Source organism: Manis javanica, chromosome 4, assembly GCF_040802235.1.
Source record: "Manis javanica isolate MJ-LG chromosome 4, MJ_LKY, whole genome shotgun sequence".
NCBI lineage: Eukaryota > Metazoa > Chordata > Mammalia > Pholidota > Manidae > Manis > Manis javanica.
In genome coordinates, this window is record NC_133159.1 from 14,288,504 (window position 1) to 14,501,430 (window position 212,927).

The 212,927-nt window shown below is 47.4% G+C and overlaps 6 protein-coding genes and 2 long non-coding RNA genes across 17 annotated transcripts; 4 read left to right on the forward strand and 4 right to left on the reverse strand.

Moving 5' to 3' along the window:
* Positions 1-4,737: 4,737 nt before the first annotated feature.
* On the reverse strand, positions 4,738-18,377 carry LOC140848832 (uncharacterized). 2 transcript variants are annotated; one of them, XR_012130035.1, is made up of 4 exons: positions 18,251-18,377; positions 16,163-16,260; positions 7,139-7,332; positions 4,738-5,009 (listed from the first exon to the last, which is right to left on the reverse strand). It is a non-coding gene; the product is annotated as an uncharacterized lncRNA (long non-coding RNA). The 2 variants fall into 2 exon arrangements; XR_012130036.1 differs by having other exon boundaries at positions 18,247-18,367.
* On the reverse strand, positions 11,310-14,055 carry LOC108406038 (EF-hand domain-containing family member C2-like). The gene is given in 2 exon segments (XM_036999576.2): positions 11,310-13,069; positions 13,071-14,055. Coding segments are annotated over 2 exon segments (2,220 nt in total). The 5' UTR covers position 14,055; the 3' UTR covers positions 11,310-11,833.
* A 103-nt stretch (positions 18,378-18,480) lies between the features above and the next one.
* MICOS10 (mitochondrial contact site and cristae organizing system subunit 10) lies at positions 18,481-49,563 on the forward strand. Its single transcript, XM_017674540.3, has 4 exons — positions 18,481-18,633; positions 45,673-45,720; positions 46,755-46,864; positions 49,310-49,563. Exons 1-4 carry the CDS (start codon positions 18,570-18,572, stop codon positions 49,322-49,324), a joined length of 237 nt encoding a protein of 78 aa, XP_017530029.1. The 5' UTR covers positions 18,481-18,569; the 3' UTR covers positions 49,325-49,563.
* An 11,080-nt stretch (positions 49,564-60,643) lies between these two features.
* Positions 60,644-74,482, forward strand: NBL1 (NBL1, DAN family BMP antagonist). 2 transcript variants are annotated; one of them, XM_073233321.1, is made up of 4 exons: positions 60,644-60,769; positions 71,210-71,403; positions 71,524-71,635; positions 72,951-74,482. In XM_073233321.1, the coding sequence occupies exons 2-4, from the start codon at positions 71,237-71,239 to the stop codon at positions 73,218-73,220; spliced, it is 549 nt and encodes a 182-aa protein (XP_073089422.1). In that variant the 5' UTR covers positions 60,644-60,769; positions 71,210-71,236; the 3' UTR covers positions 73,221-74,482. The 2 variants fall into 2 exon arrangements, with proteins under 2 accessions (XP_073089422.1, XP_036855898.1); XM_037000003.2 differs by lacking the exon at positions 60,644-60,769 and adding an exon at positions 63,257-63,457.
* A 1,475-nt stretch (positions 74,483-75,957) lies between these two features.
* On the reverse strand, positions 75,958-177,286 carry TMCO4 (transmembrane and coiled-coil domains 4). 7 transcript variants are annotated; one of them, XM_073233316.1, is made up of 16 exons: positions 177,110-177,286; positions 168,164-168,315; positions 164,745-164,922; positions 158,632-158,806; positions 157,876-157,903; positions 146,879-147,011; positions 140,210-140,307; positions 139,826-139,969; positions 138,933-139,052; positions 134,585-134,749; positions 133,602-133,738; positions 130,608-130,692; positions 104,965-105,082; positions 99,477-99,594; positions 86,363-86,502; positions 75,958-76,132 (listed from the first exon to the last, which is right to left on the reverse strand). In XM_073233316.1, the coding sequence occupies exons 3-16, from the start codon at positions 164,912-164,914 to the stop codon at positions 75,973-75,975; spliced, it is 1,791 nt and encodes a 596-aa protein (XP_073089417.1). In that variant the 5' UTR covers positions 164,915-164,922; positions 168,164-168,315; positions 177,110-177,286; the 3' UTR covers positions 75,958-75,972. The 7 variants fall into 7 exon arrangements, with proteins under 7 accessions (XP_073089417.1, XP_073089415.1, XP_073089414.1 ...); XM_073233314.1 differs by lacking the exon at positions 75,958-76,132 and adding an exon at positions 85,963-86,149; XM_073233313.1 differs by lacking the exons at positions 75,958-76,132; positions 86,363-86,502 and adding exons at positions 91,913-93,047; positions 174,525-174,600 and having other exon boundaries at positions 177,110-177,281.
* HTR6 (5-hydroxytryptamine receptor 6) lies at positions 79,806-89,817 on the forward strand. Its single transcript, XM_017674535.3, has 3 exons — positions 79,806-80,974; positions 88,946-89,104; positions 89,276-89,817. Exons 1-3 carry the CDS (start codon positions 80,270-80,272, stop codon positions 89,711-89,713), a joined length of 1,302 nt encoding a protein of 433 aa, XP_017530024.3. The 5' UTR covers positions 79,806-80,269; the 3' UTR covers positions 89,714-89,817.
* A 4,364-nt stretch (positions 177,287-181,650) lies between the features above and the next one.
* Positions 181,651-191,062, reverse strand: RNF186 (ring finger protein 186). Of its 2 annotated transcripts, XM_073233320.1 has the most exons (4): positions 189,033-191,062; positions 188,080-188,147; positions 185,085-185,200; positions 181,651-182,198 (listed from the first exon to the last, which is right to left on the reverse strand). In XM_073233320.1, exon 1 carries the CDS (start codon positions 190,847-190,849, stop codon positions 190,154-190,156), a length of 696 nt encoding a protein of 231 aa, XP_073089421.1. In that variant the 5' UTR covers positions 190,850-191,062; the 3' UTR covers positions 181,651-182,198; positions 185,085-185,200; positions 188,080-188,147; positions 189,033-190,153. The 2 variants fall into 2 exon arrangements, with proteins under 2 accessions (XP_073089421.1, XP_017530021.3); XM_017674532.3 differs by lacking the exon at positions 185,085-185,200.
* Positions 190,182-196,605, forward strand: LOC140848833 (uncharacterized). The gene is made up of 3 exons (XR_012130037.1): positions 190,182-190,289; positions 194,848-194,986; positions 195,822-196,605. It is a non-coding gene; the product is annotated as an uncharacterized lncRNA (long non-coding RNA).
* The last annotated feature ends 16,322 nt before the right edge of the window (positions 196,606-212,927 follow it).

The window sequence follows — 212,927 nt, forward strand, 5'->3', positions numbered from 1 at the left end:
AAGAGAGTGGGGGGATGCTGATGTTTGAGGGAAGGTTATTCCTGTCAGAGGGAACAGTCAAGTCAGTGCAAAGGCCCAAAGGTGCAAGCATGTTGGAGAAACAGCTAGGAGGCCAGGGTGCCTGTAGCAGAATACGCAAGGAGCCCATACATAGAAAAGGGCTGCTCTGACCACTGCATTGAGAAGAGACTGCAGAGGGGCCAGGAAGAAGCAGGGTGAGTGGGGAGGGGCTGTTGCAGTTACTGGGTGAAAGGTCATGGTGGCTCAGGCGGGGCTGGGAACAGTGGAGGAGGTGAGCTGTGGTCTGGTTCTGGATTTCTTTTGAAAGCAGAGTCAGTGGGATCTCCTGATGGATTAGATGTGGGGTGAGAGGGAGAGCCATCAGGGTACCTCCAAGGCTTCTGCCGGAAGGAGGGAGCTGCCATCCTCAGCGCTGAGAACGGCATTGACGGGGGCAGGTCTGGACGAGGAAAGAAGACAAGGAATTGACTTTGGGATGTATTCAGTTTGACATGTGTCACTTCTTTCCATACAAAGCCAAAGAAGTAACATCCATGAGCAGAATCAAAGAGGCCCATTGATGAAAAGCCTCCAAACAAACTGACCAGTCCCCTTCCTCGCTTCTTTGAACTTAGGATAGTTATCCGACTTGCCGTTTTGTGATTCAATGCATTAACGAGCACATATATTACTATATCATAAATTCGAATTTAAATCATTTTTGAGAAAGGCATTTCAGTCTGTTTCATTTCCTTTGCAATCCTCTGCATTTTATTGTTTGTATTTAAAATCACTCTTCCGAGAAAGGCTTCGTCAGCTTCCCCACACTGCCCAAGGGGTCCGTGGCACAGAAGAATCAAGCTAAATTACTGAAGTTAAAAGTCCTTGACTAGACGGGAGCAAAAAAAAAAAGGTCACGAAAATTTCTTGATCCATGGCAAGATCCATACTAGTAACTTCATAGACATTACCTCATTTAATCCTTACAGTTGCGAGGTGGGTATTATTATCATTCCCATTTTACAACTGAGGGAATTGTGGCTCAGGGAGGTTAAAGTCACTCAGCCAGTCAGTGGAAAATCAGGCGTTCAAACTCCGGGCTATTTCTAAAGTCTGCATTTATTTCACCAAAACAAACTGGATCATACTCTGCGGCCCAATGCCTCTCGGAATCAGCACAGCGTCATAGCCAAGTGGAGGGGTTGTATTCATTAAGAGTCTGGAGACTGGAGCTCGTCTGCTTAGGTTCAGATTCGGCCCACGCTGCTTGTTTACATGTGGCTTTAGGTGAATTACTTAACCTCTCTGTGCCTTCATTTCCATGTCTGTAACATAGGCATGATGCATAATACCACTGGCATAGATGTGTTGTGGGGTGGCAAGGTGTCCAGAACGATGCTTGATATGTAGAAGGTGCTTGCTTTATAAGAATGTGTTTTTATTAATAGCTTTGGCTCCTGAGAGAAACAGATTGTGTGTGAATGTCAGTGTTAACTTCTTACTAGCTGTATGATCTTGGGCGACTCGCATAACCTCTCTGAGCTTCACTTCCCACATCTGTGTAAGTGGGGATCATAATACCTGCCTCATAGGGTGGTTGTGAGGATTAAATGAGACAATGAATACAAGATATTTAGATTTTTACTGACCAGTACAAGCAATTTCTAATAGATAAGTGCTCAGTAAATATTAATGCTAATTATTATTATTATTCATCTATTTCTATCTTTTTTCAACCCCATTAATTTACCCAGTTCTTAGTCTTATCCTCATTAAGCTTTCCCAATCCCATTCCTTTACTTGGAGATTTTGTGAAATGTCTAATATATTCAGATTATTAGTGTTTAATTCAGACTTTTTTTTAACCTAAATATTTATTGAGCTTTTACCAGGCACAGGGATATATCAGTGAACAAGAGTCAAAAATCTCTCCCCACAGGAGCTGACATTCCAAACATTAGATACTCTGCCTCACATAAAATTGCCTTTAATGATCTAGAGGGAATCAAATTAATATTTGGTGATAATAATTTCATATCAGTATGTTGGACATGGATCTATGTCTTTCTCTATAAAGATCCTGTCTAAGCAGGGCTAGCAGCTCTTCAGCCCCATCCCCCCACCACTGAGAGCTGCTTTCTGCTCTAGACAGGCAATGCCCTTTGCACATACCTTTGCACGTGCTTGTCCTTCTGCCTGGAATGTCGTTTCCACCTGACAAATGTCCACTTACTCCATTAAGCCTCCCTGGACTCCCAGAGCAGATGTCTATTCACCTTAAGCCCTCCAGGGGACATCTGTTGATTTTTACCTGATCACCATCAATTCCTTAGTTGTCTGTAGTTGTCCTTCAGGGAACCATCCCCTCCTTGCTTTTGGTCCAGTGGGCTGATATTAACACTACCTCACCTCCCCCAACCAGGATAGAGCACACCACTAGACCTAGCCAATAGCACATTTCATTCTCCTAGCCATAGTGACTGGTTAAGGGATAGACATTTGATCCAAGCCTGACTAATGAGCTTGAAACCTGGGACTTTCTTTTAAACCAGTTTTGACTGGGTTTCTGTCCCTTGCCATCAAGAGTCCTGACTAGTACAAGCAATCTCTGAGAAGACTGTCTTGTGATCTCACTGTTATTGTCTGTCTCTCTCTCTAGACTAGAAAACAATCCAGGGTAAGGACTGGTTCTTATTCACGAGATGATCTGGGGTCTAAGTCCCTTTAGACAAATGGTAGGAGAATTGACATAGTCCTGGGACAACACTGTAAATGTATACTCTTGTCTGTCCGTGTGAATGTGAACTGCTTGCTCCTGGTGGGGATGGAACTGAATGCATTTGCCAGGTCAGTGACCTCATACATGTTATCAGAGGCTGTTTTAATCAGCTCTAGCAAAGATACCACATCTGACATAGCAGCTGCAATGGTACTACCACTTAGTGGAGTTTAGAGTAATCCACTATCATCTTCTGGGATCTGTCTGGTTTCTCTAAGAGATCACATTGGTGAATTCACCCTCTGTTGTCAATTAATCACCCTCAGCCCTTTGGTTCTTTTTCTCCAGTAATAGTCATCCAATGGGTAGTCCCAGCAATAGCCATCCAATTCGTCTCTGAGACCTTCAGACACCTGATATACTGCACCCATCAGTTCACTCTCTTCCTCTCATATCCCATTCCAGCTCACCACCAGTAAAAAATCTTAACATTGCACCATAATTGCATGTCAGAGGCCGCTGGTACTCCACAGACACCACTGACCGAGTCTTCATTGCCAAGCATTTGGCAGGTGATCCAACTCTAAAGCTGCATTTTTGTTTGCTTCCTAAGACCACCTCCAGTATCAACAGTCACTTTCTCTGTGAAACAGTCTGAATCTGAAATTTGCATGTAAGAAGTCTGGGGTGGAGTGATGGGGGTGCACTTGGGAAACAATAGCTATGAATGGGAGAAGCCAAACTGGGCAGAACTAGGATGAGGCTGTTTCAAGGCTTCAGATGAAACCGTGGGGAGCTCTGGAGTTGAGGTGGATTTTCAGAGCTGCCCTGCCTGAGGCAAGGGGGCCAGGCATTAATTCTCCCTCCTGGGCCACTCATTAGATGCAGAGTGCCTTTAGCGGGGAGAAGGGGTGTCGGGCAAGATCCCTCTTTGGCTAAGCTGGGGGAGTGAGTGTGTCAGTCCTGAAATGGGGGATCTGGAATAAGCATCCTCTACAGAGAGTCTGTCTTGCTCACGTTGATGTGCTGGTATTCCACATACACATACAGTTCAAGTATTAGTCTCTTGCCAGTTTTTACATATTGCTAATATCTTCTTTCAATCTGTCACCCATTAACTGTCTGTCAGTGTCATTTGAGGAGCAAAATTCCTTAAAATTATGATGTAACCAAATTAATAGATTTCCCTCCTTGAGGATTTGTCCTCATGCCCTAGGTCACACAAATACCTCCTACACTATGTTCTTTCATTGAGTATATTTATATCTTTCATATTTAGGTCTTTAGTCCTTCTAGAACCCACTTTGCATGCGGGTATAATGTAGGCATCCAATTTTCTTCCCTTTTCCCCCTTACAATGAACCAACTTTCCCTATTTGTCTTGAACTCTCTGTTTCTGGTTTCTGCTAACAACTCTGTCTTAAGATGTCACATCTGGAGAGAATCACTGACCTCTTAATATTCTTATTCCGTGGCTCTTAAAAATTTCCATTCCTCTTGCCCTCCTTGCAGCATGGGCATTTTGGACTGCTTTCCTTTCTTAAAGCCCTGCATGCCTGCCCTTTCTAAACTTATCTAAACTTATTCTTGTTTGCCTTTTCTTCCTTTATCTCTTCCTCCTTCTTCATCCCTAGGGCTTTGCTGGTTTAATTTTCTCTTGTATCTCCCAACAACTGATGTAATTTAAGGCTCTATCCTTGTCTTTATTTTTATCCCTCATAATTCTACCTTCTTTGAGAAATTCATCCATTTGCAAGATTTCAGTATCTTCAGGGAGTGACTTCCCTATTGGCAAATCCAGCCATAACCTCTTTTGTGAATGCCGGAGACAAATTGCAAACTGAAAATTGGACATTTTTTAGTATGTCTAAATTCAAATTAATCATAAGTAATTTCAGACGATTTGCCTATATTTTATACATTTTCAAATCCTCCAACAGTCTTCCATAAGCTAGGAGTTCATCATATATTTATTCAGTGGATGAGAGGATCTGTTATGTTTAGCCATAAAAGTCGAAGTCAAATATTTTTATTCATGGTTCAAAAGATCAGAGTCACATTAAATTGCAGAGGGAAGTTCAGCCATGAGTCAGCTTGTATTCCTTTGGGAAGAGAGTAGCCCTCTCCCAGTTGGTCACCGCCTCTTGTCTCCTACTGTTCCTTTCATTGTAGGGAGGGAGTGGCCAGAACCGTAGTCACTGCGTTGTACCAGGAGGATCATGGTTTTGGAGTCAGAGACCTATGTTGAAATCCCACATCCACCACTTATGAGGGCCTGCTTTCTTTGCCTCTGAAAGTGGGAAAGAAGACTCAGCCCAGGTGGCTAGTAGTGTAAAAGACACAACACGTGAAAAGTGCCTTGCACGCAACAGATGCTACAAATAATTTTGAGTTCCTCCTTGCGTCCCTCTCCTGCACTCAGTTTCTAGCTAAAGACAGAAGCATCTGAGCTCTCGGGATAAAGCATCCCAATTATAAGTGTCCTGCACAGCCAAAGGGGAAAGTCTCATTAATCCACACAGCAGCCCCCATGTATCTGCACGATAGGTTGAGGGAACTACAACGGTCTCCTCTTCATAGATTCAGAATTTGAAATATCAAATATTGTCCCAGGAGCATCAGAAAAGCATTTTACAGTTCATACCAGCTCAGCACTTGGACTCTCATGAGGGAAGCTCACTCTTAACTTTTCAGCTGGACAATGAAGGAGATAAGGGCAATCTGACCATCCACCATGATCCTTTTAAATGACCTCGACAACATGTTCAGGCTGGTGCAGGGAAAGGATTTAAAGTCACCACAAGCATCCCCAGGTTGTCTGTGGGAACCTTCCAGAGCACCTTCCTGTTCTTCCACCCCACTACTCTGCGTTCATGAACACCTTGTCCTTAACTCTCTTTGTTTTGGCTTTATACTGTGGGTCCTATCCTCCAACCATCTCTTTGCTGGATAGCCCTCTAGGCTTGACTCACTCTCCTGGTTTTCAACAACCAAACCAATCCGAGCCATGGTTTTCGGTCTTTGTCCTTTCATCTCCCACACTGCTCCCACCCTGGTCAGGTCCACTGGATGTGCCCCACCACTCACCAGGACAACAAGGGTCGTGGTGGCCTGCCAATTTCAGGAGGGCAAATAAAGGTGTTTTTGCCTGCAACTTTAAAAATTACCGCAAACGAACAGTACCAGAAATGCAAACCAAAGTATAGCTTATTAAACCTGGGGAGAAAACAGCACAGGGGAGTGGCAGGGCAGAGCACCCCGGCGGGTCTGACCGTGGTGGAGAGCAGAGCGCCCTCAGAGAATCACGAGGTGAGAACTTGAAGACAGACGGTTCATCCTGTGTGTTTCTTTATCCCCAGAGCTTTATCCCCAGAGCTTAGCATAAGACTGGCCAAATCAAGTCCTCATTCAACACTGGTTGAATGAATGACATCATTGTATATATACCATATAACAGTGATCAGCATATGAAGGCATATTTGCCCACAAAGAAAACTCTCAGAAATATTTACTACCTTGCTAAGTGGAGCTGCCATCATGTCTGTCAGTGGGAGGGCCTTTCTAAACCCATACACCAAGGAAGAGACAGCTAAGCTATACGCTGGCCCTGATGTTTAGCATTTCATTGCTCCAAATATATTTTTAAAATTCACAAAATCAGCTCTTTCATTAGCTCAGTTTTAGTCTTTCATTATTTTAACATGAACTTGGCTCCTATGGAGGTCAGGACTTGATAATTACAATTCAGCCCTTTGCAAGTATTAGGAAGGAACCAGGTAACAGCACTGACATTGAATATTTAATTGTTTTTGATCAGCATTAATTAGTAACAGATGCACGCCAGATTCCCATTTAATTAAATACTCTTGGGAACATATTGTGGGCTCAGGGATTCTAACCACATCAAAACGTAAAAGCTCAACTTTAAAAGTTGAGCCCTAGAGACCCAGGCATCCATGGAGAGGAAATTCCAGATGTTTAACATTTTCCTTCTTTCCTCAGAAATAAACCTCCTACTTCCAGTGCTCTGGAATCTTAAATCTCAGCATTTCTGTGGGGGAACTTCCAGGCTACAGCCATCTCCTCTCTTTTCTTTCTTCATTAGTTTTACCCTCTCTACTGAATCTCTCCCGTCCACATGCAAACATGAACGAGTTCTCCCATCCTAAAAAACCCACTCTCCATTCTACCCCTTCTCAAGCTATTGCCCCTTTTCCTTGCGCCTGTTTGGAGAAAAACTTCTTGAAGAGACTATGCTTGCTGTCCTGATCCTTCTCCTAGTTTCTCTCAAACCCCCTGTCTTCAGGTTTTGGCTTTGAACCCTGGAGGGAAACTTTCCTCGTCATTGTAACCAAAATAACTTCTTCAATGCTAAAGCCAATGACCCCTTTTCCCTCTTCATTGGACCCAGTTAATCACCTTCAGTTTCTTGAAATGTTGTCTTCATTTGGCTTCCAGAAAGCCATTCTTTTTAGTTTCCTTCTCACCCGTGGTACTTCCTTCTCATTCTCCTTTGTTGACTCAACCTCATCTCCTGATCTTTAAACGTTAGAGCACCACAAGACTCAGTCCTTGATCTGTCTCTCCTCTGTCAGTTTCATTTCTTAGGTGATCTTAGAGAAGCAAAAAACTGCAGTGAATTCTCCATTTTCTATCTCCAACACTAACCCCTCCCCGGCTTACTCTGCATTTTCATTTGCATGTTGACTTACCCTGGGTTCCTTAGACATCAGCACCAGTGTCAAAGCTCACACAAGGGCAGGGGCAATCCCAGGGCAGAGAGGGAGGGAAAAGGGAAATGAGGCAGGGAATGAGGGGACGTAGACACAAGGGGGGGCGCTATTGAGCGAGCCACATACAAGGAGACAGTGGCTTGGTCACGTGGGAACATCTCCAGGCAGGCCAAGGGAAACACAGCCCCTCAGAGCTGCCTCTTGGGAAGGGCAAGGTTTGTTTCTGACTTGTGGAAGGAAATAGAATTAATCTCTTGTCTTTCCATGATAAACGTTTATCCCTGCACTCCTGGGTTGTAGTCCCTGGCCTGTGGGGGCTTCTAGGAGATAGCAGCCCCTCTAACTCTGGTTTAGAACTTAATGTGGACTCCAAAGTGCTGGGAAGAATCAAAACCTCCGTGTCTGGTCACTGGGCCCGGTGCCAGGGGCTTTGATGAGCTCCGCTGTGGCAGGCATGGTGGGGGCGAGGTGGAGCCTTGCATCCTCCTGGGAGACACTGAGACAGCGGTGGTCTGAGCAAGGGGTCATCAACGGCAAGACCAGAGCTCTTTGGGTAAGCAGTCAGGGAAGGGGGTGGGTGGTGAGGAAATAAGGGGCAGCATAGCTGGGTCTCCTAAGCAGCTGTAGACTTAACCCAGCCAGAACGGAATCCCTGCTTCTTAGCTCCCTGACACAAACTTTTTTCTCCCAGTCTTTCCAATCTCAGTGTCAACTCCCATCTTTCCTTCTGCTCACACCAAAAATCTCAGAGCCCTCTTAACTCCTTTTCTTTGGTTCCTCAAACCCCGTATCCCATCTATGGGCAAACCCCATCCATTCTACCTTCCGAATAGACACAGAAGCCAACCTCTTCTCCATCATTCTTAGATGATTGCAATAGTCTCCCTATCTGGCTTTTGCTCTTGCCCCCAACATTCTCTTCTTGACACAATGGCCAGAGTGGTCCTTGTCAAACACAAATGAGATGGTGTCAGTCCTCTTCTCAAAATGCTCTAATGTCTTCTCATCTCACTCAGAGTGAAACCTGAGTCTTGACCGTAGCCTATAAGATTCTGTACCATCTGCTTCCACCACCCCTCTGACTTTATCTCCTGTGTGCACACTCTGTTCCAGCCACACTGTGCCTTTGCAAGACCAAGCAGATCTCCACCCAGGGCCTTTGTACTTGGAAACCTTCCCCCTAATTATCTGTGTGGCTTGCTTCCTCAGTCCTTCAGAGACCTTAGCATCTATGTTCTGCTGCTTCTCAGCCAGAGAAAGCTCCATGGAGGAAGGAGGGGCTGAAGGATGGAAATTTAAGAAAAACAGGGGAGAAGGTGTGATCTCTTCAGGAGCTTATGGGAAAGCCCAAAGCAACTGCAGGAATGGTTCGGCCAACAAGGAGACCTTATTACGTATGGGAGAGTTAGGAGACTGGAAAGAGCGGAACCATTCTCAAAAGGCTGCCAATGTTGAGATAAGGGTGAGGTATTTATTCTATGCACAGAGGCATGCAACTGAGAATCTTAGTCAATTCCCTAGAGTTTCCATTGAAAAATGTCTCCCAAGCAGGACCTCTGAATCAGTGTTTCGGCAGTCTGCATACGTCCACAAAGGAAGCAAAAGAAACCAACATTGACAAAGGAATGACAAAGCTGAGAAAAATACACGTCACCCAGAATTTTCTAGGTGCTTTTAGGAAGTTGATGGAGAAGATGGTCTTCCCCAGAGCCACTGATTGAGCGCTTAGGCAACCCATGATGTGGCGCTGGGGGGTCAGGGATGAGCTTTCAAAACCCATGTAACAGGAAGAGTGGTGGGGAGGCTTGGGTCAGGCCTACCTGGCTCCTTGTCTGGGATCCCTTGATAACAAATGGAAGGTCAAGGAGGTCAGGGAATGTGGGCGCCGCTGCCCTCTGCTGGAGGAACTGGTATCCTCCCCAACCAACACATGTTTTGGGCTCCCAGTCAATGGTTCTTAACCTTTCTTGGATCCTGGGCCCCTTTGAGAATCTGAGAAAAGCTATGGACTCAAAGGAAACCGGATGTGCGCTCATACGTAAAGGTTGGCATAGAGTTTCAGGGGTTTGTGGGAAGACCCCTGAAACCCATCCATCAACCACTCAGATAAAGGTGTGACTTTAGAAGCAGATAGACCCGTCAGGTTAAGGCTGAGATACCCACCTCTTAGTCTATGAGACAGAGGAGAACTTAAAGAAGAGTTTATACAACCTATTTTCTGCCAGGAGTGCCTTTTTCTCCCTTTGGATCCCATATTTAGAAAGATTTTCTCTAGCAAACCTATTGCATTGATTAAGAAATCCCTAATTTTTTATTAACTAAGCAGAACAGACTAGTGATAGCCAGTAACCTCATTACGGCTGAGTTCAAATAATCCAGGTAAAAATCAAAGCTAATTTCACATTAAAGTAGCCAGGAGAGCCCTACTGAGGACAAATTTTGATTTTGGGGTTGGTCTTTGAAACACTAATACTCAAACTATGATGGTTACACTTGCACTAACTCTCCCTCTCCAGTTCACACGCTTCAGTCCAAACTAACTCAGTGATGCTAATTGTCTCAAACTCATGCTCTTTCACAAATCCATATCCATGCAACTTTAAATGCAGGTAAATGCAGAAAAGGTATTTCTTTCAACATGCCTTTCCAAGCTTCCCCTCAGACTCAAACTCTCTAAGGCCAATTCAAACACGTATTGACCACCACGTGACCCTTAAATCTGCTCTGGTTGTTACTCTTAAGCTGTATCCCAGGCTGGGATACTCTAGCCTCAAAGTCAAGGCCATGGGAAAACACAGAGCCTCGGTGGAGTACCACTTAGTACCTGGCATGGCTAGTGCTAGAGATGTAAAAATGAAAAAGGCATCATTCCTACTCCTCATTCATTCATTCATCCAAAGAGTATTAATTAAATGCCTTCAATGTACCAGGCACTGTGTGAGGCACTAGGGGGATAGTGATAATGAGACGAGTGAGGTCCCTGCTTTCATGGAACTTGCCATCTGGCAAGAGAAACGGGAGGGAGTGGGAGGAGAGGAGAGGAGTACATAAACAAGAAAGATAATTGCAAATTATGCTGTGCACTAGGAAGGAAATAAAGGGGGTGGGTGGGCTGGGTAGGGAATAGAGGCCGCAAGCATCTCCCAGGCTTAGCAGTGTGGCAGGGAAATACTCAGAGTGGGAAGTGGTGGAGAGTTTCATGTTATTTTTCACAAAGCTGAGGAATGTTGTTATACCTTGGAATTAGTAATAGTTGGAGCCATTACCAGCATTCAGCCCAAAGGTACAGGGGGAAGAAGTGAATACACGAGTCCCAAGAGAGCACTGCTGAGGTGACCCCAGGGGCAGGAGCTACTAGTGTGCACAACCGCCCGGGAGTCACAGAGTGGACTGGGTCCAACTTGCATGATTTCCAGTCTCGTTGTGCCCTGCTAGCTTAATTTCCTAGGCTGCTGTAACAAAGTACCTCAAACTGAGTGTTTTTTTTTAAAGTTTTAATCAAATATACACTACCTGACAAAATGTATGAGTTTGCTGGGAATCATAATGTACAGGCCAAGGAGAAAAATAAAAACAGACTCAGAGAACTGTAGGAAGGAAGCACACTGTAGTCTTATAATATTTAAACCCCTGCAGTGGGTGGTGCGTGTGTGTGGAGAATGAACCAAAAAAGATCACTCAAAATCTTCAATATTCACATCCCTAAATATTTTAGATGTAATACATTTTTGGTCATACTATAATTATATACACTTGCATATATTCCTACGTTAACAAACTAAGTTCAGATATAAAAAGGGCATTCAAAATATAAACATGCACAGTTTCGATTTCTCTCTAATTTTTGCACATGTGTGTGTGTTTCTATGTGTGAGTATGTTGGAAGGGGGTGCTTTTCTTCTCACAGCTTTGCTACTTACAGAAAATACCTTCTCTCTAGAGAGGTTTAAGGGTTATTTTGATAATATGGGTTGCTACAAAGTTTAATTATATAAGTAAATGTGTCAGAAAGATTTCAAAATATGTTTAATACAATCACAACTTATTGTTCTGATAGAATTTGCTTTTCTATTGTTATGTTTAGCTTTCAAAAGTAATTTTCTTTTTGTGTTTCTAAATTATGTTGGATGGAAAATTACCATATGATTATTTGGTATTAATAAGTCATACATATAATAAACATGTTCAATGTTTCTTTAAATGGCATTTTTAATAATGCTGGTATATCAGCAGTATGATGTTCTGAAAAAATAAAGTGACAAAAGGAGATTAATTTTGGTCTACATGAACCTTGCTTCTTTTTGTTTTAAGGAAATTTTATCTACTGAAATAAAGTTGGCAAAGTTAGGAAGGGAATCAAAGTTGACCGAAACTGACACAGTTACTCCTCCTCTAAGCCAAACATGTCCTTTAAAAGGTTTAAATAGTTAATGTATTTCACAGGAATAGGTGATGGCATCCCGAGCCACACATCTTCACATTTCTCTTTATCATATGACACTGCTTCCAATGCGGGCATCAGATGTATTCTCCAGTTCAGGGCACAGAAAAATGAATCATAATTTATTTGTTCTTCACTGTCTTCAAACCTGGACAGTAAGGATGCCAAAAGATCATTATTCAAAGGTAACCTGGAGGACTTGCACAGCCGTTTGATGTCTTTGCTTGGTAATACTTTTTTTTTTTCTCAATCTTGGTACACACATCTAGCAATGAGTCTTTCAAAATTCTCAAAATAATTTTTCTTGAGCTGTTCATGGACCTGTGCAATGAGAACACTGGAATCTAGACATGTGCCCTTGGGCACCCGGTATTAGCGTTCAATTGTTATTACTTCATGGTCTGTGAGTTTCCCGACAGTTAAACTCATCAATATGTCTCTGAACATATTGTAATCCACCATCTTTGTGTGCCTACAGTCAGCAGCTGCAAACAGCTTCTTGAGCTCTCTGGACTTGGGTTCTTCTTTGTGCTTTTGTAGGGCAAGTTTGATGCTGCTCTTAGGAAACTTATCTGAAAGCTTTTCCATGTAGTTGAAGGTATATTCATCAGCATTGAGCAGAAGAAATAGGTAGCCATTCAAATTCACTTTAGCTCCAACATACAGCTCCTTGGCCTTGATGTACTCCAATAGTTCACTTTTAAAGATTTCTTGTCCAGGCTTCTTAACACGACTCCTTTTCAAGAACTTCCCACCAGTAATCCCTGAATTCTTCTCTATAGGTTCAAACACTGAAACTGTGTTATCGCTGAGAAAATATGAAATAACAAACATCCTGTCCACGTCGGCACATTTGCATGTGAACAGTTTTGCAAAAAACCGGAGTGTACTGCTTATGTAGCCATTTCTGTCTTTTTCCATGAATTTTTGGATCTTCGTTTGAGGTGTGGGCATGAGGGCTATGCAGGAGCGGAGAGAATCCTCTTCAGAACCAAAGTTGGCATAACGTGGAAATTTCCTTTCTATTTTTGGAGGAGGTGGAGCCTTACGTGGAATGGAGGTAAAGTTCTCAATTCCATATTTAGTCTTATGATAGGTCTTTGTAAATTCATCACAGTCACAAAGGAGCACTTTTCTTCCCCACACATTGATGGTGGTTCCTATGGACAGGTCACTCACTATCTTTGTAAAAGTCTTGGTCTAATTTTCTTGCCTTGTGTCTTTCCAAAAGGCAGCAGCCATGCACTCGGTTCTCTACCGAGCCATGATACAAATTGAGAACTATTTGGTCTGTTACACGGCCTGGTTGATAGACTCCAGGTGGGCCATACTTGGGTAACTTTCTCCTCTGGAGGAAGAATGGCACAGCATGCCAACCTGAGTTGTCTGGCAAAACTTCTTTGATTTCAATAGTATCATCAGACAGAAAGTAATGCAGGATGAGTTCCCTACATTCCCTAAACAATGAGGCTGAGTCATCCCACAGGCAGAAGAAACGCAAAACCTTCCTATCATACTCAAGGAACTGTTTCAGAGCGAAAAAGGACTCATAGGGACGTAAGGGCTCCATGAACTCTAGCATCTTTCTCCGTGTCTTCATGTAAGGATCTTCTGGACACTGTCCTGGGGGATTTAATTTGACCCCTATTTTCTTCAAGAAGTTTTTTGTGAATGTATCACAGTCATAAATCTTAAATGCCTGGCCATAAAAGACAATGTCTATGTTGATATTAAAATGATAGACAGTATGAAACTGATCCTCATCAGGAGGTGGGAGAGAAATCTGATGACGCCGGATTGAAGTCCCTTGAGGCAGTCCACTATTTTTCAACTCTGGTTCATTTACTTGAATGGTGTCATCTTCAAGGTAGAAGTAGATTTTATAGTGTCTTATTCTATATTTTTCTTGACTTATATCAGGTACTTCATCTTCTACATAGGCATCAAAAGACAATACCTGCTTATCAAAAGCTACCCAGGATGGCACATCGGTTGCTGTTCCTCTAGGAAATGCACTGTATTTAGGCTTCACCTTTTGTCCAAGTAGCGGTTCTCCCCCTGTTCTAGGCTTATCTTCACTCACCAGCATCCTAACATTGTTGCAAAAACCCCAGTGTTGAGATTTGTGGAACTTCTCCTTTCCTACCTTGACCGGCTCCATCTCGTTCCTCCCATCCATGTATTTCCTTATCTTCTTCCTGCAGACACAACTGGCAACCCCAAGGGAAGAGTAGTGACCAGTGCGAAGGAGCACAAATCATTTCTCTGCTGTTGTTTAAATAAGGTGTTATTTATTGGTAAAAGTTCTTTCATGCTCAGGGTTTTTTTTGTCATTGTGTCGTTTTATACCGCATCTTCAAACTGAGTGGTTTTAAAACATTAGAAATATATTCTATTGGTTCTGGTGGCTAGAAGTCCAAGATCAAGGTGTCAGAAAAGTTGGTTGTTTTCTTCTTGGAAGCTAAGAGGGAGAATCTATTTCATGCCTCTCTACCAGCTTCTGGCAATGGCCAGTGGTCCTTGGCATTTCTCAGCCTCAGCCTGTAGTTGCATAACGGTAATCTCTGCCTCCACATGCATCTGTCTGTCTCTACATTCTTCTCCTCCTCTTATAAGGACACTAGTCATTTGGAATTAAGGTTCTCCTCATTCCAGTATGATCTAATCTTAGCTAGTAACATCTGCAATGACCCTATTTCCAAATAAGATCACATTCTGAGGTTTTGGGAGGGACATGTGTTTGGGTCAGGGGCACTATTCAATCCAGTATACCTGCTTCAGGTTTGCAAAACATTAAGTTTCTGTCATCTTTTCCTATTTCAGGGACCCTTTCATTCAGTTTGAATCCCGTTACTGCTATATTATGTATTTGGAACACATGATTGAGTAGTTTAATCATTTGAAAGAGCAAGGATTATCCCATGAGATACCACTACACACCTACCAGTGGTGACAATTTTAGAGTGAAATTAAAAATCAATTGTTGGTGAGGAAGTGGGGTAATAGGAATGGTCATAAACTGCTGGTGAGGATGTGAATTGATACAATCACTCTGGGATAAAGTTGGCAGTTTCTAATAAAGCTGAAGATAAGCATGCCTTACTGCCTTCTTTAGTTATATACCCTATAAAAATGTGTACCAGTGTGCATCAGAACACACGTACAAGAATGAGAAGCTTTGTTGGTAGTAATCCCACATTAAAAACAACCCAAATATCCATGGGCAATAGAATAAATAAATAATGGACAGAATATAATGAAATACTATATGGCTGTGAAACAAGAATTAGCAACACACATGGATAAATCTCAAAGCTTAATAATGAACAAAAGAAGTCAAATGTCATAGAATACAGACTGTATGTTTCTATTCATACAAATTCCAACACCAGGCAAAATTAAACCATATTGTTTAAGGGTATACAACCAGGTAACAGCACTTAAATCAAAGCAAGGAAATAAATAACATAAAAGTCAGGATAGTGGTTATGCTGGTAGGAAGGAGGGGATATGATCTGGTAAAGGACATACCAGGGAGTGGGCTTTTGAGGTGTTAACAATGTTCATTTTATAACTTGTTATGCTATATTTATGTGTTTAGCACTTCTCCATATTTGTTATATTTCACACACACCCATAAAAAAATAGGAAAAAGAAAAGAGGGGCACTTGGGCTTTGGAACCAAAGAAGCTACTTAATACTGTTTAATTCTGGACACATTACTGAAGTGGCAAAATGATGGTAAGACCCCTCTTAGAGAAAGAAAATATGAAACAAAAATGTGAATCTCCCTTTAAGAAAGGGATTAGTTTCTGACTGAAGAGAAACTGAAAAAAAACCCCACTGGAATCTAAATGACTTTTATTTATGCAGGTGCTGTGCTATAAAATACTCTAATCTGCGTTGTTAATGAAGTTGGATTTACAACCTAGTAAACTGAACAAAGAGTTTATGTTTGGTTGATTAACCAGTTGAGGCCAAAATCTAGTCTACATAAGTGACAGTTTTCACTTTTCCATTTTTCTCCTATCCAAAGTAAAAAGATCCTGCCTCTCTTGCTGTGAAACTCTTTATTATAAGACTCTTCAACCATCTGAAATGCAAACTTCATCTTTGTGAAACTTGTTCCATGCAACTGGGAGAAGTCCTAATGATAATAATAATGGCCTATGCTAAGAGTTCCAATTAGGAACCAAGCACTCTTTTAGACAGTCTATACTTATGAAAACATTTTGGCATGATACTATCATCCTTTGATGACTTCCTTACCCTGTGACACAAGAAGATATCCCAGGGTCATCTTGTATTTTCCCTGCTCCAGCCCTGGAGTCTTTGTCTCTAATTCATGTCCTCTCGGCAGACAGGATCTGGAAATATACACTCACATATTTATTTATATTTATATCTGTTCCATTACATTAAATACCATGGGGTCATACTCATACACTGAATTCCCATACAAAAGCAAAGAGTTCTTTCAAGCTATCCTCCTTTCCACGTTTGTAACTCCCTTCTTTAGCACTGGGAAACCTACTTTTCATCGTTTCAAATGTAACTGAATTTATGAGCATATTGCTGTCTTTTAAAAACTATTTTTCCCACTTGAAATGGTCTTTGTTCTCCAAGAACTACAAAAAAACCCAGAGCTTTAATTTATTTCATTCATTCAACCAACATATATTTATCAAACCAACACTGTGTGTCAGATAATGTTCTATGGCTGGGGATACAGCAGTGAACAAAACATGGTACTGGGAAAGGAACTTTGGAGAGAGAATAATAGACACGATGCTAGGAAGTGGCAAACCTAGGATCTGAACCTGGACAGCCTGGCCACAGAATTCATTCTATACCACCTGCCTCTGACTGCTTTTGTTATTTGTTCTCTGCCTTCTACACAAGTTTACAACTCTCTTGAATCCAATAAAAATCCCTTGTCAGTTTCTAAATCTGCACACACCAGAGCCTTGTGCATCTTCTACATTACTCAACTTCTCTGAGACTCAGTTTCCAAATCTATGAATATGAAGGTCTTAATCTCAATCTGCTATGAGGATAAATGAAATTACATGATATGTCTGGTGCTATTTGTGACACACTGTAGGTATTTAGTGAAGTTAATTTTCCTTTTTTAAACACAAAAAGTTCCTCCAGCACAGAGACTCTCATTCATTCATTCATTCATTCACACATTCATTATACATTCATTCATTCTTACATCCATTCAAAAAGCATTTATTGAGAATCCAGTAGACACCAGGCTCTCTGCTAGTCATTGTGGATATTGAAATGGCACAGCCCCCATATTCAAGGAGCTCACAGTCACATCCAAGACACATACAATTAAAATACAATGTGATAATGTAGCTCAGATGAGAGCTAGAAGTAGGGTAGTCACGGAAGATGGTTTCCTGAAGGAAGGGGTCTGTCATAGCAGGGACTGGTGCAGCAGTTCTGCTGTTATAAGTTGCAAAAATAAATGAATGAATAAGTGGGTAAATGAATTCAGTTCAGTTCAACAAATATTTCATGGAAGATCCTACTGTCCAAGGCATTGTGGTCTGAATGGGGAGTGTGCAGATGAAGAAGGGACAGCTCTGACCCTTAATGAACTGGTTTTACTGGCAGATACAAACATCTGTAAAGAGATGTTCCAATACAATGTAGAGAATTCTATGGGGTACACAAGATTCTGTGACAGTAAGATGGAGGAGGGCTCAAATCTCTACTAGTGGATGAGGGGGCCCTCTAAGGTCTATTAGTGTAGACTTCCTAGGGTGACCTGTTGAAGCTTGGGTGTGTCCAGTAGGTGAATGGGAGTCATTGACAGCTTCTAATCAGAGAAATAATTTGTATTTGTGGGGAGGATTGAAGGTGGAAACAGTGAAGACTAAAATCAATGACATTAGCAAGGAGTCTGAATTATGAATAGAACGCTTGAGGTAGACCGTTTGATTTGGAGATGGAATTTGGCAGTGGTTGCAAAAACTTAAGAGTATATAGAATGAAAAGAGGACTAGTGGAACCCTTTGAACCAACGCTGTAAGCACCAGGATGAGAGAAAGCCCTGGAAGGACATCTAAAGGGAGGGGTCAGACAGAGGAGAACTAGGAAAGCCTGAGAGTCCCAATGAATAAAGGCAGGGAGAAAAGGAGGATCAGGAGGAGAGCAGTTTCGTCCAATGCTGTATAGAGGTCCAAAAAGCATCCGTTTGATTTAGCAATAACCTTTGCCAGAGCAGTTTCAGTGTTAGCGGTGCAGGCGCGAGTTCCACTGCAATAAACTAGTGAATGAGGGAGTAGAAAAAGTAAAGGTAAGTAAATGAATGAATAAAACAAGCGCCGTGCCCTCACTTGCCCTGGGAATTTCCAAGGCCAACGTTGAGAGCTGGTGTGAAGGGTGAGCCTTCCCGACAGGGTTCTGGACGCCGCCTGGAAACTGTCAGCTTCGCAACCCTGAGGTAGGCGCGGCTCCAAGGTCAGGGTCACCTCGGGCAACCCGTCACCTTGACGACCAACTGAAAAAAACCGGGAAGCACGTCAGATCGTCTCGCGATATTTGGCACGCGGGCGCCGGACTTCTGGGACTGGGAACCGCGGTTGGTTCTCGCGAGATTTGCCTGGAGTCGTAACGCGGAGCCAGGCGGTGGGGAAAGCTGGAGCAGCGGTTGGGAAACATGTCGGACTCAGAGCTCGGCAGGAAGTGGGACCGGTGCTTGGCGGATGCGGTCGTAAAGATAGGTAAGGGGCTGCTCGATCCTGGCAAGCCCCGTCCAGAGCCAAACAGCCAGCTCAAGGCTCTGCCGCACAGACGGGCGGAAGGGAAGCCCAGTGAGAGGTCAGGCCGTTCGGCCTGGTGAGCCCCTCAGGCCGCGGCTAGCTGCCCGGCCCGGGCGGGAGGTCACCCGGGCGGCGGGGGACACGGGCCCGGGGAGCCTGGTCTGTCACCCGCGGAGGGAGGGGTGGAGCTGCAGCCCGGAGGAGGTAGGGGTCCGACTGGCAGGTGGCAAGAGAGTGCAGGGCGCTTCGGATTAAAATCAGTGTGCAGGGCACAACTTCATGCCTGAGGCTCGAAATTCCCCTCCTTGGTGCCACATCTCCCACACGGGGCGTTGGAGCCTGGTCAGGAGGCCTCATTCCTCCCCAGTTGAAACAAAAGTTCCTTCTAAAGAAGGTCATCGGGAGCATTTATAAGACACTGCAAGGCCCCAACGTGTGTTGCTGTCATTCCGAGTTGTAACCTGAATTATCGGCATCGAAGTAGTCTGGGGCGTGAAATTGGAGACAGCGGTGGTGATCTGGAATGAGAATTGGGGTTGGAAAGTAAGAGACTGGTCCTTTTTAGTCCTTAACGTAATTCGGCATAGCCTTTTAACATGTGCTCAGTGACTACACAAATGATGAAGTCACTGCATGGAGGGGAGGGGCAAGAGGGAAACTCATGTCTAAAGTGCCAGACCCTGTGCTTAGTGAAGTGAAGGGATTTGTCCAGGGTTTAATTAATGGCAAAGTTGCTAATAAGTGGCAAAATTAGGAATTTAACCAAGGTTTCTGGCTTCATGCCCCGTGCTCTTTCCTTGATATTATTTTTAATTATCCAGATTTGATATTTTTATATGACTTTGCCCTTGAATGGAAATATTGGAAAAGAAATAAGATTGTAAGCTCCATGAGAGCAGGTATCTTTTTTGGTTTGTTCACTGCTCTGTTACCATCCCCTTGGAAAGTGCTTAATAAAAACTGTTGAGAATGGATCAATAAATGAAGTAATCAGTCATAGCTACCACTTCACCCTCCAGTTTGCCACTTACTACCTGTGTGATTTGGGGCAAGTTATTTAACCTGTCTGTGCCTGTTTCCTCATTTGTAAATTGGCAATAATAATTATTACTGTCTCACAGAATTGTAACCATTAAGTTAGTTTATGCAAAGATGTATTAATGACATTAAGAATGAGTTATTCTGGAAGCGACAAAAGAAATACAGTTAACCTTTGAGCAAGAGAGGGCACCAACCCCCATGCAGTAGAAAACCAGTGTGTAACATTTGACACCTCCAGAACTTAGGGACCTACTGTTGACTTTATGGTAATACATAATAAAATGGACTAGCATCAACACACATTTTATGCATTCATGACCTACCTTTTTCTGAATTTTTTGGATATTTTAAATATACTAGGTAGTCTGTGAATGTTTTCAAATTGTCACAAATCTCTAAAAAATTTTCCAATGTAGTTATTGAAAAAAATTGGTGTCTAAGTGGACAGGAAGATTTAATATGTCTAGATATGAAATGACCAAAGTAATTACTAAACGATATGATGTAGTAGTTAAGAATGGCAGGTAGACAGAACTGAGTTTGAAATCACCCACTTCTCTCTTCACCTCCATCCTCACTAGTTTTGCAGCTTTGCGTAAGATCTCTTCCTTAGCTACGAAATGGGGCTAAAGAGGCAAATTTACTCAGAAGGGCTATGAAGATTGAAGGACAGAAAAATACAGAAGATACTTAGCTCAGTGCCCGGCACTTAGGTATTCATTAAATGGTGGTAGTAATAATTACTGATATTAATATGGTGCCACTGGTGGTCACTTGACACAGTGAGTAGTGATGTCATTCATGTGTGGGACATTGGGGAGTAGGGAGTAGTGGGATAATTAAACAAGGTATGGTGATACGTGGTTGCAGATAAAAATTTAAATGAGTGGTTCAGACTCTCTGCTGTAGAGTTATTATAAATCAAGTAAGTGGAGTGATGGGCTGAGGTCATCCAGTGAGAGTTTGCTAAGGCCTTCAGCTAACCTTTGGAGAATAACTTAGACTTGGATAGTCAGGGAATGTGGAAGAACTTGAGAAGAGTCCAAGTTGAACTTCGATAGATAGAGGAGGCAATTGAAGCAGGGAGAGGTGAAGTAGCTAGAAGTGGAGGAGCTAGGGTTAGAACCCTCGCATTCTAATTTCAGCCCCTGCTATCCCTAAAAAAGGCTGATTTTGGTGGAGTCGAAATTGTGTACTGTCTTAGGTTCCACTGGATCATGAAGGCTTTTGAGTTACCTTTGGTTTTTACACATGCATTCTGCATATTCAACTCCTCTGTCTTAAAAATCTATTACTTACTGCTTCCGGGGCTTGTTAATAAGCCTAAGCTTGTGGGGAATCATAGCATAGTTGCAAGGAACAAATATTTATTGAACTTGGGCCAGTCAGTGGGCCGATAGGCAGAAGGCATTCACTGCCCTCAACAGGGAATTGATGTGATATAAATGGAATTTTGGTATGATTGTTCTGGTAGTGTTTTATATAAAACAGATTTGGAGGAAGCAAATACTACTGTGAATGTGAAGTGATAAAAGTCTGAACTGTTAGACCAGAAAGAAATGGGTATGTTTGAGAAACATCAAATTTTTCCCCCCATTTATAAAATGGAGATAGCAGTGCCCCCCTCCTAGGCCAGCAGAGCCAAGTACATAGTAGAAACTCAATAAATGCTATTTTATTTATCTTTTCTCCAACTGGCTAATTGTGCCTCATTTCATTTCTTGGAAGGATGACTCCAAGGTTAGAACTTGCTTTGGTGGTGAATGTCATTGATGAGAATTTGGAAATAAAGTAGGAGGGCTGCATGTGCATCTCATTTGTACTGCACAACATGTAAGACTTAGTAACTGACCCCATGAAGTGGCAGGAGAGAGACTATAGTGACTAAAGAGATTTTGATTGCTTTTCTGCTTCCATGGTTGAATTTGAGTGAATTTGTCTCTTTCATAATAGACTTAGAGAAAGGGCATAATAAAAAGATGAAACATGAAAGTGTGATTTTGGGAGGCTTTAGTCTGAGAGGTCTTTGAGACAATGAGGAATAACATTCTTCCGTAGTGAGTGTAGGAGTTCCTATTCCTGTAGGCAGTGTTCTAAACCTTTTTGTCAGCTTGCTTTCCTAGCACTTCAAAATAGAGATGGAGACCCAGGGAATGGCAGCATGCATTAAATAGAGGTTTTGTAGAACACGTAGGCAGGGAAGAAAGGGCCAATACAGGCTTTCAGCTGTGTACTGATAATTTCATACTCTCCAGCTTGACAGAGACTGAAGGGAAGCTAAGGTGAATAGCTCCCTTTGTGAGCACTTCTCTGGCTGCCAGATACCTAAAGTGTTTTTGTTCTTTTCCCATTGGTTTGCTGAAAAATGATTTTATCATGTTTAGCCTAGATGTATAGCTGAGTTAAAGAGCTCTCATAAGCAGTTATTTTAGGCAGTAGTTCTTTAAAAAATGTTCTTCAGTGATCTCTTACTCAGAAGCTTGAGTAATGTCTTAACAGTTCTCATATAATTATGTCCTGTAGGAAGATCTACATTTAAAATGCCTCTCCCCCTCCCTTTGCCATCATAAGGAAAACAGTTCTATTTCTCTCTTTAGTTCTGGTTTTAAAATGCTTGTTTTGTGTGTATTGGGAGTATGGTAGGGTAGGTAGTTTCTCATATATATTCAGCCCATGAATAAAACAAAACAAAACATACACCTTTCTGTAACAGACACGGTAGCCCATTGTTCATTAACACATCCCTTTCTTTTAGCTCTTGTTCCTTTCTTTTCCTTTCTCCCCTCATATTTTTACCCTGCTCTTTAGCTTGATTCCTGCCACTGCCACCCACCCTTATGCATTGCCTAGTTCCTCTGTAAGATTTGAAATTAATGTATCTTTTATGAAAAAAATAAAACCTTGTTATCATTTAAGTTCCTAGGTGTCCTATTTATTTTCCATCATGTCACTAATTTCTCTTAATAGCACATACCACCTTCTAAAATTTGTGATTTGTTTCCTTACTTGATTGTCCCTCATTGAGAAGAATGTAAACTTCATGAGAACCAGAGTCTGTTTTGTTCAGTGTTAATCTCCCAGCCCCTGGCATAGAGGAGGCATACAATAATCACTGTTACATGAGTAGCATGTATTGCTGACAATTCTGTAGACTGTATTCTCTGTCCATATTTGCTATGCAGTATGTGTTTATTAGCTAAATGAATTAGCATTTAAATGGAAGTTCCAAGTAAAGCAGATTTCATGTGAATTTCTGCCAGTTGACATGTTTGGTCATGTGTCCTTGTACCCTTGGGACTTTTACCCAATTTTCAGTTCCATCTGGGTTGTAAATTATTGTCAGTAGATATTAATAGTAAAGTAGTATTAGAAATGTTTGGGAGTGGTCAACCAAGACACATGAACCAGAGAACACTTTTGTATTTAAACAAGTAGAGTGTGATGTTGGTTTAAGTGGTAGCGCCAAAGCCTTATTGCAGGAAATTAAACGGAGTGAAGAATATTACATTTTATGAATGGCATGTTCTGTTAGTTTTATGTGAATGCGTCATTAATGGTTTTTGGTAATTTTATGGGTTTTTGAGTTTTATCAGATTATTGAATGTTCTGGTTTTCTTTCTCCACTAAATTTCAAGGGCTGTCCCATTTATTTTTCTTGTTTATACTGAGTAATTTGTCATGTATGTATCTACCTGAAAAGTCACACGTTCTTGTTAATGAGAATAGACAGCATAATAGCTTGCCAACATAGGAAGTTTAGTAGTTCTAGGACAGAGCTGATGCCCTCAGCTTGTGCTTCTTCCCTCCGCTTGTGCTTGTCCCTCTGGACTGGATGGGAGGTTATAACTGTTCCAAGAGAAAATATAGTCCTAGGAGTTGAGAAAAGCACAGAGCTATGAGATTCATGAAGGTGCTTCTCAGTAAGTGTAGGGTTGTAAGCCCTGCAAGTAAGTGTAGGGTCATGGAAGTATTGCCATTGCCCTCAGCATCCTGTTACAGCTCAATCTTGTGTGCTGAAGGCCTGCCCTAGCTGGCTGTGACCTAATGACCAATAGATGTCTGTGTAACAGTGGCCAGGGCCTCAGTTGAAGATTTGCTGAGGTAGGAGGCCCCGAGGAAAATCTGATTCTAGTATTCCTGGATTCATCTGGAGGTCCTGGGAGTCCCTAATGTGACTTGAAAAGCTGTAAAATAGGCTGTCTCTTTCCCGCCACCTCTACAGTGACACCACAGACAGGAATGTCTAGTTTTACTAATCCATGTATTGGCTGGGAAATCTAAACAAGGAGACGATGTCATGTTAGGGAAAGGGGTTGCCATGGTGGTGATACTTTCCTGGAAAAAGGCTGTCCTTGCAAGCCAGGTGTATTAAGCACAACAGTGATTTTCATTTTCTTAATAACAAGGACAAATTAAGCCATGGACATTTGTAAGCAGCCCCCAGAATATATTCCATTCAGTGGACTTTAGTAGCATTTGCTTTTCTTTTCTGCAAATTTTTCATTAGAAATAAATGTACTAATACAAACCTCTCTGTGCCTCAGTTTCTTCATCTGTAAAATGATAGTATATGCTTTAGTGGATTGTTACAGGTAAGGATAAAATGAGATAATCTCTATAGAGCAGTGAAGACATTACTTATACTTGATAAATATTAGCTGCAGGATGTAAATAAAGGATAGCAGTCACAAGTTAAAATAACACATTTGCTCGGATCTTGGCTATTTTGGGTGGTGCAGAATCTGCCTAACAATCAGTATTCCAGTTTATATATGTAAATATGTCCCCAGACAATTTAATATTTGGGTGTGGAGGTGCCCTGGCCCTACCCTTGAGGGGCTTACCTTCTTGAGGAATATGAAAAGGAGGTTTTGACATTGGAGTTTCATCTTGGAGAATATATAGGCATTTGGTAGGTGGATGGAGTAGAAGACTGCATTCCAAGTCTCAGAAGCTGTCCCGGCAATGTCCCAGGGTTAAGAGAGATTTTGGTTCCTTCTGGGAATGATGATAATGGCTACCATTTATTGAGTGCTTGCCGTGTGCAAGATACTGTGCTAAGTATGTTACCTTTTACATACATTATCTCATTTAATACTCATAGCCTTGTGGGGTATTTTCCCCAATTTTTTTATTATGATAAGATATACATAGTATACATCTTAACCATCTTAGATGTACAGTTCAGTGGTATTAAATACATTTATAATGTTGTGCAATTATCACCACCACCCACTTCCGTAACTCTTCATTTTATAAAACTGAAACTACCCATATTATAATAACTCCCCATTCTTTTTTCCCCCAGTCCCTTGGCAACCACCATTCTACTTTCTGTCTCTGATTTTGGCTTAAGTACCTCAATATAAGAAGAATGAATCACATCAATTATACTTCAGTTTTAAAAAGGAATGAATCGTACAGTATTTCTTGTTTGAGACTAGCTTATTTCATTTTCATAATACCCTCAAGGTCCATCCATGTTGTAGCATATGTCAGAATGTCCTTCCTTTTACAGGCTGAGTAATATTCCACTGTATGTATGTATTTATGTATGTGTATCTCACATTTTGCTTATACCTGTCAGTGGATACTTGGGATGCTTCCACGTTTTAGCTGTTGTGAATTATGCTGCTATGAACATGGGTGTACTACTATCTATTGGAGATCCTGCTTTCAGTTCTATATAACCTAGAAGTGGAAGTGTTGGATCATATGGTAATTCTATTTTTAATTTTTTGAGAATCTGCCATACTGTTTTCCATAGTGGCTGTACCATTATTTTTAATAGAAGTTGATATACAAGCTTATATTGATTTCAAGTATATAACACAGTAGTTTAGCAGTTACCAATATTCTTAAATCCTCACCTCCCTGGTGCAGTTACCATCTGTCAGCATAGGAAGATGTACAGAATCATTGGCTATATTCTCCATGCTGTACTATCATCCCTGTAACCAACTTACATTATTGAGAATTTTTGTACCCTTTAATCCCCCTCACTCTCCCCACCCACCCATCCAGCCTCTCCCCATGGTAACCACCAGTCACTTCTCAGTGTCTGTGAGTCTACTTCTCTTTGTTTTGTTTTGTGTTTATATTCCACAAGTAAATGAAATCATATGGTACTTGTCTTTCTCCACCTGGCTTTTTTTTACTTAGCATAATACCCTCTAGGTCCATCCATGTTGTTGCAAATGGCAGGATTTTTTAAAATGGCTGAATAATATTCCATTGTATATATGTACCACATCTTTATCTGTTCATCTATTGATTAACAGTTTGGTTGCTTCACATCTTGGTTATTGTTAATAATGCAGAAATAAACATAGGGATGCATATATCTTTGAGTCAGGGATTTTGTTTTCTTTGGTTAAATTCCCAGAAGTGGGATTACTGGGTCATATGGTATTTCTAATTTTAGTATTTTGAGAAACCTCCATACTGCTTTCCACAGTGGCTGCACCAGTTGACATTCCCTCCAGCAGTGTAGGAGGGTTCCCTTTTCTCCACATCATCGCCAACACTTGTTATTTCTTGTCTTTTAGACAGTGGTATTTCTGACTGGTGTGAGGTGATACCTCATTGTGGTTTTGATTTGCATTTCCCTGATGATTAGCGATGTGGGGCATTTTCATATGCCTGTTGGCCATCTGTATTTCCTTTTTGGAGCAATGTCTGTTCAAGTCCTCTGCCTATTCTTTAATTCAGTTATTTGTTTTTTGGTGCTGAGGTGGCTGTACCATTTTACATTCCCACCAGTGGTGCACAAGTATCACAGTTTTTTCACATCCTCACCAATACTTGTTATTTTCTTTTTCTTTTTTTCGATAGTAGACATCTAGTGGGTATGAGGTGACATCTCATTGTGGTTTTGATTTGCATTTCCCTAGTGATTATTGATGATGGGCATATTTTCATGTGTTTGTTTTCTATTGTATATTTTCTTTGGAGAAATGTTTGTTCAAGTCCTTTATATATTTTTGAATCATTTCGTTGTGGCATTTTAGGAGTTCTCTATATTCTAGATATTAATCTCATATCAGATATTTGATTTGCAAATATTTTCTTCCATTATGTGGGATGCCTTTTTACTATGTTGATACTGTCTTTTGATGCACAAAATTAAAAATTTTCATGCAGTCCAGTTGGTCTACTTTTTTTCTTTTGTTGTCTATGTCTTTGGTGTCTGAACAGGAAAAAACTTCCAGTATTCCCTAACTGTCCTACTCATGGTACTTATAACATCAGATGTGTGGCTTTACCACACCAAGCAATTTTCTGACACCAGCTGGGTGTCCTTGTCATAATTCAATTCTTACATTAACAAGTTAGCATAACTAACCTGAAGGTTAAAGGCTCAGTTCCATAAGACTGTCCCCATTTCAGATGCCAATCACAAGTCTAGACTGTTATCTATGCTTATTAACTGTGCTTCATCATAAAGGCACAATCAATCATTAACTCAATTTCTAGCCCCTCTCCCCTTCTTAGAGAATGCAGGGTGGGGCTGAAGATTCCAAGCTTGGCTTGGTCTTTGTGATGACTGGCCTCCATTCTGAAGCTGTCCAGGAGCTCACCAAGGGTTGTCTCATTAGAACAAAAGACATTCCTATAACCCAGGAAATTCCAAGGGATTTAGTAGCTGTATACCAATAACTGGTGACAGAGAACAGTGTATATTTTTTCCATTATTTCACAGTGTCATATCCAAGAAATCATTGCCAAATACAGTGTCATGAAGCTTTTTATCCTGTTTTCTCTTAAGAGTGTTATAATTTTAGGTCTTACATTTAGGCCTTTGATCCATTCTGAGTGAATTTTTGTGTATAGTATCATGTAAGGAAGGGTCCAACTTCATTCTTTTGCATGTGAATATCCAGCATTCCCAGCACTATTTGTTGAAAACACTGCCCTTTCCCCAGTGAATCATTTTGGCACCCTTGTCAAAAACATTTGACCCTATATTCAAGAATTTAATTTTTTCAGACTCTCTATTTATCCTATTGGTCTGTATGTCCGCCTTTATACCAGTACCATGCTGTTTTTATTAGTGTAGCTTTGTGGTAAGTTTTGAAATAAAAGTGTGAGTCCTTCAAGTTTGTTCTTCTTTTTCAAGATTATTTTGTCTATTAGTGTCCCTTGGGGTTCCATATGATTTTTAGGATTAGTTTTTATATTTTTCAAAAAGCATCATGGGATTTTGATAGGAATTGCATTGACTGTGTAGATCACTTTGGGTAGTATTGACAACTGTTAACAAATAGTGTTCTATGGTATGGATATACCACATTTTGTTTATCAATGATGGACATTTAGTTATTTACACTTTTGGGCTATTATAAATAATGCTGCTGTGATCAAGTGAATAAGTTTTTATGTAGACATATATTTTCATTTCTCTTATGTACCCAGAAGTGGAATTGCTGGGTTATATGGCAACTCTGTAGCATCGAGAAAAGCCACTGAATGTTAAGCTGAAGAGTGACAGGTTTGAATTTCTGATTTCAGAAAGAGCACTGAAGTAGCATGAGGAGAATGAATTGGGCAGGGCTAGAATTAAAGCAGGAAGGGAGGTTAGTATATTATTGCAAAATCAGGCCAAAGATGAGATGATCAGATTAGAGGAAACCAGAAATAAGATGGAGCAGGAGTGGAATGGAGACAGATGTAAAAAGGTGACAGTACAGCAGTTAATTTTACAGAACTTGAAATGCAGGCTCATATGTGGGAGGAGTTGGGTGATACCAATGAAAACTTTTTTTGTAAATGAAAAATGATATGTGGTTGACAAATAGGAGGGACAGGAGGGGAGCCCAAGTAACAGTTCACAGTTATTAATTTCTGGTGTCTAGAGATGGGTCACTCTTTATATGTAGCTCAGTCAACAGAGATGAAAGTTACTGCTTTGCCATGTGTTCATTCATGAAAGAAGGGTTTGGCCTTGTTCTTTCCTTGTTAAGGAAGTAAAACAGTAAGTGACTTAGCAGCTGACCTGCTTTAGAAATAACCAGCAGAGTCTGTGTATTCATCCAATAATCAGTTAAGTGTAGTTAAGTTGATTGTTTAAGGCCATTTTGATGTTAAAAAATACTATACTGAAAGAGGCCATTGAATAAAGTGGAAAAAGAAAGCAAATTATTGTTTTTCTTTGAGTATAAGTCCATCTGATAAATGCGGGTTACCACAAAGTGTTGCTGGCTCACCAGAAAGTGCCTTTTGGTAGCCTGTGTTTGCAAATTGGTACATCTCTATTTCATGGAGTGATATCAATTAGACTAAACTAAAATACTTCAAAAGTTTTTGGTTGTTTATAAGTTTGGGTTTCAAATTCGTACATGTTAATTGTTGAACTAGAAGGCACATTTTGTTTGTTACATGTATTTCTAAACAGTGTTTGGGAGCAAAAATACTTTTTCCATTTGCAACAGCAATATGAATAATGGAACATTGCGATCTTGCTAGAGGAGAATTTTGTGTTAGTATTATAGAATAATGTAATTAGGTACTGTATGGAACTTGAAAACATTTAAATTTTGTTCTGGCTGTGGTTTTATGCTTTCCTAAAATGTGGCCTGAAACAGTTTATTAGTAAATACGCTGAATTGCTTTCTCTGGCAAGTGCATTTCAGTATTGAATCCAAGCAAAAAGACAAATATTTACTTATAAAAGCCGTTTGGTGTGGTAGTATTTTTGCTACAGCCATTGACCCACTGGTGAAATGTTAGGGTATTGCTAGACTGGATCCTGTTTATTTAAAGGCCAAGAGGGAAAGAGAGAGGAAGCTAACATTAATTGAATACCTGTTATGTGCCACCGTATTTGGTACGCTAATATATTATCCCTTTTTTTACTCTCCTAGCAGCTCAGTGAGGAAGTTAATATTACCTCTGTTTTTCCATCAAGAAAAATAATTTTCAGAGATATTTATAGAAATTAAGGAGCTGATTTAAAAACCTATATGAAAACATAAACAATCCAAAATAGCTAAAGTGATTTTTCAAAAAGAAAAACAAAGTTGGAGGACTAACATTACCTGATTTCGAGACTTACTCTAAAGCTACAGTAAACAGGACCGTGTGGTTTTGGAGAAGGCATACACAGGTAGATCAGTTGAATCAGCTAGTATTCAGAAATACACCCTTAAATATATAGTCAATCCATTTTTGACAAGATGCCAAGGCATTTTGATGGAGAAAGGAAAATCTTTTCACAAATTGTGCTAGAATAACTGGGTATCCATATAGTGAAAAAATGAATCTCATCATGCCTAAAAATTGACTTGAAAGGATCATAGACCTGAATGTAAAAGCCAAAACTATAAAACCTTTAGAAGAAAACAGGAGAAAAATCTTTGTGTCCTTAGTTCAGAAGAGATTTCATAGGTTATAAAAAGCAAAAATCACAAAGAAAAAAATCAACCTACTAGATTTGATCAACATTTAAAACTTTTGCTCTTTGAAAGACAACATTAACAGAATAAAAAGGCAAATCATGGAATGATAGAAAATAATTGTAATACATGAAGGACTTGTTTCCAGAACGAAGAACTCTTAATTTTAATTTGAAGAAGACAGACACCTCATTTAAGAAAATGGGCAGAATGTTTGAAAAGATTTTCACGAAAGAAGTTATACTAATGATAAATAAGCACATGAAAGATGTTCAGCATCAGTGGTCATTAGGGAAATGTAAATTAAATTCATACTGAGATACCTCTACACACCTATTAAAATATTTAAGAAAACTGGCAACACTAAGGGTTGACTAGCAACTGGCACTCTTGTACACTCTTGATGGGAATGGATAATGGTACAACCACTTTGTAAAACTGGTAGTTTCTTATAAGTTAAACATCTCTTCCATTCTATTCCTAGGTATTTACCCAAGAGAAATGAAAATACATGTTCACAGAAAGTCCTCTATATGAATATTAATAGCAGCTTTGTTTATCATGTCCCCAAACTGGGAAGAACCCAGATATCCATCAACAGTGAATGGATAAACAAAATTTGGACTATCCATAGAGTGGATCATACAGTAATAATAATCTGATTAATACAACAACATACATACCTTTCAAAATCATGATATTGAGTGAAAGCTAGACACAAAAGAGTATATACTGTGTGATTCCACTTATATATAAAATTCTAGGGAATCCACACCAATCTATAATGGCAGAGTAGATAAGTGGTTGCCTGGGGGTAGAGGGAAAGATGGACTGCAAAGGGGCACAAAGAAACTGGTGGGTGATAGCAGTATTCTCTTCCTTCCTTCCTTCCTTCCTTCCTTCCTTCCTTCCCTCCCTCCCTCCCTCCCTTCCTCCTTCCTTTCTTCCTCCCCTCCCTCTCTCCCTCCGTCCCTCCCTCCCCTCCCTCCCTCCCTCCCTCCCTCCTTCCTTCCTTCCTCACTCCCTCTTTCTCTCCCTCTCTCTCCCTGTTTGAAGTGTTATTGATATACCATCTTATATTGGTTTCAGATATACAATGCAGTGGTTCAGCAGTTACCCATGTAATTAAATCCTCACTCCCTCTAGTGCAGTTACTGTCAGCATAGAAAGATGTTGCAGAATCATTGACCGTGTATTTTCCATGTTGTACTACTATCCCCATGACCAACTTATATTATGATTGAGAATCTTTGTGTCCCTTTATTCCATTCACCCTCCTCACCTTCCCCCCAAATCCCTCCCCTATGGTAACCACTAGTCACCTCTAAGTGTCTATGAGTCTACTGCTGTTTTGCTTTGTTTTTATGTTCTACAAATAAGTGAAATCGTAGAGTATTTGTCTTTCTCCACCTGGCTTATTTCACTGAGCATAATACCCTCTAGATCATCCATGTAGTTGCAAATGACAGGATATCCTTTTTAATGGCTGAATAATATTCCATTGTATGTATGTTCCACATCTTTATCCATCCATCTATTGATGGACACTTAGGTTGCTTCCATATCTTGGTTATTGTAAATAATGTGGTGGTAAACATAGGGGTGCATATATCTTTTTGAATCAGGGATTTTTTTTTCTTTGGGTAAATTCCTAGAAATGGGATTACTGGGTTATATGGTATTTTCTATTTTTAGTTTTTTGAAGAATCTCCATACTGCTTTCCACAGCAGTTGTACCAGTTGACATTCTCACCAACAGTGTAGGAAGGTTCCCACTTCTCCACATCCTTGCCAACACTTATTATTTCTTGTCTTTTAGAAAATGGCCGTTCTGACTGGTGTGAGGTGATATCTCATTGTGGTTTTGATTTAAATTTCCCTGATGATTAGCCATGTGGAGCATCTTTTCATGTGCCTGTTGGCCATCTGTATTTCTTCTTTGGAGAAATAATTTGTTCAGGTCCTCTGCCCATTTTTTAATTGGGTTATTTGTTTTTTGGGTGTTGAGGAGTCTGAGTTCTTTATATATTTTGGATAAATCGCTTATGAATATATTCTCCCATACTGTAGGTTGCCTTTTTGTTCTGCTGATGGTGTCCTTTGCTGTACAGAAGCTTTTTAGTTTGATGTAGTCCCACTTGTTCATTTTTTATTTTGTTTCCCTTGCCTGAAGAGATATGTCCAGGAAAAAATTGCATATACATATGTTCAAGAGATTTTTGCCTTTGTTTTTTTCTAAGAGTTTAGGGTTTCATGTCTTACATTCAGGTCTTTGATCCAATTTTAGTTTACTTTTGTCTATGGAGTTAGACAGTAGTCCAGTTTCATTTTATTGCATGTAACTGTCCAGTTTTCCCAACACCAGTTATTGAAGAGGCTGTCTTTTCCCCCGTTGTATGTTCATGTCTCCTTTATTGTATATTAATTGACCATATATGCATGGGTTTATCTGGGCTCTCTGATCTGTTCCATTGATCTATGGGTCTATTCTTGTGCCAGTATAAAACTGTTTTGATTACTATAGCTTTGTGGTATAGCTTGAAGTCAGGGAGCATAATACCTCCAGCTTTATTATTCTTTCTCAGGATTGCTTTGGCTATTCAGGGTCTTTTGTGGTTCCATATGAATTTTAGAACTGTTTGTTCTAGTTCATTTAGTTAACTTTTTTTTATTGTGGTGGTAGTTTCACAGATATATACATCTGTCAAACAGAGTAAATTGTTCATTGAAATAGGTGCAGTTTATTCTACATAAATTATACCTCAAAACATTATTTAAAACCAACAAGATGTAAAATGAAATGAAAATGAAAAAATACTCAGTATTGGTGAGGATATAAGCAACCAGAATCCTCAGACTCAGCTTGTGGGAGTTCAAATTGGTGTGACCCCTTTGGAAAACTGGCAGTATCTGCTAACGCTAACTATATGGACATCCTATGACATAGCAATTCCATGCCTAGGTATATATCCACAGACTTGCATACTTGTGTTCGCTAAATGACTTATACTAGAATGTTTCATAGAACCCTATTCATAATAGCACCAACTGGATAATTCCCAAGTGCCCGTCAACAGAATGGGTAAGTAAATTGTGGTGTATTAATGTAAAGGAATACTATACAGCAACGATAATGAATGAACTACAATAGTTTATAGTAGTGTGGGGCCAAAGAGTACCATGTGATTCCATTTATATAAGAAACAGGCAAAACTATACTGTTAGAAGGCAGAGTATGGTTATCCTTGGTTGGAGAGTCTTGACTAAGGGAGCACAAGGCAGGTGTCAGGGGTTGTTGGTAATTTTCTGTTTCATGCTCTGGTTGCTTGTAACATGGGTTTGTTTAGTCTATGAAAATACATTGGGTGATACACTGAATTTTGCAGCTTTATGTAATATTTCAAGAAAAAGTTTTAAAAAGACATGAACTGTCACAGAAAGGTATCTGATAATTATAAAAGGAGAAAAGTTGCAGAGCAGTGTGTGTAATACATGACCCCATTTATATAAGTGGAATGATAAACAATAAACTTAATCCAGATTATCTGTTGGGAATGATAATGATGCTTGTGGGGAGGATCATTAACTTTGCTGTTTTTATAATGCAAACAGATAAACAAATGAGAACAGTTTCTGCTCAAAAAAAATTGACTGTGAGTTCAGTCAGTACTTATAGTTGAGGATTATAAATGATTTTTAAATAGATATGTTAAGCATAGTTTTTTGTTATTTAACAATTTAGTAGTTAAAGTGAAAAATCTCTTTAAGCTTATCACCAGCTTTGAGAGATTTGCTTAGTAGATGTGGAGTCCCATCGTTGCTTTCCTTGGTTGGCCCCAGTTGAATAATCTACATCAGTTTATACACTTACAGAATAATAGCTTATTAAGAGCTGGAAGGAACCTTAGGGATCCATTTGGTCCAGTGGTTTTTAAATGTCTTCCAAAGTACCCTAAGCGCTGGTGTGGAGGGGTAGGTATGGAGAGAAAAGTGAGGGGAGGCTGAGCAAGTGGATTTCTAGTCAGGCCTCCTCTCCTCCTCCTGTCCCAGCAGAACAGCTCCTCTTTGACCAGTTTTATTATCTATTTTCTGTGCAAGCTTTCACTGGGAAAAATAATTTCATTGCTTTGGGAAAAAAAAGAGCTAATATCCCTGATTTATTTCATCCCTCTCATTTCACAGATTAGAAAATTGATGCTGGAGAGGTTGAAATGTATTTCCTAGGGTCTGCTCATGTAAGGCGATCTGCTTGGAACCTGTTTCTTTCTCTTCTGGATATTGGACAGATTTGCCCCTGAGATTGCTGCTGCGTCTGATTACCTGTTTATAATTCCTGTCTTGTAGTCGCCCAACCACTGGGGTTGCACACACTGGACGTACATATACACCCTCTTCATTCCCCTACCACTTACCCATAATTTATTTTGGAGCTTGGTTTAAGATACTATTTCTACTGAATATCACTGCTTCCTATTTCAGCCAGAGACCATCTCTAACTGAGAGATGGCCAGATGGGAGTTTATCACGAATTTATCACCAGTTTTCAAAATGTGCTCCATAGAGTTGTGGGTTTCCTCTGGGGCAAGTTCAGAAGGTGGGGCCTGACTGCTACCTGGACTCCTCAAATAGCGGATTAGTTTTTAATCTATTGATTGCATGGACTTTCACAGATTTCTCTGGAAGAAAGGCTTTCTGCTTTGAAAGAAAGGATGAGAGGAAGGAAGGGAACTGTGAAAAAGGCTGATCTAGTCCCATCTCACTGTAAGGATGAGGAGACTGGGGGGCCTTTGCTGTTCAGTTCCTTCATCTGGGAAGCAGTGTGGGGTAGTGAAAAGTGGGCCTAGAGCCAAGCGAGGTTGGAGCAGTTATTGGACACTCTTAGCCTCAGTTTCCTTGTCTGTGAACTTGGGATGCTAATCCCTACATGGTTTTGATGAGCCTCAGGATAAGGTAATAATCTAAAAGATGTGAAAGCATTTATAAATTATAAATCCTGGACTCAGTTCTCAGCTGGGGTGATTTACCACCTCCTGACCCCCTACCCCCACCCCTTGGGGTAATGTCTAAAGACATGTATAGCCACCATCCTGGGGGATGGGGAGTGGGGATGCTATTGGCATCTAGTGGGTAGGGGACAGAGATGCTGTTGAATATCATATGAGGCACAGGGCAGTACCAAAGAACTGTCCAGCCACAAATGTCAGTCGTTGAGGGTGAGAAATCCTGCCCTAGACAAATGTTAACTTCCCAGACTTCTCACTCTGACTCCCTAGGTACAGCCTGTTCACTCTTAACTGCTCGCACAGCAGAGTCATATGTTCATACATCTGTACGCACATACTGTTTTGGTTACAAAAATGAGATGGAAATGAAGGGAAGACAAAAAGAAAAAGGAACAAACATAATTAGAATGACTTTCAAGAAAGCATAGCCCATAATGTTGAGGTCCTTTTAGGCATGCATGCTTGTTTAAAAGAAAACTACTACTTACAAAGTAAATATCTGTTGGAATCTAGATAACAGTTAACCATTTAACTTGGAATTTTTAAAAGAAGTGGAGAAAGTGAATTTGAAATGCTCTTTAGACGGCATGACAGGAACAAGAAATAAAGGGTAAACGTAAGTACAAATTATAAAAAATAGAAGGATGTTGCTATAAAAATATAGGTCAATGTCAGTAGATGATGGGGAGCAGAGTAGAAAAATGGTGCAAGGCATGTCTGGGAGAGAAGGTGGGTGGGCCGGCATTGTCACCAAGGGGCTTGCTTAAAATCATACAGTGTCTCCAAGTTGCTTCAATTTGTATCTTTAGGTAGTTTTAAAACTATTTGATTAATAGTTAACAGTGAATATGAGAGGAATTGAAACACAGTGCTTTTTACTTCAGTTGTCTTTCCAACCTAAACCTGCGTTTTAGTGCTTGGGATAATTTATAATTATTGTAACACTGACATAATTGTTGACGGATTTGTAGATTTAACTTTGACAAATGTTTATGAGTTAGAACAAATGTTTCTGATTGTCAGAACCTGCGCGTGTAAACCACTCAGAATTCCTGCTTGATAGATTTTTAAATGATTAACTGAAGCAAATGATTTAAGCAACATAATTCACTTTTTACTGGGAAGGTAGTCTTAAGAAAACTGCTAGTTTCTTGGCATCATTTTAGATGACTAAATTGAAATCCGTTCGTTGTGGTTTTTTTTTTTTAACCATTTCAGCATAAGCCTGTATGTGATAAACCCTGAACTTGTGAGCTCATAAATACCTTATTCTGATTAGAAGCAAGAAAATATGGTATGTTACTGCTTTAATCTATATTTTGTCTTGATATTAGATAAATGCTACTAATCTTATGTGTTCCCTAAAAAGATTGACTGTGACCATTGAAAAATCACAACTTATTTTTCTACTTGTTTCAGTCAACTTGAAATTCATTTTATTTCAGTTCATAACTTCTATTTTAGAGGACTTTTTTTCTTCTCAGTTTATGAAAACTAAATTCTTGGTTTCTTAAGTATGCAAGTCCAATTAACTTCGAAAGGTTTATTTATGGGGCTTTGTGGAATCGTGATGCCTTTAAGAAAGACTGTAGACTACTGCTCTAATACAAAGTCCCTTGGGTCTGTTCTCTGGCCTTATAGTCTTGGGCACCAGATGAGAGCCAGATTTGAAAAGCAAAGAAAAAATTGCTTGCTCTCAGAAGACCCTGAAATTCACTTTAGTCTTTCTAAATAAAACCTTTACAAATGCTGATTTGGGATACTCACCATTTGCACCAACAATACCTTAAAGGCATAACCACTGGTATATTTAAAAATATTTCACCCCCTTTTCTAGCTCTTTATTTTTGTCTTTCACTGTATCTTTATCTCAGGATCCCTTATCTAAGGATCATTGTTAAGTGTGGTCACTCCAGCTCCTCAGGAGTTCCTAATTCCTGATCAAAGGCCTGCTGTAACCTCTACTGTTTACTTTTAATACCTCTTTTCATTTCTGTGTAGCATGGACTACAGGAAAGATAGTGGGAGGGCTGTTGAGGAGACACGAAAGTACGTAAAGAAACATTTTTCAGTCAGATGGGCAGAGAAGAGAGAATCTGAAATCTGGACCTATTTCCCTCCAGGCTTTCTCTGAACTGGTATCTCCATCTTTGAGGGGTGCTTCTTCAAATCTATCCTCATTGCGGCCAGAGTGGGCTGTTGTAAAGTACACATCTGATGTGCTGTTTCCCTGCTTAGTTCCCTTTATTGCTACCCTACTGTTTATAATAGAGACCAAGATCCCTGGTACGGCATAAAAGACTGTTTTGATTTTATCTCCTACCTCACATTTGATAATTTAGCAACAAGGAGCTCCTTGTAGTCCATTTCTCTTGCCACCGTGTCTCCTTCCTCCAGGAGTGTTTGGGTACCCTTCTCAGCGCTTTCTGGTACATCCTGTTTCTGTCTTTATACCTTGCACTTTGAGTTTCTGGTGATCAGTTGGCTCCAACACTAGACAGTGAACATGCTGAGTATAGGAATTTACTAGTCCTCAAGGCCTCGCATAGTGCCTGTCACACAGTAGACCCTCAGTTTGTATAATGAAGGAAATGTCCACTTACAGTGCTGGCCAGGATGAATTTTGGAAGGTATTTAAACTTCCTTTCGTAAGTCAAAGTCAGTGATTATAATAGCTTTGTTTGTCTCTGAGGAGGCCACGCTATCATCAGTGTAGCTTGGCAACCAGAGACCAAGCCTCTGAAGTCAGACTGTTCAAATCCCAGATCAGTTTCTTGGTCTATAAAATGGGACTAATAAAACAGGTTTATTGTGAAGATTAAATGAGATAATTTAATCTTGAAGCATAAATGCTTAGTGAATGCTCTTCACTTTAATACTCTATGGTATTTCTGAAAACATTTTAGATGTTGCATTTTATAAATAGAGTTATACTTTAAATTTATTTGGGGAATTTGGTATTTAAAGGTTATTTGAAGAGTGTTATAAATAGCACCAGTGTTTTTATAGTTATCCAGGTAGATGTGCTCAGCATTTTGACAGCCTCCCCCACTGCACCCCCCAAAACCCCAGGTACATATACACATGCTTCATCAGTTGTTAAGTTCTATAAATTCTGCCATCAAAATGTCTCCTCCTTTCCAAATAACTCTACATACTTTAGTCAGATGAATCTTCCTAAGGCATAGCTTTGGTCATGTTTATGCCTTTTTAAAAACTCTTCGTGGAAGCCCCCTGCCTACTGAATTAAGTGATGTGTAGACTCCTTCGCTCAGCTTCTGGTGCCTTCGTAATGTCCCTGGGTCCCTTGCTAGCCCTATCTCCTGCTCTCTAAGACAGGCCTCATGCTTCAGCTATACACTAATCATTCCCCTGCCTAAGCCCTGCTTTTCTGCGGCTGGGTGGAGAGCATGCCCATCCTCTCAGATTTTGGCTGTTACGAGTCTGTTGTTTTAAAAAGACAACTTAAATGCCACCTCTTTCTTGAAGATGAAAAAAGAGTCTTCCTGGCTAAATGTGTGCCCACCCTCCTCCTCTGGACTGGCAGAACACTGTCTCTCTCTCTCTCTCTCTCTCTCTCTCTCTCTCTCTCTCTCTCTCAGCACCAAGGACCTGCTTGTATTCAGTTTTTTGGTACTTGACTTTTTATCTCTTCTTGATCACCAGCTGCCCAGGAAAGAGACTGTGTCTTGTTTATTTCTGACCCTTATTTAACCCAGCATCCTTGCCCTTCAGTGCTCAATAAATATTTGAGCTTTTGATTTGTTCTTGAGCACCCTTCCACCTTCTCCCCGTCCCTTCTGCAACCTTCCATGATGGTTTGGGTTCTCCCTTCAGTGCTGGGGAGAGAAAGACAATTACAGTTGAAAGACAGGTATGTACAGTGCTCTTCCAAGCTTTTAACACACATCATGCTGTTTCATCCTCACATTGTCCAGTCAGGGATAGGTAGACGCCATTAGAACTCCTGCTTTCCGTACAAAGAAACTGACACCTAGAGAAACTATATAATTTGTCCAAGGACTGAGACACACAACTAGTAAGTGACCTAACCAGTATTCTCATTCTGTCTTATCCCAGGTCCACATAACCTTATAATCAAAGTATAACTACTGTGTTACACTTCCACTTTTCAAGGAATAAACACTACATACTTGAGTGATGTGTTCCAAGAGTAAAGAAATTTATCCCCAGTGCCTTCTATTTAATAAATGCTAAAAGAATGTAGATCAAGTAAATGTGTAAGGAAAATAAATGATTGATACTTGTTTCTCCATTGAGTTTTCATTTGAATCAGTAATAGCGACAACATAATAGCTATAATGATGTATACATAGGGTATAATAAATCCCTGATTCCTCTATTTACATTCATAAGGATGAGAATGCAGTTACTGGTGTTGAGGAGGAGGAGCTAGAGGTACTAGAGGTGTTGGGAGGGAAGGGACTTGCTGGAAAAATCCTTTGGAGCAGTTAGGATTCATTTTATTAGCCCTCAGCCCACTTGGATTCATTTCATCTCCAGCTAGTGCACAGAGGGAAGTATTTCCCACCTTGATTTGTTGAATCTTTCTCATTGATTCTAAGTAATTTCAGGTTTTTGTTACCACTTCTGGTGAGTCAAACATCCTTGGTTTCTGTTGTCTTCTTGAGGGAACTGAAGAATAACATAGTCATAAAAACCTTGTGTGGTAGTTCTAGGATCCAGAAAACCACTTCGTTGTCTTATATAACAAGAGATGCCCTGCTGCTCTGCTACCCCTCCACGAGGTTTATCCTGACGCCCTATAAACGTTAGTGCTGCCTCCAAGGTGCCCTCCCACAAATAAATGTAATGGATTGTGATTTTATAGTGTTTATTGAAACTTAATAATTCTGCATTTCTTTCAGTCTTCCTTTAATAATTAAGTCTTAAGAGCTTCTCCTCATTTTCCTATATGTTATACCCACATGTGAATTTATTAGCTAATTATTTTTCAGGAAAATTGTATAACCATGCTTCTTTTCTGCATTCTTGGAAAGTTGTGTGGTTGTCAGAATTCTGAAAGTTGGGTCATGTGCTGTGTGCACTCATTTAAAGGACCCTTTGAGTGAGTCTGGCTTTTCTTGAAGCAGAACACAGCAGTAATGTCTTCCACATTTACCTCCCCTATCTTTATGCCTTTCTGCTGACTGGTGTGCTTGTTCTGATCAGAGTCCTGGTAATGGATGTCCACCTGAGAAATTCCTACAGATGTTCCAGCTTCTGTCTAGTCTGGACAGCCACAGGAAGGTTAAGGTCTTATAAAATAGCTACCTTCTTAGTCTATTTCCTATATACCCTGCAGCAATGTTGACTTTTGAGAAGCTGATTAAAACAGGCCAAATTTACCCTCTTGGGCCTCTGCACACTTTCTTGGTTAATTCACATGACTTGGCATTTACGTATGGACACCTGGGACAATCTGTCTTTGCCTCAAAGGATTAAGTAACAGTTTGGAGCTGACTTAAAACTATTTTTTTAAGCATCTCATAAATTGGGCCCTAAGCATCTTTCATAAATCAGGAATGTTTTTTGGAAATGTAATTCTTACTAAACTCAGTCCCAGGGGTACTTTTTTATAAAAGTAACGTTCTTGTTTGTTCTGTCCTAACAAATGCAGTTGATAATTGTAATAGCATTGGGAGAAACATGATGGAACAGGAAAGCATGCCTATTGTAAATAGGTCAGTTTGATATTAATCCCTGTACAAAATGTAAATGTAACTTTATTAAACACAGGACAGCTCTGGGAAAGTATTTTAAAGCAAAATGTTCTAGGTCAGCAATGAGTCTGAAGGAATCTCTTGTTTTTGAAAAATATGTATCAAAACCTGATGTATTCCTATAAACAGTTGGTAATGCCAGTGAAATATAGTCAGCTATGCAAAGAGTGGGGAAAAGGTTCTAGTATTCAGCTGTGGCTCACCCAAAGTATGATCCTGAGCAAGCCAAGTGAGTTGCATTTTAATAGAGGATTACTTATTATATTACACTTTTGACGTCTTTTGAGTTTTATTAGAGAGGTAGCAAATCTTACTGTTGCTTACTGAATTCTCTGTGAAAATTGATTTTTCCCAACACAGCAACCCTCTGAGATTATGTTCCCTCAACAGATGAGCAGATTGAGGCGGGCAAGGCTGAATAATTGACCTGAGGTCAGAGAGCTAGCTGGTAAGGAAGCCAAACTAGGCCTCCCACTGTAGCATCTGTGCTCTGGTCATTCCACTTAGCAGGAGAAGCATCCCCTCATTTGGGGGGAAACTGTATTTTCTCTTTCAGGTATTTAAGAACAAAGTTATGTGAGTTTGGCTTCTAGGATCTTAAAACTTGCTTGTGATTCCTGTGGCTTCTCATATTCATAAACAGCCAGTTGAATATGGTACTTAAGTTTTTTCTTATACATCCTGATATGTTATACAAATTAAAAGAAGTTGCTTTGAGATTTTAATTTTTAGATGCAGATTAAAATTTAGCATTGATAACTGTATACATTAGGTTTATGAATTTAGGAACTCGGTTTAAAATGTTAAAATGTAAGCTGGAGTGAGATCTTAATTACCATTTAAAAGTTATTGATAAATCAAATGGGTCCATGGTCTTTCTTCCCCCTAGGATCTTTCATAGAAATATTTCCTAAGTGATTTTCTGAGGATTTTTCTGTTGTGCCTCTCCAAAGAGGGAATTATTTCTCTTAAATTGTAAGTCCATTGACAGTTGCAAGTTGATACTACAGGAACATGTTTTGCTGCAATTTTTTCATTTTAGGGGCTGACATCCAAAGTACATTCTACCCTAAGACAGCAGTCAGTTTATATAGCCTGCTTGTTAGTTCTTGCTGATTATGTTTGCTTCCTAATTATGTGCAGTGAAGTAAAGCTTTATGATACGTGACATGGTGAGAGCAAAGACCTTCTAAATAAAACTGCCTTGACTAACTACAAATTGTCCATATGGCTGTTAACACATACACACACACACACACACACGCACACACACACACAGACACTTATTTATTTATTTATTCATTCATTTATTCATTCCCCCACTTTTTTACACAAAAGTGGCTTAAGGCATACATTAGTATTGGTTGTTATTTTAAATTTGTTATAAAATCCACTTAAGGCAGTATTTTATAAGTAGTTAGTAGGAAGGAGTTCTCTGTTGTTTTGTTATTAAAGTAGTATCAGATGAACTGTTAAGGAATTGCTCCTTCCGAAAAACGTGTGTTTATCTACTAGCCAGTTTTATGATGTCCTTTTGGGCACTAAGCATGCATTAAAGTGCAAGGTTAGATTGATTTGGAGTAATTTGTTTTTTTTTTAAGAATTTGTGCCAATTCTTTTTCCTCTCCAAAAGAAATGGTTTCAGAGCATGGGCTCCTTGCCTAATGTCAATTCCATAAGGTTCCTCTGTTGCATTTTTTTTTCCCTTGCCCCCCTCTTCCCCCTGTAACTGGACTTTGCCATGAGGAAGATGTGTACCTATAATTAGGCATTTCTTTAGGGTTATTTGTCATTCCAGACAGCATAGACCAAAAGAACAGGCTTGAGTAGGGGGAGGCAAAGTTATGTAAACTTTATTCATAGTTAAATATTTTCTTCCAGGGAAGGTAAAAAATGCTTTGTACTTTTTCCTTTGGCTTTTTTCTTCTAAGAGAGCTTGTCATGCAACAACAAAAAAAGTGGCCAAAGGCGGAGAAAACTCTTCTCTTCTCCATGTGGGTTTGTTTTTATTGTAAGACAGACCTTTCATGTTTTATTGTTATGAAGTTTAAACCTGGCCTAGAGGTGCCAATCTTTAGTGGAAACAGCTGCAGAGTTGGTGTCCCCTAATCAGGTGGGACTTTCTTTGAAGCAACATGTTGCCTTTTAAAAGAAAATTGAGCATGTGAGAACTTGAACCTGTAAAACTCATCAGCAGTTGTACCATTGTTTATCTCTTAAATAACCGAGATAACTAACTTTAATTGATGAAACATTGGCATTTAAAAATCACTTTCTGTTATTTTTTTCTGAAGAGAATAGTCTTGTTATTTTGTGTTTTAAAATTTTAGAAACAGAAGGAAAAAAAAAATACTCATAAGAACTGAAGATGCAGCAGCTCAATTTTTAACTACAACCATAGAGTGCACTCTCTCTTTGGGCTAGTCTGAACAGTGATTTTGATCTCATATTTATACTTTCAGATAAATGTCTTTAGTGGGTGCAAAACTGGGTGGTTGGGAATATACTTGAACTTAAATGAAGTCTAGAAAGGAAAGATTTTCTGCTCTATAGATGTTGAGGCTTCTCTCATCTTTGTGGTTGAGTGATGCTGGTAGCAGTGGATTTAACATCATTCTTGGTCTACTGCTAGGAAAAGTTGAGCATCAGAGAGCTTTCTTTCCTTGGGAGAAAATAGGAGAGACAGGCATGGAGTCAGAGGGACAAGAAAAATGCTGAAATGTTTTCCTTTTGGGCTTTTGATTTGTTTGCCAAAAAATTGCCTTCCAGATGGAGTAGACCAAAAGCTCTGATTGTAGGCCATTATGTTTTTACTGGCCTACCTCCCCATCCCATTGCCTGGTTTGAAATCTGTAAGTCAGTCCAAATCCTTTACCTCATTTTCTAGTACCAATTTACTGTCTTACTCATCTTCCAGCTGCAAGGGGGTGAAGCAAGTTGCTTTGACACTGAAGCCCGTGCCATTTTATAAACCAGGCAACAGTGGTTTCTTGCCAAGGAGTATCAATCGCGATAACTCCCATTTCTCTGAAGTTCTTGAATCATGCCTACCAGGTAGTTTGTTGTCTGTGACGTGCGGTAGGAGTCGTCTGGGAATAAATCTGAACAAGCCCTTTGGGCCTTGTGTAGACTTGTTGCTTCCCTGGTTACCTAGTGTTCTGGGCTATTACATTTATTTTTGTCTGTATCTTATTCTTCACTGGCAGTAGAAATTTTGACACTCTAATTTCCCTTAAGAGGTAATGATTGTTTAGGGGTTGAAATTTCAGGGGAATCCCAATGTCAGGACTTAGTGGGTATAGGGGCTTTAGGAGTCTGGCAGACTTGGGCCCAGTTCACGGCTCTACCATTAATGAAATAGAATATTCTTGAGCAAGCTATTTTCTGTATCTGAAAAATGGGAATAATACCATATCAGGTTGTTGTTGGTTTAAAAGAGATTTTGGAGGATGGAAAATGTTGGCTACTCATGGGAAATACTGAAATGTTAGTTCTTTTCCTCCCCATTATTTCAGCTTTGAGTAGGTTATCTATCGTGGTCTATAAACTGACTAGTTTTCCACCATTTTAAATTACACAGAAATTTGGATGACGTGAGTGATTTTCAGGTATTGATAAACATTAAAGCAAGGGAGAATTGGGACTTTTATAAGGTGCTTAATTGTAAAGAGGTTAATGTGTTGGATCATGGTGCAGACAGTAAAGACCATCAGAAGACTCTGAAAACGATGTCTGATAACAATTGTCAAGTCTGAAAAATAAATCAGACTTTGGCTCTCTTCCTTGGCATGTATAACTTTTTTTTTGATAATGGAAAAATAATTTTATCTTACAGTTTGGGACATGTATCACTACAGTATGTGAGGTGATTTTTTTTCCTAAAGTGCTACCAAGTACAAATATTTTTGCTTGGATGATTCTATATTCATTTTAATGCAATTTATGAAAAAATATAGCTAGCACTCAAATCTGTGATATACCATTATTATTATTTAAGTTGAAACTAAATTTATTGAATTAAATACCTGCATTAATTTTCTTTCTTTTTTTTTTTTTAAGATAACTGTTAAATAAGTAATTGTGCAGGTGATGTGTAGATTTAGCCAACTGACAGTAAGTAGCATTAGAATGGCCAAGATTTGAGAAATACTGGTAAAAAGAAGGATTGGGTCCTTTTTTTTTTTTTTTGAGCTTAGAATCCTGGGAGGTTTGATTTAAAATTAGGTGTTAAAATTTTCTTCTATCAGACCATTAAAATAGGCTTGCATTTGTTCTTTTATTTTGAAAAATAGTGGTTAAAAATGCCCTGTGAGTGAAATGAGAGGAGGGAATTGATATCCATATTTGTGGCTTTTAAGAAAGGGATTTCCGTCTGTCTGATCACTCTGATTTGTGTCTGACTTGTGACAACCTTTGGGAATAGTTCTGAATTACTCCTTTTCATCTTCCTCAAAAAGTAGCCATCAAAGTACTAAAATGACAAGAGCTTCCTGTGACAGTGTTAATCTGATGTTCTGGCTCTGGCATCCCTCTAGAAGATGGTAGGGGACTGCAGCTTGCTTGACTTGTTTCCTACCCCCTCAAGACTTGTCTAGACAAAAAGGGGGAATAAAGTTTTTATCCCCTATTTTGGGCAGGGGAACCAAAGACACCTATAAAGCCTCAGACAACAAAGAAAATGGTTAGGAATGAGAAGACCAACTCTATACCAAATTTAAAAAAATCTATTTTATAAATGTTCACATTTATGAAATGTTCATTTTATTTTGGTCAAGTTACTATTATAAAATTTAACATATTTTCCCTCCCTCTTTGTAGGTACTGGTTTTGGATTAGGACTTGTTTTCTCACTTACCTTCTTTAAAAGTAAGTGTGACTCTTGCTCCCTTTTCAACATGCTGCCCTATTGGACATTGCCTTACTTTAGTGTATACGTATACATAGGGAACTTGTGAATGGCACACCTCCAGGGCTGCCAGTCCTTCCACATACAGGTTTACATAGGTCATCATAAAATGAGCTAGACAAGGAATATAGACTCAAAAGTGGTCAGCATGGGTTGGGCATCTCCAGAATCGCATGGGCATTGAGTCAGGGTGCCAGAGATCTTAAATATGATATCATCTTAAAAGCCTGTAGTTTATACCAGTGAGTCATCTGGCCAAATCTACATGTTCAGATATTTCTAATTAGTTATAATTTTGTCTAAGGAACTTGAAAATGAGAGTCCTGCTGGTAATAAAAACAACTGGGCCAGAAATACACATAGATTTTGGCCAGAAATTCTCCTAAGCAAAGGGCAAGCAATATCCCTTTCATTGTGGAAGAATTTCTGAAGTTTGGATATTGAATAGGAGCCTAAAGGGGTTACTTTGACCTTTTTGCACAAAGAAATGGTGGGAAATTCAAAATTGGAGAATTATAATTAACACTTAAGTACTGGCTTAAGTAAACATCACAAATTACTATTACCAAAATATGTAAATATTGGTGAAATTCTTACATATTCTTTTTAAATTCAAGCACCTTACTGAAAAGTGGTGTTTCTGATTAGGTTAAGAAATTAGTTAAAATGAGCAAGTGGTTAGAACAGTTACAGAAAAGTTAAAAGGTTCAACTATGTCTACTGCTTGTGTATTGTATCACTGATTAATACCTCAAACCTTGTAGCATAGGTACTTAATAAGTATTTGCTAAATTATTAAGTTTACTAATAGATCCCCTCTCCCCATTTTTGGGTTGTTGATGAAACACTGACAAAAATGTATGGCATGTTATAGTCATCAATATGATGCATGAGGGATATTTATTGAACCCTAGTAAGCAAATTCAAGCCAGAGAAAAAGCTTTACCTTTTTTTAATGGCTCCCTATTGGGATTTTCCTTGTTCTGCTCACTAGGAAGAATGTGGCCATTAGCCTTTGGTTCTGGCATGGGATTGGGAATGGCCTACTCCAACTGTCAGCATGATTTCCAGGCTCCATATCTTCTACATGGAAAATATGTCAAAGTATGTACAGAATTGATATTTCTCTTTCTTTCAAACAAAAAAGAATTGTTTTTTTAAAATCTTTTTAAAATTTTGATATTGTTAATGTACAATTACTTGAACAACATTATGGTTATTAGACTCCCCCTATTATCAAGTTCCCCCCACATACCCCATTACAGTCACTGAAGAGTTTTCTCTTGAGTCCCTGAAGAATTCTTTAGAGTGTATGTAATTAATAAACTGTGTTGTGGCACCGCTGAGATCCTTGTTGCTCTTTGGCCTTTAGTGATGTTGATATCCACTTTGGTGCCTAAAGTCTCTCCCCTCCCCTCTATTTGAGATGCATGTGTGCATTCAGATATGTGTTTATATGTCAGCTGATTGAAATTGACAAACCTGCCTAAGAGTTTATCATCCAAAGTAGGTTTGTGTTAAGTATCTGTAAGTAGCACTTCTTTTCAAGATATCAGAAGGTCCTATAAACATCTTACACATACTCAAGTTAAACCTAAAGGCTGCTGGAACACAGCCATTATTCTCTTTATTGAAGAGGGCAGGTTCTTGACTCTAAGTCCCACATGATTCTGCTGAGTCTTGTCTTCAGATGGACTTGTAATGATGTAGATAAGATGAAAAATTATAACATATACCCCAAGAGAGAAGGTAGTGTATGTCCTAGAGTTCGGGTGTGTAGCAGCCTTTCCCATTGCCTTACTTTAGGCGACTGCTTATCATGGGGTTTAAACGAAAGAATCTGGGAAGACTGGATGCTCACAAATAGACATGACCTTTCTTTTTGTATCCTCAGGGCTTGGAACAGCAAAGTAGGCACTCAAATGTAAAATGAATGAATGAAGAAATTGTATATTCTATTAGATGTGTTAGTGGCCTCAGGCTTACTAAGACATTACCTTTATAGCAACACAACCTTCAGTGAAGAACTTCGCATTCCCTGGATGTGTAGAATCATCTGCTTTCTAGGTTACCCTTGCACTAGAACCACTATGATCTGGGTAGCAGCGGAAGGCTGGTGGAAAAAGCGCAGGAGCCAAGAGACCTGGGTGTGAGTCCTGGGCATCGCTTGCTTCCTAAGTGATCTTGAGTTTTTCCGTTCTGAGATTCTTTTCTATCTATAAAATAAGAGTAATAATTTCTACCTACAGGGTTGTTGAGAATTAAATGTGAAGATGTTTTTAAGCTGTGAAATGCTATGTAAGTAGAAATGTTGGTTTTTATAGTTGAGGCCAACCAAGAAAGGGTGATTGGCTTGTCCATTGTTCCAGCATAACAAGTAGAGCAGAAAATGTGGTACAAATGAGTGTCCCAGTTCTGGTCAAAAGCTGTAGCCACAAGGGTTACCACATCTCAGTGACAGTCTCCCACCACAGCTCAGTGGCCTCTATCTTAGAACCTGCTCAGACTGTCAGCTGCCTACCAACTGACCTATGTGTGCTTGGAGAAACAGTGGGGCTCAGGGAGAGCTGTTCAGCCAGGAGGCCTGGCAGGCCTTTGGCCACCCTCCTATTGGGTGAACCATCTCTGTGCCAACGCCCGAGTGAGGTCATCAGAGGGACAGTGCAAGAAGGGCTGCAGCTGCATGGCACCAGAGCTGGTGATGGGCAGTTTCCACCACTCTCTGACTCTTCACTCTTGGTACTACAGCTGAATTTTGGGGAGAACAGAAGCGAACAGGGAGAGGAACTTCAGGTCTCCTAATTGTTTAAAATGTTTTCATTGTTCCAAACTAAACTGAGTTGTCATGGATAATGGCTTAGGGGTGATTATATGCCTATTGTGTATTTAATGGCTGGGAGTTACTGTGGAAAAAATTGTACATTTTTACAGCCTTGTGTATACTGCTCCAAATGGCCTTGTAACTTTATCTGAACTTGAGTCTTTGCCTCGATGTTGTCATCCTCCCTTCTCTGGAAAAAGGAGCAAAACCCCAGCTTGGGACTTTTCAGTGTTGTCAGATTATTATGGTAATTGCTTGTTGAGTGCCTGCTGTGCCTTGCGGACCATCCTAGGGGTTTGATCTTTGAATTCTTTCTCTAGACCTCCCTCCAGATAGATGTGTGAGAGAGGTTTTAGAGTCCTCATTCAGCAGATGAATGGATCTTTCTGATGTTAAGAAACTTGCCCAAGATCACATCATCAGTAGGCTTTGATTCCAGAGCCATGCTCTTTCTGCTCATCTGTGACCCACCCCTTGATGGGCTTTAGGAATATAGTCATCCAGGGACTGATGGCTTAGCCCTGTTCTGCTCCTTTCCCATTCTCTTCCCTCAAAGATTAGGGAGCCACACTTAACCTGGACGGAATGTATACAGTCTTCTTGTGGAAAGAAACTGGGTAAGATTTTGGGCCTGTTGGTCCCTTGGGTTTGACCAGCAGCAAGTTGGAGAGAGTTGTCAAAATGCCATCTGCACAGCTCTAACCTGAGTGTCCTTACTTTCTTTACAGGAGCAGGAGCAATGACTTAACACTTGAGAACATCCCAGTGGGAAGAAAAGAGAAATCATGTTTATTCCTCAGGAATACTGAAGTGCCCTGGAGTAAGCTGACATTCTTCTGTAACAATGTTATCAGTAATGCTTTAAACTCCAGCATACCCTTTATGTATTTGAAATCAAGTCTGTTTCTTGTTTTGTATTTTCTCTGTGGAAATTGCAAGGAGGCAGTCTTAAAAGAAATAAACAGAAAGAGGCAGCCTGGTGCATTGCCTGTGTCTCTTTGCCTTTGGTCCCCGAGCATCAGGAAGACTACATTGGAACTGCCAGCAGCTGTCACCAGCTGGTCCCAGACCCTTTGAGAGCCTTCCTGAAACCACAGCCCTTGTGCATCCTCCCCACTCGCCCCGTGATGTGTAGTTTTCAGAGCTGCTTCCACCCATAAATGGGGGTGTGGAGGTTGCTGCCTGCATTGTTTGAGGAAGATGGCAATGTCAGAGGAGCCTTGCTGTGCTGTGGCAGCTCTTTAAGAGCTCTGTGCTGTCCTCAGCAGTGGGCCTGGGCAGGGCAAAATCCAGCTGTGCCTGTGCCTTGAGGTCCAATAGCTGGCTGTATTGACAGGGTATGGGACCTGACCCTGGTGATGGCTTCCTCCATTGATGTCACGGTTTCCTGCAGCTTCATGGAGCTTAACAGTCCAGGCTTCAGCCCTGGGGACTTTGTTCTGGAGGTTGGGGAGAGCTTGTGGCTTATCCTTCTGGCTCGAAAGCGAGGATTGATTTTATCCTTTCATAGCAGCTGAAGTTTGTGGACGAAAGGGCCACTTTTAATGCCCCTTTGTGAGTTTATTCCTTTGGCTTCACTTGAACCACTGGACACAAAGGTAGTATTGTAGCAATTGCTTCTGAGGAAGTATCGAACCCTGGAGCTCAGTCATTCATATCTTACTTCTCTCTCTTTATAATAGAATTAAGATGAGCAGAACTTGATTTCACTTGTCCCATTATCCTGTAAATGTTGATTGAGTATCTGCTATGGGCTCAGACACTGTTAGAGGCCAGAGAGAAACTCATGAAAAGACACAAGCCCCTGCCCTCAAGGAGCTTAGCATCTGTAGGAAAGACAGATGTGCAAATTCTTTTGGCACTGGAAGAAGAGGGGTATAGACAAAGTACAGTGAGAACAAAGGAGAAGGAGCAGCTGAGTCACCTTAGCATGGCCTGGCTGAGGAAGAAGTAGCATGGGCTGAGCCTTGAAGTTGACTTGGACATTCCAGACAGATAAGGAAGGAAGCTAGAGTGAAGGCCCTTCGAATCATGGCAGTGCACATAACAGTTGGGAAACTACAAGGAGGCCAGGATAGCCAGAGTGTGCAGGGGCAAGGAGAGCGTGAAGGGGTGAGGCTGGGTACCTCGGCAGAGCTTGTGAGTGTCTGACCCTAGTTCTGGAACATTAATTAGACAATTCTTGCAAGTGTTACAAGGAGTAGATTCAGGGTAGATATATACCCTCAACTTTTACCCCTCGTCGTTTCCAGAAAGATGTGCTAAGCTCTGGACCAGATCAGGGAGCAGTGGCTCTCTGCCCTGCAAACTGTGCAGGCTCTTCTGCTTTCTGGGCTTTTTGTTTACTTGAATCAGTTAAAGCCCAAAGGTGGGCCTGAGCCCAGGACTCTAGGTCGTAGCTATGGCCTGCCCTAGCCAGTCTGCTGTTTTTCACTTTGCCCTCTTCATTCCATGATCAAGACAAACCATGTAATTAAAAGGAAAATAACCCTACAACCTGTTTCATTCCTTCTACTAGCCTTCTACATATTTACTTTAAAAGTTAAATGTCTCCCCCCAATTTTTCCATCTTTATTCAGGCAGAAAGAAGAATAACAGGTCCCCTTCCAAAAAAGACAAAAACAGAGAACGCTACATGCCCAGTAATTCTCTAGACAAGTCAGAAGAATATGGAGTGGAAGTGGACACTGGGATCAGGTTTTCTTTCTCATTAGTTACTAGGTTTTAGGCATTTTTTTGGATGGATCCCTTTGCCCAGCATCTTTGAAACACCACTTAGTGTTTTGAGAAACTGGTCAGGCTCAGTGAGGGAATGTTCTGGGCAAAGGCCAGCCAAAGGAAGCATTGGCTGTTTGCTTTAATTCCAGAGTACTTTGTATTCCTGCCTTGTAGCTCCTAGCAGAGACTGGCCCAAAGCACAATGCCCCATCTTGTCCCCACTCCCTGCCCCCATCTCAAATCAACCTTCAGAAAGTTCCCGCTGGTTGGCAAAGGCACACATTTCTGTTCTACTTTAAGTTTTGTTAGAAATTCAAGTCCTCTGGGGCCCTGTTCCCTTGTGGGGTTGTGAAATTTTGACTTTGCTTCTTGTCTGCCCTTCTGGAACCAAATACAAGGAAATTCATGGGTTTAGGGAGAGAGTGATGGGAACCCAACTGGGCACAGGGTGCTAGGATAGAGCTGTGGCGCCCCAAAAATGGCCTGCTCTGCCAACATATATAAATACATACAGTCTGAGCTTGACACTGTGTAATTTGCCCAGAACAATACATATTTTGAAGTCATTTAGGTGAGTGACTTTGGCATTCACAGTGCCCAGTGGGTGAGCCTCTATCAGGCTGCATCTGCCTGATGTGGAGGTGGCCGTTGTCCTGGAGGACGTCTCAGAACCCACGCTGTGGGGCTGTCTCCTTCCGTGAGTGTCATCCTCTCACCCGTTTCAAAGGAGCCAAGGGTGCAGTCTTGAAATCCTGCTCTTAGGAAATGCAGAGATTAGCAATGAAGACAGTGTCTATGTCGTTTTGCTTTTTCAGTTTTTCCAAACCTCAATGTTTACATTTTTTTAAAATGTAACCAAGCCATAATTACATTTTACTTGTCATGGTTCAATCTGATTGTATTGTTGAAAGACTATTTTTGAGCCTGTCCAAATAAACTCTGCAAAGTATTTCCACAAGGATGAACTTCACGGGGCAGAAACAGCCTCCATCCTCAGTGGTCCTGAGACAGTTGGTTTTCTGCTGCATGCTTCCTGATGACATAAATGCCAAGGGGTGGAAGGGAGAAAGTGGAAAGTCTAAGTCCCAAAAGGAATTGTAAATGTAGAATAACAAGCTCATCTGGAAGCCATCTCCACTTTTCTCTGTAAGTGTGCTCCAAACACCACTCCTCTTGGACACCGAAGGGCGATGTAGGGCAGGAACAGGGCAGAGGCACCCGCTCTCCCTGGGCAGCCTCTGGTGGAACAAGTGTGAGAGTCGGTAGTAACTGTTACAGCGGGAGAGTGCCTTGAAGGAAGAGGAAGGACGGGACCAAGGGGACAAGCAAGGCTATACAGAGGAGAGGGCGGGGGTTTCAGGTCAAGGACCTGGGTCCAAGTTCCTACTCTGCTACTTGCTTGCCATATGACGCGGTGCGTAGCGCTTCTCAACCTCTTCAAACATCAGGTTCCTCATCTGTAAAGGGAGGAAAAATAATTTCTGCCTTATAGGCTTTGAGGGTCAACTATATGTGCTAAAGCAAGTATTAAAAAGAGGTTGTTGCTGTTTGAATTAGAATAGAGTGCATGGTATTAATGGGAGTTGGGACTGTCCCAGAACAGAAAGTGCATAAACCTTGCACTTGTGGAATTGACCCCAAGAGTCTAACTTAGAAAGATCTGAGGGAGAGAATGGGTGCCTCGAATGAGTTCCTGGTAATAAGAAACCTAACACTTAGAAAACACTGTGCTTCCTCATGAGTATTAATGTCGTTTGTTTTGACTACTTCATTGAGGTACACACCAGTAAAGCCATGGTGGCTTTTCTCCTGAAACTGCACTTAGCTTTTTTAAAAATCAGAGTTGTTTACTGAGAACACAGTCTCAGTGCTAGGCTAAGAAGGGGTTGGGGAAGAGGACACTGGAGTAGAATGGGAACCTGAGAACTCCTCAAGGAGCTTCCAGCATGGGAAGAAACAGGACTGTGACTGGAACATTAGCATTCAGGGTAATTGGCTTCAATTTTGTGATCCTCACTTAAGGAGTTCAGAGCTGGAAGATACCAGTGGGGAAGGCAATGTCAAGAATTCTTGGGGGAATTCAGGAGTGGGCAAGAGATGAGTCTTTGAGGGAAGAAACTGGAACTAGGAAAAGGAACTCATACCAGCTGTCAAGTCGTCTTTCTGGAGTCCTGGTCTAGCCAGTTTCAGCCAGGCAGGACTTTGTTTGATCACTTCCAGTGAACATCTAATAATAGTATTTATTGGGCACATACTTTGTGCCAGTTACTGTTCTAAGGCTTTGCATATACCATGATGCCTAATTTTTATAACAATCCTATGAGAGAAGTACTATTGTCTCCATTTTGTAGATGAAGGAACAGATTTTGAAAGGATAAATTAACTTTCCCAAGGGCAAGCAGCTAAGAAGTGATATAGGCAGGATTTTTACCTGATTCCAGAACATAGACTCTGAACTAACTGCTTATGCTGGCCAAAAGCTGTTTAAACTGGAAAGGGTCATTCAGAGGGATCTGATCCAGTTTAAACCTGATTTGACCAAACTTGAACTAGTTGAAATTGGTCAGAGTGAGTTTCATTGGGTTTAAATGGATAAAAAAAAGTTGATCAAATTTGAAATCAGCTGTATCTATTTTTTTAAAATTCGTGTGTTTACTAACTAGAAACATGTAATTGCCAATAAGAGCGTCAGGTCAGTGTTACTGATGGGTTTTGCTCACTCTTACAAATGTAATAAAGCATCATGACATTTTATTGACCTATGCATTTTGAAAACTGACTCTTCAACTTTTTTTAAAAGACAATTTACAAACAGTAAAATGCACCCATTACTAGGTAGAAAATGAAAACACTTTATAATATATATTGGTAATGTTTACTAACTTTATATTTTGCTATTAAGGGGAAATATTTATTGTAACTTTTGATTTCAATGTAGTTTTACAGAGAAAAGTTGGAAAATAATACAAGGAACTCTTGTACACTTTACGCATTTTCACAAATTGTTCACATTTTCCTCATTTACTTTATCATTCTGTATGTGTATGTGTGTGTATAGATTTTTGAGCCATTTGAGAATAAGTTGGAGACATCATGCCCATTTACACCTAAATGCTTCAATATATATTTTCTAAGAGTAAGGACATTCTTTCATATAACCATAATAGTGCAGTTATCAAAAGCAGGAAATTAACATTGATACAATAGTATTATCTAATCATCAGTACATGTTCGAGTTTTGTAAACTGTAAGTATATTATCTCCCCATTTCTGCAATCCAGGATCTGGTCCAGGATCATGAATACTATTTAGTTGTGGAGTCTCTTTAATCTAGAACCGTTCATCAGCCTTTTTTTTTCTTGATTTTGACGTTTTTGAAGAGCGTAAGCTGCTTATTTTGTAGTTCTCAGTTTGGGTCTGTCTCATGTTTCCTCATGCTTTGATTCAGATTTTGTGATTTTGGTAGAGAAGGTGTGTCGTTTTCAATGCATCGTGTCAGGAGGCACAGTATGTGCGCTGGTCCCAACAGTAGTGGTGTCAACTTCGGTTACTTGGTTAAAGTGCTGTTGGCCTGGTTTCTCCACTGTAAATTTATTATTCTTGTCTCTGTAATTAGTAGGTGAACTGTAGGGAGATAACTTTCGAGAATGTAATTATCCTGTTCCTTATCAAGCCCTCATTAGTTTTAGCATCTATTGACTGATCTTCTAAATTCATTATTCCTTACTACCTGACATTCTATGAAGAACTTCCCCTTCTCCCCAGTTTATTTGTTCATTTATTCATATCATTATGGACTTGTGGATTCTCATTGTATTAAACTGATGATTATCCATGACTGTCCGTATTTATTACCCAGACTGCCCAGATATGTCTAGTAGTCGCTCTGTCAAGCTGGACCCTGTATCCTTTGACATACCCGCTCTAAGCACAAGATAGTGTAGACTGCTCTTGTATTTGCTTTACCCCAGCCTTGGAATCAGCCATTTCTCCAAGGGGCCCTGGCTCCTTTTAGCAGAGAATGAGTTAAAAACCAAGATCTGTAGGTGTGCTCATTGTCTCTGGGCCTCTCAGGAGACAGCTAGAAGTTGGGTGTGTGTGTGTGTGTGTGTGTGTGTGTGTGTGTGCATGTGTGTATGACCCTGACTATGCACTGATATCCTAAGTCCAAATCCTAAGGATTGGTCTAGCCTTGCCCCATCCATATTTATAACTCCCTTATCTAACAATGAGAAACCTGGCTCTAGGGATCTATTTTCTAAAGAGCAGTATTTGTAAATAGATCTCCTTGGCTCCTGTGTGTGCCGAGGGGTGGGACTAGACTGTGATTCTTTGAGAGAGTCAGGGTACGTGGGAGTTCTCCTGCCGGGCTTGTCCTTGCCTGTCTGCCTTTGTCTTCCACTTTCTGTCACCTTTGCCATCTACCTCTTCCTTGGTCTGTATCTCTAGATGTGATCAAGACCCAGAGTACATATCTGATACCATATTTATGGAATAGTTTTATTCTTGCTACTTTTCAGTTAGGTAGTTGAGTTTAATGTTTTCTGTATTTTTTAAACCCCTCAGTTAACTTGCTTTTTTAAGTGGGTGGCCCTGACTGATCATTTCTATGGGTCAGTGACTTCCCCGAATTCTCACTATAGAGCGTCTTCTGTTCTCATCTGAGCCACTTCCTTGGGTCACTGTGTAATCATGAGAAAGTCACTTGATCCCTCTGGGCTTCATTGTAAGATGGTTATAATGATCCCTTCCTGCTACACAGAACAAATGTGTGGTCAGGCACTCTGTTACTGAGGAGAAAAGTGAAATAGCCAGTTTAACAATAATATTTTATAATGTAATTAATTATGTAACAAATTATGATGAAAAGAGTCATCTGTCATTTAAACTGAAGGTATGTCAATTATGATAGCAGGTGATAAACTCTTATACTACATAAAGAAAAAAGAGGCCCCACCCTTCCAGACTGTACTTCACTTTTCTCTATGGTGGACTTATGGATAAAACCCAAGTTCTACTTGTTTTAACAGGAAAAGTCCTGTCAAGGATTATAAGGTAATTACAGATCTTTCCTCAGTCCATTTAGATACCCTTCTGGAAGATGAGATAGAGCTACAGGTGAAGCATAGAACATGCTTATCAGTAGCCCCATCTGTTAAGGTTTCTTGGCTTTTTTCCCTAGGCCCCAGAAATCAGCCCTAAAATTTTTTGGTTTGGATCTATGATCCGTAAAGCCTTGTTCTGTGAAGGAAGGAGAGCCTTGGGAGATTTCTTTCACCTTGTTAGAATCTTCCAATGGCCTCTCAGCCTTCAGCCTCTCCCCTCCTGCCAGTCTTAACACTGTTGGTTTTTGTTTTGATTCAGAAATTTTCAGTGGCTCTCCAATGATGCACAGAATATAGGTCCACATTTCTTAGCCTAGTATTCAAGGCCCCCCACCATCTAGCTCTATCTCTGTCTCCTACTATATGCCCACTACTCCCTCCATGCAGTAAGTTAGAAGCTAAGAACAGGGGCTCTGGAGCCACACTTTCAGGGTTTGAATTCGAATTCAGACACTTAGTTGTTATAGGGCCTTGGAAGTCACTTGCTCTGTCCATACTTGGTTTCTTCACCTGTAAATGAGAATGATGATGATAATACCTACCTCAAAAGGTTATGATAAGAATGAATTACTAAATGAAAAGCCTTTTGAACAGTGCCTGGTATATAGTAATGTTAGACCGTATAATTATTATTGCCCCCTTTTAATCTAGTCACCATATGGCAGCCAGTATTAAAACATAAATTAGACTATGTCAGTCCTCTGCTCAAAACCTTCCAATGGCTTCTCATCCCATTTGGAGATAAAGAGAAAGTCAATACCATGGACTCCCAGGCTCTACAAGATCTTGCCTCCTGGTACCTATCTGACCTTGACTCCTACTACCTCTCTCTTGCTCCTCTGCTGCAGTCGTTTTGTCCTTGCTGTGCCTGAACACACTGCTGCAGCCCACCTCGGGGATGTTCGTACTTGTTCTGTGCTGAGACCACTCTTCTCCCAGTATCCACACGACTCATTCCCTCATCCGCCTCAAGTCTTCACTCAGCTTCTCCTCTTTACTCAGTGAGACCTTCCCCCATCACATGGTTGTAACCCTTGCGGCCAGCCACACCCTAACCCACTTCTCTGCTTTATATTTCTCTCTGGCATTTATCACTCATTTTGTTTATACCTTTGCCTACATGTTTTGTTGGTTGTCTGTTTCCTCCCACTTGAATGTAAGTAAGCTCCCTGAGGTCAGAGATTTTTATTTTTTTATTTTTTAAATTGCCGTATCCGTAGCACCTGAGCAGAGCCTGGCATGTAGTAGGCACTCAATAAAAATTTTGCCGAGTAACTGGATATTAGTGTATTTAACTATGTTTCAGTCAAACTAGTGATTCCTGAAACAGTTTCCTAGAGGTGACAAATTCATTCAAACAAATAAATGTAATGTAACAAAGCAAACATATCTATTTGGTGGTGACTGCCTGGAAGAGCTGTGGTAAGGATTCTGAAGCTATTTTGGGTCCAGTCCAGAAAGTGTTATGTTAGTGGTGTCTGCTGTGGGTCTGTGGAGGTCTGAGGGCCACATATTTGTCAAATGCAAACCCTTGTTTCTGGGCCTTTCTTTCTTAGTATGGATGCTTTCTCGACTTGCCCAAGTCTTGCTCATACTTCAAGCCACCATTCAGATCCTACCTCCTCCAGCAAGTCCTTCCTGGCACCTCAGCCCCCGGGCCTTTTCCTGTCTCTGAACTCCTGTGGCCTCGCGCCTGGACAGCTTCCTTGGCAGTGTGCTCTTCCTTTGCTTTGCCACTTCCCATTATTTGTGCGTCTGCCCTTTTCCCGTACAGGGCACGCCTCACGCCTTACTCTAGCTCCAGTACTTGGCACTGTGCTGGACACTTTGTAAGTGGTCCAAAAAATATGTTTTGATCACGACTTTTTGGAAGGTAAGTAGCAAACTCCTTCAAATCAGTTTAAGATTATAAGATACTGGCGAAGCTCAGCGATTCCAAGGAAAGGCAAGAGCCAAGCCCATGGTAGCTTCTTCAGCAGCCAGAGTTCTCTAGAATCTGCCCTTGATGTGATTCAGCTCCTCACCACCTAGCTTCTCAGCTCAGGTTCTTCAGAGAGGGGACTTGATTGGCCCAGGCTTGGTCTGGTGCCCACCCTGGCCTGGCGCTCTGACCAGAAGGCAGGTTCTTGGAGAGCAAACTCGGCTGCTGGGGTGCCCCGTGTCTATTTGTGGATGTGGTTGGAGGCTGGTTCCTTAGTAGAGGGGAAGGACAGACACCCAGATGATACTCTTTCGTTCCTTTTTTCTGCTTCCCATGTTCCTAAAAAAAGGATTTTTTAAAGTGAGCATAAAATGAGATTTTTTTATCTGGAGCATAAAAACGTTAAGAAAAAAAGCTCTTCTGTGGGATTTTAAGTATTCACAAAACTTCAGGAGGGAAAAAAATTCTTCTACTCTCTGTGGATTTGTGTGGGCCACTGGGAGTGAGAAATGGAAGAAACAATGTAAGAAAATTGAGAAGGGACATTGTCAAAGAATTGATTTGCTTAGTGCCACCCACCCCCTGGCAACCTTGTTTACCATGTTTACCATGGGCAGCAGGGTGGAGGAATTCCAGGCACGAGGCCCTTTCCTGAGAGCCCAGCTCTGGTGCCCTCTTGGGAAGGCGGGGGGGAGGGTTGTTACTGGGGGTTGGGTGACCTCTGCTGAAGAAAACTGGAGAATTCAGCCCCGTGGGTGGGTGGGAGGAAGCAAACAAAGGAAGAGCAAAGCGAGTGAGTGCAGCCACTGGCACGCCATCCCTGGCATTTAGGCCACATTCTTGGTAACATTGGTATGTTCATGCCCACAGATGAGGAGCAGCCATAGCCATCCTGCTACATGGCCTCTTTGGAAGTGGAAAGGACGGTCCTTGGAGTCAGATGGATTTCCCAGAATTGAGTTTTCATCTCGGACCCTCTTCTCTCCCCTCCTTCCCCCACTCTTAGTCCTTGATGCCTCTTTCTGGTTCTTGGTCTCCCTTCCCATCTATAAAGGGCATTGTAAATTTTTCCATAGGGCCAAAGACCCTCCCCCTGGGGCCTCATTCCTGCTCTCCAACCCTGCCAAGGCCACACCTAGCCTCAGCAGCCCTCAGGGACAGACCTGATAGTGCATCGTCCCCTTCTCCTCCAGCCTTCTCTGAGCCCAAGATGGGAGCCAGAGACTTCCTGAGCCCCCAGGGACAGGAGAAGAAGCAAGAGGACACAGCGCAAGGGGTGGCCTTGAAGTCAGAATATCTGGTTCTGTGCCTGACTTGCTGAGTGAACTTGGCAAATCCTTTTTCTCCAGGGGAAAGGATAATACAACAATGGTCGCTACCACTTTCTTACAGTAAAGTACATGCCAGGCTCTGTACTTCATGCACAGGACTCTCAGTGAATTCTTGAAGTAAGCCTGCAGCTGGGAACTATTAAAATTCCTATTTTACAGATGAGGAACCTGAGGCTTAGGAAGTGCATGATTTGAGTAAGGTGAGGAAGCTTTGTGCTAAAGCCTGGGTTTGATCCAGTGACTGACTCCCTGCCTTCCCTCTGCTAAATACGACCTCCCTAAAATAGCTTTAATTTTCTGGAGCATGTGCTATTTTCCAGGAATTTTGCCCAGCTCTTTGCATCCGTTTATCTCCTTGAGTCCTGGCTCCTTGCCATCATAATCTTGTCTTAAACGTCACCTCTTTGAGATATCTTCTGAGGCTTTGCCCATCACATCACCCACTTGGGCTTACTTAATTCCTTCATGACACTTTGATTATGAGAACCCAGTCATCTGCTTGCTTATATACTCTCTACCCCTGTTGCAGAACAGAAACATCTCAAGGGCTGGGACCTCATGGGTGTAGTTCATTTGTGTCCCTGATACTTATGTGCCTGTCTGGCACATAGTAGGCATGATAAATATTTGTTGAATTAATGAGTCTAGACAGCTTTTAAGAGTATGTTCCATTACCAGCTGCATTTTACAGAGAAGGAAACTGAGGCCCAGACATGAAACGACTACATAAGAGTTCCAGAGTTGGTGGGTGATGGAGCGAGGATTCAGACCCAAGCAGGAAAACTCCAGAACTTTCCAAGGTGAGTCCCAGTGGCTCCTCTCAGCTACAAATTTGAAAGTGTGGACATGCTTGGTCTTATCTCATAGAGGAGGGAGGGACTGTGGTTCTTCTGGCCCCAGCACCAACCCTCTGATTTAGTGGGCTGGGCTGGAAGGAAGGCTTTGCTTGTTTTCACTCTTTCTCCAGGAGAGTGCAGAGGTTTGGACCCCTGGCGAGGCCAGGCTGACTGGATTAGAGGAAACAGCTGTCCTGAGCTGGTGCCCTGCGGGAGGGAGCTCACATTCCCGGGACTCAGGGAGGGAGCACCTCCCCACAGCACAGTCACATTCCAGGTTGGTCATTTTCCTGAGCCCAGATGTTTGCTAATGAGCTGGGGAGAGAGCCTTTCAGCCCTCTACCCCAGCTCTGGGCCCCACATTACCTCGGCCCCTAGAGGCTGGCCTAGGGCCAGCAGGCTCTGGCTTCAGGCCTGTGCCCGGTGCCAGCCAGGCCTGTTGGGGCAATTGCTGCACTGTTGCCAACCAGGTGTATCTCTGAGCTTGGAGATTCTGACGTGACAGGTTCTGCCATTCCTGCTAGGGCCCCCACCACCCAGGTCCCAGTGGTGGACCATTTCCACTGCAGCCTGATGGGAAGGGGCTCGGAGGCTGCCAAGGTGAGTAGTGGACAAAGGAGCAGCATCTTAGGAGTTGATGGGTCTGGGTTCAAGTCTGACCTTTGTGTCAGTCACTACTGTGCTCTTGGTCATGTAACCAAACTTTCTGAGGCCTCTTTTTCCTACTTGTAAAATGGGGATGATGTCGAGATTGTGGTAAGGATTTGAAATGATAAAGCAGGCATCATGCTAAACATCATGCCTGGTACATAATGTAGCTGTTGATATTATTAAGTCACCTTCCAGATTCCCTGACCACATGGTAGCCCTCCTGTAATTTCCAGTCCTTACCAGACATGTGTGACTCAACCCCAAACCCTATGTCCTCGATTAGGCAATTGGAATTGTTCTAGAACCTCCCTGTGTTTGAGAGGGTGGTGGCTGGACTGTCGAGGCTTCTACGGGCTCTCCATGTATTCCATCAAGCTCATTAGGCTACACAGTTAGCATCCTGCAGTGTGGAAGTGGGTTCTCACAAAGTGTAGACTTCCACTCTCCACCCTACTCAGACTCCACATGAGAATAGTGGCAGTCAGTATAGGCAAAGTGGTAACTATTTCCTGAGTAGCTACTGTGTACACTGCAGTGTGGCTAGGCTTGGTGGAACGCTGTCATCCGACAGACAGTAGCCGGTGTCGCCTCTTACTGTGTGACTTTAGGCCAGTTACTTCACTTTTCTCTAGGCCTTGGTTCTTTCACTTATTTACAAAAAAAGGGTTTCAGTACTGCTTATCTCTGATTGATTGTGCGGGTGGAATGCACTTAGAATGGGACTAGCGCATCTTGTGGTGCTCAATATGTATGAGCTATACAATTGTCCTTAGAGTTACCCTTGTGGAAACACATATACAGGGGAGATAACTACTTTCATTCAGCCAAATGTCTTGTATACCTGGTCTGGCCCCTCCTTAAACATCAGGGATGGTGCAATACACAAGATGATCCCTGCCCTCAAGGAGCCCACGTCTAATGGAGGAAAGAGGTGTGCACAACTAGTGTAGAGGGAAATCAGCACTAACATGTGGTGCTCCAGGGTCACACGGGGGAGCGGGGGAAGTTTATGCAACCTGAGAGTTTTGGGAAGCCTTTTTAATCTGGCGTTTGAAGAATGCCTTTTCCAGAGATGAAAGGAGGGGAAGGGAACTACATAAGCAAGTGCGAGGAGGCACGGAGATAACGTTGGGTTTGGAGAGGGCAATTAGGCCAGAGTCCACAATGGGGTTACCAGCAGGCCATTAAGAGCCCCTCAGGATGATCAACCTGTGACATCAGTCGAGCAGGCCTTCCTTCTTCTGGGATTTACAGCTGGGCTGGGGTGAGAAATGTGGACCTACCTGCACAGCTGATAGAAAAATCTCCCAGGTCCCACCACTACTTTCCAGGAGCAAAACTGTTTCCTCGCTCCACTGAGCACAGAACAGAGGGCACGACCGCAATCCACCCAAGTGCCCCAAGTGTGGACTGATTAATTGGGTCTCCCCCCGAGGTGAGGCCGGGCTTTGGTTAGGGGCTCTGCTCCTCCCAGGAGCCTGAGAAGTGCGTCCACTTCTGGCGCTCTGTTCTGTGGAGGCCTTCCTGGGCCTCTCAGACTGTTCTCTGGATGCCTGGGCCAAGCGCCTGAGCTGAGGGAAAGCAGGCAGAGGGTGAGTGACATTAGGGCCCCAGGAGAACCCACTTGCCCCTTGGACGCACACGCATGCCGGAGAGCGGACAGGGTGGGCGCATCGCAGAACTGCGGAGTGAGGGCACTCTCCTGGTGCCGGGCCTCGGTGGGCTGAAGCGCCACACTCGCGGAGCAAGATTGCAGTGCCTGGTTCCTACAAAAAGGAACCCTCCATCGTGGTCACTCCGAGGCCTGGCACGGCCTGACGGCCCAGTCTCCGGGAAAGTCAGGCGGAGAGAAGTGGGAGCGTGGAGAAAGCCGGCGGGGGGCTTCAGGCGGCCAGGGCGGCCCGGGCAGCTTCGCCGCGCCGTCGGACCCCGCCGAAGGCCGGTCGCAGGCTCGCGGTTGGGCGGAGGAACCGGGCTGGGCCCCGGGCGGCCGAGGCGCCCCCTCCTGCGAGCCCGGAGGGAGCGGCCGAGCGCTCCCGCCCGCTCTTTCTCGCGTCCCTCCCTCCGCTGCCCCCGCCCTCGCTCCCTATTTGGAGCGGAGACACCCCTGACGTCGGAGCTGCTCGGCTCCCGCTCCCCCGCACCGCGCGCCCGCCCGCCCGGGGCAGCAGACGGCGCACAGCGCAGCCCAGCCGGCCGCCTCCCCGAGCCTCCGGGGGCGCCGGGCCCGCCACCCCGCGGCCCGCAGACAGATCCGCAGGAACTGGCGGGCGCGCCGCTCTCCCCGCCGCCGCCGCCGCCGCCGCCGCGCGCGGTAAGTCCCGCCCGGGCCGGCACGCGGGCGCCGTCTTCCAGAGGCTTCGGCCGCAGAGGCAGCGCCGCGCTCCCGGCCCGTCCAGCGTCCCAGGGCACCGCGCAGAGGCGCCGCCGCCAAGCCCGGGAGCCCCCGGACGCCGGGGCTGGGGACGTGGGCGCGCCGCGGGGTGGCCGAAGCAGCGCTGCGCCCTATGCCTGTCCCCAGGCTCGCCTAGGGTTTCCATTTCTTGGTAGGAGTTTCCGCGGCCAAGAGAGAAAAGGAGGGAGATGCGTGGCCGAGCAAGAGCCCGGCGGGTCCAGGGCGGGTCGGGCCGCACGGGCGCCTGGGCAGCGCCCGGAGCTCGGCCGCGGGGCTCCTGCGTCTCCCCGCCTCTGCCCGGGCCTCGCCGCGCTGCGTGCTAGCCCCTCCGCCCTGTGGGTTTCTGCCTCCTTTTTGTCTCCCTTTCCGTTTCTGTCTCCCCATCTGTCCGCCTGTCTCTCCGTCTTGCCGTTTCCGTCCCTCCCTGGGTCTGTCCCTTTCTGTTTCTCCCCTTCTGTTCCGTTTCCCTGGGGTTGTGCCTCCGCCTGTATGTGTTCTCTGTCTCTCCTGTCTGCCCCTCGGGGGGGGGGGGGTCTCTCCCCCCTGTGTCTCTGCATCTCCCTGATACCCCACCCGCAAATTCAGAGAATCCCGCCGTGTTGGAGGCACGGGCCCCCGGTGGAGTTCATGAACAGTTTCCGAGACTGGGTAGAAGAGGCGAAAACCTCCCCCTACCTTCCGCCTGCCCCCGGGGCCTGGCCTGGGTCATCCCCCTGGAATTGAGTCAGGGTAGGGGGAGCCAGCCTTTCCGGGGGCTCAGTTTTCTTAAGAATTCCACCCCCGCGAGGCGGCCTGGACAACAGGGCCCTGCTGCCGGCCACCTGCCCGCCCTGCTCCTTGGGCGGGGCGATTCTGATCTTTTACAAGCGGCAGTAAAGGGGGCAGCTGCCTGCCTTGGCGTGGCCAGGGGGTTGGCGGGCATCAGGGGAATAGGGCGTATTTTCATGCTTTTTGAGGCCCTTGCCCAGCTGGAGGACAACAGCCTGTAACTACGGGAACCCCGGGAAAACAGAGGTCAGGGCTGGAGGCCAAAGACTGGGCGCTGGCAGGGGATGGGGGTGGGGAAGCAATTTGTCAGCAAGGAGCCCCTCACTCTGTGTTACTGTGGAAGCCACCAGCCTCCTGAAACTCCCCCAGACACTGGGACTGCTTGGGTGTGGTTTGTCTTTAGTTGGGACTGAAGAAAAGGCGAGTCTGGAACATTTCCTTGGTGACCCTCACCCCGCTCTCCCCACCCCTGCAAGCTGGCCCTCTTTCTCCTGGGCTTGTGTGTTGGAGGGGTGGATGGGGGGGAGTAGGTGCTCTACATTAGCCAGGGTCATATTCTCATTCTTTTAAAGGGAAATTTAAGGCTGAGTTTAGATCCTTCCCTCCACCCCCAGCCCCAGGGGTCGGAGGCTGCGGTATTGGGCAGGGATGCTGGTGGGGTCTGAAGTGGGACTTCTGCTGAGCAGATGTTTAGGCCAGCCCTGCAGCAGCTCATTAGCATAGGTTTGTTTTGGAGACAGTTTCTGGTCTGTGGGCAGGAGGGTCTGTGGGGAGGAGGGTCGTGGCCTAGGTTGGGGTCTGTAGCTGGGAAGATGGAGCTGCCTGGTGAAGGCGGGTAGGCCTTTTGGGCATGGGCTTAGCCCTGTGCGCCTGCCACTCGGACAGTAGGTTCATGCTCTGCCAGTGCTGATGGAAGGAAGGAAGCCACCCTGCGGTGAGACTGGGGTCATGGAATCACAGTGGCCTGAAGCAACATGCTGGAACTGGATTCCCCTTGAGGAAATCTGCTAAAATGCCTGTTCCCAGGCCATGGTCCACATTTTACAAGGGACAAATGTGAGACTTAGGGAGGTGAAGCAAATGTCAGCGACTCAGTCTGTAATCATTCGACTATCCTGCCTTGGACACATGATGAATCAGCGAGCTGCAGCCCAAACTTGCCCCCAGACCTCAGAGCAGCCCATGAAAGCCCCCTGAGCTGAGCAGGCTGGGGGTCTGACTGCTTTGCCCCCTCTTGGAGCGGCTTTTTCAGTTGCACCCTTCAGGGAAGTCCCTACGGGGATCGCCCCACCCATGCTGATCCCCACCCTTAGGGCGGCTGCCATGGCCACCACACCCTCTGTACCCAGTGCACAAACCGCCTGGCAGCCAGGCCCAGCCTGATCTGTCGAAGCTGGGTTCTGGAGTTGGTTGGTCTCAGTCAGCGGCCCAGTGGTTGGAGTCTGTGTGGGGTCTTCCTCTCAGCTCCTGCCGTGCAAGCTAGTGTTTTGGGGAGCACTCGACAGTTTATAAAAACCTTTCCCAGCCATCATCTCATTTGCTTGAGTTTCCCCTAAATCAGTTTCTTTGGGGCAGATGCAGCCCCCTGATTTAGATATTCTGAGGACCCACCCAGGGCCTGGTGGGAAGGGTTGGGAGAGGGGAGAGGGGAGGGGTGCGGGAGGCAGAAGGATCTAGAGTGGCCCGGTGACTCCAAGCTAGCACTCATGGTGACATCTGCTGAGGACTTTTCGGTGACAGATGCCATCTCCAGAGCTTTGCATGCACTCCTGGGTTAATTCCCACAGCTCCCCCACGAGGTGGTGTTGCCATTGACCCCACTTTGCAGATGAGGAAATTGAGGCATGGAAAGGTTAACGTGGCTTGAGGTAGGATTTGAACCTGGGTCTGTCTCCGTCAGTCATGGAGAAGGGAGACGACCCAGACCCTGCCCTTAGGGGCAGGTGTTGGGGGATGGTAGGAAGTGGGAGCATCTAGTCTGATACATTTGAAAACAACACACCACAAATTCCGCATGCTTACTGTGTGAATCACGGTCACCCGCTGCTGAGTCCCGGGTAGAAGCGTCCATCCGAGGTGATTGGGGCTGCGAGTGGGAAAGGTCCCTGGAGGAGATTAGGAAAGCATGATTGAAGTCGGGAAGAGTTTGCCTGTCTACCAAGAATTTGCTGGACCTGACCCCTCCTCCCACACCCGGCTGTTCTTGGGGCATGGTAACACCAAGGGCGCGCGCGTGTGTGATATATGTGTGTGTGTGTGTGCGTGCACGATGGGTGAAGAGGACCATTTTACCATGGAAACCCTGGTGTACCTGGCCTTAAGTGACCCTGAATATTCAGATTTACCCAAAAGAGGAAATGGGGAGCAGTTGTTCACTTGTTATACAAAATCGACTATTTGCTCTACAAAGGGTTTCCCAGTGGGTGGGGGCTGGCCCGAGGTCTTCCTCGGCCCCTCCAGTGAATTAAAGACTTGACTGCAGGCGCTAGAATCCAGGCAATGCGGTGGGTGGTCCCTGTGAGCCGTGCTGTAATGGGGACCCCTTCCCTGGGGAGTTGGGGGCTGTGGCTCTTGACCTGGCTGGGCCTCAGAATCCTGGGGGAGCAGGTACAGATATCCGACCTGTGAGCTCACGCTATCCAGGGCTGGGCCCGGGCACCTTGAATTTCTGGCAAGAGTCCCAGGGAAGGTGCTCAGTGCTGGAAGGTGTGGAAATGGATGGAGGATCCCCAAAGGCTTGACCCTGGAGCCTGCAAGAAGCTGTCCCAAACTCCTGCCCTTCCCAAGGGATCGTCCAGCCGGAGCTCCTGTGTTTCCTTCCCTATGTCCTGCATCTGTACCTCTGTTTCCATGAGGCTCGAGTGGGTCAGCAGGGATCCTCTGCTCCCCCTGGGGAGCTTCCTGTCTGGGCTGTTGGCAGCCCCAAGACCTGTCAGGTGTTTGCACCAGACCCCTGAGGATCTGGGGAGCTTGGATTTGGGAGTGGGAGGTTGGTGGTAAGAAGGCACACCCGCCCTGGGCTGAGAAGGCCTCGCTGAAGCCCACCATCACTCTGAGGAAGGATGGTATCGTACCTCTCCTCAGGCTGCAAGGAGCCAGGGCTGGGCCACGGCCACATCCTCGTTTGCAGGGCGGCCGGGGTGGATTTGGACTGCCCTGTGGAGCGGGCCCCCAGGCTTCCAGCCCCGGGCAGTGGCGGGGCTCCTTGGGGCTAAAGGGATGAGAGGACTGAGGAAGGAAGCCCCAGGCCATTCCCTGGGTTCCCCAGTCACCTCTTCCTCTTCCGTGCTTCCTCCTCTCCGAACCTTTTCTCCTGTAAAGGTAGCCGGTGGTTACCCTGCTACTTTCCGTGTTCACATCTCCGTGTTAGTAAACACCTGTTGTATAACCACTCTGTGCCTCCGTTTCCTCATTTATAAAATGAGGGAAATATTCGGATCTGTCTCACGGGGTTGTTCTGAGGACTGAACAAAGGAATTATGTAAAAGTGCTTAGAACAGTGCCTAGTCCACAGGCAGAACCAGCTGTCCACCTTTGGTGAGGCTGGAGAGGGTGCCAGGTGATACCATCAGGCCCTGTCTGCCTTTCCTCCCGCAGTCCCCTCAACCAGGAGTGCCCTCCTGTCTCCTCCATTGGTAACTAGTTGTACTCCTGAGCTAAATCCAGAATGAAGCTCTCTGCCCCCGCCCAACACTCCAGCCGCCTCTAACTCCCCTCGCTCCAGAGAACTGCTTCCTCTTAACCCACCTCCCGAGATCTTCCCCTCTAGGCTCTGAGCCCCGGAGCAGGGGTAGGGCCTGGGGCCCCACCTCCCCTGCCTTGTCCTTGCCTTGTCTCCGCCCTCCTAGACGTTGCTCAGGAAACTAGGGAGGTTTGACCAGGAAGCTGCATGACCCCGGGAAGGGCATTGCTTGGCCTGACTTGCTGGGGAGCCTTTGAGACAACTCTTTGCAAGGCAAGGGGGACTGGCCTGGGGGACCCCATCCTGAGTTCTGGGAGAATTCCCCTGGCATTCTGTAAGTCCCATGACTGACCTTCAGAGCCAGGAAGAAGGGACGAAACTGGGTAAGGCTCTCAAGTCTCAGGAAGGAAGGTCTGACTGCTGTATATAAAAAACATTAGCTGAGTTGCTAGTTGAAAAACAGAAATGCATAAACCAAGAAAAAATAAAATTTGCTAGCAAAAAGCCCACCCCCGTGCAAAGGTGGGGGCCATCAGCAGGAGTTCTTGGGAGTTGGGTGTGTGGGTGAGGCTGGGGTGTGGGGTGTGTCCTGGTAGCAACCATCTGTGGGAAGAACTCGGGGGCATCCCCCAGCTCCGGCGCCCCACTTTGGCTCTGGTGCCTGCCCAGCCTCTCCTGATCCCCTGGGGAAGGGGGCTGGCCTGATCTGGGTGCCTGCTGGGTGTTTTCATTGCCTCCTCCCAGCCGTTCTCCAAGGAAAGTGCTGTGCACCCTGTCTTAGGGGTGAGGTAGGTAGGTGCAGAAGGGTGAATTTTGTTTCCGGAAGTCACACAGCAATTAGGTGAGAGGGCAGGGGCTCCAGGGGCCGTGTTCTGGTGGGAGTCCGGCGGTCTTCTGGAGCTCTGGGTTGCTGGCCTGGAGAGCGGAGTGTGGCCCCAGCCCCCGTCTTGAGGGCCTTTCTAGGGCCTGGTGGGTAGGGTTATAGTGACGCTGGGTTAACTTGGCTCTGTGCGAGAGAGGCGAGAAAAGGTGAGGGGGTGGCCTGCCTCGCTTGATCTCACTTTAACTCAGTTTATGCCACAACCAGCCCTACTAACCAAACTCCATCCTCCAGGCCAGCGACTCCCTGAAAGCTCACTGTCACACACGTCCCAAGATCTTGTTACTGACCTCAGCACCAGTCTCAGCTCCCCTTGAACCTGGTCCTAGCCCACAGCCTCAGTTCCAGCACCTCTGGTTCCAGCTCCAGAGCAGACTCAGCCTCAGCCCCAGGCTCCTTCCAGTCCTAAGGAAGCCAGACAGCGCTCGCTGCTCCATTCGCCTCCCTTGCCCCACCTGACCTGATCTTCCCGAGGAGTCGTGCTGGGTCAGGTACTGGACAGAAGTCCCTGGGCCTCTCTGAGGTGCCTAGGGGCCAGTCCAGCCTGGGGAGGCCCAGGGAGCTCCAGCCTTGGGCAAGGCCTGTGCGGCCTCTTCTGCTGTGTGGTGTTCAGACCCTGGCCCAGAGGCTAATTCCTAGGAATGGAGGGGGACCAGGTAGGGTGAGGAAGCCTTCTGAATGCTAAGCTTAACTTAGTTAAGTTGCCAGTTAGGACCAAGTCCATTCTGTTGTATGAGGCTGTGGTTGTACTGAAAACATGGGCTTTGCTGTCGACCTTGTGAGATGGGTAACGTGTGGGTAAGAGCCTGGGTTATGACACAACTCATTTGGAATGGGGCAGCCTGTCTGGATGCACCTCCTCCTGCCCTCCCCACTCCAGCCCTCCCCGACTGGGCTGGGAGCAGGGGTCACCCAGGCATTGGGATCTGGTGTGATGGGACTTGTCTCTGCTTCCGGAGACCTCCTACAGGGAGAAGGGGCAGGAGGTGAGTGGAATTTGCCAGATGGAGAGAGTGGAGCTCTGTGGAAGTGGTCACAGCCCTGCATGCTGGCCCGGCCCTCCCCACAAGCCCAGCTGAACCAGTCCACTGCAGGAGTAGGCAAGAACCCGCTGCCCCTAACACCTCCTTTCACGACCCTGTACTTGGTATGGTTTGGAAACCAGTGGTCCAAGGCACCTCCCTCATTTTACAGGGGGCGAAACTGAGGCCTGAGCATCCAGGGTCACACAACAGGTGTGGACTCATGACTCCCAGTCCAGTGTCCTTTCCCCAGGGTCCTGTCCCCAAAGGAGCCCGTTGCAGGCATTGTTCTCATTTTCAATCTCTCCAGAATCTCCCTCCTCTACCCTTCTAAGGTGGAAGAGTGGGCGAAACCTACAGAAGATGAAGTTGGGGAACATTGAGAGAGTCCCCTCTGAGCAGAACCCTTCAGACACACACTCTGCCCCGCAGCGCCATCTTCTGGCCTGTTCGGGTATTGTTTTGGTGTCTTGCTCCGTCCAACTTATGGGGGTCAGGCGCTTGGCATGATGTCCCTGCCTGACTCAGGGGTCAGGATGGAGGTGGGAATAATGATGTGTGTAGACTCGTAGCTCTAGGCTCTGGTGGAGCATCCAAAAAAAGAAAGACAGTCTAGTTCGGAAGTTTTTCACCTGAGGTCCCGCTGGCCAAGGTGGCACAAGAATTCATAGACATGAGGATGGAGGTTAGCTTTTCTGGTGTCAGAAGGCTGATAGCTGTCGCAGCATGTCTAGGAGATGTGCTGGATGGCCAGGCTCTTGAAGGCAAGCAGTGTGTGGGTGACTTTGTGTTTTCCTAGAGAACCTACACCATCAAAGTGAGGAGGGAGCTAATGATTGTTCACACTCAACTCGAGCTGGGAAACTTAGTGTCTTATTTCTACTTGCAGCCATGCACATTACCATTGGTATTGCACAGTACCATCCGTTGCTATGCACATTACCATCAGTATTACCATCCTCATTTTTGAGATGAAGAAACTGAGGCATAGAAATAAAAAGTAACGTGCTCCAAGCTACATAGCATATTGTAAGAATAATGCATGGACTGTGTATTAGCTGCCAGCCTCGCTGCTGAGGCCTTTTCATGGGCTAACCTCATTTAATCTGTGTGATAACCAACTAATGCACATGTCATTACCATCCCCATTTTTGAGGTTCCTGAGGAGAGAGAATTTGCCCAGGATTTTGCATGGCGAGGAGGTGCTGTGGCTAGGATTTGCACCCAGGCAGTCAGGTGGCAGAGTCCAAGCTTGTAACATGGTCCCCGTCTGCCCAGCCTCCTGGACCCCGCTGGCCTCACCCATAGTCTGTGCTCAGTTCTAGACTCTAAAGGCCACGGGCACGATGCTTCGGGTCCTGGTTGGGGCTGTCCTCCCCACCGTGCTGCTGGCTGCCCCACCACCCATCAGCAAGCTGGCATTGTTCCCGGACAAGAGCGCCTGGTGTGAGGCCAAGAACATCACCCAGATCGTGGGCCACAGCGGCTGTGAGGCCAAGTCCATCCAGAACAGGTGGGATCCAGCGGGTGGGTGGAAGGGGTGAGGACAGAGGCCCAGGAGGGAGGAAGAGGACAGCTGCCCATCCCTGCCTCCACCACAGTGACGTGGGCATGGTGGCCTTTCCTCCCACAGGGCGTGCCTGGGACAGTGCTTCAGCTACAGCGTTCCCAACACTTTCCCGCAGTCTACAGAGTCCCTGGTGCACTGTGACTCCTGCATGCCAGCACAGTCCATGTGGGAGATTGTGAGTACTGCCACCACCCTGCCCAGCCACTGGCCTTGGCAACAAGTGCTCATTAGTAAGGCCCCACTATGTGCACACACACAGTGTGCTGGGGGTACACACATGGTCCTTGCCATGTGATGGCTCATGACTCTGACACTAACATGTACAGGACAAGAGAATCTTTCTGAAGCTCTATTCTGATGTCACTCATATGCGGAAATCCTTTCAGTGGCTTCCCATTGTTAAAGAGACCAACATCTCTGCAGTGCTCCGCAAGGCCCGGCATGGTCTGGCTTACCAGTCTTCGTAGCTTTATCTTGTCTCTTCACCTTCTTCGCTGGCTTGACACCTGATACCAGCTCGCCTCCTTCCAGTCTGTCATACCTGCTCACTGCCACCACCGGGCCTTTGCACATGCTCTTTACCCTGGTTAGAACCCTTTTCTCTTCCTCTTCACCTGGTTGACTTCTATTCATTCTGCTCTTGGCTCAAGCATCATTTTCTCGGGACCCTTTTCCCAGTGCCCTGAGCACTGTGTGCCTCTGCTTTGAGCATCTGTCACATCCAGTTTTCCATTCTGCATTTGGGTGATTTTGACAAGACTCTTTCCCCCACTAGACTCTGAATTCCTTGAGGGACCATGCCTGCCCTTGTGTCCCCAGAGCTGGCACAGAGTAGGTGCTCTGTGGACAGAAGGAAGGGAAGCAGGCAGGGAAAGAGGGAAGAAGGAAGGAGCAATTAGAAGTGTAGAGAGGAAGAGCAGGTGAAGCTCAGCTGGGCCGGGGTTTAGGTGGGGCTATTTGAGGAACTGCTATCAGATTCAGAGGTTGGGTAGGAGTTAACGGGCAGGTTTGGCAGAGGTGGTGGGGGTTGGGGTGGGCAAGGACCCTCAGGCAGAGGGAACGTGTGTCCAAAGTCTCAGGCAGATCAGGCAATACAGAGTTGGCTGGTGGTGCAAGGTCAGGGGCGGAGAGGTCAGCCAGCGACAGCCTAAAGGGCCTGGGTGGCCTTAGGAGTCAGGATTTTCTTCCTAGTGCAGTGGGGGAGCACTGAGGGGAATTTTAAGCAATGGCAAGCCACATTGCATTTTTTCTTGGGGTGCTCTCTGGTTGCTGTGAGGAATGGATAGGGAGGTGGCAGGACAGATGTGAGGCGGTAAGTCAGGTGGCTCCTGCAGGGGCTCAGGACTAACAGAACTAACTGGTGTCACAGGTGGGCTCAGAGATTGTGGGGTCTCGGATTCTGGGTCCCACGAGGAGTATTAGCTTTGGGGCCTCCCTGCTGGCCCTAGACCTTTAGAAACATCTTTCCCCTTCTCTCCTGCCCTCCCCAGGTGACCTTGGAGTGCCCCGGCCATGAGGAGGTGCCCAGGGTAGACAAGCTCGTGGAGAAGATCCTGCACTGCAGTTGCCAGGCGTGCGGCAAGGAGCCTAGTCATGAGGGGCTGAGCGTGTATGTGCAGGGTGAGGACGCACCCGGCTCCCAGCCTGGCACCCATGCGCACCCCCACCCCCACCCTCACCCTCACCCTGGCGGGCAGACCCCTGAGCCTGAGGATCCCCCTGGGGCCCCACACGTGGAGGAAGAGGGGGCTGAGGACTGAGCCCCCAACTCTTCCTCCCCTCTCGTCCCCTGTGGAATGTGGGGTCTTAACCCTCCAGGGGAAGGGTCAGGGGAGAGGCTGAAACCCCTCTTTGGCACTGGATGGACTTGGATTCAGACCTGGACTTGGAATGTTTCCCAGTTGCCATGGAGATCTGAAGGGAGGGGTTGGAGCCAAGCTGCACAATTTAATATATTCAAGAGTGTGGGGAGGATGCAGAGGTCCTCAGGGTTCTTTTTCGGAGGGTGGGGGTTCTCTGCCTTCCTGCCTCCTAGAGATGTGCCTTGGGAAGGGGGGGAAGTTGGCTAAGCTGCTGAGGTGGGGGTGCAGCCATCCAAGATGGCGGGAGCCAGGGTAGTGCTCACGCAGCCCCCGGTGGGCAGGGCCCCCGGGTGCAAGTGGTGGAGCTGAGGAGGACACCTTGCCAGCAGCAGGCGTGAGGGAGGGGCTGGGTCCGGGGAAGGCAGAACACTGCAGAGGCCGGGAGCTGAGGTGCTCAGGCTTCCCCAGAGGCCTCCATGCCCAGCTCAGCCTCTTCTGGGTGGCACTGCAGTGGCCCTCCCACGATGGCACGGCCGGGAGTCAGGTCTGGGCGGGCCCCTGCTGACTCATGGTCCTGGAGCCAGGAGCCAGGATCTCTCGGCTTCTGCAGCTTCCTCGGCTTCTGAGGGGAGCAAGGTGAGGAAGGGGAGACCCTCCAGACCGCCACCAAAGAGGAGCATCGCTCCCCCTCTTTAGGATCTTAGTGCCTCCAGCTGCACCCCTCCACCCCAAGTTCTAGGTCCCTCAGAAAGCCAATGGAGCCAGCCTCACCGTCCTGGGGAGCTCTTTGTAAATGTCTGGTGGTGGGGAGGTTCGTAGACCAAGTTTCCGAGGAGGGACCTGAGTGGGATGGACTCTGGCTGAGCTTTGAGAAAGTAGGAGGAGGAGGGGCGGGTGGTATTTGGGGGCTGCCTTCGTGTTGGGTGGAGGCGGTCCCTACTGCCCAGTTCCACCCACCACCTCCCTCCCAGCTGCACTTTAACCCTAGAGGGGGTGTGGGGGCCCAGGGCAGGGCAGGTGGGCAGTGTAGAACACCCCTCAGTACCCAGAGCTGCCTGTGTGTGCTCCTCTGTGCCCAGGGCAGCTGCCAGCCTGCCCGCTCCTGCCTGGGGGTGCCCGGCCATCAGGGCTGTTCTGACAAGAGCTTCTGGAGCTTGTAACCAGTGGATTGTTTCCCTGATGGACCCTGAGTTTTCTCATGAATAAATTCGTTGAATGCCTGTGTTCTCTTGCTCACTGGGTGGCTCTGCTGACCCAGGGTTCCCCAGGGGCCCAGCAGCCAGGCCTAGAGGGAGGGTCCTGATGCGCCATGAGCCCTGAGCAGACCCTCCGCCAGCCTAGCCCTCAGCCTCTTCCTGCCTCCTGGTGACCCCCTCACTTTCCTGCCATGTGCACCCCTGGCTCCCACCTCTTTTCTTGGGTGCCCATTGGTCTTGAATAGACCTCAGTGGGCCTCCAGTCTGGGTTTACCTGATTTTGACCCTTGATCCCTTGGGCTTGCCTTTTGCCATCTCTTCACCCTCACGGTGACCCAGCCTGGCCTGGCCCAGGGGAAGGGGGAGGGGACAAAACCAGTGGTTACCAAGTCATGTAAGAAGTGGGGTGTTGTGCTAGGGACTTTACATAAATTAACTCACTTAATCCTCACCGCTCCCCTGTGATGAAGATATCCCCCCTCGCCCTCCTTTTTTTTTTTTCTTTTTTACAGATGTGGCATCAGAAGTGCAGAGGAATTAAGTCATTTGCCCAGGGTCATGCAGTTAGGTTTATCACTTACACGACTCCAGGCATTTTGGCCTAATCACTCTGCTTTCAGTGGAACCTCAGGGGTTTCCATTTGTTGACCATGTGCTGTGTGCCAGGCCAGGTGCTTGCCAATCTCACAGTGACCCTGTGGGTTTGCTATCATTACTCCCAAGCAATTGAGCCTGGGTCTCCCCAAATTGTCACTTGAGACATGGCAGGGCTAATGGTATGGGTGAGGGCTATGGACCTTTCTTAGACACATTCTTCCTTCTACCACATACCAGGCAATTTACACATATTCTTACTTTTTTCAGTTTTATTGACATATAATTGACATATAGCACTGTATAAAGTGTGGAGCATAATGACTATATTGGGAAATGATTGCCATAAGTTTAGTTTAACACCTGTCACCTCATAGTTACCAAAGGAATGTGTTTTTTTTTTTGGTGGGGAGGTGTTCTTCAGAATTTTAAGATTTACCCTCTTAGCATCTTTAAACTATTGAGTTAATTTATTTTTAATATTTCAATTAACATTTTTATAGAGGTATATACAATAAAATGCACACATCTTACTGTACAGTTTGAATTTTCACACGTGTATTCACTTATGTAACCGTCACATATATTATTTCTAATCCACGGAAAAGCCTCATTTTACAAATGAGTGCCTTTAGGCTCTGGGAGATTTGCTCAGGCTGGGAGGCAGGGGAGCCCAGAGTGTAACTTCGTACCCTCTAGTGACAAAGGCTGTGAACTACACACCTGATTTCCTCCGTGTACACAAGCCCTTCTCATGGCTGCTCAGCACTATTGGGCAGGTTGTGTATTTCCCAGCTTGCAGTTGTGTGGACATAGCCATCCATGTCCCTAGAATTGCGCTGGAGAGAAGTATACCTCATTCATGCAAACCTCAGTGCCCCCTCTGTGGTAGGGACAAGCCCTGGCCGTACTAACAGTCATTATGTACAGATGGAGGTGAAGACTGAGGGCTCAGAAAGTGCTGCTGGGCTTCTGGTACACCTCAGAGACCAGGTCCAAAGGAAGGACTTCCTGGGCCTTGTCCTTGGCTCTGGGCCTCTGAGGCTCGAGCATGGCCTTGGTGGAGGAGCTGCCTCCATCCTGTGTAGGGAGCAGGGCAGGGTATACATTGATAAAGAAGCATGAAATCAGAGGCCGGTTGGAAAGAAAACAGGAAGGCTGGTTGGTGCTAGTGGCAGGCCTGGAATGCTAGCCAAAGTTCGGACTTCATTTTCTCTGCAGTTAGAGCCCCAGAGCTGGGTTTCAGCGAGACTAAAGGAGGAGAGGGAGACGGAAGACCAGCAGGCGACTACAAGCAGGGTCCAGGCAGGAGATTATGGAGGCCAGACTCTGGCTGGGGCAGAGGGGAGGCGGGGCCACTTGGAGAAAGGTGCTGCTGATTGGATGTGAGAGGAGCCAGTTTCGAGAAATGACTGAACAGGAAGCTTCCCTAGTGTGTTAGCTTACCAATTAGAGATGTGGAGTAGTGACTTCAGTTTTTCTCTGCCAACCTCAAACTGAACCACCAAGAAATCTCAGGCAAAAAATGTCCAGCCCTCCTCAGCTACCCGCTCCACCAGCAATGGTAGAGGGGCTTAAAATCTTTACAAGAGATTAACACTGACACTCAGCACTGTCAGCACAGGCTCCTCTCTGGATGGACGCGTAATTAGTACCGGCTTCCCTACCTGGTTTGCCTACATGGAGCAAACAACTCCCAGCTAGTTTTCTTCCCCTGCTCTAAGCCCTGGGAAAATACAGTCTGCCTGGGTTCATATCCTGGCATATGGGCAAGTTGAGCAAATCACTGAAGATCTCTGAGATTCAGTTTTCCCATCTGTAAAACAGGGACAAATGATCACACCTAGCTCACTCCTGGGGTCACGGTGAGCTTCACATAAATCAGCATACAAATAGAGCTTAGAGCAGTGCCTGGCACATGTAAAACCTTGATAAATGCCTGCCATTATTATAATTAGTGGGAATGAATGACTGACCCACAACTGCTGGTGGTTGGCCTGATAGTTTTGTTCATTCATTCATTGAACAGATGGTTATTGAGAGCCTCATATGTAATGAAGATAGAGCAGTGAACAAAACAGACGAATCCTTCACCTCACGTAGTCCATCCAGCTGGTCACTGCCTTCGGTGAGAACAGTTTGGGGCAGGCATCACAGCCTCCCGAGGCCTCAGTTTCTCAAACTCTGTAATGAAGAGCTCTCCTGGTCCTCTTTGTACTGCCAAGCACTGGGGTCTGGGGCAGAGGACTTCTGAAGTCAGCTGTTCTAGGATAGCACCAGCCAACTCCAGGGACAGTGGTTAGAAGTTATCAAGCAAAGGCTGAGCATCCTTGGAGGTCTCTACCCTGAAATGCTTAGGAAGGCTAGGACTTTATTACTCCACGAAGGACACAGTAAATCTAGGGGCATGCACATGAAACACCTGAAAAGTTCTTCCATTCAAAATAATAACAGTGGCCACACGGTGGCACCACCACCCAGGCCCAATCTTGAACAAAAATTTAAAAAAATTATTCCAAAATACAGATCGTTAACATAGCAAACTTGTGTGAATCAATACCCAGAATGAACAAATATTAACATTTTTGTCATGTTTTCTATTTTTTAAGTAAAGGACATCAAAGAAGTTAAAGCTGAGGGACTAAGATGTTATCCTACTATATGCTACTAATTTTTACAAAGCTAAAATTTACCAAGCATCTCCTCTGTGTGACATGGTTTGAACACTCATGTTGTTCACATCTCCACTACCCCAATTGCATAGTAGCAGGGAGTTTAAGAGACTTTGCCAAGTTTACAGAGCAAGGAGCAGGTCACTGGGCTCCGAAGTCTACAGAGCACCCCTCTGGTTTGCTGTGGGTTACAGCACATCTGAATGCACTCCCATTGTACAGATGGGAATGCTGAGGCCAACAGCTAGCATTGACACGGCACCGAAATATTTACAGATCACATGAGATCACATCACCCTGTGGGATGGGTGTAGCCATTGTAGAGGAGAAACGGTGCCCCAAGCAGATAGAGCTGCTGGCCCTCAGTCCACAGAGCTGGTAAGCAGCAGAACTGGGATCCCAAGTCTGGTCTATGACTCGCAGCCCAGTGCTTCGCATCCTGTTCCTTGGGGTGCAGCAGAAATTATCAAGGTGGTGCAAGTGGTCTTGGGAGGGAGACAGGCTTCTGCTGCACAGACCCATGTGCAGCCTGGATGGGCTCTGGGCACCAAATTGTGACATTGGGGCGGATGGGTCTGCTGCAGCGGCTTGAGGCTTCTCTGCCACGGGCATGCACAGTCCCACATTTCAGTTCCATTTGATCGCTTGTGGCTGGCGACTTTGGGTGAGGCCCTTGGTCTCTCTGAGCCCTGTTTGAGCACCTGCCTTATTGTAGCAGTAGGAAGAAAGCCCCTGGAACATAGCAGGGACCTTATACATGGGAGGTTTTACTTTTCTGTTTCTGTGGAGGGAGAAAGACCCTCTCCCACTCTAGATCCCCTTTGTATTGCTCTCCATTTTCTTTTTTTCTATAGCAATGATCACCTTATGACTACTTTAAGCATTTATTATGCATATAGTTTATCGTCTGTCTCCTTCCACTGGAGGGTAAACTCCATGAAGTTTGATCTTTGTTTTGGTTATTGTAATGTCCCAATTGCTCAGAACAGTCCTGGCCCCTAGTGTGTGTTCAATAAAAGTTGGTTGAATGAATGAATGGAATCCACACTACTAATCTGTGCAGTGTCTGGCAGAGACTCTTCTTAGCCACGGGGAGAGATCCACAGCGGGAACTACACCCAGGGGTGCCACACCCCATCCCTCTCCCTGCAACCAATCTACCCTACTTGTCCTGGAGATTTCCAAATCTGTTCACACTCTCTTAGACTGGGAGTACCAACAGGTCAGGGCATCCCTTTCATAGAGCCTGGTGCTCTCGGAGGATGGGATGGTTTCTGCTGGGAAGACCCTGAGGAGGAGGTACCCTCATGGTTAAGCGAAAGGTTTGAAGAAGTGTTATACAGGTCATTATATATTTTATGTAATATCATATACATGTACATATGGGTATGTATATGTGTGCATATACACATCAAGCGATCCACCAGGTCTCTCTCAACGGGCTCCCCCTGGTAGCATGGCGACCCTGCTGCGGGGGGACAGCCCCCACTGGGGAGCAGTCCTGGATCAAGGCGGCCCACAGCTCCCTACCCTGAGCTCCTCCCGCGCCGCCGCCACGTGTGGTTCTGGAGCGGTTTGCGGGGGTGTGGAGACTGCCACAGCTGGGGAGGCGACCTGGAGCAGCTGGGGCGCCCGGATCGTCCCTCCGCAGGCCTGGAAGGCCAGGCACCCGCCCGCCGCGAGCCCGGGCCCCGGGCTCTCCGCCCACCGCGGGGCGGGAACCGCGCGCTCCTGTGCGTTCCCACCGGCCCCACCGCGCGCGGGCCCCTCGCTGCGCCTCCCCGACTCGCTGGGCGCCTGCCCGCCCGCGGCCACCTTGTCCTCTCCCAGCCCGCGGCGCCTGCCGCAGTCGCCGGCAGCCGAGCAGAGCTGCAGCGCAGGTACCGAGCGCGAGCGGGAGCGGGGCCGGCTGCCCGGCGGCCGGGTGGGGAGGGGCGGAGGCGCGGCCGCTGTCCTCTCCCCGCCGGCCGCAGGGGGCCGGGGCCGCCCAAGCCCGGGGGTGCCTCTGCGCCGGCTCTGAGTGCTGCCTACCCCGAGGCGGCTTTGCTCCGGCCGGTGGACCTCCAGCCTGCGACCCCGAGCGTCCCCACAGCCCCCCCTGCCGCGGCCGAGGCGCTCCTCTGCCCCCCGCTGGCGCCGCCGCGCCTCCCCGCCCGGCAGGCGGCCGCCCCGTCTTACCGCCGCTCGCCCGCTCAGGCGGCTCTGCGGCCGCCCGTCCTGCCTGCCGGAGTCATCCGGCGTCCCCTCCTCCTGACTCTCCGCCCGCCCCGTCTAGGTGGCTCCGCTCCTCGTCAGGTGCCCCCTCCCAAACTCCTCCCTGTTTGCTGCCAGTGTCCCCACCCCACCCCCAGGGCGCCCATATAACCCCGCTCCTCCCCTGACCTAGCGTCCCTGCGTCTATCTTACCATCTGACCCCTGGGGGGGGGCCTGTTCTCACCAACGAAGCCCCTCCAGCCTCTGCTCCTTCCGCCCATCATCCTGTCTCTCCATCCACCCTACCTCATCCTCTCGGGCCTCGGGTCCTCGCCCTGCACCCCCGCCCCCATGGTCCCTGAGCAGAGCCCCACCAACTACAGCAACCCGGACCCGGGGTCCGGGCCGCCGTCGGGCCCGGGGGGCAGTGGCTGGGTGGCGGCCGCGCTGTGTGTGGTCATCGCTTTGACCGCGGCGGCCAACTCGCTGCTCATCGCGCTCATCTGCACGCAGCCCGCGCTGCGCAACACGTCCAACTTCTTCCTGGTGTCGCTCTTTACGTCGGACCTGATGGTGGGGCTGGTGGTGATGCCGCCTGCTATGCTGAACGCGCTGTATGGGCGCTGGGTGCTGGCGCGCAGCCTCTGCCTGCTGTGGGCCGCCTTCGACGTGATGTGTTGCAGCGCCTCCATCCTCAACCTCTGCCTCATCAGCCTGGACCGCTACCTGCTCATCCTCTCGCCGCTGCGCTACAAGCTGCGCATGACGGCTCCGCGCGCTCTGGCGCTCGTTCTGGGTGCCTGGAGTCTCGCCGCGCTCGCCTCCTTCCTGCCCCTGCTGCTGGGCTGGCACGAGCTGGGCCGCGTGCGGGCGTCTGCCCCGGGCCAGTGCCGCCTGCTGGCCAGCCTGCCCTTCGTCCTCGTGGCGTCGAGCCTCACCTTCTTCCTGCCCTCAGGCGCCTTCTGCTTCACCTACTGCAGAATACTGCTGGCTGCCCGAAAGCAGGCCCTACAGGTGGCCTCCCTCACCACTGGCCAGGGCTTGGAGACGCTGCAGGTACCCAGGGTGCGCAGGGAGACCCGGGCTTGTGGGATGAAGAGAAATGAGTAGCCATTGGGGGCCCACTGGGCATTTGCCACTTAATAGGCACTTGCTGGTGACAGCCATGTGGCCATTTCCAGCTCCTCCTGTTTAGCTCACTCCATGCTTAGCCCTACTCATTTTTTGCACAGGAGCCAGACCAAAAAAAAAAAGTTATCACATCACTCCTGGCTTCAAACCCTTCAGTGGCTCCCCATTGCCTCAAGATAAAGAGGGGCCCTGGGATCTGGTCCCACCAGCCTCTCCAGCTTCACCTCTCTCCCACTGCCTGCTCTCTCTCTGCACCAGCCCAGTGGTCCTTCTGACACTCTTTGAAGGAACCAGACTGGCTTCTGTGCCCAGGACTTTGCATTTGCTGCCCCCTCTGCCTGGAATGCTCTTCCCCTGGGTTTACTCTTGCCGGGCCATTTCAGCTCCCAGGTCACCCCTTCCCAGAGGCTGTCTCTGACCACCTGCCCTCCCACACTCTGTGACTCTCTCTCCTGACCCCCAGGTTATTTGTTGACTTGTTCATTGACCATCTCTCCCACTCGTATGCAAGCTTCATAAGGGCTGGGTATATCTGGGTTGGTTTTGGTTCCCCTACACATAGTAGGTACTTACTAAATGCTTGTGAAAGGGGTAGGTGCTCTTAGCCCAAGGCCCTGCAGTGTCTAGAGTGGAGTGGCTTCTGTTTTCACCTAGGCCACATGGCACCCGAGTGCAGTTGTTCACCCTGAGAGATGGGAGTTTAGACTGACCAGGCCTGAGCCCCAGAGAATTAGACCACGGGCCCTGAGGAAGGTCCTGACTGGGCTTTCCGGGCTCCTTGATGTAGCCTCAGGTGGAAGAGACACTTGCAGGATGCAGAGTGCCTTGGAGGTCACGCCAGGGTGACGGGCTGAATGGCTAACACCGTGATTGGCAGTCCCCAAGAGCAGCTTGCCTGTCCCCGCACCCCAGGAACAGGGGCCCAGAGCTGCAGCTGGCAGGTCATCCTCGCCTGGGGTGCACAGGAGGTCCTGGCTGCAGCCCTGTTCTCTCTCCTCTATCTGTGCTCGCTGGAGAACGTCTTGAATCTCAGCAGGTGCCTGCGCCCCCTGACTTGGTTCTTCAGTGGTCAGGTGGCTGTCCTGGGCCATCCACACTCTCTCTCTGGTTCTTGTAAAGAAGTGTTTCCTGAACTTCAGGCATTTGCAGCCCCTTGGGATCTCTGCCTTACTCCCCTCTGCGCACCCCCACACACTCCTCAAGCCACTTCATTCGTGTGTACTTGGCATTTTCTTTAAATCATCCCACTTATCTTTTTACTTCCATGAATTTGTTTAGAAAGAAAACTTCCTGTCGCCTCCAGAAATGGAAAATCGGTCTCTTTGCCATAAATAGAAGGCAATCGCAGACATAATTTCAGTGAAGTTCAGCAAGCCCAGTGGTGTTACTGAAGACCAGCCGGGGACGGCTGCGTGACTGAGCCTGAGGCCTGCTTTCTCTCTGTTAAGAGTTAGAGTGATGTTAAAGGCGTGGAGGCATCAACGAAAGACTTTCTCTTGATGTAACCAGGACAGCTGGAGGAACGCTGTAAAGGGCTAATGACTCATTCTGTGATTCAGTTATTTTGTGAGTGTCCCTTTGCCACCTGAAGCCCTCTCCCATTCCCACACTTTGGAAAGCACTGCTTTTGTGACCGAGGACAGAGAAGTCACCTGGCCTTGGAGAGGCCGGGTTGGGAGAGGACTCCAGTGGTGCCTGTGACACTGTTTCTTTCAGTGAGCGATTTTCTTTCTACAAAACGAATTGGTTGTTAACAGGACTGAACTTGAGACTGTGGCCCATGGGTGCTAACAGTTGTGGCCCCACAGTCTTTGAGTGCTCACAGCATGCCAGGCACTGAGCTAAGCTAATCCCCCTAATACCCAATGAAGCAATCCCCAGCCACCATCTCCGTTTGACAGATGGGGAAACTGAAGTTCAGAAAGAGGGGAGGTGTCAGCCGGCACTACCCTTGCTGTCCAAACCCCTTGCCCCTAAGCAAGCCCTCTGTGTGCCTGTTTTCCTTATTGCCTGGAGAACTGCCTGTGATTGGGGAATTTGCTTCTGGGATGCTGCCTCTGCTCTGGCCTCTGGCGTCACAACCCCTTTCCTCCCACCCAAGCTGGCCTGCCCCCAAAACTAGGCTTCTGGGCTGCGGGGTGGAGGCTCTCTCAATGCCTAGACCCAAAGGAACTGATGAGAAGAAACAAAACTTGGGTGTGTTGGACCCTTTTTCCCTGTTCTCCACCCCACTTAGCCCTTAGCTCCCTTGTGAAATCCAGCCTCTAGCTTCCCCACAGAGGGAAGAGGCTGGAAACAGGTCAAACAGGTCCCTGAAGTCCTGTCCTAGCTTCTCTGGGGCTGAGAACACGGTTGCTGAGCAAGCTTGAGCATTTTTATCCCCACTATACCCCACACCTACCTGTTTATGGGAATGGGCTTTTAAAAAGCTACTGGTTGGCTCCATAGTTTCAGCAAGGTCTTCCTAGCCCCAGGGGATTTGAGAAAGGGTTCTACTTAGATCTGAGGCTGGGACTGTGAGCCAGGGATGGAGAGGGGGGCATGGTGGGTGGTGGTGTCAGAGGGAGATGCTGCCAGGGCAGGGTGGGGTGGAGGAGATAGAAGATAGATGATGATAGATAGATAGATAGATAGATAGATAGATGATAGATAGATATAGTTTGATAGAGTTAGATAGATATAGTTTGATATAGATAGATGATAGATATAGTTTGATAGAGATAGATAGATGATAGATATAGTTTGACAGATAGATGATAGATATAGTTTGATAAAGAGAGATAGATGATAGATACAGTTTGATATAGTTTGATACAGATAGATAGATGATGATAGATGATAGATAGATAGATAGATAGATAGATAGATAGATAGATAGATAGGTGATAGCTAGAGAGGTGGGTGCCCAGGTGGGGTGGTGCTCATCCTTGGGAGATCCCAGGGGCACCAGTGTGGAAGCGCAGCCCCATGGAGAGCAGCAGCAGGAGGCTGGCTGGGAGTTTCTGCCTTCTCAGCCTCTCTCTCTGCCAGGACCCCTGTGTCTGTGGTCCGCGGCCCCCTCCCTTCGCCTTCCTCGGTACCTCATCTGTCTCCCTTTCTCCCATGCACCCTCCTGTCAGGCCCGGCTCTCCCCATTCTCTTCCTTCCTTCTGCATCTCCTGATCTTCCTCTCCCACTTCTCACCCATCAATTTCTCCTCCTTTCCTCCCCCGCCAGCCTTTTCCACCCTCCCTCACCCAACTGTGCTTCGTTCTGCTTGGTGATCCATCTTCCCTTCCGTCACTGTCGTCGTGATCACAGAAATATCTCAGAGGAGGAGGGGGGCTGAGCTAAGGAGAGGCTGTGGGGAACGTGGCAGGCTTGGCTGCTGCTGGGAACAAGGCAGCCGGGTGCACCCAGGGCCGGGTGCAGGAGCCTTTGCCTCTGGCTGGTCATGGGTTCAAATCCTGCCTCCTTTCCAGCACTGCTGGCTGATTTTGGACAAGTCATTCACCTTCCTCTACTCTGGGGGTAATGCTATTCATCACAGAAGGGTGTTTGAAGAATCAATGAGATAATGTATGTAGAACCTGGCACATAATAGGTGCTCAACAAATGTTAGCTCCTTGTGGTAGTAAAATACATGGTTCTGGAGAACTCACCCCTTTGAGCCTTTCTAGGGAGAAAAAAATACCATTGTTGCCCACCATTATCATGGAGCTGAGCTGGACACTAATAATATAAACATAAACAATAACAACAATGACAGCTGACACCTACATGGAGCGTATGTGTGCCACGCACTGCTCGGGTAATTTTGTGTATATTGCCATATTTAGTCCTTACTATAATCCTATGAGACAGATGCCATTATAATTGCCATTTTACAGATGAGAAGGCTGAGGCACAGAGAGGTGAAGTACAGCCCTTAGGGGTTCTCAGCTAGCTAATAATAGAGCCACAATTTGAAACCAGACAGTCTGGCTCCAGAGTCTGTCTCATAATCCTCACACTATGATTAGATGATGGTAAAAAATTTAAACTATACAAGGGAATAGGTAAGTACACTTTAAAATAAAAATCCAACTATAAAGAAAAAGGTCCTCCCCAATTCCATCCAGCTGCTTCCACTCCCAGGGATACTCTATCATTTTAGGGTATGTCTTTCCCATCCTTTTTCCATATGTTTCTATAAATGCTAATGTACCCGAACAAACTTAGTGTTTTGTTTTGTGCATTTCTTTAAGAAAATGGAATCACACCTTATCTATGGTTTTGCAACTTGCCATTGTCACTTAATAATGTGTCTTGGACATCTTTCCATTTGATTGATTCATTCTTTTAAACATCTGTGTAGTATTCTATAGTGAGAATGTACTGTGGTTTATTTAACCACTCTCTTTTTGATGGACATGTAGGCTGTTTCCCATTTTATCCTATCAGGAATAGTGCTGTGGTACACATTCCTGTAGACGCTGAGTGTACAGGCATACGCACAGGTATTTACTGAACGTAGGGAGAACCTGTAAGTGGAACTGTGTCCTGGAAGGGCACTGCCAAATTGTCCTCCAGGTGGCTGCCCTCTGGCAGGGACACAAGCCATGGACATTTATAAAGACATGCAGACAATAGGATGTGGCCCTGCGGGGCTCTGAGGTGGTTATAGGGCAGAGAAAAGAGGGCAGAGTGAGGCTGGCGGTTGCCATGGGCTTCTTTCTGCTCTAGGAGGGCCGCTCGGTGACAGCAGCGGGGTTTCTGTAACTGCCCCTGACTGTGCCCATGAGTGCCATCCTTCAAGGGAAGCAGCATGGTGAAGTGGAAAAGGTGCACTTTGTGGAGCCAGAAATGACTTTGAATCCCTGGCTCAACATTTATCTTCTGCGAGGCTCCTGGCAAGTTATTTTGCCTCTCTGAACCTCGTCTGAGAAATGGGGATAATAATACCTACCTCATGTAAGGGTTGAATAGCAAATGCTGACGGTTAGTAAGTGCTCAATAAATGGTGCTGACTTGTGGTTACTGGGGCCTTGTACTGATACAGTGTGTCCTGGGGAGGGTCCCCTGCCCCCTCTGAGCCTCAGTTTCCTTTTCTCTGTCCTTTTGCTTGTTCTTGAGCCAACTCTTTGGGGAGAAAAGGAGAAAGGAAAGACTGGGGTTTTTCCCACAAGGATTCTTGGAAAGGGAGTCTGAGATCATCTCAATTGATTGCCCTGTTGATTGCCCTAAAGGTGTCTCCCCAAGTGTCTGTTCCCCAGTGCCCTAGAGCTCTGACAAGATCAGGGCTATCTCTTGCCCTCCCTGTCCCACCCAGGTCACCAGGGGTTAGAGGGGTACCTGTACAGGTGGCTCCTTTGGAGACTGGCTCCCTCCTCATTGTCTATCTCCATTGACAGCAGCAATTTATAGGCATGGCAGATCTTAGGAGATTCTTTGGGGGAAGCAGGGAGCTCTCCTCCAGGCTGACCATGGTAGAGCTACAGAATCGATATAGAGTTCAATTTGGCGGACAGAAAATGAGAAGCGGAAAGAGAAAAGTAGGTCCTATTTTCCTTTCTTTCTACGACATGGTGAGTCAGAGCATTTGTCCCGACATCCATGCTGCTCTGGGGACCCCTAGCTGCTGACAGAGGATGGGGCTCTTGAGGGTGCTAAAAATTTCTCCAGTCTTGAACCCATACCACTGAGCTGACATCAGGGCTACCATGTACTTGGCATTTACTCTATGTTGGACACTGTGCATGCGTTTATTATCTGCAGCCTCTCAATGACTCCATAAGCTGAGTATTGTTTCTCCCATTTTACAGATGTGGAAACAGAGACTCTCCCAAGATCACAAAGTCAGTAAGTGGTAGAGGCATAATTTGAAGGAAGATCACTTGTCTTACAAGACCAGTTTCATGCCTCTGTACAATGCTGCCCCATCAAGACAAAGGGGAGAAATCAGGGGCATCTTTTAGGCTGTTCGTTGTGAATTTGTCTTTGATATTTATATAACCAGATTTCACCTGGATAAACATGTTGAGAAGTGGGAGTTACAGTGTGCTTCATTTCCCCTCCCCTGCCTACCACCATGCCAGGATCAGACAGATCTCTTGGCCCTTGTAGAAAGATAGCATAGAAAGATAGCATGTAGCTGGGTTTCAGCACCATGGACAGGAACCAAGTCTGCATACCCTGAGGGGGCGTGGAGAGAAGGGCAGGGCTGGAAGGTTTGCTTCTGCGCAGGAGAACGGGGCCGGGGCTGGGGTGGGGGTGGGGGTGGGGGGTGCGGTTGGCTTTTGTGCTTCCCACGGCTGAAACATCTTGGCTTTGCCTCCTCCACCCTCTTTCCATCTGCAAAGGTTGCCTGGGAATCTGGTTCCTTCCCTGCCTCTTCCTTTCATCTCCTCATACGCAACCCACCCTTTGGCTGCCTCAAGAGCTAAGCTGGGCTCTTATGCAGTTTAGGAGATGTTAGGGGAATCCCTGGCTTCCAAAGCCCATCTGTGTTCCCAGACAGCACACACATCCTTTGCATACTTCAATGAACTGTGCACAGCTTTGCACACTGGTTTTTGCTTAAACTGTAGATATAGGTGGGTCTCACTGTGTAAGTCTGATGTATGAAAACCCAAATAGGTTCAACATGCTTCACATCCTAGCATTCATGTACTGCCCCCTCACCCCTGCCACTGCCCTGGGGGCTTCATGGATGGACTTCAAGGTGGTCTCTGAACCCTCTGGAAGTGTGGGATTTTCTTTTTTTCTTCTGTGTGTGTGTGTATAAAATAAACTTTTGGTTTTCTGGGGATCAGTTTTATAGATTTCATTGTATTCTCAATGGTCTCAGGAGGTTGAAAAGGTAGAGAACAACTGGGCTAAAGGATCTTCCAGCTTAGAGAGACTTTTCATATTTTGGGACTGCCAGTTACCAGTTTGCAAAGCCAAAGTCCTCAGGCCTGTGTCCCCTTCCCACCGCCTGCTGTGAGGCTGCTCCTTTCTCCTCCTTCTTTCCCCCATGCTCCTGTGCTGGAAGTCCACGTTTGGGAATGGAGATGTCTGCCAGTCCACAGCATAATTTGAGTTGTAGGATGCCAGGGTCACTAGCATCCCTAGTAATCTATATTTCATTGTAAACATTTGCTCTGTGTGCATGCTTTCAAAAAAGCACTTTATTTTGTGGAGCACAAGGGAGTGGCACAGGCAAAACCATTACCCCAGAATATGAAGAGGGTCCATCCACAAAAGGATTGCCAGGCCCTGGACAGCAGCAGGGCCTCTTTTGTCAAGTACTGTTCAATTGCAACTAATTCTTGTAACAACAAAGGCTTTGGGAGGAGCTGGGGCTAACAGTCATGTGTGTCAGCCTGTGTCCGGTGCTGTTCTTTGCTGGGAGAGTGTCTTCTGAGCCGTCTGATCTGTGTTTGGAGCAGTGTTGCTCTGTCTTACTGTACTTCCTGGAACTGTCTTACTGTACTTCCTGGAACTCCTTGTGAAGTATTGTGTCAGGTCAGAGCTCCGTGAAGGACCAGGATCGGGGCTCAGTCTATTGCTGGGCTCAAGGCACAGAATGGGGCTAAGGTCAGGCTCAGTCTGGTCCTGGGTGAAGCTCAATTTAAGACTTTGGTTACAGTGGGCTCAATCTATGGTAGGTGTCAGGGCTCAGTCTGGAACCATGTGCAGTCCCATCATCAGGGGACCTGGGCTAGGTTTATTGCTGATGTCAAGGACTGGTCTAGAGTCAGGGTCAAAGTTCAGTTTGGAGTCAGGGTCAGGCCTTAGTGTAGGACTACAGTTGGGGCTCAAACATCAGGGCTCAGTTTATTGCTGGTACAAGGGCTCAGTCTAGAATAAGGATCAAGGCTCACTCTGTGGCTGGGATTGGGGTCAGACTGGAGTTCTTTCTCAGTGAACTCATGTGGTCTTCCTTTTTTGCAGCTGCCCAGGACCCCACGCCCAGGGGTGGAGTCAGCTGACAGCAGGCGTCTGGCCACCAAGCACAGCAGGAAGGCCTTGAAAGCCAGCCTGACACTGGGCATCCTGCTGGGCATGTTCTTTGTGACCTGGCTGCCCTTCTTTGTGGCCAACATAGCCCAGGTAATGCCACTGTTGGGGGCAGGTGAGTTCAGGCCTTTGGAGGAGGCCCTAACCCCACCCCAGCCCAGATACAGGGAGGGGGAGGATGGGCTGCTTCTCATGGCATGTGTATTTGTGTGGTCTGTCCCATCCCTGCTGTGGGACCAGGCATGACGTACCCCATCCCTCCAGGCTGTGTGCGACTGCATCTCCCCAGGCCTCTTCGATGTCCTCACATGGCTGGGTTACTGTAACAGCACCATGAACCCCATCATCTACCCACTCTTCATGCGGGACTTCAAGCGGGCCCTGGGCAGGTTCCTGCCATGTCCCCGCTGCCCCCGGGAGCACCAGGCCAGCCTTGCCTCACCTTCCATGCGTACCTCTCACAGCGGCCCCCGGCCAGGCCTTAGCCTGCAGCAGGTGCTGCCTCTGGCTCTGCCCCCGGATTCCGACTCCGACTCCGGCGGCTCCTCAGGCCTGCAGCTCACAGCCCAGCTGCTCCTGCCTGGAGAGGCCACCCAGGATCCCCAGCCACCTGCTAGGACAACTGCTGTGGTCAGCTTCTTCAGCATTGACCCCGTGGAGCCTGAGCTGCGGCTGCATCCCCTCGGTACCCCCAGGAACTGACCTGGGCCTGGAGCTGGTCAGCAGGGAGCTGAACTGGAGGGGACTAAGTCCCTGAGGCCTCAGACCAGCTCTTGCCTGAGGCCAGAAGGTTGCAGGTCTCCTGGAAGCCCTTTGAGTTCCAGTAGGTGCACCGAGCCAGCCCCCACTGCCCACTCCAGGCCCCCTACCTGGAGGGATAATAGCTGGCTCAGACACAGTTTTCTCCAGAACACTCCATTGATGCGGGTCACTTGTGGATGTGTGTAGAGGCTGGTTGGAGGACTCTGGGAGTAGGGAAGGGACCTCTCGGTTCAGATTAGGATGAGGACAATCATCTCCTTTGCACATTCCATCAGACTGTGTGGGAGGAGTGCGTCTGTCTGCAGAGGTGGGTTAGCTCTGGGCCGACTCCCTTGGCCCTCAAAGGATAGTCCAAGGGTCACCAGCAAGTACCAGCAACATCTCCTGGGGTTTGCACACTTCTACCCCTCCCCAAACCTGCTGAGTCAAAATCTACATGTTGGAAAGAGCCCCTGGTGAGTCATGTGCACGTTACTGTTTGAGATGTGCTGGCTTAAATGATCTTTAACCCTGAGGGAGATTTGCTGGAGTTTTTGGTCTGGCCAGTGCCTCAAGATATAAGTGGCTGCGCAGAGAAGCACCTGAGACTGGGAGTCAGGCAGGCATCAATTTGACTCTCTCTTCCACTCCTTACTAGCTCTTGCACAGGTCACTTCTCTGAGCCTGTTATCCCCTGTGCAAACGGAGGTAATGATGCCTGCCTCTTAGGGTATTGAGAGCATTACTACAATGTGTGTAGAATGTGTATAGCGTATGTAGAATGGCAGGTGGTCAGTAGGTGGTACCTGCTGCTGTTATGATTCCCAGCCATCCAGCCCCCTGGCCTATGGCTGTGGGCCAGGAAGGGCTATTTGTTCTCTCTGGGTTTATTTTTTTCCTCCTTTCCACCCTGGTACAGGTCTTCCCACCTGACTGTGGCTCCCCAGCTCCTGTGTGCTGGATGGGGACCCCACCTCAGCTCCCAGGCTGCTGCTTGGCCTCTCTGGGGATCAAGGGCGAGCTGGTGGTTTCTTGTTTAACACCAGGGATGGATTTTCCTCTGTCCTGGGCTTCCTTGGACTCGAAGGGAACCAGCTGATGGGGACAGAACCAGCCCCTTGCCCCACCTCCTTCTGGCCTTCCCTGGGTCTCTGAGGCAGACAGACATGGTGGCCACCTGGGCCAGCAGAATTGAGAGCTGTCCCTGGTGCAGATTGGTGCCCTCAGGCAGGCCAGGGGACCCTGGCATGAGCGCCTCATGTTTGAGGGAGGATTCCTGGCCCCCAGTTTCCATGCCATAGGTTCATTTTCAGTCTGAGGCTATTCTCCCCCTGCTGCCCCCCCACCCCCACCCCCAATTTCAATAAGTCCACACCCACAGGGAAACCTTCCGGGGTGGCCTGGCCCTCTCCTTGGTGCTGATTAGATCCAGCTCTGCCTCTGGCTGCAGAGGGGCCGTGGTGCTTGCTGGGGCTTTCCCGCTGCCTCCAGGCCTGCCGAGGGGACTGTCATACACACTAGCTGAGGCAGCGACTGTGGATTTGCTTGAGGACCACTTAGGCTGGAGAAGCAGCTGGTGATGTAGAGAGAGACCCTGGGCACAGGGGTCCTGAGTTTTGGTCTTGACTCTGCTTCTAATATGCTTTGGGACCTCAGCAAAGTCATTTCCCCTCTCAGAGCCTTAGTTTTCTAAGGATGACATGAGCTGTTTGGACTAATAGCAGCAGTTCTGTAAATATCTGTTGAATGAACAAACAAATACACACACCTGTGAGGCCCACTTCAGCTCCAATATTCTAATTCTTGCTGTCTCTTCTCCCTGCTGCCTCCCTCAGAGCTTTGCAATAGTTTCATTGCCTGAGCTTGGGGTTCCCCATCTGCATGATGGGGAGAATTATCTCTGTCCCTATTATTCAGGGGCAGTGAGTGGAATAAAGGAGAAGATTCCCATAGACACAGATATAGTGGCTAAAAGCTTGGGCTTTGGAGTCTGACTGACTGGAGATTGAGAATGACCAGCAGTGTGACCTTGAGCAGGTTACTTAACCTCTTTGGGCCTCAATAACCTCACGTGTAAAATGAAGGTAATAATATCTACCTCATAGGGTTCTTGTAGGGGTAAATGGACAATTCATGTAAGCACTCTATCCACAGTAAATGGTCAATTAATGGTAGTTATTATTATTTATTATTATAATCATCACCACCTCTGCTCCTGTTACAGGAAATCCTTCCTCCATTTAATTCATTCTTGTCCCAGGCCCAGTTCCCACCCCCAGTGCACACTGACTCGGCATTTATTCACTAAGCTGTTATATCCAGGGCTGCCATGGAGCACAACTTGGTGGGGGGCGCCCGTCAAATCCTGTCTACAGGATTGATGATGCTGGTAGCTGTTCAGTCACAGTCTGTGTGGCTGTATGTGGCAGGTCTGATCAGATCTCCCAAGGCAAGAGAGAGGAAGCTGCCAGTGCCCTACCTGGGCCTGCTGCAGGAGCATCTGTGGAGCTCGTGGGTTGGCGGGCAGCCCTGGAGTGTGGATGGAAAAGCGGGCAGATTACTGAGGCAGGGGGAGTGGTGGTACAGGAGGCTCAGCACCCAGAGAGTCCCCTGCCCCCCCTGATGGACAGGCAAACCCCACAGTTGTGACCTGATGTACAGGAAGCCCATGGCTGGTAGAGTCCTGGGCTCCGGACTGTGCCTGGTTGACTCTGCAGGCGCAAGCCTTGCCTCCCCAGGGAGGGAAGGTGTCCCCTACAGTTCCTCCTCCCTCCGGTCCCAGTGCCTTCAACTTAAGACAGGCGCCGGTGGAGGCTCTGCTTCACCAGCACTTGCGTGGGGAATGTGAGGGAGGCACTGAGTGCCGCATGGAGAAATCAGGGAAGATGGCTCGGGCCCGCTGCTGGGGTCAGTCCAGCCCTGGGCAGGGCCCCTGGGTCTTGCTGGCACAGTCAGGGCAGCCCAGGGGGTTGGGGCCCACGCCATGGCTGCAGACCTGGGGGCTCTCTGCAGGGCTGGCAGCAGCAGGAAGGGAGGCCCCTTCAGATTGGGAGTGGCTGCGGTCACTGGACGTGGCTCCTCTGGGGGTGTCTCCGGGTGTGGGACTCTGGGTTTGCCCATCCTGGAGGGTGGTCTTGCCTGATGAGGAGGCAGCTGCCGCCTGGGGAGGCCCCTCTTGGGGCAGGCTGCCTGGGGCCAGCAAGAGCCCCTTTTCATCCCAGCCTGCCTTGGTGTGGATGCCCACAGCCTTCAGGATGACATCCATCCGCTTGGCATAGTCCAAGTGGCCGCTGACCTGCAGGAGGACACTGAGTGAGGGCCTGCCCCTCCCCATGGCCCACGCTGAGCACCTGGGCCTCACCCTCTCCAATCACCAATGCCACGTCTCCAACTCTCAATGATTCTCAAATCCAGAGTGGAGAAGGACATCTCCAGGTTCAATGCAGCCCTACAATTTATGAAGTAAAGAGGAAGGAAGTTTCTCTATAAAATCTGGGTCATCTGGGGACAGGAAGGAATCTCCCGGTGGAAAGAAAGTTGGAGTGGAAGTTCCCATTTTCTTTAGGTTGCAGTGGAAGCCCTCTGCTGCTCACCAGGGATGGTGGGCAAGGCCTTTTATCCCTCTGGCCTCCACGGACCTCAGCTGGAAAATGGGCCCAACAAGAGTGGCCGTATCACAGTGTTGCTGTGAGGATTCCTCCAGGGAATCCCCCAAATTGAAAATAGAGCTATGGCACCGACTGCAAGGTATGTTCGATAATTTACTCTCCCCCTTTTCCCTGAGTCATAAGAACTCCAGCTTACAGCTGGGTACACTCTCCAGCCTGCCTTGCAGCTATGTGTTGTCCTGGGACAAGTTTTGCCAGTGAGATGAAGCAATGGTGTTATGTGGAATTCCTAAGTCTCTTTAAAAGGGGAGTGCTCTGCTTTTGCCCTATTTCTTCTTTCCTGCTGACTGGAATTCAGATGTGATGGCCAGGGCCTGAGCAGCAATATTGGGCCACGAGTTGGCCCACTTGATTGTTTTCAGGGAAGCAAGACAGGGAGTTTTGGCCCCTGAAGACTGAAGCCACTATATCAGCCCTAAACTGCCTATTCTGGCCTTTTCCTACATGACAGCATCGACTCCTGTGTCTTTCAGCCCCTTCAGCTGGGCCCCTGTTACAGAGACCTGATTCTTCACTTAAGACAAGGGTCCCGAAGTTAGAAGTGCCCACTGTCTTCCTCAGAGCAGAGAGTCACTCCCATTTCTGTGCTGGGATATACGGGGAGTGAAAAACAGGAGTGTGACTGGAGTGCCCGACGCCTAACTGTGACAGTGGACAATGCCCAACACATGGTACATCCTTAATACACTGTAGGGGATAAACTTACTAGATGTACTCCTTTGGCAGGTGTGGGCTGCTAACAGTAGATGAAGAAACTGGAGAAGTAAAGTAACTTGTCCAAAGTCATACAGCCAGGAAATGTCATTGCTGGGAAGTGACTCCAGGCCTCTTACGGAAGTCTCAGTTGGGGAGAAAGGCTCTAAAAATCATTCTCATTTTACAGATGAGGACAGAGAAGCTCAGGGAGAAATGGTGGTTTGCTTAATGACACACAGCACATGAAGAGCAAAGCCATGTGCTGTGCTGTGCTGGAGATGCTGTGGGTGGAGGCGGCTTAGCTCAGATTTGCTGCCTGAAATAGAGCCTTGCACTCTAGGCCATTCTGGGGGGGCCTGGTTTAGTGGCAAAAGCAAGCACAAGACAGAACATTCCTTCAAGGCTTTTTGTTTAAAAAGAAGACAGGAAGACACTTGGGAGGCTCGCCATGGGAATCTTAGGAAACAACATCAGTTTAGGAAGTTGATGACACCTGCATTTCCATTTGAATCACAAATCACAGTGGCTTATTCAAATGATTTTTCAAGAACACACAAAGACAATTCCCTGTACAGTTTTGTTATTTCCCCCAGAACCTGCCTACTTCTTGTACTTTTCTTTCTTTTCAAATAAATGTAAGCAGTATTCAGTGAAAAAACACACACATACACACATACAAGGGGCTTTTCAAATTCCTGGGTTCAAGGTAGAAGTCAAGGTGGGGGGCGGCACCCTTCCACAGAAAGGTGGACATTAGTAACTGCATGGCACTAGAAAAAGCCTATGTTTGGGGTCATAGAAAAGGGGGGGTCTAGCCTCAGCTTTGTCTCTTACTAGTAATTGGGTGAGTCCTTACAATGTCCTGAACCCCAGTTTCCTCATCTGTAAAATGAGGATCCTGACTTCTACCTTGAATGTTTGCTACAAGGGTTCAAGGACCTAGCACTTTGTAGAGACAGCTTATTTTCCTTACTATTATGTTCCATATATGATACAAAACACTTCTACAGGGATGTTACTCAACTAGAGTTAGTGATACCCACCTCATGGGGTATGTGGGAAAAAAGTAATATATACAAAACACAAAGCACAGAGTAGGTGCTCCATAAATATGAGCTTCCTTACCTTAGTTTCCATGGAAGGGGGCACAGAGGATAGGGAATTAGGCTGGGAACCCAAGATGCCTGCTCAAGTTCTAACCATCACAACTAAATTCCAGCCAGCAGAAACCTAGACCCACAGTGTCAAACAAGAATTGGCTCCCTATAGCTTTTTAATGTTGGGGAAAGGCTAGTGCTAGGGCGGCAGACAGGATAGAAAGGGAGGGAGGTGTTTGTGGCCACTGGCTACAGCTGATACCACTTGGAAATCCCACTGTGCAGCTGTCAAGGAACACACAGCTCTGGCTTCCCTTGGCTACAACTTTGTCCATTTCTCAGCCAACCCCAGTCCCTGAGCTGCCATTCTGCAAAGGCCCAGGGAGAGAGCTCACTGGCAGAGTTCCTATCTTACAGTTGGCCAGAGGGATGGAAGAGCAGTGGTGAGGCGGGCAGGAAAAGAATCTCTTAGCAGTGGAAGTTCTGGTGTGGCTGATGCTGGGTAAAGATTCCAGCCTGTCTCCCAGCCTGTCTTGATGGAAATCTGCCACCTGCCTGGGTACACTGGATGTCACTGGTGCTGAGCCTTCCTTGACCTTCCTTTGCTGCTTAGGGACCCTCCCTGGGTATCTGCCACCTGTGCACTTTTTTGTGTTCTCTGATAGATTGTGAACTCAGGGAGTGCAGGGACCACTTCTGGCTCCCTGGTGGCCAGTCCTGCACATTGTGGGTGCTCAGTGTTGCTGGAGCCACTCAGCGTGAATGGGCCTCAGCATCTCCTGTTTCCTGCTTTGCAAGATGCCTCAATTTGCCCAAACTGAGGCTGCTGCCACCCGCCTTTGCCTGCCCAAACACTCCTCTCAAGCCTACCAGGTTCCTTCTGGTTCCTTCACCTCTCAGACCTGTTTCCTCATCTGTAAAATGGGACTCATAAAGACACCTATACCACATGGGCCTGTTGTGACATTCAATGAAATAGCACATGTGACAGGCTTACTGGCTTGGAACCAGAGGTTGCTGAATGGAAGCTATGGGTGTGCGCATGCAGGCAGCACGGATGCGCCGGTTACTAGCCCTGGCTCTGAGGTAGGTTCCCCAGGCTCCTCTGGCTCTACCGTTCCCATGCACTGGCCCCTCCTGCAGCCTCAGTTTCCACACCTACAATGCGGTTATTACCCCTACTTCACGGGACAGCTATGATGATCTGTGACCATGTAGCACAGTGCCTGCAAATGTTGCTCCTGTTGTTATTATTATTATTGTCAATTTTATGCCAAACCCTGTGCTAAGTTCTAGAAGCCAGATGGCATTTCCTTGGGAACCCAAAACGTCCAGGGACCCTGGGCTCTGTCTCTCTCCCCCAGAAACCTCATGAGTCAGCCCCTGGCATGGCAGAATCCCCTACCTGCTGCAATCCAGTCCCCACATGGGAGAGACTGAAACGCATCTGGGCAGCCTGGCCTTTGTTTCATGCACCCCGAGCTGCCTGCTGCCTGCCACAGGGCCAGCTCTGGGGCTCACTCCTGGCCTCTGTCCTGAGACAGAAGGGCCCCGCCCGACAGGGGGAAGGTGGGCCCCACAGGTGTCTGCTCCCCCGGCAGCAGGGAGGGAAACTATCCCGGGAGCCATCTCTCCTCCAGCAAGAATTCTCAAGAAAACGGGAGGGCGGCACAAAGGCAATGCTAATTCCCTCTAATTACCCAGAGGAGGGAAGCTCTGCTTTTTGCAATGAGCTCCTAATGTGATAAGGAGCTATTATTAGGCAAGAGCTGGAAAGCTGCCACAAAGCCTGTGGAGGGAGAGAGGTCTCCCCAGCAGCTCCTTCCAAGGCACAAGAACTGAGGGGGGCAACAGGGCAGGAGAGGAAGGAGCCAGTACTAAAGGAGGGCCTCGCACGCGCTGCCCTGGAAGGTAGGTGATTCCCCCTATTTCATAGACAAACAGAGGCACAGAGAGGTTAAGTAACTGCCCAAGGTCATGCAGCCAGTGGCAGAGCCAGTCCTCTTTGGTGCCAAAGACTGCTCTTCCCACCATATCGCATTCAGGGTCTTCCCAGGGTAGAAACCGGATCTTGCTAGGTGTCTAAAGGGAACTTTCAGCTGATTCTTTTCACATTTGATTCCTCCAGTGGGAGATTCTTGGGGACGGTGAGCCACAAAATCACTTCTCCCCTTCACCCCATCAGGGTATAGGGACCCTCAAATAGGACAGAGCCCCCTGTACACGGGTCAGGAGGCACTGCTCTGCGCCCATGGTTTCCTGGTTTTGGAGCCCTCCCCTCGCTCCCACAGCGGGGCAGACAGCACAGGCTCTGGTCTCAGAGGCACATCTGCGACTCCAGCTGTGTGAATCCACTCTCTCAGGCCTCAGTTTCTTGAGCTGTGATTTGGGGATGCCTAATACCTACTATAAAGGGTTGTTGTGAGGTTTACGTCGTGTGAAGCAAGTCTATCAGGGTAAAGATGATCAAAAAAGCTTCCAGTAGCACTGTGGCTGGAAGCTCATAGCTGCCCCAGGAAGCCTTGAACCAGGAGTGGTCATTTTCACATGTGCGTGTGTCTGAAAACCCCTCTTACTCTTAGGCCAACACCAGCCCCCCAGAAGCTGCCCATTAAGAAGGCGTAGGGCTGCATCACCTGTGTTCCACTGGTGGGTTAGGACTTGCGTGCTAGGGTCCTGGGATATAAGCAAGGATGAACTGGCCCCCCAACATGGTGGCACGCCAGGTGAGAGGCCCAGGGGGCCCCCACGCAAGGATGTGACTGACGGGCTTCAGGGGCAGCGGTGTCTGGTAAGTTTTGGTTTTATGCTAGAATTCTCCTCTACTCTCTTCAAATCCCCAGCCCAGTTTCAATAAACATGGAGCCCAGTGTTAGCTATACTGGGTCCAAGGTGTCCAGCTTCAGCCGCCATCAAGGTGCTGTGTTGGGGGCTCTTTGGGGAGGGCTGCTGTTGAACTTGAGTGGGGAGCCCGAGTCCTCCCTCCAGAGTGCCCCTCCCCGAGGGGACTTTCAGATGCCCAGGGAGGGTCTGGCTTGTCTGCTTTCAGGCAAGATGGTTTGGCTGGTTCAAACTACTGCTTGTGGAGTCCGGGGAACCTGGGTTACACGGGGAAGTGGTTGGCACGTGGTAAACGCAGTCAACAATGTAATCACTGGAAACCAGAGTTCCTGTTCTCACGGCCCCTTGCATGGCAAGGGGGTTCAATGGGCGGCATCTGCTTGTGAATGTAACTTCAGCTCACTGCCCTCCCTCTCCTGGCAGCGGGCACCTGTCCCACGGTTGGTCATACCTATCTGAGCAGGGACAATGCCTGCTGGCTTCAGACCTGGGGTCGAGTCCTGCTCTGTGTCGCTCCTGCTGTGTGACCCTGTGGCCTCAGGGTCCTCCTCGGTACAACGGGGATACTGACGCCTGCAAAGGCTTAGGGCAGAGCAAGCATAGAGTGTCCCTGTGTGAAGCCATTACCTCCCCATGGTGGCATGGCGGTCCTTCAAGACTGGAAGGTGGACCAGAGACTCAAATTAAGTTTGTCCCACCTGCTTTCCAGCAAGAATTCTTCTTAACCATCTGCACCTGAGTCCAGCCTCGGCTTAGCTGTCTAAGAATCCCTGGGGAGTATGTTTAATTGCAGACATGCAGGCTACACTCCTAGGCACTGATGTGGGAGGTCTGGGGAATGGGGCCCTGGGACCTGTATTTCAGATAATTCCCTCAGATGATTCCAAGGTGGGGGCCCTTGGGCCACACATTCCCTGCTCTGCTCTCCACAGCCTCACAGGCTGGCAGTGGCCACTTGTGCTGTGCTCTAGCCTGAAGCCCCCACCTGCCTCCTCTGGGTGCGCTGGTTATGTTCAGGAAAACCATGATTTTGGGGGGAGAGCGGGGAAGGATGGGGAGTGGGGCAAGGGCAGTAAGGTAGGGGCAAGAGGTGGGCTCTGGAGGTTCAAATCCAGGCTATTAATTGCTAGCTGTGTGACAGGAACTTTGGAAAGCCCCAGTTTCCTAATCTGTGAAATCGGGACATCAGTGGCAGAGTGTGTGAGGATAATGCATGTAAAGGGCCTGGTGACAAAGGCCTGGCACAAAGATGGTGCCTGAAAATAAAAGTTACCTCCTACCAAGCAGATTCTTATGATCCCCCTGCCCTTGGGTGGGATGGGCTGGGGCCAGATCCCTGGGGCTGGGGGTTCCTGGCTGGAGTCACGAAGCACCCCGCCACTGGCAAATACAAGAGTCCTAGAAGGGACAGGCGATACTCACAATAGAGGACAGGTCCACATTCTCCATCCTCCTGTCCTGCAGCAGCACAGGCTGTAGGCCTGCGACGTGGAGCTGCACGGATGATGTGCGGTACACGAAGCTCAGCAGCCAGTCCCCCCTGTGGGTGGAGAAGGCGGTGGACGTCAGTGTCCGCAGAGCCCAGGACAAGGATGGGCTCCGTCGGGCCCTGGGAGTGTGATGGTGGGAGCGGCGGCTGACACCTGGGAGTGCCGCCGGGGCCACACTAGCTCTGAAGCCTGCCTGTTTTGCTCCCTGTGGGCCGGAGCCGAGAACAGTGCCTGAAAGGCAGAGGATGAGTATTTATTTGTTGGATGAATGAATGGGGAGCAGCATGAAGTTCTTGCACAAGCTGGCATGGGGCTCGGGCGGGGTTTCCAGCTCCTGGGGTGGCTGGTCCAGGGCCCCTGGGAGCAGGGAAAGGCAGCAGGTGTCAGGTGTCCTCCTAGGGGTGGGCAGGCCATGGGAGCTGGGGGCTACCATGCTCTGAGGGATGGCACTCTGAGTCTAGGTCCCCATGTGTCTGTGAGCTGAGGGGCCCGCTCTGCCTTCTGCATCTGGCCCAGCCAGGGGGGCTCCCTACCCTCAGCCGACTGAGAGGAGGCAAGTGTGGCCCCCAGGCAGGTCACAGCCCCGGAAACACTCCTCCTCTTTTGTGGGCACTGTGAACCCCACTCCCAGCACCTCTACCCACCAAGCCAAAGTCACCCCCTGAACTATCGAGAGAAAATAACTCTGGACCCTCCGCTACCTTTTTCTTCAGGTGCCATGAGCACTGTCCATGGAGGATATGGTCTGAGAGGCCCTCTCGGGCCCCTGAACTCTGTCCTGGGGTTAAGCTGGGCCAGCCACTCAGCAAGCCCATGCCTGTGAACAATTCTGGTCTGCTCTCAGCATCCAGGACTTAAACCCAGCTGAGCACATCTGCTCGTCTTTTATTTAGACCAATTCCCACTCTGCTCTGCATGGCAACTTGAGTCCATTATTTCTGTGTGCTAGTTTGAAAGAAGCGCCCACCCTCCCCACAGCATGGGGGAGACCGGGCTGAGTGAGGAGGCCCTGCCCTGCCTGTGTGACCTGATGTCTGGGGCCGGGGTGCAGTGCTCCAGGCTCACTCCACGTTCTGACCCTCTGCGGTTGCTGACCACACGCGCGCCTATGTGGCTACCACCCCAGAAGCCCCTAGTCAGACTGGGCTCAGAGTTGAGGGGCCCTCTGCAGACTGAAACTGAGCCCATCAGCCCTCACTCTTCCATGACCATCTGCCCAGCCCCTTAAGCAGAGACCAGTCGTGCAATGTCTTAGGCACCCCTCCTTCTCTGTGGCCAAGTTACTGGGGTCCTGCTGATTCTTACTAACATCGCCAGCTCCTCACACACCTGTCCTTTCTGCCCCAGCCCTGAGAGCGGCACCCCGCACCCCCGTGGACGAGTGTGATGCCTCCTCCCCACTGCCCCTGCCCCTGGCCGCACTCCTTTAGCCACTGTGGTCCCCCTAAAACGCTCATCTGGCCACGGCCTTTCTCTCTTAGGAGCCGACTATGACTCTCCACTGCCTACAGGCTTTCTCTTCTGGAAAATTCCTTAACTGTCTCCAGAAAGCAATGCTTGCAAGTCCCAATGGTTACCTTAACAGGGAGGCCCAAGAAGCTGTCTCTGAGGATGAATGGCTAAGGGGAGAAGAATGGAGAACTCGGGTTGTTTTATTGGACTAATCCTAAGGCTAAGTGCACCCTGGGTATGAGGGGGTCTCAGAAATGGCTCTGCTACAGACAGGTATAAACGAGCAAAGTCAGCATCATTCCTTCCCAATTATTTGTCAGAATTACTCTACTTAAAATGTTAATTGCACTTATTTACACACATTTAGAGAGAATAGGAACATATGTGAGAAAGCTCTGTACCCTCTAAGCTGCGCTGAGCAAACCACAGGGCATTCATGGCATTCAAAGCCCTTCTCCAGCTGGCATCTGCCTCTCTCGCCTGGGGTGGGCCATGAGCTCATGCTTGGAACCACACCGCCAGGTTCAAGTCCTGCTTTATCAATTACCAGCCGTGTGACCTCGGGCAAGTGGCTTGACTCCTCTGAGCCTCAGTCTCCTCACTATATGTCACCTCCCGGGGCGGGCAGGACACAGACGGCGCAGCATGGATTCAGTGCTCACACACACGTGCATCCAGGAGGCACTGGGTATGATTACCCTGCTCTGGATTCTCTCTTGCTCAGTCTACTTTTCTGATGTCTGATGGGCTCCTGTCCATCTTTTAAAAACTCAGCGAGATGTCAGCTTCCCTGGGGAGAGCCCCTGAGCCTCTGCAGCGGAGAGTGTGGGCCTGGCATATGCTCCTCTTGTGATGTTCACCACACCATGCCCTCCATGTGTCTGTCCCTGGGTCTTTTTCCTTTTCTAGGCAGAGAGCGCCCTGAGGGCAGGTCTGTGCCTCATCCTGTATCCTGCAAGCTCAGCTGAATCAGGACCTCCCTGGGGCGGGGTCCTCAGCCGTGCTGCGTGAATCATACCCAACCCTTGATTCACTACCACCTGGCTTGTGGCTACATGTAGGTCTGCAGCTGCTCCTGGGCACGGTCCTCCCTGCTCCATCTAACATCATCCTCTCCCCACCTGATACCTGGAGCAGAGACCCTGAGTCCTGAGGGGGGCTCAGAATGAAACCCTCCCATTGTTAAGTTAGAGTTCACAGCGGAGCTCTGCTGTGTGACCTTGGCCAGACATCTGCCTCTCTCTGAGCTTCAGGTTCCTCACGGTACAATAGGGAGCAGCACCACTGGCCCTGGCTAGCTTTCTGGGGGTTTGTGAAAGCCCAAGTAAGCGAACAGGTTTGCAGAAAGCTTTAGTAATTCTACAAGACAAATTTATCAATGAATACAGCTTGGTAGTGCTGGCCCCAAGCTCACCCACTGCCAACCTGGCTCAAATACATTCATGGCAACTAAAACGCCTTTGGGGCCAAGATTATGAGTTCCTGGTGGGTGCTTAATTTAACCAAGAAATTACAGTTATTGTTTTGGTCTGTACATTCCTTCCTTCTCCGCCCCCCACCCCCCTCCTTCTTTCTCTAGAGAGATGGCTCAAGGTCTCACAAAATAATTGGAGAGCAAGCCTGTTAGCCTCAGGTTCTCAACAGGACAGATGGTTTGATAACATTTTGCTGCTTTCATATTGCACACATGCAATTTTAACTCTGGCCCTTTGCTGTTTATGAAAAGCACCAAAAAGTCATTTGCTGTGTGACTATGCCCAGTAATAATAATTATAGCCACTATTGTTTATTGGGAACCTTCTAAATGCCAGCCCTTTCCTACATCACCTTGTTTCGTCTTCCCAGAGCCCCTGTCTAGGAGGGAGTGTGACTGAACTACACAGCTGTTGCTTTGGGCTAAATCATCACAACTGTAAATACTTCCAAATATGTTACATTGGGTCCTACTTAGGATGGTTGAGCTTAGATCAAAATTAAAGTTAATTGGCTTCATGACTTAACTTCTCTGAGCTTCAGTTTCCTCACCTGTAAAATGGGGTTAATCCTAGGACTAAAGGAGATACAACAAAGAGTCTGGCATGTGTTAGGAAGGAGACTCGTACTTGTTATATCCTTCCTCCTCACCATCAATCACTTCCTTATTGGATTTTTAGTTTAAAAAAAAATAATTGTCTGTTTCCACATGTGTCCTTTGCACTAGATGTGAGCTTCTCTCAGGGTCTTGGGCACAGCATGTTGGGTGATTCTGAGTTGCCCCTAACTGCCTGCTGGAGCGTCTCCCTCCTTCCACATGGAATATATTCCTTAGACTTGGGAATCCCGTGCTTTTCTCTATATGCGTTACTTTTCAAATGATCTGCATGTCCCTCTGGCTTCAGCTAAGGCTGACAATCCCATGGGCCGTAGCTCCAGTTCTAATTTCTCTGAGTTCCTAGCTGCCCGCTGGAAACTGCACGTTTATAACCCAGTGAATCAGTGGCTTCCTCAAGTCCTACCTGCTTATTTTTTTACATTGTTATTTTTTAAGTTGTGTTCATGGAGCCCTACTACTAGTCACCCAATCTGTTTCCTAAACTCCAAACTTGTCCTTTGGATCTGGGCTTAGAGCGTCACCTTCTCATCAACATCCTGCGTTTTTGTGTCTATGCTGGCAAAAACACAGTCCCTTGCCCTGCATCCTCGGGGGCCTGCTGTGTTTCAGAATTCAGAACTGTTTTGGATTTCAGGAAGGTAATCTGCTTACAACCGGTGTATCACCTCACAGGTCTGTGGGGTCTGGGATGGTGCCCCCAAGTCACGAACCCTGTAAGCCCAGTGGGAGAAGGAGAGTCTAGACATCTCTCTCATTAGCAAGCTTATCACTATGTGAGTTTGCACCACATCTGGGGAGGGGCTTTTGGTTCAGAGCTTCTGCATTTTGGTGGTAGAGACAAGCTCCATTCACCTCATTGGAATTACCTGTCTTTCTGTTTTCCCTGCCAGCTGCTAGGCTCTGCGGGGCTGGAGCTTGTTCCCTGTTGTAACCCTGGCCCAGCCTCGGTGCTCACTAACAGTCTGTTGAGTGAAGATCCCAAGTGACTGATGATGATGACCAGCAGTCGGGCCATCTGTTGCTTGCAGAGCGCGTGTGTGCCATGTGCAATCGCGTAAATCACTGACCTGTCATCACGGCCTTTGGGGGACCTACCACTCACTACCCCTCCTCTCCTGAAGGAGAGACCAGAGCCCCCAGGCTGTGCAATCTAAGCCACGTGCTCTTAAACACTGTCACCCCATCCTTTGCTTCATGTGGAGGCCAGCAGGCCGGGCTGCCTCTCAGGCTGGCCTCAGTGATGGGCTTCGTCTGCTCTTCTCCCCAGGGGGGCATGGCCTTGGCTGAAACCCCTCAAGTCCTTCTCAAACCCCAAACAAGGGTTGCCTCCCTTCCAGCCCCACAGCCATCAGCCGCTGCAGGCCCCCACCTTTGGCGGGAGTGCCTGCTTGTGGTGTGGGGGCTGCGGTCGGCCCTGTTCTGTCGCCCTGACCTGTCCTGAACTAGTGCTTGGAGCACTTGGGCTGGATGGTCTCTTACACCCTCCCTGCACTGAAACAACATTTATATGAGCGCCTCAGTGGGAAGGCAAAGACCTCCCATCAGGGCCCCAATCTTTGTTTTTTAGCCTATGTCCCACATCCCTTTCCCCCCAGATCATGGTGACCAGCCAGCCTCTCCAGTCATCCTGCAGGCTGGCCTCAGGCCCAACACTGGGAGACCCTTTCCAGAATCCTCATCCCATGGGCATAGAGGCCTTCCACGTCAGAACACCTGGCTGGGGCCTTGGTCCTAACAGGCCACTGCCCTCTGGTCCCCAGGAGCCTCTGGGATAGGGGCCAGGCCGCAAGCCTCTGTGTCCCCATCACAAGGCCTGGGCACACACACTGCTCAGTAGGTGTTGTCACCTCCCCACTGGTGCAAGGTTGGGACAGACCTGCAGTAGCCATTGATGATCCTCCCAGACACCACCTTCCGGAAAGGCTCCCAGTGCTTGGCTTCTCCTTCCACGGGGGCCCCCAGCAGGACGACATCCTCAACGATCCCTTGGCAATCTGGTGGGAGAGCCCAGAAAAGGCTGTCAGTGTCTCTGGCCACAGCGGGTCCCAGGAGGAGCTGTCCAACAGTGCCGAAGGAGGTGGATGTCGCATGCACATGTGCAAACGCACATGCTCCCCCCCCCACATGCACATGTGCAGTGGGTTCTTCCACATACAGAATTCCACGGCCTGGGTCAAGCTCCTTGTGACTCCATCTGTTCCTGCAAAGCACGACTGTCCTCACTTTAGAGTTAAGGAAAACCAAAGACATTTTCAAGATTACATGGATAGTAAGTGACATAGCCTGAGTTGGGAGCCAAGTCTACTGTCACCATCCACGGAACACACGACCAGCCCTGGACACAGATGGGATGTCTTCCCTTAGAAGGGACTGAAAGGCGCTGGATCATCATGCATGCCAGGTGGGAGACAGCAGCCTTCCTTAGCAGCAGCTCCCTGGGGAGGGAGGTGGGCGTGAAGAGGAGATGGAGGTGAATGGGTCTGGGGAGACGGAGTATACTTTCCAGCTGTACTGACTTGATGGTTCAGAAATATTTCAGGCCAGGGTTATTCAGTGTGGTTCACAGGCCAGGGCTGGCCCACGGACTATTTGTCCTCTGAATACAGAAACAGGGAAGACACATTTGTTGCAGACTAGAAACCAACAGTTCATAGCTGGGGTGCAGACCACATTTTAGGAAGCACCGCTCTTGTCCAATGAGAGGTGCACACATGCCCCCCACCCCTGTCCCTCCCTGTTCCCTTACTTGGTTGTGTTTTTCTTGTCACATATTGCTTATGTCTGCCTCCTCTCACATCCAGGGCTGATGAGGGCATGTGTGCTAGCTGCCCTATTTGCAGCTGTACGGCAGGGTCTGGGACAGTGCCTGACATATACTTGGTGCTCAGTAAAGATATGAATGAATGAATGAGTAAACTGCCATCACTTAGGAAAGCCAGTGTATGTACTTTGTAGTTGCACAGCCCTGGGTTCAAATCCCAGCTTAGTGACTTCTGAGCTATGGGACTTGAGCCTGCAAGTAGATGATGATATTGGCCTTGAGGGTCTTTATGAGGATGAAGTCACAGTGGGGTGAAAAGCCAGCATGGTGAATGGGTTAGTGCTGTGCCCCTGCCTCCCCACAGGCAGCTCTTTCTTAGGATTCTGCATTTCTGCACACCTCCGGAGGCTGCATGCTCCGTGACGTTCCTGGGGAATGAGTCCAGGAGGGACAGCACTGCCACCCAGCTATGCCATTCTCTTGTTGAGTGGCACAGGACAGGCGGCTTCCTTTCTCCGGCCTTCAGTTTCTAACCAGAGTGCTTCTGTTTTCCTTCTGGGCTTCCATGTCAGAGGTTGTCCGGGTAAGGGGTTCCAGGGTAACAGAAGTTTGAGGACCCCTGCAGTATCAGAAGCTCTAAGCGCTCCTGTGGTTCTGATGTTAAAAGATTCCATGGCACAGAATTCTGATTTCACAACTTCTGCTTCTGGGGAGATGATAACCTGGCAGAAGGATTTAAAACTTCAGTAAGCTGGTAGTTTGTGCTGAGTGGCAAGGATGCCTCGGAGACCCTTGACGTAAGGGTACTTCATGTCGATGGCAAGACTGTAGAGAGCGAGATTCTATTCTAAACCCTTCCCTTGGCAGATGAGGAACCTGAGCCTCTGAGGGATGGGGTGGGCACCACCACACAGGTAGTGAGAATAAATAAACCCAGACTGCAGGGAGTACCAGGTGCCTGGGGCCATGCCCTCAGCTGTTTGCAGTTAACAGCAGGAAGCACAGTGATTGCACGTGGATTGGCACTGCTCCCACAGGGCCAAACAGTTGTTGACCCGCAGCCAATGGCTGAGCTCAGCAGCCCTCTCCCGGGGCCTGCCACTCAAGGAACCCGCTCTGCCCTGTGGAATATTCCTTCACTCAAGAGCAGGGACGGACTTCCAGGCCGCGGTGCTGATGCCTAGAGGCCTGGGACCCCTTGTGGCCAGAAGTGGTAATGCAACACTTCTGATCGGATTGCCCCCAACAACTGCTAGGATCTTGGAAGTGGCTACGAAACGTGACAGCTGTTAATGAGAAGAAAAAGTAGGTAGTTGCCTGTGACCTTGAGCTGAGACTACTAGTCAGATCTCATAACAGTGCAGAGAACGGCCAAATCAAGTCGTGCGGTGGGCAGAAAACTGGGAACACATTTACCTATCTCTGAAGACTGGCTGCAACTGCCTTGCTAGACCTTTGTCCTCAGACTATTGCCACACTCAGACATGCTCTTGTGTTTTAGAGTTTTTGCTCTTTGCCAGTTTGCAAAGCTGGCCCTAAGCCATGTGGCAGACTCTGGGCAAGGCACAGGTGTTGGCTAAGGGAAGCTGGCAAGAATCACTCTAGACCCACCCTAGATAGATTCCTGTATGGGAGGCAATCACCACCTGTCCATGTGGTGCAAAGAAATGGTCCAGGAGGGGACCCCTGGGTTAGGAAAAAGAAGACCCTGGCTGCAGTAGCAGATGCTAAAAAGGGAAAAATGTCGAATTTCACTGTTTGGCTCCAAACCTTCCAATTCTAGAAGATTTCAGCCTTCCAGGTAAAATACAGAAAATCCTTATTCAGTTACCACGTTAGTGCCAAGCAGGCCATTTCCACAGGCACAGATGACCCCTCACATCATGATGAGAGTCCAGGGCTGAATGCCCCCACTTTTCACGACCAACAAAAACGACTGGGATGCAACATTTTAATAATGACTAATATGAGGACACCTGTGCCTTTTTGTTGCAGGGACAATAAATGTCTGCTGAAACATGTTTGGATTTATTCCTGCTGCTACCATCAACTTTTATTCTTGTGAATTTTTAAGGCCTTAAGACAGTTCTGTAGCTTTATAACTGGTCAGACTTTTTAATGTAAAACAGAGCAGGGATCCGATGTACATTCAGTTTGCATCCAACTTCAGGAATCACAGATGGGTATATTTTGGGCTTGGATTTCTCATTTTTAAAATAGTTCCTGTATGTTATTAATATCCTACTTCAGCCATTAAGGCTGGAGGCCCTTCACCCTGTTATAACCGAGGCATTAAGGAGGCTCCAAACCTCTAGCAGCCAAAACAAAACCAAATCGGTCTTGTCTGCACCCCTCCACGTTTAGTCCTTTATGTCACTCACATTGGTGGACATTTCTTCCCCAAACTTTCTTTGCTTCTACCTCTTATTTTTACTCGTAACACAGGAGCCAAAGTGATATCTTTCAAGTGCAAGTCACAGGCAGGAGGTATATTTGGGGGTGAAAGAAACGTTCTTAAGCTGGGTGGTGGTGATGGTTGCACAGTCTGTATGTTCACTGAAAGTCTTTGAATTATATACTTAGAATGGGGGGATTTGGTGCCATGTAAATTACACTGCAGGAAAGTCAGATCATTTCTTTCCTGTGCTCAAAACCCTTCCTTGGGACCCATCTCTCCTGGAGTAAATGTCCAGGTCATTTTGACAGCCCTCAAATGCTTTGTAACTTTCCCTACTCTTCACCCTCACTCACTCTGCTCCAGCCACACTGCCTTTGCTGTTCCAGCACATGCCAGGCCTCTGCCATTGCTGTTCCTTCTGCCTGAATGCTCTTCCCTCCAGCATCTGTCTCCCTCCCTCCCTCCCCACTTTGCTTACCTGCCATCCTCCAAGGGTAGGCAATGTAACCTCGCACTCCTACAAGGTGTCCCATTTCCTTCTCGATTTCTTTTTCTCCATAGCCCTTAAGGCCATCTGACTTACTACTTATTTTACTTTAAAAATTTCACTTATAGTTTGTCGCTTACTAGCATATGAGCTCTTCAAGTGCTGAGACTGTTCTTTTTTCTGCTTTCTAGTGAATCCCTGGTGCCTAGAATAGTGCCTGGCACAGATGCTGTGCTCAGTAAATATTTGTGGAATGAATGAAAACAAGCAGTGAGGCTCAGCAGGGGGAACCCTTCATGTTGAGAGTAAATGCAAAGAGGTTTTCTTTTCTTTTTTTCCTCCTGGTACAACTTCTTCCCAGCAGCTATAGTTGGGGACCTCTGAAGACTGGATAAAAAGCAAAGAGTGGCAAATGGAAGCATATTTAACCACTGTTCCCAGCAACTCAATTGCTTATTTCCAGAGCTCTGCTCTGGGGGACGGAGGCCCCTGTAAGGACTGAATCGGGAAAGAACAATGCATGGTCCTTCCAAAGCTAACCCTGCCTCCGTCTCCTCCCTCGGCCTCAGACAACGTGATCCGAAGGCTGATGGTGGCCCTCCTGTGAAATGCCTGGCATCGGCTGTATCTGTAGAATCCCCTGGGCCTAGCCCACATAATAGGACGCAGCGTCTCCAGACCCTGCAGCTGATTCATGTGCAGCTCAGGGGTGCCCAATCTCTGGGGGCAAAGATCCAGAGCAACTTTGAGGGCCTAAAAACAGCACAAGCACCAACCGGTTTGGCCAATTTAATGCCTCCCATATCAGGCGTCACGGTTTTAAGACTGTATGCAGATGCTATTGTGACTCATAGCATTGCTGGAAAAAGGGAGCTTTCGGCCATTACATATTTTCTTAACCAGGAGACACTGAGAGTTTGACTGCTGCTGTGCTCAGGGCTGTGGAAACATTTGCCATGGGAAAGGATCACGAGGTCAAAAAGATCAGCAATCATCGGTCCAGGGGAAGTGGCCTGACCTCTGGTATGAGCGAACCTGCATTTTGATCCTGGTTTCATGGCTGTGTGATCTGAGGTCTGTTACTTAGTAACTTGGAGCCTCAGCTTCCTCATCTGCAAAATGGAGATATATAACAGCAATACTGATTTCCCAGGAGTGGGTTATGTGTTTAGGGCGGTGTCTGGCACGTGGCTTGGTCAGTGGCGTCTGCCCACTGCCGTTCCCACACAATCAATTTGGCAGCTAGGTAGAAATGATGTGCACTGAAATGAAGCATTGTCTTTGGAGATGGCCTGGCCACTCAGAGTCAAACATATCTGTTCCTAGCCAGCCACCACCGCAGGCACTGTTTCAGGAGGCCAGCGGTGGGGAGGCGTGGGGATGACGGGCAGGTGGCAGCAACAAACAGCAGCATGTTTTCAGAGCACAGCCTCTGGGGAGAAGCAGCCGAAGAGCTGTAAACTATGGTCAGACACTTCCTCATTTGCTTTTCTCAAGCAAAATTTTAAATTGTGATAAAATCCATATGACAGAAAATGTACCATCCTCACCATTTTTAAGTGTACAGTTGATTAGTGTAAGGTACACTCACATTGTTTTGTAACCATCCTCACTTCATCAATCAGAATTTAGATAAATCAGTTTTTATCTTGTCAACTGCTCTTATCACATTTCCAGCTGCTCACGCTGGACTCCTGCTCTGACGCTGCTACCGCTTGGCACTCCTGGCAGTCTGAAGATTATCTTTTCGAAAAAAAATCAAGAGCTGAGAAGGGACAGCTTCCTCCCTGGAGCAGACTTCGGTTTTCCCTAGAGTCCTGTCCCGGAAATTGTACATACACTGAGGTTTTGTAAAATGAAACATTCTCAAAACATACAAAGGAGGATTGATTCTTTAAAGGGCTTGTGGAGAATCCTTTTGTACAGTAAGGGGGCCCTTTGTCTCTGGGAAATTACCACCCCTGGCTTTGCTGTTGCCTTTTGTTTTTCCTTTCTTAAGTGAGGCAGGCTTGCTCAGAGCTTCTTGGGTGTTTCCGAACAGCTTCCTCCAGGAGTTACACAGAAATCTCAGCAAAACGCTGGACAGGCAGCATCACACATTCCCATCATGTTGTTAATAATGAGATTCTCCTGGGCTGTAAAGACCAGAGGAACTCAAGTTCCAGAGGCAAAAAATAAAAGGAGGACTGGCTCCCTCCTCCAGGGGTTCGTGTGTGCAGTGGGGTTCGTGTGTAAGGTAGGGAATGAAGTGGGAAATTATCTCCTGACTGGGGTTCCAGAAAACAGACCTTGAAATGAAATGATATGAACTGCACTTAACACACACAAAAAATCCATTCCAAAGATACACATGCATGCACTTGATAAACAGAGAGAAGCGGCCAAGGGGAGAGGGAGGGAAAATGCTAACCAGGCAGAAAAGGAGGCGGAGAAAGGTGACCTTTGACCGTCACCACCTCATCCCCGAGTGCGATGAGGTTCACGATGGAAAGAATTGTTGAAGGGAGCCCATAAGTATATATTGTAAGGATTTGGGATGAATTCTTTAGGGATGGAGTAACCCTTCATCTTCTCCTTTGATTTCCATTTCTTTTATTTGGCCATGCCGAATGGTGAGGTTTACTAGCATCCTGGGACTCTGGAAATTAATCTGCATGCCTGACCTCTCCTCACTCCCACCCCGGAGCTAAAGCTGGGTTTGTCTGAGGACCAAGCAACTGGTGGGTACAATTCAGGAAATAAATCGCAGCATATGTGATGTCTGCTATCATGGAGATGAAAGAAGGAGGTGGCCAGATGAGAGTCTGTTCTGCATTTCAGCTGGGTACCGAGTGACAGTCCAGAAATAGGTCTCTGCCAAGTGGGAGCTTAGGAACTCAAGGGTCAGCTTGTGTAAATGTATCTGTGTGAGCTTACTGACCAATTCTTTTGCCTTGGTTTTATCTTGCAAACATAATGGGCAGTAATGTTGGTCGAACATCATAGAAGCTGGGAATGAAACTGGGGAGAGAGAGAGAGAGAGAGATATTGCTGCAAACATTTTTTTTGTTTTTGTTTTTGTCTTTGCTTTTAAAAACAAATCTGGATTTCTGTTTCTTAACTCCTCCTTCTTTATTATTATCACAGCTTACTCAGGAAAGGTTAAGAGGTTTACATATATATTATTGCACTTACCCCTTATAAGAATCTTAGAAGGTAAGTGTGACCACTCCTATTGTATGATGGGAAAAGCTTGCCTCAGAGACACTAAGTAATTTGTCCAAGATCACACAGTAGTGCCACATAACTTGGTTATTCATACTCTTTCCTAATCCCTGTCCTACTTCTGTTTGTGATCAAATATAATCTTGAACCAAACTATATGCCTTTTGATAACCATGACATCTTCTAAAACTATATATTAAAAACAGAACACACATAACCTGCCAAAGATTTGCTGGAAGATTAATATCCTGATATATGCACTAGGCCAAGGGTATGTGACTTTTTGCTTTGGTAATCTCTGTGTGTCTGCTAAACCAAGTGGGTGAATAGAGATTGCTAGGAAAAAGAATAGGGGGTCCGCATGAAACACGATGCACTTTCTATTTTTTGATAGGGAGTTATGGCGCTCTTTCCATGCTCTGACGTGTGAATCGTATTTTCCCATCAGAAAGTTTTACTTAACTAAGTCAAAATAACTTAGAAATATAGCTGCTGGTAAGCTGCAGGCTATGAGCCAGTATAGAACAAGCAGTTTATATATATATAATGTCATGCTTCTTTTATCAGCTAGCTATTGCTGTGTAACAAATCATCCCCAAACTCAGTGGCTTAAAACAACCATTTATTTCTCCTGAGTCTCCTAACTGGTTAGGCAGTTCTGCTGGAGATTATGCAGACATGCCTGATCCCACGGGGCTCACTCATGTGTGTATAACAGCTGGTGGGTGGGCTGAGGGTTGGTTGGGATAACTTGGCTTTACTACATGTAATGTTTTGTCCTCCAGTGGGCGAGCATCAACTTGCTCTAATGATGGTGGCAAGTGGAATCCAGGTGCAAGGCCTTCTGAGCTCTGTCTTGGCTTGAAACTGGCATGATATTATTGTGCTAATGGCCACAACCTCCTGGGGTTCAGAGCATTGGTTATAGTTTAGCAAGTCTGAGTCCACTTAACTTGATGTTCTCTGGACACTGTCAGGTTTGTTTGCAGACAGCACACAGCTATTTTAAAAGGTAGTCATATTTCAACTGGCAATTTACTTTAACTTGAATGGACAGGACCTAGGTACAAAATAAGATTTCCCTGTGGTTGCTTTCTGTTACCCTTACCAGGCTTTACAACTCTTTATTCCATGTCTGAAATGGATGGCATAGTGATTACTGGTATGGAACAGTCAGGACAGCAAGCACTGATAAAACTGCTCACAGTCATAAGTCTTTATGACAAACTCAGCCATCTTCTTGCCTAGATGACCTTGTCAAACATGTGGAGCCCCCAGATCATGGGGTGGCCAAGATTCAGCATTAGCCTGCTTCTTTGAATGTCCCTGTGAGCATCAGTGCATCCATGGACCTCCCTGGCCTAAGCCCAGGTCCCCAGTAGGGTAACCACTGGTGGCATTACCATTGCTCTTCTCTGCCAAGGCCTTCCTCCACAGCCTGTCACATGGCAGGAGCCTCCCAGCGATCTCCGGGATGCCACGGAATTCTACAAAACAACCCCATCTGAGCTCCCTTCCATCTTTAAAAAAATGTGCCATGTGACCCCTTAGTTTGTATAGTTTTAGTCATTTTTTAAAAAGGTGACTTATCACTAATAGGATCCAATTCTTATTTTTTTGTCTTTGTTTAAAAGAAATTCTTTGTAGAACCATTTCTCATGATTTTCCTTTGGGAAAAAAAAAATCACGGAAATAACTGCACACTTGGGGCAGCTGCTGCCAGGAAGTCCAGTCATGCTCAGATGGGTCGAGCTTCCGCTCTGGTAACATGAAAGCAGGGTCTGAGGCAGGCCCTGCACTGCCCGGCCGTGGCAGCTGGGGCCGCAGCACAGATCTCCATTTCCTCATCGGGAGAATGGTCCGGAATTCCTGACTTGCTGAGCTGCTGGGAAGGTTCCAAGGGATGATGTCGGGAAACACCTATCACAGTGGTACTCGATAAATATTAGTTCCTTCCCCTCTTTGTATCTTTGATGCCTGATAAATGCAAACAGGAAGGCTATAACTGGGTGGCATGGAGATTTCTCAAGAAGCAGGAGCAGCTGCTCAGTTCTGCACAAACCTCAATGGAAGACAGTCAGTGGACCCTCGCTAGCCACCCATCTTGTGCTGGGCTGGATACCCATCCTGCACTGGGCTTGGAAGAGGGGCCCTTTCCTCTGTGAAGTTCACGTCCACCCAAAGTCACCACAAGGTGGCGCTGTGGTGACCACAAACGCTCCAGGGGTCTAGAGCCGGCACTGCTCCAGGAGCTTCCGATGCCACTGGGTTAGAGAGGGCGGGAGCGCCCTGCCGGGGATCGGCTGACCACGCCCCCGAGCACCTGCCCCTCCCTGGGGTCCCTGAGAGGAGGCGTCAGTAGGGGACCCCGGACTGGCCCTGCCTTTGGCCAGCAGTTAGCCTGGGTGAACTGGGTAAACTCTCCGCTGTATAATTAAAGGGACAGATGGAGGGTCCCTAAAGGGCAGAAGGGAGACCTGCTGTGGCGGTCAGCCAGGCTTGGGTTCAACCTCACGCCTTCCCTTACATCTCTGTGACAGTGAAAAAATTCCTTGAGGTCTCTGGGCCTGTTGTCTCAAGAACCAGGGAAGACAGCGCCCCTCCGGCCCGGGCTGCCTGGGACAGTCGGAAAGGTACTGATGCTAAGGGCCTGGCGTGAAGGGCATTCGGCAGCTGGCTTTGCTGGTACAGTCTGGCAAGCCCTGTTATTGGATATCCAGGGCTGGGCCAAACGGGGGCTGGAGACCCCAGCCTTGGGGGAGTGGAGAGAGAGAGAGGAGAGGGCGTGTCTGCAGCCACAGGCAATGGTGTTGAAGGGGGCAGGAGGGTGGGGGGTTGTTTAGAAGGAGGTCCCACTCAGCTGAGATCTGGCTGCGCAGGGATGGAATCTGGCTGACCTCTATCCACACCCCTTCACCTGATCCCCGCTGTGCTGGGGACAGGTCCTGGCACATGGTAGGTCCTTGGCAGAAGTCTGCTGACTGATGGAAAAATAAATGTATCAAGTGAAAGTGCTAATGCAAAAGACTGTGTCCAGGTCTCTGCTTTGCATCTGACAGGCAAAGCCCCCGCGATGGGGACTCTGTTGTCTCTCCAACCTTACTTTCCCCAACTTCCCAGCAGAAACCTTGGCTCAGCTTGCCTGCCCTCCCCAGACCACTCACCTTCCTACTTCTGGGTCTTTGCTATTGCCAGTCTCAGGCTCACAGCCTCGGAGGGCTCACCTTTTCTTCAAGGCCTGCCACCTCCTCCCTGAAGCTTTCCTTGCCTTAAGACTGCCTCCTCTGAGTGGCTTGATGTCTAGGCCCTGGAGATATATAGTGTCTGGTGCTGTTATTTACCTGTTTTAAGGCTGGTATCTATTCTCTTAACCAGGTTACAGGCAATTTGAGGGCAGCAAGCTTATCATAAGAGACAGCATCAAAGAAGGATCAACAGGAAATGATTTAGAGTCAGGCATACCTGGATTAGAATCCCAGATTTGCTCATTATTGGCTGTGTGTCCTTGGACAAACCACCTGACCTCCCTGAGCTTCTGGCTCCCCATCCATTAAAAAATGTAAAATCCAACACCTGCTTCCAGGTATAATAATGCTCATACCTTCCAAAGTGGCACAGAATTAGGTTGAGATGGATTCTGGTCCTAGCTGGCACACAGTAGGTGTTCAATAAACCCCAGCTGCCTCCCCCCACTCTCCACTTTAGAATGATGGTTTATTTTGGAGACAAGCAGCTGCTCTCCATCAAACTGCTGCAGAGGAACGTGCCACGATGCACTAGAGATTGGCTTTCCACTGCTCTCTGAACCTGTGGCCCTTGAAACTGGACCCCTGAAGCCTCAGTCTCCAGCAACTGCTAAATTCCAGAATGTGAAAACACCCAAATGAAAACCCAGCTTGGCACTTGTCGCCTAATTAATAGTCTTCCAAGTACCCATACTCAGCAGCGCAGAGATCGCCATCTCCCAACTGAGTTTCAGAAGAAGCCCCTGCTACAACCTTCCTGACCACTAACCAGCACCTGGGAAAGACTGCTCCCAACAATGGCACTGTCCTCAGGGGTCCAGGTTCAGCCTCCAGTCCTGACCTTCCTAACTAGCCAGAGGCAGAGATGTTTGAGGCTCTGCTGGCTAATTAAGCCTGAACCTGAGCACTCAGCTCCTAAAAGGAGACTGTGTGGTTCAGACAGAGTCAGTCAGGTTGAAAGGGAAGGTCTTGCTCCCTGCGGAGCTGGTATCCCAAGGCCTCTGACAGACGTGAGAAATAGGCAGTCAATGCATTCTGATTTTGCTTTGATTGCAAGGAAGCTAATTGCTAAATTCACAGCGCAGTTACAGCAACTGGGTTATAACAGGATAAGATACAGTAACAAAAACAGTGACAAAAATAGTGGTTACTGAACGCTTACTATCTGCCAGCCATTCTGCCCAGTGCTTTCTGTATATCATTCCACTTAACCCTTTTAACCATCCTCTGAAGACAGTATTACTAGACCCATTCCACAGACAAGGAGGCTGAGGCTTAGGGACTAAGTACACGCACCTGTTCGCTCAGTTAGGCAGTAGCAGGGCTGGAATCTAGATACAGGCCTAGCTGTGGGGTCTGAGCTTCTGCTCCAGGCCCTGCTCCCCTGCCTTTGAGCTCCCCAGATGGCTTATGTCTCCTATTCACATTTATGCTTTTTTCTGGTCCTGATGTTCTGTATTTATCCTTAAGTTGTTGCTTTTGCCCATACTGAGAATTCTTGGAAATCTTTTGAGGAAGGAGATGGGGCTTGGCATCAATAAATAAGTGATGTCTGAGAAAGCGAGTGAACAAATGATGGAAGAAATAAAGAATAATGAAGAACACAGTGGTGACCTGAAAGGTCAGAGTTCACAGGGGACATCCTGTGCTGGGGTGGGCAGGTCAGGGGCCCACAGACTCAGACCCTGTCAGTAAAACACGAAATATGGGGCCTGCACTGACTCACGGGCAGGAACACTTCTTTGTTGTGCAAATAGGCCTGGCAATTTTCTAAAAGAAAAGTTTTGACAATACTGGCTAAGCAGGCTTGATGATCAACGGACATCTGAGATACAAGGAAAACCCCCCAACAGTTGCCATTACAGAATGCTGTGAACTGATGTGGATAAAATGAAGATTCCTGTGGCCAGGATTCTCAGCTGGCCCTGGTCGGCTGGCTCACTACACACGTGTGGGCAACACGTTGTTATTGAGTCTATATAAAGAGCTCAGCCCAGCGCTCTGGGTGACACGGTGGCATGGCGGCACAGTTGCTGCACGGCTGCAGGAGAGCAGAGGCTGGAGTGGTGGCAGCGCCAAGGACAGAGACTGGGACGGCTGCGGGGTAGAGAGGCCCAGAGGCAGAGACCGGCTTGCTGCGTGCAGACTCGCTCTGAGTGGACGGGATTCTAGTGATCGACCTGCCACCGTGGGAATAAAATTGGGTATAAACCCTTTCACCCCAGGAACATTCCATTGTCATTCCTGGGTTTCACTGAATCCCTAGTGAACTTGTCTGGGGCTGAAACTTCATTTGCAAGACAACTGACATGGGTAATGAATATGTAAATTTATGAGACTTTGGGTGTTTTCTTCCCCTGTTGGAATCCCCCAACCCCACTGGGATGCTCTTTCCCTGCAGAGGGCCTGGATTCTTAAGTTATTATCAACTGGCACTCAGGCACAGGACCGGTTTATCCATAATTGTGAATGAGGGGAAGCCTGGGAGGGAAGGAATCTGAGAACGGCCACCAGAGGGGGGATGGGTCCATGAGGGCTCACCAGAGATGGCCATCAATGATCGCCACGGCCAGGGAACGAGCCTGCTGGAGAACATTCCCTCTCTGTCCCCATGCTCACCACAGAAACCTAGGTGGCATTATCATGCCCAGAAGCCTGGGCAGTGGGCATGGACATCTCCATCTGCTTGTGAGTGACAATTATTGGTGGACCTAAATGAACAGTTTCCAAAACTGTCTTTGTGAGTTTGCTTCATGGGACTCTGATCAGTTCTGAGGGCGAAAATGGATAAAATTATGTTTCTGAAAAGCCCAGGAGCAGACCTGGAACATACTGGCCACTCAGACATAGCAGTGCTCAGGGCTCTGTTGGGGTGCTAGCAGCCCCCCCTAGACAGCATCGGAACACGAACAGCCTTAACAGATACTCTGGGTGGAGCCTGATGTCCCACAGCCGCGAGCCACTGGCTCTCGGGTTACATAGATCCATTCCTAGGTTCCTAGCCACCGCTGGGCAGAGTAACAAGCTTCCTGCCCTAAGAGGCAATTAAGCAGAGGCTGGAAGACACCTCTGATGGATGGCATCAGGGGGAATCCCATACACATGGAGGCTGGAACCAGATGATATCAAATATTCCTTGGAACCTGAGTCTAGGAGTCGGGAATTTCCAACGTTCAGTGGGTGAAAGAATGAACTGAGATCTGTGTTGACTGACCCCCAAATGATCCCGAAGTGTCTCTGGATTATCAAACTATGGCTAAACTGAATGTTATGCCATGCAGTGTTCTAACGCTCTGAAGACTCAAACCACCTACTGTATAATAAATAATCTTAGCCAATAATCAACCATTTGCTATGCGCCAGGCTCTGTGCTAGTGCCTTATATATAGTTTTGTACTTATCTTTACAGTATCTCTAGAACTATGTGACTAATGAGGGAGGCTTGAAGGCCTTATGTAACTTGCACAGGGTCACAGAGTTAATAAAGAGTGAAGCCAGGATTTGAACAGAGGGTTTTCTGACCCTGAGCCAAAGATCCTAATCTTGTGGCAGAGAGAACTGTGGCCTTCTGGGTAATTATTAGCCTTTCCTAGGACTTTTCAAAGTGCTAACCAATCTCTCATTCCACATAGACATTACAGTTAGGGGCAGGAAGCATGGCTACAAATGGCTAGACCAGGTGGTAGGCAAGACAGGCTAGAGAGAGGTGGATTTCTGGAAGCTCCCCAGCTCGGACCTGGGATCCCTTGAAGCTAAGGGGATAAACTCATGGAGAGAGAAACAAAGGAACTCTTTTGTGCTGATGGTCAGCCATATGCCAAGCACTGTGCTGCCACATCCACTGTACTGAAAGGCCAGCAGACAGGCTAGAGGTGAATCCCGGGTTCACCGTGTACATTACTGCATCTCCTCTCTGCCAGTCTCCTGCCAGGTGCTGGTGATACAGGGGAGAAGGAATGGACACAGTCTCTGCCCTCAACCTCTTCACGGGCAAAATCGGAACATCAATGCCCACATCTTAGTGCTGTTTGTGTATTAAAGGAGAGAAAATATGCAAAGTTTTTAGCATAGTGCCTGGTAGTACCTGTTCAGAGTGGTATTTATTAAACCCTAGAATGAAGTATCAGTATTCCAATTTCACCAGTTAGCTTGAAACTCAGAGGTGAAGTGACTTCCTAAGAGCCCCGGATAGTAACTAGCAGAGGCTGGATTTGAGCTCAGGTTTCTAGACTCTGGGTCCAGTGCTCCTTTATTTATGTCTGCAACTGGTTGCTATGATCCCTCCCATCTTGAAAACACAGGAAAAGCGATCAAATAGAGCCTGATTACATGAAGAAGGGATGGGGGAGCCAGGATTGACTTAATGAATGGACTCTGGTGCCCAGAGGGCAGGAGGCTCTGCAGGCTTTTACTTGCTGAATGAATATGCCAGCTGGCAAGCTGGCTCACCTTGGATATCCTGTCAACTACATGGACAGAGCCCCTGGGCAGAGATAATATGTATGTAATGCCTCTAATTAATTCTCTTCACATCCTTTTGGAGTGAAGAGGAGAAAAAATGCATAAAAACTGAAACAGAATGGATTTTCTTGGTTCATGTGGCCATTTCCTGGCTCAGCCAGCTACCACGTGTCGCTTTGAATTGAGTTTGCTTTCTAATGACTTAATTTTACTATGTAGCAAATACATAGAAAAATGAACAATCCACTATGATCTGGGGCCCAGAGCCTCTCCGAGTACCTGGATGGTGGCTCTCCTTGGCTTCAGGCACTGACACCCCTACCCTCACCACCTGCTGGGGCCAGAGATATCCGTGGTCTGAGGGGTGAGGTACTCCCAAAGGGAATTTATCCCATTGGCTGGCAGATGGAACTCCTGTTGGAAGTGGACTGTCCCTGGGAACTCTGGCTGCATTCATTTCCTGCCCAAAGGCACAGGCATTTGACAGGTGCACACTTTGTCTTGAGTTTGAGGGGGCAGGTCCCCTGCATGGGGTGCGCACATGCTGGCTGACCACACCTGCAGGGCAGTCTGGAAGTGGAGTGGCCTAAGGGCCCAGGGTCACTAGGAGGCTTGGGCAACAGGCCAATCAGCTGGCCTAGGTCCTGGGGCTGTGGTGTCCACTTGCTGAGGCAGCTGAAGCCTTTCACCAGCCGAAGGCCTTGGGAAGTGTCTTCTGCAGGCAGCACTCACAGAAAACTTCCTGGCCGCTTTCACGTGTCTCACTAATGAATCAACCATGAACATGTACAGGGCGCCTCCTATGTGCCAGGTCTCAGGCCAGAGGTGAACCATAAATACTGCCTGCCCTGGAGCCGACCACCCTCTGGTAGGGGAGAGAGATCTGCAAGCAGATGCTCATAGCACAGAGCTGTGAATGCAGAAACAGACAGCTGGGTAGAGGGCGAGGGAGGGATCTGGGGTGGGGGGAGGCGCTGGATGAAGGAGAATGATGCAGCTTTGGGGGTTGGGTACTGGGCATGAACCCAGGCCTGCCACCCCTGAGCTCTGACTTTGGGCAGGTCCCTGTAGCTCTCCGAGTCTCAGTCTCCTTGTCTGCAGTTCTGTAAAATGGGCTGAATAATACCTGCCTTGTGACAATGTTGCTAGGATCAGACTTAATAAATGGCGTTAGGCATAAGCATGGACTTGCTATCCTGTCATGAACAATACCAACACCAAAACCGAAACCAAACCTACACTCTTCCCTCTGAGATAGAGCGAAAATAACGGCCATCTTGTCCTGTTCTAGTTGCCAAAATGAACGAGCATTTCCCATAAGCTGCGGACTCCTTGATGAGAACTCTGTCCGCAGCGTTTGGAACGCTGATGTCTGAAGATACTGCACGCCCTGTGTGGCTTCAGTAACCTAATGAGAAAATGGCTGTTTTCTACCAAGAACAAGCTGATGAAAATTCAGTAACTGATCAGAGTGTGTTTTCCCTTTAATAATCTGTTGTGAGTGTGTGCGTGTGTGTATTTAATTTGGCAAGCCAGGAGTTCTAAAGTCTGACTGGTTTACACCTTTTCCAAGAAACAATTGTTCTTCTAAACGCTTCTGAGTCTGAGACTTCCTTCCATGTGGAGTATTGAGGAGGGAATTTTTGAGCCACATCTGGAAGGATGTGTCTGAACTGGTTCCATGCCCAGGGCTGGAGGGAGGGGAGCATTCTGGACAGGAGAACAGGTAGAAAGGCACAGGATGTCCAGACCTAAGCAGACAGGAGTTGCTCTGATCCCTCAGTCTTCCTTCTTGGGCAGAGGGGAGCTCTGAAGGAATGGCAGGTGATGGAAACCTCAGGACAACCAACGAGTCCTAATGGACCCGCCTGGGCACATCACTGTCTCACACTGAACCTTAGCTGCAAAATGGAGATGAAAAGCATGGGTCAGCCACTGTTGATTTAAACTTCATAATTACTAGTCTAGTCCTGTAACCATGGGCTAGTTACTTTGCCTTTGTAGGCCTGCGTTTCCTCATCTGTGAAATGGGGATAGCGAAAACCTCAGAGGATTACTGTGAGGATTAAATAACAGGAGGCATGTATGGCGTTTAGCTGTGCCTGGTACATGGTAAGTGCCCAATAACTGTTAGCTGGTGAGATGATGATGGGGATGATTAGACATATGGATCATGCAAGCAGGTGGCAGGGGTCTCAGCAAACCCCCGTTGAATCTGGGTCTGTTTCTGTCGGAAGAGAAGAGTCCTCAGCCACACAAAGTATTTAAAATGCTCATCCAGAAGACAAGGGATGCCCACGGGGAGCCCATTCCTGCCGCTCAGCCTGGGCACCTCTGAATATGCGGCAAGGCTGCTCTGAGAATCTGAGTAACAGATGGGGAATGCTCCATTCTGGAGTACGGTGCAGCCCTGCTGTGCCCCTGCAAACTCAAGCCACCGGCCTGGAGCCAGGGGGTGTTGGGGGGAGCACAGCAGGCCTGGGACCTTGCTGAGGTCTGACTGCATCCTGGGACACCAGCTTCTCACAACTTCTATTTCTTAAGCCAAATACTTGCAGGGTGGTGGAGAGAGTGGTCTCCACCTAAGGGCAGGATGTTAGCCCCAACCAGGTGGCTGCTCTAGAAGCTGGTATGGAAGAACAGTAAGGATTCCCTTTACTGAGCATCTACTATGTGCCAGGTGCTTTTCAGATGACTTATACACATCACCACCAATCCCTACAGTCATTCTGCAAGATCCCACTGCATGTCTCAGGGAGGGCACACTATTTCAACAGCTCTGTGAGGACAGGGGCTGCACTGGCTTGTTCACTGCCATCTCTCCAAGGCCCAGCAGAGTCCCTGGCACACAGTAGGTGCTTAGTATGAGCTGATGGAGTGAATTTGATTTGAAATAGTTCTCTTTAGAGGGTCTTATCTGAGATACTGCTTTGTGTGAAAACATCCAACCAGGAGTGGCCCCAAATAGTAACACAGACAGGAGGAGCTCTGGAGTCAGAGAAATGCACCAAAATTTAGTTGTAGGGCATGCTGCTCCACCTTTCTCTAAATCTCACTGTTCATCTGCAAAATGGGGGCAGAATGGCCTAACTCATGGGGTTCTTGTGAGGATTGAAGAGAATGTATATAAATCCCTGAGCAAAACCAGGCAGAGAGCTGGGCCTTCCTAAACAGCAGCTATAGCTACTCCTGCTGTCCCTGTTACCGGAGGCACTCCCATTTGCGGGCATCTGCATTTTCAAGGCATTTTCACCAGGATTTCTCTGGTTCTCCAGGCCCTGGGCATGGTCTGGACCAATTGCCATCAATGGGTCCACCTGGGCCCTGCTCCCTCCCAGACTAGACCCAGCTCTGTTTGTTTGGTGGGTGGCACACCGGGCACCATTCATGCCTCTGTCTGTGTAGAGGACCTTGGCCAAGTTCCTGGCTCCTGGGTACCATCAATCACTTGGGGTGACTCTGTGGAATTTATTGCTACATTTATTAGGTCTCAAGGGAATCCAGAAAACAATTAGTAGATTCAAATGTATTAGAGGAATTCCTCTTTGACATTCCCGAACTCAGATAATGACAGCTTTCCTGCAATTAGGAGAGGGTCTCCTCAGTGTGCAGATTAATTGGGTGTTAAACAAGCAGGGATGCCTGAAACCAGACAGCTGAGCTGGAATGAATTAGATGTGAAGCAGCAGCTCTAGGTGAGGGATGAATAATTCATTCATGATCACAGCCCCCTGGAGACTTCAAGATGCCCCACCAGTAACACAAGGCCAGAGCTCCATGGGGGGCTGTCGAGGAAGAAGGGAGACAGTGGATGCAGGCAACCCTTTGTGGGAGCCAATTTTTTCTCCACTGGGTCCCTGGTCCACGTCACCCATGTGTGGGGAGCTCTAATACTATGTGCCAGTTCCCTTTTATAAAGTTTAAGACAGTTTCTAGCATAATATACATGCTCACTAAGTTGTACTGGGCTCTTTTTCTATGTCAGCATTATGCATTCTTGCATTTAATCCTCACAATGAGATATTATTTTTTACTGTGTTTCCCATTAAAGCAGCTGGAGTTGAGTGAGATTAGAGGTGAGTTACAGGCTGGTGAGTTTGGGATTCAAATCTGACACCCTACCTCCAGGGCCTGCTCACTTGCAGTACCTGAGCTGGTAGCTTCTCAGTGGGGAAGTCATGTAGTCCGTCACCCAGTGACGGCAGCCCATTCCCCCAATGACTGCAGAGACTGCAGCCCATCCCCCAGTGACCGTGGAGACCATGAACACCACAGCCCATCCTTGGCAACCACAGAGACTGCAGCTTGCTGCCATCTTGCAGCCATGCTGCATTTAAGTTGCAAAGCCCGGGAGGCTAGAGGTGTGCTGGATTGCTGGAAAGAGGATATAAGCAGTGGAAAGATGGGGACCATGTTGGAGGGTATGCGTGGGAACATGCACTCGTGTGAGTATATTTTTGGAAGCATGTGCATGTCTGGGTTTTTATTCGTTTTCCTTTCTGGTGTGGGTTAAGGAAGTCTGGCGTGAAAGGCACTGGAGTCCCAGCTGGCTTCCCAGGCCCCAGGGCTCCTGAGGGTGGTACTAGTGCGCACAGCTCTCAGGATTCCCCTTTTGTTCCTCTTCATAGATGGTGTGTTTGTTTTCAAGTCCCCATTTCTATGAGTCATCAGGAGTTCCCCTACTTACTCCTTGGGAAGAAAAGGGGACAGGGTAGCAACAGGCTCTGAGGCCCAGCATGAGCCATCGCGCTTCTGCCTGGGGTGGCTGAGGAGGCCGGCCCACCACGCACCGCATGGGAGGAGCCCTCCTCTGGCCACACCTGCACCCACATGTGCACGCTGCCCCCACATTTGGAAGAAGCCAGGACTAATGAAGGGACAGACCTCTCTCAGGGTGTTCCTGACCATCGTCCAGGCAAAGGGCTGCCAGCGTCCTTTCCCAGCTCCCATCCAGACACAGGTGGGACAGAGAAAACTATCAGGCTGCTCAAGAATAAAGACTTGTTCAGAGACTTCTGGCAGTGAGTTCCTCCTTCAGAAGGTGACCAGAGGGGAGAAAACCAGCTGCCTTCTGACCCTGGAGCTTCTATTCTGATTCCTGCCAACTCCTTGTAATTGGAAGGCTTCCCTCCCTAGCTTCTTCTTCTTTTAAAATGTAAACAAAATGCAGACTGTCTACAATGTCAGTGTCAAAACAGCTCCCTTTCCCCCCCAAACATTTAGGGGCATCTGTGCCAAGGGCTGGCAGTACACAAGCTGAGGGGGACATGATTCTCCCCTGCAAGGACTTCAAGAGAGGGAGGGCGGCTGGTGAGCAGACCACTGCCCGTGACCCTCGGTGGGACCCAATCCTTCACTTGGTGCACTTGTCATGTGTCCCCCAAGCACCAAGTATGTGCCACACACAGCAGGCTTGGGACACAGTGACAAGAAAGAGAAACAGCCCTCTCCACCCCCATGTGTGCTGAGGTTCCTGGCCAGGGCTGTGCCTCAGACTGCCCAGGGGAGCTACTTCCAAGGTAGGGTGACGACCCCTTCCGTCTAGGGCCCTGGCATAGATATTTGGGGAAAGAACTACCCAGGTAGTAGTTCCGATGTGCACTTCTAGATAACAATTACGAAGGGACTGGAAGGACAGACAGGCACATAGGCAGTTCTAATAGCGACACCATTACTGGGAAGATGCTCAGGGAAGGATGGAAGAGGGGCTGGGAGGGGCAGTCTAGGCCTGGGGTCAAGATCTCACGGTCTCCAGCCGGACCGCCCGCTCTGCCACCTGCTGGCCATGGAGTTTGGGGTGACCTAAGCTCTGTACTTCAGTTTGCTCATCTGTAGAACAGGCATGGTAATGAGATCAACCTCACGGCGTTGTTGGGAGGATTATGTGAGATAATATATGTGAAGGGTCTGGAATGCGGCCAGCACATGGGCGTGCAGGACATGTCACCTACATGCATGCTGGCGAAGTCACTATTACTATTCCCAGATGGAAAGCTTGCAGACAAACTGAGAGTTGAGAAAGGAGTGAGAGTACCTAGAACAGGGGATACAGAGAGACATGGTCTGGCTGGAGCCTGGTATGTGGAGTGAGGTGGAGGACATGCTGGGAGGCAAGCCGCGATCAGGGCCTGTGTGAGCCGTGCTGAGTTCACACTCGCTCCAGAGAACAGCATCGGAGACACGGGCGTCTGTGCGGCTGGCTGAGTTGCCGCTGTGTGTGTTAAGCAGGTGTGCACATGGCTGAACCACAGGCCACCCAGCGCTGGCTTCCGTCCTGCTCGCCCCTCCAGCACCCTCAGCTACTCATTCATGCCCCAGTGTGGAGGCTGAGTGCCTAACCAGTCAGTCACAGCTCCGCAGCCTGGCACTCACGCATGAGACCTCGAGCCAGGCTCCTGCCCTAACATCTCCCACCGTTCCACCGCAGTCCTCTTTTATCGGCTATGGAAACACTAGACCTCACGTTTCCAGACACACTGAGAGCTCTTCATTTGCCTGGCCGGCCTGATGCTCTGGAACGCTCTCTCATCCTGTTCCCCTGGAGACCCCCGCCCTCCGTTCAAGGTCCAGGTCCTTTGCAAGAACAGCGCAGGGCCAGATGCCCCGGGGTGACTACTGGCTCTGGCACTTAGGATCTGTGCGGCTTACCTCTGGGGCCTCGGTTTTCTCATTCACAAAGCAGGGAGAATAATGACCTGCCGGGGTTGCTGTGAGATCCGATGAGATCCTGCATGAAAGCGCTGAGTACGGGGCCTGCGACGGTCAGTTTGCCTCTGGCTTATGAGTGTGTCGGCGTGTGCTTGATTCCCTGGCCCAAAGTCAAGCTCCTCCATCCTCCTGAGCACTCTAAATGTCTGCGCGCTGGGGAGGCGGTGGGGTTCAGGCAGACCCCGCCTACCTGGAGTTCACGGTCTAACATGGGGCCAGAAAGTGGATGCAAAGTGACAAGCCCGTCTGTCTATGCACGCGCCCGAGCTCCCTGTGCACAGTGGGTACTCAGATTAAGGTTTAGAGGAAGAAACATTTACTGAATGAACCCACATAAGGGCAGGTTCTTTCACGATCTCATCTCAGTTTAATCTCCCAACAAGCCTCTGATGTATGTGCACTAAGCCCCTATTTGGAAGAGGAAGCTGAGGCTCAGAGAGGTTGTGACTTGCCCAAGGTCCCACAGCTAGTGACAAAGCTGGAACCCAAATCCAGCTCTGCCTAATGCCAAACCCCATTCTTACGGGGGCCATGAAGATCCGGGGGAGGCAGCAATGACCAGGAAAGAGGCAGGAAGGAGCTGCTCTGGAAATCACCCCCCAAAACAGCAGAGGTGCAGGAATAACTCAGTGACTTGCTAACCGGCCCTACCACTGAGGCCACCTGCCTCCCTCCCAGTTTTGAGCCTCATATTCCAGAGGCAGCTGATGGGCAACCTCATTTCTGATTGTCATGGCTAAATGATCAATGGTAATTAATTCAATTTGTTTAGGATGGGAATTGAAGACTTGGCCTGTATTCATGAAGTTGACATGTAATTTATGCTAGCTGGGGCCAAAGATACGCCTTTCTCCTCTAAACTGAGAGTCAGTCCTGTAAATAAGACCATGTCACTCCAGGTAATGAGAAGCCTGACAGATGGTCTGTTGCAAAGGTTGGGGGAATGACCAGGAAAGAAGCAAAACAATGACAGCACAGAGGTGACAGCTTTTTAAAAGCCTCTCCCGGAGGAGCAGGTTAGGAGAGGAGGGGGAGTCTGTAGCCACCCCCGGCACCGGCAGGGAGCGCCTCAGCCCGAGGCAGCCAGGGGATGTGCCGACCAGGACCTGGCGCTGGGCTGTGACCTCCAAGCTCCCTGGCCTTTGGCACTGCCCAGAGGTGACACTAACTTCTTATTGCCAATGGAGAGATGGATGTCCAGGGAGGCTACGTTCTTGCCCAACCCAAGCTACCTGGCTGAGCAGAGGCAGAACTCAGACCCAGTCTCAGCTGACTGTAAAGTCCATGCTTTACCCCAGTGCACACTCTGGATTGTATTTAGCAAATATTTGCCCCCCTCCCCCTCCAATGAGGGTGGAGGGCAGTGCCCCACCCCACTGCCCTAGGCTCAGCCATCACTGGCTTTGGCCAACAGAATGCATGGAAGATTAAAATCGCCAAAAATCCTTTGCCACCCCTCCCATCCAGAGAAGGAATCTATTCCCCCCTCTATCCCCTTGCATCTGATATGGACTGTGACTTGTTTGACCAAAGGAATGTGGCAGAAGTGAAATTTTGGAATCTCGGTCTTAAAAGGCCACTCTTGTTCTCATAAAAGGCTTTCCTGAGAACGCCACATAAGGAAGTCAAGCCTACTGGAGGAGAAGTCTCCCCCAGGAAGGACTGAGGCAGGCTGGGTGACCAGTACCAACGACCAGCCAGCGAGGGAGATCAGCTTGGACCTTCCAAGCCCTCCACTCTGACTGCAGCCGCACAAGGGAGCCCGGGTGTGAACAGGAGAGGAACTGCCAGTCACCCCGCAGAACTGTGAGAAATAATCAGTCAGTGCTGTTTTAAGCCACTATGTTTGCAGCAATAAATAACCGATGCAGGATGTTAGTAAATACGATATGAGCTGAAATCTTACATGTGTGTGCATGGTTTGGCTTGGCTCTGGAACTCTGGCAATCTACCGTAAGAGCACACCCTTCAACCTCCCTGTGACAAATACACACAGCGCGGGTCCAAGCCTGACCTGGAGCCAAGCCTACCCAACATGTAGCTGGAAACAGTTTATTCTAGAGCAACTGAACCACAACCATAAAAATATCTGAGGTTGTGACCCTTGGAGTTTGATGGGTGGCCTGTTATGCAGCAACTGCTGACTGATACACCCATCCTACCTGTTTATAACCCACACATTTTTAACAAAATTCTGTGTCCTGTATGAGAAATGCTGCCTTCACCCAGTATTCCTGAGAGATTCTGACAGTATAGTTGTCATTTGCATGAAGTTGTAGGAGCACAGAATATGACATTATATAGTAGGAGTCAATGGTGTTGGTGCAGCTCAGCAAAGCTCTTTACTGGAGGGGCTGGAGAGCTGAGGATGGGGAGACATTGTGAGTGTCCAGGAGGCAATAAGGTCCCAGGTGGAGTATCCATACCACGGAGAGCAGGAACAGCAGGTAAGGCATGTCTTTTTTACTTGTTCTGTCTCTGGTGATGGCAAGGTGGGGGAAGGATACAGAAAGGGAAGTGGTCATGTCCTCCAGGATGGAAGCGGAAACTCACTTTTACCAAACCCCAGATTCAGCCCTGCTTCCTCAGTAGATTTTGCCTGACTTCCGACCCAGCCTGGATTTTCCTGGTGAAAGCGGCTGAGCTGGCTCCCCGGTCTCTCCCCTGCCTGGTGATCCTAGGTTACCCAGAGCTATTGGAAATAGGACAGAGGTGCCTCCCCTGTTTACTGAGGTGGACAAAACCGGGTGTAAAGAAAGCTACTGAGGAGAGGGAGTCCTCCAAGATGGCACAGAAGAGGCGGAGAGGCCCACAGGGCTCATGCACCGGAGCTTGGCCCGTCCGTGGAGAATGCTGAGGACGGCGCAGCCTCCCTGCCTGTGGAACCAGAGTAGCCCGGGTCCTCCACTGGATACCGCCTCTGAACCTCAGGGCCTCTGCCACGCCCTCCACCCGTCAGCCCCTGCCTCATCCTCGTCCAGCCAATGGCTGACAGTCCCACCTGTTTGCTTGCTAGCCATCGGTCAGCAATCAGCTCACACGTGGGCTGCCCAGGAGAGCAGCCAGGGGCCACCTTCAGGGGTAGCCTTGGGTTGGCAGAAACTCTGAAAACAGAAGCTGCAAACTGAGATCCTTGAGCTGAACATGGCCAATGATGGGCTTTACAATTTGTCAAAATGCTATGCACAGGACTCCTCACTCTCCTCAAAGCAAGCACATGGGGTGGGTATTATTAACTCTTTTGAGGAAACTGAGGCCCAGTGAGGCATCAAAGAAATGCCGAGTGAGAAGACTGGGGTAACTCGGCCCCTCTCTGCTACCCACTCTCTGCTTTCAGGCCCGGGACTCTCTGTCTTAATTCCCTGTCTTGCCTTCGGTGTCCTGCTGCAGCTGCGCTCCGCCGGGAGAGGTTACCCTGGGCCCCTGAACAGTGGGCCACCCAGCTGCCCCTACCCTGCACCTCACTCTCCCAACCCCCTCCTATATGCAGCCTCTGCTGATAGATATGTCCCAAACTGGCATTCTGTCCCGGGACGTCGCCACCCAAGGCCCAGAGCAGCAACACGTAAGCTTTCAGCTGCCTCACACTGAAGGTCTGTCACTGGACACACTCCCAAAGGGGTCTGCTGTGGGTGGAATTGTGGCCCCCCTAAAGATATGTCCACGTGGAAAATGTGAATAGGACCTTATTTGGAAAAGGTGTCTTTGCAGACATAATTAAATTATGCACATATAACTAAGGATCCTGAAATGGGATCGTCCTGGATTCAGGTGGGCCCTCAATCCAAGAACACTGTCCTTAGAAGAAGAGAAGGGGAAGGAGGTGACCTGCAGACAAGGCAGAGGCTGAAGCGATGTGTCTGTAAGCCCCGCCATGCTGGCAGCTGCTAGACGCTGGAAGAGACAAGGACGGGTGCTCCCCTAGGGCCTCCAGAGGGAATGTGGCTCTGCTGACGCCTCGATTTTAGACTCCTGGGCCCATTCCTTCCCTTCCACTCAAGGACACACGGCAGAAACCAAGGCTGATGTCATTAGCATACCATCTCACATCCATTCAGATTTACATACAGAAAAAAATAAACCGTTTTCCAAATGACTTAACCATTTTGTCTATTTTCGAACTATTTTAAACTTTTGACCATTGTTTCTAAGAACCGGGAACGTATTTGCAAGGTTGGTGACTCCTGGCCCAGAACCTGCTGCCGGGGGGATGAACCTGGGACGGGTTTCCCCTGTGACAATAAGCTGGCCTCACCTTTCTCCTGAGCCATCTCTTGCAGACAGAAGTAGATGACTCTTGCTCCCAGGCTGAAGCCAATCAAGGTGACGGGTCGTCGGCCCTGGGGGAGAAAGGACACAGGTGTCTCATGGGGTACACAGCCAGTTTTAGCAAAACACCAGTGGGGCCGAGGGCAGCCCTTACACAGCCCTCAGCGCCTGCCTTGCACTTGATGAATCACGCGTGTGCTATTCCCTGAGCTATGGTGTCCTAAGCAGGAGAGGCGGGGCCCTCAAGGCGGAGGAGGGTGCCTGCCGCTGGATGGCTCCTTCCGAGGCCAACAGGCAGCCTCTGGCTGGGTTATTTCCCTTCATCTCAAACCATTATCTGGCCGCCTCTTCTCCAGGAGACAGGACTCACCTTCCTTTGTGGCACATGGCTGCAGTGAAGTGGAGCCACAGCGTGGGAGGGGGGAGGTACCCCAGTTGTGATGGGAAAAAGGCAGAATAGCACATGAATGGCAGCTGTTCTGTTTCTAGATAGGAAGGCAGGACATGAAATACTGGCATTGAGTGATAAGAGAAGGTAGGAAGTTACATATAAAGAGGAACTTTCTGATGACAGAACTTGTAGAAAAAGCAACTCATAAGAAAAGGAAAGTTATCCGGGGTATTTGGGTACAAGCTCCACAGGGAAGGAGTGGGAAGGAGCAGGTGCGCTCCCAGCTCCAGTCAGGCCTTTTCCTTGATGATACAGGTATACGCCCTCCCCATCTCCCCTCCTTTTACTGCACCAGAGAACCCTCCATTAAATAGTAGCCCGATGCTGCAGAAACTCTGTGGCGAGGGCTGCCAGTGAGCCCCCACGCCTGCCCTCCCTCTGTCCCGGGTAGCAGAACTCCGAGTCGGCCAGGGCTCATGGCTACCCAGCTGAAGACTCCGATTCCCTTGCTCCCCTGTAGCCAAGGGGTGGGAGGGGAGCAGTTAGTGTGGCTTCTTGGCATGCCCTTCATTCTACTCCCCCACCTCAATCCGTCTGGAATGAGGATATAACGCCAGAAGATCTGTCTTGGGCCACAAGAGAGGCCGAGGGCTGTGGACGTGCAGTCACAGGACTGAAGGGATCTGGGCTCCTCACACGGGATGCCGCCCACATGGGAGGCAGGGTGATGGCCCCCAGCGGAGGCCCCATCCAAATCCCCGGACCCTGTGTTACATGTGACAAAGAGGCTTTGCAGGTGTGATGGGAGACTAACCTGGGTTATGGGGAGGGCCTGCTGTGACCTCAAGGGTCCTGATAAGAGGGAGGCAGGAGGGTCAGAGTTACAGGTGACATGGCAGCAGAAGCAAAGGGCCAGAAAGATTTGAGGATGCCCCACTGCTGGCTTTGAAGATGGAGGAAGGGGACTGTGAGCCAAAGAGAGTAGGTGGCCTTTGGCAACTGGAAGAGGCAGGGAAACAGATACTCCCTGGGACCGCCATGTAGCCCTGTGGACCCACTTCAGATTTCTGACCTCCAGAGCTGTAACATAACACATTTGTGTTGTTTTGAAACACTAAGTTTGTGGTAATGTGTTACAGCAGCCATAGGAAACTAATACACCACATGGCCCCAGATGCTGACGATGTTACAAGGAGGGAATGAATGTCCACCTTGTTTAGGCCAGTTCCACTCTGGTCTTTGCTTTACAGCCAAACCTGCCAAAGCAACAGGGACTGGATGGGGGCTATTGGTTCTGCAAGCGATCTACCCACTGTGGCAGAAACTGCTAGCTGTCCATCTTCCCTTTTCCATGTAATTGAGTTTCAGTGGGATTCACTGACACCAGAAGAGAGACTGCATTTCCCAGCTTCTGTGGCACTTGGTATAGTGTGGATAAAGTGAAGGTTCCTATGGCCAGGATTCTCACCTGGCCCTGGTCAGCTAGCTCACTACACACGTGTGGGCAATATGTTGTTAGTGACTATATAAAGAGCTCCGCCCAGTGCTCTGGGTGGCATGGTGGCATGGCTGCATGCCTGCACAGCTGTATGGCTGCAGGAGGGCAGAGACTGGAGTGGTGGCAGCACCGAGGATGGAGACTGAGATGGCTGTCGGGGCAGAGAGGCCCAGAGGCAGAGACCAGCTTGCTGCACGCAGACTCGCTCTGAGTGGATGGGATTCTAGGGACTGACCTGTCACCGTGGGAATAAAGTTATGGATAAACCCTTTCACCTCAAGAACATTCCATTGTCATTTCTCAGTCTCAGTGAATCCACAGTGTACTTGCCTGGGCTGAAACACATTTGCAAGACATATGGTCATATGATAAGGGTTGGCCAATGAGATGGCAATGGAAATGCTAGAAGGCCTTTGCTCTTTCTTCTTTGGCCCTTCTTTTCTCCTGCTACTTGGAGCTCAGGTGCTGCAATTTGGAACCATGAGGTCAAGACCACAGGCAGCTGAGCAAGAACAGAAGGAACGTGGGCCTCTTTACGGTGGCGTCCCATTCTACTGCGAGACTGCTTTCCCAGGCTTCTCCATGAGAAAGAAATTCCCATCTTGTTTAAGCCACTGTTATTTTGGGTTTTGCTCACTTGCAAAATTAATCCTACCATGCAGTCACCTCTGGTACTATTTCTCGAACTTTTATCTCCATTTACTCAAGTTTATTTTGAAGGGGGAAGTTTATATCCTTGGTAAGTACATCTTTACTGGATTCACAGTTTAAAAGCATTTTGATGATTTACCTTCCTGACCATTTTGCATCTGGGCTGACGGTAGCTCTGTACTTCTGGGAACACCTGACTTTATCTGTGCCTGCAGATGCCTCTGCTATTCAGTCCTCACATGCCTGGCAGCTGGAGATGCAATATAATGTTCTTACTGGTGCATCCTAGGACACTTGTGACATACCTGAGGGGCAGTGAGGACCCCCCCCTACCAAAGCCATTGGGCTATATCCATGTGGGCTTGTCTCTAGGGATGACATCTGTGCATGAGTCAGCCCCCTCCCCATTTTGCCCCCAACCCACAGCCATTCCTGGGTACCTGCTGCCGGGAGAGCAGGATGTGGGCCAGATGCTTGCCAACCTCTGCTGATCGACGGAGACACACCCCCCAGGGGTTGTCGATGACGTTGGCGACAGCAAGGAGTGAGGCTGGCCAGGTCAGGGCAGCCACAATGCCTGGTAAGGGGAGACATCAGTGATGAAGGCTGTGGTGGTCCTGCTAGGGAAGTGACTGGCTGGCTAACAGATGCCCCCATGAATGCGTGCAGAGTCTCTAACTTGGAAACTGGAAGTTTTCCAAGTGTTCTCAAACTGCTACAAAGCAATGAAAAAAACTGAAGTTCATACATTTTTGATTTATAGACTAGATCCCTTCTGTGCAAGCATCTGTCATGAGTGAGATTCCAAAAGGGCCCCAGTTTGTCACTCCATTCTATATCTTCCTTCTTTGCCTCTTAATTCTGCAGCGTCCCCACCCCTCCCTTGCTATCCATCCGGCTCAGTCATGTGACTCACTTTGGCCAGTGAGACACTAGTAGACATGAGGCCTAAAATGGTCTTGTGCCTTGGGGCTGACCTCTCATGCCCTCTGCCATTGGTGTGGGCTGGGCCTGCTGACACCAGGAGGAGGAGGGACAAATGGAGCAAAGGTGCCCTGGCTGCCCCAGGCAAGGCCAGCGTAGATGGCGGACAGCTGGCTGACCTGCAGATGCAGGGGCAGGCCCAGCTAGCATCAGTCTAACGAAGCCTCATGAGCCCTCAGCTATTATGAGAAGCGACTGCGATTTTAAGCTACTAAGTTTTGAGGTTGCTTTTACATGGCAATAGCTCACTGATACATTGTGTGACTGCATGACGATGTGGTTGGCTGTTTACCTGTAACCATCTCACAGACAGGAGTGCAGCCTTCACCTCTGCGAGGTCCCAGGGCCCAGGGCCCAGTGCAGTGCCTGGCTCAATGGGGCCCTCAAGTTGTGCGTTGGGAGCAGTGAGCATGCTGCTGGTGGGAGGCGGGAGACTTACCAGACAACACCGTGTACTTCAGGGCCTCCTGGGCCACCGCGCTGGCCAGACCACTGAGGATGGTCTCCAGGGCGTTGCCGAGCTCCATCAGGTACTTGGCCTCCCAGGCCAGGCAGTACTGCTCGCGGCTGCGGGCCAGGGCTGCCCACGGGGCGCTGAAGGTGCCTGGAGAGAACATAGGTAGATGGACTCTCTCCTGGCTGGGAATGAGGGTGCCCCACCCCATTTTCCCAGATCAGCAGCAGGGTACCATTCATCTTAGCAGAAGACAAGGGGCTGGGCCCCTGCCAGTGGGGAGCAGCTGTTAGTGGAGCAGGCAGAGCTCCTGGACCGAGCACAGGGCCGCCCTGTGAGTCGGCAGGCCGGGCTGTGCGTCCTCACTCCTGCCTTCATCAGTAGCGGGGTGACCGCTATCCACCCCGAGCCTCACTCTGCCTATCTGTGCAGTGGGGAGATTAATATTTATCTCCCTTCATAGAGTAGTTGCAGGAATTGAGTATTTGAACTACTATAATATGTAAAGTGCTGCTTTCTCTCACCCTGCAGGAATTCTGGCATCAAGCTACTGAGGCTGTACAATAGGAAACAGCTGGCTCTGTGGATCAGTGGGTCTCACTCAACAGACACTGCCTGGGAAGTAGTCTGGGAGCTGGGGCAGAGGTATTTGAGCCCAGTTCTGCCATGATCTTGCTGGCTGACTCAGTTTTCCTGAGCCTCAATTTTCTCATTTTGGGACTAGAAATGGAAGGATGGTGACACTGCCACCATAGTGGCCAATATCAAACAGGGAGCGATAAGCACAGCTGTTTGCCTCCGTCTCTCCCTCCCTGCCTGCCCTCCCTCCCCACTGAGGACAGTGTCGCCTCGCCAGCACACACTCAGGCTCTCCAGGACCTGCCCCTGCCCACTTCACTTACACTTTGCTCCATGAAAACACATTTTTGATTTATCGGTTTGTTCATTCATTCACTCACTCATTCATTCCACAAACATCAACAGGGTTAATGCCGGGCCTGGAGCTTGACCCTGATACAGATGATCCCCATAGAAACGTCTGGAGAGCATATAGTAAGCTCTGTGCTTTTCACTTGCATGCTTTCGTTTAATCTCCACAGCCTCTGAAATACGGTACCACAATTAGCCCCATTTCACAGCTGAGGAAACAGCCAACTGGATAAAAAGAGCTCTCAGTCCGGAGAGAGAGAGATGTGTGAACATCACATGGTTACTCTATTCTGGGAGCAGGAAATGGGACTGAGGGGGCACAGAGGGACACCTAATTTGGCCCCCCATGCATTTCTGCCTGTGGCCCACGTGACCTTTTCCAAACACAAGCCCCCTCCCACCCCTGCCTACAACATCCTTTCCCTAGTTTGTGCCTTCTTGCCCTTGGCTTCTAGTGGTGTTGCCCCTTCCACGGAAGCTTTCCTGGCCTTCTGACGGCTCAGATGCACCCTGGGCCTTGCCCCGTAAGCTCTCAGCAGTCTGCGGCCACACGCTTGTTCTGCATCCTGTTTAATGCACACCCTCTCCCACCGCCTGCTGCCCAAGCACTGGATTCCCAAGGCCTAGTGACACGGTGTGTAGTAAGCGCTTATGAAAACATCAGGAACGAATGAATGCGTGAGTGGAGGCAGCTTCCCAGAGGCTCTGGGCTCTGGACATCAGCTAGATGCCTCTCCTTCGCCGACCCCAAGGGCTCGCCCTACCTGATGATGCTACACTGACACGAAGGCCACCTGGCGCTGCTCCCTCCCCCTCCGCAGGGGCCCCATCACAGCTCTGCAAGAGCTCAGGGATTAGCAGTCGCTATGGAGGAGGAGATGGCCAGGTTCCAGACAGAGGGGAGCAGAGGGCATGACTGTGACACCAGCCTGGGTTCTGGACCCAGCTCGGCCACTTCCTGGCTGCATGACTCACAGCAAGGCACGCTGCCCCTCTGAGCCTCGGTTTCTACATCTGTAGGAACGAGATGACACCACCTGCTTCAGGGGTGTCGTGGAGACCATGCGAGGTGCTGCCTGAGAACATCACGTACACCGTGATGTGCTGTACTGCACTGCATCATCCTGTGGCCGAGGAAGCAGGCTGTGGAGCCAGACGGCATGGAGGTGAGTCCTGCTTGTCCCCGGCCAGCTGTGTGAGCCTCGGCAGCCCTTATAAGCCTCAGTTTCCTCATGTCTAAAATGGGCAACGATGCCCATCTCCTTGAAGTAAAGGGTGAGCCGATGCATGCAAAATGCTCGGGTAAGTGCCTGGCTCATGGCAAGTGGTTAGCTACAACACTAGTATCATTACTACACGTAATCCTACTTATAAAGGGGTGGGTTGGGGAAAGCCCAGTTATTCCCACCACTTGCAGACGCAGGCCTGTGAAGACACTAAGCCTTCTTTCCTGGCTCTCAATGAGACAGGTAACGGTGATTCTTTCCTGAACTTAATTGAGTTTGGTTATATTCCTTTGAACCACCCTTCTGCCTGGGCTGCGGACCGCATGAGGCTGCTGGAGGAGGACACTGAAGGTGATGTCCTCCCCCTAAAATGAACTTGACCTTTGACCCGGGGCAATGGAGTTGATGGGTTTAAACAAAGATAAGGGATTCGCTTCCCATACTGGTCAAAGTCACACATTCTTTTGTGTCGGCTCTGGTTCTTGCTCCTACTTTCTGGTCTTGGTCTTTGCTGTAACATGGTATAGTGAAAACAAATGGAAAGAAACCCTGATATTTGAGTCAGGAGACCTGGGTTTGAATCCCTCAACTGCCACTCACCTGTCATGTGATCCCTCTAGGCTTTGTCTTCTGCCAGATGAGAAGGACACCCCAGAGGGCAGATGTGAGGATCACATGGGGTAACACAGAGCAAGTTCCTACTGTGTGGGTAAGATGCCTGACTCGGGGAGGTGTGCACTAGGTACTCAGTTAAGGTCCCCACTGTGTGGGGAAGGGGCCTAGCGGCCACACACCCACAAAACACTAACGCCTGATAACGCCTCTACACAGAGCCTGCACATTTCCCCACTTGCGACCTCTGTGTCATTTAGAAGAGCTGTGGCTTCCAGCCTTGGAGCCCAGAGATTGGGAACCCAGGAGGCTGTCACATGTGTGTCTGGCTGGGTGATTCAGATCCCCTGGCCCGCCCTGCTCTCTCTCTGGGTGATAAACTGTTTGTGGAGCCTCGCGGGGTACCTGCAGAAGCGAGCCAGGCAGTGAGTGACCCTGGTGTTAGTCCTCAGTGCCTCCCTGGTTAGAATCCCCCGAAACACACACACATGCAGACTACAGCAGCAAAGGGAACTGATGTCTGTGAAATGCCAGTTAGACACCAGGGGTTTCCCTCCCTTACCTTGTTTAATTTAGTCTTTGTAAGCATACCAAAAGGTAGGAATAATTTGTTCTACTTTACAAATGACTCAGCTGAGGCACAGAAAGTTTAAGTAACTTGCTGGAGGCCATGCAGCCAAGATGTACTGACTTCTTACTACTTTTGACTCTAAGTCACATGCTTAAAGTCCTTTGCTATTTTCCACTTGCTCTGAGGATAAATCCAACCTCATCTCCACGGCCCACATGCTCTGTGTGATCTGGCTCCGCCCACGCTCCTGCCTTCCAGCTCCCTTGTCTGGCCGTCCTGGGTTTTTTTTGGTTCTATTACCTTGGCACCACTGGGCCTTGGTATGTGCTACCCCTTGGCTTGGTTTACACTTCTCATTCCTTCTTCACCCTGTTAACTCCCAGCCAGTCCTTAGCCTAAATGTCACTTCCTCCAGGAACCTTTCCCTAGTTCCCCAGGAACACTCTGAGCTTCCCCTCTTGTGCTATTACCTCTCAGTGGTCTGTCCCCTGGAGCAAAGACCATGACTGAATTCCTAGGGCCTGGCTCACTGTCTGGTACATGGTGTGGATGGTACTCTACAAATACTGCTGGGTGGAGGGTAGATGGATGGGTGGGTGGGTAGATGGATGAATGAGTAGATGGGGGTGTGGGTAGATGGGTAGATGGGTGGGTGGGTGGATAGATGAATGAGTAGATTCGGGGTATGGGTAGATGGGTGGGTGGGTGGATGGATGAATGAGTGGGTGGGGGTATGGGTAGATGGGTGGGAACGGATGGGTGGAAGAACAGAAGGACGGGTCAGTAGATGGATGTGGGATGCAGTCACCTACATCTCTGAGCCTCAGTTTACTCCTCTGCAAAATGGAGCCCCCAAACAGCCTAGAGACATAGACAAGCAAGAGCCTAGGCCAGGGTCTGGTCCACCATAGCTGGTCCAGCTCAGACAATGGTTGCCACTCCCCCAACCCCGCTGCCAAGCCCGCATCCTTCTCTGCTCTGCCCCGGGCCTCACGGTATTTGCCGGATGCCAGCCACCCCGTGATGGCAATGGTGATGTGCAGCTGCCTGCCCTCCGTCAGAGGCAGAAATGTGAACTCTTCGATGGCTCCGACGCGCTTCTTCATCTTGTACCCTGAAGACCCAGATGAAAAACAAGAATGGAGATGCCTGGGGACCCCGGGGAGTACTAGTCTGAGCAGCTCTCCAGGCTCACACAACCACACAGCAAGTGCAGGCTGCATCCTGGTTCTGAACTCATTGAGGTAGGTGCCATTTCTGTCCCCAGTTACAGGCAAGGGACTGAGACTTCCAAAGGCTGGACGGCCCCCGTGTGCAGAGCTGGGCTGGAACTCAGAGCCCGGGCTTGCAACCACTGCCCCACCCTGGCTCGGTCGGTTCTCTTCTTCCTGCCCACAAACTTCAGGAGTGTAATGCGCTCTCAGGGGAAGCGGGTTCAACCGACCGAGATTCTCAACACAGGGAGAGAGAGGGACCCGCTTTGGAAATGGAACAGGAGTCTCCATGTGAATGGGAGGCTGCTGAACAGATGATCTGGAAAAAATCCCCCAGGTGATGCTGGTAAATGAAAGGTAGCCACATGGTCTTTAAACACGAGGAGGCCTACCTGGAAACCTCCTGGATGGTGACAAGCAGGTCCAACTGGATCCTTCTCAGAAGTCTACACAAGGTGCAGCTTCCCAGACTTGGCCCTTCCCCCAACCCATGCCAAGCCACCGGACTAGTTCTGTGAAGCCTGCTGCAAGTTCTGGCAGGGGTGTGACCCAGCACGAGAAGGGCCGTGTCCTCCTGTCTCCTAGGGAGCTGGTGAGAGTCTGGTGTTTCCTTTGGGAGCTGGGCCACTCTGGCTGAAAATGCCTAACAGGTCACTGCTCTTTTGAAGCTTACCTGTCAGACCAGCTCCAGCTGCGCCAAACAGTGAGGTCATGACAGCTATGCCAGCCACCGAGCCCAGAGCGGCTGCCCCGGCACTGCCAATGATTGTCGCGGCGCCAGCGGCAACGAGAGGGGCAGCTAGACCCCCAGTCACACCTGCAAGGAAGGCGACCCAAGGGGGTAAAGGTGGGAGTGAGGATGTGGCCTGCTGGATTCTTCCCCCATCTGCTGCCCACTGCTTCCATAGATGCTTCTAAGAAGGTAGCAGATACATTGCTCACAGAGCAGCTCCTGGCTGATTCCCCTGCCCTCTCCACTGTCCTCCAAGCCTGGTGTCACCCCTCCACATGCACTGCCCTGGCCCATGTGCCACCGTCTCATCTCAAGCAGTCTTACCGATCACCGTCCCGCCTCCGACAGTCGCCAAACCTATCAGGAGATAGCGCTTCCATTTCCTCCGGTTTTCTTTCTTCTTCCGGGCTGCCTCAGCCGTTCTGGGCAGGGAAGAAGTTGTTCTTTAGGGCTGGCTCTGCTCCCGACCCCCTGAGACCTCCCTGCCCCGCCAACCCCCAAACTGGGATCAATGCTGGATACTCTGCCTTGCAGAGCAAGGTACCGAAGTCACCCTGGGCCCATTGGTGGTTTTAAAAAGTTGAAAACATTCTGAAACCCAGCCGGGGAATCCCAGTGTGTGGAATGTGCTACTTACCTAACAGATCCATCCTAACAGGGTTGCAATTTGAATGATGAAAAGACAAAAAATAATAATAATAGCAAAAGAAGCACAAAAAATATCTTTAAACAGATGGACCCAGCATGAGTACCGAAGAGAATCACAGACTCCATGGCCTTCTTCTCCTTGCCCCCTGCCACCCCAACTCAGCTCTCTGATACCCCTTCTCTCTGGGGCGTTTGGAAACCAATTCCTTCAGAATAATCATTTTGAAAAAGGGTTTGAGAAATGTCTGCATTGGAGAACTTGCAATAGCTAGAACTGTTCGGACTTGAAATTGACAAGCTATACAATTTAACAAAACAGAAGCATTTGGAGTGAATTTGGGTCAGGCGAATCCTGAGGAGCGCTCAGGGGTGTCAGCAAACCTGGTTTCCTGTTGGACATTTGGCCCTGAGCACCTTGGGGCAGTAGGAGCGGAATGAGTTCGTTGCGGGCATTATGAGCATGAACTCTGAACTGAAGCTGGAATTTGGACAACGACTTGATGTAAGAGTGATAGTGGATAATGATGACAATAAAAGGATGGTTAATATTTATTGAGGGATTCCTACGCCAGCTGCTGTGCTTTGTAAGGTGCATGGTTAATCTTATCTAACCAGCAGTTGTATGATTGTCCCCATATTTCAGATGAGTTAAGGGATAATAGTGCCCAGCTGCTGAGGGGCTGTGGGGCTCAGCAAAGAGAATGCAGGGCAGGCACTGAGCACATGGACCTGCAGGTGGCGATTACCCGGCTGCTGTTACCATGCTACTGCATCTCCCTGGGCCTCCGTGTCCTCTTTTGTAAGATGCGGGTTATAACATCTCCCGCTTAAGGTTGTTGATTTGTAAAGATTAAATTCATTTCTTTGTCCATTCAATCAACAAAGTTTTAGAGAGAGTAGGCTGCATGCTGGTACTTCCAGGTGCCACATATGGGGAGCAGAACAATGCGGCATTCAACCAATTCATGTTTGTTCCATTCTCTTTTCACACATTATACTGAGAAATAGCTCATCCTCCAGTCATTGAAAAGAAATGGGATTTGGGTTGAGCGCATGGGGATCTGCTACGCTTTCGGTTCTCTGCCAGCTCGCCTCAACACACTTTTCTCCTAAGCCCCTCCTGGCTATTCAGCATGGCCGTCTGCAGCTGCTTCACTACAGAGAAGCAGAAACCAAAGCTGAAAGTCTCTGTGCACCTCCACGCACCTCAGCTGCTAGGTGTCGGTGACTGAAGTTCGTGCCATCAGATGGGACTGAAGCTGAGCCAAACGCACACAGCAAAGGGGAAGGCAGGGTGGCGATGAAAAGCATGGGTTCTGAGGTCAGCATTCAAACCTGTAAACGTAGGCTTGCATCCTAGCTCTGTAGCTGCAGTGGTGTAACACCGCCCTGCGAGGATTCAGTGGGCCCTCCCTGCACTGGTCGGTCTCTAAGGAAAGATCCTTCATCCCTGCCTTGCTGAACTGAGTGGTCCATGACCCGCCTTAGCCAATGAAATGTGGGTGGAAGGGATGCGTGTCACTTCTGGCAGAATGTTTGAGTCAGTGCAGGGGCCTGGTAAGTGTCCTTTTGCTCTGCCCTGAGACCAGCAATGTTCCAGGTAAGGTCACTCTGTTAACCTGGGACTCAGATTCAAGACAGCGGGGACTAAAGCCACAGCCAATCTGTAGGCCAGGCAGTGGGAACATTTACTGTAAGCCAATGACACTTGGAGGTCACTTGTTACTGCAGCAAAACCTAGCCTCTCTTGATGGCTAGAGCCACTTACTCTGTGACTATGCACAAATTACTTGTCCTATCTGAGTTTCCTCATCCTAGTGCAGATAATAGCACTGAATTCCTGGGGGTTTTGTGAGAGTAAATGAGATAATCCACATACGTTGGTGGGAATATGGAAAAATTGCTCAATATGTTTATTGCTATTAGCATTCCTTTCATTATTACAATAATTTCTTCCTAAACACAGGTTGGAGATATATTTATATCTCAGTTAAGGGTGCTGGCCCTTAATTGCAAGCACCATTCAGCGCAAACAGGAAGCCTGGCAATTAGTCGCTTTCTGTGGAGTTCAAGACTTAAGGAGAAGTGCAAGCTGCTGCGGACGGTTAACAGGAAAGTGCATAGAACAAGCAGCCGGCCTGTGAAGAGCAGCAATGCACCCAAACACTACCTGGTGCCTGTGAGTTTGGGGTGGGGGAATCTGGGCCCAGCTGTGCCACCATCTTGCTGGTTCCCCAACTCCTCTGAGCCTCGATTTTCTCACTTGGGGACTGGAAATGGAAGGATGGTGGCAGCACCACCTTGGCAGCCAAGGTCGATCAGGAAGGAATGACCACGGCTGTCTGCCTCCCTCCCCACCGAGGGCAGTGTAACCTCTCCAGCATGACCCTCTGACCCTCTGGGACCTGGTCCCTGCCTTCTTTGTAGCCTCCATCCCTCATCACTTCCTCACTTGCACTTTGCCCTCCAGAAATGCTGAAGTGCCTGCAGGCACCTGCCTCCACCTCGGCACCTTCCCAGGCCTCCCAGGACCCTCTCACCTTCCTTGGTGTGGTTGAACATGACTCGTCATTCAAGAGTCATCTTCTCCAGGAAGCCTGCCTGAGCTGCCAGGCTGCCTAAATGTGCTGACTCTGGGCCCCCTCTAGCCCTCCCTACTGTATTAGCCTGGAAGTCCAGACCACTGATTTTCAAAGGGTGGACTTTGGATCAACTGCATCAGAATCCCCAGGAGGTAGCTGTTAAAAGCACAGATTCCTGGGACAGAGCTCTGGGCGTGCAGGTGAGGAAACTGTACCTGTGACAAGGGATCTGCTGGATCTCAAGTCTGAAAATCGCTGGGCCAAGCCTTCAGGGCACAGATGGAGACTTTCCTGCTCTCCACACTTAGCGGTTTGCCCAGGGCTTGGGACCTGGGGATTCTTGAATAGAGCCTAATCAATCTAACAAGGATTGGATGTATCTTATCTTGCTGCAGTGATCTATTTTTCCACTCACTGTACACATCTATGAAAACCAGAGGGGCATGGAACAGAAAGTTCGGCTAAATAAAAGTATGTAGCTGGAGTACAGACCAATTGCCATCAAGAATCAAACTTCTGGGACATTAGAACAAATCTAAAGTGTTATAAAATTTTAATGATTACTGCAGATTTATTAAGAACAAGTCAAATTCTTGAGTTGGAGCGCTGACATTTCTTGGCACCATCTGCTTCTAGATTGTTCCCACAGTGACATCTGCACGTCTATATTAGATAGTCATCACTTTTAGCTGAGTTTACAGAAAGGACCGCTCATGGCCTAAAGGGATTAAAGCGACTAAAAAGTAAATCTGGTTCTTGAAGATATTTAAATGCTACTCTAACAAATCAATTTTACAAAATGGATGATATACTCTAACCTTCGGTATTCTGCTTTGTATTATCTAAATATTTATAAACATTTGCTGAATAAAAAAAAAGTATTTTTCCTAAAGTTATTTAGCTAAGGCACCCTCTGTGTTCACCTGAACTGCCAACCAATTTCCCTATTTCCTTAAGTACTTGAATGTTTGCTTTGTACATAAAATGAATAGCTTTCCCAAATCATCAATTATCAAGCGTTTTACTCCTGCAACTACTTTAGTTGTCTGAATTTCAACATCTACAGGACAAGAGGAGACACTGGCCCTGAGTTGCATCTACAAGGCTTCCTATATTTGGAAGTCAGAATTCAACACGTGACAGTAAATCTAAATGTAGACTACTGACTTTACCCGCTGGCTGGATACCAGTCTATGCCCTCATACTGCCACTGGCCACGCTCATGCTCTGGGATGCCAGAAAAGGCCCTGAGTTGGTGTTCCACGTCAGCCCTCCAGTGACGGCGGCTAATGCCAAAACGCAGATTTGGGCCAACTCCCAGGCTGAAGCCACAGATACCTAGTGATGAGCAAGACGCCGTGCTGCCGTCCCATGGATCCACAAATAAATTTCACTCACTGATACCTTATGTCCCATGAGAGGGTGTTTCTTATCCTTATCATTGCCACCGCTCCTTTTTTTAAAGCTCCTCTGCTCCAGGTGGTGGAGGGACAGCATATCTCTAGGAGAGCTAGAGACCTTTCCTAGTAAAGGCTGAGCAAGCCCCATAAAAGAATTATCTTTACTGCTTTTATCAGAATTAAAGAGGGAACTTGGGATGGTCAACCATGCCTTGAGGAATACCGAAAGTGGTGTTCAGACTGGATATGGCAGCTGAATCAGATGGTGCCACCGACCAGCTATGTGACCTTGGGTGAATTATGTCACCCCTCTGACTTTGTTTCTTCCTCTGGAAACCCTCAGGGGATGGTTATGAGCATCAGATGAGAAGACTAGATGTGCCTAAATCTAGTAACCACTTCATAAAAGTTAGATGCTGATCATGTTATTATGAGGTGATCAGCATCAACCTCTAGCAGAGTGTTAGCTAACATTTGCTAAGACCTACTTTGGGCCAGGCACTGTCCCAAGCTTTTGTATTGTATTTGTGTTTTGGTGTGTATTAATTAATCTCTCAACAACTCTATAATGGAGGTAATACCCTTAACCCCCATGTTAGAGTTGAAGAAACTGAGGCATAGAGAAGCAAAGTCACCAAACATGTAGGGCAAGCTTGGCCTTAGGGCTCAGATGGGGACCCAAGAACTGAAAGGTGGTACATCATACCCTGAACCCCAGATGCAAAGATTACCTCCGGGTGCACAGTGATAAGCTCACCTTGCAGAAACACAAACCCGTAGAGTTAAAAGAAACCTGCAAATAATTCGATCCTCGGTCTGTACAGGTGGAAAAACTTGTGCTGGTCCCCAGGCAGGGTAAACAATGTGTCCAGGGACACATAGGGACTTAGTAGCAGTATCAAACCGAGAACCAGGTCTCCTGGCTGAACAGTCACTGTGCTTTCCCTGGTCTCAGGGCCTTCCAGAGACCACAGATAGGACCTGAGAGGTCGCCAAAGTCCCTAAAATTGAATTGAAAAATTACACATGTGGAAATTTTTTTTTTGAGGAAAGGTCCTGTATGTAGGAATAATAGCAATGATGACAGTACTGTGACAGTACTGTAAGCAAATAATTTTATTTATACTTGTTAGTTAAATAACTTGCCCAAGATCACACGGCTGCTAAGTGGCAGAGCTGGGCTATGTTAGAACTTCTCTTTTACATATTCCCTGATCTGGCATTAATGGTATTATCAGAATAAATCCTCTGGACAATACGTTTCTTTCTGATAATGAGATTTCCAAGCTAAGAATTTCCTTCATTTTAAGGCATTTAAGATACACTAATATACCTAAAGAATCAGGGCAGCCCTTGTGATTATGGTAATTGGCCTGCATCCAGTTATGTCTTTACTGACATGGCTCTGGGAGTTTCAGCAAGTTGGTTTTCAGGTTATTTCAACAGGCCAAGTTCCCTCCTTTCTCAGGGAAGCAATCTCTCCCTTTGCCCTACAAACCTTGGCAGGAGGGCGGCCCCACCTCTGAATGTGGCTTCAGGGCTAAATCCCCAGCTGGGCTAAACTGGCACAACCTGGCTCCTCGAGAAAGCTATTGCGGCCAAACAAAACCCAAGGCTGGGGGTGCCCCTGGTACACAGAGCCTGCGATTAGGCGGCGACCGAGACTGACTGACTGCTCTGCAACCGGATCCTGTGTAAGGTGTTTCACAAAGAGCTGAGCTCTGGCCAAGATGCCAGGATAATTTCCCTCTACGCACTCCTGACCATATATAGATAGCAGGTGCGTTACAGGGGCCTGTGGGGGAAGGAGGGCTCATATCTCCTGCGAACTTGCTACGTGCCGGCCATTGGGAAAAGCACTTTATATCCTCACATTCATTTTTCACAATGACCTTGGGAGGAGTCTGTCCTCATTCCCATTTTTCAGCTAAGAATATTGTGGCTTAGAGAAGGGGCAGGGGGCACCTTCCCTGGGTGAAAAAGTAGATGGGTGTCAGAGGTGGGATTTGAACCCAGGTCTTCTGTCCCATGGACAAGCTGTGGAAAGAACCTGAGGTGGAGGGTGGTGTCAGGGCCATGGAATGTTACAGTCATAGACTCACACCCTTAGCAATCATTTATTCAATCCCTGTTTCTTCCAAGTGAAGACTGGAGACCAGAGAGGGAAAGTGTCTTTCTAAGGCCACACAGCAAGTCAGGGCTGCACTGGGACTCTCCATCCAGTGCTCCTTCCACCTCAGTATACCATCTCTTAACAGGGGCAGGTGAAAGAGAGGGGGTCTGGTCTATTTTCTGAATAGGGCGCTCAAGTGGGAATCCTCAATTCCCGATAGGCAGAGGGGGTGGCCACAGGGCTCCCTTACTCAGATTCCTCCTCTTTGGTTTCCTTCAGGCTCTCAAGGAATGTCTCTTCAAGCAGATCCAGCTCCCCCAAGGGCAGCTGGAGGTGGGAGATCATGTGGCAAACCAGGACTCGGGACCGAGCATCATAGTGTCCTCGAAAGACAGAAACAACACAGGCAGAGTATCAGTTTAGCTGAGCGCAGAGATGTTAGCAGCAGTGTGACTGATAAAACCCAAGCCCTGGGAATGTCCTAAATGCACAACCCCATGAGAACCAGTCAATGAAACAACCGCACAGCTTCCTGGATGGAACACTGTACAGCTTTTAGAAATATTCATCAGGAACAAGGGGGTATTTTTCACCAGTCAAATTAGCAAAGATCAACTTTTTTTTTTTGAGAGGGCATCTCTCATATTTATTGATCATATGGTTGTTAACAACAATAAAATTCTGTATAGGGGACTCAATGCACAATCATTAATCAACCCTGAGCCTAATTCTCAACAGTCTCCATTCTTCTGAAGCATAACAAACAAGTTCTTACATGGTGAACAAGGTCTTACATAGTGAGTAAGTTCTTACATGGTGAACAGTACAAGGGCAGTCATCACAGACACTTTCGGTTTTGATCATGCATCATGAACTATAAACAATCAGGTCAAATATGAATATTCGTTTGATTTTTATACTTGATTTATATGTGAATCCCACATTTCTCCCTTATTATTATTATTATTATTATTATTTTTAATAAAATGCTGAAGTGGTAGGTAGATGCAAGATAAAGGTAGAAAACATAATTTAGTGCTGTAAGAGGGCAAATGTAGATGATCAGGTCTGTGCCTATAGACTAAGTATTAATCCAAGCTAGACAAGGGCAGCAAAACATCCATGGATGCAGAAGATTTGCAAAGATCAACTTTTGCTGTTAAGGATGAAAATAGGTGCTCGAGGACTTCACTGGTGGGGGTGTGTGTTGATAGAAACCGCTTGGAGGGCATTTGACAATACCTGTCCTGCACTGTGAAGAACTGCATCGCCCAAACCACAGAGACAGAAGGTGGGCGGGTGGGTACCAGGGGCTGTGGGGAGGCGAGGAGGGGGAGTTTTAATGCCTGAGTTTAAGTTTTGCAAAATGCAAAGAGTTCTGTAGATGGCCGGTGGTGATGGCTGCACAGCAATGTGAACACACTCAATGCTGCTGAACTGCACACTTCAAGATGGATAAGACGCTACATTTTATGTTCTGTGTAGTTTACTATAATAAAAAAATGGGAAAAAGATGAGCACCTCCTTTCTGAAATTCTAATTTTAGGAAAACAATCCTAAATGTAGAAAACAGTAAATAAAGGCCCTGCTGAGACATTTATAACATGAAGGTGATTAACAGTCTGGAGATAATTAATGCCACCTAAAACTGGGGGATTCGTTAACGGCAGCACATACGCCCAGTGGAAAATGAGCTATGAAAAAAAGTTTGTAATAACTAAAAAAAAAATGCTTATGCAATGAGACAAATTGTCTAAATGTTTAGATGATTTGTGATAAAATGCCATAGGGTCCCATCTAAGAAAAAGAAACAAGAATAGGGAAAAAGAAGAAAGAAATATGTCAAATATGATTTCTTTTTGCCTTTTCAAAATTATCCTTAACCAACTTAGGTTAATTTTAACAACTGGAAAAATTTAATCTATTGAAATCTAAAAAGGGAATCTGTCCAAGTTCCAGCTATAAAGCCTGGAAGCCTTTGAGAATAGGTGAATGTCTGGTTAATAAGAAGTGGGCATCTGGAAGGGGCCAAACACTGGCCCTGTTCCTCTTCATAATCCCTTCAGGCTCCACGATGGATGGGATCGTATGCAAAGTGCCCCCTTCCCAGCACGTCCGATTCCATTACCAGCCTCGACAGTTAAATCCCATCCCATCTGCCAGAGACTGGACCCCCACGTGTCATAAAGGACCTCCTCTTGGACGCCCTGCCTCAGAACGCACCACCTAGCCACCCAAGCCAGAGACTGGAATACCCGCCATCCTCCTCCTTTAGCCCTCTGAGTTTCTCTAAAAACCTCACCACTGCACCCACTTCACTTCCTCCCATTGCCCACCAGGGGGGTGACTTACCTCCTGGACCTGTCTGGGATTCCCTCGCTTCTCTAGGACCGCCTGCCTGCCCGTGCCACCACCTGGTGAGCTCCGCGGCCAGCCAGGTTCCCTCCAGGGGCGGGCAGCACACTCAACCAGCCCCAGGGCCGCCCTGCCCTCCGCTCATCAGCTGACGTCGCACCTCTGAAACCTCTCAACTGGTCCCAAACTCTGGTGGGGACTGGAGGGCTATTACTTGGACCCAGTGAGCGCCACCCCCCAGAGATTCTGGTTCAGTAGCTCTGGGATGGGACCTGGGAATCGATTCTGAACGTCAGGTTTGAGAGACACCGGTCTGGAGGCCGGAGTAGGAAGCACAGAGCTGTCCCGGTCTCTGAGGCCCCTCTCGGGCCTCTCCCTGCTCAGTCCCTCGCCGGCCCAGGACTGTGTCTATGCCTGGAGATGGGCCTCCAGTCAGGCGCCTGGCACTTAGCTGTCTTTCCTCAGCAGTAACGTAGATCTGGTATCATCCAATACCATATTCATTTACTTTTTGTTTGTTTCTCCCCCTGAACAATAAACTTCATAAGGGTTGTTTTCACTGCTGTATCTCTAGTCTTTAGGATGGAGATGGCATAAGGAATGTATGTTTAATTAGTGACTTGGCAATCCTGAATAGGGAATCTGTTTCTGTGTCTAAACTTGGGCAAATAGCTCATCCTTGCTCAGGTGGAAAGTGGGACTAGAGTCCCCTCACAAAGTTTTGAGGAGAGGTCTCTTGGTCCATGATGGGCCTTTAATAACTGTAATGGAATTGTACTCCTCTGCTGGGTATCTGCAATGCTAAGCAATGATATTATACTAAGGCAGTAGTGGCTAGCCTTCAACACAAGAGCCCACTGACATCTTGAAGTTTGAAGTGTCAGCTTTTGCAAAACAAACTAGTTTCTTCCTTGAACTAAGGACCTCAGAGCAAGCTATGGTCTGGTAGCATTTACCTGGCTGTCTTTGCCTCCCTAGATGAGGAACTGTCTACGTGCTGGGGAACAGGTATGTTGTGTCTTGGAGTTACTGATCAATTAAAGCTCCGGTAACAGAGAAGTTCCCTTTTCCCTCTTAAGATCGCAGACTATTGCACCCAGGTGGTGATAACTAAGCTGTGGAAATTAACCACACCTTGGCTGTGGTGATTAAGTGGCAGCAATTATAATTGGCCACTAATTCAAACTCCATTGGTCAAGGCTGCAGTGATTCAGCTTCTGAAATACAGACTGCCAGCTGCATTAGTGATTAATTAATAGCCCAAGGTATTCTCAGGCATGGGGCCCTGGAATGTTAGCCTTACATAAGGGTCATTTCTAGGACCTTGGCAGCCAGGCTGCTGGACTTGGAACTGAGGTTCTGATTAAGGCAAGTGGGGGCGGTGGGGAAAGGGGCAAGAGTCCTGGGCTACCTCGGACACTGGAGTCCTCTGGTCTTGGCTTCACCACCAGCTTGCCAGGTGGCCCACTCACTCCTCAGGGGCCCACCTCTCGTGTCCTGGAGCTCAGGCCACAAGCCCAGGCAGGGCTCCTGATTCTTCTTGTTGCCCCAGCCCTGACACCCAATCCACCAGCTAATGCTGTCGGCCGCAACTCCAAAATATATCCTCAGTTGACCCCTGGGACCCATCTCCACTGCCATCACCTGCCACTGCCATTGTGACCCTTCTTCAACTACCAGCTACCTCACTGGTTTCTTATTTTTCATTTCTGCCCCGCACTGTCTGCCACAAAGCAGCCACAGGGGTAAAGTCACAAGTCTGACTGTGTTCTCCCCCCCAGCTTAGAAACTCTCCAGTGGCTCCCCAACGCACTCACTGGTCTGTAAGACTGGGTGTTAGCTGGTCCCATCCTGCCATCCTCTGCCACTTCACTTGCTACTGATCCTTGCTTCATGCACCAGCGTTTGGCCTGCCAAAAAGCGAAGCTCCTTCCTGCCCCAGGGCTTTTGCGCTTGCTGTTCTAACTGGAAAGCTCCTCCCCCAGAGCTCTGCCTGGCTGGTTCCTTCTCATCAGGCAGTCTTAAATATTAGCCTGAGAGAAGCCATCAACCTCTAAAGTCAGCAGCCCATCCTGTCACTCTGTCCCCATTGCCCCGGTCCTACCACTGTGGTATCTGTGGGTAGATTTGTCTGGCTCTTCCCACCAGAATGTCAGTCCCACAAGGCAAAAACATTTGTTTCGCTCCTCGTGTCTCCCAGTCCCCAGGACAACACTTGGCAATTAGTAATTCATGTCAGCTCACTAACTAACTGAAGCTCCCCTTCTGCCACCTGGGTTCTCTGACGTGCCCACCCTCCCCACTACAAGCAGCACAGAAGACCTTTTCCTGATGCCCACCTCCCGTGGAGGCTCACTCTCTGGTCCAGTACCCTCTGAGTCCTGCTTCCCCAAGGGGATGGGAGAGAATGAGTTTACTGGGTAAGGCCTCTCTCCTCTCTCGGTGGGGTCATCTTTTACTTAAACGACAAAGTTTTGGCAACATCTGGAATACTCTCTCTTGGATCTGCTCCTCAATGTCACCTCCTCGGAAAAGTCCTCCTTGACCCCATCCACTGCTTTCTAGTCGCTTACCATGCAGTATTTTCTTATCGCCATTCAAAACTTGGTTTTTAAATTTGCCCACCTGTTTATTGCATCTTCCCCTCTAAAATATAAGCTCCAAAGTCACTGTGCCTCCATAGCATTGAGGCGGATGTGTAATTATCTGTGTCTGAGTGAAGCATGGGGCACCTGCAGGAATGAACAAATGGATTTCTGCTGGGAGAGGTCCTAACAGGGGAGGAGGGTCACGCTGGATGAGATCAGTGTCCCCCACTGCGGACATGCCCTATGACTAATAATCATATGAACGCTGGAAGCTTGCTTATCCACCGCTTCCTGTGAACCAACCTGTTGGGTGCACCCTCCACGTGTGTGGATTTACTGACTCCTCACCACCGCCCGAGGAGGCGTGTGCTGTAGTATCTTGCTTTAATCAAAGAGGACACGGAGGCACAGCGCACTTCGGTGCTCTGGTGCTCTGGGCTGAAGCACTGGTGAGCAGAGAGGTGGGCGGTCGGCTGCAGAGGCTGTGCCCTCGGCCCCGCCCAGGGCGTGGGAATCTCAGCTGCGGGACTGAACAGTCTGCCACACTCCCAAGCCTGCCCATTGCTTTTGGCTTCCACTCCTTCCTTGGGCCCTCCCCCTGAATCTCTGTCCTGGAACAGAGTCAAGTCAGGCCTCGACCTTCCCCAGCCTGCCCAGCAGTGGGCAGCAGGCCCACAGAATCCCCCCGCTGCTCCTGAGGGCTGCTGAGAACCCAGTTGAGCGTCCGAGCCTCAGCTTTTGGAAACCAGCGTAACGACCAAGGCCAGAGGAGCTGGACTCTGGGGGTCCCGGTCCAGCTCAGAGATCTAAGGGTCTGCCTCAGGGCGCCTGTTACCCTCATGGGAGGAACCTTTAAGAGTTCAAAGTCAAATAGACTTGAAAGAGCCCATTGGCCGCCTCTGTCTGCACAGCCATCTGCGATGACCTTGGGAGACAGGAGCCTGCAAGTCACTGTGCACTTGAATCCTGACGTGTGTGACGTGAGGTTACACAAGGGGAGGTCACAGGGATGCTGGTGAAAATTCATACATGCTGGCCCCACACGCAGGAGGTCTGGGGCTCAGGAACCTGGAACAAGCTCCCCGGGTGATTCTGAAGCAAGTGGTTCCTACTCTGAGAAGAAGAGCAGTGGGCGAACAGGCGGGCGCTTCCTGGTCTCAGAAGGTCTGGGCGCACTCGTGCCTGGAGGCAGGGGCATGATCAAGATGAGCCCAGCGCTACCTCTGCGGGGAAGGAAAACCATGGCCCTACTAAGGGCCAGGAGCTTACAGCTGTGATTGCTGATCCTCCCAGTGGTCCTAGGAGGCCCCTATGATGCTGCTCTCTTTTGCACAAGAGGTTAAAAAACTTTCTAAATCACACAGCTGAGAGAGCAGTGGGGCCTGGATTAGAATTCAGGGTTATCTGATGCCAACATTTCTGCTCGTTCCACTGTGGCTGTCTTTTAAAGGCAAATCTGCACTTGGGCGAGTTCGGGGGTTCCGGGACAATCCCAAATGGTCAGTGGCCAATCCTGTCTTCTGTGTGCAGGGCATATGTGGGGCGCACACACACAATGCCAGGCATAGCCCTAGGCCATGGGCCATAGACACACATAGAGGAAACACATCACCCTGTTCTTGGGAAAATCTTGGGGCGGGGAGACCCCACAGATCTCAGGTCTGTCACAGGGGGCAGGAGTGTGCCAAACTCCGGCAAATGCCAGGCAGCCCCAGTGCCCACCCCTGGTACACAACCACATACTTTGGGAGCCCTTGGAGCCCACCTGCCCCTGTGGCCTAGAAAGAGCATGGGCATACCCAAAGTCACCCAGTGTGTTCAAGACAGAGCTGTGCCACACCCACACTTCTGGGCTCCTTTCTCCACCAGCATGTCTTGACAGAGCGACTGGATTTGGTACTTCATTGGCCAGCTCTGTTCTGTGCACCGAGGGATGAGTAGCAGCCCAGGAGCTTGGCACTGAATGCCACTTACACCCCAGGCACTGTGGTAACAACCCCCACCTTCCCCACATTTCCAGATGCACCTCGCTGGGGTGGGGGGCAGTACCTCCTCCATTGCAAGGCGCTGAACCAGCCTCTGTTCTCAGCTTGGCTGCAGCTCCTGATTACAGAAGTCAGGATGGCGGGCCTGGGGTTGACCTTGTACTTTCAGGAGAGACCAGGATTCCAAACCTTTGAGAAGAGATCATGGTTGATCCCTTTCCTTTGGGGTCTGCCCTCCAATAAAAGGAACTGTGGGCAAAAATGTCAGCCTTTGTTGTCACACAGACTGGGTTTGAATTTTCAGCCAACTACCTAGCAGCTGAATGGCTTCAGGCAAGTTTCTTGATCTCTCTGAGCCTCAGTTTCTTCATCTGTGAAATGCGGACAAGACTACCTTTTCAATCCGGCCTTTGTTGCCATGAAACCGGAAGATGAGCATGATGAACCTGGCCAGCACCTGGGATGCAGCAGGTGTTCACCCCCAGAGGCTAATATTATTCTTTTATGGGACATGGTCACATTTCCTTGACCCTTTGATGCTAATGAGAAGCCAGGCTGTGAGCTGCCTGTTGTTGGGTTGGGGCACACTTCTTGGGCTGTGTTCACACCACTGTTACCCAGTCCACTGTACCACCTTCCCTTGATTCACCAACTTTCCTAATTACACATTGTTATGTGCAATATTACCATATTTATCTCCATTTTCACCATAATGGCTGGAGGGTTGGGGCTTTTAGGATGGACCCCTTTCAAGAGCAGAAGTTGAACTCAGATTGTTTCAGGTGTGAGTCCTGCCTTTTCTCCTTGTGGTTTATTTTAGGGGTCAATTAAGGGCATTAAGTGACAAGCTTACTTGAAGACCAGTGGTCACAGGAGGGGAGGGGCTGCTTCTCCACCTTCCTGGATGGCAACAAGATGAGCCACTCTGGCTCCTGCCACCTGGGGCACCCACTCTTCGTTCCAGCCTCATCAAATCCCTGTAAAGTGAGCTGATTTCTCTCCACGTGGGAGGTACACCAGCAGTTAAAAGTAAACTCTGGGTTCACTCTTTCAGAGTTCAAGCCCTGGCCCCCTCACTTTCTGGCTGTGTGGCCTTGGGCAGGTTATCTCCCTCTCTATGCCGCAGTTTCCTCTTTTGTGAACTGGGAGCAGGAAGAGCATCTACCTTCTAGGGTCACTGTGGGGCTTAATATAAAGCACTTAGCTCAGGGCCTGCACACAGTAGGCACTCAATGAGTATCAGCTATGATTAGAATTACTCTCAGAGCATCGCACAGGGCTGGGCACACACAGTGGGTGCTCAGTTCCTATGTGCTGAATGGATGAACCAGCCGGTTTTGGTTACTGATAAGATGTATGACTCTTGAGGATGTTGATGGACAGCCCAGCCACCAGGTGACAATGTGGGCATTTCACCAACACCGGAGACCAAAACCGTGAAACTTTGTGGTTCCCTGGGGTGGTAAGTTTGCAATTCAATAAAAAAGACCAGGTCAGACAGTAGAGCCAAGTTTGCAGTAAGGATTGCTGTGTCTCATGTGGTGTGTACCTCCCTGGGTTGCAGAGCCTAGAGTTGATGCTACCTTTGGACTCATGAGTACAGAAGGCAAAAATCATGATTCAGTTTAAGTTTCCTGGGCAGCGATGCAGAGTTCACCACGAGACTCACTTTGCCTTAAATGGAATTTTGAAACTGAAATATAACCCTGGGCTACTTACTTAACCTCCCTAGTTGAATTTCCTCCCCTGTCAGTGGGGGTAATATTACCTATCTTGGCAGTTGACTTGAGGATCATACACTATATGCAATAATTCACAATCTATGTGTAGGACCCAGAAGGGCAACGAGAATAATTTATGAAGATCGCCAACAACAAATAAGCCAGCCCTACTTGAGATGAACAAATTTTGTGCCCCAAATTTGACCAGTGGTTCTCAACCAGTTTTGTCCCCCCGCGGATATTTGGCAATTATGGAGACAATTTTTGGTTGTCACAATTCAGGAAGTACTATTGGTGGATAGAAGCCAGAGATGCTGCTAAACTCCCGCAGTGCTCAGGACGGCCCCACAACACAGAATTATCCTATCCAGTCCCAGATGTCAATAGGGCCAAGGTCGAGAAACCTGGTTTCAAGTTAGCAGCCCAGAATCTGTTTTATCCTCATATAAAAGACTTATTTTTTCAGTGGTGTGGGCAGAGAGCTTAGCAGGTTGTAACTGGATGGGGAGAACAGTATGATGAGCACATGAAAGAATTTCACCTGTTGCCGAGACAGCATCATTTTATGACTATGATCCCAACACTGTTGGTAAGGTCAGCCTTCCAGATAGTTCTGAGAAGTGTGCAGCCTTTCCTGTTGATTTCCTGGGCTAATTCCATGCCTGGTCATCCACCTCACAGCCAGAGAGAAATCCTGCAGCACAGACGGCCTCCTCCTCTGCTGGGTGTCCCAACCTCATCAACTTCAATAGAAGGAAGAGGGTCTGACCCTCAGGTTTGGACAGACAAGCCTGCTAGTATCTTAGCTTGTTCTTAAAGACAGACCATCCATCCTTCTAGCCATTCATTCATTCTTTCTCCTCTCCATGCATCCACCTGTGCATCCATCCATATCCACCCATTCGTCTCTCCTGCCTCCCCCGCTCCATCCATCCACCCAACATGAAATGCCCAGCATGTGGCCATCAGGGTGGTAGGTGCTGGGACACAATGGAGAACAAACCAAATAAGGGCTCTGCCCTCACAGAGCTTGCGGGGAAGCACTTGGACGACTGGCTCACTATGAAATCGACCTTTTCCTTACAAGATCCTGAACCATGTTCTTTGAACCAAAGATATTTTTTTAAAGGAGCACCTGACTTTTGCCCCTTATTTGTATTTGAAGTTACAGTTCAGAGAGGTTAAGTGACTTGATCAAGGTCATACAAGAGAGTCTGAGAGACAGGCTACGAATCCAGGTTTCCTGAATGGTGACCCCAAAAAGAGTTGTCCACATCCTGGAATCTGGAAATGTTTGGGAAATATTTGGGAAAAAGGTCTTTGCAGATAGAATTTAAGTTAAAGATCTTGAGATGAGGTTACCCTGTACAATGTCCTTAGAGGTGACACAGTGGAGAGGAAAGGGAGGAGAGGAAAGCCACGGGAGGAGGAGGCAGAGGCTGGAGTGATGTGGCCACGAGCCAAGGAACGCCAGGGGCCATCGGAAGCTCTAAGAGGAGGAGGTTCTCCCTGCAGCCTCAGAGGGACTATGGCCCTGCTGATGCCTTGTTTTCAGGCTTCTGGCTTCCAGGGCTGTGAGAGACTGTCTGCTGCTGTAAGCCACACCGTTTGTGGTAATTTGTTATGTCAATCCTCGGCAGAATCCCACACCGCAATGTACTGAGCAACCTTCACTGACTTGCTTAAGCTCTCTGAGCGCCACTTCCTCATCCACAAAATGCGGCAATAAGATCTAACTCATTAATTCCTTCAACAGGTATTTACAGAGCGTGTACGATGTGCTGGGTGCTGAGGGTGAAGGAAAGCAGGTGCGGGTTCTGCCCTCACGGTGCTTATGGGCTGGAGGGGAAGCCAGTCACCAAGCAAAGGATCATGTAAAACTATTCAGCAGCAGCCATGGCCGCGTGGCGCTGGAGGTGGGGGGAACATCCCAGCTGGGAGGCCAGAAGGCTTCCCCGGGGAAGTGGTGACAGAGCGGGGGCACTGAGGAAGGTAGAGAGTAACCGGGCAGGAGGAGCATGAAATCCCGCAGCCGGGGGAGGGGCGTGTGCAGAGCCGCCATGGGGCAGGGCCCGTCCCAGGGCCCGCCCCGCCGGGATCATGGAGCCATGTCGGAAGGGCTGCCCTTTCTCCTGAGTGCAGCAGAGTCACTGCGGGTATGGAACCCGGGGCAGCACGGTCAGATGTGCGTCTGGAAGGGTCATTCAAGTTACAGGCTGGGGAACAAACTGCTGGCAGGAAGACCAGTGAGGAGACCCCAGGAGGGGTCATCTAGGGGTGGGGTGACGGTGGCTCAGACCAGGTTGGTGGGTAGAGACAAGGAAGGGGAAAGATTCAAGAGCTTCTTCATAGGGAAAACCACAGGGCATCGTGAGCAATAAAGGAAATAACGCTAACAAGCACCACACAGTGCTTGGCACGAATGCAGTGCGTGCTGGCTCCCTAGCCACACGGGGTTCCCCTTCCTTCCTTGCACCAAAAAGACCACGGGGGTGGGGGGTGGGGAGCGACGCCGCAGCAGCACCACCTATCACTGACTTAACCGGCGAAGGTGAAACTGAGTGCCCACAATTTACAGAGCTTAGAAAATCAACTCACCATCCTTGAGTGAGAAGCTCAGAAGGTCCTGGGGAAAAAGTAACAGGAAACAGCAGTCAGTGAGTTGATATTAATCAGCCTGCTCATCACAAATATGTATTGACTCTTACTAAGTGGGAGAACAAGACAGACAAAATATCTCTGCTCTATATTCTAGTGGTGAGCCAGACAAACAAGTAAGCAAATAAATAAAAAAGTGTGTCTGAGAATTTCAGGGAGTGAAATGAAGGAAGGGGCTGTTTTAAATCTACTCACTTGACCCACCAATGGCCTGTGTCACAAGCTGCCTGCTTTAACTGCACACAGAGCAGGTTAGTGACATGCCCAAGGAGACACAGCAAAGATGCTACTTCCAAGGAGAGGCGTCACAGCTTAGCACTCAGGAGCACAGGCTCTGAAGTCAGACTGCCAAGGTTCAAATCCTGGCTCAGTCATTTCTCAGCTGTGTGACCTTGAACAGGTTACTTAGCCTCTCTATGCCTCAGTCTTCTCATCTATAAAGTGGGATGTTCATACTCCCTGCCTCACAAAGTTACTTTGAGCGTTGAGTTAATATCTGTAGAGTTACTAGCACATAAAAAGCACTACTTAAGTATTAAACTCAATCAATAGTAAACATTCAATCATGATAATTCAGTATTAGCTATGATCGTCCTATAATATTACAATGAAATATTTTATCTTTCAACTACCCACCCCCACTAGAAGTGATTTTTCAGACTGACTTTGAAAGGAAATGATTTGTCCCAGATGTACCTGAATGATCACTAACGGGTCATCCTTCAGGATGGGGTCCTTCAATAAAATCTGAGCAAACACGTCTGCTCCTTCGCCTCCCAGGCCATTGGCAAAAGCAGTCATAGTTGGCAAGATGGCTTCAGACAAATCCAGCCACTTCACCAGGCTGGCCACAAACCCTGTGCAGAAGGGGCTGAAAGACAGGCATGGCTCAGATCCCAAAGCCTCCTGGAAGGTGCATCTCACAAGGCGGCTGCAAGTTTAGATTAGACGTGCTCCTGAGTGTAAATAGCTGGCACATACCAAAAAACACGGTGACTGTGGTCCATGGAACACAGATGGCCAGAACCCTTATTTCAAGTGACTTGGAATTTCTTCTTCCCCCACAAAAACTTTCACCAACTGGGTGGATAAACCCCAGGAAAGAGTGGTGAGGAGCAGCTACTGCCCATGTGTGTTGGACTGGGGCTGACCTGGGGGCTGAGGAGTCAGAGATGAGCAAGACGTGGCCACTAATGAGAAGCTCACAGCGGGATGGAGACAGGGATGTGGCGCTGCTCCCAGCGCCAAGTTGACAGGCTAGGACATAGGAGTCCAGGGAGGGAGCGCCCAGTCCACCTGAGAAGGCAAGGGGCAGTGGAGCAATTTGCTGCTGTTGGAAATCACCATAGACATGCCTTTTGGAAACAAGTCAGCCACTGCAGAAGCGGCTTAAGTGCAGAGGAAGAGGAGTTTGTCCTCCCACCATACCCACTGCCACCATTTGCACTGAGCCCCCAGGAGTCCCTCGGAGGGGGATGGATGGGGCATTCTGGGAAGATGGAACCCCATGAGCTGCAGGAACCACATGGCATTTCAGGGGCTGCGGCGGAGTCCACATCAGGCTTTGGTTCAAAGCGACCACTCATGGCTGTGAAAACGGTGAGTTGGATCAGGGGTAGGCAGGGCATGTGGAGTCAGGGGAGGCAATCAGGAGGTGATTATACCAGTTCAGAGAAAAGGCTGAGACCTAGAAGGTAGGTCTGTCTCCAAACCACGTCCCAGCCTGCTTCAGCGGCACCGCCCTGGGGCTCTGCACACTGGATTCTGCACCCTGGGTTCTGACCAGGTCAGGGTGGAATCAGGCCTCCTCCCAGGAACAAGCAGAGCTCCCTGGTGGTGGTGTCAGCCTCAGAGGCTACCCCCTTGCACCACCCTGCCCAGCCCCCATGGATCCCAGACAGCCCACCCCTCCCATTTCCTAGAGTTGCTGCAGTGGAAGTCCAAGAGGAGAGGTCACTGCAGGCTGAGGCCCTGACGGGAGCAGCGAAAAGCTCAGGCTAAAATCCTGGCCCACCACTACTGTGGTTCAGGTCCCCAGGAAGCAGCTCTGAAATGAGATTATTAGGGATCTTTGGGATCAATGCCCATGGGAGGTGAGCAGGACGCAGCACTGGCTGGGGGAGCCGTTAAGCTGCCATGCAGTCTCAACAGAAGCCTCAGCCCATCCCACAGGGAGCTCTGAAGGTGGGCTGACCCTTTGGAGCTGCCCCCAGTGGGGCGAGAGGGCTGGCGCTTACACCCCACATCAGGTGATCACTGGATGCGGGCGGCCCGGGAGGGGGCAGAACCTTGGCAAGACGGCTCTCTGCAGCCAGGGCAGGCCCGGGCCACTGACAGCCTCTCAGCAGCTGGGGGAAAAGGCCTTCATTCGTGAATAGATGTCTGAGTGGTGCAGCACCTTGTGGAAGTAAACTGAGCTTTCTGTGCCTGTTTCCTTACCTGCAAATGGGTTTAAGGGACCAACTTCATTAAGTTGTTTGAGGATGAAATAAAGCACCCAGAGCAGGGCTTGACAAGCAGGAGATGCTCAACTAATGTCAGCAAGCATCACTATTCTTATTTATAAGGTGACCAAGGGAGGCAGGAGGGAATAGGGCTCAGAGTCAGCTCTGAAGTCTGACCCCCTGTGGGAATCCTGGCTCTCTCAGTGACTCTTACTTCACTTCTCTTAGCTTCAATTTCCTCTGCTATAAAATGCAGATGATAACAGGATGTGCTTGTTAGATTGGATGGGAAGATTAAATGACATGGTAATGGTGCCTGGCATCTGATAACCCTCAATAAATGTTAGCTACTGCTATTGCAATTATCATAATTTACTCCACTGCAATTTACTGGGGTTGCCTGAGGCGGTATGTGGGTGTGTGTGGAGGCAGCGGATGACTAAGTGAATTGACCACTACTTAGGGGTAAATTTCTATGCTGAGGGCAGCAGGATGGTCTAGCCCTGTGTCCATGAAGAAAGTCTTGGATGTAGAGAAGCATCTCATACTAAGAGTGGGAAGATAAAGAGCACAAACTATGGTTCAAATTCCAGTTCTGCCACTAGCTGTGTGATCTTGGACAAGTTACTTAACCTCTCTGTGCCAGTTTCTTGATATGTAAAATAGTGGCAATAAGGATGAAACCCATGTTAACATTTGCCACTTGCTTTGAAAACAATACCTGCCACTGAATGTGCATTTCTTTAAAAGAACAAATGAATTAATAAACACATACGTAAAATGTGTTTATTATGCCAGTACAGCAATCTATTAAATAGCTAATGGTATTTTAGATTGGCAGGGCTTTAGTAATTGCTTCTAATGTTGAAATACATGAAAATCAATGGTAACCATGAAAACCCAAGACAATCACAGAGCAATGCTCCATCATTTTGGGAAAAAATAAAGGCACCTGCCACTTTTTTCAGTAATCTAAGATTACTAATCTAAAGATTATTAAAGCCAACAGCACAGGCTGGGCTATAAACAAACTGACTGACTTCTCACCATAATCCTATGAGGAGGAGGTACTATTTCTACCCCCTTTATAGAAATAAGGAAACCCAGACCTGGAAAAGTTCAGTGACAACTCAATCCTGTATCTTTCCAACTCCAGGAGCCTTGCTCAGTGCCTGCAGAGACCACCCCTCTCCAGTGGTGGCCATCCTGGGCACTCACCAAGTGCCAGGCACCAGCTAAGCACGTGCATTAACCATCCCAGCTTCAGCCTTACTGCAGCTTGCAGGAGGGCACCTGGACTGCTGAGGCTAACTGCCTTACCAGGGTCTCAACCTGGGAGGGGGCGGAGCCTCACCTGGAATCCAGGCTTCTGGAGTCCAAAGCTCCTCCTGCTCACCAGGGGCCAGCAAACTCCCCAAGTGGAGCAAACCCGGCCTGCAGCCTGTGTTTGTAAATGAAGTTTTATTGGAACACAGCCACCCCCTTCCTTTACATATGGTCTCTGGCTGCTTTTAGACTTCAGTAGCAAAGCATCACTGGGACAGAGACTACAATGGCCCAGAAAGCCCAGAATGCCTGGCCCTTAACAGAAAAGTTTGCTAAGTCCTGATCTATTCCATTAATTTCTACATGTTTAATACATAGAGCTAACCGTAGGGAACAGCATCTGTGATGTTTACAGCATGGATAAGAAATACATCTTTTAAAGTTTTGCTTTTATGTCCCATGTGGGCAAAAACTGCCACAAAGTGTTTTCTAAAGATAACTAAAACCAACAGCATAGCTGGGCCTTAAATGATCAAAATTGTGTTTAGAATGTGCTTTGAGCCTAAGGAAATGGAGATTAACCACACAGAGAGAGTTGACATTCTAAATCAAAGACTTTCAGAAGGAAATGCCCACAGCAAATGCTTCTGCCTGGCAAGATCCAGGTGAGTCTAGAACAACACTTGGGTTGGGAGGGGTGGGACGGCAATACCTCATCTCTCCATGAGCCCTCCCGTGTGCTGCCCCGCAGCTCAGTCCAGGTTTGTAAGTATTTATGTGAACCAAGGACACAAAGCTCTTTGCCTATGTATTGGCTTCCCAGATACAGCACAAGTATGGGCCAGAGCAGGGTGAGTTAGACCCTTGTAGGAACTGGGACCGTGGCTTGCTGGGAACAGAAAATCCAATGAGATAGAGTCTAACCTCCAGATGGAGTGTGTGGTTTCATTACTAATAATGAGAACAACCAACATTTGTGTGGAGTAGCTCTGTGCCAGGCTCAGCGGGGGCCATCGCATTCCCTCCCCAGGACCACCCTCTGATGGATGCTATTCCTCCACAGCAGTAATTATCCAGCCCCTTCTCTCTGGACTAGCTGAAACCTCCCCTCCCATGATGGAGGTTGAAAATGGCAGTACCTTTATTTTTTTCCTAGCCTCCCTTATAGGTGAGGGTAGGGCATGTGATTGGATCTAGCCAATGACACAAAAGGGAAGCCTTTTCAGGGTATTTCAGGAGAGATTTCCTCTCTGATGAGAGACTTGAAGAGAATCCCTGTCCGACTCTTTCCTGCCTTGGGTCTTACTATGTGAGGGGGTGATGTATGGTGCTGTAGCAGTCAGGAGGGAAAGTCTAAGAAAACTGTAGAGAAGTCAACCTAAAGGCTTCCAATAATCTCCTATTGTTTCAATCTTGCTTAGTACAGTGTCCTGTTATTTCCAGCCCAAAATGGTAGGGGTAAGTTCCAGTATTACCTCCATTTTACAGGAAACTAGGGCAAATAAAATAAGTCACAGAATTTACAAAAGCAACCACTACCATTTATTGAGTATTGAATATGTGCTAGCCTCTGTGCTATGTGTTTCACCTACATTATCTCATTTAATTCTTATAATCACAGTCTTGCAGGGTGGGTATCATTAGCCCCATTCTACAGATGAAGAGCCTGTTGCTTAGGGAGGCCTAAGGTAACATGTAACTGGAAAGTGGCAGAAGTGGGATCTGAACCCAGATTTTGAACCAGTCCAAAGTGGTGGAATGTCTCCTGTGCTAATAAAGCCAGCATTTATCTACCCCTTCTTTTCACAAACCTTTCCCAGGTGTCTTTGCTACACCAAGCTGCGGCAAGACACTGGAGATTCAGAGCTGCACAAGGCAGCTCCGGCCCTCCAGAAGCTCACGCCGGAAGGCTGGTGGGTGTGGGGAGAACCTCACTGCAGTGTGGTGGTTGCAATAATAGGTCATTGGGCAAACGGTGGAGAGACACCCTGGTCTGGGTGCCAGGGAGGGTCATGGACAGCATCCTGGAGGTGCCCCTCAATAGGGATGAATATGCTCAAGTGTTCAGTGCAGTGGGAGAGACAAAGATAAAAAACAAAACAAACCCCCAGCTAAGGCCCAAGGCGTGGGGAAGTTTACTCATGCAGGATCGAGATGGGGGGTTTCAAACAATTCAGATGCAAAATCTTCTTGTCCTCTCCTGTACCCCAGCCTGTCACTCCCTGTCTCAGTAACAATATCTCTGTCCTCCTAGGCCCTTCTCCCACTTGGACCTTTTGGCCATAGTTAGTTCCTCCCTCTTCCCCACCTATAACATCCAACCTGTCCCCAAGTCACCTGTGTCCCCTTCACCTCTTGGTCACTTTCCTGGTTTTCCCAGACAACTCCATCAGCCTCCTAACTGGTCTCCTTCTGCCTCTAAACTCTCCCCCCAACCCCTGGAATCCTTGAAGACTGAAGCCCCAGCTCTTAACAACTCTTCTGTTCCGACTCCTAATGTACGATTTAAACACACGCATGCTGGATACCGGCCACGGCACACAGCACTGAGGTCATTACGCCGTCATTCTTTTGCTCCCATAACATCTGGCTTATATTCATCATGGCGCTGACCCCGTCTGTCCAGTATCATGGTCAGTCACTTGGGCACTTCCCCTCAACTGTAAGCAGTTGGAGGACAGGAGCCAAACCTTGCTTGTTTCTTCCACAGGGCCTTGCACTACACCCAGCACATAGTAGGTGCTCCACAAATGTGTGTTGTGTGAATGAATAGATATCTGATCCTTCTATTAAGCTGTGTCCTACTTGAGGGCAGAGGATCACATCTGTCTTGTTCATCTTATTTGTGTGTACCTTCCATGTACTTCAGATTGTGCCTGGCACACAGTAGGTGCTCAGAAAATGCTTGGTGAAGGCATAAATGTATGAGTACCGAATGAGGGATGTCTCATTCCCTTTCAGGTTGTGAGCTCCTCAAAGGCAGGGGCAACGACTTTTTCCTCTTCGTAGTGTCTGGTAGTGCCTGGTAGGCTGCAAGGCTGTCAATAATTGTCTCCCTGAAGAAACATGACCTTCCCTCTGTAAGACTAAAGCGCTTACCTTTGCTCAGGTTCTGGAAATAGCTGGGACAGGGAGATGCCACAGAGGGCGGCGTAGGCAAAGCGGTTGGCTTCAGCCAGTTCTCGGCCTGTAGGCAGATGTGGCTCCCCCTCCACGCCTGGCTCGGCTGCCTGAGGCAGCCTCTGGCTTGATCTGTCCCATGTGGTCATATCCGGCCCTGCAAGAAAAAATCCCGGTCAGTGTGAAGTGCATTCAAGGGTAGGTGAAAGTTAGTTAAATGGGACATAATAACTACTGATTATTTTAAAAAGTTTGATAAGTTAGCTTTCATTAAAATTAAGAACTTCTATTCATCACCTTTAAGATAGTGAAAACATGCACCACAGACTAGGGGAGATATTTTCAGTATGCATATCAACAAAGGATTTGTATCCTTACTATATAAACAACATAGTATATATATTAAGAAAAGGAAATGAGGCAAATTAAAAAATGACAAAAGATTTGAATAGGTACTTCATAAAGATATCCAACAGCCAATAAGCACATGAAAAGGTGTTCAACGTCATTAGTCATCAGAGAAATAGAAATTAAAACCCCAATTACACACCGATAAGAATGGCTAAAATCAAAACACAGACAATACCAAGTGTTGATGAGGACTCCAGATACTACTGGAGGAAGTATAAATTAGTCAACAGACAAATGGAAATTGAAACTCCAATGAGATACTACCATTCACCTATCAAAATGGTTAAAACTAAAAAGACTGACAATACCACACTGAAAGCAAATAAGGACTGTCATACACTGCTGGTGGGAGTGTCAATTGGCACAACCATTTAGAAAATGGTTTGACATTATCCATTAAAGCTAAATATATGTTTTCCCTAGAATTCCATTCCACAGAAATGAGGGCTTGTGTCCACCAAAAGACATGTACATGAGTTCATAGAAGCTTCATTTGTAATAGTTCCAGAATGGAAACAACCCACATGTTCACCCACAGCAGAGTCAATAAACTAAGCCATAGCCATACCATGGACTATTACAAAGCAACGAAAAAGAATGAAGTCTAGCTAACCACAACAACATGAGTGATTTTCACTAACAAAACAATAAACAGACGGCCATTCACAAGAGAGCACATATTGTAGGACTGTGTTCACCTCAACCTGAAGAACAGGTCAAACCAATCTAAGGTGATAAAGTGAGAGGAGAGGCTGCCCATGGGAGGGAGTGAGTATTGGCTCAGAAGGGGCCCAGGGAGCCTTCTGGGTGATGCTAATGTTCTCTCTTGACTCAGTGGTGATTACATGGGTGTAAATACATTTAAAAATTCACTGAGATGTATACTTAAGGTTTGTACACTCCAGTTGTGTTATACTTCAAAGAAAGGAAGAAAATAAGAAAGGGAGGGAAAGAGGTCTTTCTTCCTTCCCAGGGACAGAAGGGAAAGAGGGGAGGGCAAAATATGGGGAGGGGCAAGCCAAGCTACGTCATGCATTCAAGGGACAGGAAGGGCCCTGGGAGCAGGTGCTGGGAAGGGTACCAGCCTTGTCCACAGGCTCAGGGTGTGAATCCACACACTGACACCTAAAAGATAGGGACCTTGGGTAACCCAATCTCTCTGCACTTAGATTTTGTTACCTAACGGTATCTGGTATCTGCCTGGAAGACCTCTAACTATGGGGGAGAGGGGATGTGCTTAGTGCACAAAAACTCAGCTCAAGTCAAATTCATTCATTTGTTCAACAAAATACACTCTCGATGCTCTATAATCCATTCTCTACGCAGAAGCCAAAGTGGCCTTGCTGTCATATACAGCAATCACCCACTCACCTGCTTAGAAGCTTCCATTGCCAAGGACAACTACTAAAATCCCCTTATGATGGCCTACAAAGTCCTGCATGATCTGGCCCCTCCCTGCCTCAAACTTCACCTCATGTCCCCACACCTGCCTTGCTCACTGCACTAAGGATGCACAAGCTGTCTTTCTGCTTGTAAAACTATAAAGCTGGTCCCACCTCTGGGCCTTTGCACCTGCCATTCCCTGTGCCTGGGACACTCTTCCCCTGACATCATTCTGGCCTCAGCCTGAATGTCACCTCCTCTGAGCAGCCTTCCCTGACCTGCAGGCAAAAGTACTTCTGCCCCTCTATCCCAGCACCCTGTTCGATTTTTACAATACTTATTCCTATCTTAAATGATATATTTTGAAGTTATTTGCTTACAAATAATACACATAGAATGTAAGCTTCCTAAGGCAGGCCATTGGTTGTTTTTTATTGCTGGACTCCTAGCTTTCTGAGCAGGCCCTGGGATAACATAGGCATTCAATAACTACTTGGCTGGTTGAATGAGGAAGGGTGTATGATGTGTGGTGCCCTGTTCTGGATCTTGGGACAGATAAGGGGACAAAACCAACAAATTCCCTGCTCTCCGGGAGCTGACATTGTGGTGGGAGACAGGCAATCAATACATAATGATGACAACAATTTAAGCAACATACCCAAGATCACATGCCTATAAGTGCTGGAACCAAGCTTCACACGCAGGTGGTCTGGTTGTAGGATCTATGCCCTTAACAATGTGTTCCGGAAGTGATCATTGGGGAAGAACAATGAGGGTGAAGGGTATGAAGTGATGGGGTAGGGGTGGGAGACAACAGTGTGCAGATGAAAGGTGCCATTCCTGAAGGAAGTAAGGGGACAGCCCTGAGAAGGATGGGAGAGGGTGTCCCATAGAGAACCCATGTGGTAGTGATAGACAAGTACACAGATGATAACCAACCAGCAGGACAGATGGTGTGACAGGGGCAACCCAGATAGAGTGGGAAGAGGGTGTTTTGGGCAGAGGGAATGGCACATGTCGAGGACAGAGGTGGAAGAGAGAAGATACTTTTAAGAACCAAAGAGCTGCTCAGTGTAGCCAGGGTTTGGACAGTGGTGGGCACGGAAGGGCGGGAGGGAAGAAATGAGGTTGGAGGGGAAGCTGCCAGGGCCACACCATGCAGGACCCGGGCTCCTCCAGCTATGGAGTCAGGCTGACTTGTAAGGGTGGTGGCCATGCAGGGAGCTGAATGAGGTACATGGGGCCTCTCAGAACTATTTTTGCAACTGCTTGTGAGTCTGTAATTATTCTAAAAAGTTAAAAATTAAAAAAAGCAGTGGGATGGATGTCTCTATAGAATTTTAAAGACCTTTTCATAAGGTCTAAGTAAATTAAAAATAAATGTTCACCTCACCCAAAATTAACAAGGTAGTTAATTTAATAAACATCTATTGGCACCTACATGCTGGGGACACAGTGGGGACAAAGACAGGCAACGATCCTGGATCATGGAGGTATATTCCAGTGGGGGAGACGGACACATGTAAGCTTAAAATATTTAAAATGAGAGGATTTTAAATAATGAGGAGGGTGCTGAAGAAAAAGAAACCCTAAATAATACGTACCCAGATTTCAGAAAACAACCGTGGGCCTTCTCTTTTCTCTTAAGTCTGAAAACAGGCTGTTCAGCTTCTTTGGAGAAATATGCAAATTGTCCCGAGGAAATAAACCAGAAAAACCAGCCTGTGGGTCCATAGGGCGTGGGTCTGGAGGAGGCCTGCGGGAGAGAGAGAGAGAGAGAGGGACCTGGTTAGCGGGCAGCCTGAGGGGTGCCCTGTGACTGCTGCCCCTCCTCTGGCCTCTCGGGTTCCTCGCCCTGGGCCACCTTTCTCAGCAGGTGGCATGCAGCCACCCTCACTGATGAGGGCCCTGGCACTGTGCATGGATTGTCTCGTTTAATATCCCATTTCTAACTCCTCATCCCCTCAGCTCTGGTTACTGTGACAGCTCCTTGGGTAGCCTGGCAGTGGATGGCAGGCCCCTGATCGCCGAATCTGTATCCCGGGGCCCAACCACTTACCAGCCATAGTGTGAGTGTGCTCACAGAATGCCTGTTACATGAATGAGTGAATAAATAGCTTTCAGGCTTAAGCAAGAGCTAGATTTTCCTGGTTACTCTCTCCCTAAAGGCACTCCGATTCCTACATTTCTGATGGAGGGAGCATCAGGTGAGGAAAGGAGATAGAACAAGGGCCAAGCATTTGGAATTACCCAGTGATGTCTCAGGCCCCTAAATCCAGGGTCTCCCACAACTTCAAGTAATCTGAGCTTCATCCTAATGGCCTTTTCCATGCCATGGAACTAGAGTATTCTTTTCTGCCACTTTAACCTTCAGTAGGGTATTTAATAAATGATCACTGATAATGCCCTTCTCCTGAATATCAACTTCCTATGGGGCAGGAGATTGTGTCTGTACCATGCCTGCATCTGTAAACCATCTGGTAAAAACCAGCAGAGAAGACAAAATAGCTGGAAGAATATCCTCCCAAATTCTCTCTGAAAAGTGAGATACCAGAGACTTGCCCCAGTGTCTGCCATAAACATGTATTGCTTTTGAACTCTGGAGAAAGTTATCTTGTTTATGTCTCTCTATCTCTACCTATGTCTCTCTATCTATATCTTGTTATGTCTCTTATCTATAGAGAGGAGACTGTTAAGACTTGGAACACGATGGCGACAGTGGCTGTCTCTAAGTGGGAGAGAGGATTGAATTCTGGATGACTTTTTTTTTCTTCTTGTTTACATTGTGTGAATTTTCAGTAATGAGTACGTGCTGATTTTAGGATCAGAAAAAAACAGATATGATTTTAAATTATAATATAGTGTACTGATGCAGGCTCATACTGGCTGGTGAGAACAGATTCTACAAGTCTATTCCCAACTCTGCATTCAGTTTTGCGGGCAGCCTGAAATGGGCCACAGTGGGAGTATTTACACTACAGAAATTGGCAAGTGCTATAAAAGAGGGATTTTATTTTCCAGAGAGGTGGTAAACAGCATACCACTGGATAGACAACACGATTCCAGCTGTGTTTTCAAAAAATGTTTCAGATAGCAGCAAGATCAGGAAATACATCAGAATGTTAATGATCACTGGCTCTCAGTGCTACAGGACTAGAAGGAATCAGTTTTAGTTCTGTTGTTTGGGGCTTTTAACATTTTCTGTGATGAGCTCATTAGTGTTTTTATAATTAAAATAATTTTTAAATTAAAAACAGTATTTCTGCTCTTGTTCTCTAGAAGAGGAGTGTTTTGTCTCAGAAAGCCCTGACCTGGTGTGGCCTAGCCAAGGCATTGCAGCTGAGGTTATAGTTAAGTCCCACTCCTTTGACCAACAGGGCTTATAGTCAACAAAATGGACAAAGGGTGGCATGGCGCCCAGAGGCAGTTCTCAGTACCCATGACAGTGAGACGGAGGAATCATGGCTCCAGCGCTATGGGTTGTCGAGTCAGAAGGGGTGGCCCCGAACTATTCAGGTGGAAGGAGGGTGGTGGCAGCGGTCAGGTGGGGGGATGTGCCTGTCTGAACTATGTGTACTGGTCCTCGGGGGCCTCCACCCCTTGGTCCAATTTGGGATCAGAATCCAGTCCGAAGTTGAACTGAGATTCTCAAGTGTGTCTGAGAACCTAAGCTGCCTCCAAGAGAGAATGCTGGATTCCTGTGGTGAGAAACAGACCCTACTGGTTAGGGCACCAGCGCTGTGGGCCCTGGGGCTCCCTAATGTGCCAAACCGGTCCAGCAGCCTGCAGGCTCAGGAGGTCATGGGTGGAGGGAGTAGCTTCCAGCTCTCAGGGGTCTCCTGGGGGTCTCATTCCTGTCCAGGCACTGTGAGGACACCAAGCAACTCTGAGAAAGGCCTGCACTTGACCCTGAAGAGCACCGACTCCCAGGGAAAGAACATATTCATAGTGAGAATACACAGGGTGAACACTTACCCATGGCTGGACTGCAAAGCCCAGACCTGGGATGGACGGGATTGTTCGGGAATGAGACCTTGCTTTAATGCTCTATGATTATGAGCTTTGTCTAGCTAAATCCAGTATCTGTCACTGAAGAGAATGCTGGTTGAGTTATTTTTGTCAGTAGTAGGGTTAGAGCCATTCCACAAACATCTGTCCTCAGCTCTTTAAGACACTGTGATCAACTAATATTCATGGACTAACGCCATAAGTACCATGGTGGGATTTCTTCCCGGACAAATGAAAAATTCCCAAGTCAACCCCATGGAGAAAATAAAATGTGGTCAATATCATCCTTGAAAATCTTTTATATCATCCTTAAAACTCTATGACCTAGCCTTTGGAAGATCACATGCTAGAAAGGCTTTTGTTTTTCTTAGATGCCAGCCGGGTGTGGCCTTCTTTTCCCTTGGAGCAGTCAGTGACGGCCAAGGTCCAATTTGATGTGACTGTATATGAATAGGAATATTCTTTCTCTCTTTCCTTTTTTTCTGGTTAACTGATCACAGATGACTTTTTTTTTTAAGGTATCATTGATACACAGCCTTAAGCTCAGGTTTCACATGAGCAACACTGTGGGTTACTACATTCCCCCCTATTATCAAGTCCCCACCACATACCCCATTACAGTCACTGTCCACCACACAGGTGACCTTTTAAACGAGTCTGCAGTACACTAAAATGAGCATTACTAGAGACATGGTCAGAGTGTCATGGAAGGCTGAGGACTAATGGTTCTGCAGCCAAGAAGGAAGAGCATGTGGCTGAAGAAATCCGTTACAACAGTCCCATTCTTAGGTCGGAAACTCTGAGGATTACAGCTCAAAGTTAACACACACACACACACACACATATACACACACACAGGAAGACAATCTTGAAAGGGTCCTGGATGGGAAGATTCTAGGCAGTCCCAGTTTACTCCCCATGGACCTAACCCCAGCATTTTAGGAGAGAAACCCATTCATTCTATTCCTTTATCTGGAAGTTAGATTGGAAGCCAGTGGTAAACGTAGCATCTCAGGAGGTCTTCATGGCAATTCCTACATGGAAGAACCTAGAGGGTTTTGGACAATCTCACCTCTCCATGCTGACTGCAGACCAGGTGAATAAAGCGTGTTGGCGTGGAGGGATGCTCCCACCCCAACCTTGCTTTAGCAGCCGGGAGGATGGACGGGGTGGCGGGGTGGGTGACAGTGTGTTATCGGGGTGGATAGCAGGCTCCACGATGATTTGTCCACATTTACGACTGCACTCATGTACCCCACACTTGCACCCTGGAACCAGCCACCATCATCTCTCTGGCAGGAGCCTCCTTGCCAGTCCCCTGCTTCTCTCTGTCCTCGTCCCCAGCTATCCACCCGCCACACAGCAGCCAGACAGCACCACCTCAAATGAAGCCAGATCATGTCCTTTCTCTGCTCCAAACCTTCACCAACTCCCTTATCACACATTCACGTGTGTATTTGCACAGCCACAGTTCTTCTGATGACATCTGGGCCACGCGCAAGCTGGCCCTCTGGCCTCTCCCCTCTCCTCCTGTCCCCTTTGCTCACTGTGCTCCAGCTGCACCATCCTCCTTGCTCCTCCTGGATCCCACCAGGCACGCTCCCACCTCAAGGCCTTTACGTTGGCCATTTCCTCTGCTGGCAATGCTCTCCCTGCAGATAACCACTCGGCCAGCTCCCTCACCTTCTTCTGGTCTGTGCTCAACTCTCACGGGTCAGTGAAGCCACCCTGCCCCCAGCCTCTCACTGCAATCCCCTTTGCCTGGCTCCTCTGCTCTGTCCACAGCATGTACCACTGCCACATACCGTGTTATTTACTTGTTAATGTTTATTACTTACTGTCTCTCTCTGTCCACATAAGCATAGTAGGCACTTATAAACATTTGTGGATGGAATGGTGGTTTTCATTTGGGATAACTAAACAATAATTTGAGAGACAAATTTTCCTAGGAAGGAAGCAGGAAAACGGCAAAGTTTGTAATGGTGCATTTGACCCACTGGTTTTCAAACTGCTCCACAGGGCCCAGGTGCTTCTCTAATTCTGGTGGGTAAGAGGAGATACAGTGGGGGGGGCCTGAGATGCTCCACCTTCAAATTACAATACTAAACGATCCAGCAATACCACTTTCGGGCATATATCCAAAGGAAATGAAAGCCGGGTCTCAGAAAGATAGTCGTACATCCATGTTCACAGCAGCACTATTCACAACAGCTAAAAGGTGGAGGCAACCCAAGTGTCTATCAGTGTACGAAGGGATACGTACTATGGACTGTCACTCAGCTTTAAAAAAGAAAAGGAGTTCTGACATGCTACAACACAGATCAACTTCGAGAATATCATGCTAAGTGAAATAAGCCAGTCACTAAAAGACAAATATTATATTATTCCACTTAGATGAGGTATCTCTGTCAAAATGAGGTATTATCTGTCAAAGATCAGAGAGACAGACAGTAGAATGGTAGGGGCCAGGGGCTGGGGGGAGGGCGAATTGTTGTTTAATGGGGACAGAATTTCAGATTGCAAGCTGAAAAGCTCCTGGGATTGGTTGTACAACAATGTGAATATACCTTACGAGGTAGGTGTTATTATTTTCATTTTGCAGATGGGGACAGAGGGGCCCTGAGAAATGAAGGCCAAGATCACTGGACCTGTAATGTGGGATTTAATCTTGCATCTGGGATGTAGCCCAAAAGTAGCCATTTTAACTATGATGCTGCACTGCTTTAGTATTTTAGTGTCTGAAACACTAAGGAGAATTTAGTCTGGTTTATACCATGAGGTGGCTAACAAGATTCCAAACACAATTTGGAAACAACCAGATTAGATGAACCTCACTCGCTCCCATCTGTCCACAAGCTAACATCCCGCTCTTCTGCCAGCCCCAAGCACCTCTGGGATTGGCCCGACCTGCCTTTCCTCCACATCCTTTCCTCCAGGAGCCGATCTGCAGCTGAACTGAAGCACCCGCTGTTTCCAGCCCACACTGGGATTCCCACCTCGGGCTCATGCCAATCTCTGGGTGTGGGTCCTCATGTCCAAATGGTGCCCTTTTTCAAAAGCACAGTTTAATAATAAAATCAATGGAGATTTCCTCTGGGCTTACTGTCATGATCCCATTTCAGCCTCACAAAAACCTTAAGAGAAAGAGACCACTACTGTTCCCAATTTACAGATGTGAAAACTGAGGCTTATGGAGGTAAAGGCCACACAGCTGGCAAAGGGCAGCAGGATGCACCCCCAGGCCTGTGTCACTTCAAACCTTAAGTTCTTCCCACTTTTCTAAAGGGGCTCAGGGGCTTCCATGAGCCTTCCTGGGTTTGTCTAGCTATAGTGAGACCTGCTGTCTCTGAAGGCCCCAGGCTTCATCTGGGTATAATGGCTGGTTGCTCATATGCCAGCCTCCCTGACAAGGGGGGTCATGGTGACAGGGGGTGAGGTCCCCCCCCAACTTGCCAGCAGAAACAGCAATCCCACCCCCAACCCCCACGTGACTCTTCTTTATTGAATTTGCCACCACCTATCAATGGATTACAGGCTTGTTTCGTGGTCTCACTTCCTCACTGGAGAAAGCTCTAGAGGGCAGCAGCTTTTGTGAGCTTTTGTGTTGAGTTCCCTGATGTATCCTAAACAGGGTCTGGCAGGGTGGGTGCTCAATCCCTGTGCATTGAATGAATGAATGAATGAATGAATGAATGAATTCACTACCCCACAACTGAGTGATGACCTCTGCATTATTTTTTGATGAAGACAATAGAGTTTTTATATAAAGCGAGGTCCCCCTGTTTGCTCAAGAGCTACTCCAAAAGGTAGAGTTCATTACCAAGCACCTCAAAGCAAACTGAGACCAGTCTTGGAAGTCATGGGGGTTCACAGGTAGGGTGGTGTACAGGACAGAGGCAGAAGTTAATTCTAACAATGACCATACTAATTCCCCCCTGAGCCACATCTCCCACATACCTGGGATGCCTTGTAGCCTGTAATATTGGGATAAGTCTAGGTTGGGCTCAGATCTGAAGGATGAGGAGGTATTAACCTGGAAAAAGGGAGACAAGGGAGAGGGACGGATCTGCAAGAGCACGTGCAAAGTCCCTGAGGAGGGAGGGAGCAGTGTGCCTCAAGCACAGAGGGCAATAGATAACGTGGTCTGAGATGCCACTGGGGGTGTTGGCCAGGCATATGTGAGGCCCAGATTGTGAAGGGCCTTGGGGTCCATATCAAGGTTTTTGTTCTTTGCTGGAGAAAATGGGAAGCCATAGCAGGGTTTTCAGCAGACGACGGTACAACTGGATTGGTCCAGCTGCCAAGTGGAGGATGGCTAAGTAGAAAGTGGATTGGGTCGCCCTCCAGCCCCCTTCTGCCCACTGTAACACATTTAAAGCAGTAAGCCTCCTACCTCGTTTGCAGCCCCTTTATAACACGGAGTAGTATTTACAAAACACGCGGGCCATAAAGGACATAGCGACAAACAGCTAATGACATTTCTCAGGCCCTGCGTGTGTGGGCCCAAGTGGTGGCTCCTGTCTGTGCAGCCTAGTGGCACTATTGTAGGGAGAGATGGTTCCAGGCTCAGAAGCGATTCTCTAGGCCCCGACCTTCATATGCAGCTTACTCTGCTAACTGTGCCCATCCTGGGTCTTGTGGCTAAAAAGGACAAAGGCACCCGGGGTACCAGACACGAAAGTCCTTTGTGGCTTCAGGGCCTTTCTTCCTCATGACAACCTTTGAGACAGGTATTTTACAAATGAGGAGACTGAGGTGCAGAGAGGTCATACATCTTGTCCAAGATGGCTCAGTTAGGAAACCACAAAGCCGGGACCTGAGCCCCCATCTGTCTGATGCTGCACACGTGCCTGCATGGTTTGTAAAAGCTGAAATGCTGACTGTGACACAAACACTCCATTTCTAGAGCAGGGCAGGGAGCGTCAGCCACCCTACCTGGAACTCAGTCCTCCACCCACTCTCCTGCCTAGAACTCAGCACCCCTCATCTGTGTCTCTTACTATTTTCTACTGAGAGCAGTAACAGGTTATCATCAGGGACATTGGAGCCTCTAAATAAATATGCTCCAAATAAATATACCTTTGCTTAGGCCTAAATTGGCAGAGCCTCTGATACAGGCCACATTTTGGATCATGTTTAGCATTTACAAAATATTATGACATAGTATCAACACCACTACGAGGTATTATGACCCCTGATGCACGATAAAGAAATAGAGGTCCAGAGAGGTGGAGTGACATGCCCAAGGTCACACAGCTATGAAGTGACAGGGCCAGGTTTCCAGACTCCGAGGGTAGTTTAGGGCTTCCTTTGGATCACTCTTTACCCACCTAGCCCCTCCCCCACAAAGCCCTGGGGAGTAGGGGAGAGGGCTCAGGGAACACGGTGGTCCCCGAGGCCCTGAAGCCATGAGGTTTGGTCTCACTCCGCCCTCTTCACTAATTCACAGCAGGAAGATTTCAAAGGCCTTTCTTCCCTGCGCAGTCTTTCTCCTGGGGACTGATGGGCAGTTTTGTCCCATTCTCTGGAGTGTGCTCCCTGAGGCAACACTTGTTCTGTTCACTGCTGTATTCTCAGTGCCTAAATAGTGCACGCATGGGCAGCTGGTAGATGTGCAACCAGTATTTATTGAGTGAATGGGAATGGATGCCCCTAGGCATAAAGGGGTTTCATATTTTCTGCAGTGTGATGAACACTGAATTAGGAGAAGAGAACTGTTAACTCCAGCTTTGTGTTGAGGGGTCACCTCTAGGCCAAGAGCCTGAGTCGAGCCGGGCTGTCCTCCCTGTGACCAGGGCAGGGCAGAAAAAGGACTCCGTGAAGTGCCAGGCACCAGGTCAGGCTCTGGAGTCGGGTAACCCAGGTTCCTATCCTCACCTCCTTCCTAGGGGTGTGGTCTGGGGAATCACTTCATCTCTCTGGGCCTCAGTTTACCTAGCTGTAAAATCCCCCCAAAAGTCGGTAGCAGTTCTTCCTTCCTCTACCGGGCAGCTGGCAGAGGAGACAAGGCCCTCCTGTAACTGGGGGCCTGGCTTTCTTCAGGAGGGCATTCCCAAACCGCACTCTCGCTTTGGGTGTTTGCTGTGAGCTCAGAGGGCTCTCGGAGCAAGGAGGGCGGGCCTGTGGGTGACGGAGGGCTTCCCCACCGTGCGTGGAGGGGCCACGTGGGACGGGGGACGAGGGGAAGCCCAGCGACCCTGGGTGACCGTGACCGAGTCCCTTCCCCTCCCCGGGCCAGAGCACCGTCCTCACTTATCACGGAAGAGGCCGGGTGACCTCCAGGGCCTCGGAGTCCCAGGCTGGGAGGCAGAAGACGCCTGAGCGCTCCGCCCGGCCTCAGTTTCCCCATCTGCCGCCCCACGTGGCTTCTGGGGACACTTCTGGCTCTGAAAGAAAAGAAGCCACCAGCAGGCAGCTGGGCTCTGGGTAGGCAGGGCTGGGGAGTGGAGGGCGGGGCGGGGAGCAAAGGGCCCGGGACGGCGGCGCGGAGCGGCCTGGCGGGGGAACCATGGCCCTTGGTCCCACGGCCCGGGGCCCCTTACCTGGCGGCGGCGGCGGCGGCGCGAAGGCTCGGCTCCTCCCGCGCACCCCGCCCTCCCGCCGCCGGGCCGTCCTGCGCCGGCCGGGCCGGTCCCGCCGCCCGCGCAGCCAGCCCTCCGCCCGGCCCCTCCGCAGCGTCCCGAGCGGCCTTCCGGTCCCGGCCCGCGGGCTGCGCGGCCCCACCCGGCTCGCCCGGTCGCCACCCAGCGACTGGGGCGCGGCGTCAGGAAGTGACGGGCCCACCGCGGCGCGAAACCCGGTTTGTGGGTGCCTGTCCTCCAGGAAGCGCCAGCGAGGGCCCTTCCTGGCTCGTCTGCAGAAAGCTGCCAGCAAGGGCCCCGGGTCCCGGAGGGGAGGGCCCCAAAGCCACTTGGATGGAAATCTTCAAGTGAAACGTGTAAGATCGCAGAGCCGGCCACAGAAACAGCCTTTCCGCATGTCCACACAGCACTTTGAAGCTGAAGTGTCCATACTCGCCCCGATCCTCCCAGTTTCTCCTTGGCTAAGCTTGGTCCAGTCTCAGGGCCTTGGCATTTGGGGTTCCCGTGCCTGGCACTCTGCTGCCAGACCTTCTTTTTACCCTGTGTGTGTCCAGCTTTCCATTCCTGTCTCTGGGATGGCACCTGGGAGTCTTCCCTGCCCACCTGCATGTGCAGTCATTGAACATTTACTGAGCATCTACTGTGTACCATGTGCCATTCTAAGGGCAGGGGAATCTCACACCAGGCTTCCAATCTATTCTAATCATCATATTTATCACTCCATGGAATTATTTTATTTTCCTGTTTGCACTGTATTGTCTCCCATCCCCACTGGAATTTAAAGTTCTTGAGAGTGGGAATATCAGCTGCCTTGTCCTCTGCAGTGTGCCTGGCCCCAGGGACTGTGCCTGGCACTTGGTAAGATTTAGTGATTGCATGAATGGATCTTACCTAGCAAGCCTGTGAATTCTCATCACACACATTCTACAGGACAGGAAACTGAGGCTCAGGCCCAGGCTGTGCAGAAGCCACAGAACTAGTGAGGGCCAGAGCCACTGGATTATTGTGGCCACAAAAGTTGCTCTTTCTTCTGGTTAAGACTGCCCAGGACCATGAACGGAAGAGTAACTGGACAGGGTCAGAGACCAGCTTCCACTGCACAGCCTGTGACTCATGTCCCTTGTGGAATGCTCTAGGCCTCCATCTCCTTATCTCCCTTCTGGCCAATCAAGACCAAGAAGAGCAGCCCTACCTACCTCCAAGGCTATGGTGAGGGCCAAATGAGTTCATAGAGTGCACCTTCGGGGCAGAGGGGGCTATTTCTGAGCATATGGGCCTTGTCAAGATGGAATATGAACCACCACGTGAAAGTGGATGCCAGCAGAGAGCCTCCAGCCAGACCTCCTTCACTCAGTGTCTGCGGGCCCCTTCCAGCCACATTGGCTTTGCTGGACCAGGCACCACTCTGGACGATGGTTTTGTTCTCCTCTAATTTGGTTGGAGACCCTGTGTTGAACACTCTTGACTCTGGGCATTGGATCCAGTTATAGCCATGCCCACTGCCTGCCCCTCACCCCAGTCACCCCCACTGAATGGCACATAGGACTTCATCCATGATCAAGGCTACAGGTAGGAAAGGTGGAGAAAATATGTTTACTGCTCTGGTGTATGCCCTTGAAACTTTTGAGGTTTGATGTTGGACACTGAAGAATTTACTTTCTTCATCTGTAAAAGAAGGATAATTATGACCTCCACAACCTTCAAGGGTCGTCGTGAGGATTAAATGATGATATAGAGGTAAAGCGTTTAGAGCAATGTGTAGCACATAGGACACGCTCAATAAAATTATCTGCTATTATTCTCAGCAAAGGACATTTCTACTGAGGTATCTTCTATCAGCTCTTCCCAAAGGAATATTTAGGGACTTGTGCTGGAAGGAAAACCCTTTTCATAACCATTAACTAATTAAACCAGGGTTTATTGAGTAGCTGGGGAGGTTCTAGGCATTGTGGGTACGGCCGGGGAAAGAACCAGGGTATTTCCAGCAAAGCCATGGAGCTTACACTCTAGTTTGCAGGGGAGGGGAGACAGACGATAACCAAACAAATAGCTGCTCTATCAGGTAGTGGTAAGTGTGTTACAAAGAAAAAGTAAAGCAGGGGTAGGGGACCCCTGGAAGGGGGTGCTATTGCAGGGGTCAGGGATGCTTGCTGGAGACATCTGAGGTGAGAGGAAGCCAGGTTATGTGTCTGGTACAGACAGAGGAAGCCAGCAACTGCAAAGGTATTGAGGGGGAAAGTGGCGGACACTTTCAGGAAAAGGCCAGAAGGGAGAGAGCTCTGCAAGAGGGGCTGATGAGATGAGATGAGAGGCCATGGGCGCCAGATCACTGAGGGCTTTATAAAAAGGTTGATACTGCAGCCTTGGGTCGCCAGATTTAGCAAATAAAATTACAGGACATTCAGTTACATTGGAATTCAAATATACAAAGATTAATGCTTTTTTAGTATGGGTATATCTTGCCTGGGACAGACTTATACTGAAAAATGATTCATCGTGTATCTGAAATTCCAGTGTAACTGGGTGACCTATATTTTTCCTGGCAACCCTACTTGGGTCCTACCCCCAGAGATTCTGATTCTGTTGGTTGGGGGTTGGGCCAGGCATAGGTATTGTTCACAAGCTCACCAGGTTATTTCTAATGCATGTCCAATGTCGGGAGCCACTGATGTAAGGGATTGTCTATGGCTTTTATTCTGTGTGATATGGAGAGGTATAGAGGGTTTGGGACAGTGATGTGACCTGATCTCACCTTTTAAAAGGATCCCACTGGCTCTCTGGAGGAAAAGGGAAAAGAGTGGACACAGGCAACTGGTTATGAAGTTGTTGCAATAGTGCAGGCTGGGGAAGGGGCCTGTGTCTGTGGAGAGCCTACTATCGGCTAGGCACAGTGGAAGTATACCATGGAGACATAGGTTCCTGGGTCCCGCCCCAGGCCTAACCAATTTAGAGTTTCCCAGGGTTATGGAAGTCTAGGGATTTTTATTTTCAACAGGTTCCCCTGGTGATTCTGATGATCACTCAGATTTGGAACAACTAAATGACTGGATTTGATTCTCCCAGAAGGTATAGAAGTAGCCATGAATACTGTTTAGAGAGCATTATCCTCGTGGCTGCCTCTATGTGCTTTCCATGCATACTTAATATCATTTAATCCCATTTGCAGTTTATATACTATTATTAGCCCCATATCACAGATAAGGGACCTGAGGTTCAGAGAAGCTAAATAACTTGGCCAGATTCACCAAACTACAAGGTGGCAGAACCAGGGTTTGATCCCAGATCTGGCTGATTCTGTCAGCCATCCTCTCATTGGCTGAAGTATTAAAATAATTTCAAAGATATGTAGATGGGTTTCGGATAATGGATCCCCAGCTGCAGAAGGCTCCTTGTCTGTGTCCCATAGATATCTTTCCTTCCGGGATGTAGGTGGGGACTGGCCTGGCCTGGATGTTTGTTGACAGGAACTGAATTCTGGGTGTATTGTCACTGAAGGTAGCCCCACATCCCTCCTCATAAATTATCAGTATGATGCCATTATGCTGAACATGCGACCAAATAACCCAGGGTCATTTATGGTCATTTCTCTCCTAATAGTGCTTGGAAACAATGCTCAGAGCTCTTGTGGGGATGGACTGGACAAACCTTCAGAAGGGGGCCTTGATGGAGGGCTGTTTGTGGCTTGTGGTTACTGTAGATACAATTTCACTGCTAAGTAATCTTATTTGTGTTTCCAAGGCATCTTTGACCCAAATATCTAAATACCTGTTTGTTAATTGAGCCAGCTAATTGGACCACTGGCTGGTCCAATTAATTGGAATTGGCTAAGTTAAGTGGCAGGGGCTTGGGGTAAAGGTCACTTGGGCTAATATTTCCCCCCATTGTTCCTGTGTGTTGGGTCATACTTTTGGAGCCCTCTGCCTTACGTCTTTCACACAGGCTTGGGTGATGACTTCTCCCTGCTTGTTATTTATGAATGCTTTGCACTTGTTCCGCCTGACGTTTTCTAATGCATGAGACCCATATCACTAGTGGTACATGAGATGTCTTAGGCTGGTGCATGCATTTGCCTCAGACTGCCTTGGATCATATACATGAGAAAGTTATTTCCTTTGAACTGTGTCAAGAACACAGTTTAATGCTATTGAATCTTTTTTTTTTGAGGTATGATTTTTATTTATTTTTTTATAAATTACTAATCAAGGCCATTATTTAAACTCATATTTAAACCAGTTTTCTTTGTGACTTACAGGTTCACAGAGTTCTTACAAATGCAATACAGAATTCTTACCTGAGAACCATATATCCTTCACCCTGTTTCCCCAGTGTTAACACCTTATGTAATCATGGTACATTTGCCAAGACTAAGAAATCAATATTGGTACATTACTACTAACTACAGAATAGACTTTATTCACTGGCTTTTCTAATGTCCTTTTACTGTCCAGGAACACAATACAGGATTGTACTTAGTGTTATTTATTTTTTATTTTCAGTATTGATTTCATTTTAAAATTTTTTTATTACTTTCTATAATGGCGAGTATTCCTGTTTTTTTAAATTTATTTATAATGGTGATCTGTTTCTTTTTAAAACATTAAGCAAAGAAAAGTGAGATTATTTTTATAAAACAATAGTAAAAGTGGTATCCATATATGGCAAAAAATTGTCCATTTCCTCTGGGTTGACTTCACCCATAGGAAAAGCCTCCCCATCAGCTGGCAAAGTGGTCACCAGCCAGATGGGTGGCCTTCCAGCCAGACTGGTTTCTCTCACTGGGCATTGGAATGTATATTTCCATTAGAATGGCTGGCCACTGCTGCATCGAATGCTGGCCAACATAGTGGTCATCATGACACTGATGATTTATGGAACATAAAATCCAGAGGTAGGTAGTTCCAGAGTTGACTCAATAGTTCCATGATTCAGCAAGGACCTGAGCTCTTTTTCATCTTCTGTCATCTCAGCACGTTGGCTGCTGTCCTTTGCTGTGTCAGCCTGTGGTCCACGAATGGCTCCCTAAGTGCAAGCATCCTTCAGCAGTTATGTTCTGAAACAGAAAAAAGTAACAGGGAGGGCTCCTCATGAGCCTTTCCTCTTGGGTTTCTCTCCCCCAGTCAGTTTGGAAATTATTTCCCAGAAACCCCCTTGCTGGGAACAGATGTCTGGATCACATGACCACCCATGGCTGCAAAGGAGTCTGGGAAAGCAAAGGTAAAGGGGACTAGCTCAGATCCCCATGGGCAGGAACAGACCAGTCAACATTGCAGAACTCAGAATGAGAACACAAATAAATAAAACATGTCCTAACCTTCCAACCTGACAGATACACCCTCTAACCACATGGAAGATCAGGTGTGACTTTAGAATCCTTCAGTTCCTCAGAGTTCTTGCCAGGATGTGGCCGCTGGCTCACTGCCCATCCTTCCTCTCTTCCCATCCCCAGTTCCATCCTGTACCATGTGAGGTCTCGCACACAGGCGCGTGGATGCTCCAGCCCATGCTTCCAAGTCCTGTCTTCTCCTCCTACAAATAGCCTCCCATTGGACCCTCAAACCTGGAATATGGTACTGGCTGTACTCTTGGGAGAAAAGTCAGGGAAGAGGCTCACTCCTACAGGCTGGGAGTGGGCTTGGGGCTGTTTGGACAGGGAATATTGGGGTACCAGGTACCCAGAGTGTGGGCTTAGGTGTGCACATCTTTTTGGCCTTATAGACCCTCCCCTCTTTGGGATGGCCATGGCTGGAGGAGGGCCCAAGTGAGGCCCCCCAAAGGATGGGGCCCAAAGCAGAGACTGCTCTTGGCCAGTATTGACCAGGCACATTGCTGCACAGACAGAATCAGGTACCCCTAAAGGCAGAAGGTGGAATGGCTGTTGAGCAGGCAGCTCTCAGTGTCTGCCCTGGTGAAAGCTCAGTGGTGCCAGTGGTCTTATGTCTTATTAACCCTTCCCTTCCTAGGGCCTAACCCAATGCCTGGTATATGGTAGGTGCTCAATAAATACTTATTGAGTGATTGAATGGAAGAATATCACTATTAGTCCTGTTTGAAACTGTCCTGCCTCCCCCTTACACTGGGATGGATGCTGTTGGAGGCCAGAGTATAGAAGGGAAGCCCCGAGGGAGTGTGTTCAGGGTACAGGCAGAGCAATAGCCCAGAACTTTCCTAACCTGCTCACCTCCCATGGACACAATCTTTTCTGTGCACACAGACCCTTCCCCGTCAGGGTCTGCCATTGAGGGTCTGCCGTTGTTCTTCCAGAGTTCTAGGACTGCTTGGTACCTTTGCTCACTCCCGTGCCAAGTGTTCCCCATGCAGTAGTGGACCTCAGCAACCGGGTGTATGGCTCTCTCTGCTACCAGGTGCACCCTTTTCTCCCTGCTCCCCCAGGCAAATCCCTGACTCACACAGGTCCACTCTCTGCCCCTGGGTATGCTGTGTCCTTTCTGGCTTCCATGTTTTTCTCACACTATTCCTGCAGCCTGCAAAGCCCTTATTCACCCCATTCTTTCTGGCTATTCAAATAAAATCCTTGCCCAAAGGCCCAGCCAGTTCCCATAGCCTTCCTGAGGCTTGCCTTGGCTGCCCAGACACCCTAGGGTCTTCCCTAGGAGTTCACACAGGCCGTGTCCTGCCCTGGGGCACTCTTCCATTAAACAGTCAACAGAGGTCATAGGCCTTACTCAGTGCCAGGTCTTTTGTTGGGGAAAGAACGAGGAGGTATAGGAATTCTCTGGATAGGTAGCTTATTTAAACAAGGGACATTAAAGGATATGACAGGGGATCTCGTGGGCAGGCAGGCCTCACTGAGACTGGGGATTTTGGAAGCCAGGACCTGAGACTCATCTCTTTGCCTCTCAGAGGCCATGTGGCCTCCCTCTGCCTCTCCATGAGTATCGGTTTCATTAGTCACTCGCATCCAGCATCCTGCCTTTGACATGCATGGGGCTCCACATCCACTCCCCAGCTTGCACGCTATGTGACCCTGGAACTCAAGCATGAACAAATGAGTCAGGGCTCCTGTCCTTGCAAGTGAAACAACCCAATCAAAGCAGTTTAAGCAAAGAAAGGGAGTTTACTGACTCATGTAACTATTGAAAAATGTGAAGAAAGTCAGGTTTCAGGGATGGCCAGATATAGGCACTCAATATCATTAGGAACTTCTATCACTAGGCTCAACTTTCCTCTGGGTTGACTTCACCCATTGAAAAATCCTCCTGTTGGGCTAGCAAGATGGTCACCAGAAAGCCTAGATAAACATTCTACCAGCCTAGCAACACTGGAGGAACACACACTTCCCCCACATAGCTCCAGGAAGATTCCTGGGTAGAGCTGTCATGAGCATAGCCTTGAACCAAACCCTGTACCCAGGGGGCATGAGGCTTTGCTTGGTAGGTTTGGAACACTTGCTGTCCCCATGAAAGATGAATGTGGTATGATTACCATCAGAAGCCACCTGGACTGAGATTGGACAGGGAGGAGGCAGGCTCCTCAAAGAAAGTCCCAATCAGGTTGGACGTTCGCTGCAATAGGGGTTGGGACTGGCTCACCACCTGCTGATCATGTAAGTTCTCTTAGAGTGATGACTACTGTCTGTCTGCTCAGTGCCCCTCTTTCTTCTGCAAATAGCATCCTCCTTGATTAGAAGTCCTTCTCCTCAGCAATCAGAAGGCTCTTTTCTTCTGCAAATTGACTCCAGGGAAGGGCCTCTGGCTGGATGTCTTAGAAGAATTAAAGATTATTTCTTCTGAGGGTTATGAGGCCAAAAGAGTGGAGATTAGTCTCATCAGATGGTGGCTGGCTTGAGATCCAATACCATCTTTCCAGTCTGAGCAGAGCTAACCAGGGCACTACCTTTCTGGGCCTGACATCACGGCGAGGTGCCTCTCTGGAGGGTTGGGAGTGAGGCTGTCTGACCTGTGGCATTGCAGCTTACCTGGACTTTGGAGGGGCCAAGGCTCATGATGGAATTTTTCAGCAACCAGGGTCCTGGACAGTTCCTAATGAGGTCAGGAGTATTGGTTGCAAGGAGCAGAAACCAATTCTGGCTATCTAATGGGAAAACAAGGTTAATTGTAGGGAAGGAACCTGAGGGTTCACCAAATCAACCAGGGGCTCAAGGGCCACAGCTATGGGGACCGTCTGGTCTGCTCCTTATGCTGCCACATTCAAACATTCATTCTTCCTTTATCACTAACTCCGGATCCAAAGTTCGGGCAAAAGTCATGTGACCTATACCATGTGACTGCCCTAGATGAAACGGGGAGATGGTAGAGGAAGGTTCAAGAGTTGGTGTAGTGGTTGCTCGTGGAGCTCTCCCTTCAAAAGAATGACCACTGGGCAATTTCCTCAGAAAGAGACATGGGGGGCCACCAGGAGAGGGACACTGAATGTAAGATACTCAAAAGGAAGTCCACTGTAGTTCTATTCTCCTTGAGCAAACAGGCTCTTATGGTGGGTGCCTCAAATGCTCCAAACGACAAGCTTGCCTGCTTGTCAGTGCAGACAGGCTGCTAAGAAGCAGTGAGGGAAATACAGACATAGCTTGGGAGTCAGTTGGTTCAAATTCTGCTACCTTACTCACTCACTTGAGATGTTGGTCAAGTGCAACACCTTGGGTTCTAACTTTTTAATCTGTGAAATGGGGATAAAAATTCAGTAATTCTCATATGATTGTTACAAAGATCAAGGATAATTTAGGAGCTGTGAGCACTGATTGCAACTACATCTCTGACATTTTGGGCACTTTTGGGGGGCATCACAGTGCTTCTCTGAGGCTCAATTTCCCAACCACAAAATGGAAGAGTTCCATTTTGGAAATTTCCATTTTGGAAATTTGGGAGTTCATTGGACTTGATTTTGAGCCCGATGTTCACACTGCAAGCTGCAAGACTCTGGGTGAGTTAGCTGAACTTGAAGTAGCCCAGCTAAGGGGCATGGGGCAAGCACAGACACAGGATAGGTGCTGCTGGTCTAGGGCTGCCATGACAAGGTGCCATAAAGCGAGTGACTTTAGCAACAGTTCTGGAGCCTAAGAAGTCCCAGATCGTGGTACTGACAGGGTTGGCCCCTGCAGAGGGCTCTGAGAGGGAATCCATCCCATGCCTCTCTCCTAGCTTCCGGGTGTTTGATGGCCATTTTTGGCATTCCTTGGCTTGTAGAAACGTCACCTCCATCTCTGCCTTTGTCCCCACATGGTGTTCTATGTGTCATCACGCTGTCTTCTCTTTGTACATGTCTGTCTCTGGCTCCATATTTCCTCTTTTTATAAGGTCAGCAGTCATATTAGATTAGGACCCACTCTAATGACCTCATTTTAATTTGATTATCTCTGTAAAAACCCTATTTCCAAATAAGGCCACATTAAGGGGAAATAGAGGTTAAGACTCCAACATATCTTCTTTTAGGGAAGGGGCCACAATTCAACCTATAAGCAGTGTTGAGCATATATTAGCTTTCCTTCCTCATCAAATCAAATTTCCTTCTCAAATAAGATTAAATACCTGGCACAGAGCAGATCCTCAGTATTTGCTAGATGACTGCATGGGTGGATCTTAGATTCCATGGTGTTCTGAATTCTCTAGGGAATTCTCTACTGACCCAAGAAATATTTGATTTCTCTTTGAATGTGTTCTTTGTTGCTAAAGCCTAAGAAATTGCAAACAGGTCTTTAATTCCTGGAAATGCTTTCCTGTGCCACAAAAAATTAATTAATTATTCTAGCAATGGTTGAAAAACTTCCTTCAGGCATTGGAACAGAGGTCCCAACAATGATTAGTGACTGTAATGTGCAAAGAGAAAGTGGCTGTAGGTAATGGCTCAGGTGGGTTCCCATCACCCTCTGTCCCAGGTACCCACTGAGTCAGAAAGCTATAACTGAATGGGGGAATGCCATCTCTTCTTCTTTACCTTTCAGGTCAGGGGACCTATATATTTTGAGCACTTATGACATGCCAGGAATGTTCCATCAGATACAGCAAAGTGACTCCAAGTCCAAACTCTGGAGTCAGACTCCTGCCATTCACTCCACCACTGACTCACTGTGTGATCTTGAGGAAGTTACTTAACCTCTCTGTGACTCAGCATCCCTGTGGCTAATTTGGGGGTAATAGCACCTACCTTGTAACATATGTGGTAGCATGTAATACACTTCACACTGTGCATTCAAGTCATGTTAATAATTAGTAATTATTGTTATATTGTTGAACACACTGTTGATGCTGAGGCTGATAATGGAGGAGGTGAATTCTAGAGCCCAGTTGTTAATAGACCTCTTTATCAATAGAGTGAATAAAGTAAGATGTGTGTGGCATCCTCCTCCACTTCTAGGTGAGCAAATGAAGACTCAGAGAAGTTCTGTGACTTCTACCGGTCAGACACTGGTTTCTCCCTCTCACATCCTCTAGTAGTACTGTCTGTCTCCTCCGCTCCCCTCCAGGGTAACCTGGCTGATATTGGCCCCTGGTACTTTCTGTCCCCATATTGCCGAGGGCCAGAAGGTGGTTGGGACCAGCATGGCTTCATAGGGGCTGGTAATAGCGTCAGGACATTTTTGCCCAGGGGGTTGGAGGCACAGTGGTTGGGGGGCCTATGCTAACACAGCTCTGTGCTGGGGCACCTGGGGCTGGGTGGTAAAAATCTATGGAAAAGCTATCTCATTTTCATTACTCTCTTTTCTTTCTCTTTAGCATAGACAGCAGGTCCTTGAATTCTCTGGCATCTCTGAGCACCTAACCCCTAGAATTCAGAGGCTCCTAAAGTTGGTTTCCTCTTCTCCCTTGCAAGCTCACAAGCAGTGACCAGTTTCCTGGTTGTTTTGGAACTGCACACAAACGAGGCAGGCAGCATGATGGAGCAGAGAGAGCCCTGGAATAATTCCCTGGGGAGTTCTGGTAGTGGTTGGCTGTGCAGCCTTAGGCAGATGAATTTACCTCTCTGGTCCTCCGTCTCCTCATCAGCAAGATGATCTCTCCTTCATAAAACTCTTGGGAAGATTGAGCTAGAAAATTGTATATAGCAGTTAGTGCAGTGCTTGGCACATAGTAAGCAGTCAAACATGCGCCCACCATTATTACGGTACAAATGGTGTTGCCATTAGCAACTGAAACCTTGGTGGACATTTTCTTCTTGGTGAAGAGTCCAGGAACTAGATGGACTGGGAGTGGAGGTGGGTGGGGAGAGAATGTTCTTTCCCTGTTCTCCTGGCAACCATCCTAAACTGCACAAGCCTGAGTGCAGCTCACGAAATGCCCAGCAGTTCTTGTCATTTACTCATCCTCGGGAGACAGGGTGTTCTGCAGGCCCACTTGGCCTTGGCCTCAGAGTATGAGCACATGCATACCCTCTCCCCACTACACACACACTCAGAGCCCCAGGAGTTAATAAGACCAATAGCATGGGTGTCACAGAGTGGCTCTGTAAGTACCTTATGAGAAAACAAGGAAGGCATCCACATTTCAAAAACAGCTAATTGCATGCATACATATGTACTTATATTTCGACTTTTCTTTCCATGACCCTTGTTTCTGGTTCAGGGGCCCAGTGGTGCCCTCAGCTCCTGGGCTTCAGGGATCTCAGGAATAATACAGTTCAACTGGTTCATTTCGGGGAAAGGGAAATTCAGAGAGGCCAAAGGCCTTGCTCAACAACACACAACCACTAGGCCAGGGTCAACTGCTTTGCTCTAGTGCCAGAGTTCTCTTGTCCCTCCCTGACAAAGGTGCAGTCACCCAAATGAACATCCAACCTGCAACTGTCATCCTGGCAGGAGGAAAAGGGGGGCCAGGGAGGGACAAAGGATTGTGCCCAGTGAGTCCCTTGAGATTTTTCAAGTCTGCTTCTCAGCTATGGGCCCTTTGGAAGAAAGCAAGGTGTCGTCTCCTACCTTCCACTCCTCTGTATCCCCCACAGGTCCCCCCTGGCTGAGGCCTGACTCTGACAACTGCGGAAGATCATCATCTCCAGCGGAAGCCTCTTCTATGTTATGGGGGCAGAAATGGTTGATAGAAGACACAAAAGCCTTTCAGACGACTGTGACTCTTGGGGCAAAGCGGGAAAGGTGGAGTTATCAGAAAGTACCGTTGCATTTATGGGCTTCTTATCTTTATGACAAAAGTACACTTGGAATTGAGATGTAATAGTAAGGGAAGCAACACCCATAAAGATTTGGTTCTGCGGTGTGGGACTGTGCAGCTGATGAATAGTTGGACTTATTATGGGGAGAAGTCCTGGTAACCCTGAGATTCTCTAAGTCAGGTCTCGATGGTGTAGAGCTGGGAAACACCGGAGGTCTGCTGGGAGCAATTCCCAGACCCACCTGCATCCTCTCCACCCCTCCCCGACTCTCCCAACTAAATGTGGGCATCCTCTGCAGCATCACAAGTGCACTCCTCTGCATGAGTTCTCTCTCTCTCTCTCTCTCTCTCTCTTTCTTCATCCCCAGGGACCACTCAGTGGGAGAACCAAATCACTGGACCTTTGACAAGGTGGGATGGGCACCAGTCAGGGAGCACAGGACGACTTCCCTTGGGCTCCAACTTCCCGGGAGAGAAAATGTGCCACAGCCAGAAATATGAACAAACTGTCCCAAACTCAAAAAACCAAACCAAAACAGAGCAAGAAAACAGAATCAGCTACAGAATTTGCAAAAAAGGAGTCCTCATTCTATTTGTTCTGCAATAAAGTCATCAGGCATATAAAGGAAAACCAGAAACATCAGAATAAAAGTAACAGGAGGCCCCCCTTTGCAGCGTTCAAGTAATTTGTGCCTCCTTCCCCATTCCAGACGGTGCAGGTGCTCCATACCGTGGGCAGGCTAAGTCTATCATCCATGTGCATAGTTCTTGACCCAAGATGGCCATTCTGGCTTTGCTTGCAGGTCCAGCTGGCATTTCACCTCCCGAGGGAGCCCGGCAGTTTACAGCCCCTGTCCCTTACCCTGTTCACAGTGAGAGTAACGAGGCCCATGAGGCAGGAGGTGCGGCAGCGGCTGCCTGGCCAGAGCACTCAGGCAATGGAGGAGATCTCACTGTGTTTATGCTCCCTGCACAGGAGAGTCCTTGGGGAGGACCAGCAGCTGCCCTGGCTGCTGGGGTGGCAGCAGAAGACAGTGGACAGCAGCAGGGCCAGTGCGATAATGAAGGTGAGCACCCACTGCATGACCCCCGGGTAGATGAAGGGCAGGATGAGGATAATGAGTAAGACCAGTAGGAGCAGGTGTGCCGCCAGGCGCCGGGCTGCCACGCGGTTGGCATTCACTGCGTCCTGCCCATCCTCTCCTACCAAGCTGGGATTCCCTGCTGCCAACACGACAGGATCCGACAGGACCTGAGGACAGAGCCGCACCTCTGGGCATGGCCTGGTCAGCTGCCTCACCACGGCCTCCTGGTCACGCAGGCTGCAGATGAGGCCCCCAGGGATGGTGGTGGCCTTGCGGCACAGTGGGCAGGTGATGGACCACATGTCATCCCGCACGCACAACAGGAGCTTCAGGCAGACGGCACAGAAGAAGTGCTGGCACCCCAGGAGCTTGGGCAGCCGGGCGCAACTGTAGGGCTCCCTGCACACCAGGCACTCTAGGTCGCCATCTATTAAGCCACAGTGCCCCCCAGCAGGGCTCGCGGTGTTGATGGTGACGGCTCCTGTGGAGAAGGGCTGGGGCTGCTGCGGGACGGGCTGCCGCGGGACCTCAGTGCAGGCCATTCTGGGCACGGGAGCCTGCAGGACACAGCAGCTCAGGGCCTGGGCATCGGCAAGGGGTGTTTGGCGGTGCTGCTGGACCTACATGGAGTCTGACCTCAGGCTGAGTGTCTCAAGCCTCCTTTTCCTTCTTGTCAAGTGCCTGGTGACAACAGCTGTCTGGCATCACTCTTCCGGGGCTGCTCAGCTTGTTTCTTGGCTTACGTTGTCCCTTTGGTTATTATGATTTATTTTCTTGAAACTTAGGGTTAATCAGTAACTCTCAGAACTGGAGACTTTGAGTTGCCTGATAGAAGGGCCAACGGGGGCAGGGCCTGCGGGTGAATCAGGACTTTCCTGTTGGGGCCAGGTGCCTCATGAGTGCCCGTGGGACCATGGCTTGTGAGCTTTGGGGTGTATTAGAATCCCCCCTACCCCACCACAGCCTTTTAAATGGCAGATGTCTAGGCTCCAAACCCAGAGACTGAGATGCAGCAGGTCTGGATGGGATCTAAGAATCTATCTGCCCAGGTAACAAACACCTCCTAAAGATTTGTCATGACACAGATGGGCCAGGGAACCCCACTTTGAGGAACACTGCTCTAGCCGGGCATCAGACAACCTACCGGATGTCAGGATCAGCAGGAAAGTTTGTGCTCTCAGCACATTTGCAAGTAGGTGGCCTCATGAAGAAGAGAGAAGAGACGGGAAAAGTATTTTGAGTAGAGGGGAAGAAAGCCCAGCAAAACACAGAAAAAGTCAAAGCCACACAGCCCCTGGGTACTTAGTACCTGCCACTGTAGTGCCATCCTTTAGAGTCAAAGGGTTGTGTTAATAGTTGCCAACTCCCAAGCTTCTCTTTGGCACCCCGCCATGCACCTCACATACCCGATATGGGCAAACCTTGGAGATTTTACAGGTTCTGTTCCAGACCACCCAATAATGTGAGTATCTCAGTAAGGCAAGTCATATGAGTTTGTGGGTTCCCCAGTGCATACAAAAGTTATGTGTACTCTATACTATACTCTGTTAGGTGTGTCATAGCATCAAGTCTTAAAAAACGTATAAATATTTGATGGCTAAAAAATGAAAACATTTGAAATATTATGAGAATTACCAAAACGTGACAGACACGAAATGAGCAAACGCTGTTGGAAAAACGGTACCAATAGACTTGCTTGACACAGCGTTGCCACAACGTTTCAATCTGTAAAAGAATACAATTTCTACCAAGTGCAATAAAATGAGGTATGCCTGTAATGGGTGCCATGTGTGGTATGCTAGAAATACTGTGTGCCCAAGTTGTAGGAACAGCTGCCAGTTATCTGGGCCTACTTTTGAGCCAAGCCCCTGGCCAGAGGTCCTCCTCTGCATTCTCCCAGAGTCCTGGCAGAGTGATGTACGGAAGGCACTGCCGAGGCCTGGAAGCGAAGGCAGGGTGTTGTCAGAGCAGGCCTGCTGGCTGCCTGCCAAGGGGACTTCCACGGTGCCAGGACCTTGTGGAATCTACAGCGTCCAAGGTCGGGTTCCCAGCCTCATGGGTCCATGAGTTCATTCAATCTTGTTGGTTTGTTTGGAGGCAACTGACCTCCTGGTAGACAACTCAAGCTAACAGGACCCATGCAAGGCTGACAGATGCAAACAACATGGCAGATAAGAAAATGTGATCCCCTTGCCTTGCTCTGAACATCAGAGGGCGGGGTGGCACCACCCACTTCCTCAAAAATTGCCTCCCCCCCGTGCCACGTCAAATCCAGAAGGACATGCTGAGCAGTGCTTTGCTGCTCATGGCGCCTGTTGATGTCCACAGTCCAGCTCTTCGGATTCTTCTCTCTCTCCTACCCCCAGGGGCACTGCTCTCTTGGTTCACCTTCCCCCTGGGCCTTTTGTGTCTGGAATCCAATTCCCCTCCCTCTGCCCCCCACCATCACATTTTTTTCTCCTCAGCCTTCATCTTGACAATCAGTTCCTTCTTCCCATTCTGTTTTCCCCCAGGGCAACGGAAGGGGTCCTTAGATCCAGCACTGGGCATCTGTTTCTCCTTATGCAGCGACTGGTTCACACATAGGCATGTGATAGGCCAGGCCAAGCCAAGCCAACGAGATTCAGTTCTGGGACTTCTGTTGAAATTACTGAGAACTTTCTTTGATTGCTGGCTCCAAGTTAGAGGATGGAACCGTGGATGGTCACTGCCACAGGACCACAGTGTGCAAAGAACCTGCCTGAGAGTGAGGCCAACACAAGAGAAAGATGAGAAGAGAATTAGAAAAAGCCCTGATGACATTGTTTGAATGTCTGGATCCCACCATGCCTCTGTCTTTGGATTTTTTTGATTATGTCAACCAAAAAATCCACCCCCCTTTTTATTCTTGCGCCAGCTCAAGTTGGATTTCTGTCCCTTGCAAGGGAAAGACTTCTGAATAACACAGCAACACATGAAGAAAAGAAGCCTTTATCTGCTGTCTGACACAGGGCCAAGCATCGACAAGACAATCAGCCTGTACACGTCCAAGAGTGAACTGATGCCTGGGTGTTTTCTAAGCTAAAAGAGACTCTTTTCTCTGCTTTGACTCACATTATATATGTGTTCACTTGTGTTTGCTGGACTCTCGGAAGGGCTGGGGACAAGAGGAGAAAAAAATATGTAGAGCTGCCTTCATTTATAATGAGATAGAGAAAACTGGGTGGACAACACAGTGCAGTCAGCTTGGCCAATGGCCCCTCTCTCTGCCAGCCAGCTCCACGCGAAGCCAAGTAATCAGGAAGGCAGCTGGGTGAGGTCCCCAGCAGACCAAGGGAAGCTATTTGGGGTCAGCGTCTAAAGAGTAACCTTTTGATCTTGTTGGGCAACCACCATTAAGAAAATATATTGGCTATAACAACACAAATATTACAGAAATACATAAAGTAGAGTGTGCAGGTTCCTTTGACTACTGCCCCTGTGGATGATGGCTTTTAACAGCGTATCCCTTCTTGTTGTCCCCATCCCACCATCTCGGCCTGCGAGCCACTTTGTTTCTCAAAGGTGCCTTGGCTCGGCCAGCATCCTCACTGACTTTGTAGGTGGCCATCCAGCTCCTGTCGCTTTGGCTGTGTGACCTTAGGCAAGTCATTTCAACTTCCTTGAGGCTCCGTTTTTCATTTGATAAAAATGGAGACAATAATACTGTAGGAAATTACGACAGAGAACTTAAGCATCCCCCCCCTTCCCTCATCTAACCCTGCTCGCAGGAGACTCAGTATTTATGCACCTTGCTTTGAAGCTGAACTCAGTGTAGTTCATCTTCCCCAGGGACAGGGAGATATGACACTTTGGTGATCTGTTCAGCCAGTGCTTCTCACAGAGAAGTGGATGTGGGCAGGATCTGGAGCTTAGCCTGCAGTGGCTCTATCCCAGGGCAAGTACAACATGTCCCTGTCTTAAGATGTTCGATTCATCTACATTTCTCATTCTACTCTGGGTTTTGTATTTGTGCTTACTTGATATTAGAATTCAAAAACTTGAGTCCTTCCACATTTTCAAATAAAAGAATTTTTAATTGCTGTACAAATATGAACTCATTAATTTTCAGTAACCTCTTTTTCTTCCTGGGAAAGGCAGTTTCTTCCATCCATTGGCTTCATACCCTGAGGTTATAAGGAGTTTGAGAAGCACAGGCTCAAGCGAGGTTAGAATTTCACAGCCCACTGCGAGTAGGGAGGCCAGAGCCAGTCCCCTGGACCACCTCAGCACATGCGTGCAGGTAACCATAGACCCACGCCCTACACAGACATTTTTCATCTGAGCTTTAGGCCCTGTCTCAAGTTCACCAGGAGGAGCGGTGAAAGAACAGTGACGTCATGAGGTCAAATGGTCTGATCCCTGCCTGGCCTATGATCTTGGCCAATCTGCCTTCACTCCACATTCCAGTGGCCTCAGAAAGCCTGTCCCAGCCAGACACCCATCACCTCACACCGCCCTGGGCTGGCTGGTATCTTAGTTCACACTCTTATTCCAGAATTCCTGTCTCTGTGGCCCTCAGAACCTGGCTAGCCGTGCCTCCATCCCCCGCAAAGCATCTGCGTCATGGAGGAGACAGAGGAAGAGGATTTGGAACCAGAATAACAACAACAGGATAATGAAGATCAAGATGAAGGGGGAGAAATGAAGCTAGGGAGAATGTGAGTGCCTCGGGAAGATATTCCAGCTGCAGGAAGTTGCAAATTGCACTTCGTTTTCTTGTTCTGTTTTTAAAAATAAGTATGTCAAAAACTATCCATGTTTATTATTTTAAAAAGAAATGACTGATGAATAAAAAGAAAAAGATATCAGCAATTGGCAATCTCATAGCCCACAGAGAGCCAGTTTTAATTCTGATATCTCCTTTTAGACTTCTTTCTGTGCATACTTAAAAAAAAAAAACACCATTTTCCATTAAAATGAGACTCTGCTCTTTATATTTAGCTAACCTGTATTTTACTTGCTAGCTCATCATATATCTCTTTCCATATCAATACATATATTTCAAATCATTGGTGAAGGTTGCATGTATTCTGTCATATGAATGTACCATATTTTAGTTAATTCCCATGAATGGAATATTTAGGTTGTTTCCATTTTCCACCATTATCGGCAGCCCTGTGGTGAGCATTCTTGGATGCCAGCTTTTCGTACTTGGCCGTTTTATAGTTACATTGTGTATATTAACTCTCTCTCAGCCTTTTTGGCTGAGGAGCATCTGGTGGTTCAGGTCCCAGACTCAGATCTATGCTGAGTCATAAATGAGCCTCATGTTAGCCATGGAGGTTGGAACTATCAGCTGATGAGCAATAGATGAAATCACTTTTGTCCAACTCAGAATTATCAAAGCGCGTCTCTCCCTGAGGTTACAGAAATCACATAATGAACCCCTGAAGGCCACATTTTCTTTGAAGTTTAAATGATTCTGGCATGCAGACTTATTTCCCACTGCCAGCTTACTTTCCTGTCCCTCCCACCCCTTATCTCTCTGGCTAGCTCCAGTCCAGACTGCAGCTTGGAATCCTCCACTGGCTTCTGACTGTCTCCTGGGATACATCTAGCATGTCTCTGAGACTCCATTTCCTTAACTGCTCCCTCCACTCCCTGCAGCTGAGCAAGTGGGCATAGGGAACCCCGCCTTTGTACATGAACCAGGCCCCCAGGGGAGCACACCTGGCCCCTCCTTGGTGGAGACGGAGGATCTCACAGGCTGTAAGAGGTTCTGGTCTTCACCCTCTGTAACCCCTTTCCCACATTCTCTAGTTATACTAAGAATGTGATTCCTGGTCAAGAGGAGTTTGAGGAAGAGGCGTTCTAATTTCATCATGAGAGTATCAGAAGGCCTGAAGTCTGGGCCATGTCAGACACCATTGCCTTAAGCCATCAGATGGCCAACTCTAACAAATGCCTGGCCAACAGAAATTTTATCTGGAGAAGTTTAACTCATTCGTTCCTACAGATAAGCATTTCTCAAGCTGTGGTCCATGCATCTTTAGCTTTCTGTGATCTTCTAAAAGGTACTCCTGAAAAAACTGGGGATAGGTGCAGAGTGGGGTTCTATAGACAAACACAGAAATAATACATCTTTCACCTGAACTTGGAGATTCACATGGACATTAGACTGATAAAAGCTCTAAAAAAAATCCCATAGTTTAAAAACCTGCTTAATTTTGCTTAATCCTGATTTTATCTTGAACTTATTTCCCTGTGGAAACCTTTTCTTACCACTTACTACAACTTACAGTTGCTATGTACAACTCTCAGGGTCTCAGGAACACAGTTTGGGAAGTGGATCAAATTAAAACATTAGAAAGTTGCATTTGACTGTACTTTTTAAAGGCTGTCATCAAGTTGTATTTTGGGACTATTTTGTTGGCTTTCTTCAAAGGATACCCTAAGAAGTAGGCTTATAAAACTTGTTCCTGCATGTACACTTGGGGATGTGGCCAGGGACCCCTCTGCATGACACTATGCTGTGGCATCTGTATACATGTGTAAAATTTTTCTTTTTGGCTTGAGTGTTGGAGAAAGTTTTGTTTCCTCTGAGGGCAGATTGTGTCTGTCCGCACTGCTCATTACATATTACTCTGAACCACGTATTTGTATTTTCCCATTTTTGGCCACCAGGGAACTCAACCACAGCAAGTGTGAAATGTCACATTTGATATGTGAGGCCGGAGTCATCTGCATCCCCTTTGTCTATATTTCCTATTCTAGTTCACTCTTTACCTAGTCCTGATGTCTGTGGTTTGATCTTTATATTTCACTCATATATATATTCTATGAATGATTCCAAAATGTTTGTGGGAAGAGAAGATGTAGAAAAAAAGAAGAAAATAAAGAAAATAAATGGAGATAGAATAATAAAGGAAAAAATGGTAAATAGAGGCCAGAAGGCAGTGATGGGAAAGCGTGGCCTTATGACCTTTCTTGAGATTAAACCCCTGGGCTCCGTCCTCCATTGACTTATGCTGTCCTGGAGACTGGAGGCTTGGAGGCAGCATGTGCCTATCTGAGAACTTCTCTCTACTTGTCCTCTGCTCACCACATTCCAGACAGCACAGACCCAGGTTCTGGACCACTGGACCGTGTGAAAATCCATCCTCCCGAGTACAGCCTGGGACCCATTAAATACTCTGCTGGGTGATCAGTCCAAGGTCAGGAGGCTGCCAAACTGGCCCCTCTCTTCTCTTAAAATGTCCAATCTTGGACTCTCTGCAGAGTCTCTCTGAGAATAAGACACTCACCTAGAAATAATAGATGGTGCTGGGCACTTGGGCCTTGAGTCGAAAAACACCTGGCTGTGTTTGAGCAGACTGGCAGGTCAGAGAGCTGTGTGTCCTTAAACAACCAGTGTAACTTCTCTGGTTCTTTGTTTCCTCATCTGCCTAATGGACATCAAAATAGTGTCTGGGCCAGGCATCTTTTGGTTATAAGAGTCAGAGAACTCAGCTCAGGCTAACATAGCCCACGATGAAAGAACACAGCTTGGCTCACATGATCGCGAGGTCTGGAGGTGGTCTGGCTTTGCGTGGCTTTGCGAGGCTCTCCGTTTGTTGAATGCTGCCATGGAGTAGTCATTTACTCCTCACAACCCACCTAGCAAAGAGATATTATTCTACGTTATGGGTGAGAAAACTACATCATGGGTTTTAAGTGGCATTACATGGCTAGTACGCGGCAACCAGCACGCAGTCCGAGGGAGTCTGGCTCTGGACCAGCCCTCTAACCGCTCTACCACACCAAGTTAGATGCCTCCTTTGCCAGCAAGGCGTAAACATGTGGCTTCAGGAGTAAAGAGCAAGTCTCAAACAGCCAGCCCTCCCTACCCCAGCACTCCCGCCTCGCCACCAGGATCTGTAAGCCCCAGGACTCATCTCAAGGGTATTTGATAATAACCATGAAGACTCCGGACTCCCCGGTCACGGCTTGTCTTGGACTTACTGATCTCCAAAAGGCTCTATCACGCCCTGTTTTGCTCCTCACTCCCACCCCTCCCTGACTCCTGAAAACCCTTGTGCGCCCTCTGGAGCTCATGGTCGGTTATCAGTAAGTCTCCATATCTTGACTCCTTCCCTGGAACTTCCCTGTCACCCATACACTCTAACAGGAACCTGGCTGTCTCTTGGGGCACTGCCACCCCTGCTACCCTCTCCAGCAGCTGTCTTTCCTCCCACTGCCATTGAACAGCTGGGCCTACGGTGGGGCAGGTGTCCTCGCTCCGTACTGACACATGTTGACCTTCTCCCTCCGCTCATCCAAAAACCCCTTAGCTTGGAAGCTCCTGTTATCAGATTCCACATCCTGCTGCCCATCATTGTCGCTATCTCCGGCTGGCTTCTGGCTCATTCTCCCTCATATCCAGTGGTCTGGGCACCTGGCTCACCATTGCTTCCCCCTCTGCTTCAGTCTGAATTTGTGATGTTTGCAGTATATGTGCAGATGATCCCCAGTCCCTTGACTGCCCTTCTGCCAGTGATCCTGACCCCTGCCCAACCTCAGCTTCTCACTCCCCTGGACCACATTTTATTTTTACCCATAAGCCACAATATCAATTTCATGCATTCAGTTCTCTACTTACCAGGTCCTGGTCTTACTAGCTCACCTTTAGTATCCAGACTCTGACAATCCCTGGACATTGGAACCTCCAGTGCTCCTATCAGCATTTATGGCCCCCTGTCCTTTAATGTCCTCACCCCTCTCCTTCTCTGGCTACACTTCCATGGCCAATTATTGCAACCACTTGACTCTTCGATTAAATCCAATTCTTCATGTGTTCTGCGCCTGTCCCACTGAAGCCAAGCAAGACTGGAGAAAAACACGGTACCCTGCTGGCCCCCATCCTCCAGCGGGGATTCAGTGCTGCCAGGTAAGGACCTGCTCTGTCTTTAGTCCATTGATTCCTCCCCTCCAGAGTGGCTAGTTCACACCTGCTCTCTCCTTAAAACCCCATCTTCCCATCCTTACTCTCAACTGTTGACCTTGCTGCACACTTACTGAGATAGTGAAATAGTCAGAAGAGAACTTCCAAATTTCCCCTTCCCATCTACTCACCCACCAGATCTGCTTGACATTCTCTGCCTCTCCACCTGGTTGCCTAGGTGAACTGTGTTTCTAGCTAAAGCCAGCCCCTCCACTAGTCAGCTGGATCCCATCCCCTTGGGTCTGGCCAAGGACACTGCACAGGTAACTCTCTCCTCTCTCTCCTACGTCACCCCTTTTGCTCTCTTCCGGATCATCCCCAGTAGCATACAAGTATCTATTATTTTTCTCATCTTAAAAAAAAAGCTTGACTGCATTTCCCCAGCCAGTTACCATCCTATTTATTTATTCTCCTTTGAACAAAATTCCTAGAAAAAGTCATCTATAGTCTCTGTCCCTGGTTTCTTTCCTGCTATTCTTCCCCCAACAACCAACATTTTACTATGAAAACTTAAAAGAAAAGGTACCGTACAGTTGAAAGAAGTTTATGGTGAGCATCTCTATGTCCATCACCTACATTCTACCATCAATATTCTACTATACTTGCCTTACCAAATGCTAACCATCTGTCCATCCATCGATTCCATCTAATTTTTTATGCATTTCAAAGTAAACTATAGATTCCTGTACATTTCCCTTTAAATACTTTAGAATGCATATTATTACTTAGCATATAGTATGTATTTACAGTTTTTTCTTTTGTGGCCAATTTTACATGTAGTGAAACACACATATTTCAGATGTACACTCTTCTCCTGTAAACCTGCTTGAATCAGGCTTTCATCTGGACCATACCACCAAAGACTTCCATGTTCTTCAATCCAATGGGCATTCCTTAGTCCTCAATTTACTAATCTGACCCAAGCAGCATTTGACCTGGTTGATCAATCCCTCCTTTCTTTTCTTGACTCCCAGAACACTATCTTCTCTTATCTCATCCATGGCTTCTCTGTCTTCTTTGTTGATCTTCCTTATCTCCCTCAACTGTTCCCATTGGAGGGCTGCAGGCTCAGGTCTTTGTCCTCTTCCCTTCTCCACCCCCACACACTTCCTTGGTAACCTCATCCATCTTACGGTTTGCGTATCACCTAGGTGCTGACAGCTTCCGAGTTCATGTCTCCAGCTCTGATGTTCGCTCCTAAACTCCAAATTTGTATACTCAGTTGCTTACATCTCTCTTTGGATGTCTGACTGACATCTCAAACATGGCATGCCTAACCCTGTTCTCTCCTTACACAACACCCGATCTACCTGCAACCTTTCCCCCTTTTTCCAGTTGATGGCAATTTCATCTTTCAAGTTGCTCAGATAAAAAACCTTGACGTTGTCCTTGACTCTCCTCTTCCTTTCATATTTTATAGCCAATTGGTCAGAAACTGAATTGGCTCCATCTTCAAACTGTATCCTGAATCTAACCGCTCCTCACCATTGCCACTCCTGCCACATTGCCTCTCACCTGGGTTCTTGGCGATAACCTCCCAATAGGTTCTCCTCTCTCACCCTTGTCCTACACATTCTTAGCACACCATTCACATGAATCGTTTAGAAATGGAAGTCATCTCATATACCCCTCTTTTCAAGACCCTACTGTGACTCCCAGCTCACTCCAAATACAAGCTGAAGTCCTTACAATGGCCTCCAAGTCCCTGCGTGAGCTGGCCCTGTGATCTCTCTGACTTTCTCTGACAGCTGTCTTCCTTCTCATCACTCTCTAGCACACTGATTCCCAATTCAAACTCAGGACCTTTGCTCCAGTGTTCCTTCTGCCTGGACTTCTCTTCCTCCAGATACCTACTCATCCTTCGAGTCCATGTTGCAATGTCATCTAGTCAGTGAAGTCTGACTATGTGCTTATGACAGCAAACTCTGTCCTCCACCTCATGCTCTCCATTCCTCTTACCCTGCTCTAGGTGCCCGCTCCATGGTCATCACCTCTGAACATATCATATGATCCGTGTATTTATTATGTGTATTGTTGGTTGTCCATTTCCCTCCCCACTTGGATGTCCGATTGACATGTCAAACTATCCAGAACGAAACCCCTGTTCTCCCTCTTCAACCACCACAAAATCCAACTTACCTGCAGCCTTCCCAGAGGACAGGTCTCTTTGTCTCTTTGGTTCACTCATGCAACCTAAATGCCTAGAAGAGAGCTGGGCACCTACTAGGCACTAAATAAATATTTGTTGGAGGACATGTATCTATAGCTACACGTGTCTCTGTGGTAGAACATGTTTTTCTTTGACTTTTGAACAGCCATTATCCTCCCTGTCCTTTTTCCTTGCTGGCAAAATACTAAGTTAGATGCGATTGAACAAGACAGAAGTTTTATTCATCTCCTAGGGCTGACATAACATAAAACCACAAACTGAGTGGTTTAAATAACAGAAGTTTATTTTCTCAGAGTTTTAAAAGCTAGAGAACTAAGGTCAAGGTATCATTAAAATTGGTTCCGGTGAGGCCTTCCTTTTTGGCTTGTAGATGGTCACCTTCTCATTTTGTCCTCTGCACACACAGGGGAGGAGGGCGGGCTCTGATATCTCTTCCTATGAGGACACCAGTTCTGTTGGATTAAGGACCTACCTCTGTGACCTCACTTAACCTTAATACCTTCTTAAAGGCTCTATCTGCAAATACAGTCACATTGTGGACAGGGTTTCAACATATTAATTTGGGGGGCACAATTCAGTCCATAGCAGAAATTTATTTTTCTACCTTACCAAGTGTCAGTTGGTGATCTGGGGCTGGAATGGCACTCCACAGTGTCAGGGACGCCTGCCTTCTTACTCTGTTTTGAGTGACCTCCTATTCCCAAGTTCACTTAATACTCCAAGATGGCTGCTCATGTCTGCATTCCAGCCTGCAGAGAGAAGAAAAGGGTAAGCACAGGTCTCACTTCTAAGGACACTTCCAGAAGTTGCACTTACATCTTATTGTCCAGTTTAATCACATGGCTACTCCTAGCTATGAAGAAGGGTGGAAAATGTAGTCTACATAGGGGAAGCCATGTGCCCAGTTAAAATTTGCAGTCCTATTACTATTACTTATAGAAACCTAATCTAACTAACCCTTTACTAGCATGTAACCTTAGGAAAATTACTTAACCCCGTTGAGCCTCTCATAATTATGATAACTGCAAGAGAAACTAGTCTGTGCTGACCCATGGTTTATTAATTTGTCCAACAAATATGCATTGAGCACCGTCTATGAAGCCATTGGGACAGGTGTTGAGGACACCTGTGGTGAACAAGAAAGACACAGTCCCTGCTCCTGGAGTCAACAAGTAAAGAAAATAAAATATCAGCTAGTGGTTAGGCAGTAAGAAGAATTAGAATGGGTGACATGGTCATAAATGACTGGGTGGTCAGGAAATGACAGGCTGAGATTCAAATCATCTGGAAGTGTTCAATCAAATAATAGCCATTGTTTTTAGCTATTATAAAGGAAAAGGACCTGAATCATAGGAGTTAAATGACCTGGTCTGTTCCTGGTCCTGCCCTCACTTGTTATGTGTCCTTGAGCAAGTCACTCAGCTGCTCTGATTCTTTGTTTTCTTGTCTTAAAGAGAAAATTGTTCCCCACTTTCCTTTTCTTCTGGACAACTTTAGTCTTAAAACCATTATGTCAGGCAGAGCAAGATAGATGTCTACACAGGTAGGGGGTGGGGTGGGAAGCTACAGTGACATGGTGGAGTTGGGTAGGGTGTTCAGAGACAGGTGCAGCCTGGCACAAAGAATAAGAATCCTTCCCTGAAAAAACCCCAGACGTTGGATTATCTATTTAAAATATATTCAAAGAACTAAAGAAAACCAGGTCTAAAGAAATAATGGAAAGTATGAGAACAATGTGCCACCAAATAAAGAATATGAATATGAATGCAGAAATTATAAATAATTAAATAGAAATTCTGAAGTTGAAAAGTATAATTCAAATGAAAAAAATCATGAGAGAAGCTCAACAGCAGATTTGAGCAGGTAGAAGAAAGTGAACTTGATGACAGATCAATTGAGATTATCCATCTGGAGGAACAGAAAGAAAAAAGAATGGAGAAAAATGAAGAGCCTTAGAAAGGAGTGAAACACCATCAAATGTACCAATATGTGCCTAATGGGAGTCCTAGAGAGAGAGGAGATACAGAAAGGGGCAGAAAGAATATTGGAATAAACAATGGCCATCAACTTCCCAAATTTGATGAAAAAATATAATCACATTTTAATAGAATAAAGGACCAAAACTATATGATCATCTCAAAAACTATATGATCAGTTGCAGAAAAAGCATTTGGCAAAATTCAACTTACTTTCATGATAAAAACACTCAAGGAACCAGGAATAGACGGGAACTTCCTCAATCTGATAAGGAGCATTTGCAAAATACCCTATTAAAAACTTAGCTAGCTTTTTTTGCTGTTGTAGAAATTGACAAGCTGATCTTAAATTTATATGGAAATGAAATGGACCCAGAACAGCCAAAGCAATTTTGAAAAAGAAGAGTAAAATTAGAGGGCTCAGTTCCAAATTTCAATTTACCACAAGCTACAGTAACCAACACTATGTGGTCCCAGCATAAAGATAGCCATGGAGATCGTCTGAATAAAATCGAGAGTCCAGAAGTAAACTCATACATTTACGGCCAATTGATTTTCAGCAAAGATGCTAAAATAATTCAGTGGGGAAAGAATACTCTTTTCAACAAACAATGCTGTTTCAACTGGGGAACAACATGCAAAAGAAGAAAGTTAGACATCATATATGAAAATTAATTCAACTGGATCAAAAACCTAAATGTAAGAGCTAAAACTATAACACTCTTAGAAGAACACATAGATGTAATCTTTATGACCTTGTGTTAGACAACAGTTTCTTAAATATGACACATAAAGCACAAGTAACCAAAGGAAAAAATATCAGCAAGATTAAAAGTTTTATGCTTCAAAGGCACTATCATAAAAATGAACAGAAAACCCACAGGATGGCAGAAAATATTTGCAAGTTGTATATCTGATAAGGGTTTAGTATCCAGAACACATAACAAATTCTTACAGTTTAGCAGTAAGAAGACAAATAACCTAATTTCAAAATGTGCAAAGGTTGAACTGACTTCTCCAAAGGAGATACATAAATGTTCAATAAGCACATGAAAAGATGTTCAATATCACTAGTTATGAGGAAAATGCAAACCCAAACCACCATGAGATATTACTTTACACCCACTAAAATGACTATAATAAAAAAGGGAAAATAACTAGTGTTGGGGAAGATGTGGAGAAATTTGCAATCCTCGTACATTGCTGATGGGTAAGTAAAACCATGCAGATGCTTTGGAAAACATTTGGGCAGCAACTCAAAAAGTAAAACATAACATTACATACGGCTCAGAAGCTTCACTCCTAAGTATATCCTCAAGAGAACCAAAAACATGTTCACATAAAACTTATAAATGAATGTTCATAGCAGTATTATTCATAATAGCCAAAAAAAGTGAAAATAGCCTACTGTCCATTAACTGATGAAAAGATGGACAAAATGTGGTATATCCATACAATGGCACATTACTCAGCTATAAAAACAAATGAAGTGGAACACATGCTGCAACATGGATAAACCTAGAAAACACTAAATTAAAGAAGGAGGACAGAAAAGGTCACATATTGTTCATATTGTTTGATCCCATTTATAATATCCCAAAAAAGCAAATATGTAGAGTTAGAAAGTGGATTGGTGGTTGAGGAGACAGAGGGAGGAAGGATTTGAGGAGTGACATCTAATGGGTTTGTCTTTTTGGGGTGATGAAAATACTTTGGAATGAAATAATGGTATTGGTTGTACAACCTTGTAAAGATCCTAAAATCCAAAGAATTGTGTGAATTTTACAGTATGTGTGTATTTCTCAAAAACATAGGACCTAATTTTTTATTGTTGGAGAAAGAAGACACAAGGATTGAATGAGAGAAAACTAGAATAAATTCTGAGTTTTTGATTTGGAATTGGAGGTCAGGTGTGAACTCGTGGCTTTCAATATGTATAGATGGATAGATACAGAAATAAACATAGATTTAAGTTCATGTGTGCGTGCATGCGTGTGTGTGTATTCCTTATCTGTCTGTTGAAAGGGCCTGGGAGCAATGATATCTTCAAAGCAATGAGCACAATTAGCCGACTTAGATCTTAGTTTCTAAATACCATTCTCCACCAAGGACTCTGCTAAGGAGTCCAAGGAAGCAGGGCAACTTGGAAAAAAGGCTGATTGCAAGGCTGGAATGGAGACAGTGCAAGGTGAGCCTGGAAAATAATGTGTTCCTTGGGAATTAGCTCTATCTGTCTTCCCCCTGGTTCTCTCCATCGACCCTAATTTTCCTTCTTTCATTCTAAAGTGGTCTCCCTGGCAGTTGAGCCACCCTCCTCTGCACAGAGGCCTCATGAAGATTCATTTCCATCTCAGAGTCAAGTCCTGGTTTGTAGCCTTGACATTGCGTCTCTGGAAAAATCATCAGGGTTGTTCGGCTGCTCCTTGATGATCTTGTGCTCAAAAATAAACAGCTGTGACCTGAAAAGAGGAGGAAGGAGAGACAGAATCCTTTCCAAATGTAAGGAAGAGTGTGACAGTGAGGGCTTAGGGGGCAAAAGGTGGGGCTTGGGATGTTTTCCTTTCCTTGTTCACCTTCTGTGAAGATTGTCTTCACCCTACAGAGTCAGCATTTCCCATTCATCTTCAAGAAACATATCTGCCTCCTAGAACAACTGAGCCAGCAACAGCCCAGTTGGTATCGGGACCAAGGTCAGAGCACATGGTGGGCAGTGTAAGTTCTCTGCCTGTCACAAGGTTTGCTTGTGAAAGAAATGGATCTCTTTTTAAAAAAACGAAATCAATCCAAACAATTCACCTTAAATCAAACTTTAAGGAGAGGGAAGAACATACTACTTGTGTCTTTGTGATCATTTACGGAGACATTAATTTGTATTTTTTTTCTTATAATGGTAGAGAGTGTCTCCTCCTTCATTCCAAGAAGGTAGCCAGAAGCAGAAATTTCCAGGCCTCCTATCAGAGCTCCTCCACCTGCTCCCCAGGACTTGAGTTCCTCTGGGTGACCAGAATGGGACTGTCTGACAGGATGGATCCCAAGGGAGAGGCAGCCCTTAGTAAGGAGGGGAGATAGAAGGAATTTGGGGATAGGAAGGGTAAAATAAATTGTATGGGTTCCAGGAAAGTGGAGCTGGCAGGATGTCTAGGGGGACTGACTGCGGGCTCAGCAGAGAGAGTTCTGACCCTAGGCACAGACTCCCAGCCTGGGCAAAGCTCTCCTGTGCTCAAGTTTGGCTCCAAGGCAGCAGAAAGACCACCTTCAGGCTGGGCTGGGACAGTGAGCCTAGCAAGTCCAGTGTGGGATGATGTTGGAGGGCCTCTCCCAGAACATTCTAGATTGCACAAGTTCCCAAGGACATTTGCACAGTCCTAGGGAGGGGAGGGCGTCCCAAAACATGACTGAGTGAGATGGAATTTTCTGGCAGCCAGGCAGGTGGGGGCTCATTAGCTGACTTAGAGAATGAACATTTTCTTATGCCAAATTGTTAGGGAGTTTAATGCACACCCATTACATAAACACTGACTTTGATCCACATAACAATCTTTATATTTCTTTGTCTTTCAAATTTTATGTATATGGGTGTATTCCGCTGAATACTTTATGAGATTCAGTAAAGCCTAGTCAGGTATGAAATCTCATTTTATTCTCACCTTACCCTTTGGTGGTGAATAAGGCAGGTTTCGTCTACCAGTACTTGAGGCCTTGTGGCTTCTACTCACTCTGAACTTTGCCAACAGTTTGCTTCTGTACTTCTCATTCTTTTGATCTGCCTTGTCCTATGCATACAAGACTACCCCACCCCTATTTCTGGCCTGGTCAGTTATCCATGCCTGGCTGTTATCCCTGTCAATCCTAACGCTCTTGACATGGGGACCCTGCTGTTTCTTTGCTTCAACAACTGGCTCTGATCTAACACACATATAATGAGCACCTTCTATGTGTCAGGCCTGGTACGAGGTATTTTCACACAGTATCCCATTTACTCTTTGTAAGTAGCAAAGAGTATAGCTTTGTTATATTCTAATAATAAAGTATAACAAGGGGAGGTGTAACTGCCAGATTTTTGGGTGTGGAATCTAAGGTTCAGAAAGGTTAAGAAATGTGCCCAAAGTCACCCAGCTAGGAAATGGTAGAACAGGGACTCACCCCTTTCTCTTCTAGGTCTGAGTCAGTCTCTTTTCTGTGCCTAAACCTACCTGGTTGCCTTACACAGTTTCAAGTTCTCTGTTCATTTCCAAATGGAAAATCAGATGAAGATTAAAAGGAAGTCTATGCTGTATTTCTGGAATCTCAGCTGGAACGTTAGTATCTGCTCTAATTTAAAGTCACTCAAGGAGTAGGAACTCAGTTTTGACTATCTTGGAGACACTCTTATATTATAGCCTAGTTTGTGCAGCTCAGCATCCCAAAGTGCCTCCATAGAACAACTATTGCATGGGATGTTTTGCAAAGGATTCTGCTGGCAAACAAGCTTGGGAAATGGAGTGTTAAGTACAGTTAAAGAGGATTCCCTTCTGCATTTCTTCTCATGCAAATGTGCATTTGAATTGCCAAGGGATGTACGGGATGGTGACATTATTTCCCATGAACCCTTCTGTCCCCATTTTAGACACAACATCTTTCAGGACTAGGATTCAGCGGAGCATGGTTTCAGAAACTTGGCTGCAGTTTCATTCAGCTGAAGACCTCTCAGCTTTTTGCCACGAAGGCCCTGACAAACACTAAAGTGATCCTGGCCTTCAAAAACAGCCAAAGGGAAAACAGAGCTGATATGCCTTCTCTAGCAGGGAATGTCCTTTTTTTTCATATGCAAAGATGACAGAGTTGATAGATCACCATCGGACACTGCCCTTCAGGGTCCTGAGCCATGATTGGAGCAAGCATCATCTTACAAAAGGGGAAACAGTCCAGAGAGAGAAACCAATGTGTCCTAGATCACTCGGCCAAGACCACTGTCGCGATGCTCAACACAAAGGGGTTGAACTCCTTTGAGTGCCAGGTACTTTTCATACTTTATCTTGTTGGCTTTAAAGAACAATATGTAAACCGAATTTATATACTTTTCATTTCATCTCACTTGTAACTGTCTATAAAGTTAGGATTGCCAGATAAAATCCAGGACAGCCACAACTGTGTTTGAATGTCAGATAAACACATATAATACTTATACTAAAAACCATTCATTATTTACCTGTATTTTTATTTGCTAAATCTCACCATCTTGCATGAGTCCAGAGCCTTAGGATTCAGCAGAGCATGAATCTTTTAGCCATAGTGCAGTGGAAAGCATGGAAAAGTTTTGATAGTAGGGTTACATCCTAATTTGGCCACTTACAGACTTGGTGACCTTGGACAAGTTACTTAACCCCTCTGAGCTGCAAATAGTTGTGATAGAATTAATTGAAGAAAACATATGCGAAAGCTCCTAGCATTAGTGCTTGGAATTAGTCGTTGGTGCTCAAAAATGGCAGTTATTATTATCATTTGCTTAGACTAACACTCTTTCTCAGGCCCTTGTCCTAGTCAAAAAAGCATAAATGTGAACCTCAGGGAATTAGCTGGAATGGTGTACTTGACTCAGGCAACCTAAGCACACACTTCACCCTGTCACCAACCGCAGCCAGAAAAATTCAGTGATATGCAGAATGTGGGTTTTGGCACATGTGGCAGCATTGCTAGATGCCTTCCAGGGGTAGATCCAGGTTTTCTGTACCCTAAAGATTATGTATTGTAGGGGAGGGTGTTAAGAAAAGCATATAAAACTACATATATAAAACTAAATGTAAGGTAATTGGAGGGAGAATGACAAGTGAGATACCCTGAAGCTTAAGCTTCATCAGCTCTTCAGTAAACCTATTCTGATGGAGAATATCCATTCTCCAGTTCTTAATTTTTAACAGAACCCAAATTTGGTTTGAATGGTGCTATGGGCTGAATATTTATGTCCCTCCAAAATTTATGTGTTGAAACCCAATCCCCAATGTTTTGGTGTTTGGAGGTGGGCCCTTTGGGAGGCGCTGAGATCATGAAGGTGGGGCCCTCATGAATGAGCCCTTATGAAACAGGCCCCAGAGAGCTCTGTTATCCCTTCCACCATGTGAAATCACTCATGAACCAGGAAGCAGGGTCTCACCAGACACTTGGTGCTTTGATATTGGACTTCCCAGCTTCTAGAACTGTGAGAAATAGATTTCTGATATTTTAAAGTCACTAGTTTATGGTATTTTGTTATAGTAGTCCGAACAGACTAAGACAGACGGCAATAGTCCCAGCCAAAAATACTAACAAACAGCCCCCATTTTCCAGATTCTCTTGCAGCTAGGCATGTTCAAGTGCCCTACCTCTTGCTAAGGAGATGTTGGCAGAAATCTATTGGATATAACTTGTAGAAACACAATTGTTTCCCTGATTAAAAGGCACAGATACAGCGGACACACTCTTTTGCTTTTACTCTTTCCTTTCCCCCTTCTTCCTTCTTGAAATGAGGACATATTACATTACATGTATGTGGCTCACATTAAATATATTTCTATTGGATAGCACTTCCCTAAACCATATAAGAAACTCCTGTATATCTTCAGGAAAAGAGTGGAAACCCAATTGAAAAATGGGCAAAAGGTATGCACAGGCAATTTACAGAAGGAAGGGGAAACCCAAATGGCTAAAAAGTATACAAAGAAACATTCAACCTCACTAATAACCAGAGAAATATAAATGAATATAACAAAAGTGACTTGATATCTGTCAAATTAGCAAAAATTAAAAGTTAGAGAGTTCTAAATGGTGACATGGGAAACAGGATCTTCATGCACTGCTGCGAGGTGTGTAGGCTGGCAGAGCTGTTCCTGAGTAACTCTAGTTGCACTAATTAAATTATGTGCATATGTAAGGCAGGTAGTTAGTTTGTGAATATTAATATGGCACATGGGAAGTATCTGTTCTGAGTGGGCAGTACCTCCATCTTGATGATTGCTAAATATTTTGAATATCACACGTGTGTATACTCTGTGAACCAGCTATCCTATTTCTAAGAATGCTTGCCAAAGAAACTCTCTCACATATATCTATAAGATAACTAAAGAAATAACAAATAAATGCAACAAAATCGACTTGACACCCATCAAATGTGCACATAACTTGACCCGGAACTGTTCGTGGAACCAGGAGGTGTCTACCACTGGGGACTATTAGGTAAAACCTGGCCTAAGTATTCAGTGAAGTATTATGTAGAATCCAGAACTAATGATCCATATGTATGTCACATGGATAGATCTCAAGAAAAAAGTGTTGAGGAAAAAAGTAGGAACAGATTGAGATAGTACAATTCAATGTGTGTGAATTAAAATATTTCAAATTTATGTGTCTATCAATATAAACAAGTAGAAGGTAAATTGGATGAATTTACATTAAACAAAATCAATTTGAGTGCTTGTGGTGGGAGAGTACAGAGGTGGAACTGGAGGATGAAGGGGAGGGGAAAAATTAAATAAAATAAGACAAAAGAGGGGCTATTTCTAGGGATGCCATATTTAGCACCTAAAAAGACAGGACACCCAGTTCAATTTGAATTTCAGATAAACAACAAATCACTTTTTAGTATAAATATATCTCAAATATGTCCAGTGAAATTTCAATTGCATATAAAGAAGAGATAACACTTAGTGTAAAACATGTCTCCATACTTAGACATAAAAGTATATCTATCATGTTGACAGTGGTTAAATAAATGGCTAAATTCAAATTTAACTGGACATCCTCAATTTTACCTGGCCCTCAGGACATTGGCAAGTCCTCTCCTCTACCTGGCTGAACTGGCCAGATGGTCATAAAAATGATGTCCATCAGATTAGAGTTCTTGGAAACCCAGTTCCTGCATCTCACAGTGGCAGCCCTGGGTGAACCCTGGCACTTCCCACACCTTTCTGATTGGGTTCCTGGGAATCACAAGGCTATCTCCTCGGTATGAATCAAGGGTCTCTTTGGCCATTTACAGCAATTACCACACCTTACACATATTTAACCCTTGTACTGTGTTAAAGGCATGTCTTTAGGACCCTCTGGGAATGTTAAGCCCAATTCACCACTCACATCCTATAGTGAAGAACACCAGGGAAGCTGAGAGAGAAAAAGCAGGTCTTTCTCTGAGAGAGAGCATGATTTCATCTGTAAATGAAATCATGGGTGTTGCTGTCCAACCTTGGTTCAAATCCCAGCTATTTATTAGCTCTGTGACCTTAGGCAACTTATCTCTTGAGCCTTAATAATTTCATCTGTAAAGTAAGAGAAAAACAGATACCCCACAAGTTTGTTGTGAGGATCATTATTAGAAATAGTGAGATGGTAATAAATCATGTGTAAGGGCTTAGCACAATTATTGAAAATATTTATGTATCATGTGTAGAAAAAAACACCTGGAAGGAAATCTGAAATATTGACAGTGGTTAAGTAAATGATTAAATGAGACAGATCCTATAAATGCTGAGCACATGATGATCCCTCAATAAATGTTAGTTATCATTTTCTATTACTATTTCTTTGTGACAGGCTCATAAATGATGGTTATTCTTCTTTTATACTTTTTGGTATTTTTCTCATATTATCTGACATGAAAGAGTAATTATGTTTGAACCAACGAACATTTGTAGGGGCACCTACCATGTCTTGGGCATTGTGCTGGTTGCTTGGCATAGATGCCGAGACGATGAGGTTGTAGTGGGAAATGCAGGATGAGATGACCGGATGGTATCTCTATTGTTGCTGTTCTCTCTCCCACTCTTTGTGTTGCATGATCTGTAGACTAGGTACAATGCATGAGATGAGCAACATAGCCCCGCGGGGCTCAGCGTCTTCCTTTAGGCTTTCATATCACTCCTCACCATCACATACCCTGTTTCTTTTCTCTTTACCACTCCCCCATCATACAGTACTAAAAAGGGGCCTCAAAAGTCATTTAGCACTGCCCATCAATTTTACAGGGAGAGCAACCAACCTGTGGTTTCTTTCCTCTCCCACCTTTTCCATTTCTTCTGCTCTCTTTTCCTTTCTGCCCCAGCTACTCCACTTCCACTTTACTCCTAGTTGTACACACTCTTGGTGAGCTTGTGGTGTGGGAGAGGTTTCTGGTGGTGGTGTTCCTTTTGCATTCTTGCTCTGTGTTCTGTGCCTTCAGGCTACAGGGAGCCCCAAATGGAAGGAAGTGTTTATTACCTCTCCATCAGTGTTCCTGTTCTTTAAGAGATGCAATTGGCTGATATTAAACTACACTAGACCAAATGTTAAAAACCTCCGAGTTCAAGTCCCCAAATACCAAAAATACCAGCTGCAATATATTCTGGGCTTACTGTGTGCCGCCAGTCAATGTGCTGAGGCCTTTCGACACGCTTTCTCACTGACACCGCGCTCAGGAGGAGGTTTGAAGAAAGACAGTTTCACAAACTATGGTTAAGCTTTGAATAACATGGGTTTGAACTGTATGGGTCCACTTATTATACATGGATTGTTTTAATAAATATACTGAAAAATTTTCTATGGATTTG

Bases quoted from the DNA above. Each gene is read 5' to 3' on its own strand.
- MICOS10 (XM_017674540.3), top strand. From the start codon at position 18,570: ATGTCGGACTCAGAGCTCGGCAGGAAGTGGGACCGGTGCTTGGCGGAT. The intron at 18,634-45,672 runs GTAAGGGGCTGC...CCCTCTTTGTAG, and splicing joins GGATGCGGTCGTAAAGATAG to GTACTGGTTTTGGATTAGGA. The intron at 45,721-46,754 runs GTAAGTGTGACT...TCTGCTCACTAG, and splicing joins CTCACTTACCTTCTTTAAAA to GAAGAATGTGGCCATTAGCC.
- NBL1 (XM_073233321.1), top strand. From the start codon at position 71,237: ATGCTTCGGGTCCTGGTTGGGGCTGTCCTCCCCACCGTGCTGCTGGCT. The intron at 71,404-71,523 runs GTGGGATCCAGC...TTCCTCCCACAG, and splicing joins GCCAAGTCCATCCAGAACAG to GGCGTGCCTGGGACAGTGCT. The intron at 71,636-72,950 runs GTGAGTACTGCC...TGCCCTCCCCAG, and splicing joins CACAGTCCATGTGGGAGATT to GTGACCTTGGAGTGCCCCGG.
- HTR6 (XM_017674535.3), top strand. From the start codon at position 80,270: ATGGTCCCTGAGCAGAGCCCCACCAACTACAGCAACCCGGACCCGGGG. The intron at 80,975-88,945 runs GTACCCAGGGTG...CCTTTTTTGCAG, and splicing joins AGGGCTTGGAGACGCTGCAG to CTGCCCAGGACCCCACGCCC. The intron at 89,105-89,275 runs GTAATGCCACTG...CCATCCCTCCAG, and splicing joins TTGTGGCCAACATAGCCCAG to GCTGTGTGCGACTGCATCTC.
- TMCO4 (XM_073233312.1), bottom strand. From the start codon at position 164,914: ATGACCACATGGGACAGATCAAGCCAGAGGCTGCCTCAGGCAGCCGAG. The intron at 147,012-157,875 runs GTGAGTTGATTT...CTGTCTTTCGAG, and splicing joins GAGCTTCTCACTCAAGGATG to GACACTATGATGCTCGGTCC. The intron at 93,048-99,476 runs GTGAGTATCGCC...GTCCTCCTGCAG, and splicing joins ATGTGGACCTGTCCTCTATT to GTCAGCGGCCACTTGGACTA.
- RNF186 (XM_017674532.3), bottom strand. From the start codon at position 190,849: ATGGCCTGCACTGAGGTCCCGCGGCAGCCCGTCCCGCAGCAGCCCCAG.